Genomic DNA, 257227 nt, shown 5'->3' on the forward strand with positions numbered 1-257227 from the left:
AAAAAAACGTGTGTGTATGTGTGTGTGTGTGAGCAAATGTAGACATTTACCAAAATTCATTCCACTCTTAAGATCTGTACATTTTACTGACGTATATACGGTAATTATTCCTCTAAAAAACCCTCAGTCATCTTACAGCCTTCCTCCCACCCCACCCCTAACTGTCTCCTCTCTCTGCACTTGCACAGCAAATTCATCCCTAAGGCCTGCTGATCAATTCTTCCTACACACCCACGTGTAAGGCCAGCCCTTCTCAGGTATGAATTGCTGCAGTAGCTTCTAGCTTGTCTCTTTGTCTTCCAGTATATTCCATGCACACAGCAGCTGGCCCCTGCAGTGGATTGGTATTGTTTCCATGTGAAAAACAAAAGTTAAAGACCCAAGGTTGTGGCTTAAAGGACTGGATTGATCTCTGCATTTCTCAGACTCATGGTTACCTACCAGCTCCGAGGAGCTTTTTGTTGGCCCTTTATATACCTCTTCGCTCATTGCACTTCCCTAACCTTGCAGTGGCCATTGTCTAGCCAGGGGGCTGCCCTTACATCTCTCCCCCACCAAGCTCCTTGCTTTTCCCAACTGTTAGTACTCAGGTTCCAAAGTCTGGGCCCCAGCCTTAGGGGGATAGGTCTCCAAAGGATCATGGTGGCCCTACTTGGCTTCTGCTCAAAATGGTTGTCCAGTGACCCTCTCTTTCAGCAAATCGGCATTTTCTGTACTGAGCTCTGAAATCCTCTAACCTGCCTTTCCCATTCCTATTCTGAGGCCCCTCTCCCAGGCTCTTTCCCTCCCTGGGTTTTCTCCATTAGTGTTCTCTGAAAATTAGTTCCTAAAGAAGCTTCAAACGTTACACAATACCTCATGTTCTACCCTCAAGACAGTGAAGCCCCACTCCTGACAGAGGCCAGAGTGCAACCATTCATCTCATTCTGGAACCTGTAAAATGATAACCACTATTTTGTTCAGGGATATTCCTAAATCTTACATTAAAACACATATGCCAGTTGCTCTCAATCGACTATTTACTTTTGTTTTCCCATGTTTACATTTCAACATTACCTTATGACCCAACAATTCCACTCCTAGATCCCTACCCCAGAGAAATGAAAACGTTATGTCCACAAAAACACTTGTACATAAATATCCATAGCAGCAGCATTCATTTGCAGCAATGCAAATGTTCCTCAACAGTTGAATGAATAAACAAAATGTGGTATACACATACAATGGAATATTATTTGCTCATCAAAGGGGTGAAGTAGTGATATGTGCTATAGCAATGATGAACTTTGAAAATATTATGCTAAGTGAAAGAAGCCATATTCAAAATACCACATATGGTGTGTTCCCATTTATATGAAATGTCCAGAACAGGCAAATCAATATATACAGTAGATTAGCAGTTGCCAGTGCCCGTGGGTGGGAATGGGCATAAGGGATCTTTTGGGGGTGTTGCAACGGTCTAAAATTGGATTGTGCTAATGGCTGCAAAACTATAAATTTACTAAAATTATTTGTATGATTAAAACAAGAGAATTTTATGGTATATAAATTATACCTCAATGAAGCTGTTTAAAATTTTGACTTAAAGACGAAAAAAAAAAAGTGAGGTATCAGATCCTATGTCTCAAATAGGAACTAATGTGTATTTATAGCTGCTTGAGTAGATTATTTAATTCTCCCTGGGCTATAGGGTTTTGTATGATATTCTCCTTATACTTTGTTTTCTGTTTTTGTTTTTTTCAGAGCAGGCCCATATTCTGGCACCCTGCCTTCTGTCTCTTCCCCCACTGGGCTGACTAGGCCAAATCCAGATGTTAGTAACATCTGGATTTGGCCTAGTCAGCCCACTCTCAGCCTTGTGGTCAACCCTAGCTCACCAGCATTCTTAGCATTAGAATTTGGAACTTAAACTCATTTCACGATAAATTATTGCCTGTTTTGCTTTCCAGTTATCATAGTTCTGTGGTGCTTATACTTTGTTTATTAACTGATTTAAAAAAAAAACACAACCCTTAGCAGACATGACTTTCACCATCAGAAAAAAACAATACAGTATTTCATTGGTGAGGCTGTATAGACGGCATTATAATTAAATGCCTAACCTTGAATCCCAGCTATGTGACCTTAGGCAAGTTTCTCAACCTCTCTGTGACTTGGTTAGCTCATCTGTAAAACGAGGGTAATAATAAATACCCACCTCAAAGCATTGTTAGGAAGACTAATTTAGTTACTACTCATGAAGTGCTTGAAAAGTATCTGGCATAGTAATATGTCTGTTTTGTTATTATAATTATTATTTTTATATTAGATAGAAAAAAACAATGGTGAAAAAAGTAGCAAGGTTACATATACATGTAAACTTACACATGTTGGAATAACTTAGAGGGAGCTATACTAGAAAGCATCAATGATAAATTTCATCTACTTTTCATTTTTGTCCATGGAAAGCAGTTTTTGTTCCAGGTCTTGGTGCAACAGGTCATAGGGAGAAATCTCTGTGGTGCTTCTGACCATACATATGAAGCAAGATACTACATGAGTCAAACTATTTAGCTCAGGTGTCAAGTGTGGAGCCATGAGTCACCTGGCCTGAACTAATGAGCTGGTGTACAACTGCGTGTGCTCAATGCCCAATGACGGGTGTAGGCGGGAGTCCAGGAAGAAGGGAGGCTAGTAGGGCCTGGAGCATTTCATGCAGGAGGACCTTGTATGAGAGGGAAGACTGGGCTATGTACTGTGTCACACAGGATTTGAGTAGGCACAAAGGAGAAAACAAGATATTCTAGGTCGTGGGAACAACGGACGGAAGGCTGCACATCGGGAGTGAGCCTGTGGGTTGGGGGAGAGGGCACAGACGTGCCAGTCTGGAACAGAGGAGTCAAGCTGGAGCCCAGCAGGAGATAAGGTTGGAAAGATAGCATGGCACCTTGCCTGCCAGTGAAGAATTTGGCTCCTATCCTATAGGCAAATGGAGAATGATGGAAGATTTTGTCCTTGAGGTGTTTGAGGAATGAAAGTGGCAGGTCTGCCAGTCACCGTGTGATTTGAAGAAGTCACTTACCATCTCAGATGACAATATCATGGGATTTGGTGATATCTGTAAGATGCCCAGAACCATGCCTGCCACTTAGGAAACGCTCCTTCATTGTTGGTAACTCATGCTAACTGCAGTTTGGACCGGAGGAGCAGGAGAACTTTGAAAGCAGATAATGCTGGTAAGGACCCTGTTGTTCGGTAACCGGGCTATGCCTGAGGTTGCAGCAGTGAAATTTAATTACCAGCCACCTTCCTCTGTGCGTTCCAGTTTCTACCAACAGACAGAATCCTGGAAAGCGTGGTATGTAGGAATCCAGGGCTTGCAGTCTGACTGACTGTCTTAGAGTTCCAGCTTTGCCACTTACCAGCAATGCACCTGTGGGCACGTCACTTATCCTCGTTGTGCCTCCCTTTCTTCATCTTGAAATTGGAAATAACCTGAGAATTGTTGTAAAGATGCAATGATCGATGTATATAAAGGGCTTAGATCTGTGCCTGCGAGAGAATAAGCACCATCTCAATGTGAGCTATTGTTGTTCCACAATTCTGTAGGAGGAATTTTGAAGCACAGATTGATGATAAGGGAAACCAGGATGCAGGTTTTAGGATCTGGGCAGTTTGTTAGTTCTTCCCAAGTAAACTGTTCCCAACAAGGTGAGTCATTAGGAGCCCAACCTGGAACCTGGAAATAAGTGACAAGACCTTACCTGAGTAGAAAACATCTATCACAAAGCACATCGTTCTCACACTAACTGAGCGTCTGGAGCCAGTCTCAGGCTCTTGGGAAGACAAAAGGACACCGTAAGGTGTCCCGTTATAGGCAGCACAATAGCTGGACAGCACAGGTGAGAGCAGAAGGAGGCAGCAGGCTGCACCACCAGCAGCAGGAAAGCCGGTCTGCATTTGCCAGGGCAGAGGCCTAATGCCTGTGGCAGGCGAGGGAGCATCATTGTTTTATAAGGCTGCACAGTGACTGATTTTTCACAAGTAATGCCCTGGCAGTTACCAACAAAAGATTAAATCACATGCAGTTCCTTGTTCTGTGCTCAGTAAAATAGTCTAGACTATTTCCCAATAAAAATTGTTAAAATGTAAACGTTTTGACATTTTATAGGGGAAAGCTTAAGATTTAGAAAAATCACTGAATATGATACAAGTTAAATGAAGTGACATAAGAAAAATGCACTCATAATCTAGAGAAATTAAAAATGTGATTTGAAGATCATTGTAGACAACTTTTCAGAGTTAACTGCTGTTTTGAAATTATTAACAGCATATGGACCCTTTTCCATTAATCTAAAGAAAAAGAAATGGCTTCCTATCGTACGTTTTGTTTATAGGATCAATTGCTTAAAATTTCAAGAAGAAATCTGGTTAAAAATTCTTATTTTCACCAAGTTAAATTTGATGGAGAAAAAATAACTCTATACCTTTACTGTTTGATATTTATGAAGAGCAAACAAATGTCAAATTGCTATTTTGGATTTTAATTTACAAATGCCTTCTTTTAACTGAGCATTTATAAATAAAAAATGATTACTTTTAAAATCTGATAATCTACCTCAAATTACCATGTATCTACTTAAGTATTTTCTTATACAATTGATTCTCTGGTAAAATGCAGCTTTCTCAAGAGTTGTCCTGTGTTTTCTGCTGTAATAGATTTTAAAAAAAAAAGGGAAACTGAAAACAAATCCTGAAATAAAATTTCATTTAAGAGTTTCAAATGAATTGGAAGTTAAAAAATGTACATCAACCAAGGTGCTCAGATATATCTCCCATTGGGTTCAGTAGCCATACTCTTTCTGATTTCTCAGTTTGCTAACAAAATAAAAACAAGACAAACAGATTAACAGTGCTAATACTGCTGGGGTAAATAACAATGTAAGTATGCCTGGATTTTTACCACAGGCCGTTTATGTGAGGTAGAGAGTTGAGAATAATAAGATGAATATTTTGTGGATGTTCAAAGTTTAAAAATGAAAACCTTTTGGAGACGCATAAATATTGGCTATTAAATATTTACCAAGCTTCTTTTCCCCCCAAAGAAGGCCTTGTCAGTGTTCCACTTTAGCAGAGAATGAAAAACTACACTTAGTTTTAGAGATGCATTATAAAAACAGAAATTCACCTAATTCCGAAAGAAAGAATGAATGGAGAAGCAAAACAGTGAGGATGACCATGGTATTTGATGCCCAGCATTATTAGTCTAACTATAATCCTTGTAATTATTAACACAACTTATTTAAACACCACCTGTAACTATGAAAATGACAATAATTAATTATATTAACCTACACATTTCTGTACTATTATTGATAAATGTTGCTTGAGTTGATGAAATGGTTGTTGTCAGAGTTGGCTACTGAGACTGGAAGGGTGAAAAGCACCGTTAGTGAAACATGACAGCAGGAATACTATAAAGCACGTTCTTGGACCTTGGAAAAGAAGACAAACGAATGAAATATTTCACCATAGAAAACATCAGTAACAGATCTCCAGTGAGTACAGGATTCATTACCAATTGAAAGGCGATATTATGTGCTAGGAGTTTAGAAAAGAAAACTACTGCGGACTGGAGAGGGGAGGGAGGCTTCCTGGGAGAAGTAAGCTTTCAGAAAAGTAGTATTTGTATTAATGAACCAAATCATGAAGAGGTGGTAAACTGAATCAAAGTACAATGAAACCTTGCAAGAGGGGACTGGCCTGTCTCATGTTGGGGACATGCATGCATCCTGATTCTGTCCATGATATTTTCATCCCTGGGGTGCCCATTTCCTCCATCCTTCGAGTTCCTTGCAGCCCTACACTGTCCTTTGTGGAAGCATTTCTCCTGCTTTAATAGGCTCAGAAGGAATACAAAGCCCTTCCTTTGCTTCCAGGAACTTGACTGAGACAAGGCTGGGGTATTTTTATTTAATGTTATTTACAAATACTAATAAAAGCTGGGGGAAACAACAAGGAAATAATCACAGAGTTACGTGAATCTACAGCCTCTGCCTGGCAAAGTATAATTTCCTATTCCTCTTCCTAGGCACCCCATCGAGAAGGGGTCCCAACCTTCAGCCAGGTCTGCCCCCATAAATGAGGCATCATCTTTACTCAGTGTCCCCTGCCAGCCAGACTCACCCCACATGACTGGCGCCACTTACACACATGCACTGGTGGGGGTCCTGGGAGGGGCAAGGAGGCTTCTCCCCACTTCTCCCTTTTCACGCCTCATTTCCTACCCAGAAGACCCACCTCCTCTGCAGTGACTGACAGGTAGTGTCTGTGTCTTCCAGCCCCTGTGATGAGCTCAAAGGTATCTCTATCAGGGAAGATGCACAATTAACTCATGAGGGAGCAGACCCCCCCGCATAATAGTTTTGGAGGTGATGGGGGTAGAAAGTGGGATTGGTATCCCAACACCTAGAGAATACTATACTCATAGAAGTAGGGGTGCCAGATAAAATACATAAATATTTCATGGGACAAACTTATACTAATAAAGATTATTCCTTATTAATAAAATTCAAATTTCACTGGGTGTTCTGTATTTTTATTTGCTAAAAGTGACGACTCTACTTTTAAGGGTCCTTGGAAACACCGTTTCCCTAAGGTCTCTTAGAAATAGAAAAAAGACCCTTTAGATCATAGGTTGGTCCTCCAGATACAGCCCTGAAGGCCAAAGCTAGTTGACCATATGTTTTTGTATGGCCTACAAGCTAAGAATGGATTTTACATTTTTAAATAGTTGAAGGAAAATCAAAAGGATTTTCATGACAAATGAACATTATGTGAAATTCAAATTTTGGTGTTCACAAGTAAAGTAAAAAAAATAATTTTATTGCAACACAACTACACCCATTCCTTTATGTACTGTTTGTAGCTGCTTTGGAGATACAAGGGTGGAGTTTCAGGAGTTGCAACAGAGGCCATATGGCCCACAAAGTCTAAAATATTTACTGCCTGGTCCTTTACCTAAAAATTGTGAGGACTCCTTCTGTACACTTCCATTTTGTAAGGCTCCCAGTATGATTTAAAAATAAAACGGAGATATCTCAAAATGAGCTAATGCATTCGGAGGTATGCCCAACGGCTTGGTCTAAAAATGGTGGTCCTTTACCCTGCAGACTTCCTTCCCCCCTCCAGGGCCCTGCTGGCTGGTGGGTTCAAGGATGAACATGATATACGCCCTCTCTTGGCAGAACTCATGATTGCCAGGGGAGATGGCCATGTAAATATCATGTTTTGGGGAAGTGTAATAAAGGAAGTGAGAGTATCAGAGTTATGAGGAGCACCGAGTCTTACCAGGCAGGAGGGGAAGACAAAGAGCATCTGTGTCAGCCAAGCAGGAGCATAAAGGTACAGGTGCATTCACATATATGATATATTCCGGAAAAGAAGAAAAGATGTTTTGGCTGAACCTGAGGGACAGGGGATGGCAGGTGGGGAAGGAAAGACTACAGATAATAGCAATACTTAACAAAATTCACATAGCTTTCCATGTACCTAACACTGTTATAAGTGTTTCCTATATTAATTCATTGAATTCTCCCGATGGTCCTGTCAATGTCCCCACTTCACAGAGGAGGGATCTGCAGGACACGGAGGTCAAGTGACTTGTCCAGCCTAAAAAAAAGGGGGAACAGCAGGAGGTGGACCCAGGCTCACATTTTTAACCTTGTTCTAGAAACGTCGGGTTGCTCATCTCTTGTGGCTCAGACAGTGACAGTGGGAACAAGTGAGTCATTTGAATGGAGAGGCAGGATATTTCTTGGGTCCCAGAATTCTCTCAGACAATTGTGTGCACGGTGATAATGACTTAATTCGGGCGATCTCCACTGAGCACGCTCAGAGCAACAGCAAACAAAACAAAGGGGGCAGGTAATTGTGATGCAGAATATAAATACTGTAGGAAATCAGAAAGGAAAGGAGATGAAGCTTCCCAGTCATGAAGGAATTGTGACAGGTGTCAGAGGAGCTGTCCTCTCAGTTGATCTTTTGGACACTCAGAAACAAGGGGGTGAGAGTCTGCAAGAGTCTTCTCCATCCTTCTGTTTGGTCCTCTTGACAGCTGTATCCTAGTACCTAGACCAACAACTGTTAGGTTCTAGCAGCTCATTAATATTTATGGCATGAATGAGTAGATTTTAAAATATACATGTATTTTTGAATAGGTAATACAGTCACGTGGTTCAAAAGTTAAAGGACTCAAAGGCTGAGGGATGAAGTTTCTTCCCACCACTGTCCCCAGTCACCCAGTTCCCCTTCACAGAGGCAACTAGGTTTTAAATCTTTTGAGATTTCTCGCAGCTATTACATGCAAACCCAAGCAAACACGTGTGTATGTGTTCTCCACTCCCTACAAATACTTCTTTATACGAACGGTAGCAAAGTATACACACGATTCTACACAGGACTTTTGTTCACTGGACATATCTTGAGATTACTCCCTGATAGTCTGTCTTACAGCTGTATCATCGATGGGCCACACTTGATCCGGGCCCCTACATTGGACATAGGCGTCTTTTCTTCCTTTGCTCTTAGAAGCAGCACTGCAGTGAGGAAGTTGCATTGCAGTGGGTGTTAAATGAGGAAACTCTGGGCTAGGGAAGTGAAATGACTTAAAAGCACAACGATCGCCACTTTTAGACTGGCCAGAAGTCACCTATTACCATGAATGTGAAAAAAACCACCCTCAGAATCTGGCCTGGTCAAGTGAAAGACAATAATAGGCTTTTGGGCCAAACTTGAATTTCTATCCTTGTTCCGCTCCTTAAGACCTGCATTACCTTGGAAAACCTACTGAATTCCTCTTCAGTTTTCACCTCTGAAGTGTAGATAGTGATGTTCCCAGGCTATGAAGAGTAATGAAATGAGGTAATGAATCGAAATAGCCTGCCTCGGTGTGGTACATAGGAGGGAATCAGTTCTAACCTCCATCTCATTGCGCTCCGTGTGTTGTGACCCTCAGAATTCTCTTTATCATTCTCTCTTCTGCCCCTTTATTCCACCTACTGTGACAAGAACCACTTAATTATCTGGAGGGCTACAACATGGAAGAACCTTGAAAACATTATGCTAAATGAAAGAAGCCAGTCACAGAGGACCACATGTTGTATGATTTCATGTATATAAAATGAGCAGAAAAGACAAATTTCTAGATTGATGGTTTCCTAGGGCTGGGGTATTAGGGAGGAAACGAGGGGTGACTGTCAATGGATGCAGGGTTTCTTTTGGGGGTGATGAAAATGTTTTAAAATTGATGGGGTCACACAACCATCTATATAACAAAAACCATTGAACTGCATACTTTAAATGGGCAAATGTTGCGACATGTGAATTATACTTCAATAAAGTTGTTATTTAAAAATGCGCTGGCAGGAAGGTGAGGTAGGGGAGGAAGAAGGCAAAGAAGGACCTATGAGTAGCAGAGAAAAAGGGCTGCAGATCTAGTGTGGCAATGGGCACCAGAGGGCCTAAACTTTAGTCCTGGCTCAGCCTCCCACTGGCTGTGTGACCTTGGAAAAGCCCCTTTACCTCTCTGTGCTACCTCATTAAAAAAATCAAAAGAAATGAAATAAAAATAAGGCCATGGAACTTGATGACCTAGGGTCTCTTTCTTATCTAAAAGTCTACAGTTTGCCTCCTGCTTGGGCTGGGGGAGGAGAAGTGAGGGGAATCCAAAGAGAGGAGGAGAGCAGAGATACTGGCTGGGCCTCTCCCCTCCTCTCTTTGCCCTGCTCTGCACCCTGCCCTCCCCTTGAACCCTAGGCTTTTGTTCAGCTTCCTCCAACCCTGGAAGTTCAGGCTTACAGCGGACAGTGTGAGGGTTGGGTCAGGTCAGGGTCATGAGGAAGCCCAGACAGGAGCCACACTTGCAGAAATGATTCTATTTTCTAGTAAGATTATAGACCTTGGGGAGGAAGCAACTTGGGAAAGTGAATGTAGATTGAAGGCGAACTCTCCAGGCAGAGAGGTGGTTTTCCATCTACTTATGAGGACATCTTTGCCATCATTAAGATTCATTAGCATCCTTTCAGATATGCTAGTGAGCTGTGCTCAATTAAGTATGTACATTGTAATTTTTTGTTGTGGTAAAATATACATAAAATGTACCATTTTAACCATTTTAAGTGTACAGTGCAGTGGCATTAAGTATATTCACAATATCGTGCAACCATCACCACCATCCATATATATTTTTAAATGTTTAAATTGAACTATAACTGGCATAAAGTAAAAGAATCCTAAGTGTTCCTGTCCATGAATTCTTATATTTGCATATGCCCACATGACTGCCATCGAGGGCAAAATCTAGACCATTCAGAGCACTCCTGGAGGCTCCTTCTTGCCTCCTCCCATCAATTATATTTTATTTTTACTAAATTTAACTCTCCTTTAAAAAAAAAAACCCAAAAAACGAAAAGAACAAATGGTTCTTTTGCAAACAACGAGATGGTTTTGCAAACTGCATAGGCAGTATCTCAATGTTTCATTTCATTTCCAGGTCCTGTGTACCCGAGCAGGAAGGCACTGTGCGAGAACGGTGAACACATTGCCCTACAGAAGGTCTGCTCTCCCCCAGCCAGCTGGAATCCCCTGGCTCCACATCCCAGGGCCAGGTCACAGATTGAAAAGTTCTCATTGGAATGTGCTCTTAATTCTCATTGCAGATGGGACAAAGGTGACAGCCTTTCTGCTAAACAAAATGCAGGGATATTTTCTACTTGCTGCCAGGTATTCCTTCGATTAGGCATCCAAACCTATTGCCCATCAACAATATCAAAATTCAGCTGATTTTGTAATTGGACTAAAAATGACATTGCCTAATTTACTTATTTTGTAGCAGAGGCTAAAAGCTAAACAAGGTAAGCATTAGCCTATGATTTTTTTTAAATTTATTGGGGTGACAATTGTTAGCGAAATTACATAGATTCCAGGTGCACAATTCTGTATTACATCATCTATAAATCCCATTGTGTGTTCACCACCCAGAGTCAGTTATCCTTCCATCACCATATATTTGATCCCCCTTACCCTCATCTCCCACCCCCCACCCCCCTTACCCTCTGGTAACCACTAAACTATTGTCTGTGTCTATGAGTTTTTGTTTCTCATTTGTTTGTCTTGTTCTTTTGTTGTTTTTGGTTTATATACTACATATCAGTGACATCATATGGTTCTCTGCTTTTTCTGTCTGACTTATTTCGCTTAGCATGATACTCTCAAGATCCATCCATGTTGTCACAAATGTTCCTATATCATCTTTTCTTATTGCCAAATAGTATTCCATTGTGTATATATACCACAACTTCTTTATCCATTCATCTATCGTAGGACATTTTGGTTGTTTCCATGTCTTGGCCACCGTAAACAAAGCTGCAATGAACATTGGAGCACATATGTCTTTATGGATAAATGTTTTCAGATTTTTTGGGTAGATACCCAGGAGAGGGATTGCTGGGTCATATGGGAATTCTATTCGTAATTTTTTGAGGAACCTCCACACTGCCTTCCATAACGGCTGCACCAGTCTGCATTCCCACCAACAGTGTATGAGGGTTCCTTTTTCTCCACAGCCTCTCCAACACTTGTTACTATTTGTCTTGTTGATGATAGCCATTCTGACTGGGGTGAGGTGATATCTCATTGTGGTTTTTATTTGCATTTCTCTGATGATTAGTGATGTTGAGCATTTTTTCATATGTCTATTTGCCATTTGTATGTCTTCTTTGGAGAAATGTCTCTTCAGGTCTTCTGCCCATTTTTCAATTGGGTTGTTTGATTTTTTGTTGTTGAGTTTCATGAGTTCCTTGTATATTTTGGATATTAGCCCCTTATCGGAGGCACTGTTTGCAAAAATCTTCTCCCATTCAGTTGGTTGCCTCTTTATTTTGTCAATGGTTTCTTTTGCTGTGCAGAAGCTTTTAAATTTCATATAGTCCCATTCGTTTATTTTAGCTTTTACTTCCATTGCCTTTGGAGTCAAATTCATAAAATGCTCTTTGAACCCAAGGTCCATAAGTTTAGTACCTATGTTTTCTTCTATGCAGTTTATTGTGTCAGGTCTTATGCTTAAGTCTTTGATCCATTTTGAATTGATTTTGGTATATGGTGACAGATAGCACTCCAGTTTCATTCTTTTGCACGTGGCTATCCAATTCTCCCAGCACCATTTATTGAAGAGGCTGTCTTTCCTCTATTGTATGTTTTTAGCTTCTTTGTCAAAAATTATCTGTCCATATTTATGTGGCTTTATTTCTGGATTCTCAATTCTATTCCATTGGTCTGTGTGTCTGTTTTTCTGCCAATACCATGCTGTTTTGATTATTGTAGCCCTGTAGTACAAGCTAAAGTCAGGGAGTGTGATACCTCCAGTATTGTTCTTTTTTCTTAAGATTGCTTTGGCTATTCGGGGTCTTTTGTGGTTCCACACAAATCTGATGATTTTTTTTGTTCTATTTCTTTAAAAAATGCCATTGGGATTTTGATGGGGATTGCATTAAATCTGTATATTGCTTTGGGTAATATGGCCATTTTAACTATGTTGATTCTTCCCATCCATGAGCACGGAATGTCTTTCCATTTCTTTGTGTCTTCTTCAATTTCTTTCAAAAATGTCTTATAGTTTTCAACATGTAGGTCCTTCACATCCTTGGTTAAGTTTATTCCTAGGTATTTTATTCTTTTTGCTGCAATTGCAAAAGGAATTGTTTTTTGTATTTCTTTTTCTGAGATTTCATTGTTAGTATATAGGAATGCGATGGACTTTTGTACATTGATTTTGTAGCCAGCAACTTTACTATATTCGTTGATTGTTTCTAATAGCTTTTTGGTGGAGTCTTTAGGGTTTTCTGTATATAGCATCATGTCATCTGCAAAGAGTGATAATTTAACTTCTTCATTCCCAATTTGGATGCCTTTTATTTCTTTCTCTTGCCTGATTGCTCTGGCAAGGACTTCCAACACTGTGTTGAAAAGCAGAGATGATAGGGGACAGCCCTGTCGTGTTCCTGAACGTAGAGCAAAGGGCTTCAGTTTTTCACCATTAATTATGAGATTAGCTGAGGGTTTGTCATATATGGCCTTTATTATGTTAAAGCCTATGATTTTTTAAAATTTAAATTAATTTTTTATTGAGAGATAATTGACATATAACACATTAGTTTCAGGTATACAACATAATGATTCAATATATGTATATATTCTGTAATGATCACCACAATAGGTCTAGTTAACATCCATCACCACATATAATTACACTTTTTTTTTCTGGTGATGAGAACTTTTAAGATCTATTCTCTAAGCAACTTGCAAATATACAATACAGTGTTATTAACTATAGTCTTCATGCTGTATATTAATTGTATCCCTAGGACTTATTTATTTTATAACTGGAAGTTTATACCTTTTGACCACCTTCATGCATTTTCTCTTTCTTCATGCATTTAAATCTGGGCTGGTTGTATGTATAGGAAGAAGCAGAGGAGTCAGAGTATAAGTCATTAGTCTAAGAAAGAAGCCAATAGGAAACTAGGGAAAATAGGTAATGAAGGAAACATGAAAAGAAAAAACTAGAGAAGAATTATATCAATCTCAGTGACAGGGAGAGATTTATACGGTTTTATTCATGAAGTCCAGAAGAAGACAAAAACAAACAAACAAACAAAAATCCCCTGCTAGTCTTCAATATTTTTATCTGCAAATTTGGCTCCCTGCATTTTTTCCCTTCACCTGAAGCCCTGTGAAAGCACACGTGTTCTATTCACCACTGTCTCTCCTGGTACATGGCAAACAGTTCAGAACCGGGAAGTAAAGGATGGACAAATTAGCTAGAAAGGCCCTTTTCTAACTTGATAAAACGTCCAAGGCAGGGAGAGTGGGAAGCAAGGAGGAAGGGTCACCCAGGAACCGGTCACCTACTTAGGGTTATATGTGCTAGTGCTGATGCTTCTCAGGTTAGGTACCTGGGAAAAGAAGGAAATACACCTTAAGAGATTTTTTTTTTTTAATCAAGGGAACACAACAAAAAAAAGTATAACTGTATGGTGGTAATGGATGTTAACTAGACAACTAGACCTATCGTGGTAATCATTTGCAATATACAAATATTGAATCATTCTGTTGTATACCTGAAACTGTAATATAATATCATATAATATGCCAATCATATGTTAATTTTTTAAAAATCAAGGGAAGTAAACACTTAGAAGGAATGGAGCAAATTGCCCAGGGAATATTAGGAAAAAGCCTTTTCTTTAAATCAATACTAGTTGGGTGTGAGATGTATCGCATTGTGATTTTTATTTTTGATTTAAAAAAAATTTTTTTTTATTCATTTCAGGTATACAAAGCAACGCAATAGTTAGACTTTTAAACCCTTCACAAAGTGGCAACCCACCCCCCCCCCCCCGCTACTACCCCTCTGACATCCCTCATAGCTGTCACAATACCACTGACTACCTTCCCCAGGCTGTGCTCCACATCCCGTGATTACATATACCTATATATTTGGTTATAGTTGACATTCAATATTATTCTACTTCAGCTTCAGGTGTATAGTGCATAGGTCAGGTATCTACACAGTCTATGACGTGATCCCCCTGATAAGTCCAGTGCCCATCTGGCACCTTACATAATCTTTACAACATTGCTGATTATATTCCCCATACTGTATTAAATATCAATTTGTATTTCTTAATCCCTTCACCTTTTTCATCCTGCCCCCAACCCCATTCCCATCTATCACCCTGATAGATCTGGTACCTATCTGGCACCATACCTACTTATTACAATATTATTGACTATATTCCTTATGCTATAACCTACATCCCCATGACTGCTATGTACCGTGTTTCCCCGAGAATAAGACCTAGCCAGATAATCAGCTCTAATGCATCTTTTGAAGTAAAAATTAACATAAGACCCAGTTTTATTTTACCATAATATAAGACTGGGTCTTATATAATATAACATAATATCCCATATCATATCATATCATATCATATCATATATCATATATAATACTCTGTCTTATTTTACTATAATATAAGACCCGGTCTTATATTAATTTTTGCTCCAAAAGATGCATTAGAGCTGATTGTCCAGATAGGTCTTATTTTCGGGGAAACATGGTAACAAACAGTTTGTACTTCTTAATCCCTTCCCCATCCTTAATGCCCCTCCCATTTTAAAATTCCTTGTAATACTGGCTTGATGGAATGAACTCCTTCAGCTTTTTCTTGTCTAGGAAGCTCGTTATCAGTCTATCAATTCTAAACGATAGCTCTGCTGAGTAATCTTGGTTGTACGTTGTTGCTTTTCATCACTTGGAGTATTTCCTGCCACTCTCTTCTTGCCTGAAAAATTTCTGTTGAGAAGTCAGCTGCCAATCTTATGGAGGCTCCCTTACAGGTAACTAACCACTTTTCTCTTGCTGCTTTTAGGATTCTCGCTGTGTCTTTAACCTTTGGCACTTTAATTATGATGTGTCTTGGTGTTGGCCTCTTTGCGTTTATCCTGTTTGGGCCTCTCTGTACTTCCTGGGCTTGTATGTCTATTTCCTTCATCAGGTTAGGGAAGTTTTCTGTCATTATTTCTTCAAATGGGTTTTTAATTACTTGCTCTCTCTCTTCTCCTTCTGGTACCCCTATAATGTGAATGTTGGTAAGCTTGATATTGTTCCGGAGGCCCCTTAAACTCTCCTAAATTTTTTGGATTCTTTTTTCTTTTTGCTGTTCTGGTTGGGTATTTTCTGCTACCTTATCTTCTACAACACTGATTGGATCCTCTGCTTCACCTAATCTACTGTTGGATCCCTATAATATATTCTTCATTTCTGTTATTGTACCCTTTATTACTGACTGATTCTTTTTCATGGTTTCCATCTCCATTTTTATGCTTCCTATCTCTCTGTTGAAGTTCTCCCTGAGATCAGTGAGCATTCTTTTTTTGTGTGTGTATACACATTTAGTTTTATTGTAACAAAGCAACTTGTACATTTTTAACGTTTAAAACTGAGCATCATCTTTCCTTTCCAGTGAAACAAAAAGAAAATTTAAAAATGAAGAGGAACAAAATTATAATAGAGGATGTCAATTCTGAGTAAGATCCTACAGCTTCTGCTGATTCTCCCATTGAGTGGCAGGGCTCAAGTCATCATTAGGAGAAACTTTTATTTTAAAAGTGTCATCTTAAACTGCAAGGATATCTGTTAAACATCACAAGTAAACGTGCCAAAGGAGAAGCCATGCGTCAAAATGCCCACTGAACCCACCCAAACATCTCAAACTCACCCTTTGCTGACCTTCTATAACCCCATTTTGTTTGTTTTCTGTTTTCTTTTTTTAAACAAGAGAAAGTAGACAGTTACCTATTGGGAAATGCTAACTGTCCACATTCACATAGAGACACAGTGTAATCTCTGAGCCCAATATACAGAGAAAGGAGGAAAAAAGCTAGAATTCTATGCACTACTACACAGGGGCCTAGCACCCTCCAGCTTCCAGCAGAGCTAAGGGAGCCGAAGGTTTTTCTTTTTCCCACAGAGCACAGTGATGTTGATTCCATAAAGTTTTTGTTGAGACAGGAAGGGATAAAAATGAATTTGGAACAGAAAGGGGCAGAGATTCTTTTCTGAATGTATTCTGCTCAAGTTATTTCCCCCCAAATAAGGTGAGAACCTTGGTGTAAAGGAGAGAAAAGAGACCTCAAAAACAGGGCGACTGAGCACAAGAGGAAAAAAAAAAAAAAGACTGCAACTTGCTCCCAGGGATTGGAGAAAATTAAAAAAGGTTGGAATCTATCCATGTTCTATTAGTCATCTTCTCCTTCATCTTCCTCTCCTTCCCCCCCATCATCATCTTCATCTTCTTCACCTTCATCCTCATCCCCTTCTTCATCAATATCTTCCAACCCTTCTTCCTCTTCTTCGTCATCATCATCTTCTTCTCCTTCCCTTTCTTGATCATCCACGTCAGGAACCAAGTAGTACTGTAGCGGATTTGGCCAAATATCATCTTGAATGACTTCTCCTAACTCATCTGCACCTGCATCAGAATGGTCAGTAAACCAGATAAAGAAGCTCTCTGGTTCCTCATGCTGTCTCTTCCTGCTGACTTTATTCTGTTTTTGACTTGAACGTTTCGTCAAATCCTTTCTAGATTTCCATTTGATTTCAGTGGACTTTGAAAAGATGGATCACCACTCTCATTCAGATGAAATTCTTTGGAGAGAACTTTATTTTCGAAGTAAGGATTTTCATCAAAATAAAAATCTATTCTGTAACCTGATTTTATATCTTCAAATTCTGTCACTTCAACTCTTGTCAAATAATGCAGTGCTTCTTCATCTTCTTCCCTAAGCAGTGCAGACACTTGTGGATGGTTGACAAATGTTGTTACCCCAAAATTTGGGATTTTGGCGATCAATTCGGACCTCTTCTGAAAAAATGGTTGGCAGAGTTTGTTATATTTCTGTTCTACTTTCAAAATCTCCTCACTGGCTTGTTCATTAAGTCAGTCTATTTCATTTTGTACTTCATCAATACGTTCAATTGCTTCTTGCTGTTCTTTTTCTCCCTTCGGCAAGTCCAGAGAGGTGGATGCCTTCTCCGGCGTGGGGGCAGGAGGCAGACTTGGTTTCTTCGTTTGAGGTGGGAATGAAGATTGGCGTTTGGGGGCTGTACTGAGGAAAGTCAGAGACCGAGACCCAAAGGAGAATGAACGTCAGGAAGAAGCTGAGAACTCGGTGAACATTCCTATTACCAGGGTTTGGAACTCTACAGCTGATAGATTGCTTATCTCCATTTTGCTTAGATCGTTTTCTGGAGCTTTGTCCGGAGCTTTGTTCTGTTCTTCCATTTGGGACATGTTTCTTTGTCTCCCCATTTTGGCAGCCTCCCTGTATTTGTTTCTATGTATTAGGTAGGATAGCTATGTCTTCTGGTCTTAGTAGAGTGGCCTTGTGTAGTAGGGGTGCTGTGGGGTTCAGTGGCGCAGTCTTTCTGGTCACCTGAGACATGCATTCTAGGTGTGTCCCTTTGTGTGGGTTGTGTGTGCCCTCCTCTTGTAGGTGAGCCTTGGTTGATACCTGCACAACAATGGGAGGGACTGACCCTTGGGCTCACTGGTTGTGAGGACTGGCCTTGACTACAGTGGAAGGGTTGTTGTGCAGGGGCTGATCCTACGGAGCAGGATCTGTCTCAGCAGGACTCTGGTAAATGCCCAATCTGTCCTTTGGGTGTGTCATACTCGGAGGCTGCTGGGTAATGCTCCAGCTCATTTTGAAGCTGGCCATTGGGGGCACCTGCCCCAGGACCACCTTGGAGGGGATCCGCTGTAGGTCAAGTTCAGCCACAGCCCGTGCCCAACCCAGGGTCACCCAGCAGGAGCCACGAAGAAATCTGCAGATGGCTGCCATCCGTGCTGTGCTTGGAAGTGCCTTGAGACGCCAAGCTGTGAACCAAAGCCGGCTGCTGCTAGTGCCGACTTAGGGCTGCTCGGCTAGAGCCGCTCAAGCCAGATGCTACTTGTCTGGGTTCCTCAAACCTTTGAGAGACCCTAGGAAAGTCTGCAGCTTGAACCAAGACAGGCAGTCGGCACAAAAAAGCCACTGAAAGTGGCTTGGGAATGCCTGAAAGTTGGGCAGGGTTGGGTCTCGAATCCCCAGGGCGTGATGAACGAAGGGCGGAGACTCAGATATGGTGGCCGCCTGTGTCCCCATGCAGGGAAGGGGGAGGACTCAGCAAAGAAATAATGGCCTCCCCTGTCCAGGAGAAAGCTGCCTCTCCAGCCCCTGTCCCAAGCCAGACAGTTCAATTCTCCACCATACATCCCTGCCACCTTTCCAGCTGCTGCCCTAGCACTGGAGCTCAGAGCCAGTGATTCCGTTGGTGGGTAGGTCCGCGCACAGTCCCTGTAAGAGGAGCGCCTGTGAGTGCAGCTGCGTTCAGTCTCACTGAGTCACAATCTCCACTGGTTTTCACAACCAGACATCATGGGGACTTCTCTCTCCAGCACTGGAACCCTGGTCTGCGGTGGGACTGGGCTCTCTTGCTCCTCTGAGGAATGGGGGGGTGGACCCCCACAGCTGAACTACCCCTCCCGATTGTTAATGGTCACACGCGGGTGTAGGACCAGCGCGTTTCGCATCGCTGCCCTTCCCACCAGTCTGGAGGTGGCTTCTTCTGTGTGTCCTGAGTTGAAAGGCTTCAGTCCAGCTTGATTTTAGGCAATTCTCAATAATGGTTGTTTTGTAGGTTAGTTGTAATTTTGATGTGGTTGTGAGAGAAGGTAAACACAGCGTTCACCTACTGCGCCACCTTGGTTGTCCCCCCCCCCTTGTGATTTTAATTTGCATTTCCCCCGTGACTAATCATGTTGACCATGTTTTTATGTGCTAATTAACTATGCCTTCTCCATCTTTGGTGAAATATCTATTCAACTAATTTGCTCATTTTTTAATGGGGTTGTTTATCTTTTTATTATTGAGTTTTAAGAGTTCTTATTCTGAAGACAAGTCCTTTATCAAACACATGATATGCAAATATTTTCACCCAGTCTGTGACTTGTCTTTTTATTTTCTTAATGGTGTCTACGGAAGCATAAAATTTTTGAATTTTGATCAAGTACAATTTATCGAATTTTTTCTGTTATGGATAGTGCTTTTAGGGTGTTACAGCTTAGAACTCTTTGCCTAGCCAAGGGAAGACCTGTTTCATACAGTTGGAGAAGGGAGGATAAGTTGCTTGCTGTAGGAGGCGACATTTCTATGTATTGATGTGATTTTAGAAATAGCTTTCTGAATGCTTTTTGAGGGATTTGACAACATATCTGATGAGAAATCATTTAGATTTGGTAATCAGTTTATAATGAGAATAAGGCTCTCCTAATGCAAGTACAAGCCTCCTAATTCTCACCTACTTCCAGGGAGCCAGCTAACTGTAGGATCAAGAAGTCTTAAGTGATTTTTAGGGGCACAGAAAAGGTCCTGCCTGTACAAAAGTTTTCTTCACTAGCTCTTTCTGGTACCTGAAATTTTTGCCTTTGAGAATCATATGTTTTGGGTTGAAGCAATTGCTCTGCAAAGTGCTTGTGAAATTGATCTTAGCATAACATTTCATTGAATATGTGCCTTGTCTTTCTAAATGATTGTAAACTCCAAGATGGCTGAAATCATATTTTATTTTTGCATGAGTTTTGAAATTTGGGCCTCTGTGTTCATGGTCTGTAGGGCTCTATCTGTGGGAAAGGCAACCTGGATTGATGGTATGTTCTTGCTTCTGCTAGACACCACCAAGGGTGTTGACAGCCCAGAAACACTTCTTGGTATTAATATGTCTGAATGGCGGTTCCCAGCCCTCACAGCTGGTATAAATTACACCACCAAAACTCTGTGAGGACAGGATTGTGGTTACAAATGTTCATGGAAGATATCTTCCTTACACCTTACCCCTGCCTCCAAAACCAAGGCCCAGGTACACAAGCTTCCTTGTCATCTTGGCCAAGGGGTGTGATTTTTCTAGTCCATACTTTATTCAGGTGTATCCTTTTAAAAGCCCCAGCTTTCTGTTGGGGTATCAATTCCAACTCAGTTTTCAGGGAGAACCAAAAGGCTTATGTCCTAGTCCTGTGATAGTCTTAAAAGACAAGCCCCCGGGTCACTAAAATAGGTACAACCAACACCAGAATACCCAAAGAACCCCTTCTCTAACTCTCAGTTTTTTAGCTTCTTCTTTGGTTTTGACCTCTGGGGAAATGTTCATACTACCCAAAGCAATCTAAAGATTCAATATACTTCATATCAAAAGACCAATGGTAGTTTTCACAGAACTAGAACAATTAATCCTACAATTTATATAGAACCACAAAAGACTCTGAATAGCCACAGCAATCTTGAGAGAGAAGGACAAAGTTGGAGGTCTCACACTACCTGATATTAAACTATCCTACAAGGCCATAATAATCAAAAGAGCGTGGTACTGGCATAAAAATTGACACATAGATCAATGGAACAGAATAGAGAGCCCAGAAATAAACCCACACCTATAGGGTCAATTAATCTATGACAAAGGAGGCAAAATATACAATGGGGTAAAGACAATCTATTCAATAAATGGTGTTGGGGAAACTGGACAGATACATGCAAAAAAAATGAAACTAGACCATTTTCTTACTTCCTTATTATCTTGTCAGCTATGAATTTATAGGATATTTATAACATGTTATCCAGAATTTATAAGTCTTTTGTTGTGGGAAGTTGTTCAAAGCATCTATCCTGCCATTCTTTGGGGAAATGGAAATCAGTCAAGAACCATGAGTTTATCAGTCTTTGGATTTTCCTCAATATCCAACACAATATTTTTATACAGAGGCTAGTGGCTTAATCATAAATAATGGTTGAATGAATGTCTGTACTATTCTCAAGGGAAAACATATGATCACATGAAAATGGATTTGTGTATCACAGCTCAATTTCAAACTAAAGCCAAATTCAATCTCCTAAGGGAGGCAACGCATGACAGGGCAGTTTTAATGGAGATTAGGGAAGAAATGGAGGAGCGGCAAGATTGAAAATCAAGGGGAGATGTTCAGGAAAGCTATGCCCATGCCCGGCAGGTTCCTCAGTGGGCCCAGGGGAGGAGGGGGTGGGGCTGTCAGAAGACCGTCACTGGAATTCAAGGTCACTGTAGTTCAAGAGAGGAGTTTCTGTCAACCCTGTCCCAACTTTTGTAATTTGGAAAGTTTCTTGAGTATCACTTTTTCATTCATAAAGTCTCTAAAAGTTTGGATAAAAAGAGTTAGCCATGTGTACACAGAAGTTAAGCTCTCTTTTCTATTTTTTTTTTTGTTTGTTTTTTTTAAAGAGAAAAGAGTCCTTTGGGGAAAATAGGAAGAAAAAATAAATCCCAGATCTTCTCTCCATATTTTGGGGAAGAGAGTCTTAGAAAAGACAGCCATGTTTATTCACTTTTAATAAATATTTGTTGAATGCCTACTAGGTGCTGGGCTCTGTGCTGGACACTAAGGCTATAGCTGCGAAACATGGCAGACAGAGAACTTGCTCTCATGACACATAATCATAGAAATAAATGTGTATGTACAGATTGTGAGGAGTGTTAAGAACGAAAGTCCATTAAAAGATGTGGTGACAGATTATGACCAGGGCTCAAGGAGGTTTTCTCTAGGGAGGTAACTCTATGTAGAGACCTGAATTACGAGGCCAAGTAGTCAGGCCCAGAGTGTGCAAAGAATAAACGGTTACAGGGAACAGCATGTGTGGTGTCTCATTAGTAATACTCTTAGTAATATTTGCAGAAAATACTGGAGCTTTTGCTTCATTATAATCAGACTTGACATTGAGCAGCATTTTGTGGTTTACTGAATGTTTTCCTGAAGTGGGGCAGTCTTTCGTCATTATTCCCACTTTTAAGATGAAGGCACCAAGGCTTTGAGTTGTCCAGTTACCTGCCCAGGTCACATATTTTAAAGAGGGATGGAGCTGGAGGCAATGCTCTGGTTGTTTAAGAAGCTCATGTTTAAAAGGAAACTTTGAAAGTTCCCCATAAACAAGCGGGTTTATTTCAGGCAGTAGTCTGGCAGCTCATTTGACGCGCAACAGAAATAACTAGCGGTTTCTTGAAATAAATGGTGTTTTGAATAGGACAGAGGCTCAGAAGGAAGAGGTCCTGGCTGTAGATCTAACTGTAAGTCATCATCATAAATATAACTTGTTTCATCAAGGCTGTGATAAGGTTCTTCTGGGCAGGATGAACCCAGGGGCGGCTGTGGAGGGAGTGCGCAGGTTTGGCTGTCAGAAATTGAGTAATGCAATGTTAGTGCTACAGCTATTGACCACAGAACACATCTCTATGGAAATTACTTTTAATGCTGAGTTACTACAACTTAATGGACACAGTTTTTTTTTTTTTTTAAAGATTGGCGAAATCCAAGAACACAAACTCCTCTCATCATTCATAAAATTAAAGATGGAACAGCAAAAAGGCTGGAAACCAACCTAATCGATATAAAACACTGTGTTGTGTCTTTCCTCTTGTTGCTAGAGATGCTTAAATATGTTCTGCAAAAGGGCCTAAAGAGTGCTCTTCACCTTTTTTGTGCATTATCACCCCCTAGGAGAATATTTTAATAAATTTAAATCAATTAATTAAAAAACAAATTATATAATATAAAATGTATAACATATCATTTCATTTCTTCCTAATGAGAGAAATTAAATAAAAGGAATAAGATTTTATCAGATAGGCTTTGAGTTTAGAGGACCACTAGCCATTGTAATACCTAGGATATTTTTGTCACCCAAGAACCAATTTTCTTCTATTCTCCTATTGAAAATTCATGACCTAAAAGAGACGCAAAGAAAACGCCCGCGCGCGCGCGCACACACACACACACACATACCATAAAGCTAAGTTATCCCATGGTCTTTAAAGGATTATACTAAATGGAACTCAAATGGTCATTGTGCTGGTTAATTTTATATGTCATCTTGGCTGGGTTATGAGGCCCAGTTGTTTGGTCAAAGACTAGTCTAGATGTTGCTGTGAAAGTATTTTGTAGATGTAATGAATATTTACAATCAGTTGGCTTTAAGTAGATCACCTTCCTCAATGTGGGTGGTTCTCATCCAATCAGTTGAGGGGCATAAAAGCAAACACAGTTTTCCCTAAGAAGGAATTCTGTTTAAAGGGTATAACACAGCGATACTGTGGGAGCGTCCAGCCTGTCGGCCTGCTGTACAGATTTCAGGCTCTCCAACTCCCACAGTTGCATTGGTCTCTGTCTCTGTCTGTCTCTCTCGATCTAGCTCTAGCTCTATCATCTCTATCTCTCTCTCCCTCTCATTCTCTCCCTCAGCAATATATATGTTCAAAATCATCTTGATTTAAAAGCAGAAAAATAAAATTGAGTATCTTTTATGTGATGGTTATTAGCTATCATTTGACCCTTCTAATAACGCTGTGAGGTAGGTAAAATCGCCTCCATTTCATGGATGAGGAAACTGAGACATGAAAAGTTTAAGTAAAACTTGCCCAAGTTCAGGTAATTATGAATTGACAGGACCAAGATTTGAACCCAAGACTTGCTGACTTCAGAGCTCCCTGCTTTCCATACAGCACTTGCCCTCAGTGGACTTCACATAGCTCACTGATTGCAAAGTACATGGTTTCAGCGGGGCTCACAAACCAAAATGCTTCCTTAATATAATCTATAAGTGCTAATGATCACAGAACACTTGGCCAATACTGCAAGAAGTGTTTTGCTTGCATTATCCAACTAATCTTCATTAACAACCTTATGAAACATATACTATTACTGTTCACCCTTTATAAATTAAGAGGCTCTGAGAGGTTAAGTGCACTCAGCTTTTACGTAACAGAGCTGTGATTCTCACCTGTCTCTGTGCCCTCCAGTGCCCGACCGTCACCATCACAGGAGAGAGCTTTCTCTGAAGTTGTCCTTAGGGTCTAGGCAGAGTTTGTCCTTGGGCCCATATTATCTCCTTTCTCCTCCTGTTCCCCTCCTGGCTTATTCTTCCCAACCCCTTTGTTCCCATTCCTCACTGCAAAACCTATTTTGTCCTGGCTCAGGGCTAGGAAGCAATCTAATAAACAGCTGTTATTGGTTTGGGATTCCTATCATTTGCCTTTCAACAAAGAATATCTGGAAACCCAAAACCATGACCCACAGGATAATTCCACGGGGGGGGGGGGGGGGGGAGGAATAGGGGTGGCGGGGGAGTTTCAGCCGGTGAGGGAGGTGTTTGGAGGCTGAATTAGGGCACTGATAGGCAGCGGATGACAGCCTCAGGTGGTGAATGGAGGGGAAGGAACAAAGGGACAATTTACAGAGGTGTGAGGAGGGCTAAGAGAAAACAGTTTGGGATGATGCAGCACTTCAGGGCTGCCAGCAGGAGTCATTACCACCTTGAAGAAACAAGGGGAGGAACCCAAGAGAGTTGCTGCAGCTGTGGAGAGGGCTGGCCAGGACTGTGCCTTCAGCAGAGACCCACTCACAGCCAGCCTCTGGTCACCCAACAGGGAGAAAACCAGGGGAAGAAATACCCCTTCTTGCCTTTCTGCTGCCCTCCGCGGTTGTATGATTGCTTCCCATGGACCACACCCGAACCAAAGCCAGAGGGTAAGGGGGCCTGCTCATGCTGTCCTTCGAGGCCAGTATCCCAGGACACAGAGAAGAGCGGGGCCGAGAGGACAGGGGTCCTGGAGGGCAGTGCTAAGACCTAGCACAGTGACCCTCCGTGACAGGTGAACGCAGGGCCAGTTTCATACATGAAGTGCACAAGACACCACAGTGTTCTCCGAGAGGCTGATAGAATAGCAGCGAAGGGCCCAGGCCATGGAGCTAGACTGCCTACCACTTCCTACCTTGGTGGCCTTGGACAAGTTACTTGAGCTCTCTGTGCCTTAGTTTCTGTATCTATAAAATGGGCATACTATTACCTACTCACAGGGTTGTTGTGAGGATTAAATGAGTTCTAGCTCTTGAACAAAGTCAGCCTCAGTTAGCACCACCCCTTCTCACATTCCAGGGTAAGGTCAGGTGGGAGGAAGCAATGTGCCCCCAGGATCCTCAAACGCAAGGGGGGAGACAGGCACACCAGCCCTTACCAACACAAAGGTGAAGTTAGCTGTCAACCAGGAAGGACTCGGCAGAAGAGGCTAAGTCTGCCCCTGGGGTTGGTCAGAGGCGGAGCCTTGAGCAAGTTCTTGCAGAAGAGATAATTTTCAGAAGGTGCTTTTTACTAATAGAACCACAGCTCATGGCCAGTGAGTATCAGTTGATAGTCCCAGGCCTGGAAGGAAGGAAAGGAGGAAGGGAGGAAGAAAGGAAGGAAGGAGGGAGGGAGGGAGGGAGGGAGGGAGGAAAGGAAGGAAAGAAAGGAGGGAAGGTAGTCCAATTGGGGATTAGAGAGATTAGATTTGTAGACTGCCAGAGGCCAGGAATCAACCCACCTTGAAATCGGGGCATGACTAAGCAGTGCAAAAAACAATCCAGTAGGTGGCATAAAAGGCCATTCATTTGGAGGAACTTCCATTCCTCATTGTCTTTTTTGATACTTGGGGAATGTTTTTTTTTTTTCCTTTTCACCCCCCTCATTTAACTACAGAACCAGGTAAATCCTTATCAAAAGACACACTGAACAATTAAAACACATCATTTTTCTTGTCCCTCTTCCCTCAGGGTTTTCTGGTCAAAATTCATGGCTTCCAGACATTTCTATGTGTACCTACCATCCATGTTATCAAATATATGATAGCCATTTCACTAATAGAGTCATGAGAAGTTTTATACGATGTTAGATTTTTTTATATGAGGTTAGTTTTTTTTTAAAAAAGAAAAAATCAAAGCAAGCTACTTAGAATGGATACAATAACTAAGCCCTTTCTTCAAAGCCAAATGCAAGTATGAGCCCAGGGTATTTACAGAAAGTTTGATTTACGTTGAGATGAACCTTCTAAACACAATTTTCATTACATAGTTTTCCAGAAGAAAGATAAAAAATAGGATACTTTTGCATGATTTAACGTGATCAGTTTCTCTTTGAATCAGGTCTAAAATTTCCCAAAGCAGATGCAAATGTTCTTACTTTCTTTAAGATCTACAGAGTTGGTTTACTAAGGAAACAAATGATGAATTTATCACAGTTTGGAGTATATAATAGGACTGTTCTTTTTATGTTCATGTGGGCATGTTGAAAGGAAAGGCAATAATTTAACTTTTTTTCATTATGAAATAGAATAATACTATAAAAAACATAAAAAAATATTAAAAGGAAGAGAAAAAAAAATCACCCTTAACCCCAGTACCATTGCCTTCCTTTTTGATGTATTGCCTTCCTTTTTCTTATGCATATTTTCATTCGTTCGTAGAACAGATATTCCCTGACCAAGTTCTATTCTGGGATCTGGGGATATCATTTTAAACAATAAGCAAAGCTTCTGATATCATAAACAAGAAAAGCAATAAAGGAGTAAGTGACATAAGGATAACTTCCGCCCTTCACTAGCACTAGGGAGAAAATAAAACCAAGTGATAAGGAGACAAGAGGTCTCTTCTCTAGATCAGGTGCTCAGGGAAAGGCTCCCAAAGAGGTGATGTGGAGCGATGACTGTCCAGGAAGGAGCTAGCAGGTGAAGAGAGGGGAAAGCACATTCCAGGCAGAGAGAGGAGCTTGAGCAAAAGCCCTGAAAACCAGCTGGCTGTGTGAGGGACCAGAGGGGGCGCTGGGTGCCTGGAGCACAGTGCCAGACGGGAGAGAGAGACAGATGTGGTCAGAGAGGTAGGCAGGGGGCCACATCAGTAGGCGTGGGCAAGAGTGTGGGACTTGCTGCTGTTAATCCCTATACACACATCTGTAAGAACACATTTATCAGCCTGATTTTTCCCTGTGACATTACTAATATACTTTTCCTCACGTCATTACATAGACTTCAAAACCTTCACTTAAAATCAATACATAAAATTCCATCAGGTAGATCTTTAATAATTTACTATTTTCCCTGTGAAAAGCATATCCTTTTAAGAAATACCCCCGGGTGGCAATATGTCCTTGTTGCAAAATTATCTCCTTTGAAACAAGTTGCTTGATTGTTATTGGTTGCAGTTGTTATTGATTTAAGGTAGACCTTGTTTCTCTTAAAGAAGTGCATTTGCAGACAGTATGTAACTCAGGACTGGGCTTATTTACATTTTAATGAAATAAAGCAGAAGCAAAGGTAGACACTTCTGTCATTTTAAGACTAAGCATAGTGATGAGGAGCAAAGCAAGAAATTCAGAGTGATCTAGTCTTTCAGTTTCTCCCCATCTGAGATGACATTTATTCACAAAAGGCTAAGATCAGGAACACTGTTGTCCCAGAGGCAGGCAAAATAACATTCGGAAGCTAGTGAGATTTCATCTATACTTGTACTCAGCATTGAAACCAAGGACATCTAGCAGTGCTTTGCTTAGAAGTAGAAGAATAGAGTAAAAAGTAGTTTCTCTGGTGTGCTCATGTTCTGTTAGGTGATTAAAAATAATGCTGCTACTATAGATGCTGGTATTTTCACAGTCCTGTGAACATAATTGTTTTAGAGAAGTTCTATCAGGAGCTTAATTAGTGACCTGTAAGAAAGAGCATGGTTTTTGGCTTTCGGACATGTAAGTATTTTGCACCCTATGTGAGAGCTAACCCCTGTCTAGAAGTGACCTGTGCTTTTGTTATTAGCTTTGATTTAGTTGTTATTTCTGACCATGGTCACCCCAGGGCTACTTAGCTGACATGGTAGCTGTACAGAGAGCCCAAGAAAGCAAATGTGTCCATCATGGAGCCAAAAATTCTTTGAAACTTAGGACCACTCACTGAATAATTGTGTGCACATGACACCTACAGAAGCGAGTCTGCTTGTCTTAGCAGCTGCACAGTACCTATTTTATATTTTTGGGATATGTCTTTACTATCTGACAATAAGCTCCTAAGCTCATTGTAAAACTATATTTAGCATTTTATTGTTAATATAAATTATAAATTCTCCTCTATGCCATTTGGGCTTCAATTTCTAGTACTAGAAAAGACGTGAGAGCTTCTCCGAAACTGTTCATTTTTATAGATGAGGGAACAGAATCCAGAGAGATTAAAGGACTCACCCAAAGTTGCTCAGTTAGTTAGTAGTTAGAGTTTTTTTTTGTTTGTTTGTTTTTTTAACAAATCTGATATTATTTGTCTTTATTTATAAATCAGCTTTGTGTGGAACCAAGGCCAGGTTCATACTAGCAAATTTCAATGAGCCACCCAACCATTTTACCCTAAAAAAAGCAAAGATATCTCTTATGAGTTGAACTGTGACCCTTAAGAATTCATGTGTTGGATGTCTAACCCCTCCGTGCCTCTAAAGGTGGCCTGCTTTGGAAATGGGGTCATTACAGGTACAATTAGTTAAGATGACATCACACTAGATTAGGGTGGGCCCCTAATCCAATAGGACTGATGTCCTTATCAAAGGGGGAAATGTGGACGCAGACACGCACACAGAGAGAACGCCACGTGCAGACGAAGGCGGAGACGGCAGGGGTGGGGGTGGGGATGCTTCTACCTGCCAGGGAACAGCAAAGATCGCCAGCCAACCCACAGGAGGTGCGGCGAGCGGCGTGGGACAGAGCCTTCCCTCACAGTCCTTAGGGGGACTGACCCCACCTCTGTGTCCCCTCTCTTGATCTTGGACTTTCAGCCTCGAGAACTGTTAGGCAACATATTTCTGCTGTTTAAGCCTCCTACTTTGTGGTACTTTGTATGCAACTCTGCAAACTAACACCATACCTATGCCTGATAGTTGTCTAATGAATTAGAGGGGCTAAATGTGATTGTCCCTTTGGAAAATGTACAAGAACCTTCAGTAAGCCCACAAACACATGATATTTATATCAAACCAGTTTGTGGCTACGGACCTGAGTGTCACAAATCGCCAAATGACAGATTATGAAGGTTTTCTAAAATCCTATTATTAAAGTCTGTGGGGTTTCTGGAGACTTTGAATTGTCTGGCCTAATCCCACCATGGTGTCCAGACAAATTGTGCTACCCCATATGATGCTGTCGAAAGAAGGTAGGGGCTGAATTTAAGCATCCTGGTTAATTTTTTGTATTTTTATCGGTTTTTCAAGTTCTCACTTGACTTCTATGTGGTCAAGTACATGATAACAATTTTAAATTTTGTTCCTTTTCTTTCTTGAGAGCTATTCCTTTGTATTATGGAGAAAGTTGTATTTCTGTTCAATTTTACATCCTTCTTGCCTAAGTTATCATTTCCTTTGGTTGTCCTCAGCTCGGGCAGCAACGGGGACACTCACCCTGCAGGGAGGAAAGCACTGCTTGCAGGAGCAGATAAACCACCCTTCCCTTTCCCAAGGCACTACAAGGAGGTGACCCTTAGGGGAGACTGACGCTTGGTTTATATGACAAAATCTCTCTTCTGAGGACTCAACCTGAAAGCACAAAGTCTCAGCACAAAGTCAAGTACAGTATAACCTCTCAAAGCCTTTGTCCTATTAAAGGCTATTTACCTGAGTTGGCAGGTAAAAGTATGGCCTGGAGGTAAAAACACTGAGGGCAGCAAATGAAAGAATTAGTGCATCGTTAAAATTAGATTTGTTGTTCAAGCAGGGGGACCACTGCCTGTTGGGGCTGTTGAGGGCAACTTCAGAGGTCTCTGGCCAAGAATGTGGAAAGGGCCAGGGAGGGGGTGCGGGGGCCCTCCCTGTGTTCCAGCAAGAGCCCTTCTGGCACCCAACTCCACGTTCTGCTCTGGCAATAGCTCAGGAAGGGGTGGATTCATTGTGAGCCTGGCAGCGCCAGTCCCTATGCCCATTGCCTCACCTTTTTTTTTTTTTTTTCCCCTTGTTTGGCTGTGAAAATGATTCTGGTTATCAGACCGCCTCAGGTTTTGGTCCCTGGAATGCCTTTGCTTCTCAGAAAGCAAGGAAATTACCAAGAATTACAAAAAGGCAAGTCAGAACTATGGCATTTAGAAAACAACCATATTACTCTGCCCAGTGTGGCCTTTGGAGGGGGGGAAATAATTGAATCAGTGACTTTGAATACTGCACCGCTTTGCATGACTCATTAAACTGCTATTTCCAGCACTTTTGCCTCATGTGGTAAGAATGATAGAATCCTACAACAATCTATACATTTAAATTCTTTATATATCTGAAAAGCCTTGTGATACAACTGCCTTCAGACGTAGGCACAAACATCAATTGAAATACAAGACAGTCATAATAGAGCTAAATTTGATAAGCCACTCAAGCATGACCCAGGCGGCCCAGCCTCTTAAATCAGAAAGCACAATTAATTGCTACTCTTTTATTTATTATCTTTAATCCCTGATTGGATACAGTTGACTTGTTACTTCCTGGGATGAGGCCACAGCATAGGGGGGAATGAATAATTTTTGTGAAGCAATTTCTTTGTTACAAACCTGGGCTCAGACAATGTAAATTCTAATCATTTCTTTCACAGCACAGTGCCCTCTGAAAGTGGAAAAGGCATTTATTTCTCCTTCCTCCTACCCATAGTGGGCGGAAAGTCAGGCGTTATCTAGATTTTGGAAGTCACTGGTCTTTTTCTTGCCCTCACTAAGGAATTGACATAATCCCTAGGGACTCTTTCTTGACACCCTAATGGCTCATTAAAGACCTATATTATATTCAAAATAGTACAACTCTTTCCTGCGCGAATGAACTCTATAGCCCTCTTCCATGCCACCGCCAACAAGGTTTATTCATTCCTATTTGTTGATCAAGGTCCATACCTCTTTCGAGATAAGGATTTTTCACTTTGAACTATCTGTGGTTTTGAGCTAGGCCAGCCTAATGAATCAATGGGATTTGATTGGAGGGGCACTAGGAACAATTTTCCTTCCTGTTTATTCAACAGCTTCCTCCTTTGTTTTGATGTTGCCTAAAATTCCGCTGTTAGGGATTTTATCCTCTGTCTTGGTTCCCTGGTAACACATATATTCTCATGGGAAGCATAACACTTTAAGCATTAACAGTCTTTTACAGTGGAGCCTGAATCAGTTCATAGAAATCTATTCTGAGAGGAGGCCAAGTAAAGGGATGAGGAGAGGAGTATGAACACTGAGGGCAGCAGTGGTGGGGGAAGGGCCACACGTACTGGAGAGGCCCAGAGAGCCCACAAACAACCCTTAACCCTCTGATTGAGACAGAATTGGCTCTTATGTTGGGAGAACAGGATGAGCACAGTTTGGGGGGAATATATATATGTGTGTGTGTGTATATATATATATATATATATGTGTGTGTATATATATATACACACACATATATATACATATACATATATAAATATTTATATATAATATAATATATATATAAATATATATATATAAATATTTCCCAAGATGCTTTTTTATTAAAAAGACTATTCTTGATTATAAAAGTCATTGGCGCTTATTATAGAAAACCTCATAAAATATGTAAAAACATAAAAATGCTCATAATCTTCGTCAGCTCTAATATTTTGCTGCAATTGTATGCAATTGATATCATGTTTTATGTAAAGTTGTTTTTTATTCTTTCTCAATTAACATTATGTTGTGAGCATTTTTCCATGGTGTTATTCGTGGTTATATAATATTCTGTTATTTATTTAAGCAGTTTCCCATCAGTCTTTGCTGTTACAAGTGTTCATAGCCAACATTTACAAATCTTTCTAGGTCCTTTTCTAAATGGCTTATGTCAGTTAATCCATTCCATCTTCACAAGACCCCAGTGAGGAGGCACAGGTATTATTCCCATTTCAGAGATGAGGGAACAGGCACTGACAGGTAACGTGTCCAAAGTCACACCCTAGTAAAGAGTGGATCCAGGATTCAAACTCTGGTGCTTGGCTCTTAATATTTGGCTGTGGAGCCGGGGCTGTTAATGTTTCTGCACAAATCGGATTCTTTTCTTAAAGGCTAGGTTGCCTGGGTGTAGCATCTCTGGGTCAAAGGTTCAGGAACATTTTTAAAGCTCTTGAAACATTGCTAAGTTGCTTTCTGCAAAATTCACTCTTTGGCAATGAGTTTCTATTTCCTTTCCTTCCTTGATGTTTAAAACAAACAAACAAAAAACAAACAAAACAAACAAAAAAAAGCAAAAAACAAAAAAAAACCAAACAAACCCCAAAACAAAAAACACCTGTGGGCTGTAGCTGAATGGCTCTATTTACATTTTGTCTCCCATCCCTGAGCAGACAGCAGGAGGGACCCGGGAAACAAAGGTTAGTCTGCACAGCAGAGCTGAAGTCCTTGAATTATGGCAGCTTTGGGGATTTCTGAAAGCACATTTAGATCAGTCTCTTCCTGGGCCTGGCCTCCCCGTTCCCCCCGTTCTTTGAGTTGCCTTGGATATGAGGTGAATTATCAGAGTCACTCCTTGTGGGATGGTATTTTTTTTTTTTTACCACGGGTCAGGGAGTCAATGACAGGAGTATCCCAGCCCCTCTATCTTCAGAGCACAGTGTGTGCGCTGGGACACTGGCATTGGGAGGCGCGCTTCAGAGTGTCCTTCCGGGCTGGACTGGAGCCCGAGCTAGGAAGCCTGGACATTCACTTGGTTAGTTATGTGTATGTTTATTTGTTTTTGATAGAAAAGGCTTTTAAATGATTCAGTAGGAGATTGGTTAACTGAATTTTGGAATATACATTCAATGGAACAGTATAAATGAGGTAGATTGGTATGTACTGGCATGGAAAGATGCCCAAAGCATTCTTTTAAGTAGAAAAAAGAAAAAAAGAAATTACAGAACTGTACCCATCATATAATCCCATTTTAGAAGATGAATAGAAAAAAGATTTCTCTAGAAACTGAGATGGAGAGGGTTTAGTGCCTTCCATTTTCTATACCGTGCATGTTTATATTCCTTGAAATTTTCAGTGCACATATATTAATTTTAAAATTACAATTGACCCTTGAACAACATGGGTTTGAATTGCGTAGGTCCACTTACACATTGGTTGTTTTTCTATTCAATAAATACCTGGTCTGTTTCGACCCGAGGATGGGCGTCCAAGGATGTGTAGGACTGACTGTATGCATTGTTCTATGCCATTTTATATAGGGGATTTGAGCATCCATGGATTTTGGTATCCTAGGGGATCCTGGAAACAATCCCCCACAGATAATAAGGATCAACTAAGTTTTGGGGGAGTCAAAAGTTATATGTGGACTTTCAACTATGCAGGGGGTAGGAGCCCCTAACCCCCACATTGTTCAAGGGTCAGCTATAATATAAAACCAACAGAGATTTTATAGTAAGGTAGAATACTTGAAATATAAAATTTTAAAATATACAAACATATAAACTCATATTTACAAATAGGGAAAATATAAAGAGAAGCAAACGGAATCTAAGGGAATCTAGTACAATTAGTACAACAGTACTAATTGAACCCGTATTTGGGGAATGGACATCTATTTCTCCCCTTGTGTTTTCTAAATGTCTGGTAATTTATAACTACTGTACACTATTTATAAAATTTAAGTGAAGATGGAATGAAAGAAAGTATGAAGTCTTATTAAAAGTAAACCCCAAAGGCAAGTCTGAAAGGAAAGCAGAGAATGTGGAGTGGCAGTTAAGAGTGAATCCTGGGATCCAGATACCTGGGTTCTCCTCTAGGCTTACTGTATGGTCTCGGGTGAGTCACTTGGCCTCCCTGGGCTTCAGATTATTCAGCACGGAGGTTCTCCACCCTGACTGCACATCAGAATCACCTGGGGAGCTTTGAGAACACTCTGTGTCCTAGCTTTACCGGAGTGGGGCCTAGACAGGCTCCCAGGTGATTGTGGTGAGCAGGGAAGGCTAAGGACACTGACCAGCATGAGCTCAGGGAGGGTCAGTTCACCCTCCCTGGGAAGTCTCTCAACCAAGGCCCTGAAGCGACTAGTCATTTCAACAAGTTAAGTCGATGTGTATGTTGCTCTTGGAGAAGAAAAGTTTGAAAGACACCATGTGGCTAGACCACCTCTTGGTTTTGAAAAGTGGTTGCTCTTTGCTCATAATAACCACTTTCCATGGGGATTTTCACTCGGCATTTGGGTGTAAAGAGTATGCATTTTTAAAGCTGTCCAAATGCCTATTTATGCAGCAGAGCATAACTCCTCTCTGGATAGGCTGCTATGCTTTATCAAATAAATGATACACATTTAAAAAACTGTCTGAAGGGGCATTTACCTGAGGGACTGTTATTGTGTTTGGTTTATTTATTTATTATTATTTTTTGAGCCCTTATGGTTCATTGGGTAAATAATATCTTAAACAATTTTTAAATAAACATGCCTAGCAAGATGCTATTTTATCAATCTTATCCACTCTCATATCCTTCAAAGAGGGCTCTTTTAGGTTGTTTTTATTTAAAATTTCACATTAAGATACTTTACCCCCCTCCCCCCCCCAAAAAAAAATCAACTCTTTGAAAAACTGAGTATGAAGCAGGCATCTGCCATCTAACTTTTTTCCCCCTTGGTAAATACTTTCTTATAATTTTACTTTTTCTTCTATGGGGCTGCTTCCGTTTCAGTGCTAAATTCAAGACATTTTTGCCTTTACAGCAATAGACCCTAACCCTGTTCTGCAGTGAACATTCCTGGTTTGATTTTTTTTGGAGAAGGTGGGGAGATTGGGACTGTTGCAAAACAAAGGGGAGTTACTTACATAGGATTGTGAAATGGAAGTACATCTGGTAGGACCGGTGTGTGTCAGCATGAGTCATGTGACTCCTCTAAGAAATAAAGCCAGGAAAACAAAACATGATGAAAAAAAAAAAAAAAAGGAAGGAAAGAAAGAAAGCCAGGGACCGTTGACATGGAGATCTCAACTGAGAGAGGGGAAAGATTTACAAGAACGTTTAGTGCATAGGTACGTGAGACCAAAAACCTAAATGGATCAGGGTTCTTTGTTGCAGACAACAGAATCTACTCAAGCTACTTTAAGCAAAAAGGGGTTTACCAAAGGGTGTTAATTGATTCACAAAGTCTCCATGAAAGCCATACAGGCTTGGAAATTATACACAGGAACAATGCAGCCATAGATAGTGCAGCCGGGAGAAATGAGGAATCAGGCCTTAAAAGAGTGGTTCTCAAAGTGTGTTCCCAGCCCAGCAGCATTCGCATCACCTGGGCATTTAGTAGAAATGGAAATTCTCTGGCTTCACCACAGACCCGGTGAATGAGAAACTCTAGGGATGAGGCCTAGCAATCTGTGCTTTAACAAATTTTCTAGGTGATGCTGATAGACAATGAAGTTTGAAAAGCACTGGCTTTTGTATGATTCCAGCAGACGAACCATGGCTGCTGCTTTCCACTCTTTAGCACCTGGGAAACTAGGGACTGGATGCCACAGCAGCCCCAGCAGAACCAGATGCGTCTGCTAATGTGTCTGCCAGACAGTCTCATCCCCTTGAACCCTGCCTCACATTGCTCACTTCCAGCTCAGGGACTCCTGTAAGTCATCCTCCAGGTAGAACCAGAACCACATTACATGCTAGCACCCTACCTGCAAAGGACATGGGAAAATGTAATTTAGCTTTCCAGACTACAGTGCAGGAATAACCTAGAGGTGACTGAAACAGATGTTGGGAGAACCAACCTTTGTTATTTGCATTAACCTGATGTTCCTGTGGATACCCAGTGACCCCACATTAGCTAGCCTTTTCCAGCAGAGAGGGGAACCCCAGCTCTGGCAACTCCACTCTAGCCACTGCCTGCAATCCAGACTTTCCCCAAGGTTCCGAGAGCCTTAACTCAAATATAGTCTGGGCTCACTGTAACTGTTATAGAAGAATGACAGAAGTGGCCTTTGGTTTAAAGAAAATAATTTCTGAGTGGGATCCACGAAAGCAGAGTAGATAAATGCTGTGCTTGTCTCATCCCATGAATACATCAAAATTACAACTAAATTACAGAACAAACAACCTGGAGAACCATTTGAAGTCTGGCTGAACAGAAGTCTTATAACTAAGGATATAAAGAAGCCACAATGAAACTGGTAGGAGGGGCAGAGACGCAAAATGGGGTGGCCCCAAATCTCCGTGTGGTAGATGCAAATTAGGAGGGATATCTCGGCCACAGAGATTACCCACGGAGGAGCAAGGAACCCCAGCCTCACACCAGGCTCCTCAGCCAGGAGTACTGGTGCTAGGAACAGGAGCCCCAGATCTGTCTGTGAAAAACAGTGGGGATTCTGACTGTCTGGGTGGGACCGAAGGTGGCGAGAAACCCAGGTGTCCTCTTAAAGGGCCCACACAGACTCGCTTACGGGTACTCACCCTGGGCTCCAGCGGAGGGATGGTTACTCAGGGGACATTGGAGACACACAGGGAAAGACTGAGTTGTGTTGCTTCAGGGCAAAGACTGGAGGGACAGTTGCCATTTTCCCTGTGTGAGGTCTTCTTCCTGTGCAGCCGGCAGGCAAGCGCCATCTTTCCTGTGTTGGGCCCACCCCCACAAGAGCCAACTATGAATCTGATTGGTCTGGTGAGCTCCGCTGGGATCCTGCCCTACCCAACTCCCCTAATGCCTGAGGCACTTTCTTGGGAGCAGTCGGGCCCACCCATATTGCACTCTTTCTTAGAATACTATCAGAGTCCGAGGTCGCCTGGCAGGCAGTGACTGGCCTCCGTGTGCTCTGAGACTTTTGCTGAGTAGCTCCAGGCTCAACACTGGCACCAAACCAGAGTCTACATTCACCTGGTGACCACAACTCTTCCTACTCTAGTGACTCCCTGAGATCTGCTCCCCCAATTCGCATACCACATAAGACTTTATCAGCGGCTGAAACTTAAAAGAGCTGGCAGGTAGCAGCCGGCCTGGGTGTCCTGGCTTTTTGCAGAGCTACACCAGGCCTGGTACTGGTGGCAGCCATCCTCTGTTCGCAGTGTGGCCTCTCCCATTGCCTCCAACTTTAGCACAGGCAGCGAATATCCAAGGATCACTTTGTAGCACTTACCAGGTAGTCCCTGGCCAATCACAGGCAGTGGCTGACCTGGGTCTGTACTGGAGCTCCTTCCAAGATACCCCAGAATCAATATACCTGGAGGTTGGCTTCAGACCACAGCAGAGCACTGACCAATTAGCTTCACAAGTGGACACACAAAGGGTGGTCTCAACAGGCCAATCACAGGCAGTGGCTGACTTGGGTCTGCACTGTTGTGGCAAATCCCACTCAATGTGATAAGCCTCCTGCACAGCAGCCCATAAGCTATGGATGTGCCCAAACCCCACAGCCAGTCAGCTTGAGGGCCAATCCTACCACTACATGCCAATGGCAATCAAGGCTCAACTACAACAGGAGGCACACACAACCCACACAAGGAAAACTCCTGGAACACCTGGAGCAGGTGACCAGGGAGACTGTGCCAGGGCACCTACTACATAAGGCCACCTGGCCAAGACTGGGAGACAGAGCAAATCTACCTAATATATACACATAGAACAAACACAGAGAGGCAGCCAAAAATGAGGAAAAAAGGAAAAACATCCCAAATGAAAGAACAGGAGAAAACTCCAGAAAAAGAATTAAACAAAATGGAGGCAAATAACCAACCAGAGACAGAGTTCAAAACACTGGTTATAAGGATGCTCAAGGAACTTAGTGAGAACTTCAACAGAAAGATAGCAAGCATAAAAAAAGGACATAGAAACGATAAAAAAGAGCCAGTCAGAAATGAAAAATATAATAACTGAAATGAAGAATGCACTAGAAGGAATCACCAGCAGACTAGATAAAGTAGAGGATCAAATCAGTGATTTGGAAGACAAGGTAGCAGAAAACACCCAATCAGAACAGCAAAAAAGAAAAAAAGAATCCAAAAAAATGAGGATAATTTAAGAGACCTCTGCGACAACATCAAGCATAACAGCATTCACATGATAGGAGCACCAGAAAGAGAAGAGAGAAAGCAAGGGAGTGAGAACCTAGTTGAAGAAATACTGACCTAAAACTTTCCTAACCTGGAGAAGGAAACAGACATACAAGTCCAGGAAGCACAGAGTCCCAAACAGGATGAACCCAAACAGGTCCACACCAAGACACATTATAATTAAAATGGCAAAGGTTAAAGACAAAGAGAGAATCCTAAAAGCAGCAAGAGAAAGGCAACTAGTAATTTATAAGGGAGGCCCCATAAGACTGTCAGCTGATTTCTTACCAGAAACTTTGCAGGCCAGAAGGGATTGGCACAAACTAGTCAACGTGATGAAAAGCAAGGACCTACAACCAATACTATTCTACCTAGCAAGGCTATCATTTAAAATTGAAGGACAGATAAAGAGCTTCCCAGACAAGAAAAAGCTAAACGAATTAATCATCACCAAATTAGTATTATAAGTAATGTTAGAGGGATTTGTTTAAGATGGGAGTGGGGGAAGATCAAAATTATAAATAAAATAGCAATAGCTACATATCGATCAACAATTACTTTCAATGTAAATGGATTAAATGTTCCAATCAAAAGACATAGGAGGGCTGAATGGAAAACAAAACAAAACCCTTACAGATACTGCCTACAAGAGACTCATTTCAGATCGAAAGACACACACAGATGGAGAGTAAAGGGATGGAAAAAGTTATTTCATGAAAATGGAAATGAAAAAACAAAAACAATAAAGTCTGGGGTAACAATAGTTATACCAGACAAAATAGACTTTAAAACAAAGGCTATAACAATAGACAATGAAGGACCCAGTAATCCCACTTCTGGGTATTTGTCCAAAAAAACCCAAAATGCTACTTTGAGGGGACTGTGCATCCATATGTTCATTGCAGCGTTGTTTACAATGGCCAAGACATGGAGGCAGCCTGGGTATCTGTCAGTGGAAGAATGGATTAAGAGGAAGTGGTACATATATACAGTGAAGTATTGCTCTGCCAGGGAAGGGAATAGTTTCTTGCCATCTGCAGCGGCATGGATGAACCTGGAGATTATTGTGCTGAGTGGAGTATGTCAGACAGAGAAAGGCAGATGCAATATGATTTCACTTGTATGTGGAATCTAAAGGACAAAATAAACGAAAAAACAGAAACTCACAGATACAGGAAACATGTTGATGGTTGCCAGATAGGAGGGGGGTTGGGAGAGTGGGTGAAAAAAGGGGAAGGGATTATGAAGTACAAATTGGTTGTTACAATGTAGTTATGGGGATGTAGGGTACAGCTGGGAATATAGTCAATAATATTGTAATAACTATGTATGGTGTCAGATGGGTACTAGACCAGTCAGGGGATCACTTCTCAAATTATATAAATGTCTACCCACTATGCTGTACACCTGAAATTAATATAAAGTAATATTGAATGTCAACTATAATTGAAAAATTTAAAAGGGGTGGAAAAGAAGAAGGGAAATAAGAGGTTTAAATTTCCAGGTATAAAAAAAATTAAGTCTTGGGGATGTAATATACAACATAGGGAATATAGTCAATAATATTGTGATAGCATAGTATGGTGTCAGATGGTTGCTGGACTTATCGTGGTGATCTTTAGGTATATAAATGTTGAATAGCTATGGCGTACCCCTGAAACTAATATAATATTGTATGTTAGCTATATTTTTAATAAAAATCTTTTAAAAATTATAGAAATGAGAAGGATTAAGGTAACCTACAAAGCAAAAGTCATCCTAAAATGTAAATAAATGTTTCAATTTAAAAAATGAGTCTGGCTGTTTAGATGAAACATTGCAAAAATTTCTTACTAAATGATATTTTAATTTCCACCTTTTTGGGGGTAAAGAAATGAGACCTCTTTAAATTCTCTGTTTTTAAAAATTTACTGGAGGGTAAAATATCTGTCTTCTAATTATGGAACAGGAAGGAAATGCAAACTCATTTTATAGGAAAGAAGTCTACTTAGATGGTGTTTTATTTCAGCCTCACAGTATTTTAGAATGCTAGTATGAACACTCGAAATCATGTTGTGTTTCTAAACTGTAGGCTAAAAATAAGCTCATCTTGATACTGCCAACAGAGTGAATAAAGTTAAGGCAAGAGTACAATCTCGTGTAGCTGGTCCAGGGACTCCTCTTTGGTCCCTCACGTTACTTAATACACAACATTAAGTACACACAGCATGGTGTGTCCAGTGGCCTACAAGAGGAAATAATTTTGCCATTTTCCAAAGGGTAGAATGTGCTTTCAAAGATGAAGAATCTCCCACTTTAACCGTAATGAAGTCGGAAGCATTCTACTTTGTGTGCCATCATGACTGGTCATTTACACTTTCTTAGTGGAAAGAAACACTCAGCAGAGCAGGAGTCAAGCTTTTGGTCTAGTGAGAAATGAGGAAGAGACTGAAGTTGTCAGCAACATTATGGAAAGGGGGCCTTGTGACAGTGAAATACTTTCCTGCCCTGAAACTCAGACCAGCAAGGGAGGTCAGTGTTTTGCCTGTTTAGCCCCTTATTAAGCTGATTAAATCTCCATATCGATTGGCTTCCCTCCAGATGAGTGGAAATATTAAGAATGTGTTGTCCTGAGGAATCCCGACTGTCTACTGATATATCCACTGATCTGGACGAGGCCATCCATTGTAACCCTTGTGGGGGATGGGACATGCTTCCCTGCATCATACACACATTTCCTTGGCGAAGAGACCCGTGTTTGATGATCAGAAATGAGAGAACCCAAGGAGCTTGAGCTCTCTGTGGAACACATGGGGAGAAGTTATGAGTAATAAAGAGGTGACATGGGTGCTTAAGGTTAAGAACCCTTGTGGCAGTTTGGTTTGGCTTAGTTGGAGAGTATGAAGGAATGGGATGGACTGAAACCAAAGGACAGAGGAACCTGCATCATGTCAGATCATGGAGGATGTCAGGGGGCCATCAGGTAGCTTTAAACAGGCAATAATATGCCCACACTGAACCGCGGTGGAGACACCAATTAGGACACTCTCTCAGGAATCCAGGAGTGGTGCCCTGAACTAGGCGATTAGCAGTGGGAGAAGGGGATGGACATGAGAGCTGTTAGGGAGGTGGAACTGGTGGACTTAGTGACCACCTACCAGTAGCTAATGGAATTGCATGATGTCATGCATGTGGCGTGCATGTGACATGCATGAGGTCATGCATGTGACATGCTTAGGTCAGTATCAGGCCCACAAGAAGGAACTGATAACTATCAGGGGCTATTGTATGGGAGGACAAGAGAGGAAGCTGTTAGAGAGGAGGAGAGTCTGAAATACATGGGAAGGAGAGGAGCCTTGAACATTCTACAATGCAACCCCGGGGCAGTGGTGGCATCAGTTAGTCCAACACTGAGAGGAACACAGAAGGGAATGAAGCGCCGCCTCCCAGCAGATCCTAATTCCTGAGAAGACCTCCCTCCTCCTCACGCCCCAAAAAGAGAAGCTGGAGATTCCTCAGAAAAACCTTCCCACTACCCAATGGGCTTCTTCCCCACCCCCCACCAGAGCAGCTTGCCGGGGTTCAGCACTGTAGCGGACAATCCAATCTGAATCTGGACATTTACAGCTTGTCATCCACTGGCCCAACTGTTGTCCATACTCATGGGGCAGCTTGGAAGACACAGTTTTTGTGTGAGTGCCTGTGTGCTCTGGGGAGAGACGCCAGTGAGTGAAACTTAGAATGAAAAACAACTCTGACCTCAAGAAAAAATGACCCGACCCTTAGCAAAATAGCTAACACTTCTACAGAGTACCTGTACAAGTTTACGAAAAGGTTTCACAAGCATGAGCTCAGTGATTTCATCATCATTTACTTTTCCAACTATAACAGGCTTGGAGAAAGTAGCTGTGGAGTCTCTTTGGTTTCCATTCCAGAAGTTTCTCTCTCCCGGGTCAACACATCACATGACCTGAATGTAACTAGGACAGGGTTGTTTGGTGCTTATTTGACCCTTCTGGGGTCTGCACATAACTGGCAGAGTGCTGTAACCTGCAGGTTTTGCAAGGTTCCCCCTTTCACGGATTCTTTCTTGCCCTAGTTCTGGACAGGGTCTTGGGCTTCACTAGAACTCAAGGATGCCCATCTGTGAAGACTTCTGGGCAAGGGAGTATCACGGGAGTTACTTACAGAAGTGGGTTGAAAGGTGTTTTATTGAGTGCAGAGAATGGTTCTGGAACTGTAGTCTTCGATCTGTGGCAGAAAAGCAGTCCCTCTGTTGACTGTATCCCCCTGATTTCTGTGGTACCTTACTTCTGATGTAGGAGACATTGGTTAATACTGGTAAGGATGAAAGGAAAACATTGAAAATGTCTAGACACACAAAAAAGCAGTACGTGTGTGCCCTTTCTTGATATTTTAGTAGCCTGCGGCTTCCCCAATGAAGAGGCAGAAGCCAGCAAATCTGTCGCTTTAGAAGCACACCTTGAGAGAGTCTTAATAAAGCTACAGCCCAATGTGCTGTGGCAGGTAAATAACTTCTGTTCTTCTTGACGGATCAACTTAAGTCCTTAGACTTACTGGCTGAAACCACAACCTGGAGAACTCAGACAGCCACACTACAAGGACACAGAGTGCCTGGGGCTCAGACTTTCTAATAATACATTGTCTCAGTGGTGCCTGGAAATTAAATGTCCTTGTTTGTTTTACTGGAGACAGCAGACCTCCCTCCTATTTCTCCCTTCTTTAGGGTAGGAGTGATTTCCTCATCACTTGCTTTTCCAAGTAGAACTGGCTTGGAGAAAGCAGTTGTGGATTCTTTTTCGCTCTTATTCTAGAAGGTTCTATATTCCTAGTCAATGAGTCAAATGACCTAAATATAAGTTAGGCAGTCTTGTTGGGTGCTTGTGTGTTCTGGGGCCTGCAGATTACTAGCTTAACCCTAACTGTAGTGGCTGTGGTGGCCTGGAGTGCGTGACTCTGAAGCATATGGAAAACTGAGCAATTGTACTTTCAGTAGCAAGGGCATCCCGTGTCAGACTTCTGTGTCTCTAATTGATAAGAGTCTATAATGTTTCAGGGAACCGATTCTGGTCCTGAAGGATTTTTCATTTACCCTGTAGTTATTAGATGATCCTGATCAGGGGAGTTGTCCCACGGGACCCATGCAGTTTGGGGGCCATGCATGTTTGCATACAAGACAGGGGAAACTCAACTTGCAGGTTTTTTTCCCCCTGGAATAAACTTGTCTTCCTGAGTTAATCTCAGAGACTGATTTCCTGTCTGGAATTCATATCTCTAACATTAAAAACATAATCCCACTGTGCAGTGTTGCTTTGGTGAAGACTGTCCTTCTCCCTACAAGAGGAACAATATGGCGGACTGATAAGTGCAGGGGCTCTGGAGCTGGGTTCTTGGCCCGGTTTTATCACTTAACAGCTGTGTGACCTTCAGCAAGTTACTTACCCTCTCTATGCTTCTGTTTTTCTCATCTGTAAAAAGCAGAACGTAATGGTGCAGAACTACCTTATAAATGTGTTGTGAGGAGACAGTGAGTTAACATGTCTAAAGCACTCAAAAGAGTACCTGGTACGTAGTGCTATACAAGGATTTATTATTTTTCACTATTTGAAACCAGAGCAGAATGTGAGGTAAAAGGGTGTCATGGCAAAACAGGATCTCAGTCGCTTGGAGTAGTGACGAGAAGGCTTGGCCTAAGAGGCAGGAGACCTGGTCTCTCTAATCAGGCTTCCTACTAAGTAACAAGGCAACTCTGAGACACTCAGAGCTTAGTTCCTTCATTTTAAAATGAGGTGGTGATAAACCAAGTGTCCATCAAGAGATGAATGGATAAACAAAATATGGCATATACATCCAATATTCTTCAGCCATAAAAAGGAATGAAGTTCCAACACAGGCTACAGCATGGATGAAACGTGAAGACTTTATGCTAAATGAAATAAACCAGACACCACAGGACAAATATGCATGATTTCACTTTTGTGAGATATCTAGGAAGACAAATTTATAGAGACAGAAAGTAGAGCTGAGGCTGTCAGGGGCGAGGGGGAATGGAAATGAGTAGTGACTGTTTGACGGTTGCTGTATATTTCAGTTTATGAAAAGCGTTGGTAATGGACCGTGGTGATGGTTACTTAACAATGTGCCTGTACTTAATGCCACTGAATTGCACACTTAAAAAGTTAAAATGGCAAACTCCATGTTATATCGATTTTATCACAATGAAACATAATAAGGAGAAGCCAGAAAAAGAGAGGGAGAAATAAGCTGACTTTGAAAGAGAAAGGTACTTGCAATGAACTTGGACACTTTTACAGTCCATGGGGTCATAAATATGGGTTACCAGAAGAAAACAATGAGGTGGTAACATCAACTTGAGTCCTTGCCAGCTCTAGTCTGCTGAGGTAAACATCCCTTTTCCTTTAGAACTTTCATGCCCTTTGTTTCCTTCTTGGCACAGCTCAGGATAAATCTCCCCAGCCCCTGCTGTGCCCACAGCACCTACCGACCCTTAGCTCTACCTGCCCCGCTTTCCCAGGTGACTGCACGTCTACTAGCTTTTCTTGTGTGTGGCCGTTTGTTAACTCTGTCATTAGCCCCTCAAGAACAGAGACTTTATCTTCTGCTTTTGTGCTGTCCCCTCCCCCCAAGTCCCTGACTCAGAATGAGTCCAAATAGGTGTTTGAAGACGATTCCTTGCCCTGAGGACCTACAACTACATAGGACCTGGTTGCGTCATGTTCTGGACCTGGGTTTTGCAAACTTTTGAAACTTCTACTGTACCCACTGAACAAATACACCTTATCTTGTGACCCAGAACACACACATGCACACACACGTAAAGTTTCATGAAATGACACCATCACTATATGTGGTATAATCTAAGATTTCCGATTTATTTGATTTTTAAAATTTTAAAAGTGCTTGTAGTTACATTGATTTTGTAACCCATGACTTCCTGTTTGAAAAAACACTGGTATTTGATGACTGGCTCGCCCTTGGGTGTGTTCACTGATGGCCGCAAGGGGGAGCTGATAGGTCAGGCTGGGCGGAGGAGCCAAGTGAACTGTCAAAGTGCTTAGACGAATTGGAAGAAGCAGTCAGTGCTAGAGGGGACTTCAAGATGCCCTTAGAAGGCCCCTCACAGAGGGACCAGCGGTGCCCATTCAGAGACTATACGTTTCCTGGTTCACTCTCTCCTGAGGGAACCATTTAAATGCGGTGTTGTGTGCTGATTGTTGAATTTTGGGCTCAGTACTTGGACCCTCTTCCTTGTAAGCAGCACAGAACTCATCCATTTTTGCACAACTGCCCTTCAGATGTGACCGACCGCCTCGGGACTTGCCGTGAAGACCTTGTAGAATCTGCCTCACTGTGCAGAAAACCCTACTCTGTGCCAGGCACCCTCCTCTCCATCTCAGTAAATGAGGCTGGTTCTACTTGCTAGTTTGGTGTGGGGCAAAGTGGAGTTCCTAGAAGGGAACTGAAGCAGCAGCAGAGCCTGGTGATCTTGGAACCCACGGACAGAGGACATCTCCATGGCGTCGAAAGCCAGAGCCCTGGGCTCTCTCCCTGAAGTAAATGCCAGAAGTTGTCTATTTTAACCCAGCATGGCTTTGGTGTCTGTCAGGGACAGACGTGGCAGAGACACCACAGGCGGTCAGGAGTCAGCCTTCCTCTGTGAGGACAGGAGGATCAGGCCACGGGCTCATTCACAGCGCCATCTTCGGCGCTTCACAAACTGTTTGGTAGTTAACACAGTCCTCATCCATGTTCTTCCCATTCACTCCTCCTATTCTGTAAGCACGTTTCTCAGGCTTGACTGAAGTGATGACTGCAGTCTGCTCCACCTTTCCAGTAGGATCCAGGAATATATGCCTCAGGATTTTGAGATTTCAGTAGACAGCAAGCCAGAAGGGTTATGATGTCCTCAAGCAATGAGGAATCCTTTCATTTCATCCGCAAGTGGTAAGTAAAGCACTCCATTCTGCCGACTCCCACACCCCCAAGCTCAGCATTCATACCCCTCAGCACAGCACAAGCAATGTCCAGGCTGCATGAGCCTCACGGACCACCTAGACATGGGAGCAGTAAGTGCTTACTGTTGTGTCACGGAGGCTTTGAGGGCTGTGTGTTCCGCAGAATTATTGTAGCCGTAGATAGCTGACTGCCCACTTAGGTATCAGAATGATACACCTCGGAAAGAAATGATTAGAAGCAACTTTCACCTTCAAATAAAATGGGTTCCTGCAGATTGCTTCTTCATTGGCATTGCCTCGAGCTGAGAGCTAAACATCTTACACTCGTCTTCAACTCTAGATGTATTTAATATCATGGTAGAAACCAGAAATTGAGCCCCAGAATTGAAAAGTCATTGTTCATTAGGTTGGTACAAAAGTAATTGCGGCTTAAAAGGTTAAAAATAATTGCAAACACCACAATTACTTTTGCACCAACCTAATATTAGGCATTAAATGAACAGGTGGGAGAAGCAAAGCCAAGAAGTGATGCCTATCTATATTGACTTCAAATACAGGACGTCCCTACCCAGATGGAATGGGTTGTTTGTACCAGTTAATATTTCTCATACTGGCATCTGGATAAAACTCCTATACATGTACAGGTCAATGTATGTACAGATCATTGAAAGGTCATCTTTATAAGACTTACTGGTGGGTGATCACACTGTTTGGCTTCCCTAATTTCAATGTGGATTAGAAGCACAGATAAGACTCTGCAAAACAAATTCACAAATCCAAGTCTGTTGTGTTCTAGCAATTGTAGGATTACTGGCCTCCTAAACTGGAGTCCTTAAACTCTGACACATAATGGTAAATAAAAGTACTCTGTTTTACCTACTCAAATATGACACAACATACAGCAAGTTTTTAAGATAGGCACCAAACTTCTGGCTACTTGGTTGTATATTTGGTCATATATCCTGATGATGATTGAATGAAGCATGTTGAGGGACTTCATTCAAGTTCTTTGGTCATTCAAGGCCTGCCATCGATCAGTGTCGGCAAGTGTGCTCTCTGAAAGTGAGTCTTGTCTCTCAGAGATTAATTTATAGGTGGGGGAGGATATAATCAAGTTGCTTCCAATTTCCCAGTGAAACACTGATGGCCCCTTCCTCTTCTCACTCATCTCTGTTCACTCTCTGACTCCAGAGTCATGGACATGCCCTGTATGCCTTTAGGCAGGAGATCCCCCAAGGTGGTTTCTGGTCCTATGGGCCCGGGGCCTTCCCTCACAGATGCCTCTGTCTCTTGGACGTTGGAGTGAGCATCCAGAATGACCACTGTCCTGGCTCTGTAAAGGGAAGCCACTGTGTGCCTCTGCCCAATGGCAGAATAAGAACATAGAGACGGAATTCAGAGACAGCACAGCTGAGAGGATGGCAAGGCAGCACACCCTCTCCTCTGTGCCTCACTAGGGTTTCAGAGCTCGATTTTTAAATAAGTATTCAGGAGAGAGTGAGCAGACACAAAGAGAGACTCTGCGGGATTGGCATAAATAAAGATTTCTTTCTTTCTAAGTATAATATGTGGGTCATTTTTCTTACAAGACTGCTGTGATTCAAGTCAAGTCCTCTGACCAAATTCTAAAACCCAATTATGGGTAAATACAGGATTTATAAACACTTGATAACTTGATATATTATACAAGCTGTAGAAAGAAAGATTTGCCATTAAACAATTGCATCTTTGTAAAACTCAGTTTTTAAACTGGGGAGCAGAAGGTCCACAGTGAACAGGCTAACTGTAAGTCTTAATCACTGGATACTGCAAACAAACAAACAAAACCCCACAAAGATGAAAGAATACAGACACGAAGAATATCCATCCATCAGGTACTTGTAGTTGAGATGAGATAAAGTCTATTTATAATACTCCTTACGATCAAGCAGTACTAATTCTCAAAGTGTGGTCCATGGACCAGCAGCATCAGCATCACACCTGGAAACTTGTTGGAAATGCCAATTCTTGGGCCTCTCCCCAGACCTAGGGAATCAGAAACTCGGGGGAGGGGCCCAGCAACCTGTGTCACCACAAGCCCTCCAGGGGATTCTGATGTACACTCAAGTTTGAGAACTACAAGTTTATAAGATACAATCTGCCTCACAAAGTACATAGGAAATGGATTTCCTTTCCAATGAGATTCAGTCCTTAGTGCCTTAAGGCATCTAGGTAAAGGATTACCTTCTCTCCTGTGCATCTAATCTAGGACGGAACTGATATGTACCATCCCTGTGAAAATTAAGAAAAGTGTCATTCAAATACTTTTCTGTGTTCTGTGATGGAGTCCCCAATGCCACTGTCCTTGCTGTCCACAAATCACCTACTAAGCCATTTGGTTATAGCAGCACCCACTACCTAGAACCAATTTCTATATCAATAAAGAAAGCCTACATTATGCCATGGTAACAAATCACCTGCAAAATTCTCCAATTTAACATAATAAATGTTTATTTCTTGCTCATAATACACCTGTAAAATTGGTCTGCAAGGGAACTCTACTCCATGCAGTCACTCAGGAACCCAGGCTGATGAAAAGTCCATCTCATCACTTGCTTTCATGATTGCCATGATGGGGGAAGAGGATGGTGAACTGCACACAGGTTTTTAAATCTCCCACATGGAACCGATACATGTCACTTCCACTAATGTTTCATTGGCAAAGCAAGTCATATGGCTAAGCCTAACTTCAGAAGTAGGGGGGTAGTACCCAGAAATAGAACTGGAGTATCTGAGAACAGCTGAATGACTATTATCCAGCCATGGCCACAATACCCATCATGTGCAAAGCTATTAACATTGGAAAAAGAAAAAGAAAAAAAAGGCAAGGCCAAGAGTTCCAGTTTTACATTTTTTTCATTCCTATTGACCTTCAAATCAACAAAATCTAAACCTTCCATGCAAGAAAGTCCTTTTTGATCAAACGTTTTCATTTTTTAAATGAAAAAAACTGAAGTTAAAATACACAGGAAAGTGCACAAATCCTGAGTATACAACGTAATGAATTATCACAGAGTGAACACAACAGTGTAGCTACCTCAATGCTAAGAAACAGATCGCTATCAGGCACTCACCAGCCCCCCAGGCTCCCTCCCAGTCATCTCCTCCTGCTTTCCTAATGGTAACATTCTCCTGACTTCCAATACCATACTTCAGTTATTTTTTTTTACACTCATTCATTCTACTGTGTTTTCCTGAAAATAAGACCTAACCAGAAAATAAGCCCTAACATGATTTTTCAGTATGACATCCCCTGAACATAAGCCCTAATGTGTCTTTTGGAGCAAAAATTAACATAAGACCTAGTCTTATTTCTGGGGAAGCATGGTACTAGTATGTTTCAGCCAGGCACCAGAACTTCTCAGTCTTGGCAGGTGATATTACAAATCCAAGCATGAAAGCTGACCTTAGTGAGCTTCCTATCAGAATATTGGCTTTTCTCAGGTGTGTAGGTGTGTGTGTGTGTGTGTGTGTGTGTGTGTGTGTGATATTTTGGACAAAGTCGGGTCATGAGCTCTCCAAACTCCCAGGGTCTCAACCAAATTAATGAATATTCTCTTTATTACCTGTTTATTTAAGCACATTCAGTATTTCATAACAGAGCAGATGGGATGATAGCCAGGATATCTTTGCTGCCTGACATATAAGAAAGAAGTAGCGTGCCCAGCTGGCACTTGGTCTCCTACAGCTAACTTTTATATAGCATTCACACCATGGGCAGCAAAGCACCTCCTGCCCACCTGTAGCTCAGGTGTTTTTCTCTATCTCCCTATCATATAGCCTCACCCTTTCAGGTGGGTCTAGGACTAGGTTAACTGGATCTTCCTGGGCTAGGGAATGAAGAACAAGTATAAAATGTATTTTGGCCCACATAAAAGATTGGCATTTGGTCTTCGGAATATTCCTGTGTAGCTTCCATTATCTGAAAATTAGGGATATAGTTCTTATTTCTTTGCCTATTAAATCATCAAAGGTTTTCATGGAGAGGCAGTGGTCAGCTGGTTTCCTTAAATGCTACCTCCTCCCTAAATGTCCTGAAAATCAGACATATCTGTACAGTCATGCACCCATAAAACACGGTATTTTGCTTTCCAGTATCTCTACAAAATCCCTGCCAGAATTCAGGCTAGGTGTCTTGGGACACCATTAGAAGTGCTGACTAACTCTATCTGTCCTATGTAAAGTGCTGATTGTGACTTCCCACTTCCTGCCCTCAGGAAATGGGCAGAAACTTCGGCTTGGAGGGAGTGAGAGTGTGTGCAGCTCTAGGACACTGGCCAGCGACTCAGCCACAGCCTTTTGTGGTAATCATCTTCAGCAAAATGTACTTTACATATATTTTTATAATCAGCTGGCTTCTAAATTACAGCCATGCTGAGTAAGAACAGGGTAAACATATGATCAGTTATTTCCTTACGGCAGGAAGTAGAATTAAACAGTCGTTGGCCAAGGCCCAGGGCTTTAAAAAATTGTACTTTCAGTAAAAAATAAAATAGAAAACTATCTTTATTCCAAAGCCAAAGCAATGGGTCATGACCTTCTTCCTTCACGAGGAAGTGGGGAAAGAAAAGATTAAAGTAGCAAAACACTCCCAAGAGTTGTCTGCCTGCTCCACCTCTGTCACTCATGTACTGGCCCACCTCCCCCCCGCCCCCCGTCCCCATAAACATAGAAAAATGGATCTGTGGCAGCCATGGTTCTTGGCCTTCTAGAAATGACTACTCCAGGAGATGAAGCAATGCCACTGAATATGGATAATCACTGCACAAAGATTATGTTGGCTCCTTACACATCCAAGATAAAAGACTAACTGTAATGTTTCTCGTTTTGTTATAGTTCTCCCCACCACACCTAATTCATTTAGAAAAGAACGTAAGGGTAGTGTATCATAATTCGGGAGTAATAAAATTCTCAGTGTGGACTGAAGGCTGGGGGTGCTCCTTAATGACACAGGTTCCCAGACCTTAGGAACCAGAATCTGCAGGGTGGGGCCCAGAATTCTCACCAGCTCCCTCAGGAAATTCCTATGCATGCTGTGAAGGGAAAAGCTCACACAAAAGTATCACAAACATAAACGTCTCTGCTTGCAGCAGGCTTCCCTCAAAAAGACCCAAGAGGATTTCCAGAAAGATTATCGTTAGTGTGCTCATTATTTCCTTTGAGGGAAAAAAGTTCAGTTTTCTTAGCAGTCAGGGAGAAAATTGTTCCATTGGAGTATCGGTAATTTACAGGTAAGCACCCAACTTTTCATCTATTTGGAGGATTAGTGCTAGATGGTGTGTTCTGGGTAATTTTTTCCAGAAGCAAGCCCCCACCCCCTGTGATAAGTACAGAGTTTAGTCCATTCAGTCATAACAGGAAAGGACAAGTTGTCAGTTTTATTTTCTTAATATTAAAGCCTCAAAGTTCCCACTACTTTATTCCTTTTGACTAGGGGTGGATTTTGGCCTTCAGCTTCTTAATTTCCAGAGAAAGGGTGTCTGGAAAAGTGGCTCTCTGTTACTTAAAGGTTTAGCCTTCTCTTCACTTAAGCTGAAAATAAAACAAGGAGGCTCCAGCCCTCTGCTGGCCTCTCTGGGGACCTTGCCCAAGCATCCTGCCACAAATCCCTTTATGGATGTGTGCTTCAATAAATTGTAGCTGTACATGGGGAGAATCAGGCTGGTTTATATAGTGTGCCAAGATCCCAAGATAAAAAGCATTCAAAGTGGCCAGTGTTAGCAGAGCAAACAAGGCACAAGGCAGCACAGGTTACCCAGAAGTTAGACGCGTATTGAAGAAGACCTCACTCCGCGATAAAACAAGCACTTGTCTTCTTTTGCAAAATTCAGCACAAGAAATCTGAAATGCAGCATGCAGATGTAGGAACTCACTTTTGTCACGCCCAACAATATTAATGCCTTCCTTTCTCCAATGGAACGAAGACAATTCCCAGGATCACAAACCACCTGAGGTACAGGCCTCCTTACTCAAAAGGCACACCATGCCATTCAGAGGCAGAAAACTCACAGCCCTGATTTTTTGCAAACACAAACACTCTTCTACTTTAATTTATTGCGCTATTTCAGATCTGAAGGAACTTGGGCTCGAATAACTATCTGAACTGAAATTTGGCCCAAATCCCAGAGCTAGATCGGTCCTAGGGTGAGGGCTGAGGGGTGGGGGACCGGGGGAGTGGGATGCCCATGACGCCAGGTAGCTGTGACCTCGCTTTCATGGTTCCTAGAAGAGGATGGCCCTTCTGCCCCAGAGGCCCCCGGCTTGTACTGGGAGAGCATCTGTTACTGTTCCAAATTGAGCTGAATTGCAAGTGCTGCTTTTCACAGCTCCTCCAAAATTCTCTAAAAGATGCGAACCTGTGAGCCTGTGAAACAGGCTTTCCAGTGCAAGCATTGTGATGACATGCACTCCTGCTCGAAAAATCTAGTCTCTGGCCTTTTCCTCGAGTTCAATCATTAATGAATTAATGAAAGAAAAGGAGAGGAATAAGGGAAAGAAAGAAAGGTTTAAAAAAGCCTCAGTGATTTTTCCAAAGCACCTGGCTCGCACAAATGACCTGGGTTAAAATCCACCACCAGCAACTCTGCTGAAACACCTACTATGTGCTTTGGCCACTGTGCTTTTTCATTTTAACGATATTGACTCAATCCCCTTTACTTTTTAAAAAGGACTTGAAAACAGATGCTATTGGGTCAACTGTCTGGCTTCACCTCTCCTTTCTCATCATTACAGGTTTCGACCAGTTACCCAACCGTTGCACCCAAAATTAGAATCAAGGAATGATGCTTCTGCACATGAGAAAAGTTCACTCATTGTCTCCTCTTGGAGATTACCTGTCTGACGAATGGTTTGCCTAATTAACTTCAGACTCATGGTGTGCAACCTGAGTAATGAGCAAAGCTGTGGAAACAAACCAGTGCTCTCAGAAGATGTCTCCTCTTGTCAGAATGCAAGACCAGCGGACCGGGCATTCACCCTCCCTGTGCAATCCATCCATCACCTCATGCTGCCACTGCTGTTAAGTCCTAATAGGATGGGGGCAGACAGCTGTCAGAGATGAAGCAGGGACAAGTAAAGAGCTTAATGAAAGTTTATTTTGAAAATATGGCAAGAGTCTAAGGCACTTCAAACATTTAAATACATGTGAGACCAAAGTAAGTGTGACATGGTATAAAGGAATCCATAAATATGTGGAGAACTACACTATGTTTCTCTAGAGGCAAACATATAGCCGATTCCTCTAACACAATTCAACCTTTATCGTTAGAGTTGTGCAATTATTAATAAAAATATGGTACTATTACATGTAGTTCTTCATGTCTTTATTACCATGGAATATAAAAGTTGAAAATACTGTGTCAATTTTATATAGATACCTTTTATATAAAAAAAAAATCACATAATACATCCACCTAAATAAAACCAACCGAAGAGATTTCCTTTTGTAAGTTTTATACTTCTTTAGCGTCCCATCTTTTATTTTTAAACCAGAAACCTACCAGCCCAGGTCTAAGTTGCTGATGATCAAAGTCACCTCAACTTACTTACTTTAAAATAATAAAGACAAAAGAAAAATCGACAAAACCATCCTGAATGGTATGGAATTTTCGAACAGCTTTCCAACGGTTCCACATTAGCAAATGTAAATACTTGTGGAAAATTTGAAAACACCATGCCAGTGAGAACCTGACACTTCTCAGCAGTGGTGGCGGGGTAGAGAGGAGGAACAGAAGTTGCCCGTTCAGGTTAGATTACAGTTTCCTACAACTGTACATAACGGAGCAGAGACTCAACAGCAACAGCGACTGGGGTCAAGTGCTCCCCACACAGAGGGAAGATGGCCAGAGTGAGGCGGTGTGTGCCCACCGGCCGTCTCCTGCTGGCTCAGCTTCCACTGTGACAGCACCAGCCTTCAGCCTTGGCATTATGCGTTCTGTTCGCTGGTGAGCTCAGGCACAACACATATACATTCAGTATCTGTCACCCCAACAGGAACAATTAGCAGCTTAATGGTGGCATGGAAATGGACGGCTATTTGCACATAATCAATCAAATGAACCTCGGTGGGTGGGACCAGGAGCTGTCTTCCTTCCAAGCCTAGGGGTGCCCTAGAGACCAGGAAAGGAAAAAAATTGGGGGTTAATAAACGACCTCAGGCAGATGTGTCCTCTGTGACATAGGAACTCTGTCCACCATAGCTGACAACCACCCACGAGTGAGAGCGAGGAGAGCTGGAACACAGGACACAGGTCCACCAAGCAGGAGCAGCTCAGGTCAGCTGGGCTCAGCTGTGCCACGTCCAGCTGTCCTGCGAAACCAACTTCCCACTAAGAGTGGACTCTGGGGCCACAGGGTCCTGCTAACACTATCTGCGTTAGGAAAAATGCCAGGAATGTGGCGGTATTCATGGGCTCAGGATGTGCCATTTGGATAATTCTGCCTAGAATAAACCCTTCATGTGAGTGCCTGAGTGTCTGTCTCCTGAGGACAAGCCAGGCATCCAGTCTCTGCTGCTCTAACCATTAGCACTCCTGGCCTTCTGGGTGGGGTAAAAATCATGAACTCTGAAGTTCCAGACTAAAACTTCCGTTTTCAGAATCATCACAAAACCCGCGTCTCCTATCAATTCTCAGAGGAAGGGGGCCCCCAAGTCTGGTGGACTGCAGCCTGTTCACCAATGCCAAACGCACGACACTGACCGGAGATGGGGCCTTTGCAAAGTTGACGTGGGCATACAGAAGGACAGCGATGTCCTTGTGTCCTGCTTCCAGAGCGATCGAGAGCGCAGTGCTGCCATCCTTAAGACAAGAAGAATACGCCAGGTTGGTTAGATTTGTCAAACTTCCAGACAGCCAAAAGGTGAAAATGCAAAACACCCTCCAGTAATTGACAAAGTTCCCTGAATCTGGCCATTTGTTCAGTCCTTTAGGGGAACTTTTCTGGACCTCTATGTACTAAGCCTTAAATACAAGGATGGATGAGGCACAGCCTCCACTGTAAGGAAATCACAGTCAAGAAAAGAATCACCCATTCGTTTTGACTTTGCCTCGCAGGGGTTAGTGCGCAGGTCTGCATATTGCACATTTTCCACAGAGGAAGGCTGGCTGCCGGTGAAGAACTTTTATTCAACCACTGTGCCAACCAGCAGGGGGCAGTAGATGACGGGGGGGGGGGGAGAAACAATTTTTTATTCTTATCATTACAAATGAGCAGGCAAGTACCATGGTCTATGCAAGTACCATGGTCTATGCTTTGAAGTCCTGCCATTTGCCAAAGATCTCTTAACTTTTCTCTTGGGGAGGGAACTGATCCTACAGCCATAACCACCCCTGCAAAATGCCATGAGGAACACTGATGTAGAAGCATAGGGAAGCACTAAACCTGGGAAAGAAGAATTTTCAGTTAAATGTTTGGTTTCCATTAAACTGCAGGGATTTAGATAGATATAAAGGCGCATCAAGGCAAAAACTTATTTTCTGTCTTGGTATAAGGACTCCCTTTCTGTCACTAGCAGCAGGAAACAATTTGCATGTGGTTTGAATTTTATGGTCCCTCTCTCCCACTCTGTGAATTCTGGGAGGCCAGTTTTCTTCCGGAGGCCACTTGGATGCCCTCCTACTTCTTTAAGAATAAGGAAGTAGGCAATTAGCGGAGGTGACCAGCATTTCTGGAAGTCACTGTGGTTCTCTGGCCTCACTATATCTGCAAGCTGTTCATTGCTGAGAGAGGAGAAGTAAAAGCAAACAAACAAGAAAACAAGACATACAAAACATAAACTATTCTTAAGGAAAGATAGGAAAGATAGGTGGAAAACTCCCTCTGCTCCAGCGGAAGGAAGGACACCTGGTACAACCGCAGCTCACATGCTCCTGGGGAAGTCGTGGCACCTGCAGAAGCCATCAGTCCCTTCGTGCCAGTAAATCCCTGCACTGGTTTGCTCTTCCTGTTGGCATGGGCTCACAGGGCTCTGAAGTGTGGTGCAAAGAACGACTTTTTCCCTCTACCTTTTTAGTATTTTGAGCTGAAGGAAGCTCTGGTTCAAACCCATGTTCCACTTTCAAAAACAGAACCAACCCAGCCCGACCTTTACGACCTTTGGACTTTGGAACCATATCACCATCACTGCACAGTTAGTTCCTGTGCCTTCACCTATCAGTGCTGCTCCACTTTGGCCTGGAGACATCAGAAGGAGCAGCTTTCCTTAGAATGTTTCCCAGTCAAGGGGGTTATTTGGGAATGGGGACAGACTGGGAACTGGGAGAGGAAATTAAGAGTCTCAGCAGGAGTGGGAAGAAGCCATGACAATCTGGACGCCCTCCCTGATGAAACATCACAAATTAGTCACTCCAATGACCTCTAGTGAAGGGGTGGGAAAATGCTTCACTGTAATAACAACGCTTCTAGACACCCAATAATAACCCCAGCTTATAACGGCTAGTAATCCAGATTTCCTGCGGACTGGACCTGGCCCTCTCTCCTTAGTGGATTTAGAAACTGCCTACACTGAATTTGAGTCTGTACTGTAAATCTGTTTATTCCCCTTTAGTCTGCTGGTTCTTGTACATGTCCATCATCTTCTTCCTTTAGTAAATTTTGGGCTGAGGCCTATGTATCTTTCTGTCTTTGGCTTTAGTTAATGGGAGTATTAGCTGGCACACAGTAGATACTGCCAAGCTGGGCCACGATGGGAGGTGGCCTGGATGGCAACACAAATCCTCAAGGAGAATCAAGGAGGATTTGATCCCTCTCACCCCTTGCCAAGCAGCACTCGCAGAGCTCCCTCCCTGTGTCCCTGCAGACCCTGGCGTGGCGGCCCTATGGAGACAGCTTACGTTGTCCTCCACGTGGCCGTTGCAGCCCGGCTGGGCCAGCAGCAGCTTGACGATCTCCACATGCCCGTGCTCGCTGGCACACATCAGGGCGGTGGAGCCCTCATCGTCCTGGATGTTGACATCAGCCCCACAGGCCAGCAGGCCCTTAACCATGTCTATCCGCCCATGACTGACCGCCAGCATGAGAGCCGTCTGTCCCGCCTGTGGGAAGAAACGAGAGCCGACTTCAGAAGCACGTAACAGGCTGGCAAGGTGTGGCCCGTAGTGGGTCTGTGCTGGGGGGAGGAGAGGAGGAAGCGTGATGACAGAGGGGAAAAGGTGGACAGGGAAGTACTTGGGGCCGGGTGCTGGCAGGCACAGAGCAACCAGTTCCTCGTGAGCCATGAGCTAAGTCAGATCATCAAGTAATGAGTCAATGTCTCCCCTTAGCTTGGAGGATCTGTCTCATTATATCAAGGGGCTGGAAAGTTCAGAAGATGGTTAAAAGTCAAACTGAACACATGAGGGGCACTCGGTGTATGAGGACACTATGTACAGAGAGAGTCAGGCAGCACCTGTCACCTTGGAGATGCTGGGGACTCCCAGTCATGCAGGCTGACCTGCAGTTTCTGTGCACACGGCTCCAAACGGAGGTGACACAGGGCAAAGGACGGAGAAGTTCCCAATGTGAAGTTAAAGCCAGGATTGCGTCAGTGTTTTTGGTCTCCTAGGATGGCCAGGTAGCCACATGGACTTGGCTGGGCCAGTGAGTACGTGTTCAGTGGTGGGAAGTGTGGTGTGGGAACCTGTGCAGGGCAGAGCTGAGTTAGCGGGCATGAACATGAGCCTGGGAAGCAGGTGCACTCACCTGGCTGGCCTTGGCATTCACGTCCCCACAGGCGAAGAGTTCTTCCACCACTCGCATGTCCTTCTCTGCTTCCACCGCGGCGAGCGCTGCCAGCATGATGGGGGTATACCCTGCCTTGTTCTGGTGATCCACGTTACACACGTCTGCAAAGACATGAGCCTCTTTAGGGAGAAGCCATCTCCTAACGCGAACGGACGGTATGGTGTTTGGAGGAACCCAATGTAATAGCCTTAGGTGGTCAAAGTATGGGAGTGACTTGGAAGGAAGTGTGCGAGATGTTACTATACCAAACAAACAAAAAGCAAGAGGTTTTTCATTTCGTTTTGTTTGTTTTCTATTTCATGAGGCCAGAAGCAACTGTGCGTTTTCATAGCATGTCTTATTTGCAACTGGTGGTTAAATTGCAATAGTTTGTTGGCGTAGGAGGTTGTTCTCAGTAATGGTTGCTGTGAAGAATAAACAGTAACGTGGGATTTAGACATTAATCTGTGTTTAGGAAATCACTGTTTTGGAGTAAAGAAGGCAGTGAGAACTAACTACAAGTGAAACAGATTTGTAAAGGCTTGTGTGTGGAACTCTGAATATGGCGTTATCCACTTATAAACCACTACTTAATCTGAGACCCTGCGGTTACTAATCTGACTTGTTTCAGGCCCTTATAAGCAGAATTTCAATCACATGACACCTACTCTAGGAATTGCGGTTTGAGAACAAATGCAGCAAAGTCCCCTAAGAAACTGCCAGGGACTAACAGACCCTTACAAACCCAACCTTTTCTATTCCTGTAATTTTTAAGAGGTTTTCCGGGGCTAAATTATCCTCCAGGCATTTTTACATTCCTTCAGCACTTTCTAATAAAATGAAAGGAATGGAGAGTGTAGGAAAGAGTCTTTTTATGTGTGATCAAGTACAGTCAAGATGTGCAGGATGTTTCCATCATCAAGAATGAGAAGAGAAGGTAACGTGAAAATGTTCCTTTAGTTCTAAAACAACTGTACACAGGGACATACGGCATTAGCAACAGTGCATATTTTTTAATGTTAAAAAGGAAGAAAAAGAAAAAGTGATGTGATGCAGAAGCAGACATCTGTGACGTTCCGTTCTTCACAGATACTGCAGTATTGCAGATTCACAAACACACTATATGGAGTCACCGTCTCAGCCTAGAATGGTGAGCAGTAAAAAGTTGAGTAAATCCAGAAAAGTGATTAACCAAAGCTATCCAACAATGGAATGAAAATCATTTAATTTGCCCAAATGTCTTGCCCACACAATTTTTCCTGCTACTTTCAGGAGTAATCCTGAAATCTCATTTTTAGCTTTCCTGGATATTACCCACTTCTCTCTTTAAACAATAACTTGAACTGACAGTATCACCAACTTTGTTTATAGTCTGGAAAATGTGAAGGGAAGGAGGTTTGGAATTCCTTCCTGAAAGATGGAAGCAGTTTTGCTCTGACACAGGCCCTACACAGGGAACAAGCAAACTTAGAAGAGAAAAAAGAATAAATCTGCTTAGTTTCTTCTCTGCGTTAATCCAACATCCCCAAAACAGAGTAGAAAAAATTGGACCGTTGGGTCAAGAAGCAGTATGGGAAAACTGGTCAATTTTATATTCATATTCTAAATGAGGTGTTCTCATTAGTTAGACAGTGGTGAATTCTGTATCAGTCATATACTAGAAGTGAAAATAGGCTATTTTAAAAATAAAAGTGATTTGAGGACTCTATGGACCGCTCCATTTTAATAAAAAGTTGAAAGCTCACTATTTTGCAAAGGGACCCTTGTATGTACCACCCCCTCACTTCATGTTAAATACATCCATTTACTATATTCTGGGATGGCAAGTTCCAATTATCCAGAACAATTTTCACTATTGCCAATGCTACGGTTCAGCTATAAGAATAATACTTTCTTCGCTCTCTGCCGATTTCCCAATAACTGGGTGTATTCTGGCGGGAATGGGGAAGAGCCCACCATCACCTGCTACAGTGGCTTTGCTTGGTCCCTGTCCTGACTAACTGCACAGCTCCGTGAGACTGTTGGATGGAGGTCGCGGAACAAGCACACATGGAGCAGCCCACAAACACCAAAGCTATGACTCTGGCCCCACACACAGTCCTCTGCCTCCTGCGAGCGAACCCACCAAGCCTGCTTGATTCAGCTGAGGAGGGAGCATGAGTCATGCTTATTACCAGGGATACACCTCACTTGAGTGCAGCTGAACTGGAGCAAGAATATCCTCTAAGTCTCCTTTCAAAACAGATCTGGAATCTGTGTCACCCAGTTCTGTTTAAATGTCAAGCCTCCCACGATGAGTCAGGAACGATATCCTTGCCACATCATGTGGAAAAGCAATGAGAAGGATTTTAGGACGGTCACAGAAGGGAAGAGTGGATCGACCCAGCGTCTTCGAGGTGAGTCACCGCTTGAGCGCTGTTAGAGAAGAGACCGGGACAGCCAACGTACCAGCGTCCAAGAGCAGCTTCACAATCTCGAAGTTGGAGTGCGACACGCTGTAATGGAGGGCCGTGTTGCCGTTGCCATCGGCCATGTTGATGATATGACGGAGGACGTCTGGGGAGATGGCCTCAAAGGCGGCTATGTAGTCCCCCACCATGGCCGGAATGGCCGACTTCTGACTGGACACGCGGAACCACTCGTGCTGGAGGGTGTTCAGACAGAACCTCTGCCAAAACACCGAGCAAGTGGCCATTAGTTTTTCTATTTATAGACTTTCTGAGACCTAGCCGAAAGCCCAAGAAACCAAGCCTTTTATAGTCAAAGTGTATGCAGTCAGAATTGGCTCTCAAAAACAACTAACAAAATCCAGAGCTCTCAGAGAAGCCTCACACTCCACACTGGACCATCTCTACTGACTTTAAGCCACAAACGTATTCTAACTTCTCAAAAAGAAGCCATGTAGCACTGTGCAAGAGCTCTGCCATGGAGGTTCAAAGTCTGGCTCTGCTACTTATGAGCTGTATGACTCTGGGGAAGATATTTATTCTGGGCCTCAGTGTCATCATCTGCAAAATGGGGACAATAAAAATACCTTTCCTTCACAGCGTTTGTGATGAGAACAATGAGGCAATACATGTAAAACCCTTAAGCATGGCTCTATTTATTACTGAACTATTACTATTATGTAGTTATGCTGGTCTTGCAAATGATTGTCATAGTAATGGGGACAGAAGAAAATACTCAACCCACACTTAATTATATTGCTTCCTCCCTATCCCGACCAACCTCAACTGCTTCAACATTTCCACAGCACTAGGCTAGGGAGACCATAGGCATGTAACCAACTCAATCCCCACTCCAATCCCAAATACAAATGTCCAGTCATGGAAAGGGAACAAATAGCACAAATTACATTTCCCATGAGGATTATCTGCCTTTCGTTGCCAGCCCTACTTGCTTCCCCTAAGGGTGTGGACACATGAACACGGCATGTGTTTTATGGATGATCAGATCAAACTTGGACCATGTGGAGGGAAAGGCAGGTTGGGCACAGCCAGTGCTGGTGATGGGGATAAGTACCATGTTTTTTTAAGGGCTGTCTTTCATATGAGTTTACCATTTACTTGTGCTTTGCTTGCTCTTTAAAAGTTTAAGACTGTATCAGAGAAAGATGCAAAGCCTATGTCAAAAGCATCAGAACCCAAGAAGTCCTCTTTCTATAGAGAGGTGGGCTTGGGATTGTAGAGCTTCTATCTCTATCTTCCTTCTACTGATTATTCAGTTTTAGCCCACTCAATTTTAGTTTTGGTCACTCATGAAAAGGGTTCTGATCAAGAAAATAATTCGTCTATTTTATTTTCTTCTGCTCACTCTGGTACATATCCAGATTTCGATTTCTATGGAGTTCTCAGATGGAAGGAAGGGAAATTATGTCATCTGGGTGTCCTACCTCTGTGACTGCTAAACATTCAATGGCCTGTAGTGTTATATGGCCCCGACGTTCTGACCATTCACACGTCCACTACTCTTCACAGCACAAAACTTTAAATGCTTTTTCACTGAATGAATACTCAATTAACAAAAATGTTTGGTTTCGTAACTCTATAACCTTGTGAGCCTGGTAAATCAACTTTCTCACTAGCTGCTGACTTAAGTTACTCAGCATAAAACTTCATACTAAATCTACTGCTAATATGCAAAACTTCAAATGCACAATACTATCTAAAACAGCATGAAAAGCATTTTCTCAATGCACTGAACAGAATTGCCAAGCACAGCGTTGGTCTGACCTGTTAAAGAAACCGCACATCGAAACTTCACCAGTGCAGGAGAAAGTGACATACTTGGCAAGGGTGTCAGATTCACCACTGTCAGAGAAATACTTGTCTGTCCTATGTTGTGCCATTCATGCTTACTATGACAACCACGTAATGTCTTTGCTGTTTGCTTCTGAATCTCTCAGACTGTGAGAAGATGACAAGTGCAGTTATTTCCATGTTTAAAAATAGTGGTTGCCTGCATTCCACATCAGAACATAATATGCAGTGTCATAATTAAAACAAATGCTGACCTTGGCCCAGATAAGTTTCTTTTAAAAACACATGCTAACTTAAAAAACAAAAGGGATTCTGCTCCCTGGATCACAAGGTTTTGTAAGCCGAAGCTGAGCACGTAGAAAGGTTACAAATGACTGCAATTAGCCCTCTCTTCTATGTGCAAGTAAAAGCCTCACAGAGGCACCACCCCCGAGAAAAGTACAGGGTGGGGAAAGGCTATCTGAAGTTGGGCCTGAGGGAAAGGGTCACAGTGTGACCCAGTGAGTGGGGCAGCTCGCTGCCCACTCTGCCCACACTGGCTAGAAATAGTTTGGGGGAGGAGGCAAGCATGCTGGCAACAACAGCTCAGAGGCAGGCTAGAGCTGCCTTGACAATGGTGTTACTCAGGCACTTTGCACAGATCGGGGCAGTGTCCGTAGGTCAGACTCACCATATCCTTGCTGGTCAAAGCTTTTGGGTCATGTATATTATTTTTCAGTAAGTTGCATGCAGACAACATCTTTTCACTTAATTCATACCTAAAGGGGGGAAAAGGATAAAAAGAAAGAGAGCTCATGATCAGCCACAAAAGGAAAGGCATTTTTATTCCAAACTCTATAGCCCCTTAAAAGACAAAAGGCCCCAAGTCGACCTCGGCAGGTGGTACAAGGTGATCGCCTGGAGGTAGTCCAGGAGCCCCTGGGCATCCAAGGACTGGTGCTACCATGCAGAGCCCACGCCTCCAGCCTCAGAGCTCAGGTATTTTCATAAGTGTAGCTTTTGGCTTCACCACTTTGACCTTTATGACATTATGGACTAACATCTGGAGATTTTTTCACTCCTTTTGTTCTAAGTTCTTAAAAATATTTTTTACTTTTAAGGGGTTGAAGAGGTCTGCATTACCACATAGCTGTTATGCTGACCCGTAAACCACACATCTGAACTCCCATTTGGTGACTCAGGAAGTGTTTGTTTAACCCACATGAAAATAGAAACTTAAAACCCAGATGACATATGATATATAAATTATATTTCAATGAAGCTGTTAGAAAACCCAGATGACAAGATATTGAGCCATTTAAAAATACTTGGAAACGTAAACTAAAAACACTTACCTGTGTTAATGCAGTTAAACTTTCATTTGCCAATTTAAATAGAGGTAAGTTTTCTCAAATGTTCTATTTATACTTCACACAGTGAAAAAACATACAGAAATTTCCATCTATTCTATTCTCTCTTGTTTTATAAGCATCGATTCCATATTCACTAAAAGTCTTTAAAATTTATTTCATTTTTAGGTACATGTTTCAGCCAACCAGAGCGCTTACTGGATATTTCAGCTGTTGTTTACGATATTCCCAAATCCATTCTTACAGTGTTCCCACTTACTCAGTGAGCAACAAAATATAGACATGTGACTGATTACATCGTTTTTTACAGTAAATGTGATCTTTGGTTGAGACCAAAAAACGGTTCCTCTCACACACAATGATCCTGTAATAACAGTACTCACACCTGTATCAAGATAAATCTCTAATAGTAAAATCTGAAACCTTAAGAGGAATGTGCTGGTCACAAAACATTCTAACATGACTTTAAACATAAGGTGGGTTGTTCGAACAAGGGAAACTTTAGTGGCACTTAACAGTTCTGTGGATGGTGGCTCCACATATACAATTAGGTAGCAAACAGTTAAAGAAAATAAAGATGATCAGATATCAAGCCTTTCTTTTTGCTACTGTAAGAGACGTAGGAGTTACCACCATCTGCACCTGTACTTATCTGCATGACAACAAGGTGTACGTATCTCTGAGGAATAAAGTTTAGCTTTCCTTTGGAGGTGGGAAAGACCACACAAATGGATAAAACTGTAAAATCTCCTAACTGGCCCAATCCATTCCCAAAGTACATTAAATGTGGGAGGGGTCAGGGGAGGGGAGGGGAATGTACCACACCTCTCTCTGATTTCCACCTTCTCAGGTTCACATTCTTGAACCTGCATTTCATCTTCCACCCTGGCAGACTTGCAACCTTCCACATTAACTGCATGGTGCCCTTCCGCCATTCCCCGAGTGTCTTCGTCCTCCTCTTCCTCCTCCTCTTCCTCAGGAGGATACTCAATGACATCACACTCATCATCTGACTCGGAAGAAGAGCTTTCCTCTGAGCTGGAATCATCACTTGAAGTTGTTTCATACCTAGGTGGCAATTGGGAGTTCAGGAGAAGCAAGGTGTGCCCATAAAGACCCAGCAACAGAAATTTTTATGAAGGGAAAGCGGCTGACTGACTCCAGAAATTTTACCAGTGGTTTCAGACCCTGCACTTAGAAGTTCAAAGTAAGGTCTTATTTAAAAGCCTGGTGGTTTTGAATGGGTTCTGAGTTAAGAGCCATAACCTGGATTGTCAATTGGTATCATATACCACTTACAAAAAGGTATATACTGGGGGTGCCAAAAAAATGTATACACATGACTTGTATTCATTTTTTGATATATTGAGTATTACAATTTTAATACAGTTTTTTCCTTTCTTAAAAATGTGTATACATTTTTTTGGCACCCTCTGTATATATACTATAGAGAGAGAGCACCTCCTCTGGATTAGTATAAATCAGAGGAAATATCTTATAAACCAGGTCTGCAGTTGTTTGTTTTTTTCTGTTCCTTTCCCCGCCCTTTCATTCTTCCTATTTTGTTCTATTAATTCTCCCAGGGTCAAAGTGAACAGATTCTGTAAGTAACCAATAGTTCCTCTTGTACATGTCCTGCAAAACCTTCTGGGCCACATCACCCAATAAAACTTAAAATATTTGGAAAATAGTCAGCGTTAAGTTACATCTCTGTGGTACCCTTTACTGTAAACATGATCTCAACTAACTGTGTACTCTTGCTTTCTTGTTGAGGCCACGTATCGGGTTAATAAATTGCTTTGATTTAATTGTGGAAGGACAAACAGGCTTAGCTATTTACCTGAGCCAAGCAGAAGAGAAGGAACAAACAACTAATATACATTCTATTTAGAAAGCAGAGAACTGGTGGCATGGCTACATTACTCTTCGGGTGAAAGGCCCTAAAATTTTGTAAACATGAAGAGCCAAGCAAAACAACCCCTTCTGAAGGAGTGGATGACTATCACTGGCCCATGACGTTGGGCTCTCAGTCTTTCTGTTTGTTCTGCTACAGGTAAGTATAAGTTGTCCAAAGTGCAGGAAACCTGCTGCTTTTGTTGAAGACTACTTTTTTCAGATCAGAGGTGAGAAGATGTACATGGTTCAGCTTCATCAGGTATCCTTTCAAGAGTGACACATCCTTAAAGACAGCAAGAAGAGGACAGAAGAGAAGCCCAAATGCACCTTTCTGAGGAGGCAATCTTCCATCACCAAGATGTGGCAGCATCCCACACTAGGCACCTTTAAATGTAACTTGAGTAGGCAGGAGGCAAAGGAGATATAGACAGATCCTGTATAAACACTAGTAACACCATCTTTCCTTACCCTCCATTAATGCCAACAAACTGAAGATTCTTTTTTGCTCCATTTGAATCTTTGTTGCCATCTTTCTTCTTCATGATGGACTTCAGTGTACTTTCATTATGTGTACATACTGTGAAAGAGTAAATCAAGGTGATCAAAATTAACATAACTCATACTCATACAAGTTAAGTGAATAGGTGAGCTTTCTTCATGTACATTTTTTTCATTCATGTAAGTATAGATATCTTGGTATGCGTATATGAGAAACTTGCACAAAATCCATTGGAAAATTGTGTGCATGCAAAGAAAAATAATTCAAAGTTCCGTTATTAATGTTCTTTAAATGGAAAAGAAAAATGCTTAGTACTCCCAGACATAACAGCAGTGACAACTAGAAATTTGCATCAGACTTTATTGTTTATAAAGTGATGCCGTGTCTCATTTGATCTTCAAAAACCATTTAGGCACTGAAATAGGAAGTATTTTTTGTTTTTCTTCAGTTGAGATAATCTGGAAAGAAATTATGCCTACGAGACAGTGGAAGAGTGAAACGCTGTTTAAAATATTCCATAATTCACAAAACCAGGTGAGCTTTATCAAGGGGATTGCACAGCACTTTCTTTAGTATAATCTTAATAAGGCTCCTCTAGGTCTCCCTCTAACACCTGTATGTTGTTCTTCCAGGTCAATGTATAAGGCACACTGACATTAGACCGAAAATACCGGCAAATGCTGCTCCCAGAATCCCGATGCTGAGGACTGTGAGTGAGGAAAGTTACCGTAGAGGCCAGAGGCTATCTGGTCATCTGTCAGGTTCACTGGAGACAGCGTGCTTTCCTGCGACGGGCAGGTATCTTGGCTGCTGATGGGCTCCCCTTCAGTGGACCCCACCTCTTGCTCATGATGGGATGTATGGGTGTTTAACGGTCCTCCTAACTGAAGGCCTCCACACTTACAGGTGAACGCCAGATGATTTCCTGTCAGGAAGGAGAAGGGTGTAGAAGTGTGTGATGCTAGGACAAACAAAATGTGCTAAACGGTTTGGGGAAAAAAAAAAAGATTCTTGCAACTCATCCTTTTCTCAAGTACTCTCCCTACCCACCCCGTGTTTTCTTTTTGCATAAACAGCACTATTATCAAAGACACCCAAACTCAAACCCTCGAGGCCTTCTTGACTTTATTACCACATCAGTTCTGCCAAGGCTTGTCATTCTCACCCCACAGTGCCTCTCTCTGCTCTGGCTGCTGTAGCTCGTCCGGACCACCAGCGTAGCACCCTGACTGCCCTGCTTCCTTCCCTCTTCCAGGGCGCGAACACTGCTGCTCAGCAACACTCCTGCTCAGCTTACACCAACTAACACAACACCTGAACCATCTAAAAAGCTCTCCCCACTCAGGAAACAGAGTCCACACTGCTTAGCCAGATATTCTAGATCATCTGCAATCCAGCACCGATTCACCTCTCCACGTTTATTTCCCACCATGCCTGTGGTCCTTTGCCATCCCAGTCGATGGAACGACTCCGGCTCCTGATAGCTCGCCTTAGCTTACGCCCTTTCCTATCCGGCAGGCTCCTCCTTCCCAGCTTCACATGGTCCAACCCTCCATCATTCCCTCTTCCGAGCCTTCCCTCACCTCCCTAACTAAAAATCACTTGCCTTTCTCTGAGCTCTCACAGCCCTTCCTTCATACCCTCTCACAGGATCTATAATACAAGGTACTAGATGATGTGTGTGACCACATTAGACTCCCTTTTACTCGGGAAATATTTTAAGGACACCAAACAGTTTTAATCAACTTTGTTTCTCTCGCCACATCCACATTGCTTTGTTTCTCTCACCACACAAGATTGCTTTTTCATATATTAGGTACTTAATATTTGTTCACTGACAGAAACAGAAAAATTGGATTAAGTATTATGCAATTAATGTATGTAGGTATATACAAATTTTCAATGAGGCTGACATGGAAAGATCTTTACAATATATGGTTAAATGAGAAAAACAGGTAATAAAATTCTATGTATGGTATGGCTCTATCAAAACACTCTGATATATACACACACATATATGAAAAAGTTATACGGAAGTTGGGTGATTTTAAATTTTCCTTGTATCTGTCTTTTTTTTTCTATAGTGAATATTGATGAACTGTGTTCAAAATCACTTTTTAAAAATGAATAAAAACTCTTTGACTTAATTTGATTTCTGGAAATTTAATCCTGAGGATATACAAAAAGATATAGAAGGATTCTCAATGTTTCCATGGGTAAAACAATAAAAGTGGGCAGATACCACAGAGTGACAGTAAGAAAATGGTGGAATAAGCTCTGGTACATTTATTCAAAGGAATTCCACGCAGCCATTAAAAATGTTGATATAGGTGGACATTTATTAACATAGAAAGATGAACATACTGTATTAGTGAATTTTAAAAATAGGTTATAAAATAGTATGGACAAAACAAATTTATTTTGGTAAATAATTATATGCATACATATTAGAAAAAGTCTGGAAGGATATAAAACAAACCTGTTTAATACTGTTTTTCTAGGGCTAAAATTTAAAAAATAGGTTGTTACATTTTTCTTCTTTATGTCTCTATTATTTTTTAAATTATGCATTATAAGCATAAGTTACCAATACAAAAAAAAAATTTAAACCTACCCACAATAATGTGATAAGAATTTGACCACAATTTTCTTTTAAAGAAAACCTTTGAAATCCCTCGTATCCTTAGAAGAAATGTAAGTACTGATTATATTTTGAGGCAATCAGAAGAAAAAGAACTGTGACAGCCTCTAAAACTGTTCTCTTCAAACTGTTCACAAGAATCATCTGGGATATTTGTAAAATGCAGAATCCTGGCACTTGCCAGAAAATCATTCTATAGATCTGAGCGAGGCATTTCTGACATCTCCCACTGACCCATTCACAAGAGAATTTGATGCAGATAGTCCACTTTGGAAACTACTGGTCTTAAACAATGACACCGTAATTAATAAAAAGGGTGAAGGGAGGAAAAAATGGTCCAAGGGAGGCATTAGAGATCATCTGAGTTTTAATTCTCATATATCCAAGCTAAACATTCTGAAGGCCAGGGAGGTCCAGTGACTTGCCTGAGGCCACAGGGCTGGACTAGAACCCACATTTCCTAATTCTGTGAACGACACTTTATCCATAATGTTCCCTCCTCTAGTTCTGTAGGCATGGGGAGCTCCCCAGGTAATTCTTTCACAGATCTACCTGCCTCCTCACGTGTGACACGATGCTGAATGCAGCTGTCCAAATAATACTTAATGGCCCCATGACCTGATGTGTCCCCTTAACAGCAAATATGAGATGTCTACAGTGCCTCTGACTTACTTTAAGCAAAATAAACAAAGCTGGGCATTTATCTTCACTTATCTTCATGCCTCCTTCTCCAAGTCCACTCCACATTACTTTGAAATTACTACAGTAACCTCTAAAAAGTCTCAGCAGTTAATCCCCAGTGCCAGAAAACTCTTCCTAGAGAAACTTTCACTAAGCATTTTCCCATTCAAGAACCAACAATGACTTTTAAAATGCAAATACATTAATAGTTTGTATTATTATTGAAACTTTAAACATATACAAAAGTAGGCAACAGTATAATAAATCCCTGTGTTCCCATTAATAACTTCAACTATGATCAGAGCTATCTGCTCTCATTTATACTTCCTCCACCCACTCACACTGGGTTACTTTGAAGCAAAAGCTAGAGATTCTATCACTTTCACCCATAAATATTTTAGTATATGTTCCTAAAACAAAGCACTCTTAAAAAATAATTATAACACTAAGACTAACAAACCTAAAAAAAGATAATTTCTTAAGAGTATCCCACATCTGGTAAGTATTCAAATCTCTCCAGTGGTCTCTTAAACATTTTTTATAGTCTTTGAATCAGAATCCCAGTTCTATATTTCCACTGGTTGCTATGGCTTTTGAGTCTTTTAATCCATAGCTTATCTATCTTTCTTTTTAAACACGGCTTTAAAAAATAGTTTAAATTGAGGTATAATTTATATACAATAAAACGAACAGATTTTAAGTGTAGAGTTGGTGAGTTTTGATAAATGTATATATATGCCTATGTAACCACCTCCCTAACTAAGATACAGAAAGAACATTTCTAACTACCCATCAAATCCCCACCACCCCACCCTCCTTTTCCCAGATAATCTCCCCACTTCTCTTCACTATAGCTTAGTTTTGTAAACTAGGGCTTTTTAAAGCATTTCCAATCAAGGTCCAATCCCTCAAGCAGGCATTTGAGGGTCCTTTTTGATGAATGTGGATAGTCTTCTTGCCCATGGGATTTTTTTCCTGCTCAAGTACTCCTACCCTCCACTCATTAAGAGTGGTATGGTGACTGAATTACGCCCACTTTTGTGCCCTTCTTTATACTACATGGTTCTACAGGCCTGGAATTTCAGCTGCCTTTGCCAGTTAAGCTGTACCCATACTCTAATCAAGACTTGGCCCCAATTGTCTTTCCTCTATAGTTTTTTCCTATGATACGATTCCACTGAGACCTCATTTCCCTCATTGTCCTGACCAAAACATATCCTGCCCTGTTTTCTCAGTGTAATCGGGGCTGCTCGGTGAGAATGTAAGCTCCTTGAGTCCCTTCATGCTATGTTCCTATTTGGTGCCCTCTTCAGCGCTTAGGACAGCACGAGACAGTAGGAAGCCTTTAATAAGTGCCTATGTTATGATCTCACTTATACGTGGAATCCAAAGAACTGAATAAATGAGCTAAGTAAACAGAAACAGTCTCAGAGATACGGAGAAAAAATTGATGGTTGCTAGATGAGAGGTGGGAGGGGATGAGGGAGAAGCGGAGGGGATTAGAGAGCGCAAATTGGTAACTACCATATCGCCATGGGGATGAGAGAGACACTTTGGGGAATATGTTGTTAAGGTTTTGTAGGGTGTCAGATGGGCTCATGTCTTATTAGGGAGACCACTTCATGGACGGTGTAGATGCCTGATCACTGCACTGTACACCTGAAGCTGAATTATACTGTATGCCAACTATAATTTAATATATATATATAGTCATGGGATATAGAGTTCAGCATAGGGAATAGAGTCAATGGAATTGTAATAGATACGTACGATGTCAGGGGGGCAGTAGATTGGGGTAGGGGGTTGTCACTTTGTTTTGTGTACCTGAAACAAACAAACAAAAAATACAGTGCCTATGTAATGCAACCGAAAGTCACGGGATTCTGTTTGGGCAACTAGCAGGGCAAAGAACAATATTAAATGTTAAACTAGTTCTCATTCACTAAAATCAGAGGGAATTTGTCACTTTTATTGCCAGAAGATGTTTTTCAGATGGTATTGAAACTCTGGCTGGTGTTAAATGGCCCATAAACAATTGTCTGAACTCAATAAGACCCATCGTAGTTATAGGGCACACATAAGATGACATGTGCACCAGCATAAGACTGACAAATGACTGCTGTGTTTAAGTAAAACACTAGAAAAGTATAACCAAGAAAGCCAGAAATAAAGTGGCCAGGAAAATTCAATGGTCTCAAGCCTGGCCGCCCTTCAGAATCACCTGAGTTGGAGATAGGGTCTTAAAAAAATAGATGCAACGAACTATTTGAGGTAGGCCCCCAACTTAGCATTTTTCTTTTTTAAAAAAGCTCCCCAAGTAATTCTAATGAGCACCCAAGACTGAGAATGACTGAATTAAAATAACCAATACAAAAATAAAACTTGACTGCTGAAAACGAGAGTTTAGACTTCCATCTGGTTTCAATCCATCAACTTGGATCATGTGAATTCTTAGGAATTACCGGTTTAGTTTACTGCCCTGGACCGCTAATGGTAGAAACCCATGGCAAACAGTAAATACCACCCAAACCATATGGGTAAAACAACAGGACTAACACAAACCACCTTCAGAATTCTGGCTCTCTGGCCTACACGCTCAAAACTCCCACCAGGTGGCAATGCTTTCCACAGCCACCACCGGGGAATTAGTGAACAGAGCAGTGGGCAACTGTGCAGTCTTTGGTCAATAACTCAAACTTAAAATTGCCATGAAACCAATAAAGCATGGGCCTCATTTTACAAGTTGACCAGATTAGTAATAACTAAAAGACAGCAAGTGATAGAAATCTCAGTGTTTTGGAAAATAAGAACACCTTCGAAGCATTAATTCTATTTCTCAAGTGCAGTTAAGTGTTTAATATATGGATAATTATACTAGCTAAGGCAAACTATAATGAAAAATAAGTAACTTGAAAACTTTTTTTGTGTTCTTAACTTCAGAAATGTTATAAGCAAACTATTTGATAAGAAAAATAATTCCATGAAAAATACAAGTGGAGCTGGAGGAGTTTTAAAGAGATCACCTTGTCCAGTTTCCTCCGAGGTATTTATCCATCTAGAATGAGGATTAGTTGTTGGTATGTTGCAATGTGTTTCTAAATTTGTTAGAAAGTTGATTTTTAAAAGTATATTAAAATGAATTATAAGTGTTTCTCTTCACACATTCCAACTCTTCTGGCATGTTAACCCATATTTTTGTTTATAATGTCACGTGCTTTCTGAAAACACAATTAGGAATAGTGTGGCCAGCTAATGAACCATGTTATTGTGCCAAATTTTCAGCTAGACATTCTGAGTTGATTTTTAAAGAACATCTAGCTTACTTGTCAAGAAGAGGTAGGACTGAAATTCCTGAATCATTATGGACGCCATTTCAATCACTTAGGTATTTTCCCAAAGTATAACTAAGAATTCTAAAGGATTGAAATAATACATCTAGTTTTCCATAAAGAAAAGGGCCTTGAGCATGAATTCGCCCTTTTCAGCCCACATGTTGGTTTGTGTTCCTAGGATCACCTCTCAGAGAACACTCCCTGAATGCCAATGCGTGTAGTCACCAACATAAACAGTCAATTTAAACTGGATATTAAACACTTCAATTTCTAGGGCCATTTTAATATTTTCCTGGGAAAATGCCGGACAGCTATGATGAATGTATCTAACAGTGGGTACTTAGAAATTAAAATGCAAGAATCAGATTCTCCTTCACTACAACCCCACCCACATTTAATTACACACCATCCCAAGCAACCCAGAAAACCGACACTGACAGGCTGCATTAACTAAAGTCGGGATAAGCAGATGTACTCTGTGTTCCTCTAAATGTAACTACAGTCCTCCTCTCCTCCCTTAGCTCCTCTCCTCCCTTGATCTCAGAGGGCTTGACTGCTGCTGAACTCTTCACGCATTTTTCTTTCTGCACATTCTTTGATGGCTAACATGTACCACCATAGGATGTTATTCGTATTTCCGCTACACATCTTGGTTTCCCACGTTCTTCAAGGTATAGACCACTTTCTATCTTTGTTGCAATACCACACTTTGCATACAGTTGACATTGAATGCATAGCTATCAACTGACCTGTATGGAGAAGGGTCATATCTTGACTGCGATATGAATGACCTGCTGTTTGGAAGAATAAACAGCTGTAGCCATCATCCACTATCAACAATTCCCTTTGTCATTTATGACTGGACATCCAGGAACTCAAAGCCATTTCAGTTCTCAAAAACCACCAATCTCCATGCGTTAGCCAGAAATGAACTACATACATGCTTTAGGATTCATTCATAGTACAGGTGTCAAAGTAAATTTGCATATTTTTTTCCAGAGTGCACATCCACTGAAAATGATAATGTATCAGTTTAAAAAGAGGAAAATTTTCAAACAAGTGTCAACTCAAGGGCTCACAAAGGCGGTGAACAGATTTTAAACTTTGTAAAAGATTTTTCCTCAGGGCTGAAGTACTTTTTCCCAAGGTCTGAAACAGATGTCTTAGATCTGTAATATCAATCCATCCGAGGGTCAGCTATCCCTTTTGAGACTCTGGTGAAAATTATATACTTTCTTCACATAAATTCCAGACACAAAACTGTTCATGAAACTATGGACCCCAGGTTAAGAATCCTCATTCTAAGGCTGTTTATTCCAACAGTATTTCCCTGAAACAGGGCCTGGATGTGCCTATTGGGTGGTTGGTGGTGACGGTAGGTGGCAGGAAACCAAACGATTTTGGGTAAGTTCCCCAGCTGATCCTGATGGGCAGCCTGGTGATAAAATACTTTTATAGAAAAATTCTGCTGAAAGGGCTCCAAGCAAGAAAAAATCTAATCCACCCTTCTCATGACACAGGAAGACACGGCAGCCCAAACCCTCCGTCTCTGAAGTGAAACTCCAAGTTCCTTTGCAGCCAATACCAGGAGTCAGCTCTTCTGACTTCCAGGTCAGCAGGCCTGCCACTAACTCCATCATGCACACTGCATTATATACTGGAATATACATTCCAGAAATGTCTCGTTTGGATTATTTGGATACTCTTGCAGTATTTATCAAAAGATAAAAATTGTGATAAAAATTGTGAAAAATTGTGATTAAAATTGTGATTACCATTAAAAGTAAATGGTAATTATTTGAACTAGGAGAAAACTAACTAGAAATGGTATTTTGTAATGATTTTTTTATTTCCCTGCTTTTGCTTTGGCTCACATCTCTGTCTACAAAATTGCTTTCACAGTTATGGGAATGACTTCAAGTTCATAAACTTTTTAACAAGCCCGAGATAACTAAGAGTACAAATATGGAAGCTGATTTAAAAAGCAGTTCTTTTGTCTGAGAGATGAATTTTCTCTAAATCATGTGGTAGGCAGTTAAGTTCCACTGTTAGAGTTTTGTTTGTATTTTCTCAGAGACAGTTATATACTTTTAGAATATTTGTACCTCCAAGTCATTGGTGTAGAATTTTCTCTTCTCTTTCCTCTTTCAGAAGGAAAAAAAGAAAAAAATTATCCCAATCCTCAAACCAAAGCAATCCGATTGATTTACAGGAAGAATAAACATTTTTTTTCCCTCAGGTTTCTGTGAAAACAGAAACTTATTTCATCTTACCTTTTTAATTCCATGAAAGAAAATATTAAATACATGAAACTCCAACTACCAGGAAAAAAAGTACTTTATAGACCATCTATGGTCACCACCAAATTCCAGCTGCATCAAAACTGTGACATTGTCTCTAAATCCTGGAAAAATGTTTGTGATGTTTTATGTGAAAGATACATAGAATATGTATGATTCAACTATTATTTTTAAAAAGTACGTCTCTAAAATACAGACCCACACACATGGGGTTACCCCATAAGAGCATGAGGGAGGCTGCCACTCTTTCGTTTGTGCTCGTTTGAATTGTTAATTTGTTATGAGCGCATACTCTAGTTATAATTTTAAGAAAATGAATAGGAGTTTAGGCATTGTGATGCTGCTAAAAATGCCTTTTTGCATACTAAAAATTGATACCCTCAAATCTTCAACCCAAGGCAAATTGAAGGGAATTCTCTAGTTGGACACTAATACACTTAATTTAATTGCAGCTTCAGTTTGAGCTTTCCCACAGAATCTGAACGACTCTGAACTGAAAATTTATTGTACTTCTTGTTTTCCCTTTTTTATCTATGTATTGCTTTCTCTGGATACAATGGTTAGTTGGGGAAGCAAAATAATTGGGGGGAAAAAAGTGATGGCCAACCAGAATTAGGAAGATAAAATTTGGATTGAAAACAAAAAGATCATTTGTACAATTTCTGTTTGGCAATTTGCTCCATATCTACATTTTCATTTCTGGAAGTACTAAAAACGGAAATGACTGCCAGCATTTATTGAGCATTTATTTATACTCTGCTGCAGACTGTTCCAAATGCTTTACTCTTATTAACTCACTAAATCTTCATTTCAACCCTGTGAGGGAACAAAGACAACTTGTCCTAGTGGCAGAGAAGGAATTTGAACCCAGAATGCCTGGCTTCAGAGCCCAAACTAAGCTTCTTTAAAATATCTACTAGGTTCACATAAGCAATCATTTATATGTTCTTTTTGGTAGATGTCAAACCCAAATTCCCTAGTGTTTTACTTGGGGAAGAAAGTTTGACATGAATCTTTCTATATTCCAGTATGTCTGTTGCTACAGAAATGCATGGAACATTGTGCGTGAGCAATATTCTCTATTGTATGGTGTGCATAGTAAGCCACAGTGCATTCTGACACACCTTTACTCTTCACAGCTGGCAGGCACTGAGAATCTCTACCTTACTAGATCAAGCTGCTTTCCTTTTCAGTCCATATTACCAACACCAGAGCACAAAAATTCAGTATCCTGGGTTGAGTTCCTAACCAAATTCCTTCTTCATTAGAACTTTAAAGCACATGTTTAAAACGCAAATGTCATGTGAATTTCAGAAATACTTGAAAGTGGGTCTCGCGTGCTCTGAGAGGGAGCTGCCACTATGACCAAATAATTGCTATTAAAAATATTTATACTTCTGTTCACGAATACTGTAGGTCTCATGCACTTTAGCTGATTAATTAGGTGTTCACTTACAGGGTCAGATCTAAACAGCGATGTGTGGAATGTCAGCGTGACTGGAAACAGACCAAAAAACACTGTACCATGGCCAGACAAAACTTTCTCCCTGCGCTTGATGCTCAGGGTGTCAGGCAGATTACTCCAATGTTTCAGCTGAATATTTCTGGCAAGAATGTGAAATAGAAACCCCCGTTTGGGGAGGAGAGAGGAAGGCTGGCAGGAGAATGCTTTTATAATGGATGACCATCTGTGGCTGGAGGTATTTAAGAGTTTTATTTTGACTTCACTATCTGACATCATGATTTTAAAAAAGAAATGGAAACAGACATATTCTTAGTTACTTAAGACTTTGCTTCAATCCACATATCATTTTGACCCTATTTATTCTAAAACGACTCTCCTGTGCATTTCTTAGACTCCTTTGATTCTAAAAGGCAAAACCCACATATCAACTTTCATGGTGATGTTCATTTTTTTCTTCTATAATAAACTATCTGTTCCACAGTACAGTGACTAAAAACTAATATTAATTCAGGATTGACAGTGGAAACCTAGGATGATATAAAAGAAGTATTTTGGTCCATTTTAACTGCTGCCCTTTTAGGCGATAAAGGGAAACAGAAAGACTTTGAAATGTTTGTCAATGGCTTACTTACATTGAAGTCTATCCTGCTCATTTTCACCTTACAATGAAATTTAATGCACACTATACAAATCATCTGAAGCATTTATATTTATTTTATAGCCAGCATTTGGTCAGAGGGGACAGTATGTTGGTAGTGGCTTCCCAAACTTCACAGTACAGTTGAGCATGTCAACAAAGGAAACAACACTAACACGCCACCAGCACCACCACCAATGACAACAAAGGCCCCCTGTGCTCTCTGCGTGCCAGTGATCGACACACTGGCAACCTCACAGGAGGGATGTCCTTCTAATTCCCATTTTATAGTGAAGTGGAAAGTGACTTTCCTTCCCCAGGGCATGCTGGAACCCAGTCCTAAGATGATATTATGTACTCTTAGATATACATGCAACTGATAGTGAGGCTGGCAGGGAAATATGTCATACAATCTTCCAGGGGTATTTCTCCATTAGCTCCCATTAAAAAAAAAAAAAAAAAGGGGGTGAGCAAGAATTCCAATGAGTAAGGGCCAGAATGGAAGACAAAAATGCAAGCACCTATCCAAATGACCCGTGGGAAAGGGCTCCCTTCTGTCAGAGTTCTGGCTCGGACAAGCCTCCCTGGACCACCCTATCTCAAACTGCCCCCATCCCGACCACCACCACTCACTGTTGCTGTAACTGGAGTTCTTTCCTTCATAGCACATATCACCACCTGACATATTTTAGGTCCACTGTCTATTGCCTGTGCCTCCAACTAAAATGTAAGCCCCAGGAGGACAGGAGCCAATACCTACCGTATGCTTCCAACAGCAGGAATTCAATCATTATTTGCTGCCTTAATAAATGAATTCATAGAGTCTTTCTCCCCCCTTCATAAAAGTTTTAACTGCAAACATTTCACACCAGTATTTTTTATTGACAATATACTGGTAATTGTAGTTACAAACAGTGAAGGACTTTCTGCAAGCTGTGCTATATGAAATGAGCAAGTCAATAACTAGAAGACATCCTATCAAACCAGCAGCCCCAGGAGACAGCCGCTAGGCCAGCCAGCACTAGTTTGCTTTTCTTCTTCTAGCCTTAGTCCTCACACCAGACAATAAGAATCAGCAGAGTTGACTGCACTTTTCATTCCACTCATTACCATTCTAAAGCTTTCTCCATGGTGCCAACAAATGGTCCCAACATTTAAAAAAGGCTTTACCTCCTAGAAATACGTTGTCCCCACACTCCCTGATTTCCAGGTCCCTCAGAATACCACTTACCTGGAACTTTATCCAGACTCATTTTCGGGAAGTCAGGGTTCCTCAGCTCCTCAGTGCTTGCAGACTTCATGACAGAATTGATTGATGACAGGGTACTGATGAGCTGCGAGTTGAGAGAGCCAATTTGTGAGTGAGGTTCCCCAAAAGCTTCTGCTAGTTCACTGTAGTTCTCAGCCAGCAGCGTCTGCTGCTCCGCCAGCAGCTTCCGGACAAGCTCAATGAGGTGATCCAAGCCGGTCATCATTCCAGGGGCAGCCTGGGGCTGGGAGCTCTCCACAAACTCTCCCACAGACTCATCCCCAACACCTACACTCCTCCTGCTGGCCGTCAGACCCACGGTCAACTGGGGAGGCCCACAAGCTATGGTCCTCATTTTGAGACCAACCAGATAGTTGTCATTAATATTTATCTGCCCCACACCTGACTCTTTGGTCTTCACAGCCGATGGCCTGTCAAACCCAGAACTGCCCGAGAGCACCGTTCCAACTCCGATGGACCGCAGCTTGGTGGAGGAATTGATGTCCTTGACACGGCCTTCTCCTACAGCCACCGTCCGCATCTCCACAGTCTGGGTGCTGGTCTGCTTGTCCAAAGTGTGGAGGGATGTGTTGGTGCAGGATTCTATAAGGGTGGCCGTCTCGGTGTTGGTGAACTGGTTCACCTGTTCCAAAACTGTGCTGGTGTGCTGGCTTGCGGTATGAGGCACTGCCATGACAGCCGCTTCCACCTGGCTAACAGCCTCTGTGTTTACGCTCCGGGAGGTGCACTCCTTTGGAGAGCAGACAATCACATCGACAGAACAATCTCCACAACCGATAGACCGCACTTCTTTGAGATTCAGGTTGGTCTTAAGGAGTGTCAGATCGTTCACAGACTCCTCCGTGTTGCTGCCTGTTTCACAGACGCTGATTTCCACACCCATGCTCTTGTCACATGTCTCCACAGACCTCCCAGTACATTGGTCGCACATTTCCACCCTTTCCTTAACAATCCACCAATTCATGGGCAGCTCGGGCCCCACAACTTTGTTCGCACAATTAGGCTGGCAAGAGATGCCTACGCTACTCGTTTGCACAGAGGTCCCAACACATGTGTCAGCTATGTCCACATGATTGCCGACCATTTGGTCTCTCATCTGCACCACTGCCTCCACCATCTTGCTGAGAACAAGCGGCTGGGCCATTATAGCTTTGTCAATTTTTTTCCTCGATCCAGCAGCCTGAAGCTCTTGCTTGAGTTTAGTCATCTCTCGGTCATGGGTGGTTTCTTTAAGCTGTACTTCCAGGCGGTAGATCTTTTCCTTTAAGGCTTCTATGGTCTGCTGTTGCAGCTCAATTTCTTTGTCAGCTTCGGTAGTCACTCCAAGCATGGCCTCTGTCACTCTGACCCCAGAATTCCTCGTCTCAATGACTGTCCCTACAGTGGCATCCTTATAGGACCTGGAGCCCCTGTGGTACACAACAATGTCACTCATGTTCTCATTGGCACCCACAGCCACCGACCGGCACTCTGGAGGCCGACACTGCCCATTCTCCCTGAGCTCTGAGGAGGCCTCAGAGCTGCTCTCCTGGATCTTCTGCTCCAGGGCCTGCATGTCTGCTGTGAGCTGCCGGAACTCCTTGATCCTCTGTGTGCTCTGCTCTACGCTCTCCATCTCTTCCTCTTCATAGTCAATATATAACTCCCCGCCACTTATCCGGGCCCTGGCGCGCTGTTCCAGCTGGGACGCGTTCCCGGCACTGTAGGACCGCTTCCTCACGCCACAGACGTCGTTCTGGGATGCAGCTCTTTGGTTTTTCAGCTGTGAGGCCAGCTGCCTTTTCTCCTCTTGCAAGACAGAGATCTTTACCTGGAGCACAGGGATGGTTCGCACCTGTTCCTCAAGCTCCTTCAGACGTTTCAGGGCAATGGCCATCTGCTCGCGAATGTGCTGCAGGTGCATGGGGCTCACGTTAGTCACTGGGGTGGAGATCCCTGAGCTCAGGGGGCTGTGGTGGATGGAGCTCCCCATGGAAGAAGTGGTGGCAGCAGCTGGGGCGTAACTACCATAATCCCCGTTGCCTTGGTATCCATTCTGAAGCTGGTGCATGGCAGAATTGTGGTTTCCAGAACCCATAAAGGAGGAGAGAGAGCTTGTGGAGCCCATGCCTCCAAAACTGGCCAGCCTGGGTCTTCGGAACTCGCCCGGTGTCACCTGCATGGTGACTCTCTCCTGTTCCAGTCTTCGCCGGGTCTCCATCAGTGTCTTGGTGACATGAAGGTTGTGCTTTGGGAGTTGTGGTGAGGGTGGTGGCAGCTGTCGAGTTTCTGGGATGGTAAGAAAAGTGGGGGAGATCTCCAGAGGGGCAGGCGGCCTTGAGATTGGAGTTGATGTAACTTGGCTTCTGGCTAGGAGGAAGCTGGGATACTGCTTGTTGTCATCACTGTTGGAGGATGAAAGAGATTCAGTGGAAGTCCACACACCTTGCTGGCCAGGTGTGGCCCTGCTTTCTGGGCATGGCACAGAGGGCTTCCGCCTCTTCTGGATGTTCAGTTTCTTGATGGTGTTTCCTTTCTGTATGTCATCCACATATTTGAGGAAATCTAAGTCTAGTTGATAACCATAGGGAGTCTCCACAAAATAAGGATCTTTCTGTTCTCTGTCATGGTCTCTATTCAGATCATCACCTGCTTTTCCTAAAGGAAGAGAGAGAAGATAATAGTTTAATGCCATGTAACACACATAATGGTAAAAACTAATATTTGTGTATGTTGCAGTATGGCAAGCTGGTGTGATTTAAGAGTTGACAGACCTATGTTCTAATCTTGGATCTATAACTTAACATCTGGGCAATTTAATAAACCTCTGGGAACTTCAGTTTCCTCCTGAGTAAAAAAGTGAAAATACAAGCATTTAACTCATAAAGTTGTTAAAAGAATATAATGACATAATGATTTTAAAGAGCCAAGCACATAGTAAGTCCTTACTAAATACTTTTTTTAAAGAATGCATTAAAAATGACTTAACACCTGTAACTAATATAATATTTTATGTTAGCTATTGTTTAATAGAAAGCTATTGGTTAATAGAAAATCTTAAAAATATAAAAATGACTTAAAAGTATTTTCAAATAGGCAATTTCTTTGGTTGTCTATAATCCCTTGAAGTATGGATAGCAGTCATTAAGACTCCTATTTTATAAAACGTATGGTAAAGCACAAAAAGTGAAAAGTTTTAGAATAACTGACCAAGTCAGTGCAGATTCAGGATGCCTGGGACATGAGTTCTCCACCATGTCCCAAACTATGCAGCCTCCCAATGGTGGCCAAGCGGTCCCTGTGCCTGATCGCCTCTGCAAGATCACAATTTCCCTTGACACCTTCTTTGCAGAGAAGGCTGGGACAAGGGATGATGAGTGATTAACTCCAGCAGCATGGGTACAAGAACACGGAGGACAAACTTCAACTCTATTTTGTGTCTTTTCCTTAAAAACAAAACCAAGCCCTGCGCCACCTAGAGGGAAAGTTTTCTCCACTTTGATTTCTTTTGGACAAAACATTCACTATCCCAAGAATACCTTGTTTTGTATTTGTGGGGTCTGCAAACAGATGCAAAGGAGAATGAAAGTAAGGGCAAACCTCTATCCAAACACCAGATCATGTAGCATTCCCTAAACTACTTCTGTCTCAACCAAACATTTAGAAAGAAAACACAGGAACCTTTCAAGGCACAGACCTTACTGCTGACCTGAGCCATGCATTTCAAACTGAAAGCAAGGCCATTTTGCTTGTTTCAAGTGTAGGATTAAGGAATGAGAAGCTCTGCATTTTTAGAATTATGAAAAAGACCCAAAAGCAGTGAGTGAAACGCAAGCCATCAGTACTCCTGCCCCTATCCTGGGTATAAAAAGCCACCTGATTGCTGTCAAGGTCCAAGTACATCCAGCAATTTGGGTGGCCTGCCTGCTCTTCCCAACCGCACCACTGCTGAATGTTTATACCTGATGATGTGAATGCTCTGAGTAAAGCTTTTGCCTCTGTTTGCCATCTTTCCTCTGAAATGTTGGAAAGAAAAGTACAAAAAGAAAGAAAAGAAAGGATTGCTAAGCAGAGGAGTAAAAAGGCATGTATTCTTTGCATCCCGATTTAGAACAGCATTAGACTGTTCCAGCTGTTAGAATTTAGGCACTAGATTTCAATTCTAAAACGTGTGAAAAGCATTCTGTTAGAAAGACGTGCACGGCACCAATCATTTTCTAGCCTAAGGAAGGGTGAGCTGATGAAGAGTGCTTATGCCTGGAAATTTGTGCTCGTACTAATAGAAACTCTTACACCTTCTCCTTCCTTTTTAACTCCACATGGACAACACGCTCCCTCAAAATGCTCAGCCAGAGCTGTTTCCAGGGCTACCTAAAATTCCACAAGCAAAGAGAAACTGCAGGCTTGGGTGTCAGACAGATCTCACAGACACCAGCCACGATTCTAAATCTGGCGGCTCTCGACCCAGCGGGGTCGCGGCTCCCAGCCGGCCTGCCAGCCACTCGGCGCAGGCCAAGGAGAATTCCGCCGCGGAGATGAGGCCCCGACGCGCTCCCGCCCGGCTGCCCGCCGCCCGCACACCTACCGCGCGCCCGCTGAGCTCCGCGCCGGGCCCGCCCACGGGCACCGCACACGGGCACCGCACACCACCTCGCTCGCAGCGCGCTCCGCCCGTGCCGCTGGGACACCCTGCTTCTTCACCCCATAAGGAGAGGAGGTTCAGCATTCGCGTAAACTTAGCCGGGCCACGCGCAAATACCATAGGCCGAGTGTTCACCAATGAAATCTCCCTCCGGCTGTGGTGACACCACCCCCAGCACACTCAGCTGTTCGGCATTCCCTGCTTTCTTAGTGAAAACAGGAAACCAGGATCCTTTGAAAATGTGTGTTCTTCATTCCAGTGTTGCCAGAAGTAAAAATAAAGCCAGCAATTTAACCATCTCCACAGAGAGGCTCTGTCTGCGGGACCAGCCACTTCATGAAAGAGTTTGTGTTCTTGTGTGGAAACTAAGCAGTCTTAGCCCTCAGTCACCTGAGCAAGTTAGAGGCACAATCGGCCCCACTGTTCTCTGCGCGTTCTCCAAGTCCCCGGCTGGACCCAGTGGTTCCAGAGCATTGCAGGAACTTTCTCAGCACTTGGCTCATAACCAGTGATAAGCAGTTATTCTTTAACAGTCATCTCAAGGGAGCCTTTGCCATTGATGAAAGTTTCTTTAAATTTTTTTTAGACACCTTTCTCTAGTTACTAAAGTACATGTTTGTAAAAAAAAAAAAGACATGTACAGACAATTTAAGAAAAAAAGCCACTCATATCTCACCATTTAGTGGCAACTGTTAATATTTCGTTGTAATTCATTCTAGGTTTTTCTAACATATTTACTTTTCCCACTTAAGCATTTTCAATAGGAAAGCTTAATTTTTATCTATTTCCCTTCAAACAATCATCAGAGTTTAGAACACCACAAAATACATCACATTTTTCAGTGAAATTTGTTGCATATTAAGTTATTTCTGACGTTTACAAAAGGCCTGGGTCATGAGGAACTACACCCAGATGGATTCTGGACTTCTAAATCTGGGAGTCAGTAAAAGTTAGAATTTTACCATGTTAGGCTTGATGATTTCCTAGTACTGCTGGAATCAGACTATCCTAAGGATTTCTAATCCAAATTTTATGCTCCAGCCACTAAAAAAGCAAGCTATGTTCTCAAGGTGTCATTTTTACAAACCACTGTCCACAGTATGAGCTGTTCTACAATTAAGTAAAGATACACAGTGTCCTTATTTTTTTATCTCCTGCTTTCTTGTGTACCTTTACATACATTAGCTCAAATATGGCACTTATAAGGCCCTGACTGTTTCCCAACTTTCTCACGTAAGTCGTCCGATCTCCCTAGGTGAGACTGTAACTATCTTGAGAACAACACTCTTAATTTTTAAAACATCCTTCACTGCTCCCCCTGCCCAAACACACACATCTATTAACGAGGTGCTGGGAACAAAGCAGATGTTCAAAAATGTTTACTGAAGGAATAACTGAATAGACAGTATACCATAATGAAATTTAAAAAACATCACCACTGTGGAAAGCGTTGCTAGTTCTATGTTAGCATTACGGACAATTCTTGCATAATGCTGTTTCCGTGGTTATCTTTACATCGTGGAATCATGGGTGGTTTTTATGTTGTTCTTTATATTTGGTGAAGTTGTATAACACATAGGTATTTGTCTTTTAAAAAATATGATTACAAGAAGTCACTGTTTGGAAAGCAAGAGGAATGTACTGAAATCAACTCTAAAAAAGTTCATTTGGGAAGAGGATGAACAGGGCAGCCATGGCAAAAGACAGCTAGATGTTCCACAGTGTGTGTTACCCCATTCTTCCACATGAATAGAACTCCCCATGTTTAGCTGGGCAAATAGAAAGAGTATATATCTCCCTAGCCTCCTTACTGTCAGTATGGCCATAAGTGGAAATGTCATGTAGCAACCTCCAGAAACCTCCCTTAAGAGACACAGGAATAGGTCTATGACCTCCTTTCTTCTTTGTTCCTTCTTCCACCTTGCTGCCTGGAATGCAGATGTGATGCCTCGAACACAAGCTGCTATCCTGGACCATGAGTTCACTCAGAGGGATGGAGGAACAATGTGCTGAAAGGAACCTGGGTCTCTCAGAGTTTTGTGGATCAAAGCTACTATGCTACTTAGGCAAAGCCTACCTCTACACCAGGGGTGTCCAAACTTTTTTCAACGTTTTCCACCAAGGGCCATATGCGGTAAAATACACAAACAGCCGGGCCACTCACTCGAGGTGAAGTACGTATTGCCTCACCTGGTTTATTTAAGTAAACTAAATATATTTTTGGAATTTGCTGCGGGCCAATTAACAATGGATTGCAAGCCGCAGTTGGCCCGCGGGCCGCAGTTGGGACACCCCCTGCTCTACACTTTTACGTGAACGAGAAACTTTCATTTTGTTTAGCTATTGTATGTTTTAAGTCTCTGTTACTTGGAGCTAAACTGAATTCTAATGGACACGGCAGTCTCTCTCCCATGTCTCTACTCTCCCACAAAAAAATTAAGACCAGATTTTCAAAAGAAGAAAAATGCTAAATAATAAACTGGGGAGATGTTACAATAAAACTTCTTTATTACAAATATTTTGATTAATTCAAGAATAATTAAGGAAGTATAAACAAAAACAGTTTTAAAACGTCTCTAAGTAGCGTATGAGGAGACTCTTAACTGCCTGAAAGTCTTTTTCCGACTAACAGAGCTATGCCTGCTTATACACAGCCAAAAACCACTGGCTATATCTGCAACTGGAATCATGAAAGTAACAGCTTCCAACTAAACATTCTGGAATCAGAGGGCTGTCCCTGGTGTTTACAAGAATTTTCTGAATGTCTGGAAATCCAGTGGTGGAGACTGCTCCTGGCACCACCTCTACCTTCATTATATAGCATTTACTGAAAGCTTAATTGGGTGCAGAAAATGGTCCTATTCAGTGGAATGAGTAGGAGGAAGGATTTATAAGAAATAAAATGAAGTATAGTGTAGCTGGGAGATAAATGCCAAACACTCTAAACATAACCCTAACTGAGATCAGTTACAAAGGCATATTATCAACACGAACAACACGACAGTATGTGAATGAGTGACAGAAACAGAATGGAATGAACCAGGAGATGAGTTCTGACGACAAGGTAAGCGATGACAGAACAAAAGGGAAAGACAGGTAAATGGTGGAGAAGAGCCAGGGCAGAGCCGGTTGGTGCAGCTCAAAGAACTATGAGGTTAGAAGGGAGAGGGATGACCGAGTACAGAAGAGGCCACCAGACTCGGGTCCTGGCCCAGCGGGATCTTGCCCACTTAGTCACTGTGAGATTGCACACCCATCTCCGTGCCAGGGCTTAAAACGCATCAATGAAAATTGTCTTGATAACTGTTTGTGGATTAGACTGAATGAAGTAGGGAAAGAGATTAAATTCAAGGAGACCATTTAAAATGTTATAAAATCCCCAAGTGTGAAGTGAAGGCCAAATGAAAAAACGTATTAATACATCCAACTTATATGTATAATTACTATTGATAAAAAAGCTAGCTTAGTAATATCTATCTATCTATCTATCTATCTATCTATCTATCTATCTATCTATCTATCTTTCACTTATTCTTTACCAAGCACTGTTATAAGAGGTAGGGACACACTGTGAACCAGAGAGACAAAGTCCCCACTCACAAAGCTCAGAGTCCAGTGAGGGGTGTGGTGCATGGGGAAAAAAAAAAAAAAACAAACCAAACAAATAAAATGCACGGCAGAAGTAAAGCAAAGAGGTAGAATCAGCAGAATATATGCCGGTGTTAGGGTATGTGGGTGGACCGCTAACAGTGGGCCACATGGCTTCTGGGCTTGGCATCGTCATTGAGCTGACCAACTTCCTAGACACCAAGGGACTCAGAGTCCCTCTTCCCCCTTCTCTCTCCTGTCCCAGTCTGCAATTTGGGGTAACCAAACACCAAACGTGACAATATGAACTAGAGACAACTCCCCCTGTGCAGACCAAATTCCATGTGTTCAGGGAGAAGGTGAAATCAACAAACTGGTGGTAATTCTACTCTTCATTCATATATTTGCCACCTGGTAAAACTTAGTGCACTAGTGAGAGGAGCCTAGTTTATGGTCTAAAGAACAATTTGAAATTTCCTTGCAATTTTTTTTGCATTAACAAACTGAAAGGAAGATATAAATCATTTTCATTTAGGTTCATAAAGTGTTATATAATTTTAACTTTTCAAGGAAACTAAACATACCGTCTAAGTAATATTTAGTTTGATAAGACATAAAAATTAATGTACTCACTGGGGGGTGGACATTAGATGGCAGGAAATTAGTCAAGAAATTAGTCACTTGCTAGTGGTGATTCTCAACGGGGGAGCTTTTGCCCCCCAGGGAACATTTAACACTGTCTGGAGACATTTTGGGGTGTCCTAACAGGAAGGGCTGTGCCACTGGCAGCTAGTGCATAGAGGCCAGGGAGGTTGTGAATCCCACAATGCACAGGACAGTGCCCCCCTCCCCCAACAAAGAACTATCCAGTCCAAACGGTCAGTAGTGTTGAGGCTGAGAATAGCTACACTGAAGACAGTGAGCGGAGTAAAACTTTCACATGCAGCAATTGAGAATTTGGCCATATAAGTTGTGGACTTCAGGTCTTTCCATTTCTCAGGGGGACCAGCACATCATGCTCGAGCAACAGGGTGGTAAACATGCTACTTCTGAGTGAGAAAACAATAACTACTTTTCTACACACTCTACCACAACGAGCCATTCTTTAATAGGAGCAAAAAACATTGGAGGTTGCTAAACTACTGTGTCCTGGTGGACTTTTAAATGGCTGAAACTTCGATATTAGTATTTTATCTATTAATTAGGATACAATGATGCCTTTGTTCTGGTTTCACTGCTGCACACTCTTGGCCCAATTACTACCGACTAACGGTGCCATGAAAAATAATTACACCCATGTGCCACAACTTCCACGCACTCTTTATGTGTCTTTTCACCATAGTCTACCTGACCGTTGAAACTGAAGAATTTTGCTAACCCCCCTAACTAACAGGACTGTCTCCTCTCACATGAAGCATAAAGACTCGGCCACTTGAAAGTGCCGAGCCAATCCCCGAGAATCACATAATTATCACAGCTTCCACACTGAAACGCAGCAGAGTGTGCAAGCATCCTGCTGTTTGAAGCAGTGAAACATATTCCAAATCAGCTAAGGCTGAGACGCAGAAAGAAGAAAACAAAACAAAACAAAACAAAACAAAGCAGGAGGGTGAACTCAGGGAGAGAGGTAAGTTCCCATGAAGTTATTACTCACAGTGTGAAAGTAACTGAGTTAGCCAATCAGCTTTTCTAGGCAAGGACCAGTGGGTTACAGAAGACAGTGAAGTGGAACAGGTCCTTCTAAACAGGTTTAGCAGGAAAGTTCTCTGGATGACACTGTTAGCATTAAGACCTTGAGACCCAAGGAGCCTCCCTGTGCCAAATCTACGTGAGAAACACGATTTGTTAGAGAACACACAATACAAAGGAGAACGATGAAAGTGTTCCCATTCTGTTTTATAACAATGTACGCTCGTATGGCAAGTGAGAGTTTTCTCTTGCTCTTTCATTTACTAAAGCATATTTTTAAACCTTCTCTTTTCCCCTCCCAGCTAACAAACCCATTCAGTCATTCATGCAAATAATGAGCACCAACTAGGTGTCAGGGCCTGTTCCATGAAACCTCCACCCTTATGCCCCAGAGTTATTACTACCTACCTGATTTCAACTAAATCTCTCATCGGGTTGCAGCTGTTTTAATCAGCCACCCAAACGCTTTGTGCAAGTGAAATGACAACAGTAAGGAAAGCAAAAGTGTATACCAGAAGTTCACCGGAAACATCAGGCTACTTGACATGTCATGTGCAGCGTAACTGCAGTTTTTACAAGCTTGGTTTGTTTACATGACAACGTTATACTGTGGTATTGTTTCTCATATCTGTAACTCTGCGTAACTCCTTTTGACTTCCCACCCCAAAATCTTTAGATTTCCTCTCACAGCTGATCTCATCTCTGCTTCTTTAACCTGTCCCCACAGACATTAACCTGCACACTCTCCCTACATCTTCCATCGTCCCCCCTCATTACCCCTTTTCCATACTGGTTCCCACATTCCAAGTCTATTCCTACACCCCAGAGAGGGAATGCTGATGTAGGGAAGATGCAAAGTTATCAGACTGAAAGATGGTTTTCTTCTTTCATTCACTAAGTATTTACTAAGTATCTATCACGTGCCCAACACTGTTAGGAGGTAAGCAAACTGGACACAGAGCCTGTCTGGACAAACTTGTGAACTATCGGAGGAGACAGACAAGTGGATGCAGAAATAAATAACAACCGTGGTAAGTGCTATGAAAGTAAAACACAGGAAGTATGCTAGGACTGGGTAGGGGCCCCACCAGGGCTGGCATAGGGAGTGTTCTGTCAGTGCTATATTTGTAGAGTCCACTGGGAAAAGTGTGTGTGGGGTGTATTTGGTGGCAAGACTGGGATGGGAGAAATTCAAGGCAGAGGAAACTGCATATATAAAACCTGCCACTTTTAAGAACTGAAAAGGGGGTTGTGCATGATGATAAGGAAAGCCCAAAGTGAGGCAGAGAGGGGACCAAGCCCCGGCTGTCAGGTTTTTGGTCCTTAAGTGCATTGGGAAGCTATTGAAGGGTTCAAAGCAAGGTAGTGAAGTGATCAGATTTGCATTTTAAGAAGACTCTCGGGCTAGAAGCTGGGTATTATGTATTAAAATTCTCTTCATTAGGTTTTCCATGGATTGTTCAAGTCCCCATGAATTTTTCTCTTGGTATCACAACTGCCTTTGCACAGTGTGAGTTTTGTTGCCTCCACTAGATAGCAAGTGCTAGCCATCGTGTTAAAACCACCAGAACGCAGAGCCTGCCTGTGGTCTCTACGTACCCCGGGAAATACTGAGGGGGCCACTGAGAAGACCTGACAAATCTCAGCTCCTCTGGGCTAAGCCGGACACAAGGGTCAGGTCTTTGGACCTGTCGACCGGGGCTCTATCCATGACCTCATTCTGCTATACGAGAGAAAATATTTTTCTTTAAACCTATGGATGCCTCACTGCAGAGAAAAATGATGGGATTTCTTTTCCTGAAGGTCACTAAAGTATGATAAATGGAATCTGGGAAGGACAAGTGTGGCATGAGTGAGGTCAGAAAGAAAGGGCATTTTGGGGAATGCAGGCCCTTTTGGACATTGAGGACATTAATTTAGGATATTGAGATGCAAAGCACAAACTTGCTGTGTATTTGAAACCAGGATGGGAATAGCAGGCACGGAAAATGTCTGTGAAGCAAAGACAATGTTGACCCTGGCAGCCAGCAAGTGTCTCTGTGGAGGAAGGAGAGAAAGACGGGCAGCGTGCTACTGCCAACCCTTACTGCTCCCTGTCCTAGCCCAGACTTTACCCATGCCTGACCAGAGGACAAGGTCTGGGGGAACGTGGGCAATGCACCCCAAACATGCATGATGTCTACCCACTAGGTGGTCTCTGACAAGCTCAATTTTGGGTCAGTTTGCCTTCAGAGTCACCAGGGTGCTACTGTCTGTCTGCCTGACAAGGCTCTTGCTACAGGTGACCCTTACTGCCTTGGGGTACATAGAAGATGTAAAACTCAGATAGCATATGCTGCCTACTAGCCAGTATTCTGTTGTCAGCACACATCAGATTACCTACTTAAAGACAGCACCAAGGTTCTATTTGGCTCAGAAACTCTCTTTTGGGTTCTCAGTGCTCAAATCTAAGATAATTAGAGCATCAAAATAATATGATTAATGATAGTTAGATTACAATCCAGTGAATAAATGAGGTATTGGTGAGTCCACAGAGTTATAATAAATAAATACTGTAGAGTGCCAGCTAATAAAGAAGGAATTATGGAAACAGGAAATCACCATTTAGCAACTTTTATAACTGGCTGATTTAGGCAGGAATTATCAATAGATGCTAAAGGCTAGTGGATAGAGACTTCCTACTAAAGAACTGGTCTGGTCTCAGACTACTTCCCCAAAATGCTTATCAATCACAAAGGGAAAAATGGTGACTCTCCAGTGCAGAAAGCTGACATATAACCATGTGGACCAGGTGATTAAGGCTAACTCACGCGCCCCTGACGTCACGCTCTGAGAAGAGCACAGCATCATTTCTGTGGAGTTCCTGCCTAGAAGGTAGGGCCTGAGTCTGGAAACGTCAGTGTATCCTATCTGACAGACAGCCTACAAAGTAATAGGTCTCTCTTTTCAGAACTGCCAAAGTCACGAAACAAAGGTAAGACTGAGACTGAGAACTGTTCTAGATTAAAGGAGATTAAAGAGACATGGCAAATGCATGTCTTTACATACATATATATACATACATACATACGAGGTTTGACAATTAAGTTCCCAAACTTATTACAATGATGTTGCTAACCTTTTTTGATATCAGAGGGATTACTCATTATGAATTTGTACCAACTAGACAAACAGTTAACCAAGTTTACTATTTGGAAGTGCTGAAAAGGCTGCATGAAAAAGTTAGACGACCTGAACTTTTCGCCAACAATTCACGGCTCTTGCGTCACGACAATGCACCAGCTCACACGTCACTGTCTGTGAGGGAGTTTTTACCCAGTAAACAAATAACTGTATTGGAACACTCTCCCTACTCACCTGATCTGGCCCCAATGATTTCTTTCTTTACCCAAAGATAAAGGAAATGTTGAAAGGAAGACATTTTGATGACATTCAGGACATCAAGGGCAATACGACGAAAGCTCTGATGGCCATTCCAGAAAGAGTTCCAAAATTGCTTTGAAGGGTGGACTAGGCGCTGGCATTGGTGCATAGCTTCCCAAGGCAAGTACTTTGAAGGTGACCGTAGTGATATTCAGCAGTGAGGTATGGGGCACTTTTTCTACGATGAGTTAGTGAACTTAATTGTCAGAACTTGTACATACATACGCACAGAGAAACGATGGAGCAAATGTGGTAAAATGTTAACCATTAGGGAATCTGAATCTGGATGAGGGAGGGTGTGAAAGGTCGTCTATACATTTTCTCTCAGTTTGAAATTATTTCCAAATAAGTTATATTCACACACAGCCTCCCCTCACTAGTGCCTTCGGTGTCAGTGAGGTAGTGAGAGCAGCCAGCCAGTCACCAGGGAGCACAGCCAACACCCCACTGTTGCTCTTATGTAAATAAAGGAGCCTCTTTTTTTAGAAAATCAGGGGCTAATGTCTCTGTTCTCCTGTATTACATATTCTTTGAGGAATTTTACATTTGTTTGAGGTATCCCTGGAAACCTGTGGAGCTTCTCAATGATTAATCTTGCAGACTGATGTGCCAGGAGCCCCACTAGAGAGAATGAAGTCTAAAAGCTCTTTTCTGTGGCACTAACAATCTTCAACAATGTTGCCCCAATCCAGCACTTTCCAGTTCCCTCCCCTCCCGCACCTTCACCTACCAGAGCTACTTTCGAGCCTTTCTGCCTTTGCGCATTGTTTCCTCCGTCAGAATTAGTTCTTAGGGCCCAACCCAAATATCCACTGCTGATAAAGTCCTCCCTTATCTCCCACTGCTCGGTCCTAGGAAGAACTGGTCCCCTTCTTCCCTCCATTCTCCTGGAACACTTTGCCTGTACATCCTGGAAGCAGACAGACATGCCCATCTTCCTCCAGCAGGCTGTGGCCATCATCGGGGGCAGGGACCAAGTAGTGTTGCTTTTTCTATCCCTTAGTGCACAGCGTGGTGTTTGGTACAGAGCATAGTCACTGTCTACCTTACCTAAATGAAAAAACCCACGTCTCCGCATGTACCCATCATACGTATGGCAGAGGAAGAGAGAACATGATTCAACCCAGGCACTCTCGGGCCAGACTGCCTACGTTTGAATCCTGCCCCTGCTCCTTTCCAGCTGTTGGCAAGTTAGATTCTGTCTCAAGTGTATAATGACCTGCTTCAGTGTGCTGTGGACCACTGAGAATGCTGCCTACGGTCTCCTATCATTACCTACTATTATTGGATCACCCTGTGTTGTCCGGGGAAGCACACAGCTGGGGCACACCAGAGAAGATCCAGAACTCCTCTCCCGCCCTTGCTCCCCCCACCCCATGAGGCCAGGCTGTGAGGCGTTTATGATACTTGTTCAGAATCAATTGAGTTTGCTAAAATCTCAGGTCTACGTTGGGTTCTGCTTCCTTGAGAGGGTGAGGGAGCTGCTGGCTGGGCCCTTCAGGGGACTGTGTGTGCATACTGGGGCTCGGGGAGTGGAGTGTGGGCGCCAGGTAGGTGTAGAGGAAGCCCTACTCCAGCATCAATTATGCATAAAACAAAGCAAAAGTAGACAAACATCCCCCAACCTTTAAAATTCTATTAGGGCCAAATTAAAATATATCCTTCTCACAATAAGAGGACAAAGGTATGCTCTGGTTTTTGTGAACAATCTCATTGTCCCAAGAGGAAAAGCCTTCTTTAAAACACTGTGCAGAGAGAGACATGTGCTTTAGAACCACCAAACACCTTTCCATGCAGTCATCCAGAATGGCTGGCCTAAGCTGGGGGGAAGGTATAATTTTCTGTCCATAAAACAAGAACAGGAGCTATAAATATTTCATGGACAAGCAATGGGCAGCAGGGGTCTGGAAACGCACAACGCAGCCGCAGCAAGGTTTGTACACAGAAAAAGAGAGGGTTGGTGGGATTCGATGGTTTCCAAAGGTTGCTCCCAGACTATGAGTCTTTGACTATACTTGACACAAAATTTCCTAACATCTCATGCTATGTGATCAAGTGAAGAAAGAAATTAATTGCAGCAGCGGTCAGACCAGATGTTCAGGCTGACAGAGCCCGAGGCCTTGCTCTCTCCCTATGCCATTCAGCAGTGCTTTTTCCAGTTGTACCGTAACGACCGGCACAACCGCACGATCCCCAAATGCAAGTCCCCTTTGCTGTATCATCACTTCTACTCTGGCCGTGTGTTAAGAGTCCAGAAGCCAGGCTGCAGGTGAGCAGTTGAGAGAGAAGAAAGTGGAAAGGGTTATTGTTCCTGCGAATGGAAAGGGCTATGTCCTGATAAAGGGCCCATTGTGTTAAGGAGGCACGTGACATTACAGAGGCCTTGAGGTTTACACAATGGCCCTCTTCTCCAGTGCTCAATGCCAACTACAAGATGCAGTGACTCTTTACCCCAAATCTGTCTGAAATAGCCATTGATGTCACAGGCTTTCCAGTACTTGCTCTTCACCAGCTGAGGCAGTGCTGCTCTCCAATGCCCACTGTCTAATTTAAAGAATTTTGCTGAAATATAGCCTAAATTTGCCATGCATGCACAGAGCAGAACTAGCTTGGGGACTAAATAATGTTTTTAAACTTTTTTCAAAAATAACATGCTTGTTATAAGCATAAATAGGAAAATGTACCAGTTCAAAGGGGAATTTTGTGAAAAGCAGAGAAGGAGTATAAACGGGGACTTTGGGACAGAACGGACTTTTCTAACACAATAGAAAAATTTGGGGGTGGGTGGGGAGGACTGAAGTAATTGTATGAATCTCAGCCCTTATTTTGATTTATAGTGTTTATATAAGAAAAAGAAACCAGCTTTAAAGCACACTGAGCAGTTCCCTATTAGAAAAACTGAGCTGAAAACAAATAACCAAAAATGGATTTAGCAACAAAAGGGAAGTTCTGGAATTTAAGTAAAGTGTAAATTCAAAAACCCAAACCTTAGCACACATGTACCACCTTTTACTCCTATGACAATGACATCTTTATGTTAAAGCCACAGCTAAGGCTGAAATTTTTACTGAACCAAAAATCAAGTACTGAGCTATCCTTTCCAGCTTGTAATAAAAGCAAATATTTTTCATAACATACAGAGCTTGAGTTTATATTTCACCAACCCCCACCCAGAACGTCACACCATCCTCTATTTTTCTTTTATTCAGGCCTTCTTACTTACCCACCCAGAAACAAAATAACTGATTTTCAGCAAGCAGGAAGCCAAGTCTCAGGCATACTTCCCTCGGCATTAAAGAGACTACACACATTACCAGGCAAAGAGCCCAGGAGCTGCTGCAGAGAATTTATTTATACCCATTTGGAATTTCCTGACCAACTAGCAGCCTGCTGGCTATGGGGTTTAATTCCAGGACTCTCTCGGTGTCAGTGAGACAGCAAAACTACCAACGAACTAAACTGCTAGCAAGGATCTTAACAACAACAAAAGAGGTGAGGACAGGCCTTTCCCAGGCCCCTTCCAATTTTTCAAACAAACGGTCCTCATAGTCTTTAGACACATGAAATGCTAACTTAGAAATACAGCTGTAAACCTGCTAATTCTAGGAAGAATTTAGATAGAAAGAAAGCAAATGTTTCCTTATTCTTCCCGCTGACTTATTCCCTCCCCCCAAACCCTCCCAGGCTGGGAAAGGTTCCCTGTTATAATTTGAGCTCTAGCTCAGCAGCAGTCTTATGAAGGAAATGATTCAGTCTTATGCTGAACCCAGTCTGGGCTGGAGGCAAGTGAGTCCTTTTCTTGGTGTAGTCTTATTTAATGCAACATGCAATTTAAAAGCTAAAAGCACTCCCATTTGTAAGCCACAGACCCAACCCTTTTTTTTTTTCATATTCCCTTAAACATTTTATCCAAATTAGATCAGGTGACTTTCAAAGACACGGAATTAGTTCCCAAACTAAATACATTGTGTTTTAGGGTGATAACATCTTTGTGCATGCACCCTTTTGTTTCTGGTTTAAGAAATTAGTAAGAATGATCATGTCCCACTAAGGGTTTAAATTAATCAACTTAGAAAGAAAAAAGCTTCCATTTAAACTCATTCTTCATCTATGTCTAAATACATTGGGTAATTGTGATTCTAGAGGAACAAGATTTACTGAATTCTGTCTACAGGGCAAACAAGCAAAGCCAGTTCTAAACAATAAAGCAGAGATTAGCAAAGATTACGGATGACTCTAAATGGCCTGCTTTGTCAAGTTCAAAACGGGATAGCTCTGTGGAGAGAGGCAAAGTTTGCAAGAATCCATTGGATTTGCCTAGTTTGACTGGTTCGTTTTAATGCCTGCACACATGGCATTTACGTCTTATTCCACCCTCCCGGTCCACACCTGGTGGCTGCATGGTTTAAAAGTGGTTATCCTTGGGACGGGCATTTTTCTGTGTGAAGCTATCAAGATTAAACTTTTGAAGACGATGTGGGATTCATTTTGAGTTTGTTTTATATCAAATAAATAAGCTGACTCAAAGGGAAATAACAAACTACGATCAAAGCTTCAAGTGCCAGATACTATGAAATACAGGGTCCACATAATTCCAAATTATTTTACCCAGCAACACCAACATTAAATAAGAGATCTGGGCTAGGCCTATTTTTTCTTTTATTGGAGGACTTATGAAAAACTTTATTGAGATATTTACCTATCAAAATTTACCAATTTTAAGTGTACAGTTTGTTGAGTTTTAATAAATGTATACAGTTGTGCATCTAACACCACAATCCAGTTTTAGAAAATATCTATCACCCTAACAATTCCCATGGGCTTCTTTTATCATTTGCTTTTAACAGAAAATTTCTTCTCTGCACTTCTGAGAAAATTCAAGTATTATTCAGTCACATTACTATATTCCAAGGTAATAATATCAAAAGCCTTGTTCTTAAACTGAGGAAAGCATCAGAATGTAGTGTTTCTTAATCCTGCAAAGAAAAATCCCGCTAAAAATTTATGTTATGAATATTGTGTTCTGGTAAGAATAGAGCTTATTCTATAAAGCAGTTGAAGATAATTATTTTGTATGTGTGCTTCTATGAAGGTGAGGTCTAGCAGAAAAAGTCATTGCATGCAAATAAATGTCTAGTCCTCTTATTGAGGATGACAAAGGTTAGGATGGGAGAAGAATTAAAACTAGGAGCTTCTCCTGCCTGGAAACTGTCAGTCACAAAGGTTCCCCCGGCAGGAGAAAGACACAGATGTCTGCCTTGACTCTCCCAATGTATGTACAAAAGCAGCAGCCAAATGAGGTCTGGAAGGATGAAGATGTACTCAAGGCCTTTCCTCCGATGGGTGGAGAAGAGGCAGAAAAGGTGACTCCTGGTGAAAAGGGAAATGGACTGTAGGCAGGAGACTTCGGTATTACCAGGCTGGCTGAGAGGGCACTGCCATCAGTCTTTCTCCCCTGGATGGTGGCTGCAGAGCTCTGAGACTACAATCAAGCATATTTGAGCCCCCAGTTCTTCGAGGCTTAGTTATCTGATTTACTGCATCAGGACATTTTCTCCAGAAGACCTGACCCTTAGTCTAGAGATAAAACCAAAGTTAAATGAAGTAGTGAGTGGTAACAATAAATTACATTTTGAACGTCTTAAGATGCGTATTTCCTGATGTACCCTGAATTTACCTTCCTCCCCCATATGTTCCTCTTCTTGTTACTGATTTCTTAACACCCTTCCAGTCTCACAGACATAGCACCAATGCAGCTGGGTTATCAGTCGCTCAATGGTCTCCTTGCCCCTATCTTTCCTCACTGGGCACTGTGTACAATTCTTCTGCATCTCACTGTTGTAAGTGCTTCATACATATATAAACTTATTTCATCTTTTCAACAACCCTACTAGGTAAGTGTGGTTATTGGCATTGGACAGCTGAAGCTCATTCCCTATTGCTGCTCGGCTGCTGCTGCCTGCTGGACAGCTATATATTACTATGTACATAGCACTGAAAAGCCACATGCTAGGCACATTCTTTCCTTCAGCCCTTGGAGGGCACAGAAAGCTGGGTGGGGAGAGGGAGCTGGCGTTTCTGAAGGGTGGGGAGGACGAAGAGCATGCTGTTTCAGTGCTTTTGCTTGTATCATTCCTTCATCTTCTGATGTACACCCCCACCCATAACCTTCTCAGGCAAAATTCTAGTTTGCAAGGAGCAGCTAAAATATCAGTTGTATCTGAAGTTGTGTCTTATCTTTCCAGCCACATCTCATAGCTAGGCTCCCAGAGCAGTTTATTATTCCCTGTTTCAATCTGTGCACCCATCTTACCCCCTTACAAACTTACAGGAGCTCTGTCGTCTTTATGTCAACTGCAGCTGTGCCCCCAGCAACGTAGGTGCCCAGGACCCATTCGGTCAATTTAATTCCTTCCAGAGGAGCCAAACTTGGAGTGTGTGTTTCCTTTTAAAGAGCTATATGAAAATGTCACAGACTCTGAGCCTATGCCCTCCCTTTACAGCTGAGGCAGGACTCTGGGCCAGAGGGGTGACGATATGAACATCACCTTTGTCATTTAAGGTGAAGGTGCCAAGGCTGGAAGTCCTAGAGTAGGCACCCCATGCCACAAGTTCTCAAGGCTACTGCTCAACTGAAGGGCCTAGGGCCATTTTTAAAAATGCTGAATAACCTCTTAGCCCACCCTAATGAATCAGAATCTCCTGGAGTGGGGGCCAGGGGCATCAGCAACTTTAGAAGCTCCCCAGCTGAGTCTATGCCACAGCCTGGGATGAGAACCTCGACCTGAAACCAGGCAAAATATGCAACTCAAAGTGTGTTTTTCCTTTGGCTTAAAAGAAGCTGAGAGCCAAATTGGGGGTGGCTCTTTAAGCAATTCGGGTGCCCTCTCAGGTTCCGGATCACAAGTTCAAATGCCTTTAGAGTCTAGGCCAGTCACTGAACAGAAGGGGTCTGGAAAGAGCTGGGGGAGACCAGGGAGCACCTGTCCTCTCCAGCTGCCTGTGGCCCTGGGAACACCCAGTGATGCCAGATCTCTTCACTTTTCAAGATTCCTGAAGAAATCTGTATTTTTGTATGAAATTACCTAATTAAAAAAATTGGCAATTAATGCAAAATTTTAAAAAGCTGTGGGTTGGTCCAACAGAACACACTCTCAGGCCTCAGCGTGGCACCCAGCAAGGACTTCATGGAATATACCCGGGATCCAATTTCACGTCTGTTCCCATCCCTTTCCTTTCCCCATTTTCTAGGTGGCCAACTTTTTCTATCTCGTTTTAACCTGCAAGAGACTTTGTTGAAACAAATTATAAAACAAATCAGGAAAACAATTTTAATTCTGGTGCCTATTAACTTAAGGCCATATTTTTAAATTTAACCCTTTTACAACTAAGATGTTCCATGAAAAAAATGAAGACACAGACAACTACCGAAACAACAGCCCAGGGTCCCTACCACCATGTCTCTCACAGGGGCAAAACCTTCATGTGCAACACCTCTTGCCAGAAGGATTCATCTTAACAAGAAACAGATTGAAAGCAGGATGCCCTGCTATCACTTTTAAGGAGGGCCTGCGTTATAGTTGCTGGATTTGAGACTTCCCCCCAGCCCCTAAAGAATTCAACTACTGTATCATGCTTCTTTATTCATCTTCTCTTAGACTGGTGATGGGGTGTGACACCAAAAGCTGGGTGTCTAAGGTGACTGCAATGAGGGAGAAAAGTTGGCCTGGTTCCTTTCCATGTTACCATAGCTCCTTCTCCACCCACCTCCATCATCGCCTAAGGGGCAGATGGGACTTGAAGGTGATTACAGGGATAGGTCCAGCAAGGGCTTCCAGCGCTTTCTTGTCCTGTTAGGTGTGTACAGCTTTGGGTGTTGGAAGAGGACTCCTCTGCATGCCTGGATTAAAAGGATCTACTCCTAAACTTACTGTAAGAGGACATTTTCCAAGGAGAGGCCACAATCAACATGAGGAGGGTGTGCCCCGGCGGAGGTGTGAGATTTTAGTCAGGAATTAGGAAGAGGATGCTATGGATGATGGGTCTATCTTAAAAAGTCAGAAAAATCCTGTCTTCATTACACTTAACGAAGTGCACTTCCCCAGACACACTTAAGGCTTCATACTGGGGTCGCAACGACTGTCTACATGTTAGGCTTACTTTAGAGTATGGGTTGCCCCAGGATTATTGCTTTCATCAAATTTAAGCAAGAGACTGTCTCACAATATGTTTTCATCTGAGCTTGGAAATCAACATTTAAAAAAAACAAATGACAAAATGAATTGGAGCATGAAACTAAATAGGGAATTAAAACTTTAGATTACCACCAAGACGATAAAGGTTGTAAATAATAACAAGGACAGTTTTTATTTCTTTCCATCTAAAAGGGGTGATAGATCTGTAGATCTTGGATCTGTAGAGATAGATCCAAGATAACCGTGGGAGAGAAGGAAGGCAGACCAACCAGCCACACCCCCACTGTAGAGGTTCTCATTCATAGTTTCAACCACCCACAAAACCAGACTAGATAACGACCTGGGACAAAGGGAACTGACTGGAGCTCCACCTTCTCTCTCTCTGGTTGGGTTGCTAACAAACAGAGAAAGGAGCAAAGAAAAAGGCCATGGAACTAGAAAGAACTTTCCAAATTGCCTCTTACAATAACCCTGGACAAGCACACTATAGCTGGTTACCTCTCCCTGGAACCCAAGGCATTTAACAGACAATACCATTTTAAGCCTAAAGAAAACAAACACTACAACTTCCACTTAGTAGGAGGTAAGAGAAGGAAAACAGAAAGCAGTGTGACAAAGTGAAAGCCGTATGTTCATTCACAAAAAATATCCAGGTGAACAGGTTGGAAGACAACTGCAAAGTTTATAACAATATAAGATTGGCCATTGGCAGAGCTCAATTTAATCCCACAGATTCTTAAGCGGGCACTGGGCCTGAGTTTTGCTCTGCATTAAGTGCCCAGAGTTATGCCAGCACAAAGTAGGTGCTGCAAATATTTGTTGGTTGAACGTTGAGCATGTTGACTCTATGTTGAGTACTAAGCAAACCATGATGGGCAAACCAAGATGAAGATGCCGTGGAATCCTGCCTCTTAAAACTTACACATTATTGAGGCACACAACCATAACTCTTAATTAAAAGCAAGTCATGTTAACTATTTAATAGAATACAAAGCTCTCTAGGAATAAGGAAGAGGAAGGGGTGAATTCCCATTGGGAGTACCTGAGAACACTTGTTGGGAGGGGGCAGAGAGGAAGTGGGACTGGAAGGAGAAGAGGGCTTATTATATTAATAGACATGGTAAAGACGTCCAGGTCAAGAGAGCAGTGCTGTGAGCAAAGCCACCAAGAGGGGAGCAGAGCACAGGGGGACTGGGGGCCAGCTGCTGAGATGGTACAGAAGCCCCCATTTCTTTCACAACAATTTGGACAGACCTGGTGCCTTGCTACCTGGAGCCATGGAGAGCTGGGGAGGCCCATCATGATTTTTGCAGACATCAGGACTGAAGAAACAGAAATAGACCCTGATTTCTGTCAAAATAAGGCCAAAATCAACAGCTCAGTCTTAAGAGAAGGGAACAGTTAGAGATTAAAGTTAGTGAAAGCTGAAATGTTTGGAGTGACAGAAAAAAACTACAGGCATATAGAAAGCTCAATGATTCTTAATCTTGCCAGCCATCCTTAACAAAACAAAAATCACAAAGTAGTGAGAAGAAGGCAAAGAAAGACCAACTTTCACAGGACCTCAGGCTTGGTCCATTACACAAAGGAGGAAAACAGCTGCCTTTCTGCCAAGTAAATTTCTGTGCAGTCATTTAAAAGTGAGCTACTGAATGAATGAACTCACTGAATTGGAGTAGTTCTACTGGGTTTTGTGTCACTCCTTCCGATAGTCCCCAAACTGTCCCCGATTTATATTCATCACTATTTGTAAAGTTTCCTTTTTCATCATCAGTGTCCAGAGGACAGAACACCAAAGAATTAATGCCCCAGAGGAAAAGCCCCAAGCTTTAAGCCCCCTTTACCTTTCTGAACGTTTTCTGGTCTCGGATTTCTTCATTTAAAACTAGTATCCTGAGGTGGCGCAAGTTCCAGCTGCTGTGTTCTAGTGCCCAAAGAACGCGTGCACACCCCTCCAGAGAATCCACAGCTCCTGCGTGCGTGTGATGCAGGAGAGTGGAGAAGGCAGGGCTCAGGGCCTGCTGGGATTCCTCACTGGACAGGCTGACAGGTAACCAACCACAGAGCGTGTGATGTGATGTGACCGATTCCCCTCACATTGCCAAACAGCTGTCCCTAGGGCAGATTTGGACGCTGTGGAAAGCGTAGTGCTAATGGAAAAATCTGGTGGCACAGGGCTTCGGTGTTTTGCAATTTTTTCCTGTAAGCTGCATTGCTGGAATGGTTTGACATGCAAACTATTCCCTCCTCCCCTCCCGGCCTACACACTTCCAGGTCTCCACCCTGGTGTGCTATAAAAATCAGTGTATCATCAGGCTGATTCACCCCTTGAAGAGGCGGAGTCCCAGTGAGGGTACATGCTGCATAAAGCCGACAGGTATTCTGCCGCCTCTGCCAGACCACGGGAAGACAAATCAGCCTTTGTCCTCACAGTTGGAAGGGAACATGTCAAACAGGCTGCCTTGGAAAAACATTTCCCTGGTGTGTCCCTGATGTGAATGAAGCCTGCCAGTCTATTGATCTGACATGCTGAGGAAAAGGAAATAAATGAGCAGTCCCTTGGTGGGTACATGGACTGAGATGAGGGGGATACTGAGAGAGGGGGGGCAGTGAACTGCTTTGAGTTTTAGTTAGAAGAAAGCAAGAGCTGATGCACGTAAGTTTTTAAAGATATTAAGCAGTTGGGCTCACGAATTATTAGAAATATCCTATCTCTCTCCCTCTTTTGTGTTTCTAGTCTGGGAATAGTCTCCTGTCTTTCTTCCAGGAGACTCTTAAATGTGTCTGCTGTATAGAAACACTAAAAATGCCTTGGCCTCGTGGACAGTTAATGCAAGAGAAAAGGGCACTCAAAAATGGGCAGGGATGGGAAAATTTGGCAGGACAAGCTGAACCAATGTTTTCACAAAATTATTTGCAAGGCTGATGGGACTTATCAACTAAACCAAATATTGTGAGACTAAACTCAGAAAATCACATGACTAGCTCTTGATTCTAACTAACAGAGATCATAGCCAAAATATGAACAAATCCTTGGAGAGAAACCATTTCCAATTAAATAAAATCATGAAAAGGACCTAAAATAAACTTAGTACTTGTGACTATTAATAGCAAATGGCTTTCATAAACTATTACTCTAGTACCAGCTCCTTTAAATATAAGGTTCACATGGCGAAACTGTAACCATGTCCACCACCTTTGATCCAGCTGGGAGAAATGTCACAGGTCACTCGAATCTGGCTTGTCACAAACGAGACGGAGTAAGTAGTACACAGATTTAACTTTTAGGATAAGAACAAAATCCCATGAATCCAACAATTTGTCCCTTGGTCCAGTTTTTCCTCATGTCTATAGTTCTGCTTTTCCTATCTGTTGGTTAAAAAAGCTTTCTGCATATTATAGAATATTATTTCATCTGAATTTTCAGCCATGGCTTGCTTGCTCCAAGAACTGCTAGGATTAGAAATCTGGTCACTATTAAAAAAAAAAAATCCTCAAAATAGCGGCATACTTATTTTTAAGTTGTGAGATCACTAAGGTTCCATATACAAATGGGCTGCATTATTTAAAAACTTCTTGTTTTCAGGCTTCATAATGAACTGCAATCCAAAAGCAAAACCACGCTTAGCCTCTAAAACATGAGCATACTTTCTCTAAAGCATATGGAAATGTAAATCAGTTATAGCTCACTCCAAAAATATCCAACAGAGAAGCCAAGAGAGGAAAAAGAGAATCATCATTTTTCTTTTATTTTTTGACTTAGAATTTCTACAACCGTTTGAATGAATCTTATCAAAGCTGAGTCCCTGATTGGGTCCTCCTTGAGGTTTTTATTAGAGAAGTCTACTCAAGGCAATTTTTAAATCTGTTGCCAGAAAAGAACAAGAATTTACTACTTCTGTGAATTTGAGAATGATGCTAATATTTTTCATGCCAGATCAAGTCAAACAGCCTTTTATAGAAAAGGACCCCAAAGCAGAAACTAAGAGGGTGAGTCACTCACTTTCCAAGCCCATACAAACCTTTCTCAGAAACAACACAAAGGAGATGAACTGGAATTATCCAGGACACAGGAAGAAGGCAAACCCTGAAAAAGGAAGCTAATGAGCTATACTTTTGATGGGCTCAGCTAGCCGACCCACGTCCTTCAAGAGAGACAGGAAGTGCATAATCAGACAATACTCACGATGGGAAGTCTGAGGGTGAGCAGGGCACAGGGCATTCAAGTCCTCGTAGGATGCGCTGTTTTAATCCTGTGCCTCCCTAAGCAGTCTCAGAAGGACAGCAACAGCTTGAGTTCTTAACACAGTGAAATCTCCCTGTTAGGCTCTTATTTTCTGTTTGTTTGTTTTTTCTTGTTGGCATCCACAAAGCTTCTGGGCAGAAATCTCCAACCAAAAGGTATCTTTGCCCATGAGCAAGAGTCCAGATTCTATCCTTCCTACACTCCAGTAGGCTGGTACTCACTAGAAGATAAATCATTCTTCCTTAGCTCAGCTGGTGAGCGAATAGCCTCTCAAATCTGACACTTAACCCATTACGACTCGCTCAAAGCTTGTAAGGTGAAGCTGGCTACAGGTTAAAACCTAAGCCTTAACAGTTTGTAAAATAGGCAAGCCCCAATGAGGGAGGCACTCTTCACATCCTCTCTAGGGGCTGAATTCTGGGGTTCTGATTATATGATTAACCAGACAGGCAAGACTCCAAAACCCAGGGCTTCCTATTTGCATTTTAACAGTTAACAAAATTCAAATGTAACTACTTCTTACTTAAAAAAACAACAACAAACAAACCCATCTCCTCAAACCATCACTCCAAGAAAATAAATTATTTCATTTATAAACTTCAGTGTGAAATCAGCCTTCAATAAACTAAGTTTCTTTTAAATTTAATCTAATTAAATTCAATTATTAAACACATCACATAATAGGATGAAACGGCAGGATATACTAAATGCATATAAGGCATTAGGTACATTTGTTAATTTGGCAAATATGAGTCACACTAAGAAAAAAAGAACTTACTAGTATAACCTCTATCATGGAGGACATTTTATTTTTAACCATTCTACTTTTGGGTTTTATGAAATTTTCTGAAATACACACTTTCCCCCTGATCTGTTTACTCAGAACTTCACAGACATCACACTTCTGATTTTTAATGTCAACAGAAGGCCTTGAACAAAGGAAAAAGACTCTCCATATTGAACCTCTGGCTTCGTCATTAACCAACTGTGAGCTGGGCAAGTTCTGTTTTGTCATCTGCAAGTAGGGGAGGGAGGGTGGATGGGTAAAATAAAAAAGACCCTCTCCTCTAGCTCTTATCTACGTTTTCAGGTTGGACAACTTTGTTCTACCCTCTCAGCTCTTCTGATACACCACTGAACACACCACTTATGGGAGAATGCAAAGCACCACTAGGAACACACATTTAATCCTTTTGCAAATTCAATCAGGAGACCCTGGAAGGTCATGGAGGGCACCCACACACTAAAGCAGCCCCAGTTTCTAATCAGCTCACCCTCTACCTTTGGAGCAATGCTAATGTAGATGACAGGTCCAGTACTCGCCACCAAAAACACACCACCTCTGCTGTATTCCGGGACTTTCTTTACAGACGGTCTCAGAAAACACCAGGTTGGTTCTAGCCAGACCTGTCAGGGCACACTGATGTTGTACTTGACAAGCAGCATGCAATTCTTGCTGTCCAGGTCACCGCAGTGGGCTCAGAGTTCTGTTTGAGAAATGCTCCTGCCCAGAAAAAATATTTACACAACCGAGAGTGGGTTGCACTGCGCTGCACTGCAGCGTTCTACCTGTCCTGTGAGGAGTCTCTGGCTCTGTCTGATTGACCAGGGCTTATCAGTGGCCTTTGAACCTCATTTCAGGTCATCATGGAGACAAAACCTGGAGCCACATAACTGACAAGGGCAGCAAGATTTTATGAAATGTATTATATTAATTTAAAGTAATAACCAAATTTTAATACCATTCAATAAGGACTTTAAATAAGCAAATGATGTATCTGTCTGGAAAATATGTATGTCTATTTAGCCTGTGAAAGAGAAATAGCAAGAGGGGGAATAACTACAACGAACCAGAAAAGGCAAGTGTTAGTAAAAATAAAGATGATGATGCAAAGCATAAAAAGTCACTCCATCAGGCTCATCTATTTATTTCATTTAACTGTAGACTCAGGACAGCGATACAATTCCTGCCACAATGTCACAGCATCTGACAGGGCCTGGCACGACGGCACCTGTGCAGGGGTTTATGGATCAGGAGCTCGTGACAGAGACAGCAGAACAAGAAGGACAGTGATCTCCTCTGACATCTGACCAGCACTTTCCATCTTAAAAAGCATTTTGATGGCTATTGTTTTATTTTCTTTCTCACACCAATCCTATGAAGACGGTAGGACAGGTATTATTATCTTCATCTGACAAACAAGCTACTTGTTATTTGGCTTCTAAGGAGATTCTAAGCTCTAATTAAAGTTTCACAACATTAATTAGTGTTTAGGGAGGTATCAATCCATGCATCCAGTTAACAACATGATTCCGAAACTTGGGAAAAAGTAGACTGTCCCCATCTCTAAACTCCACAGAAAACCAGCTGTAACCAACAGCCCTCATTTACTTTCTAGTTAGCTATAAGGAAAAAAAAAAAGTCATGATCAATGTACGGTGCTCATAGGAACAAATAACAAATGACATCAGGGTACTCTTAGTAATAGCAGAATAAAATGATTTAAATTAATAAAAACAAAAGTGGACCAGTCAGTGGAAATTGGATGAAGGATCTGGTGAAAAAGAGACAACACTGACAAATGACTGATATTGACTGGGTGGATGGTAAAAATCGAGATGCCCTCGAGGAGAGAGGCATAGGTAGGGTGCCAGGTTTAGCAAATAACAGCAGAGGACACTCAGTTGAATTTGAATTTCAGATAAACAACAAATACTTTTAAAGTATAAGTATGTCCTCTTTTTCATCTGGATACTCTGTCCACAGGAGAACTCAATGTCCACTAGAATGAGAGATCCTTGAGGATAGAGATTTTTGTCCATTTTCGTCACTGCTGTATCCTCAGTGCCCAGAACAATACCTGGCACAGTAGAGATGCTCAATATGTTCCATATACTAGTAAAGATTATTTCTTAAGTTAGGTGGTATGGACGTGGATTCTTTATATAACCTCTATGCATTTTGTGTGTCTGAAATGTATGGTCACACATTTTACAAATTATTCTATTCACTAACTGCTCTTACTTTCAAATGAGCATCTTTTACCCAATCTAACTGTAGGACTCAACGGAGAAGTCAGAGTATAAAAGGACTTGTGACTCGTCCCTTACTCAGTTGACGCTCTAAATCAGCGGTGTCCAAACTGCGGGCCAACTGCGGCCCGCGATCCATGGCCCGCAGCAAATTCCAAAATTATATTTAGTTTACTTAAATAAACCAGGTGAGGCAATGCGTACTTCACCTCGCGTGAGTGGCCCGGCTGTGTGTGTATTTTACCGTATATGGCCCTTGGTGAAAAACGTTGAAAAAGTTTGGACACCCCTGGTCTAAATAAACAGGGACGTGACTGTGGGGTGATCAATCCTCAGATGGGTTTTGCAGCCAAGGGCACAGCATGGCTGGCCGTGCATTTCTCGGATGCTGTTCTTTTACCTCTGCTTTATTCCTAAGACCATGAACAGTGTTTCTTTTGCCAATATCCTGACCCCACCTTCATATGGGATTTCTCCCCATGCTCTATAGTGTCCAAAGCAGTGATTTTCCAGGGGAAGCGGTTGGGGGACTCCTTTTGGGCATATCTAGGGAGAGTAGAGTTTTAAAAAGCATATTTAATATTATATTTTATCTTTGGAAAATGAGGAAAAACATACAATTTACCTTTAAAACTTCTACGAAACTACCCAAATAATTTATCTTTTTCTCACGGGAGAGATCAGTAATTAGCCTTTGTTAGCTGCCATGAAGTCTGCTTTATCCCATCTGCATCTGGGGTCTGTAAATGTTCTTATGTTAATTACATTTCAAAATAGTATATTTATAACTGGCATGCATTTTTGCATTGTTTGAGTTTGGCTTAAACACACACACACACACACAAAAACAATAGGCAGGTATTCCTTTTGTAATACAAAGTGGGAAAAGAAAAGGTAAAATAATGACTTTTATAAGTACAGTCTCAAGTATGTGAAATATATAAAATCTAAATACTATATGGAAAATGAACAAAACATTTACGTCTTGGTGGTGATATTACCAGCAATTCTTGCTTTATTTTTTTTTAGACACTATTACATGTCCATATTTTAAATTTTTTCTATAATGAGCATCATATAAATGCACATATAATGTATGTATGTTTAGAAATCGCTCTCTCTCTCTCTCTCTCTCTCTGTATATATAATTAAAGTAATTATATGTGACTGAGCCTCTAATCAGATTTGCTTACAGGTCTACAGACGTCATGGTAACAAGAATAAACAAAAACCTTCACCTGCCTGGTCCAGATACCTGTCTGCATTAACACTCCATACCCTGAAACCCAGAGGTCACAAATTAGAGCTTTCCTTTGCATTCAAACTCAGAGCCCAGACCTTTTAGGCAGGACACCAATTGAGGAGGAAAGGTTATAGATGGATCATCAGACTTCAGGAACAAAGAGAAAAGGGACACTCTAGGACAAGTTAAGTTGGAAAAGGAATTAGGGACAAATGGGGTAGGTATCCAAACGCTTGAAGACAGGATTCTGCCAGAGTCTCTAGAGCAGGGGTGTCCAAACTTTTTTCAACGTTTTTCACCAAGGGCCACATGCGGTAAAATACACAAACAGCCGGGCCACTCACTCGAGGTGAAGTACGTATTGCCTCACCTGGTTTATTTAAGTAAACTAAATATGTTTTTGGAATTTGCTGCGGGCCAATTAACAATGGATTGCGGACCGCAGTTGGCCTGCGGGGCCACAGTTTTGACACCCCTGCTTTAGAGGGTGGGGTCTGAGGCCTGAAAAACTCCAAGCCTCACTTCCTCTGAGTGTGTGAATGGAAACGAGGGCAGGACAGGGAAGGAGATCACAGTGAAACAGGAGACTGAAACCCACCCACTCTGTCAAGAAATTTCACAATGTTTCCGTCTCCTCCCTTATCAAACAAGTCATAATCCTGACTTCTCTTATGTCACTTAGATAACTTACTGAGCTTCTCTGTGCCACCACATAGGGATGACAGTGGTGGTGGTGATGATAATAGTATAATCTTACAGGGTTGCCATGAGGATAAAACAGCACAGCATCATGGGCACCCTGGTACATACTAAGTGCTCATTAAATATTAGATATTGTCACTCATTTCATTGTTGACAGTAGCATCTATAATAGTCTCAAGAAGTTGGGCACTAAGAAGGACAAGCAAAATAATAGACAAAATAAACAACTGGGTTTATCTGGGTTTGGTTTTGGGCAAGCAATGGCATTCTTGCCAGAGAGGGTACTTGCAGCTGAGATTACCGAAACAAAAAGTCACATCCATGGGCTGGATATGCCCACTTCAGCGTTCTCTTCCTCCTGTTGTGGCCTTTAAAAGTGCTGTTTTACAGCTTACATACTGCATTTGTTCGATTAATTTCTCCCAAATTTTACGTACGCAATATTGGAGTAGATATGTAAACTATATAGGTCTCTAATACAAGCAAAGCAGGAATCGAAATGGAAGTCTTCAGGATTCATAATATGGCTTGTTGCACATTCTTCTCTGGGAAAGTCACTGTAGAGAATATATGTTTCCTTTCCCTTTGTTTAGCTACATCAAGCTGCTTGGAGGTGGGTACTAGGAATTGGTTTTAAGCACCCAAACTCATTTCCTCTCTCATCGCTCTTTGGTGTTTGGTTTTTTTTTTAACAGTCCCCACGAGTTACCCTCACCCCACAACGAGGACCTGGAACCAGAGCTCCCACTTCCTTCCCTGCTACCAGCTCACCCCGCTTTCTTTCTTTCTTTCTTTTTTCTTTTTTTTAGGACAGGAGTCCATTTTCTGGACTGAGAATTAGGTGCCAGACTAGGGACTTTAGGGAAAAGATAGAGATTTAGAATAGCTGTCCAGGGCAGATGGGAAGAGCCTCTGGTTGGGAAGGAACGTGCAAGAGGAGCATACATTATACTTGCATCAGCATTCAGGATTTTCAATTTATCTTTCAAACTTTAATAGAATTGACTTAGAATTACCTGATTTCTCTACATAAAGACTAAAGATAAAAGCAAATTCTGAGATTAACAAAATAAAACACAACTTCAATAGACAGAAAATTGGTTTTTAAATCCTAGTTATCTAAGCAACTTGCTATCATCTATCATTTATTAAAAGAAAAATTAGAAATTAGTTGGAGTAAAGACATACATTTATACACTTACAGACACACACTCACACACACACAATCTCTCTCTGTCTCTCTGTCTCTCTGTCTCTCTGTCTCTCTGTCTCTCTCTCTCTCTCTCTCAGATCTCTCTCTCCAGAACATGGAGTTACCTGAGGCACAGCCGTTAACCTTTGTGGTATGAGCCATGCTGGCTTGAATCCAATGACAGATCCAGAAAGGAGTGAGGAGTCATGCAAATTTTATGCATCAAGTTCCCAAACGCATTCAACCTGAAACCATAAAGAGAGCCCCATCAGAATGGATCATTTAAAAATACATACAACACTAAACCTTAGACTTCTGTTTACAAAGATGACTGCTAATGGAGAGTGCAAATCCAAGTGGGGAGTGTCAGCCTGCGGATCAAGGTGGTGGCTGTCCTGGACCCGGCTATTCCGTGTTATGGGAATAACAGGCCCACAGACGCACCTGTAGACAGGCACAGAAAGCAGGTCTCTACACATAACACTCTTATGGGAGACAAACTGGTTCTCCAGAAACGTGACTTTTTAGGAAGGTGGTCTTCAAATACAAATGACCTCCTAAACGAGTACCATTATGCAGCACTTCACAAACTATTTTCAGTTTTTAAGCTTATCCTCCCTTCCAAATATTGGTTTAATAGTTTCATTTACTCAGTTGCAATTTGAAAGCAGTCGTTGTACCAAATGTTCACCTTTTTAAAAAAGATGAACTTCATGTGGATTCTTTTGGGCTATCTCAAGTCTTCTAAAACACAAATCTAATTCAGTAAGTACCCCTCTTAAAACAAAATGTTGAGCATCTACCATTGTCCTGTTGGGTAAATTTCAAATGACGCAGTTTTTTTGTTTGTTTGTTTTGTTTTTAATTTTAATTTTTTTATTTTTTATTTTCTCATAAATTAAAGTTTATTGGGGTGACAACTGTTAGTAAAGTTACATAGATTTCAGGTGTACAATTCTGTAATACATTATCTATATCTCACATTGTGTGTTCACCACCCAGAGTCAGTTCTCTTTCCATCACCATACTATATTAGACCCTGTTTACCCTTTTCTAGAGCCCTCCCCCCTTACCCTTTGGTAAGCAGCCAGTGGCTGCTTAGATGTCAGTACATCATTTCCAAATTTTTAATAATACAGAAAAATACTCAAAGTATGTCGATAAAAAACTGTATTCTATCATAAACCTAATTTTGTTAAAAATCTTTATTTACATATTTAGACATTTATTTAAAACAATTAGAAGTAAATACACCAAAATGTTCATTACGATTGCCCCTGGGTAATACAATTATGGATGATTTTAGCTCCTTTATTACTTTTGTAATAATAATTGTTAAAAAGAAACATTAGATACTTCCTGTCAATTTTGGTTTTATTTGCTTTAAAATGCACTGGAGAAAGAAAAAAGTATTTAAAAAGTGCTAGGCAAAAGGAAACTACCAGACCACAGTCATGGAGATTATAAGAGGTCAGAAATATAAGTAAATAAAAAGGAAGGAAGAGGAAATGGCTGATGGCTTTGATCACACAGAATGAAAATTTGTTGCTGCTTAGCTAGTGAAATTTTCCTCACTGTTTGAATAGGTTGCACCACAGTTCCAAGCTAAATACCGTGAAAGCAACTCAGTGCAAACTCTAAAGGATTGGTGTTATCCAGGCTGCTTCTGAGAAGTGTGCTTTTCCAGTGACGACTGCTCAGACACCAGCAGCGTCTCCATTCTCACCCTTCCACCGGTGGCCTTCAGGCTCCTTGCTGCTCCCCAGTTTCTGTCTGGCAGCTTACCAGGAACGCAGGATGGCTCTATTCTATCTATGTGGCAATCACCTGACATTCTGTTGGAAACAGGCATTGAACGTCCCCAGAGAGCAATAACCTCTGTGCAGCCAGAGCTAGCTGAGTCAAAGGCAGGCTTTAGGGATAGAGTGAGCATTATCTGTAAGAATAGGAATGACTGTACATGTTTGATAAATGTATCTTTGTAAAAAAAAAAAAAAGAAAAAGAAAAAGTGGGGATTGGGTGGACTGAAGGAGGAGGAATGCAGACGTGAGGGGGCAAAGGAAAGAAGCCCAGCTTCTGGAATTATTCAACTAATTATACTGTCAAAAGCCAACAACAACAAAAACCTAAGTGAAATCCCTCTTTACTGGTGCCTTTCTAGCCTGGTGTGTTTGTATTCTTGCTTCATAATGGCTTGTAAATATCACCATTGAAACTCTTGAAGGCAAGCAGAAGGCAAGCAGAAACAAGCTGCATATGTTATGGATGCATGAAGTATGTGTCAAGGTATTTGGATGGAGATGTGCCCAGAATCTTTCTAGTCAAGCTTCATAAACTTTGGTCCAAGGTCCTCCCCACTTATTGGACCTCTTTCACCCAGCAGCAGATCTTTAACTCAGATTCAAATTGGTCTCTTTCACCCTCCTGCAAACTGAACAATAAAATCAAAATGAGGGGGAAGCCTAAAATCAGGAACTACAAGCGTATCTGTGGGAAAATAACAAGTCATCCCTGTTACTGGGCATGGGTCTTGGCAGTGTTTGTGCAAAAAACAAGTTTTATGTTGTGTATCGATTTTTCTTAGTTATTGTTTATGCCTGACAAGTGGTCTCAAATTATGAGATTCAGTCTTCTTAATGACATGCAGATTCTTGGGGCAGTGCATTGTATAAACCAGACAAGGTTTGGCCATGATCCATTCTCTGTTACAGATCAATAAACTGCTTCTTTTCTCCCACAGAGAAGACTGCAAACCAGTAAATCTTAAATGGTACAATGGTGGCTTAGTTCTGCTTACTAAGAAAAAGACGTCTTCGAAAGGATTTAGGAAAAGACATCAATAGAGAAAATAAAGTATTTATCTTCTTCTCTATTTATTTCAAGACACCAATTTGCATTGAAGAACGTGTTAGTAGATCCCCAATGCAGAGAATAACGCAGACATTGCAAGAATTAACCCCATAAATACTTTCCATGAGCTTAATACAAAACCAATATGAAAAACAGCTCACTCGATCTTTTCTAAGAACACATCAATGTAAACAAACACATGAAACTGAGATCTGATATGATGTATACTCTAGGCTAGCACCGCCAACCAATCAAGTGCCACCGTCTTGGTTAGAACCAAGATAAGAATGACAGTGACAGCACTGACGACACTGCTGATGACAGCTAGTATTTCTTGAGCTCGTACTATTTGAAATCTAACTATTTCAATAGATTTCTAGCTATTGAAATCTAACATGTAATATACCCTAAGGTGCATCACTATTGAAATCATCGATTAGAAAAAGATACTGCTGATTAAATGGTGATGAGATGCTTTTCAAAGAATTACGTGAATTGTAAGATGCATCTTCATTTCAGAAGGGTTAAAATGTGAAACTATGTGCATCTTAGAATGGGTGAGATTGTTACATTCAAGGCACTTTTAAAAACATTTAACAGTTATAACCTTACTTAAAACTCCAAACAACCCTATGGAGGACTAAAATCCTCTCTCCTCATTTTATAGCGGGGAAACTGAGGTCTGGGTAGGTTTAGAACTTGCAGAAGACTCTCTGCTAGTAGGTGATACAGCCACATTCAGAGCTAAGCAAGTCGGGCCCTAGAACTCGTGGGCCAGCCCCTGTGATTGTGTGACTGAGAGTGAGGGCACTTATCACTTTAACAAATAAGAGCGTACGTGCATAAACGAGCGAGGTCCTTTTCAAGGCAGTCACCTGAGCGATGTACAGAGGGTGCCAAAAAAATATATACACATTTTAAGAAAGGAAAAAAACCGTATTAAAATTACGCTGATGGTAACCACTTTGAGCACCTCTTGTAATTGCAGAAGTCAAATGTGACTGGTATTCATCTTTGGTTATCAGTATATACTGAGTATTACAATTTTAATGCAGTTTTTCTTTCCTTTCTTAAAATATGTATACTTTTTTTTGGCACCCTCTGTATATGCTTATTGCAAGGATGCTTTGCTCAAATCCTTTTTAGATAGAAAGTTATGTTTTCAAAATTTTATGTAATATATTTTAAGGGCCATTGTATTTTCCACTTTATTCCTTGAGCTTACGTGTTTAAGAGCTCGAAGAGGTGCTTCTATGACATACAAGACACGTCTCACTCTCTCCTAGATTCCACATGATACGGGTCAGCTTATCAACCTTGTTCCTTACATTCGGCTATGAATGTCATGTGACTCTGGCCAAAAAGTAAGTACTTTTTCCACTGAAAACAAAATTTCCACCACGGAGGACATGTGGGAGGCTCTCAGTGGAATCACAGGGGTTTCAAAAGTGGATGGAATCAGGGCAGTGTAATTAGAATACGAACCTTGCTGCTCAAAGGGACAATTATGACAGGGGATACAACCATTTTGAAAGCCCTGGAGTCTCTTTTATACCACAGAATGCTTTTCTTCACTTAATAAAATTAAGGAAGCAATATAAATAACTAGTTAAAATCTGGAAAAGACAACATGCAAAAAAGGATCATTTATTATCTCACAGTCCTAATATAGCTATTGTTATCCCGAAGCTATTTTTTTCCCATATATCATTTAACTATATGTATATTTTAATTACCCTAACATGTTTTAAAGACCAACGACATTCTAAAATTTGTACCAGCCACTATTTTGGGGGGGGTACATACGAGTAAAATAAACTAAAGCACTGAGCCATTCTAGTGCTGGAAGCAGACAGAGACACAACACAAGGAAAAAGCCTAGAACTGTATACACAGGTCAACTCCAATCCATAGAAAGGTGGTCTTACTTTGCCCCAAAAGGGTGGGTGTGGTCAAAAACTGTGTTCATAAGCGACCACTAGGCTTAAGTCATAAAAGATGGAAGGCATTCTAGGCAGAAGGAATAGCACCTGAAAAGGCAGAAGATGAGAAAGTGCACGGCTAATGCTAGCGTTGTGGTTAGAGCACTGTCTGCTTCTATGCGGGCTTAGTGGTAAATAAAATAAATTGACCGAGAGAAGGATGACATCAGGAGACTAGGTGCTAAAGAGAAATCTAAAGGAAAAGGATTCTACCAAACAAACAAAACAGTGAAAAACCCACACACCAACACAAACACACAAATATTTTTATCCTAATCAAAAACGCAAAGCTCATTTATTTCTTTAAATAAGTCAGTCTTTCAAACAGGCATTCAAAAGCCTGTCTACCTTACTGTACACCATGCATGACTGCCCACATATTTCTGTCAATAATTTAATTAAAAGTTAACTTAATTAAAAGTATGTTTGAGTGTAAACTCTGGCCGCAGTTCATCATCAGTTTATCTTCCGGTGATTTTGAATATTGGCTCCTACCACAGGAATTGTGGGGGGTAATATTAACCAAGTCTTGGTTATTTTGCAACCAAATTATGTAATTATGAGCCACACCATTTGGCCTCCTCAAATACAGCAGATACTTTTCTTGATATGAGTGGGATATAGGTGAAGGAAAAATCTCAATGATCAAACAAGATCTAAATTAAAATTTTACCTGGACTCTTCATTTATAATGTAGCAAAAAAAAGATTGGGTTTTGCCCTGAGAGACACTTTCTGTGTTTGTTTAAACGGTTATGTTTTCAAACTTATTCCTTGGAGTAACATATTGAAGAGGCTGGAGGAAGTACTTACACCACAGGAACAAGTTGAATTGCAGACAATGAAGAGAAAATATGAAAGAAGCCACAGTCAATAAATTCATTCATTCATTCAACCATTGAGTTCCTATGATGTGCCAGGCACTGGTTTTGGCACTGAAGATGCAGCAGGGAACAAAGCAGACACCCATTTTCCTCCTTCCCCCAAATCATCTAGAGATCTGTGCTATGGGCCCAAAGATAATGTAGGTCAGAGTGTGCTTAACAGATTAGCTGTACTTTGAAAGGCAATTCCTTACTTACGTTTTCTGCCTTATTGGAAAAGAGTTCCCACGTTACGATCTGCCTCCTTGTGCACAAAAGTGGGCAGGGGTGTGCCCGGCTTTCCCGCAGACACTCTCTGCCCATCCACATCTACTCTCCACCATGAAAGTACATTAGTATCTTTCTACTAAGAGTGTGCAAAGGGCAGTGCTGCCAACAAACGGGTTAAAGCCATCTCAGAGCCTGCAAATACTTTCAAAGCCCTTCACTGGCTCTGCTCCAGATGGGTTGCTGGGACCCACACAGCTTCCTGAACATTTAAAGAAAACTGACGCTGGAAGATTTTCTTTCCAGGAAATTTTCTGTGATGAAAGTTCGTCAGATCTAACAACCTAGGCCGAACACTATCTGCTCTTCCGCAAAAAAGCGGAAACAGACTGTTGGGAGAAAAGCAGACAAATGAAAATTAGTATTGAAACGTGTTTTTGTTTGTTTGTTTTTTGCCACCTTTACATTTTCTGTTGACTTCAGAGGAAAGTAATTTTATGACTCAGTATAAGCACATGAAATAGTATTTATTGAACTGCTTTGGTTCATCTCTAAAGGGCTTGGGGAAAACAGACCAGAGCAGAACCCGAATCCTTGATTTTATAAATTTGTCCACACTAATCAAGTCTTGCTCTCACTTAGCAAGCATCCTATAGGGGATAGTTCATGAGTTAAAATATCAATGCTTTTGCCTATTCAAATATTAAAGAACCAAAATGTAACAGACACAAATGTAAGAGAAGTAGTTGAGTGTCGTTTGAAAGGCTTTTGATCATTTCCTATTTAAATTTAAAATGTGCAGTTCTATTTACTGCGGTAGCAGATATTTTCCCTTTCATTCTTCTGGGATTGGCTGCGATTCCTCTTAAATTGATCAGTACCGTTGATGACGGACAGCTTCAAGGCTGCCTGGGACTGTCACTAAGTAAACGGGACCAGAACCCATCCTAAGGTTCTTAACCTAAGGACAGTGGTTCTCAAAGTGGGATCCCCAGACCAGCAGTGTCTGCATGATGTTCTGGGAACTTGTTAGAAATGTAAATTCTCAGGCCACTCCAACCTCTGGAATGGTGAACTCTGCAGGAGGGGCCCAGCAGTTTGCATTTTAACAAGCCCTCTTGGTGCCTCTGCTGAAGGTCAAAGGTTCTTAAAACCACTGCCTTCAAAGATGAGTTAATGGGGAAAAAAGTAAGTCCTGAGGTCGCAAGAACCAGGAATATCCTCTCACATTAAGATAACGGTACCAAGTGATTTAGAAAACATTCCCCAGGAAGCCTTCCTTTTTCCCATTCATTCAAAAAATATTGATTGGGCACTCAGCATGTGACAGGGTCCCTGCTGGGCACTGCAGGGATACACAAAATAGTCAGTCCCTGCCTCCTTAGGGCTTAGAGGCAGGAATTACACACATACTGACACAATCACACCAGCAAATTAGGAGCAAGTTATGCTAAATACCATGATAGAGAAAACAAAAACAAAAACACGTGTTGCGTAAGAATAATGGAGGCCAAACTCCTTAGGACTGGAGATGAGGGTATGGAGAAGAACGGGAGTGGGTGATCCTTACAGACTTCTTTAGGGAAATGACACGGAAGGTGAGACTTGAGGAGATAACCTGGGCGTAAGAGAGAGAAGAATGATTTAGGGAACAGCATGGAGCCCAGAAACAGACCAACCCAATGCTGCTACTCGATTTTCCACAATGGCCGAGAAAACAACTCCTTCAAGGAAGGAAAGTCTTCAAAAAATGGTGCCACAGCACTTGGCTATGTGTAGGTAAAAAAACAAAAAAGCGCCTTGATCTTAATCATTCATCACACAAAAATTAATTCAAAATGAACCATAGTCTTGAATGTAAAACAACAACAAAAAAAAACTATAAAACTTTTAGAAGAAAACAGAAGATCTGCAAGACCTAGGGCTTAGAGAAGAGTTCTAGACATAACACCAAAAAAAGAAGGTCGATAAAAGTAAAAATTAATAAAGTGGTCTTCGTCAATTAAAAAAATTAAAAACAATTTTTTATTTTTTTTCTGTAAAAGGATGGTCTGAAGGCTCTGGAGCAGGATAAAGCTCTATTTATGTGAGCAACTGAGTTTTTTAAGAGAGGGAAAGTGCAGATTGGGCTGAGAGGAGAGCAGAGGCTGGATTCTGAGATTTTCTGGGTCTTGTTGGCCACAGGAAGATAGGTGAGTTTTATTCTAAGTGGAAAGTACAGTCCTTTAAAGCCAATGAGTAACATAAAATAAATGAGCCTATTTCTCAGTAATTTGTTTACCATCCTTAAGGAGAGGTAGGTCAGGGCTTCCTTAGTTATATATCTTGGCTAAAGGACTCTGGACTTTTCAGGAATGGTTTAAGACTTCACGTAGAGAATTTCGCCTTGAAGATATAACCAGCCCTTTGATATTACATTGATTTTCTAGAATTTTATTTTCCACTGTTTATAGCCGAAAGCTCAGTTACACATGAACAGAAACTTCCCAGATGTTCTTATGTTTCCCCAGAACATACAAGTTCTGACTCATTTAAGAGAAACTTAAAAGATGGCAAGTGCCCAGCACAGGAGGTACTTTGTAATTTGCTGCCTGACAAAATTCCCCAAATATTAAACTGTGTTATCGATATAGCACATGCACTTTGATTGAACATGGTTTTGGGAAAAGCTGGAAACAGAAACTGAATCCAGAGATTTTAAAAGGTAGAACTAGTTTCTACTGTGCCCCAGCCACACTCAAGTTCAAGTTGCCCTTCACGTCATACAAGCTGTTCCAGCAAATCTTGAATGCTGCTTTCCTTTTGTTGAAACAAATCTCACTTAAGCTTTTCCCTTTTTAATATAGGAGACTCAAAACATTCTGTCGTGCTGGGACAAGTACACTGCTTTCATGACTCTGCAAAAGTCCTGCTGATCTGATATTCCTCTATCCTTGCAAGGCAGGGCAATTCCAGGGCTTAAGGCTGGGGACACTGGCATCTGCCACAAAGATTTAATTTAAACATAGGAAATGTCTGAAAACCTTTGTTTCCTGCCAGTGTCTCATTCCACTGAAGAAGGATGCTTTGGATAACAGCAGCGTGGTGACAGCATGACGAATGACAAGCCACACCCAGGAGGGGAGAGCCTTGTCTTCTGGTCAGCTTCAGACAGGAGAACCCCTGGGGTCATTCCCACCAATTTCAAATGGTCAACACCATCAATCACATATATTTCTGCCATGTTCAGCTGGGAAATGCAATGGGCCTGGGAAGCGGACTCGGCGCGTGGGACTGCAATTCCTTCCTCCTCACGTAGAGGTCCTGCTTCTCCCTTGCCCTACTTCTCATTCCCCCCTCCAAAAGGCTCTGACAGCAATGTCTCAACTCCACCACACTAGGAGAGTGCCAGAGGATGGAACTTGCCAGAGAAAAGGCTTCACCCATAACCCAGCACAGAAAGGTTGGGTTCAAGCCAGAAACACAGGCTGAAGCCATGTCCCAAGAAGGCTGCAATCTGACAGCACGAGAGCCAAATGCCATCAGGTCCTGAAATGAGGGCCTTGGGGCACTGCTGAACATTTGGCCTCCTGTGCGACAACACCTGAAGGGCTGAGTCTGAGGCAATGAGGAAGCTGGAAGACAAGATCCCCAAACTCAGAACAAGGAGATCCAGGCAGATGGAGGGGAGGGAGTAGGGAGGGAGCAGAGGGCAGCTTGTTAGTATCTGTGTGTCACACTAAAGCAAAATTTATCCACAGACATTTGTTTGAAACTACAGGTAGGGGATAGGGAGAAGCAAAACCAAAACTTTCTATCCATCAAGGGAAGGTCAATGTTCACTAAGGGCAAAACATGTATTCTGTCTCACGTAAGGTGTCTGCATCTCATTGACATTGCTTCTGTTTGTTCTGCACTTTAAAAAATAAATACTAAAACTATGTGTTGATAGTTACTTACATGTGTTGGTTAACACCTCCTAAAGCCCTTTGCTACTCAAAGGAGTAGCCACAGCATCTGCTTGACTTGTTAAACAAGCAGAATCTTGGGTCCCACTTCCAACCTATTGATCCGCATTTTCACCCTAACAGGGATGCCCAGGTGATCCGCATACACAGTGAAGTGTGAGAGGCAATGTGTAGCCCTGTTTTCCCCATCGGGCCTTCCTCTTCCTAACCCGTTCCCTTCTGTGCTAGGGACCCACAGTGGTTCACAACCTTGGCTAATTATTGAAATCACTGTCCCGGCCCTACCACAGACATTAACTTACTGTCTGGCGTGGGACCCAGGCAGAAGTATTTTTCAAAGATCTTCCAGGAAATTCTAATGTGCTACGAGATTAGACAATTAAGTTCGCGAACTTGTTGCAATGATGTCTCTTTTTTGATATCAGAGGGATTATTCACTATGAATTTGTACCAACCAGACAAACAGCTAACCAAGTTTACTTTTTGGAGGTGTTGAAACGGCTGCGTGAAAAAGTTAGATGACCTGAGCTTTTTGCCAACAATTCATGGCTCTTGCATCACAACAATGCACCAGCTCACATGGCACTGTCTGTGAGGGAGTATTCAGCCAGTAAACAAGTAACTGTATTGGAACACCCTCCCTACTCATCTGATCTGGCCCCCAATGACTTCTTTCTGTACCCAAAGATAAAGGAAATATTGAAAGGAAGACATTTTGATGACATTCAGGACATCAAGTGTAATACAACAACAGCTCTGATGGCCATTCCAGAATAAAGAGTTCCAAAATTGCTTTGAAGGGTGGACTAGGTAGGCACTGTCATCTGTGCATAGCTTCCCAAGGGGAGTACTTGGAAGGTGACCATAGTGATATTCAGCAATGAGGTATGTAGCACTTTTTCTAGGATGAGTTCGCGAACTTAATTGTCCAAGCTCGTGTGTTTGAGAACCACGGGTCTGTTCCCCTGGTTCTCAAAGTGTGCTCTGTGGACCAGCAGCATCACCATCACCGGGAACTTCTAGAAATGCTCCTTCCTTCCTCCCTTCCTTTCCATTTCTCCCATTCCTTCCTCTCACACATAGTCACTCAAACTGTGACTATGCTTATAAAAAGGGAATTCAGTAAAACGTCGGATGTTCTCAGAAAGCAGGCATTCTGGTATCTCTTTTGCACAACATATTTGGCCCCTGAAACAAAAATATTTGTTTTTCAAGAATGGCTTAGAATTTACTTAAAAATGAGGATGAATCCAAGAAGATACACTTCTAGGGAGGGTGGGGTCATCAGGTGAAAGCATGCACAAAGGATGAGGACACTCTGGTTTAGAGCGATAAATAAATTTCACTTGTCCCACGGGTGGTTTGCAGGGCTTACCCAATAGCACTAGTGTTTCCCCAGCTCTGATTACACAGCATCCCAAGACTTTCCCCAGAGATTCCGATCCAGTGAATCTGGCATGGAGTTGAAATTTATATTTTTCACACATCACCCCAGATGATTCTTGTTATCAGAGAAGTTTAGAAAATACATTGCCTTATGGGACTCTTACTCCCCAGGTCACCGTTTCTCAAAGTGTGTCCCAGGACCAGCAGTCAGCATTACCTGGGAACTTACTAGAAATGCATATTGTTGGGCCCCACCCCAGACCATTGAATCCAAACTCTGCAGGTGGGCCCATTGGTTGGTTTGTTCACAAGTCCTCAAGCTGATTTGAAACCCGTGGCACTAGGCCATTTTCCAAACTCCTCTTACATTGTTTCAGTGGAAACCACCTACTCTTATTCAAACACTTAGTTTTTGGTGAGAATCACAAAGAACTGCTGGTCTTATCTTGGGCCTCAGCCAGTGTCTTTCATTTCAATTTGGCCTCGAACTACCTCCAGGACTCGGGGAGAGTTCCTTAAATACTCCAGACCTCTGATTCCTTGTAGCTAAATTCGGACAGCCCTAATGACACTTCCAGGAATGACAGACATTCTGTGACTCTGCTTGTCTAAATCCTGGGCCCATGGGACACACAAGGCTCCCCAGGGCCCTTACTGGCAAATACAGTAACACTGCATGGAACACTGGGTATGAGTCAGCTGACACTGGTCTTGCCTCGCAGGCCCCAGGCCTGTGGGCACTCCGGCTGCCATAGCGATGACCAGCCAGAGAATTCCGAAGAGATGCTGAAACAGTGGCACCCAAGGTTTCTCCTCCAACTCAGCTCCCAGGGGAGTGGCTTTTTCCCAACCCCTTTCAAATTCAATTACCTCTTCCCACCCCATGTAATAATACTACATTTTTCAATAATAAAGTGTTAAGAGAGAAAGTTAAAAATCAGCTATGATTCCACTACTATCAATATTTTGGTGTGCAGCTTCCAATTCTTCCCTGTGCTTATACACACGTATACAAAGATATTATTTCCAATTGTGTTACTTCATAACTTTTTTCGGCAGTGTATGTGCTGCCGAAGCAAGCACAGACTTCATAACTTTTAACATTATATTAATATTATAGCCATCTTTCCAAGATAATATGTATATTTCTCCTTTTTAATGCCTGCAGAGTATTCCGTTTCATATTTATGCCGCATTTTATTTGACCTTCCTTTATTATTGAATGTTTAGGTTATTTCCAATTTTTTCATACCATGTTTCCCCGAAAATAAGACCTAGCCGGATAATCAGCTCTAATGCGTCTTTTGGAGCAAAAATTAATATAAGACCTCGTCTTATTTTGCTACAATATAAGACCGGGTCTTATAATATAATATAATATAATATAATATAATATAATATAATATAATATAATAAATATAATATAATATAATATAATACTGGGTCTCATATAAGACTGGGTCTTATATTAATTTTTGCTCCAAAAGATGCATTAGAGCTGATTGTCCAGCTAGGTCTTATTTTCGGGGAAACGGTATTATTACAAACACTTTGAGGAACACACTTTTACATATAGCTTTGTGTACCTGCCTGATAATTTGCTATGGATCGACTTCAAGAAGTGGATCTTTGAGATGAAAAGAGAGAGTCTGTACAGTCTGATGGATAATGTCAGGTCACCCTGTAGAAAGGTGCTAATTTAAACTCCCCGAAACAGCATGGGAGGGCCAATGAAACTGGAATCCAGACCTAAGCTCCCTGCTTTTAATACAGTAAACACACCCTCAAAACAACGGATCGAAATCTCCCTGTATACAATCCGCGTGCTTTCATTCAGTTTGAATCCAGTTAGCAATTTCAGGTGTTCAGCATTATGTCTATTCTTCATCCTTGGCTCACAGTCATTTATAGTTTATAAAACCCAACTCTGAACATTGTCTCTGTGGGAAACGTACAGAAAAACTTTAATTCTCTCATTCAGAAGTCTGAGATGAGGACTCCGTGACTGACGTACATTGCTCTGTACTCACTACACTTCATAGGGCTCAGTGTGTCACCGATTAGCCAGAACGCAGATAGGAGTGCATTCCAGACTTCTGTCCTAAGGCTGAAGAGGTCAGTGTGTTGACAGAACACTCTTAGTCGAATACACACAGTGGGACCCAAGCAGTCCTTTACCCCTCTCAACAGATCTGTACTGCACGTCCACACCCCCAAAACAAGCAGATGCTTAGAGGAAATGGTGGTTAACCATGGAAGACAGTTCCAGCTAGCACTCACACTGTGAGGCCGGATTCCTTAAATTAGTATTACAGAAGCAGAACTTAATACGGTCAACTACAGATTATATAAAAACTAGGTAGTTTTTGAAGCTGTGAAACTGTGGGAGTCGTAAAACATAATTTTCCTCCCATCACCTAAGTTCTTCTAGCTGGGCTAATAACCAAATTAACATGAGACAGATTCATAGGAGAAAATGTCCACAATCGATCACAGAGGGACATGCGGGGGTGCCATAAGAATATGAGACCCAGGAGGCATGGCACTTGAGGCTTACTTACCATTTTGGACAAAGGAGAAGGAGGGCAGGGGTCTGGGATTTCAAAGGGAAAGCAGGTAATTCACAGGTAGATAAGAAAGCAAACATGAGGTACACAAATTCTTGCTGGGCCACCCAGAAACAATGGGACACAGAGGGAAGTGGAACAAACAGGTTTTGCTAGATTTCTCTCCAGCTGCCCATGTAGTTTATATTATGATGCTGAGGTGGTGATGGCTCCCTTCTTTAAGCAGGTTTTTCTATCGGAATTCCTTTAGGCAGGTAAAGGTCAAAAGTTCTTTCTGAGTCTTCTGTTTCTTAATAACCCACTTAAAATCAATATCCCAAAAGGCATATATTGGGGTAGCAAAACTTTGGTCCACCTGACAACAAAGTAGAGTTGTGTTTTTTTTTTAAAGAAAGAGAACCAGGAAAAAATACAAAAATACAAAATATACAAAAAACATATATGTCTACTAACACACACAATTATTTGGGAGGTGCCCTTACAGAAAGAAAACCACATTCTTAAAGTAAAAATAGGAACATATATATAGTGTTGTATAACACTCTTAATTTGCTATGCTTTAACAATCTAAAGGGCTCTGAAAACCCTCTAAATTCAAATCCTTCTTTTGCAGATGAGGACATTTTCTGAAATAACAAAGGTTAAAACTGCCGGAAGAGACGAAGGCACATCACAGTTTTTCCCCTATGATGGAAGCAGGAGGGAATAAAACTTGCTTTTCTGCATTTGCTCTAGTTCCCTCTTTATTTCCTTAGTCTCCTCCACTTCCTCATAGCCGGTAATAGATAGAAAAGGAGCCATTTACTGGAATTCCAAGTCCATGAAATGTGTATTTCTTTATTCTTTGCATTAGCAGGAACACTGGGCCTCTGAGGGGGATACCTTGAGATTTCTAAAGAGACTGGAAACAATACTGAAGACCGTGCTTGCGCTCATCTCTCACTAAAACACAGCTCCTCTTGACAGGCCAGGGTCCTGTTGGTCTCTCTCTAACATGCCTATGGTGCAACAGTGACATCCAGAGTCAGAGCCCGTTGGAGCACACATTTTTCCTGACCACTCACCGTTCCAGGTGTGGCCTTGCAGAAGCACCAGCATTCCCTGGAGCGGGTCAGAAATGCAGAACCTTAAGCCCTCGACCCAGACCTACTGTCTCAGAATCTGCATTTCAACAAGAGCCCCACATTAAGGTGAGAAGCACTGTTTGTTAACAGAGATCTTTACACCCCTTTTGCCCCTCTGGAAAAGTAAAGGGGACAGCAGTATGATGACCCATTGCATTGACTTCTCTTTATTTTCTGACCTTTCACTTGCACTTCGCAAGACGTCTTTCGAGCTCATGAGCGCAGAGGCCTCCCCAAATTCCAATACAGCTGTCAACAGGGAAAGGCAGAGATATGCATTTGCTCTTGACCAAGCATAACCGGCACTGCATTTGTTTTCAAACTGCCCTGTTATGAAAACACTAAGATTGCACATAGCAGAACAGTAAGGCGTCTCCTTAACTTTTATACAGTTTTCATATTAGTGCTGGCAGGAAGGGACAACTTCATTCCATCATATTGGGGATTGCAAGCACACACAGAGTGGCACCTTCCTCCGTGCAGACTTTTCTCTCTTTTGTGGACCTTTCAGTCTTGCCTTCTCATTCTAAAGGGGAAGAGGGTGTGGCAGACAAGCTGCAATGCAGGCCTGAAACTCTAAGCTGCATCTTACTCATTCCCTTGAGTCTCACCACCAGAGCTGCACAGACGGGGAAGGGACCACAGACAGGCTTTACACCCCCCCCTGGTTGGCTGCCTTGGGTAAACGACGGTCAAAAACAGGATCGTTGCCACATTAATGTGTAGGCCCACACAGAAATGAAATCCTTGATGGGCCTTGAAGAAGGAATGTCAGGCTTCAAGCTCCAACAAGCCATGATAGAATGAAAACCGTTGAAGTGTCAAAGTTACTGTTCTGAGCCAGTGTGGACAAACATTTGATTTAGTCTCAACAGCTCATTAGGAAATCTGCTGAGCTGTGTACTGATAAGCAGACACGATGGCCTTAAATCTGTAAGCTGCATTCCAGGAAATCATCGGATCACGTCCATAGTCTGTAAGTCAGCTCAGTGGCTGAGGTCAGTTATTACAGGTCTTTACAATCCCACTAATTTGCTGGCTCTTCAGTTCATTTTTTTGTTTTTGTTTTTAAATGCCTTGAGCCAGGGTGACCATATAACTTACGGTTCAAATTGGGACACTTTTGAGAGTGCAAAAATGCTAAATATGACGGGACGCTGGAACAACAGGCATAACCTAGGATTGTCCCAGGCAAACTGGACATATAATCTCCCTACATTTAAAAGACTAGCAGGAAAAAGAAAGATGAAGGAGGAGAATAACAATAAATAGAAACACTGGGAGATTGTTATAAAAACACTCTAAAAACCAACTATAAAACAGGCATCTTATATACATCCCAATGCCATGAGGTTCAATACATTTATATTAATGAGATGCAGTAAAAATGCACTGTGGATGTACAGAAAGGTTGACAGTAATGTGTGATGTCAAACATGCCTGTGCTATTCCCCGTGTCATCACCACTTAGCATAAATGCCAATGAAATGACTTCTAGAATTAGAGGCTCCCAGTAATACAATCTCATTCTCCTGGGAGCAGCTTTTGACACTGAAGTTCATCATTTCCCTTTACCCTGAGTCTCATAACTGGATTATCTAAATGGTTTCGGGATAAAAATTCTTCTAGCTTCTATTTTAAACCAAACAAGACAACTGACACGTCCACAGCTTTACAATTTCACATATATTATCTCAGCTAAGCCTCAAAACAGCTTCGTGAGATACTTTCCCCCGGAACAGAAAAGGAGACCGAAGTTCAGAGAAGTGAGCTCCACTCGTCATGTGCCTCTGAAATAGTATTTGTGGGACTGGACTTTCCCTCCCAGCACACTGCTCTTCCCCACTGGGCTTTAAGCTTTGCAAGTGCAATGATTGTGTGATCCTAGTTTTCTGAGTATCCAGCACTCAGAGCCTAGGATAGCCAATGTTCAAAATTATTTTTAATTAATAACAAATTTTTTTGAATGAAAGTATGAATTCCATATGAAAAGGAACTGATAGATTTCTATTCCTGCATACGTTCTCACTTGAGAGAGAGAGAAAGAGAGAGAGAGAGATAATCCTATTAGAGACAAATGAAAACAGCAAGGAATTTACTACAGGTATGTAGTTAATACAGATCAAGGAGAAGAAAGATGCAGAAATGGTGGTCTCTAATAGGCAGATGAGCTGTGTGAGGTGCCTGTGAATGCAGAAGGTTGAAATGTACTAGATTGACTGAGATTCTTTAGTTTTAGACCCGATTTCCTTAAACTTCAACAACAACTCTGTGAAAACACTTTCCCCCAACTACTCACTGAAGGTCTTGGATTGGGGCTGGAGTTCACGTCTCTGCTATACGTAAGTGTGGGCAAGAAGAAAAATTGAGGTTGTTTCGTATTCGTTTTTCAGAGTCAACAAGGAAAAAATAGCTTGGAATACTTCATAAGATCATGGCAAGAACTTTTGCTTCTAACAATTCCTTTTCAGTGCTTCTCCTCATTCGACACCACAGGTGCATACAAACAACTATATCAATGGTTTTCTCTTTAAGACCACTCCCTTAAAGCAAACTGAAATGATTTTTAAAAGAGAGAGAGAGTAGGAATTAAATACACTTTAACAGGGAAACAGTTGTGTACACTAAAAGACTACACTTGTTTCCTATAGTTTTCATTAGAGACCTGACCAGTGCCAAAAATAAATAGTTATAATGGATTAATTAAGTTGTATGGAAAGGCAGAGAGAAAACCAGAAGTATAAAGTGATAGTCTTATTAAATTGAAGCGCCTGTAATTGTTTATTTCTCATACCTCATCAGTTCAATATAATTGCAACACAGCATACTTATTTAGTCGTATAATGCCAAGAAGTATGATAAAACATCATTATATGATCATGGACATGTCTACTCAGTAGCACTTACTTGTCTAGCCACTCTGTTTGGAACACCAATGAGAATAGAAAATAATTAATAAATAAACTATCAAAACTATAATATCCATGAACTTAGCTTATACAGAAACCCTAAATCCATGCACAATTCACTCTCCTTTCCCATGTGTTTCTATTAAATTTGCTTGTTTGGGGTTTTTTTCCTTCCAATGGCTCTGATGAGATTATAAGATCACAGGATTGCTTTAGAAAGTCGTAGTAATGCAAAGGAAAATTCCTATCACAAGGGAAGAGATTTAAAAATGATGTTTTTAAAAGCAGGAATGTTGGGGCAAATAGCCCTATAAACTGTACAATTCCTAGGGACACTGTTAATATTACAGCATAATACAATGATCATAATTGATAAAGTAATACAGACCTAACTTACTAAGAGAAGCTTCAATTATGTTCAATGTATTGTTTAAGAAAGTCTGTACGTGTGTAATCAATTTCACAAAGTTTTCAAACCAAAATGGTTCAAGTAAGAGAGGGACAGAGAAGACAAAATTAGAGGGATAAATCCTATGCCATCTGGAAAGTGCAGCTATCCGAAATAGCTTATTCTCTGATGGGGAAACAGAACATATATTTATACTACAACTTATTTTTAAATATTTAAAAAGTGTTTTCTTGTGGTGCCCAGTAATATTCCTATTTTCCAAAGATCGATGTAACTACCAAAATAGATATCCTAAACAAACCTAGAAAAACATACAGTAAAACAAAGGGGCAAGCACTGATATTATTAGGTGTCTGTCCTGCCCTGAACTGTTCGCTCCGGGGGTCTACCTACCATCGTGCTTTAGTCCTCTCATTATTCCTACACCAAGTTTGGTCTAGTGCTCAGCACAGAGTAAGTATTCAATAAATGCTTATTAAAATAAACAAATAATTTTGTGGCCAAGTCATATCATTAAGGTAAAAAATATAATCTGTGGTTAAATCATGAAATACAGGCCAATGCGGATATGTGGATTTTTAAACATCAGGGATTTCATTTCTTAAAAATGTGACCTTTCTTACTTATTTCACTGATTATTAATTTAAGGCCTACTTCTTAAACTCCTAAAAATACCAGAGTAGAACTCAACTCCTTTTTACCCAGGTTAATAGCAACTGATGCTTCTTTTCAAGAGTAGCAGATACAATAAAATCACAAGTACTTCTCATCATACTAATAACCACGTTGATTCTTAAATCTGTGCTTTGTTTAATTGCTTTCACAGAAGACAACAGAGTTCAGTCTCCAGACCTAGCAGGTCAGGATCTTCTTTACTTCTGTGCCCTGTATTTCAGGGGTTAAAACAACTAGTTTTATTACAGACACCACATGGAGAAGAACCAATGCAATCACAGTAAAGAAGGATGCATGTGCTATGTGCACATGACACATCAGACACTGGACTAGAACATACATTTTCCACACGCAAAACAAATCAAAGCTAAGTCTAGTTCATGTATGTTAAAATGCTTTGCTTCTAAGCCAAATTCTCATGGGAGAAGTCCCCTAGAATTTGGACCAAAATTTTGAGTGGACAATAAATTAAACAAACAAAAAATATATATTGTAGAAAGGATCTTATGCTGCAAAAGAAGCACTTAAAAGAGTTAACTAATATTGAAAGTTTTTCTGAGATAGTAAAAGGCAGATCTTAAAACGATTGTTGTAATAGTCAACAAAAAGATATTTAAAGGCAGTGGCTTTGAAAAGTTTATGAAAGTAACGGATGTTTTCATCAGAAAATGCCAATATGCACGCACACACACACACACTCACACACACACACATATCTACATGAGATTTCAAAGAAAGATGGAGACAGAAAACTGTCACCCCTCCCCACCCTCAACAAATCTATGGTTCAAAACTTTTGTTTTAAAGCGAATATCTTTCCAAATTGTGATCTACCCAGATGCTTAAAAATGGCCGTGCGATCACTATTTTTATATTTCCAAACAGGCTTTCCTCTTGTTTTGTTTATAAAAAAGTTCATAACATAGTAAATATGGAGTTATAAAGTAGGCCCCAAAAAGATAAATTTACTCAGTTGTAAACAGACATTCAACAAAAAGATCGTCTGTAACACCATGCCGTCACGTCGACAATGGCTCACTGAGAAGAAAGGCTGCCAAGGAGAGGCACAAAAATAAAACTCTCAAAATACCAATAGGAAGCACTAACTTTCTTCCATCTATAGCAAGAGCTCACTAGATGGAAGAGAAAAAAGGCAACAAGTACCTATTTACTGTGAAGGACATATAAACATTAATTTGCCTTTAGAAATTCAAATAAATTTCAAGTCAGAATTACCTGCCACAATACAAAGTTCTTGCTTAGCTTGAATTTTTCTCCCTCTCCAAGATGGCAAACTCTGTCAGTTGGCCATTCATGGAAATGCAAACCATCTCTCAGTTCTGGTGTCTGTGTACACGAACTCAGAATAGGAGGCAGGAAATTCACAAACGGAAGCTTGTGCACTGTTAAGATTAGCAAAAATCAAACACCTGTTCAAAACCAGACCTGCCCGTGAACTCCCCATTCCTCTTTTCAGATTCCAGTTTGCTCAAATGTAAACTAATTCAGAGAAGTTGCTGTAAAAATAATGTCTATTTTTTTAGGTTAGAGGAGGTAAGAAAATGGGTCTTTGCATGTTACACTTAAAGAGAAAGGTTATGCTCGCACACTACCTTCGTAAAGCACAACTGAGGTGGCTTGAGGATACCTCTGTTCCAACTTCCTTAAAGTGCTGCCCTATGCTTTCAACTTCTCTGTAATCTCATGCTCAGGACACCTGATTGCTGCTCCATTTGTGTGTTACTGGTGGTGGTGGTGACGCTCTTATTAGCCACGTCACAAAACAAACCCATCTCTTGGAAACGATATGAAGAGTGCTAACGAAAAGGGAGGATTGCCAAGATGGATGCTCCACATTACTTCCAATGACCAAACCAACACGTGATAAGGTGGATTCTAACACAGGAAATAAAAATTAGCTAAAAGACTTTCATTTGTGTATCCGATAAAGACAAGAGTATACACACACATGTCCAGACTACCTCTAAACATACTGCACACATCTAATTACATTAATTATCACTTCCATGGGAAACCTGGTTTCTTACAGCTGAATTTCTCACCATGTCAGGGCATTTGCCCACACAGGACTACATTTTTCAGGCCTGAAGTATCATTGCTGGTAAATGGGAAATCGGTTTGGGCTATCACCACGGCTCTGGGCAACATCTATTAAAAACATGACATCAAAATTGAGCACTCCCTTTTAAAAATTTCATTCCAGCACAGGCAGACAGTTTACAAACGCTAATGTGTGTCCCAGAAAGGAATTTTCATTCAAATGGACTTCCCCTGCCTGAACAGTTAAGATTAAGTTGAGTGCCAAGAGTTTTAGACTTCACAAAACATAGGATAGGCGATGAGAACTTGTGGGTCCCTAACTCAGGCAAGGAGCTATTCTAAAATGAAGTTGTGTACAATGAGATCTGGAGACCTAACACCTAGAGCCTGAGACAGACACACACACTCACACACACACAAAGGCTCACACACAAGTAACAGGCAGAAGGGTGCGGCACTGTTTGGTAAAATCATCCAAGAACAAATCTGCATATGGAAAGAGGTGGGCTCTTGAGAAAAGGATTCCTGCCAATGATAAGAGTGAGATAAAACTTAAAGGGAGGTGTATGTTTAAGTAACATAGAGTGGAATGTAATCCCAGCTCAAGTAAATGACAACTTGCAGACACCTGTTGAAGCAAAACAAAGTGTTTACTGTCATACCTGCAACAAGGAAAAGCGTGTCTTAAGAGTGTTTTTATGGCGCTCCTTAAGGAATGTAGGACTTACACCGAGACACGCTTTGTTATGTACGACGCATTTTATGAAGCTTCTAAATCATTAACCTTGTTTAGGTGAAGGTACTAAAATACGCAAAAATAAATGTAGTCAAATCCATTTGCTGTGCCTTACGTGAAAAGGAGTCAACTGTCCCTAAATTGTGGACATTTTTATGTCCCTTTTTCTACCTGTTCCTGGCAGTGGCACAAACGGAATGGCAGAGAGAAGAATCTATCCATGGAGGTGTCGTAAGAGGAGATTTTAATATTCATGTTGATTAGAGGGTCTGAGGAATCTATAGAAGAGAATGATAAGGAAGCAAGTGCTTCTTCAGTGGCAGAAGTCAAATTCAACAAGTGTATGGAAGACAACAAAGTCAATCTATCTCCAAAGAATGGACAACTTAAAGTTGGCCCAGAGCCTGGGAGTAAAGAATCAATACGTCCATTGCCAAATACTCTGCCTCTAGCGAACAAGACACATTGGGACACTTTATAGAGCTGGTGCCAAAAATGTAATTTGAGTACCAATGGTCAGAAAATACGTATCTGAGACTCTGTTTGCATGCTTCTCCTGAACAAAACCAGAATATCCTTGACATGGCAAAGGAGGCAAGTCATAGTTACCTTCTTGAAATGCAAGATGGTAATAAAGAGAGCAGAAACTCAGAAAAGGTGTAGGAGAAAACAGAGTGGCTCCTATGGTACAAGTGAGACGTCAGCTCAGGCGGCTTAACTGACACCATAGGTAAGAAAGGCAGTGGGGGTGTGGTGGGGGCTGGAGCGTGAGCTCACTGCCCATCCCCATTCGGTTGAGCCCTGTTTGCAACTAGCCTCTGACACAGTGGGTGGGTTCATCTGCAGTTTCATTTTGGAGAGGCCAGGGTTCCAGACAGTGATACAACACTGATATCTTTCTTCCTGATACTGGTCTGGCAAAAGAATCACTGGAAAAGGAAGATTCTATACTACACCCTGAAAGTATTAAGAGGTGTAGGAAGCTGATGAAAAGCCTCAAATGATTACAGTGTAGGTGGAGAAGGAACCACAACAGCACACTTCTTGGATGCGCAGTGTCTTAATCCACCCATAAGGATGGAGCACACAGCTAAGTTAACCTGCTCCCCAATGACTGCTGTGCATGCGCCTTAATCACCACCTTTGATAAGAACCCCTGGATCTCCAATTTCAGCTTCCCCAACAGGTACCCTGCTACATCAGCTAGGATCCAGAACAGCGTGCATCGGTATGTGACCTGGATGCTACGTCTCTCACTGCTGCAGCCACCTGGGCACCCTGCAGAGCAAATCTGACGCCACACCTCAGGGTGGAGGGCCCAGTGGAATGACAGTAAGAACACATCTCTTTGATGATATGGTTGAGCCACTGATTCATCAACACCTACAGCTACACTCTGGATGACGTTATGAAAAATATTAATGTTCTTTATGTAATGTCCCATCTGTTCCTATTTAAACATTCCTTTTTAAATCTGTAACATATTGGGGGTCCTATATGAAATACTCTGAAGACCCACCACTAGGAACAGTATCTAAAAAGCATTATTCAAAGTATCATCATTAGTCACAATCAAACAAATGTTTAACCAGACAAAATGGGTTAAATGGGTACCATTCTACTCCACACTTTCTAAACAAAGAAAGTGTTATCATAGACAAAGGAAGGCAAGCGAGACAATAGATCATGCAACAAAATCTCAAACAACATCTTGCACATCATTATTGTGTAGCGATAATAAGAATATCTGTTAGTGTCTGAAGAAAACAGAAGACCTGGGATTAGCAGACTTGAGATCGAATGGGGCTGAGAGGACCACTACCGTGTTTCCCTGAAAATAAGACCTAACCGGAAAATAAGCCCTAGCATGAGTTTTCAGGATGACATCCCCTGAACATAAGCCATAATGCGTCTTTTGGAGCAAAACTTAATATCAGACCCGGTCTCATTTTCGGGGAAACATGGTATTCCAATTAGCCAGCAAAAAGTGTTTTTGTTTTGTTTTGTTTTGTTTTCCTGATGAAAGTGAAATTAAGGAGTTGTTGGAATGGAAAAAAGTAGAAATTGTCAAAAAGGGGCACATAACGGGGTAAAATAAAACACTAAATAAAATATTCTTGAAAGGTACAAAAGTTTGAACAGGGCGCCAGAGAAGGGCCAGGCAGTCTGAAGTGGCTTGGTAAAAGACAATCTGATGGGGGGAAGGGGGAGAGAGAGAGAGAGAGAGAGAGAGAGAGAGAGGCTTTCTGGGCTTCAGGAAGGTGGAAGTTCCATTACGGGCTTACAGTGCACAGCAGGTACGCTCAGGATCCCGGCAGAACTACTCTGCTGACGGGAAATGAGTGAGCCTCCATGACACCCTTAGTGCTGCCTGAACGCTGGCGGACAGAGGGGAAATGAAAGGATGCTTAGAATCCAAGTGGGGAAAAGGAAAAAAGAAAGGTGGATACTAAACACACAAGAAATAAGCACCTAACTTGCATGGCTAGACATGTAAACGATGGAAAACGGTAACATATGGCAACAACCTGGACAAGAATCCTATAAACTTGAAATAATCCTGGTAATTCTCACCAAGAAGGGTTTTGCATATGGATATCTAAGACCAGAGTTCTCAACTCACTGCCCATTAAAATCTCCTGAGGAACTCCTAAATCCCATTTTATGAAAACAGACTGGGCCCCACTCCAGACTGCTTGACACTAAATCTTTGAATATGACGCTTGAACATGCCTATTTTTAAAAAGCTCCTCCAATAATTCTGATGTACGGTGAGGACTGAGAATCACTGTCTGAGAGTATTAGAAAAAAACAGTGAAACTAAGAATATCTAAAGCCTATACCGTGTTTCCCTGAAAATAAGACCTAGCCAGAATCAGCTCTAATGCATCTTTTGGAGCAAAACTTAATATATGACCCAGTCTTATTTTACTATAAGACCAGGTATAATATAATAAATATAATACCAGGTCTTAATTTTTGCTCAAAAAGACTCATTAGAGCTGATTGTCTGGCTAGGTCTTATTTTCAGGGAAACATGGTATGTACCACGCAGAAATTGAGTTTGTGACGCCTTATAAAAGGAATAAAAACAGGATGTGAGTGGATGAAGAGAGAATATTAATAAATTGTGAATTCCACTTTTACCTTTTCTTGTGCTGCTAATATGGAATTCTTATTTTTTTAATAATAGAAGGGATGGATATTTTAAGGACTGGTTCTAGTCTCAAAGGGGCTTATTCTAAATAAGATGTAAGAACATTTCCTTCTGTGGGTTATATTAGTCTTAATAGCATTTTCGGGGAAAGGTTTGCACAAATAAAGTCAGGGTCTGTGGTTTTCCAAAAAGTACACTAGGGAATAGAGAAAAGCACAGCCATGGCCCAAGGGCCAGGAATCTAGCTGGAGATGTGACCTTCACACAGACGGTGTGTGAGCAGAACAGACGGTGGGCTAGGGCAGTTCCATGAAACAGAGGGAACCTGGGTAAGGAGTGGGGGTGTGGGGAAGAGGAGGGCTAGGATTTGGAGGGTTTCCTGGTAGGCAGGCACGAGGCGTTATAGACTCGCCAGAGTGGGAAGTAGGGAGGCCCTGGAGTCCTGATGGGTGACTCTACATCTGTTCCTCCCAGGTTAGTTACCATAGTAACCTCATTTCCCTTGCCAGTGACTGGTTTAGAAAAGGACATGTGACTCGATTTTGGTCAGAGATGTAAGGCGACATTCTCTAGGACACTTCTGGGAAAGGTTTCCTCACTCCTAAGGAGACACACAATGCCCTGTCTGGATGTGATACGTGGCACTTCTACAGCCATTCTGCCACCATGTAGAGGACACACTAGCAGATGGTAGATAGCAGAGTGGAGTGACAGCAACAACCTGTGCTTCTGATGACAGCACTTAGCCAATGACTCAACCGCAACAGCTGCCCTCTGGACTTACGTTGTTAAAAAGATGATCTTTCCTTATTGCATACGGCAATGCGATTCGGGATTACCATGGGTTTTTACCTGCACCTAAAACTATTCCAACATTAACACTGGAAAGGAGTTGGATTGAATTCTTGAGGCCACATAGGCTGGGTTTTTGCACAATCTGGATTTTGCACTACGGACAAAGAGAGTTCCTTAATTAAGAGTCTTGTAAGAGTGGCACTGCTGGCAGTAACCTGAATGGCAGGAAAAAGTGTACTAAATAAATATGGACTTAAGAGTCCATAAAATATTTCATTCCCTAATTGTCTTAGGGAACACTAAAAATGAGTATGTAAAAAAGCCAAGATTGGGCAGAGAGTGGTATAAAAGCTCATAATACGTGGAGGGAAAGAGCCGTGTTGCCTCGGCCTGTTTAATGTGATAGAATAAACACTCACTTTCATTATCTTCTTTGATGAGCCACCCAGGCCTCCTCCTTGTGCTAAACAATTTGAAGTTAAACCCTCAAGATAGCTCATCAGAATGGAAACATCCCTCCCCCTGCTCACACACACACAGAGTCTGTGTGCAGCTACAGAACTCATTTTAAAGGCCCCATCCAAAAGGAAGGCCGTGCCCTGATGGCTGCTGAACTTGCCTAGGAAACTAGGAGTTGTAAAAAAAAAATTACCAGCTGCTTTATTTTGCATGAAACTTCCATCCACACCAGTTACAGTACATGTAATAAGTAATTATCTTTTCCATGCTCCCAATAATTATATTTTCTAACCAGTTTTTAAAATATTTCCCATTTAACTCTTTTAAGATTAACAATACAATTATTAAACCATTGATTCCTTTCATCTCTTCTCTTAGAACCCCCAAGGTAGAACGCAATTATCCAGACAAATAATTACATGCTGTGGATGTATAGTCCCAGAGATCAAAATCTGGAAGCATGGAATTTCAGTAATACTTTTGGCCAAGAAATTCTAGAAAAACTGGCTGCCGATATTTGATGTTACAGGAAAACGTGAAATCTGACTTCAACAGATAGCAATTGTATTGCTATCAATACTTTCTAAGGCTTGACCAATAACTAGTCATCCTTAACTTGAGGGCTAAATACCTCCTCTGTTGCATTCAAATCTTTATTAAGTGACTACTGAGGGACAGATACAGTGCTTGTCCCAGGGAAACAGGGATCAACGATACAGCCTCTGCACTCACGGGACAGAGTGATGGAAGGGGAAGTTATGACGACATACTGTACTTTAACTGTATGTTAAATACTTATCCTATTGATGTGAGCTGAGAACTACAGAAACATAGAAGGTCAGTAGGTAACCCAAACTGGGATGTGGGAAAGGGTTACCAGAGGACATCACTCTTGAAGGGGGTTTTAAAGATGAGTAAGTTGGCTCTGAAGGGGAGGAAGTGGAGTGTTCAAAGACGACATGCAGCAGATGTACAGGCAAGAAGAGACCGCAGGATGGGGTGTGCATGAGGGGGCTGTGGGAAAGTAAATATGCCAAAGCTGGATGACTAAGGGCTTTGTATGCCAAGCCACAGAGTTTGGATTTTATTTTACTTATTTATTTTTATCTTTATGAAATTTATTGGGGTGACACTGATTAGTAAAATTATATAGGTTTCAAGTGTACATTTCTATACTACATCATCTATATATTGTATTGTGTGTTCTCCACCCAGAGTCAGTTCTCTTTACATCATCATATACTTGATCCCTTTACTTCTACCACTCCCCCCACACAAACTGTTGTCTGTGTCCATGAATTTTGTTTGTTTGTTTGTTGCTTTCAGTTTTATATCCCACATATGAGTGAAGTCATATGGTTCTCGATTTTTTTGCCTGACTTATTTCAATTAGCATAATCTCAAGATCCACACATGTTGTCACAAATGGCAGTATTTCATCTTTTCTTACGAGGGAGTAATATTCCGTTGTATATATGTACTACTTCTTCTTTATCCAATCACCTACCGAAGGACACTTTGGTTGTTTCCATGTCTTGGCCACCAGAATAATGCTGCAATGAACATAGGCGTACATATATCGTTACGGATAAATGTTTGCAGGTTTTTGGGGTAGATACCCAGAAGATGGATTGCTGGGTCATATGACAGCTCTATCCTTAACTTTTTGAGGACCCTCCATACTGTTTTTCACTGTGGCTGTACCAATTTACATTCCCACTAGCAGTGTATGAGGATTCCTTTTACTCCACAACCTCTCCAACACTTATTACTTGTCTTGTTGATGATGGCCACTCTAACAGGTGTGAGGTGGTATCCATCTCATTGTGGTTTTGATTTGCATCAGGGAGTGTGATACATCTAGCCTTGTTCTTTTTTCTTAGGATTGCTTTGGCTATTCAGGGTCTTTTGCAATTCCATACTAATCTGATGATTTTTTGTTGTATTTCTTGAGTAAATGCCATTGGTATTTTGATGGGAATTGTGTTAAATCTGTATATTGCTTTGGGTAGTACAGCCATTTTACCTATGTTGATTCTTCCAATCATGAACACGGAATATCTTTCCATTTCTTTGTGTCTTCTTCAATTTCTTTTAATTATGTCTTATAGTTTTCAGTGTATAGGTCCTTCACATCCTTTGCTAAGTTTATTCCTAGGTATTTTATTCTTTTAGTTGCAATTGCAAAAAGAATTTTTTTTCATTTCTTTTTCTGAAATTTCATTGTTAGTATATGGGAGGAACACAATGGAGTTTTGTACATTGATTTTGTATCCTGCAACTTTACTGTATTTGTTTATTGTTTCTAATAGGCTTTTGGTGGAGTCTTTAGGGTTTTCTATATAAAGAATCATGTCATCTGCAAAAAGTGACAAATTAACTTCTTTATTTTCAATTCAAATGCCTTTTATTTCTTTCTCTTGCCTGATTGCTCTGGCTAGGACTTCCAATACTACGTTGAATAGCTGTCTTGTTTCTGATATTAGAGGGAAAGCTTTCAGTTTTTCACCGTTAAGTGTGGTTTTAACTGAGGGCCTGTCATATATGGCCTTTATTATGTTGAGGTACTTTCCTTCTATACCCATTTTATTAAGTGTTTTCATCATAAATGGCTGTTGTATATTGTCAAGTGCTTTTTCTGCATCTATTGGTATGATCATATAATTTTTATCCTTTATTTTGTTTATGTAGTCAATTTGCAAATGTTGAACAATCCTTCTGCCCCTGGAATGAACCCTATTTGACCTCGATGTATAATCTTTTCAATGTATTGTTATATTTGATTTGCTAGTATTTTGTTTAGGATTTTTGCGTCCATATTCATCAGAGATATTGGTCGGTAGTTTTCTGTTATCCTTACCAGGTTTTGGTATTAGGGTAATGTTGGCCTCAAAAATGAGTTAGAAAATACTGCCTCTTCAGTTTTTTGGAAGAGTTTGAGGAGGATAGGTATTAAATCATCTTTGAATGTTTGGTAGAATTCACGAGTGGAACCATCTGGTCCTGGACTTTTGCTTTTGGGGAGGTTTTGGATGATTGTTTCAATTTCCTTACTGTTGATCAATCTATTTATGTTTTCCAGTTCTTCGTGGTTCAGTCTAGGAAGGCCAAATATTTCTAACAACTTGTCCATTTCTTCTAGGTTATTGAATTTGGTGGCATATAGTCCTTCATAATATTCTTGTATGATCCTCTGTGGTATCCATCATTAACTTCTTTCATTTCTGATTTTGTTTTTGTCTTTTCTCTTTTTCTCTCAGTGAGTCTAGCCAGGGGTTTGCCAGTTTTATTAATCTTTTCAAAGAATCAGCTCTTTGTTGCATTAGTTTTTCCTATCGTCTTTTTGTTCACTATTTCATTTAATTCTGCTCTAATTTTTATGATTTCCTTCCTTCTGTTGACTTTGAGTTTCATTTGTTCTTTTTCTAGTTCTTTAAGATGTAATGTTAGGTTGTTTATTTGGAATTTGTCTTGTTTCTTGAGATAGGCCTGTAATGACATAAATTTCCCTCTTACTACTGCTTTCATAGTATCCCAATAATTTTTATACAATGTATTTTCATTCTCATTTGTTTCTATGTATGTTTTGATCTTTGCTTTTATTTCCTCTCTGACCCCGTCATTCTTTAGTAGCATGTTTTTTAATCTCCATGTATTTGTGGTTTTTCCCGCTTTCATTTTTCAGTTGATCTCCAATTTCAAAGTATTGTGGTCAGAGAATATGGATTTTATTTTGAAAGCAATGGGAGTCATTTAAAGTCACCTGAGCTCTGAAGCCACAGGAATGGGTTAATTTTGAGGAATTACTGTTCCAGCTGAAGCGAGGTAAATGACTTGCCCAGTGGAGGGGGAATGTGGAAGCAAGGAGACGCCCTAGGAATTGTTCCATTATAGAAGTGCACAGCAGTGATTGGGATCCCAGAGAGCTCTGGGCTGGAGGCGCAGACCAGGAGCAGAGCAGTGTGGAATTGTTGAGCCCTAGGGTGTGGTTGACAATCCTCTTCGAGAGAGGAAAGGAGAAGTCTTGAATCTTGGGGTGGAATACTGTGGAGACCATGGGACTCTTCTGGTTAAGGCTGCCCAGAAGGAAGCCCCATGAATCCTGTGGTGTAAGTCCATAAAGAATTTCATTTTTGTGTAGGCCACATAACTTTCATAGGTAATTCTGTTTGCTGGGCATAAACCATACTGCATATTTAACCTGTTTCCATCTCGACTTGTGAAGTCACGCATGCTCTTTGTCTCAAAGCAAAGGAAGAAGGAAATACTGGTGGATGGGTTATAAACATCTGAACACCAAACAGAAACAACAACAAATACCTATCACTCCTAGATCTGCATATACATTTGTTCCCACCAACCAGCCACAGCCTGACTTTGCCTTTTTGTTAGACAAACTTCAAGAACCAGATCTTGTCTAAGTTGCAGCCTCTTTCACTTCCCTTTTCTCACCTTTCACCTGAACGGCATTTATGCTTTCAATTACCTTTTATTCCTATCACTATTCCCTTTGTTGTTAAAATAAGCTCTCATATTCCACTAACAGATGAGCTAATATAGACAAAATACCTAGTACAGTGCCTGACATATAGCAGGCACTCAATAAATAAGATATTATTATTATTGTCTGCTGTTTATAACACTTTCCTCGCCCAGATCATAGGCCTTTGGAGTCCATTAGCCCAGTTCTCCTCTCCACTTTGTTATACCCATTCTCTCTATAGACACATAGGAGGTGTTGTATCTCCAACACGTTTTTACTGAAACACTGTAACTGAGTAAGAATTGAATAGCTGTTCAGGACCTTCATTGGGAGAAGAGAGAATCAGGTATCCTTTGTTATTCGTATTTGCTTCCGAAAACAATGCATTTTCTCTCAGGACGTGTGTTTGGATATTTATAATTTGTCTATCATGTGCCTTATAGGAGGCACAAGAATAGTTAAGTTACTAAACCAGAAAATGTCATTGCTTTTCCTAGCAACTCATCTGAACAGATGGCAAGTGTTTATTTTTAAGGCTTATTTCTGTATTACATATAGAAATATTTATTAACATTGCATTTCTGTCACGTGTATGCAACTAGTAAGAAACCAAGTTAGGCAGCTGCCAGGAAGGCCGGGGGAAGGAGTGTGAATGGTGATACACTCTGGTTATTGTCTTAGGCGGTGAGCAAGCCTCAGCCTGGGGGGTGGGGAGCAAGGAACACCCACTTATTTCCCTGCAGCCAAAAAAGGCTAAGAAAGGCAACACCAACAGCTGTCCAGAGTGACTCTTACCACATAAAATCATATTTCATCAAATCTGAGATACCATCATCACAAGATGGGCAGTATTTTGTGTACCACTGAGAAAGCAAAAGCATCCAAGATGTGGAGTGGAACAGGGGAGCCCTACATGAAGCTGGGTGGGGCACCAAAAGGCCACAAAGAAATAAGCCTGCCATGCAGAAAGGGATGGAAAGAGACCTTGGAAGGGGCAGCAGGAAAGGGGAATCTCCTCCTGAGGATTTGAACCATAAGCCAGTACTTGGGTTTGCATTCTGAATTCCTACCACTAAAGTGGTCCAAATGCCTTCAGGCTGGGACTCCAACAAACCTTGACCTTAGGTTGGTAGTGCCCCAGGTGACCAGTGAGGCAAACTCTCAGGAAAAAGTGGACTTCAGTGGTGACAATAAAGTGCATCCCAATTTCAGACACATTACTACATAAAAATATGTGCATCTGGGAACAGAAATACAGGAGACTTCGCCCACTATGAAGACCAGCCTAAGAGTTATGCAGGGTCTGGAGCTGAGAATACCCAAACCAAACAAGACAGAAACCAAAATCCACAAAGCAAGATAGGGTCCAACAGGTGACCAACGACAGGGACTGAAAGCACCCAGAAGACAGGCAGGGTGCCAGAACTCCACAGCCAGGAGCAGGTCCGGACAAGCAGGCCGGACCTCGGGTGAAGCCTCTGTCCGTTTGTTTTTCTGGTTTCAAGAGTGTGGACAGAACCTCTCCCAGCTTCAGTTCCTCTTCAGTAAAATGCAGAAAATACCTTCTCTAGGATTACTGAGGAAATGAAACAAGCAACTGTATTTTAAAAGTGTTTTATATATTACAAAAGCACTGTGCCAATAAAAATTATACTGATTATCCTTGAGATAAATATTCTGAAGGGCTTCTTTAGTCAGATCCTGTTTTCTAAATTTTTTGTGTATAATTTTCATTTAGCAGAGGGCTGTGCATCAAGTCCTTATTAAGTGAATAAATAAATATTGCTAACTTCTGGCCTCAGCCCTAAATTCCTGAGAGCTTGTTACCACTACTGCTGAAAGGGGAAAGGGGAAAAAAAAACACACCAAAAAACACCACTCCAGAACATGATGTAGTTATGCTTAAACAAGTACACGGATACCACATATCCACCCCTGGTCTTCCCAAAACTCACATCTACAACAAAATCAAAATACTAGCTGGGATGACTTGATGTTTTCACAGCAACAGATTGAAGGCAGGCTCCAGGAGGCAACTTTACAACGGAGTCAAACAGGACCGAAGATAAGCAGCTTCAAAATGGGAGTGTTGTCCTTTACTGGCAAAAAGACCCTCAGCATCATCAAAGGGCATCTTGGGAAGGAGACACAATGTCTAGATCTGGAATAGCCTGGTGTCTGCTGATCAAGTTTATTAATAGGGATCAATAGGGAAAGGAGGTCCTTGCCAAGGCACTCACTTGAATTAGGGGAGAGGTGCTAGGCTGCGAGTGAGAAACTGCGGGCTGACGATGAGGGCATCCATTTCCAACCTGAGAGGTCCGGGGCCTATGGTTTAGGGAGAGGAATGGGGGGCGATTGGAGACTTGGGGTTACCCAGGCTCTGTCCTCATCTGTCACATGACTCTGCGTGGACTTGTCTATAAACTGAAGAGTAGGGCAGGGTAATCTAAAGTACAGTCTGTATCTCACACTTCATAATTTTAGATATCTAAGGATATCCAAACGAATTTTAGGTATCTCCTCTGGGCTGTGCATTCTCAGTTGCCCACCCCTCTTTCTGGCAGGGAATAAGGTGTGGATGCCAAGGAAAGAACAAATCAAATAAATAAGAATGAATACAGACAAAAATAGCTCCCCAGAACAGTAAAAGGAATAAGTTGGAAAGAGAAGAGTTTGGAAAACACTGGTGTTCACAGAGAATGCAAGGAATTAAAGGAGAGCTCCCAAAACTTGCATGGGATGCAGGAACGTTTCTGAAGTAAGTTAAGGGCGGGCTTCAGAGGCTCAGGATGAAAATGATAATTTTGGGCAATGGACAGCAGTTAAACGGGGAAATGAACTGCGTGGTAGGAGATATGAGCAGTCTAGGAAGAGGGCCAAATTCTCAGAGTCTTCGAATACAAAGCATCCCCCCCAAGCCAACGTACTCAGGAGACTGGTCATTTTAAAGCAACATGTCTGGCCAAACAGGCCTGAAACTTCTTTCCATTCATTTTGTTCTGAACACATGTTTGTACAACCCTTTTTCAGTATATTTCTTCTAGGGTGCTATTCTAGTTAATAAACCAGGGAAAGGCAAAGTCTTGTCCAACACACTAATTTTTTAAAAGTGATTAAACAATCTCAAGTTCTGATCCCTTTTTGACATTCCTTACAGAAGCAGGTATTGTAGAAATATAGAATTTTTAACAATGGATAATTATCAGAAGGCCCAATTTACAAGTTTCCTGTGGATTAAAAGAGAGAAGAAAAACAAAAACATGGAGGCCTGAGCTTTGCCCAGTAATAAACAAATTTTTCTGGGAAACTTGGAAACAATGTTTATTTCACCTCTGTGGGGATGTCAGCCTGAATTTCTGTTGGACTCAAGTTCTTAAAGATTTAAATGTTTCCTATTCTCAACTGTTGGCTTATAGCTAAATCTTTAATGGTTCTTATCTGGAGGCCCTACTTAATAAAGATTTAGGAAAATGTACTAAAAAAGTGTTTAAACAAATCTTCCTCGGGATAGCACTCTTTTGCTCCATGAGAAAAAGCAGACTTTTATTGCGAAACTGCAGGAGTTTGCTGCCACAGAAGAGACACTTGTGTGGGCTCTGTGGGGTCTACCCTGGACGTTAATAATCTTAACTGCAGATAACCGTAGTAGCACCTTTCAGAGCCCAGAGCACCTTACAAACGACGATAGTCTCAGGCATTCATGTTAGTTTCCATTGCCATTGTATAATTTAGAAATTAAGGAATATGAAAGTTAAATAGTTTTCTTAAGGGCATACAGTAAGTCCACGTCAAGATTTAAGCCTCAAACTAAGGACCAGCTGGATGCATACCCCTCAACTCCTACTTAAGAGACGCAAGGATCTCATTGGCTTGGTAAGAAGCTTCTTTTGTTTGTCTTTCGTTGCATTTTTAAAGGAGATATTGATTTGTTATTTTTAATGCAACTTTTAGGATGTTTCTGGCAGCTCTCCAGGTACACACTAGATTCATTTGGAATTTAAGTAATTGCTTGTACATTGATTATTTGCTCCCACTGGATTTTAAGCTTCTTCCAGGGAAGGACCCGATGCCTTATTCATCCTTGTAGCTGTGTTTCCTCACACCTAGAGCAGCGCTCCATCACACAGAGCCCGAGAGAAGCATGAAATGACGAGATATACAGGCAACTAGTCTCATTTTGCTCCCAGGGAAGTCTTTTCCAGAGACTGAAAACACAAATCATCAATTCCAAATAATTTTAAACAGGTTTCCCGTATTCCTCAACTGGCTTAAACTAGACTATTCCCCTGTCCCCTTGTTTACATACCTTATAAAGTCCCATGACACAGCAGGGCAACAAAAGCTCTAAAAACAAACTGTATCTAGAAGCTTAAAGAAGGTTTGGAAATAATTTTAACGAAAAATAAACTTCATATATAAATATGAGTAAATTTCACTTTTTAAAAATTATGATTCAGTATTTCTCTGAACATCATGCAAGATTCGCACTCTCTCTCTCTCTCTCATAGCAAGCCACTTATGTACAGGCCACCAAGGATGCAGACCAGTGGTCCATGAGTCAAAGACCCCAAGGATATGGTCTCAGGTCTGTCGTTGAGAATCTATGAATAAGCATCTGAACTTGGGCCAACCACGTACGTACCTCTTTATGTATTCTTTCATTTTTTTTAACCTCAGAGGACTACTGAGAAAACTAATACGTTGATCTATGCAATGTTTCCAAATATGAAATTTTATACAGATTCTTACACTTGTATAAGGAGCATGAATGGTAAAATAGGCATTTACAACGGAGATGTTACTGACCAGAAATAACCATTCAACGATTTGTTGGAATCCCAGAATTATTTTAATCTTCCCCTCTACTTTTCTATACACACTTGTTCAATTTGTTAAAATGTACATGCATTATTTTTACCAAACCAATAGTTTTATTATTAAAATGCAGATTTTTGAGTAAAAGAAAAAATGTCAAAAATAGGTTTTAGACAAATTAAGACCCTCACAATACTGATAAAAGTGCTGACAGGATCCATAGGTCCATGGATTTGAACCAAGTTTGCTCAAATGTGTGAGTGACAGAGCCTCAGTACTTCGAATAGTCCCCGGGGAATTGGACACAGGCTTTGATGCGGGCCAGTCCTGTGTTGAATTCTCAGCTCTGTGACTAGTTGGTTTGAGACTAGGGATGGGCAGTTTAACCTCTCTGAGCTTTCCTTACCTGCAAGAGTGCCGAAAAGCATACTTTGCAAGGTGATGATAAAACGTGAAATCATATGCACAGCACCCAGCACACGGGATGTTCAGTGAATGCCAGTGGCCTGCATACAAGCAGACGCTGGGCCTCCGAGATCATGTCGAATGCCACGTAGTAATCAGATGGCTACCCCTCTGTCTCCTCCACCAGGCTGTATGAGCTCCTGCAGGGCAACCATCCCCGTTCCTAGGCCAGCTCCTAGGCCAGCTCCCAAGTCAGAAGACTGATTCAATAGGTCTGGGGTGAGGCCCCAGCAAGTATGTTAAAATTAAAAAACAAAAAACAACCAAGAACTCATTGGAAATTCTGATGATGTGCAGCCAAGGTTTAGACCCATAAACCTAACCTAATATGGCAATCCCTGTGCTCCTTAGAACTAGGCAGGCAAGAAGTTACTCAACCCAATAGGGTCACATTTCCATACCAGAGACAGGAAACCATAAATAATTTGGCTAATTTTACTGGAGAGAGAATTGTGCAAAAGCCCTGTGACACATTGAGAGGATTCCACAGAAGCTTGTGCGCGACTGGAAAAAGACAAATACACCTAGGAAAGCTCTTCCAAAAGTCTTTCTAATTTTCTCTTGTAGGGTCTCCCTCCAAACAGTTAAGGAGCTTCAATACTAGGTTCAGGAGTTTCAAAATGGTTAAAAAGCAAATGAACCTAAGAGCGATGCTTTTAGCTATAATCTGCTTGTCTTATCAGGAAGAGCCTGTCATTTATTCTTACAAGTTTCCTAAGGCGGTTTTTTGGTTTGTTCTCTTTCTCTCCTTCGTTCCAAGAGGCTTAAGCAACACCAAAGGTCCCTGGGACAAACCAAACATCTGGCAGAGCATGTTTCTTGTCCCCCATGTCTGAACTCCTCCCCTCCACCAGCAAGGGCTTAGCCCACATGTAATGTGAAGGTCAACAGCAATATGCCCCATGGGTAGTGAAGGAGAAAGTGAGTTGGAAAGCAGGATTTGTGCTGCACTTGTAGCAAGCTCTGCTTAGGCGAGAAGAGGACAACTACTGCTCTTGAAGAGATAAAGAACAAATCAACTCTGGCTGGAGAATTTCAATTAGTCATGGCAAAAAAAGGAATGGATTTTCATCTTTAACGCCTAGTACTGTTGTTTCTTGAAGACTGAAGAACAGAACAGATTCATCAGGATGAAACGATGGAGGCCTAAGGCCTTTAAGTCTTTTGTTTTTGTTTATCTCAGTATAATGGGCCACATGGTCGGAAATCCCTGTGTGGACTCAGATTCTTTTTTGTCAGGATGACAGGAGAATTTTCAACCTGCTAACATGTCCTCTGATAGCTGTCAATTGTTCAGTTACCCTTATCAGATAAGTGCCAAAAGTCAAATTCTTAAGTGGACTTGAGGTAAGGCGCCTGAAAACAGAGGAGAGAGTGAATCAAACACCGTAGATTTCTGGAAGGGGGCATTCTGAAAGCACTTTGGCAGTTTAGCCCTTAAATGAGGATTCAGATAGGCCAGATGGGAGAAAATAAATGAGAGAATTTGACCCAAGAAGCTTAACTCTGGTAAATCAAATGATGACTCATTTCCTATCTGGAATTTGGTCAATTCAATTAGCAAACTGGTGCCCTATATTCAGGTCAAGAGTAAAACCGTTCACAGGACTGTAGTCACTCAAAAAAGAAATGCCATTTCTTATTCCTTCAAACCACGTATCCCTAATTCCACTCTATTCCATTATTTAATTAAAAAAATTTTTCTTTTTTTTTTTGCAAAGCACTACTTGTTGGTTGCTCACCTTGGCCCGTGAGGAGGTTTTAGGTGGTGAGTTGTTAGAGGGTCAACGTCCCATTCCGAGAAAGGGTGGGAAAGGAAAGGGACGTGGTTCATGACACTGAGTAATGGAGAGTAAGAGTGTTTCAGGAGACACTGGCGCCTGGACAAAGTCTTCTGGCTTGCCTAGACCTGAACTAGACAACTGAGAAGACAACAAAATTTAAACCAGCTCAATATATCCGGGAAAACAATCCCACCTGAGGAAGATTCTGTTTGAAGTATTTTAAAATTATAGCAAATTACTAATATTTTAATACATTTTAACATTTTCATATGGGAATACATTGTATATGAAACCTTTGAAAATTACAGTAAGGTTGACTTAAGGAAATCTGTGTTCCGTAGCCTGTATGCACTCCACAAATCAAAGGCAAAATTACTTGTGAATCATCAAATATTGTTACCTACTCTGTCCCTAGCTGAACACTGTAAAGCTATGGTGATATAGCAGTAATTCATTTGATTCTAAAAGAATGGCAAATTCAGCTATTCTGAACTTACGGCGTCAGCTCTTCTTTGTGTTAATACACATTTTCAAAAATTAAGTCGTTGGGCCAACCCAACCCAAATCTGATCACGTGTTAAGGGAAAATTATATATAGCATCTTGTCCCAAGGAAGAACTTGCAATGATACCAGCTCACGTCTGCTGCGGAAGCTTTGATTTCATCCTACCTTGTTCTCTCCTGCTCCACCTCCCACCCAACTAGATAAATGAGATTACGCATCTTGATACCTCCAAATGCTGTATGGCTTGAAAAATAATATTTATAAATACTATTCTAGAGGCATGGATAAGACACCACTCCCAAGCCCCCAAATTCAAAAGCACTTGTACATCTCCCCTACTCGTTCAGACAAATACTGACTCTGAAGAAAAGAACTGAAGATTCAGCCCTACAAGGGGGCTTCTAATGGACCAGGGTGAGCGTTATCTGTAAAAAAGAGAGGCTTGCATTTAGTTATGGCCATTTTTTTCTCCTAAGGGTGCTATGGATTTTCACGAACAGATAGTGTCACTTAGTCCACATTTAAAAATACTTCCTTAAGTCACAATGTAACCGAGTAGACAAAGTTTGGTCACTAATTCCCTACTTCTCTCCTTCAACAAGTTTATTCTCTATTTTAAGGTGGCAGGTAAGTTTGTTCAAACTATTAGGAGCCACAGATTGTACTTGGGATAACAGGGTGGAGCCAATTTTGCCTCAAGACAGATAGATACGAGATGTTAGGAGCCAGAAGATAAAAGGCTGCCTCCCCACCCAGTTGGGCACAAGCTTTCCTATTGAATCAAAGCATCCCTTCCCAGATAACAAATTGGGGTATTGTGGTTGGGAAGATTTTTTAAAAAGCTGAGCAACATCTATCATTCTTTATCATTTAAAAAAAAAATCATGGATGCCTACTACATGTGTGAAGCAGTAAATCAGGTGCCAGGAGTCAGCATGATTTTAAAAATTGCCCTCTCTGTGTAAAACGAATTACGATGTCCTGGTAAATATTTTGACAATGAAACAGTACCTGTTTCTTGCATTAAATATGTGATCTGGAACTGAGAACACTCTACTTTTCTCAATGAATGCCACAGTTTTACACCACAGGGGGTCTAGATCTGCCTATTTTATTCCTGGAAATATTGTTCTTGATCCAAAGGAAGCTGAATTCCATGGGTAGAACCAGTAGAAATAACCCTCAGGATGAAGTCTTGTGTGCAGGGTGGGTAATAGGAGGCAGGTGGGCCAAACTTATTTCTTTGACAACTGCCTACAATACGCTCGGCATCCGGAGGGTGGTTCCATAAATACTGTTGACGGACAAAAGCCAGGACTCAGTTCTTCCTCCACTCTGCCCACACCCTCTTTCCGTTAAGATATTCCATTCTATAAATATGTGTTTTCTTTTTGACAAAAGTGATAAGTTTTAAGTGAAGCCTACTCCTGAGAGAAATCTGAGCAGGAAAGAGGAAAATAGAACAAGTAACTCAAAGTGCATATAGGTGTGTGTCAGGAACTGGCCCGCTGATCTGAGTTTCTGCCAAAGAAGATAGGTGTGGAGCGTCAGCCTATCTGCCTGGGCTGATGGTGAGAAAAACAGCCCAGGAAGCAGTTTTTCCTTGTCCCCCATCCTCCCCAGCCAGACGAAAGAAGAGTCGCTGGCTTCTTATCATCATTGAGTAGCTGTAACGGTGACACTGGGGGCTGTTCCTGCCAAGCTGACTTCTAGCCAAGAGCAAAAGTTAACTTTTAAAACTAAACAGACATACCCACATGAGCAAGCACTGACATAATTCTTTTTTCTTTTTTTGGAAAAAATTAATAAGGAAATAAAACTCAGGATCTTAGACGTTTGCCATCCCCCATTCCTTCTTCCTGATCCTTCCCGCCAACTGATTCCATTTACTTTTTGAAAACAAAAGAAATGTGTGGCTTTGAAAAAGAAATGTCTAACAGCAAAGCCAACAAGTTACAGTTGTGGGATACAAATTATTAAATGAAGATACTGATAGTTGATAAATTAAGCCACTGTAAAACAACTTTAAAGATAGCTCAAATATATCACGATTATTATGTTTTATTAAACATAATAGTAGATTTCTTGTAAGAAAGGAAAAAAAAATAAAATCAACCTAACTGACCCACCACCCACTTGTGGTACTACATGTTGAAAAACTGAACGAAAACTACTCTCTCTTTCAGAATATTAAGATCGTGCAGCATAGGAAATCTACATGTGGTAGATTATACAGAGGGTGCCCCAAAAATGTATACACATTTTAAGAAAGGAAAAAACTGTATTAAAATCGTAATACTCAATATATGCCAATAACAAAAGATGAATACAAGTCATATGTATACACTTTTTTGGCACCCCTGGTATTAACATTGATCAAAAGGTCCTGCCCCTTCCCAAGGGGTAATTACATATCTCGACCCTGTTGAACTCAAGTGTGGCCATGTGACTTGCTTTGGGCCATGGCCACGTGACCACGTACCACTTCTAGGAGCACGCTTAAGGAGCTAGTCTGGAACTTCACGTTGTTCTCTTTTCCTGCTCTGCTCTGAAGAGTAGCAATGATGCAGATAGAGGCCACTCCATCAACAGACTGAGGTGCACCCAGAGCAGAGCTGCAGCTGACCCACAAATACAGGGACATACAGGACAACTGGGAAATCAATCTTTTTTTGAGAATCACTGAGATTTTGGGTCATGTAGAATAATTACTATCTTGACTGATATTGAGTGTCTTACATAGGGCACTTAATAAAGCTGGGACGGATGATAGGACATATTCAGAAATTCCATGGTGAAATTTGGTAGGTATCCATGGACTATAAATCAAGTATTTTCTTAGAGGGTGTGGAGACAAGCAGTTTTTCGCTTAAATGACAGCTTGAATAAGTGGCAAATAAAGGTTTTGTAAATTAAAATAAAGGTCTGTGTTATGTAGTTTGACAGCAATTTAATCAGCATTTAAAGTAACTAGTCTAACAATCAGCATGAGATCTGCCATCTTTAATCCAGTTGCTCCTGATATGGGCAGACAGAAAATCAACTAGCGCCTGAGGAGTCACTAAAGTGATGCCAAAATAGCTTCACCTTTGTCTCCATGGATATATCTTGTAATAAGGTAGTTCTAGGGACTGGATAAAAGTTAAAAGCCTGGTAACCCAAACAAGTCCCCAAGAATACCTAACCCTTAAAATTCCATCTTGCTGATTGAACCTTTTAGCATTCCACAACATTTCTCTATTGAGCTTCAGTCAAGGGTGGGCGGGTGGTGCTAGCCTGGTGCAAGGTAACATTGGAATGATGGGTGCAGAAGACTCCCTGCTGCTCCTGAACATGACAGACTTTCCTTAGGCTTTTGTGCCTGAAGAGGCTTGTTTAGGCGGGAAAATGGCATCAACTCAGCTGCATAACGTTCGTTGTCAGTTGGCATTGCCTTTGGACCTTGGCATACCACAGATCAGAGCAGGCCAGCATTCTTCCAGCTCAATTCAGCGGTTGTTTTCCCTCTTCTCCCTTTCATTACTCATGGATCTTTCGATAGGTCAGGTGCCACTTGGGATCTCTCCTACCCCTATTTTTAGATAACAAAGGCAAGACATCAAATTTGCTCCTAATGGCTTAGACATACTTTATGGTGACTTAACCCATATCCAGAAGCTGCTGGTAACTGCACCAGTGCAAAGACCAATCAGGGAAAGTAAACTGAGAACATGTCAATCAACCGAGGCTTTACCTAGAGGCTATACAATGGACTGGCCCTGTGCTAGGTGCCATGAGAACAGACAGAAATCCTAAGGTCCAGGCCTTAAGCTCAAGGGACTTTTGAAGGCTAGTTGATGAGAAAAGAAAAAGAGAAAGGAAACAAGATTACTCCTCTTCTGAACTAGCACAATTTAGACATGACTAGCTTCCAGACAGGTGAGATTAGGAAGGGTCAGAGAACACATGCAAGGTTTCCTCCCACCGAATGAAATCTTTAGGGGAGGAAAAAAAGGAGAAGTCCAGCAAAAAGAGAGCACATATTTTGAAAAATGGGGTATGTACAAGTTCAGTAACCAAAAGTACCCTCACAGGGAGATCTGATCATAAATTCCTAACTGGGCAGGTCATGGAGGGGAGCCACGTCCCAAGCCTACAACTTCTTTATAAAACGTTTTTAGTCCAGTCCTGCCCACTGTTCTTGTGCATCTAGGTTAGCACATCTTTAAAATGTCAGAGGCTATCCTCTTTTCCAGACCCCTCACAGGTGTAACCACCCTTAAGGGAGCACATAATCTTGTTAAGTGTCCTGTAATCCAACCTTCTCCTTGCTTTCTTCCACCTTCCTATAACCTTCCTTACCCTCCTTCCTTAGTCCCAGATGTATAAATGAAACTGCCAAACTGTCATTCTCCAGAGCATCTGAGATCTTGCTTCCTAGCAATGTCATCAGTTGGGCTCAAATAAACTCTTATAAAAATTCTCTACAGGTTTGGACATTTCTTATATGGACAGTCTGATACCAGATTGAGTAAAACAGTAAAGAATACAATCCAACCCTAAGTGGTTTATATATTAATAATTTCAATTAAAATGCAAAAAAAAGATACTTGAACGATGTCAAGGAAATGATACTAGAATTCACGTGAGGAAAAAAATGGTTGTACTTTTCAAAGCAAGTTATATAAAAAAGGGCGGGAGAAGCAAGGTGGAGGAGAATGAACCATCTAGACATGGCACGTATATTAACAGAAAAACAATAAGGAATACAAGAAAAAGTAACTGATACGGTAATATCAAAAGTATACCCTAAAATGATGTATGTGAAAGTATATATACGTAAAAACTGTGTTTATGCAGAATTCATTGGAATCCGAACCCACAAGTCAATGTAAATAAGAAGTTTAAGGCGCCGGTGTTGTGGTTGTGATTTTTTAAAATATGAAGTTACTAATGTACAGTCTTTTCAAGAGATTCTGCCCACCAAATTGTACACGTTCCATTATGTACACCAAAAGCTCTTGTCCAGCAGAGCGCCACCCTGGGCAGTGCTCCCTCCTGCTCCATACCCCTCCAAGGAGGCCCACAGAAATTGTGTGTTACGGCGTAGTCACAAGGATTGCACACTTCTGACACGCAGAAGTCCCCCAGGACAAGAACCAGGGATGCAGAATCCCCTGCAGCCCAGGGGACAGTCCCACACAATGAAGAACTGTCCTACACAGAACACCAGCAGCACTGCTGTGAAGAAACTAACTGCCTTGTGGAATAGGACAGAGATCAATTATTCTATGACTTCTCACGTACTACCCAAGATACACTACAAGAATCCTAAAATTCAACCAAATACCGTGAATTTTATACCATTATGATTTAAAAATGAATCTACCTTTTTCACACACACACACACACACACAGACACAAAACTATGAAAAAGTATGTAATCTCTCCTCATTGATGGAAATGGGCAAAAGAATTTTACATACATAGAAGTAAATCACTTCATTTCCTGAGAGGTCACATTGCCTTGATGCTAGACATGATAAATGAGCAAACACTGAGGGTCTAAGAACTATCTCCACTTATTAAACACATTTTTGCACCTTATCAATACATTATTATCCCACAGGTAGTCCCCAAACATTTGTCAGTAACTCCTAACCTGTGACAGCTGAAGGATCAAACAGAAAGCGGCCGGAAACCCTGCTGCCTCTGGCCTGCCCGAGAGCTGGGAGGTTTGCTCCTTGGGAAAAGCAGCCCTCCGGTGCTACCCAGACATGCTTGCAGCTACTCTGTATAGCCCCTCCTCCCTGGCCCTGAAAGAAAATGGGAGGAGGAAATGGAAAATTCTCATTCGTGTAGGTTGTAGATACGAGCTCCTGTATGTTCCATTAGGATTTCCTACTTTTCCACATTTGCAGTACTTAAGACATTCGTGAGCCTATTTAATTTCCTAACAGGCTGTTGATACTGCCATCTAGTGAATACAGTCCTTTTTACACCAGAGAGTCACAAAAATTTAAGAGCTCATGGGCCCTCTATTTCAAAGGGAGAGTTCGGGAAGTATCGCTTTTGAAGTATCACTTATTTTACATTGAGAAGAGGAAAAAGTTACCAAGAGAAAGTTATGCATGATTCTCCTATGTAATCAGTCAATAGAAATGAGCACAATCGGATCAAACAAGGAAATTCTATTTCCCTGTAAAGTACCGAAGCTCTGTTTTACCTCCAGCAATCGCTGGACTGACTCGCAGTGTGGGGTTGATGGCATGGCCCACTCGTCCCACTTGTGCAGTACTTGTGTTTTTCCTGAGTAACTAGTTTATCGAATCTTAAAGACTCTGTGAACTATGTATCTGGCCACGATTCCTTCTTTGCCTTGACTGCTGGAGAACACAGAGCCAAATCACTGGCTTTTTTCCAGTGTTATTTACAAGACCTTATGCAATACATGCTATCGCTATTTTTACTTATGATTTCTTCTTCTTGCTGTTTCTCTCTGGTTATCCTCACCCACTGGTTTTTAATTTTACTTTGTATAATCTTTTAAGCCACCATAATGTTTTTTTCCTGAAACAAGACTGGGTACATATAAACCAAATCCATTATTGTTACTTGCATGACTCTCCTGCTGGGACCCTGACCATGTAACCCTAAGTAGACAGATGACAAATATCATAGGCCATGGTGATTCCTGCCTGAGGTGACTCTTAGGGGTTCCCTTTCCACTTGTTAACTCCCCATTAGCAGAACTGCTGATGGTCTAAACTGGGGTTGAAATTACGGCCATCATCAAAGATATTAATTGTCACTTATAATTGCTGCCTTCTTCACACTCCAGTACGGCCTCCTAAGATGTCTGGTCAAATGCACCTTGTTCAGCTGAAGAGACCGATTCTTTATTTCCCATCCTACAAAACCACTGTGTCGCATCATGTTTGCACTTTGTCTCATTTCTGGCTATGTGAATCACATATTTAAATTGCAACTTTTTAAAAAAAATTAACTTGTTCAAAGGCAGAATTTAAACTGTGATGGCAACAGGCATGAGGACAACAATACTGAAATCCCAGCGGCTTTCCTTTCTCCCTCAAGAAACACGTAGGACAGTGTAGGCTGCCTTATCACCACTTCAGCCTACATTGGGCTTATCTAGTAAGTCCTGCCTACATACTGCTGAACTCCATTCAATCACTGTTGTTTAGATAATGACATCTCAGAGGTCACATCAAAAATTCCCTTTCTTATCTCTAATAATTGGCTGTTTAAAAACTACAGATCGTAACAATTATGTTCTCAATCCTACACCCAACAGTCACAACACCTGCCTCTGTGTATTTTCTCCAGAACTGCCAAAAGCACAAAACAACTAATAATTTCCTATTAGTAGAGTGTAGGAGATGTGGGTGGGTTGGTGTGAGAGGTATCATAGGTAATATGTGTGTTTATTATGCAAATAAAAGCAAATATAGTTTTAAAACATATTTTTATATGTACAGGCATGTGTCCACAAAAGTTAAATGGTCAAGGCGATAGACAGCTGAAATCTGACTGGGAGGATAAACTATCAAAACCGCTTGGGAGGTGGTGAGTGGGGCCTGCTGGGCCAGGCGTGGGCGGGATGGGCTATGGCCTGGGCACCTCAAGGCTCACCTGTGCCTCATGTTCAGGAGCTCGAGCCGGGGACAATGGCGTGTATCTAATTCTGCTCCGGCCCTACAAAAAATTCCTGGAGCTAGAGTCTCCGGGTGGGAATTCCTGCCCATTCTCACGAATTTTTTCCACTTTCCCTTTCCCGAATCCTGAGATATAGACTGTTTTCTGTTCTCCATGATGAATCATTTCCACAAAGTGACGGCTGATACTACCAACCACCTGAGTTCGAGGAGCTGATTTTCCTCATTTCCCGACCAACTTTTCTCAGAATTTGGGAACAGGAAAGTGAACAAAATTCACGAGAACGGGCGGGAATTCCCGCCCAGAAACCCTACCTAGGGCCATACACATGCTCTCCGATCCCCTCTTGGTTAGTCTTATTGGCTTAGAAAAAGCCATAGGAGAATCCAGTGATAAAAACAGAGGCAGAGTAGACAGTAAGTATACAGCATAAATGGACTACCAACAAAAGCACCCACAGAAATGTCGGCCAAAAAAAAAAAAAAAGAAAAGAAAACCAAGGCTAAAGTGATTGTCTCAAAGGATCTCACTGTTTTTAAAATGAGCCTGATACTATAAAGGATCTTTGTAACTATCTCTGACCTTTTTCTCTGAGATCAGAATTCAGGATAGATAGTTCAGATATGTACCTGATACTAAACAGGAAATAATATGGTACTTATATTTAAATTTAAGATGCATTTAGTTATATTTAATGATCTTATTCCTAAGTTCCTTTTTCAGGAAAGTAGCTTTCGTTTCTATTACTGCAGTTTTAGTAATATGAACAAGTAGAAGGTTTGTGCCAATAGACATTGTTACTAAATCAGTACCTAAAAAATCCTTGGGTCTCCAGCTTTTATTCAGGTTCTTCTAATTTAAAGAAAGTACAGCTTGACTGTGAAACAGTGCAGTGAGACGATGCAGTCAATTGAAAGGTAGTTTTGGGAGATGAGAATGACTTGAAACGTGAAGATACAACTATTGCTCAACACAATGGAGCAGCTTATCTATGAGACTAGTCATTACTGTTTATCGCTTGGAGGAAAATAGCCAAGACAGTGAAAGAGGGGAAACTTCTTTGATAAATGGAACTCTTTTATATGTCTAATGTATATTATAAAATTCTAGTCTGTGTTGCATTCCTTCTATTCCCACAAATGTATTAAACATTCAGGGTTTGGGGTTTTTTTGTTTGTTTTTTTTAGTGCCTAGGAAATTAAATGATGGTATCATCTGCAAGTCAGAGAATTAGTCTCTGAGGTTCTGAATTTTAGACATACTCCTATCTAATGAGTAGACACTCTATTTTATTAAAAAGTGAAGTGAAGCATAACTTCCCTCAGTGGCTTCTTTGTTTGGAATCCAGCTTCTGTGCAGGGAGCAAGTGCTAAGACATGTCTGAAAAGCATGACAGTCAGGAGACATGGGTCTCGTGGTTTTCATTCCAATTTCAGTCATCACTTGAGGCCTCCACCTCTTCCCATCTATGTCCCAGACACAATCTTGAGGATAAGTCTAGACACCCAGTTTTATAAATCGGAAAACAATGCACAGAGTCAGTGAGGAACTTGGCCCAGGGAGCAGGACTCTCGGTTCAGTGGCAACAGTCTGGGCCTTACTAAAGGACTCCCAAGAGTTTGCCTGTTGTTTTTATAGGTAGAAAGCTGTGAACTGGGCTCAATACTAGCAAATGGAACTCTGGGGACTGACAGCAGCTAATGTCTCTAAAGGCCAGAAAACCACCGTGCGTGCCATGCCAACCTTCCCTGCCAATGCGGGGGCAATGGAGACAGGGCAGGGGGAATGGAGACAGGACGGGCGGGCAGAGAGAGGTGATCTAATTATACTCAGGCCAGAGTAGCAAAGTGAGTGAGCACATACAGACAGGACACAGAAGACACTCCTTTCAGAGACAAATAATTCAACACAATTGAATGAAACAACCAAATGGGAGAATACCATTATTCTTCTGTGGGCTCATGGAGGAAATTAACACATTGGTAAAGAGTGGTCTTATATAATGGCTCCTTTCCCTCAGCTCAGCCACAGTTCACAGAAAAATGGAAAGCCCACAAACGTGACTTCTGCGATGGGTCTCAAAGATGAAATCAAATGTCAAAGACACTCAGGTCACAGACATGCAGCAAAAAGCATGTTTGCTTCTTAGCACACTTGAACTGCCTCCACTAACCCTCCCAGCTTTCCAAGTCTAGTCATCACTCCGGGGCCTGGAATATACAACTCCTCTCTTATCTGCAAGGATTCCTCAATGACCCTTAAATGTAGGAAAGCTGGGGCCTGCTGGTTCCCGCCATCGTTTGATCAGAGTCAAGGGTGCATGGACGTCACTTAACATTATCTGACTTGGGAGACTGCACTTTGTCAAACCAGCTGTTTGTAAACCAACACTGGATACCTCTACCTCTTGTCCAAGGAGGGAACTGCTTGGATTCCGTTTTCAAAATCATACAAATAACCCAGTATTTCATTTGACTTTTTAACTGTATAGTACACTGGCACCACTTCCACGTCATTCCCCTCATCAGAACGCTCTTTCCTCATTCTATCCAACTTTTCCTTAGGGGCTCATCATGGTTCACTTGGGAGAGTGGGACTAGGGTCCCACAGAGAACTTTTATTATTATTATTTTTTAAAGATTGTATTGGGGAAGGGGAACAGGACTTCCTTTATTGGGGAACAGTGTGTACTTCCAGGACTTTTTTCCAAGTCAAGTTGTTTTCCTTTCAATCTTAGTTGTGGAGGGCGCAGCTCAGCTCCAGGTCCAGTTACCATTGCAGGGGGCGCAGCCCACCATCCCTTGTGGGAGTTGAACCGGCAACCCTGTGGTTGAGAGGACGCACTCCAACCAAGCCATCTGGGAGCTCAGCGGCAGCGCAGCTCAAGGTGCCATGAGAACTTTTATTTTTACTTTATATATTTCCATACCATTCTAATTTATTAGGATGATTATGTATTATCTTTATAATCTAGAGTCTTTGATAAAGACTCTTTCAGCAAATCAAAAAATGATCATACCTCTGACCTAGTTATTCTTGTAAATTTATCCCAAGGAAATTATTACAGCCTAAAGATTTCAGTACAATGATATGTAAAGTAGCAAAGAGTTAGATACAGCTCTATTTTTAACATAAGAAAGATGTTTCATAGATTATAATACATTAATGCAATTGAATGTTATTTATCATTATAATTGTAAAGGCTTTTTGTAAATGAGTGGAAAACAACTAAAGTAAAAGTAGTATTCCAAATAAAAAGTTCACCACATAAATAACATGTAAACTAAAATATATAAGATGAAAACGTGTTATATTAGAGTGGTAGAATGTATATGCAATTTAAATATTTTATTGATTTTCATTAACAAATTAATATAAAATACTTGCTAACCAGTGATCTGAGGACAATTAATTTTGCCATAGTTCCAAACTAAGATATTGATCTACCTCTCCTTTATTTAGAGTTACCTTTTTTGGAATGTATAAGCTTTCCTAAATTTTAATGAAGCCCACTAAAGGAAATGAAAGTACCACCAATGGGTTAAAAGGCTAACTTTGGCCAAAGAATCAATGTCTGTTATACCTATTTAAAATGGACTTGAGGTAGCGATCAGAAGTTGAAGGAATTCCCCAAGAAGTCACAAACTAATCCATTTAATTTATAAGCTATAAGCTTATCAAAGTACTTTCTAAATTAAAATACTGTCATAGTAACACGAGCAGTTTCATAACAAGGTAAATTTATACTAGTCAAAGCCAACTGCTATGTATGCGAATGGTCTTCTTTTAAAATATTTTTTATTGTTTCAACCAACTTTCTGAAGGGTTAGAGATCAATTTTTTTTCCCTTCGGGTTCTCAGAACCTAAGGATTTTCAATGATCTTGCAAAGGCTCAAGTCCCAGTGGGTAGCTGGGAAAGAAAGGACAGCGGCAGGTCAGCAGTGACCAAGAAAGCTAACAAGAAGCGTGAGTGTGTGCTCCCGTGCCATTTCCCATGCTTCCATCCAAGAAAACACTGTACTGAAGTGATGTGTATGAATGCCTCCATTATGCCTTATCACCACCGCCTTATCCCACTCAAAGTCTTAACACTGGCTTAGTTCACCTCCCTTGGAGACAATCTGGACCATCAACTGGGGTGGAGGCTCTTAAGTAACTTTATGAGTTGGCTTCATTTAGGCAGTTTCTCAGGTGTGGTTCAACAGCCACACCCTAAAAACTGACAACCTTTTATAAACAGTTTGTCAAGTCTGTTTATCCTCTTGGCTTGGGGAAAGACAGACTGACCAAAGTGGCCCGGGTGATCAGTGCACTATTCCTGAAGTAGAGCCTGCACATACAGCCCACCTGTGTCAACTTCAACCCTCTTGATGGTTCCCACATGCAAATACCCTCAGCTTCACCAGCTTCATCTCATATGACCTAAAACAATGACGTTTTTCTATTTCTAACACTGGTCAGTAAAGATTGTTAAAAAGCCAAAATATTTCTTTTAGGTCTTTAAGAGAATACATAAATATTAATAAAGGAGAATTGGTCTATTGTCACGTAGAATGTGATACACATCAAATGAAGTAATTATTACAACTTCGAAAGTTTGATACTCTTCCCCTCAAAGATTCCATGATATTGAATAAATCTCTCTTTCTCTCACTCCCTCTTACACACACACACGCGCACACACACACACACACACACACACCCAGACACACACATTTTAAACAGGAAAACAAATGCTATATTGCAGACAACGAGGTAAGGGGGCCAGGAACATGCAAAAGGATGGTTATGGTGCTTCCTAGAGATCACCCTAATTTCAACACCACATCCATTTCAGTATTTTTTCTTTGCCTAAAAATCCTTGCACCCTACCACGATATTCCCTCCTAGCACAGTAAATTAGAAGATCTAGGAAAGAGAGCAGTTACAGAGGTTCTTACAGCCCTGGAAGCAAATTTTTCCAGAACTCTACTTCTGGGGTGGGTGAAGAGAACGGGCTGGCCCTCCTGGACTGGGGTGAGGCAGGTATGTGCAGCTGATCCTGGAACAGGGTGGAAGCAGGAATTTGCACAAGAACCAACAAGCCCACAAGAGAGGTACCCAATCAAACCCATGTTTAGCAGACTTAACCATCTGTTTTCAAGTGGCTTATGATGCGCCCGATTTAACCTTAGTGCCATTCTGAATGACCCAACAGCATGCACAAAAAATTAAGGAAGACGAAAGAGGGTGCCATTTACTAATTACCAGTCTAAAACCCAGTTTTAAAGAATGACCCATGCAAACTCATAAAATTTAAATTCAAATCCCAGCCCCAACATTTTCCTTGGGCATAAAGCATTTAAAAAGAAAAACCTGAGTGGACAACTACACTTCACCAGTTTCTTCTTAGTTTTTAAAACAACTCAGTAGCAGCCTGTCTCATCTCATCTAAATGCAGTAGAATGTAAATCCATGAGAGTAGGGACTTTGCTTAAAAGCTCACTGATTCTCATCCTCCTTTTCAGCTGCAGGGGTCATATGAAAGCAATGACTTCCACTGCATCTTTTATATGTATAATATACAGTATATTTAAATTATATATGCCATGGTATATATAAAATTCAATGTTACGTACTGGAGAAAAGCGCCAAGGTTTTTCTCCCTCTATGGTCTTTTAAAAAGGAAAGCATGCTCACGCTAATTTGGTAAAATTAGCTGAACGGTTAAAACCCAGAACCAGAATTTAGTGTGTGGCAGAGCTTGTTGAACTACCACCCACTCTGACGGGAGGTCAGACACAGGGCTTGGTGCTCCCCCCCACCCCCGCCCCCAATGCCATCTGGGGTAGAGAGAAAAGTTAATCCCGTTACCATTCCTCTTTTCCATCCAGGTCACTGCCTAAGCCCTACTCCACTAATTCTCACTAGGTAGCCGTCCACTTACAAAACCGCGTTACCATACCATTCTGAGCGGCTCTCCAGTACGCTGCTCGTTCCCCCAATTATCACAGCACTAAGGGACAGTGGCCCATTGGGGAACTCTCCTACATTATCCCCCCTTTTCCCTGGCACTGTGCTCAACATTGCTAGCCTGGACCATCCCACTCACTTCCCAGGTAAATTTGATCATGCTTTTTTTTTTTTGAACTCAGAATTCTTCTATGGCATGACATTCACAGCCATTCGCTGTTTGGTCTCTCCCCAACTCTTCAGCGGCAGAGAAAAGTTTAGACACTAGTTTCTTAGTGGTTCATGTTCTCTTACCCTTTTGTGCCTTTGTCCAGGCTGATCATTCTGCCTATCTTGGGAGGGCTTCCTTTGCTCTTCCTCCCACTCTTTAAGACCCAGTATAGGCATTTCCTCCTCCAGGAAGCCTTCTTTGATGCCCCTTACTAGTTTTAGATATGCTTTCCCTGTGGCTCTGTAGCACCCTCTGCATAACTTCAAAGAGTTTAACGCACTATTGAGGATTTATTTTATTGTTGTCGTTGTTTATTTTGGTTCTTTCTTCACAATGAATCCATTAGTTTCTTTGGAGGATGAAGTCTTCTTTATTCCAGCATTGGCCTATCTAGCACATAACTATTCTCCGAATGCTTGATCTATGCACAAATAATTGAATGAGCTGGCGTTTGCTTGTACAGATGCTGGTGATACTTCCCACATTTTATGTAAAATGGCATACTTTAATTCTTCCCTTTCGTCACTTGGGAATCAGATATTAAGTCTCCCTCCTAAGACTGGTCTATAGAATCACTGTTAGGGAAGATAAAAAAAAAGTGACTGGCAAAGAGGAGTTAAACTTCCAGGAGCATACTTTCTGTAAATAGCATGTCTTTGCCAACATTTTTATCATTCATTCGTAGTATACTCTGTCCTAAAACTTATTTAGGACATATTCTTATAGCAAGATATTTCCTGGTAAAATCCATTTTAGACTTATCAGATGGACCTTACAAACTCTAGCCACAATACTCTGAATTGCGTCCTCCACTGCTTGGAGTTTAATTTCCCCGTATTTGCCATTCTTACTATACTCATCCTTCAAGACCCAGAATCAAATTCCATTTTTCCAAGAGCTTTCCTTGATCACACTAGACAGAAAGCCTCCCTCATTACTCAAATCTCTAATAGCACTTTGTGTCTCATTCGTCTTTGTTTCCTGCCACAGCATCTGAGGTCACGCGTGGCACATATACAGCAGATGCTCAAATATTACCATAGCAAGAAAGACATGTTCTATATACCCCTTAATATTTATAATAGGAAAAAACTGAAAACATACTAAATGTCCAAAACTGGGGGTACAGCTTAGCAAGAACCCTGGCCCTTCAACACAATAGGATATTGTGTTCCTAATATAAATGATCATTATATGACTTCTGCCCATTTATGGAAATATCCACATAAAATAACGCAGTGTGGAAAAATACACAAACGGCATTAAGAACTGTGGCCCCATTTTGAAAAAATTTCTGGATGCACATTGACAAAGCAACTTAGAGTTAAATAAATCAATTTTATGTTAATTCACATTTTTTAGCTTACATTCCTAGTATCACATGACACCCATCTTAAATTCTCCTGCATTTAATATGTAGCCAATTCCGTAGCTTTACTACCTCAGAAATCATTAAAAAGTCTCTCCAATGACCAATGGCTGGGATTCCTCTTAAATGCTTTAATGTAACATCGTTGTTTTAAGCCCAAATCTCAAAAATGGACTCAGAAGCTTTGCTCACTATTCCATCCCTACTTGAAACACACCCTAACTGAAACCACGAAACCAAGTCACACAAAAAGCCTCTCCTCCAAGCTGACCTCTGTAGCCCTGGGTTTTGTTAAGAGTAATGGGTTCAGTGAGTAGGAGTGTTAGGCCAAGCAAGAAGTGCAAACCAATCAAAGAGGAAAGAATACGAACCAAAAGGGGGCAGATGGAGACGGTCTCTGTCATTCTCTGACTGACCATTATCGGGGGCCTTCCCCGCACAGCAAGGAGGGCAGACTTCACCCCCCTTCCATGAATCCTGCACTCGGGTCACTGAATCCAAATGTTCTAAAACAAGGAATTCTAATGACAAGAGATAAATCCTATGTCATAATGTATCTGACTTCAGGCAGGCAGGTTCCAGTGTGTTCTACTTATGTCAATTCCCCCACATTTCTAAGAGTCTACAAATGGCACATATTTTTTTCCTGCCATTTCATTTTACTGGTCACTTCTTTAGGTGTGATTTAAGATACAAAGTAGTAATAAGATACTTCCCAGCACCAATAAAAAAATAGATCAGGAGTAAACTGTCTCTTACCAACATGGCTGTTTCTTCAATTGTTTGATAATACAATAAGAACTTTCTCTGAAAGATTAGTTGTAAGTGAATGGTTCTGTTATCCGCCTCAGAAGTATGTACAGTAAATACAAAATACTCTGACAATTAGTTTTCCGTCTCATATTCCAAGCAGCACTTACATGAAAGTCACGATTTTTTAAAAATATTTAAACCCAATAGCCAAATCATCTTTCAGTGTTTATTTGTTTTGCTGTGTTTATGATCTCCATTTCTTTTCTTAGCCCAAGAAGGGAGCTTTCAGATGACATAAGCTGGCTAGCTCCTTTTAAGTCCCAAATCAGAGCAAAACCCTCTTATATCTTACACCCAACACCTCTGACCCCACTTGTCCAGAACCTGTAGGGCAGGTTTTTAATTATACCTCCAATGAAAATCCATCTTCCTCCTTTTCTCAAAACTCCCTTCTTCCCAAGGAAGAGCTCATCATGAGCCTGGTATAATCAGAAGCTTATATCTTAGAGATTTAGGAAAGATAAATGGAAGGGAGGTTGGAGTTAGAGCTTTGTATTTACACCAGAGAAGGTGTCAACTGCATCATTTTGTTGGGCTTCCTGAATCCAAACTCCATACAATGTCACTGCATGCAGGGTGAAGCCCGGGGCATTCACGCTATAAGTCAAAGCAGTTACAACTGACTCCTGTTCATAGTCTATATACTGTCATGTTTTACTTTCTCAGTCACTAAATATTATACGCCATCAGCCCAGAGCCTGAAGTTTCCACTCAAAGAAAGAAAGTCCAAGAGAAAAGTCATATTCAGCTTTAAGGAAACACATGATTTTATCATCTGGGAGCAATTACCTTGCCTCATATCTAGTATTTTATGTCTAGAAACCAAAAGACTGGCAATAGCTGAACCCCAAAAAACTAACATTTAAAAATACTCTCAAGTATTTAAAATGTTTTTTACATACTTTGAAGGAAAGGCAATCATAAAGACATTCTCATCTTTAGGACGAGGACAGCCATATATTATACGGAATGAGCACTGACCTTAAAATCCGAACAGTTCTCTGACCTACTAACTGTGCAATCTTGGGTAAGTCATTTAACCTTCTGAGCATTGCATTAGGTTTCCAAAAAATTAGGAGGGTTCCATTAGGATTAAATTAGATGGTATTTGCAAACTGTCCAACACAATGTCTGGCATATAGTGCCCATTCAATAAATGGTTATTATTGGTATCATTGTCGTTATTTACCACGTCTCCAGGAAAGAGATGGAATAAAGTACCAGAATAATCAGAAAAATACTTGTTTGGTGCTTTGACTATTAGCTCTAACATTTACCTTAGACACTAATGCATTTATGAACTGGTACTCCAAAGTCAAGATGCTATAGGATGAGATGGCTTTTTGCTGAAATCAAGGGCCAATGACACTATCCTCAGCCATGCCTCCTCAGCCATGACTTAATTAAAAAAAAAAAAAAAATCAAGCATGGTAAGTTCAAAATAATATGGGAATTTTTAAAAGAGAAAAATTTAAACAAGTGTATTTATTCTTTTAATTAATAATAGGACACATTAATACTTACTAATAAGGAAAGTACTCTGTTCTAGAATTATGAAAATATAAAGAAGACAATAATTGATGCAGGAAGTATTAAGAGTAAAGAAATACTGAATGTTAATGTGGTGTCTCTTTACAAAACTAGAGTCTACAGACACCAGGAACAAGTCTTACACTATTAATCTTTAAATTCAATGTAAGACACACAAGCTGTTCTTAGTAAATCCTTCTGGCTGAGTGATCACACAATGATTACTTCTCAAAGCTACTTCAAGCTCTTCAGGACCTCTTATTGCTGGCAAATACAATTTAAAGGTCAGCGTCAGCAAGCCATATTTGCAAAACATTACAACACTAAGTTTTACTTGCCAGCTGGGGTTTGTAGCATATGGTACCTAACTCCACCCCCAAATTAAAGTGTACTGGGGTGGGAAGAATATGAAAATTTCTTACGAAACACCAAGTCAAGAGCAAAATGCCCTTGAAAAAGAATCATGTTTTAAATTCTGATAGAAATCTGCTCTTGCATTTATATTTTGAAAGAGGAACAAGAGACTCTTTCTTTTGTTATATATAAGAAACAGGGCGTCAGACCTAATAATGAGTTTTGAAATAGAGCAAAATGCTTAGGAAGATCATTATCACTGTAGTTGAATACACTTTGTAACTTGGTAGGATTAGGATCCTACCAATCACACACAGAAATGCCTTGACTTCAATGCATAATTATCACAGAAACTGCTAGCCACAGAGTTGAGATACAATAATAGAAATATGAAAAATTACAAAGGAAAAAAGAGTTGCACTGGAATTTCATCTAGGCAAGATCTATTTTGCAAGAATTAAAAGCAGCAAAAGAAATTACATTAGATCTCCAAGGAAAAGAGGTCCTCAATGTTTATAAGTAATAAAAATATCCTCTGACTGTCAATATCCTCTGACTATAAGACTTCATTAACAAAATTATAAGACATAAATAATTTATCAAAAGTTTTGTGCTACATAATAACCTATGCAAAAATAAAATTATATTATAGGATGATGTTTGTACTCAGACATTAACTAAAACACTCTAATAGGTATACATCCAACAGTGTGTATATTCTATAACAGATGATCAAAAGTTATTCTCATTATCTTAAAATATGAAATGGACTAAAAATGAGGGCGAAAAATCCACGGAAGGTTATTAAAAGAATGTTAAGGATATCTGAATGCTAACAGAAGCCTTTCAACATAGAAGCACTTTTCCACAAAAAAGTTAACCCATTTCATTTACCGTCAAAGTACCTATTTGTCTACAGGCCTCTCTATGAGCATTGATTTTTAACAACCCACCAATAAGTGGCCTAATCAAAATGATTTTACACCTAAATGATTTATTCCCTAGCAGTATCAAGAGCAACTTTCAGTCCTGCTACATTCATGTTCACAGGGAAGAGCTCACTTTAAAATCGGTGGGAGACAGAAGCAACGCCACCCATATGTGCACAGCTAACACACAGATACCAGTTTCTAAACACCATTCTCCAATCAAAGTATCCAGGCTTCTTGAGGGAGTCATTGATTCCAGGCCTAGGGCAAGGAAAATGCAACAAAAGACTGGAACATCTGGGGGTGCCACAAAATGAGTAAGGATGGGAACATGTCAAAAGACATTGGGGCCAATCGGAAGGAACTCCCGATGGCCAACGCTGGAACAGTCTGAGCAAGAAAATAAAATCATGGTAGAATTGGATAAGAACCCATAGAACAAAATAACTATGCAGGGGGGGGGGGGATGTGTGGGTGGTGTGTGTGTGTGTGTGTGTGTGCGCGCGCGTGTGCGTGTGTGTGTGTAGCTCTTCCTTACAGAAGAATCCAAATAAATAAATAAATAAAGGTACAAGGACTGTTAGGTAAACAGTATAGTGATAATTATTGTAGGCAAGATCTACCAATGAATGCTAAAATCAGTGGGTGAAAGCTTGAAGAAAAACGGGATATCTGCATAGTCTCAAAGTATCTCCATGCAGATATTTACTAATTACAAAGGGAACAGTCACGTTATAGCAGAGAAACCCGGGAGAAACTATGAATCAAGTGGTCAAGGTGAGCAACACCATTAAATAAGAGAAAACAACAGCAAGTAACTACTCAGCCAAAAAAAAAAAAAAACACAACCAAACACATCATCAATTTTGTGGTATTCTTCCCCAAAATGCTTAACCTCAAAGTAAACATTAGAAAACATCAGTAAAACCCAAATTCAGAGTCATTCAACAAAATAGCTGACCAGTACTACTCAAAAGTACCAAGATCATGAAAGACGAGGAAAGACTGAGGACGTGTAGAAGTCTAAGGAGTCTAAGGAGACAGAACTAAATGCTATGTGGATCCTGGAACAGAAAAAGGGCATTAGTGGAAAACCAGACGGAATGCTAATAAGGTCTGTAGTTTAGCTAAAAGTATCGTACCATTCAATCTCCTGATTCTGATCATTATACTATGATCATGTAAGATGCTAACACTGGAGGAAGCAGGCTAAAGAATGTATGTGAATTCTGCACTATCTATGCAACTGTCTTCTAAGTTGAAAATTATTTCAAAATAAAAAGTTAAAAAAAAAACAAACTGATGGCAAAGGAAAGCAACTATGGTTACCCTTACCCCTCACTTCCATTTGGCTTTCTTTTCTTTAGGCATTTTACAAAAATTTTCCTCTGCTTTATTTAGTTAACCATGGAAAAACATAGAAAGGCGTGAGACATTGAGACTCAGACACATAGAACGTCACAGTGACTATCTCAAAAAACTGAATACGGTCTACCTTCTGGAGCTTCGCTAAACTTTTCAGTTGGTCCTGAACAAAACAGAGTCAATAACTTTAGAACACATTAGTCAATTCCCATACTGGTTTTGGATGGTGCCAAAAAACACTGGGTATTCACAGAATCTGTCAACAAGCAAAAGATCTTTTGGCATAATATCCAAAGTTATTTAAGAATGACTGCCAGCAACGGGTGGGGGTTAATGAAAGACAGGTTAGCAGTGGAGTGGGTAGGTAGTAGAGAAGGAAAGAGAGAAAAGCCCACGAGGCACATATGTGCTACCAGTTGCTTCCTCACTTGACAATATTAAGTTGAAGTAACACTACATTTAAAAACACCTTGTTTACACAGCTCATAAACATACTCAAAGGATTTTATTATTTACAGTCTACTTAGATTATTACATGTGTTACCTCAGTGTAGGAGAATAAAAAGCGTCAGACACACACCGTTCTTTTCTCCATTTTTTCCCAAGCATTTAATCACTCACTGTGATATTCTTACGTAAGAGTGGGTAGCATCCATGACCGTTAATAAACGGGTAAACAACAAAAACAAACCAATACAATCTCTTGCTGTCCATCAAAAGGTAATATGGGCATATTTTCTGCCTCAGCAATTTTACTTAAAGGAAAGTACCTTTAAGAAATACACAAGTATACATTGATATAGGGACAAGAATTGTTGCATTGTTTATAATGAAAAAAGCTGAAAACACACTAAATGCTCATTAAAAGAAAACCCTTAAAGTATAATACATCTGTATAATAAGGTACTATCTGCAGCATTTAAGCGTAATAAGGTAATTCTAGTAATAAAGTAATAAGGTAAGTAATTAATAAAAAACAGAAGGATATTCATAATCTATAATGAAGTAAAAAATAAATACGTTAAAATGTAGACAAAGTATATTATGATTCGACCCAAAGGAAGAAAGTATATTTGTACATATAGGCATAGAAAATATATGGAAGAATATATATCAAACTTAACAAGGGCCACTCTAGGGAAACTCAGTATTTGGAGGAATACTGGGGTTCTTATTTGCTTTTTAAAATAACCAGTAGAGACTAGTTTTTTTACTTAAAAAAAAAACTAACAATAATGAATAGGCAAGGGGCGGCCGGTTGGCTCAGTTAATTAGAGCACGGTGCTCTTGGCAGCGGGGTTGCTGGTTCGATTCTCTGAGCTGCGCCCTCCACAGCTAGATTGAGACAACTACCTCAACTACTTGATTTGGAGCTGATGGGTCCTGGAAAAACACACTTAAATAAATAAAAGTTTTAAAAAATGAACAGGCAGTTTTGTTTCTATACACCAGAAATGAACAATTTAAAAAGAAAATCAAGAAAACAATTCCATTTACAATTGCATCCAAAGAATAAAATACCTAAGAATAAATTTAATGAAATAAGTAAAAGACTTGTACGCTGAAAATTAAAAAACACTGCTGAAAGAAACTAAATAAGACCTAAATAAATGGAAAGACATCCATGTTCATGGATTGGAAGTCTTAATATTGTTAAGATGGCAACAGTACCCCAAATCATTCATAGATTCAATGAAATGTCTATCAAAATCCCAACAGTCTTTTTTACAGAAATAGAAAACTGATCCTTGAATTGATGTGAAACTGCAATGAGTTCTGAACAGCCAAAACAATCTTTAAAAAGAACAAAGTTGAAGGACTCATATTTCCTAATTTCAAAACTTACCATAATCCTACAGTTATTGAAAGAGTGTAGTACTGGCATAAGGGCAGACACATAGACCAATGGAACAGAGCTAACAGTCCAGAAATAAACCTTCATATATATGACCAACTGATGTTTAAAAAGAGTACAAAGACCATTCAATGGGGAAAGACAGTCTCTTCAATAAATGGTGCTGGGATATCCACATACAAAGAATGAAGTTAGACATACAATATGTAAAATTAACTCAAAATAGATGAAAAAACTGAAGAGATGAGGGAAAAGCATAAAATTCTTAGAAGAAACATAAGGGTAAATCTTCTTTATTTTGAAGAAGTCTAACAAATCAATAACAAAAAGAAAAAGAACCCAATTTAAAAATGGGCAAAGGACTTGAATAGATATTTCTCCAAAAAACATATACAAATGCCAATAATAACATGAAAAAGTGATCAACATTATTAGTCATTAGGGAAATGTAAATCAAAACCATAATGAAACAACCACTTCATACTCATAGGATGGCTATAATCTAAAAAAAAAAAAAAAAAGAAAGAAAAAGAAAAAAGGGAAAAGTAATGAGTGTTGGCAGGAATGTGGAGAAATTAGAACACTTATGCATTGCTGATGGGAATGTAAATGGTTCTGTTGCTGTGGAATATAGTTTGGCAGTTTCTCAAAAAAGTTAAACAGAATTACCATATGATTCAGCAATTTTACTTCTATGTATACACCCAAAAAGATTGAAAAAGGTGAATCAAGTATGCATACATCCATATTCATAGTAGTGTTATTCACAATAATCACAATAATCAAAAGGTGGGAAAGACCCAAATGCCCATTAATGAATGAGTGGATAGACAAATTATGGCATGTCCATACAACAGAACATCATTCAGTCATAAAATGGCTGGTACATGCAACAACATGGACAGACCTCGAAAACACGCTATGTGAAAGAAGCCAGAAACAAAAGGTCTCATACTGGATGATTTATATGAGATATGAGATGCACATGAATATCTCACATATTTACAGGAGATATCCAGAACTGGTAAATTCACAGAGACAAAAAGCAGATTAGTGGTTGCCAGGGCTGCAGAAGGAGGGAACAGAAGTTACGGTTCAGGGTTTTCTTTTGGGGTGACGAAAATGTTTCAGAACTAGATAGAGGCAGCAGCTACGTATCACTGTGAATGTACTAAACGCCACTGAATTATTCATTTTCATGTGAATTTCATCTCATTAGAGATAAATAAAATTAAAAAGAAATAACATACTATAGGTAAGACCAAAACCCCAGTGCCCCACTAAGTGACTTCACCATGGAATAGTGAGACGGTGGTACCAGTGCAGAAGGAAGCCTTCTGCATCCAGATGGCCTCTCTGTGGAATACTCTGGATAAAGGACTCTTGCCAGGGGAAAAGGAAACATACCCCACACCAGGGACTATAAATGAGCACTGGCCCCACTGAGGGCTCAGAGGACAGTCAGTCCTGGCTGCCTTTACTCTCCTTTCTATCCAAACAATCTACAACAACGGACATTCAAAGAAGTCCCACGCCCTCCTTTCCAGGTGAGGAAACTGAACCCTGGTTCTCTCACAGGACCCTGGGTAGAGACTTGGAAAAGACTTACTGATTGGGTATAAAAGTTGTTTGCTACCATGTTACCAAAGCTCTAGAAATGAACATTTCTCCTATTCCTTCAGCACAGATCTGCTCCCATGTCACTTATCTGGAAAAACACTTGAAACAGCTCTAGAATTGCTTTGTAGTTTATCCTTTGGCTCTTGTTCTTTCTGTGGTGGTAAAGTCAGGAGCACTGGTGGGGGTACTCCATCCAGCAAAGGCATTAAAAGTGTCCCCTTCAGACTGCTTTCCAGGCAACAGAAATTCACACCATGAAACAGATCTAGAATTGCTTTGTAGTTTATCCTTTGGCTCTTGTTCTTTCTGTGGTGGTAAAGTCAGGAGCACTGGTGGGGGTACTCCAGCAAAGGCATTAAAAGTGTCCCCTTCAGACTGCTTTCCAGGCAATAGAAATTTACACCAGAAAAAGCACTGTCCACTTAGCCACTTATTTTCTGGGTCACATAAATTAACTCTTAGTTAATCCTTGTCCCAAGTGGCACCAAACATCACATTTTAATTTAAGCTATTTGTTTTGGCCATTTCAATGTGATTTTTAGGAAACAAACACAAGAACTTCAAGTCAAAAGGCAGCTTTTCAACGCTTCTCAAAATTAAACTGTTTCTGTAATAAGAATGGGTAACATGTACAATTTATATATCCTTATTTTTAATTCTCTTGATTGGAATAAAAAGGTCAGCATCAATACAAAGCGGCTGAATCAAAAGAATTTTATATATTAAAGGAGGCTAGAGGAGAGGTATGCAAATCTTAACTCTCCAGATTTTTATGTTCAATTTTTTCCAACTTTTCCTCATTTTAAATGTCATTATTAAAAATGATTACTTTTTAAAAAAAATTCTAAAACGTAATGGTTGAAACCCCATTCAATATTTTTGACTATTCAAAAATATCTACACTTGTGAAACTGAGTTTAAAGGGGGAAAAAAAACCCAATCATGAATTCTCTACTTCATTTCATTGACTCCTAAGACATTTTAAAAAATATAAATAATCTCAAGCTTATTAACAATTTAAGATTTTAAAGTATTTCTGCTTCCCTTTAATCCTCGCAGGGCTGATCCCCATCATTTCATCAAGTTCTTGAAATGGGACTCCTATGTTAAGGGGGAGGATTTAGAGACTTACAAAGTCAAAAAGAAATCATAACTCCTGCATTTTTAATCATCCATCCTCCTGGTGTATGATTGACCCCATAATTCCCACAAGAAAATGAAGAAAATTTTGAGGAACGAGTTATTCTCAATGTAAATCTCCAGCCAGCCTCTGTCAATCATGTTAGCCTTTTCCCCCGTTAGCCTTTCCCAACCTCTTGCTTGAAAACTACACTACTATTTAATTGCTTTGTGACTTCACATTTTATTAAGAGGCAGAAAAACATAAAGAACTAAAACAAGAAGAGAAGCCCACTGCCGTAAATTGTCCCCTTAAGCAATGAAACTTGCCTCTCTAGTATAATAAGGTGGGCACTGTGAAAAACCCTGACAAGGGCAATTCTGCATAAGTCCAGAGCCCCCATTACTTACAGAAACCTTTACAGTTAGTTCTCGGGACTGCAGTCCCATAGATCAGAAGCCAGGCCAGCCATACTTCTCATGCCAGTGTGAAGGGCACGGCCAGGTGAGTCAGGTGAGTCACTTTGCCCTCCACCCTACTCCATCCCCAATTTATTTCCTTTCTGTCTTTTTATTATTAGTTTCACTAATTTATTTTCTATTCTCATGGATCAACAACCAGAACAACAATAACAAGAAGGCAGAAGAGAATGACAGGAGACAAAGTCATGAAAAATTCTGTAACCTGACAGCACCCCAGTGCCATCCTGTTTCCCTGAAAAGCAAACTACTTGTTATGTAACCCAGTAAAAAAAATGTGCAAAATGTTCACCCTCATGAACTTAGAAGGATTTTCTCCTTTGCCACTCCTCCTCATTTCTTCCTCTGTAGCGAGACGGAAATCATTATCAGTGTACCACATTCCTGAATGTGCCCGAGCCGCTGCTCTCTGGAAGATTCCATCCAGCGATTCGCATAAACTAAGCAGGGCTCGATAAAGCCCTGGGAAAGCATCAATTAGTGACCTCTAAGTTGCTGCCAGCCATAAAACAAAGGCTTCAAGTGTTTTTAAAACCCACTGATGTGTATAAGAAAGTGGGTTTATGACATTGCTCCAAAAAAGCATGCAAGCATGTGTGTGTATGTGAAGATCTAATATATTTACTAAGCATTGAAAAGTCTAGAAGAATATACAATACACTCAGCAGTGGTTATATTAAGGAGTGGGCCAGAGGGTAAGATGCAATCGTCAATTTTTTTCTGTATACATCTTTTATGGCTTGACTATGTAACAATGGGTATATGTTATTTTTGTCATTAATTTTAATTTTAAAAGTTAAAATATTGAAAAGAATCGTGACCGATTCTTCCAAACCAAAGATTAGAATACATGATCTGCCGAAGCATTTTTGTCCCTCATCTAAATGCAAGAGGCAGTTAAGGAAAAGTAATTTAGTCATTGGAATATTGAAGTTTTCAGGTTTCAATAGTTTTTTTAAAAAATGGCAGACAGAATATCTAAAAGAAGATTGCCCAAAATGTCTCGCAGGTTTAGCAGCATGAGAGATTGCGCAAATGGAACAAGTCCCTAAGTCGGTAACACTGTGTCTTCCTTCCTCTCGGAAGCTAGGCCGTGGTAGGGGACCCAGGAGCAGCTCTCCCTCTCATGAGCAATTTGACTCATGTTGATGAACCGTTTCTGCATTTACTGTTTGCAAAAGGACTACCCAAGTACGGAAAAACAAATGAAAGAAACAAAAAAATGTCAGAGTTCCTAAGGATAATAATTTAGGTTGGAACTCTCTTTAAAAGAATCACAAAAAGTGCAATTGGCTACTCATTTGGGGAAAAAATGAATTTTCATTCATATCTAAAATCACACTTCAAACTAAGTCTCATACAGATGAAATATACTGTGAAATGATACCATCAAACTCCAGTCAGAAAATGTAGGTGGAATTTCTATGCAACCTTGTGGTTGGAGATGTTGATATTCATTCATTCTGCAAACTTCTATGCTAAGCAGCAGAGACCTAGCTGTGGAGTCACAGGCTACAGGGGGAAATAGAAAAAAGAAAATATAAAATAATTGCATACGGATACATACTCAAAGGGGGAAAAACCAGGATTACGAGATCGAGAATATTGGCGGGAATGGCCAACGTGGGACAGGACGGCACTGACTGAGGTGAAATTTAAGCCGAAGCCTGCGAGTGAAAGGCAAACCACTGATGGCCACTTCTGGGATAAGGGTGGTTTTCTAAGAGCTTTGCATGAATTAACGCACTTAGTCCTCCCAACAACTCTGAGATAGGTACTATTACAATGACGATTCTGATGCCGCAATGTCACCGGTGAGGAAGACGTGAGGAACTTGCCCAAGGACACAGAGCTAGAGAACAGGAAAGCCAAGGGACCCCAAGTAGCCTGCTCAAGAGCTCTCTTTGGGAACGGCCTCCCTGAATGCATCAGCCACAAGAAAGAGGCGTGAGCACAAGTATGTGTGTGTGAGGGTGTGTATGCACATACATGTACAAGCATGTGTTCCAAGCTAAGGAACAGCACTTAGAGAACCTGGGGGCAGTAAAGAGATTGGCGTGTTCCTGGAAAGGAGACCAGTGGGGTTGGAACAGAGTGTTCTAGAGTGAGTGACAGCAGTGAGGCTGGAGAGCAGGCACAGCCAGATCATGCCTGGCCTTGCAGACCCAGGTGAAGGAGAATGCCAGGGCAGGCTTAGGCAGGGGTGTGGCACGATGTGATTATGCTAGAAAAAGATCACTCTGCTGTGTGAAGAATAGATGCAGGAGTGTAATACCCAGGCATTCCTGCTTCCCAGTTTGTCTATGCAGAAGCCAGAGGGAAAAGATTTGACTTCTAGACCTGGGTATCTAGACCTGCACCTCTTCAGTTCATCCCTGTCAGGAAGCATCAAGTACAGATGTACAGTCGGAGAGCCTAGAGTACACGCCCTACTCTGCCACTGACCGTTTCCATGACTAAGTAAGCAGGTCGCTGTAGTCCGCCAAGTCAATTTCCTCCTCTGTAAAACCAGGTTAGTAATAGCTGCTGTGAGGATGAATAGCTGAGAGGATGAAGTGAGGCAATGTGTGTGAAAGTGCTCTGTGAGCTTACAAAGCACTTTGACATTCTAGTTATTCCTGTTACTACTGCTTCCTCCTTATCCTTGACCGCTGGGCATCAACGGAGGCCGGGATGGTTATTTGTGACCTTCGGGCTGGTCACTGTGTTCACACCAACAATATTGCAATGTCAGCATTTTAGCCTCTACTGTGAATTGCAAACTTGGTGATAATCATATTTCATTCAAAACAAGTATAACCTTTGGTTTTTTAATTATACAAGCATGGACTTCTGGAAAGTAACAGTAGCAACCAACAATCAATGTGCATGTAGCACGGATCATGCACTGTTTACAGTATTTTACATCACCTATCACCTCACATCACTACTGGAAAGGTTTTATTACCATTACCATTTTATTGATGGAGAAATTGAGGCAGAGGAATACAGTCATGATTTGAATCCAGGTATCTAGTTCTAGAACCCATGATTTTACCCACGGTCCTGCAATTAATTCCTTTAGTGACAAAGTGAGGTGTAGAGCAGACAGAGAGAAACCAGTCAGGAGGCCATGGCTCTAGAGTATTAGAGGCAGGGATATGGACCTGAACAAGGGTCCCTGGAATCTTTAAAAAAGGCAAACAAAAGTATTCCAATTGCTAATTACCAAGGCTGCTGAGGGGTTAGGGTGATCAGGCACTTCCACATACTGCTAGTAAGAGTATAAACTGGTACACCCTTTTGAGAAGACAATTAGCAGAGTGTATCAAAACCTGAATGATAAATTCCCACATTCCCACTAACTCAGCAATGCCACTTGTAGTAATTTGTCTCAGGGAAGTCATGGGATGTGCACAAAAGACATTCACTACAATGCTATTTCTAAAAGTAAATGCAAAAAAAAAAAGAAAAACAACAACAACAAATAAATCTCCAAGAAAAGGAGATGGGGTAGAGAAACCATTGCATACCAAAAGTAAGTGAATACTGTGCAGTCATTTCAAATGATGCTATAGCAAAAGTAACAAGCATTTTGATAAGGAAAAGAAGCGTGTGAAAAGATCCTGTTGGTATAGGCTTTGGTATCTGACTACTTCAAATTCTGAGTGGATTTACCAAACGTGTGAACATGGGAAAGTCGTTTAATTTCTCTGAACCGCAATTTTATTATGTTTAAATGGGGATAAGAAAAGTAGCAACCTCACAGGGTTGAGACAGTTAATACATTAACGTATGTAAGGTGCTTGGTACAGAGCCTGGCATGGAGCAAGCATGTGATGTCCCTCATTTGCAAAAATCTAGCAAATGAAGACATACGGCAGACACATAATTACAAGTATTTGTAATACAAATACTACAAATAATGCAGTAAAATTTTAACAGTGATTATCTCTGGAAGTAGAATAACATTTTTTCTTTTAAATTCGCTGTATTTTCTAGATGTTACTTACTTGAATAAAGCCAGCAATATTTTAATATTTAAGTATCTCCATTTTTTTCAAGCAGCCTTAATAATACTCCTTTCAACCTACTGATTTTTCTCTAGTATAATCCACTCTATGCATATTGTATTTATAGAAATGAGGCACCTTCGTGATTTAATCTGGAGTAATACATTTCCCCCTTTATTCTGCCGAGTTAAACAGCTTGCTCTTATTTCATCCTGTAAATGTCTTTTCTGCACCCTTATATATATTCAGATTAGGAGCACTCTGAGGGATTATTAGAACATAAAAAAAGGGGAAAAGGATGGATCAATGTCTCTAAAAATGCAAAGGTAAAGGACACAAACATGACAACTTCATCATAGGTGTATGGGAATAAAGCATACCTTACCTCAATTATGTAAGGCCAGAAATTACTGCAATAAATATTTCAACTCCACGGACAATTTCCTAGTGTGGTCAAAAGATAGAAGCAATTCAATAGTTCGGCAGTCCATCCAGTACAGTGACAATCGTTCTGAAAGAAAAAAGGCTCGTTGAGAGAAATATGATAGAGCAATACTCCTTTTCTAGGCTCGAGACCTACAGGAGAGGGAAATCAATTATGAGAGACAGCTATGCAGTTCAGGAATCCAAGTACAGTTAAGTCATATTTCTGGTCGGGTGGGAGGGGCAGACCAGAATAAAAGAGAACCTAGGATAACAAGCAGACGTGAGTCTCCTTTGCTGTTGGGGTAACTTGCCATCACATCAAAGGGCTGGTTCCTCACAGCCTTTCATCTTCACTTCCATTACTGTTCACCATGGGTTTGTCAATATGTACATCAGTCAGCTCATAAATACCATCGGTTTTTGTATTTTGGTATCTGTCATTTCATTCAGACCACTTCATAAGAAACGAATGCCCTTTCTCTTAAAATTAGCTCCACTTAGGATTTTCTCTGTAAATGGCAGTTCCCTGGGATTACAACGGTGGACTACTTTCAAGTCATCCCTCTCCATCCTTTATTCCGAGATCAATTCACTACCACTTTCTCTTGAATGGCCTACCATTCTCTGCCTCTTCTTTTTCACTCCAATTCACCTCTGCCAAATTCTTTGGCACCCCCACCTGTTTACAACAGCAGGCTCTAACCTGGTCTCTCTCTGCAAATCACCACCTATCCACTCTCTCCTGCACAGCAACTGCTTTCATCCTATTATTACCTGTATAACTTTGAATGGGTCCCCTGTCCCCTGGGGTCTCAATTTTCTTGACTGTAAAATGAAGAAGTGGTTTCAATGTTCTCTAACTTTATTGTCCTTTGAAGTCAGATGTCTGTGGACTTCAACCTTGATCCAGGAATTCTGCAGAATTTAGGCAAATTATATGTCTAAAACTCAGCGTGTTTGTTATATATAAAATAGGAATAATATCATCTACCCTTAAGGTTGCTGTAAGAATAAAAACTATGAGTCTTGTGCATGACATATAGCAGGTACTCAACAAATAATCATTCTTATCCTACCTTACAGGATACCGCCAATTCTGAAGTTCTCTGTTCTTCTAATTTCCAAATCTAGCATTCTCTCACATCCCTATTCATGGTGGTGAAAAATTTCTCTTCCATCAAACATAAACTCCTCTGCTGGCTTTCAGGTTCTTCTATAATCTAAATCCATTTATCTTATCTTCATCCAATTTCCAACAAACACCTTCTGTCCTAGTCCAAAGAACACATACACCCTGCTTTTGTACCTATCATTCCCCATACAAGATACAGCTTTTCTTTTCCTCTCTGTCAAGGCCCAGCTCAAGTTCATGGCCCTGACAAAGCCCACTTTGCAGAAAATTTAGCCCTCACACTGTGTCTTAATGATATTGCCCATTGTTTTGTGTTTATTGAGCTTAGTTGTCTAGCTGGAGAGACTATTTGATTATTTTAAGTTAGTTTTTCCTTTCAACATGGAACACATTAGAGTTTCTACAAACCCGGTATTTTTGGCTCTGCAATTTTTTTTTTTTTGAAATTTACAAGACTTTGTACCTTAAGATAAGATTATTTTATCAATTCCACAATTTTCATTTGTGTGGAAAAGCTCATACAAGGAGGCTATTCCATCATCAAGGAGACCATTCATAGACAATCTGGGGTCTCTTCATGGAGCCAGGAGATACAAGGTGAATAATACAGTGAATGTTTAAATTAAAAAAAAATTATTACAGTAAAAGACACATTGCTAGTAATTCCCTTCAAAGCACTCCCCCTCACTTCGAACACACTTATGCCATCATTCTTGCCACTTTCTGAAGCAGTTCTGGAAGTCCTCTTTTGTGAGTGTCTTTAGTTGTGCTGTTGTGGCTGCCTTGATGTCCTGAATCATTTTGACTTTGGAGAAGAGCCAGAAGTCGCATGGTGCCAGATCCAGTGAATAAGGTGGATAAGAGTACACCATAATGTTTTTATTTGACAGAAATTGCCATACCAGAAGGAATATGTGACATGGAGCATTGTCATGGAGGAGGATGATTTATGGCACACTTATTTAAAACACACCTTCTCTCAACCGTAGCTCACACCCAATGACTACACGGAACAAGTTGAAACTTGTCACACATTGTTACCACGGTTCAATGCACTGCTTCCTATATTGAAGATCCCTGCCTTTCCGTTGGATGGCACTTGGCAGCAGCTTTTACCATATTTTGTGATTACAACAGAAAGGCTCTGTGTCACACATCGCTTCTGGTATGGCAATTTCTGTCAAATAAAAATATTATGGTGTGTCCTCATTCACTTTATTCACTAGATCTGGCACTGTGTGACTTCTGGCTCTTCCTTAAAATCGAAAAGACCATGAAAGGGAAACATTTTAAATCGATTCAGGACATCACGGTAGCCACGACAGCCCAACTAAAGATACTCACGAAAAAGAACTTCCAGAGCTGCTGCAGAAAGTGGCAAAAATGATGCGGTAAGTGTTCAAAGTGAGGGGGAGTATTCTGGGGAGGATTAATGGCAATATGTCTTTCACTAAAATAAATTTTTTCAATTCAACTATTCACTGTATTTTTTTATCACACCTCATAAGCTCCATGTCCAATGTCTGTAGATTGTGTGTCAAAGTCAAAGTGTTCTAATTTCAAAAAAAGCATTTTATGAACAAACTCCTAGCAACAACAGGGACTCACAGTGGGAAAGACTGTGGGCTATACTTTTACCTCCAACAAAGATGATTGAAGCCTCAAGACTAAATAAAAATTCTAAGGGGAATGATTAGAAGACAGTGAAGGATGAAGGGAGACAGGTAAGAAAAACAAATGAAGGAGACACAAAGGTGGTCACAGAGCTAGGACAATGACCAGGAGAGTGGAGAGGCTTAGCCCAAAGAAAGATGAGTGAAGTCAAATGCTGTGGGTGGGGACAAAAAAGATGTCACCAGATTTAACAATTAGTAAGGAGGTTACTGGTGACCTCTGAGGGCAATTTTCATTTTTTAAGATTTTTATAAAAAATATAGCTAAAATACAATTATTATATTTGTTTCAGGTGTACACCATAGTTATTCAACATTTATATAACTAGAGAAGTGATCACCATGATAAGTCCAGCAACCATCTGACACTGTACTATGCTATCACAATATTATTATTGACTATATTCCCCATGCTGACTATTACATCCCCATATTTGTTTTATACCTGGAAATTATTCTCCTTCACTTTTTGCCCCCTTTCTAATTTTTTCAATTACACTTGACTCTGAGGGCAATTTTTAATAGGGATGGTATAGGATGCAGACTGCAGGGGATTAAGGAGAAACTGGGAGGGCAAGTAGAGACAAGCAGAGGCTCCAATCAAGAACTGCGGTTAGCGAGCCAAAAGGTTTGTGCTGGTCATTTTCTACCCTGAAGTTTACCTGACACACATAACAGCCCAATAAAAGCACCTCACCTCACTCTTCCTCCTTTGCTCCTCACCTCTCCATATACACTGCAGCTCAACTAAAAATAATTGCACATCTTACCAACCTCTCTCTCCCAAACAGCACCCTGTGTGCCTGGTTTTGGTTCCCCAAGAAAGCTTACAGAACTACTCAACATCTATATCAAGTCTGAATATCTAAATTATATTTTCCTGCTTTAGGTAAATTATGTTCATTTAAAAGAGAAAAGGAAAGCAGACACTAAAGTGTGTCAGATCAACATAGCAAAAGTCTAGATTCAAGTCAGATACTACCTCTGGGGTAATGTATATAATTTATGCTGAATTGTCAAAAAGATAACTTTAAACAGGTTTTTCCTCCTTCAAAGTAGTGCTAGTCTTTTACTGTAAGTTTAGAAAAATCAAATGTGAATAAAGAAAAAAATGAAAGCACTATTAACATTTTTAAAATCTCCTTCCACTTTGGTATGTATGCATGGCACATTTATAATCATAACACACAAATGTGTAAGCATAATTTTTATTAAAAGTGAATCATGTGTTATTATTTGTAACCTGTCCTTCCTGTTTATTCTGACAGAAATTTTGTGTCACTTCATAGTCTTCTATAGCTTTATTTTTAATGACTATACAAAAATCCATTTTAATAAATCCCCTTGAAGCATTTAAGTCACCTACAAGCTTTGATTACGTAGATAATAGTGAGATGGACAGCCTAGACCAGATCATTAAGTATTTGCTGGGGATAAAGTCATGGTTCAAATTTATGCAAAATATATGGATATAATATTGTCGATAACTTGCCCTACAGAATGTCTGACCCAGTCTATGTTCCAGTGTTACATGAGTGGTATATGAGTAGTACAATTCTCCCTACTCCCTCTAAAGCTGTGTAGTAGTATTTTTTAAATTCACCTATTTTATACATTAAAAAGGTTCACTTTCATTAGCATATCTCTGAGATTGAACATTTTTTTATTTTTTGCACTTCTTGTGTGTGTCCTTTATTTTTCTGCTATAATGTTCATGTTATTCATTTGTAGTCCTTCTTTGTCTATCGGGGATATTATTAACTTGGTACCCTAATAATGAAGAGGAGATGGTATATTAATTGGGAGCCTTTGCTACCAGGAACAAAACCCTTTCAAGTGTATCAGAGAGTCAGACAGGATCCTTATCATAAGGATACAGAGGTATCAGATCAGGATAGTATATATGAACTTGGTCTTTCGTGTTGCATGCAAGAGTTGCAAAATAGTTTCTTCAATTTTTAATTTTATCTCTAAGACAGAAACACCACTACTTTGCTGGTCTATTTTGGGGATCACAGAAAATACAGCTAAATTCACAACTGGAAGCAATCACTGTTAAAACAAACAAAAAAACTGCTGTTACTAAGTACTTATTAAGGTGCCGTATTCTTTCAGTCCTTACAATCAGCCCATTAGGCAGGTGTTATCATTCCTCTTTTACAGATAAAATGTAATAGGCATCCGTAGTTGCTAAGATGAAAATTAGCTTTTTTTTTTTTTTCCACAAGCTTTGTATTGATCCTAAAAGACTTGGTAACAGAATTATTCCCAGCTGTGTTTTTAGCAACATTTCTTTCTTAACAGGAATGCCAGGGGCTACTCCAATCTCCCTGCTAACAGTAAACCGATCCATTTTTCGAAGTTTCACGTTATTAAACACTCTTCTTCTCTTTCTATGATGTGTCTTTACTATGAAATGCCATTCTGGTAACAAGATAAATATTTCTGTTTAGGAACTAAGGCCACTTTACCAGTCACTACAAACTCAACCCCACGACAGATACTTGACTTTCTAACATTCCAAATATCCCTAAAGGTTCTTCAGCTGCTTATACGTTAGTGATGTCTGTAGGAACACTATACACATGAACCTATGTTTTTGTCAGGGGCGAAGCAGCACTGTGCTGTATAAATATTTTAGGTACAGCTTATACTGAAATTCTAGATGAAGAGGCATTTACAGATCCTCCGTAATACGCTGCTTGCCCAAGATCGCATTTTTAAAATTAATGCTGTGTGCAAGCTTTACCATCTTTTATGGGGTTCCCCTTGCTTTAATACTAAGTATATCCCCCCAAAATGTTTTTATTTTTCACGCATTAGTTCTGCTGTGGGCAAGGCAGCATCGGAAATAATGGCCAAGGACGGCAAGTGATCAGTGAAACTGGTTGCACTCGCAGGTAATCTAACCACTGAGAACCTGAGGGCAAACGTGCAGAGTGTGTGACAGCCAGGTAGATGCGCTGCTTTGCAGGAATCTTGACAGAACTAAACTATCCATCACTGGAAAAGAAAAAACGAAATCTCTATCCATACTTTATGATTTCACTGAAGATTTATAGAAAATGCTTAGGAATGTGAAGGCTACTCTTCTGGAATACACAGGTCTCCAAACGGCTTTAGAAACAACCAAACAAAAATAAATATGTCTACTCCCCCTGCCAGTATGGGGTAGGTGCAGCCACCCACAAATCAGGAGCCATGAGGAAGAGCAGGTGATGCCTCGAAGTGGGGATGTGACACGGGCCACAGATGCTTCCATGATGCTAGAGGAAGCAGAGCTCACCACAGCCCTGGATGCGGCAGGCACGGGGGACTTACTGACTCTGGGGCAGGCGGCTTTCTCAGTGAAGTTTCTCTCTCTGCACTTTCCTCATTCACGTGATAGAGGGCTCTGGCTTCCCTGCTTCATGGGGGCTGTGGCCAGGCTTCCTTCAGGGGAACAGGGTTTGAGAAGAGAGCAACATCCCCCTGACTAACAGGAGGTTCTTAGAGGAGAGTGAGCGTGAGACTTTGGGCGGCAGAGAGTTGCACCTCTGGAAGCACCAGAGTCCCACTGCCCTGGAAGCACCCTCAGATGTGCAGGAGACCCAAGAAAATGGCCAGATGCTGGGAGTCTTTAATTGTGCTTCCGTGGCTGCCTCGATGTCCTGAATCATTTTGACTTTGGGGAAGAGCCAGAAGTCACACGGTACCAGATCCAATGAATAAGGTGGATGAGGACACACCGTAATGTTTTTATTTGACAGAAATTGCCATATACCAGAAGCGATGTGTGACACAGAGTGGTGTCATGATGGAGGATGAAGTAAAGACATTCACGAAAGAGGACTTCCAGAACTGCTTCAGAAAGTGGAAAGAACGATGGGATAAGTGTGTTCAAAGCGAGGGGAGGTACTTTGAAGGGGATTAATGGCAATGTGTCTTTTACTGTAATAAAGTTTTTTTATTTGGAGATTTACAGTATTGTTTGATCACACCTTGCGTATGTGCGTGTGTGTATGTATGTTCAAAACTGTGTGTAGTCAATTTCTCCTCCTGTTTTCAGCCACAGACATTTTGTTAAATTAAGGTATAATACGTAGTAAAACTCCAAGAGTTATGAAAACGCATTGCTCTCAGTCCCTCCCCTTGGATAGGGGTATCACCTTAAAGATTGAATTTTTAGCATAGCTGGGGCCTACCCTTCAAGCAAAAGTTAAATATTACACAGAGGTGGGAGACAGTTGTATGTAGAGTCCTATCAATTTTCTGACAGATAATTGGTAGGGCTTGGAATAATTTCTCCAGTAAACATCCAACTACAGCTTCTTGAAATGGAAAAGAACAGTCATGCGCTTCAGTGTTCTCGTATCCCCAAAGTTTAAATGAGAAATATCTTTATTTCCCCAGAAAACTATAATAAAAGGTACCATTAAAAACAACAACAAACCACCTACGCCTCATGCCTAAATGCAGTGGCTCTCACATGTCATCATAAAGCACACGCATGTTGGGGGGCCTGCTGAAGCGAATTGCTGGCCCCCAGCCTCTGAGTTTCTGAGCCAGCGGGCCTGGGATGGAGCCCGAGACTGTATATCTCTCACAAGTTCCCAGTTGCTACTGCTGCCGATCTGGGACCACACTTTTAGAGAGCCAGTGTCTTTACATAACCAGAAAAGTGAGTTTGAAGATAGGGCATGAGCTCTTTAGGAGAAAACACAATCGTTGTGCTACTAAGATGAATATTCATTCAACAGCTGTTTACCAAGCACTGTACCTTAGGTACAGGGAATGTAATGCTGTACAAGACACAGTCCCGCCCTTCCCACATGCCTGAAATAAAATTACGGTTCCAGGAAGAAGCACGGAGTTTAGCAGGAAGCTTCCGATCTCTCACACCCAAACGGCATGCCCTGTGAGCCAGTGCATAACTCCCACAATGAAATGAAGTATTAATTCTCAGTGACCAACAGTCAAAGAACAGAGGCAAAGGGCTGGGACTGCTGTTGGGGCTGAGATTACAACTGGAAAATGAGGCGGTACCCCTGCAGCACAAGGAGCATACTAATGGCACACACGAGATGGAGAGGGGACTGCATGCAGGAGACCTCATGGAAAGCCGGACACAGTGCCAGGCATAGCAGAGGCAACTGAAATACGAGTTCCTCTCCTGCTTCCTTACCTATCTTCTGCCTTCATGGAAAGTCAGGTTCTGGGGGTCTCCAATGAGACTGCCCCCCTGCTTCTGCCCTGAGGTCAACCCTCAGCATTTAAACTACACAAACAACGGTGGAAAGACTATCAAGATAGTGGTCCTCAGACTTTAGACTGCATCACAAAGAGGTGGAGGGCTCTTTAAAAACACAATTGCTGGGCTCCCAAGTTTCATTCAGTAGGTATGGCCTTAAGGCCTAAAAATGTAAATGTCTACTTGGAGAACCATTTGCGAAGCTTAACCTTTGCCATTAACTGGAACACTATCTTCTCTAATTCATTTCTTACAAAAAATGTATGTCTCTGTTACGTAAAGGATTAAGAATGTGGTTTTTGTCAACAACCACGGAGATTACCTCAAGCAAGTACTGTGCTAACCTCTGTGCTTTAACTTTCCATACATAATTTGAGATTACCCACCTCCATTGTATTGCAAATCTGATGAAATGTTATTACTATGCAGTTTCAAAGTTGTTACCAAGTAACAGCCACTGCCCTGTGTTTCAGAGTATTGTTGAGTTCTTTAATTGAAATAATTTGTAACATTTAAGACCAGAGACCACCAGGCAAGATGGAAGAAATCTTAAAAAAAAAAAAAAAAAAAAAAAGACAAAGCCTAGCAAATGTTAGCCTTCTCAAAATTCAGAATAATCTCGAAAAAGACGCTTTTGATTCTTCCTTGTGGAAAAAAAATTACTTCAACTTCCACCACATGTAGAGAGACAAAGCAAATACACACACATTTCCATTTAAAATATATATAGACACTTAAAAAAATAAGAGTAGCAGTACTTTCAAAAAAGAATTATAAAATATAAAGACTTCTTCCTTGTTGAGAATAGGATGGCACGGTGCTCATTCCAATATTAGCCATCATATAAATGCCACACTTCATTCTAGGAAAGAAAGAGTGGGAACAGAGGCCAATTTCCCCAGGGTGCCCCCGTCCCCTGGGTCAAGCTGTAAAATATGCCAAGGAAATGTTCTCTCAAGCCTCATTAATTATCAGAGCCCAGGCTCTGGTGTTTCAGCACAGGCAGCTGGCGTCCTGCCCAATCATCATCCTACTGCTCCTTAGAAGTGATGGAATGTTACAGGCAAAGAACTTCTGTCACCTTCCCCAGAGAGGAGTGGGTTTGACGTGGGCCTTTCCAATGATTGCAGCCCAAGGCCAAGGTAAGGTGATGCCAGTGATGCATCCGTGATTCCTACTTCTGTAGGACAGGACGAGCCCGTCTGCTATCAAGACAAACCCGGATTACTGCGGCGAGCATCCTGGAAGCACAAAGCAGAGGTGGATGGGCAGAGCCCACTCATCCTCCAGCGGGAGCCCCTCCAAGCAACTCCTAGCTTCCTCCTCAGAACCTCTAACTTAGCTCGCTTCACTTTCAAAGACAAGAAGGGCATTGTTCACCTATAGTTAACCCAGTCTGATAGTAAACATTCTCAAAATGTGTAGCATCTCCACTATCCAGTAATGTAGGGAGATTGGCCATTCTCCATCATTCTTACCACAGGGAGGGAATTCCTGTCTTTGCATTCAGGAGTTTTAAAGCAAAGATCAATTAATCTCAGAGGAGGGGAGGAGTGAGTTAGAGAACACTGTCAACCATTTTAACATATTCTTTAAAATAAGAACAAAACAATGCCTGCGACTTCTGTAATCCCTACTACCCTCACTTTTCTCACGAGTAATGACTTATGTTACTTCTGGCTTTTTTTTTTTTAAACGGTCCTGATTTAAATTTAAAGACTGGCAAGGCAGCAATTTTAATTGATTGATTCAGGCTCTCCACATTCACAAATTATCTTTTATTCTTTGATTGTCAAGATTGCCCTTGGTAGCAGCGTTAACTCATGAGGACGTAAAGAAAGCACTTGACCAATGACTGCAGCAGCATATCAGCATCGTGAATTCTGCGAGTCAGCCTCTCCTCCACCCTGCCAGTAATTAAAATTTATACCAGTTCAAATATTTTTCTCAAAACATGCTGGAAAGAAAAGATAACTGCCTGTGAAACCTAACATTTCCTATATTAGGACTTATACTGTGGTCATATTTGACAAGATGGCAAAGAATGGAAAAGCAAGTCCTAAAAGGATCTGCCACTTGATTCAACCTTAACATGTTCTAGACCAGCAAGAAATCGTATTTCAGAAATTTTCAACCGTGTTTCCCTGAAAATAAGACCTAGCCGGACCATCAGCTCTAATGCATCTTTTGGAGCAAAAACTAATATAAGACCGGGTATTATGTTATGTTATATTATATTATATTATATTATATTATATTATATTATATTATATAAGATCCGGTATTATATTATATCATATTATATTATACCCGGTCTTATATTAAAACAAGACTGGGTTTTATATTAATTTTTGCTCCAAAAGACACCTTAGTGCTGATGGTCCGGCTAGGTCTTATTTTCAGGGAAACATGGTAATAGAAAGACAGAAAAAAAATACAAAATAAAAAGCATTAGTCAGGAATGCACTGCTTGTTAAGATTTAGCAAAGGAGATCGCCTCGTGGCCAGAGAGCCTATCTTGGTCACTGTCTTCTTATTAAACATGTGTTCACTCTGAAGTGAAGCATGGCTTTTTCCTTACCCATTAAAAAGAAATGGGCAACCTACCTCATTCAACAATATGTGATCTCCTTTGCTAAATCTTAACAAGCAATGCATTCCTGACTAATGCTTTTTATTTTGTTAGTATATTTTCTTAGGGTCGGTGTTCAGAATTTTCATTTAAGAAGGGCTCCAACATCAGAAAAAATCCACTAACATGTGTTGCCAAAGGAACACTATGTAACTTCTGCATTGCCACAACCTCTAGCAATGGTCAACAATCCCCCTGGTGAAGGTTTTCTCTGGCTCTGGCGTGTATGTAGCTGTATCAAGTGGCACTGTTTGCCTTGGTAACAATGCCTTTTCTTGTGGAGAAGACACATGATACCACCTTGTCACACAAAACACCCCACAGAGAAGCTGGTACAGGATGGAGCACGGCAGCTGGGGGAAAGAGCACCAGAACCATCCATACCCCCAAGAGCCGGTCTACAGGGAGACGGGCACCCACACACTGCCATGAGGGTGGACACTGGTCCCCCCCTTTTTTTTTTTAAAGAAATCAAATTGGCAAAATGCATCAAGGACCTTTAAAGTGGTTACAGTTTTAAAAAGAAATGTAATTTCTGACCCTATAATTTTACTTCTAATAATACACACTAAGAAAATAACATTGAAAAATAAAACAACCCACAGATTTAGACACAAATACATTTACTGCCCAACTGAATAAAATAAGTCTGAAACAAATTATTATTAAATTATTACACAGACATTAAACATATTTATGAAGTTTATTAAAATTAGGAAATAGTTTATAAAATTAAATGGAAACTGGGTATGTAGGTAAAGAGTTTATATAAAACTATATAAATGATTGAAATACATCAACATTTTAAAAGTGTTTGTCCTTGGTCTAAAAACAGTTGCGGAGGACTGATTTTTAAAATTTCTGAAGCTTAAATGTGGTGAGAATGACTAAGATAATGTGTTAAAATGCTTACCGCCGTCCCTGGCAGAGAGTTCGTTAAGTAAGAGAAATGTAAGATTTCATCACACAGGATCACCTTGTACTTCACACCAGACTAATCTGTGACTTTAGTCAAATTACAACTTCTGAACTTTGTTTTCCTCTCTGTAAAGTGGGAATAATCAAGGTTACCTCAGAGGGGTATGAAGATTAAATTTAAACAAATGCAAACTGCTGGACTTAGGCGTTCCATAACTGTCAGTTCTCTTTTTTTTCTCACTTTAGAAGACTATAAATTTTGCTCATGCTGGACAGTTTTGAACCAATTTGAAAAATTAACACTAAATTCAATGCCATGCGGCCACTCAATGTTAGAGAGCCACAGGCGCATACTCTCACGAGAAGGTCTGATGCTGACAAACTCACGCATGGCTCTAGGTGGCCAACAGGCTTTAAAATGGGCCAACACTGCACCGAAGTTCTACTAAGAAGGGACTTAGCATGTGTTTTTCAAAAGAAAACATTCCCAAACATATGCTTTACTTATATGGCACTTCTAAACTAGGAAATGCTGCAGAAGTTTTCCTTGTTGGCTCCAACCTATGCACAAGGGATTTAGAAGAAAGGAGTTGTGTTTGGCACAAGAAATCTTTAAACCCATGTATGCACAAGGCTGAACGAGAGCGCACAGGAAACCATTCATTCCTATTGCAAGAACTGTGGGCTAAATCTTAAAGATGGAGCTGCTACCATTTTCTCCCCGATAGTAACTAGACAGTAGCGACTAGATAAGAAAGGTGGATGGGTGGGTGGGTAAGATCTTCACAGGAATAAATGGCCTCCAGCTTTCTGGTTTATTTAAATTACAAAAACTTTGCTTCATATGCCTAATGATCTTGAAAAGCCCATAGGCATGATTTTGCAAAGGAAAAACAGAGAAAGTCAGACTTTGGTATCTCTTCTGCATGCATAGACATTTGTGTAAGGTGAGGCCAGTCCCCATTTCAGCTCTCCAGTCCCCTTCTGCATGAAGCTGTCCCTGAGCAGCTGTTTGTGCCACGTGACTTTGTCTGCCACTTGTCCTGGCCACCAATGGGGACCAGAGTGGCTTTCCAAGAGAAGCCAAAACCAGCACTGTTTTATCAAAGAGATTTGTATGAGTTGACCTGGCATAAGGTGAACAGGATCAAAAGATCCTGAGTCTCAAGAATATGAATTAAGCATGGAGAATGCTGAACCGTGAGGGCGTCTGCTAAAAGGGTGTTAGGAAGTGGGAGGGGAGCCATGAAAAACCAGAACTAGGTGTCAGCCCAGATAACGAGGAGGAAAAAAGTAGGAATGCGTAGAAATAAGTATAGATTGTGCCGTTTTACAGAATAGCTAATGTCAACATGGAGCTGTCATGGTCATCGATACATTTTAAAACATTGCTTTTCATCTTTCTCATTTTAACATTGCTATTATGTGTGCTTTATATGACCAGCATAAAACAATCTGAGAGTGTACTCTCAATAGGACATGTATGTGTATATACATGTGTCACTTTTGAGAACACGTGCTCAAACTGTTTTCTATGAATGGGGACATCTAATCAAAAAAGTTTAAAGACTTCTACTTTGACACAGAAAGTGCACGTTGTATTACACTGGGAGGCAGAGGTGAGAAGTCAGGATGCCAAGGAATGAGTAAAAGAAAAAAAAAACCTGTCTTCTAGGAGCTCACAAATCATAACGTGTTATAGATAAGAAGAGAACCTGCGATTTTATCAGGGCTCCAACAAATATTTATTTAGCACCTATGAGTACCCTGCACTAGTCTAGGTATTTTACATCACTTTCTAGTGACACAGCTACTATAGATCAAATAAGCTACCAGGGCTGAATGGAATTTGCTGGGTCAGTGGTCCCTAAACATTTTTGGACCATAGACTAATGTGAGATTCTGATTAAAAAAAAAAAAAACTGAAACCTCTGCCTAGTAAAACACATAAACACATACTTCTGGATTTAATTTCACCCATACTTCTTACCTAAAACCCTAAGAATACAACCCTGATGGTTCTACCTCCTATTTGAAAATACAGGAACATACATATAACCATGTAACCCTAAAATGAAAGGTTGTTTGTTTCAACACTGAAAGCACTTAGGAGGTTTATTCATCAGCTTTTCTTTTCAATATCATATTATTAGTGGCAATGAGAGAAGTCTCATCAGAAATAAAATAACACGTTTATTCTCAAAGACAATGCATGGAGCTGACAGAATATCACTCCAGTTACACAATGGCTATTTAGAGCTCTCAGTTCATAGAATCTTCACAGTTGAAGACCAAACACAATGCACAAAGAACAGAAATACAAAGTTGCTATATTAGGGACGTGGATAACAGAATTAGCTTTCTGATAACAGAGACTTCCGCGAGGGCAGAAATAAAATGAACAAAATTACTTTCTATTAGTGGTCAGTAAATAATAATAAAGTCTGACAGAATATTTCATCAGTTTTTTGTTGTTTTTTTAATGGTTTTACACAACAGAACTACAGTACACAGGTTTAGTTTATCTCAAACAAAGAAAGTACTTGATGTAATCCCTTTTCTATGTGATTACAAATCACTGGAAAATGCAGGATCTGGCTATGAGAATGCTTCGACGATTAATGGATCTCAGTTTCCCATTTGTAAGGTATAAATAACAGTACTTATTCTACAAAGATGAGAAGCACACATTTTCAACAGGAAAAAAATGTTGTTCTGTGTCAGTTTAGCCTACATTCCAAACATTTTCTTGCATTCATTCAACAAATATTTAGTGAGTTGGAACTATGAGCCAAACATTAAGACAAAATCAAGATAAATCAGATCCAGTTTCTTCATCCATTAGAAAGATTGAAGACTGAACATCCATTAGCCGAATGTGACAGCTAATATTTCTACAGTGTTTTGCATATTATAAAACTCTATCCTACATATCATCTCAGGTAATCCTCACGATAACTCTGTGAGAAGTCCTGATAATCGATCATTATTCGCCACATTTTACAGGTGAAAAAACTGAGGTTAGAGAAGGCCATGTGGCTGACTCCAGCAGCAAAGCTGGAATCCACTCCCCTGATGACATCAATAGCCCATCTCCTCTCACTGGAGTTAAGCTCTGGGTCATGAGGATAAAACATGTGCTAACCCATTTGGAGGTCTCTAGGAGGAACATGATCTAGAGCAGCTTTCTGCCTGTTCCTATCCTCCCCAGAAGCAAAGGTTACCCAGCTCTAGAAGTGTGCAGAAAATGCAATGTACTTAGTTTGGAAAAGCCAGACATGTCAGTTATAAAACAGTTAATGTGCCAGTTGTTACCTGCCATGGGTCCCGGGGCTGAATGACCCCTTGGCTATTTCTGTCTCACGTGCAACCTAACAGTACTGAGCTACAGCCTGACATATACATGCCTCCCTTCACTGGTTGATTCTTACAGTGCTTTTTGACTACAGAAATCTTCTGTATTATTTTCCTTACAGACTCGTAGCGATTAGTTTGCTACCATATGACTGACATGCTAAGACTGAAACATGACATCTCCAGATAAAATAATCATCTGGTTCTACGTAGAAATGTTCATGACATTCTTGAAGGAATTTTTAGATAACTCTCCAATATACAACCCACTGCCAAAATCCTTTCCACAACTTGGGGTGATGCAACTTCTTTAATACATCCAGTTCTAATAGTAAGGCAGTTTGGCAATAAAAATCCAAAGGCTTAAAAAAGTAAAAAAAATTTAGAAAAGACTAACTTTGACCTAGCCATTCCACAGCTGACAATTGGTCCTAAGGATGTAACCTGACAAGTACACAGTGATGAAGGTATTTCAAAGACATTTATCGTAGTCTTTTTGTTTATGATATTAAGAAATTGGGAACAACCAAAATGACTACCATTAGGGATGATTTTAATAAAATAAGGGTGCACTCATAAAATGGAATGCTATGCAGCCATGAGAAATAATACTGTAAATATAAAGCCATAAATATTAACATGAAATTAACACCCATTACATTCGGTGGAAAAACACAATTATACTAAATAGTATACATGATCCCCATTTTTTGTGTGTAAACACAGAAAAAAATTTTAAGTCGACACAGAAAAGAATGTTCTTCTATCTGAAAGTTCCAATTCTCCTCCTGAAGCTGAGAAATGTTTGCTCTCCTTCCCACCCTCAGGCCTCCCAACTATTCTAACAGGGCGGCTTGTCGCCCATGTACCTCCCCACTTTGCCCTCTGAAATGGAGAGCTCAGAACTGAAAGCAGGCTCTCCGAGGCAGCCTGGCCAAGGCAGAAAACAACGGGATGACTATCTCCTTTGTTCTGAATGCTGTGACATTAACGCTGCCGGAGAGGCCAGCCATGTCCAACACTTGGCTAAAGCCGAAAGTCGTTTTAACACGAGCTGAGGCTACTGACAGGTCTCCCTATTCCACAAACACACAATTTGTTCCTATCCTAGGAATAAGGAAGTTGCATTAAGTAGAGTTGAATTCCGTGTTTCCCCGAAAATAAGACCTAGCCGGACCATCAGCTCTAATGCATCTTTTGGAGCAAAAATTAATATAAGACCCAGTCTTAGTTTACTATAATACAAAATCGGGTCTTTATTATAATATAATATAATATAATACAATATAATATAATATAATATAATAATATAATACAATATAATAAATATAACATAATACTGGGTCTTATATTAATTTTTACTCCAAAAGACACTTTACAGCTGATTGTCCGACTAGGTCTTATTTTCGGGGAAACAGAGTTGTATGGTTGCTCATGTTGATCGCCATCAGCTTTTTGAAGCCTTTTTCTACCCTGATTTCTGACATCCAGTTGGTTAGCTTCCCTCCCATCACAGGGACAGACGCAAATTTGATCCACCATTCTTTATCAAAGACCATTATCTCAAACTAGTCATTTTGGAAGTACTATGCAAGCCATTTTATTTTATGATAATTTTAAATATTTTTATAATAAAACACATATGGCTATGTTAAAAACAGAATACGAAGTGGATTCATCTTTGTGCAAAAACATGAGATTTTTCAAAGACATCTAGCTCCTGGTTATGTTTCCCAAGTACCCCGAGACCCCTGCCCACAGTCAACCTCTGCACTTTCCACCTCTCCAACAAAAACAAAACAAAAAGCATAAACTTTCCTCTTTCGTCTTCTTTAATGGAAAAAATGAGACTAGCATTGGCAAGGTGAAAAATCAAATAGTTGTCAACCCGCGACACCTATGGAGCTTATAATCAAGCCCATGTTCTTCCTATTTATCTATAAAAGGATCCCAAAAGACATAGTCCAACACCTGGGTTTATTCTGATATCCCCAACAATGACATTACACAAACTCTCTCTTCAATAAATAACTGACTTAAAAAAGAAACGAAGTGAGTTTAAGAAAGGCTTGTCCTTGGGGAACCCATGCTGACTTCTAACAACTACCGTATCCATTGCTCTGTCCTAGGTAATCACAAATGATCCCTACTTCCCTCTGTTTATTCCATTCCGAGATTACTTCTTACTTTTTTTTTCTCTTTAGAAGACACTGTAGTGGGTCTATGGGAGACAAAACAACGAGTAAGACAGAAGCTTATCTTCTAAGAGGGAGAGAGACGACACACATCCAAGTAACACAAGGTAAAAATGCTTTAAGAAAGTTTCAGGAACAGGGAAGCACTGGTTTGCAGGAAGGCACAGCTCGACCCTACCTGCTTGGACCACAGTGAGTGCTATGGGCAGCCATGAAGGTAAAAATAGGGCACGTGGCAGAGAGCCACAAACATATTTGACCTAAGAAGACTCCAATTTTGCCAGGGAATCACCTTAAAGCTTTCTGGGCCAGACCTGGAAAAGGCTATCATTTATTTCAGAAAATTAAAGTGTTTTCAAATTCTAAAGAACATCTGCCTGTATTTTCAATCTTTTTGGCCTTTCTCCTGTCCTCCAAGATTGTCAACAGAAGCCTACAAATCAGAAAATATTATGCCCTTATACTTTCGACAGCATTTTTAAGTTTACAAAGCATTGTCAAATGGAATACTGCTGTCCAGACTTTCTAAGTGTGCTCAAGTGTGATCAAATTGGGCCTGGACACGCCAAATTCAATTCAAGTACCTACGTATTCAGTCATCTCCCTCAGCCGAGGCATCCACCCACTTTTACGTACATTTGTTTTGCCCTTTCCAATTAAAAAAATCATCATCCTTGAGTCTTCTAAGCTTAGAAAAAAGCAAGAGAAATCACACAAGTGAGTGATGACTGTGCAATGAAAAACTTCAGTGCACAAAGAAATTAAATGGATGACCACTGCAAAAATATTTGCAAGAAATTCTAAAGGGCTACTACCTTGGATTTTTAGAGAGTGTAGCATAAATCTGTAAGACCATAAAAGTAGACTAGATAATTCGCAAGAAGCTGACAAATCTTTGGGAAAAACATTCAATGCCAATGGGCAAGCTACCCCAAAATGGCTTGTTAACAATACAGCAGGAGAGCCTCATCCTTCACGGATTCTGTATTTGCGAACTGGCCTACTCACTAAAATTCACGTGTCACTCCAAAATCGGTACTATGGTCCTTCACGGACATGCGCAGTGTGGTGAACTATTTGATTCCCTTTACACACATGGTCCCAGCTGAGGTCAAACAAGGCCACACTGTGTCTTCTTGTTTCAGCGCTCATACTGTAAACAAGTGTCCTTTTCAGTTTGCATTTGTGCCTTTTGTGGGTAATTTTGTTGTTTAAAATGGCTCCCCGAGCGTAGTGTTGAAGTGCTGTTTAGTGTTCCTAAGAGCAAGAAGGTTGGGATTTTCCTTACAGTGAAAACATATGTGTCACATAAGCTTCATTCAGGCATGAGGTATAGGCTATAGGCACTCAGTGCAGTGTTAATGAATCAACAATATATATTACACAAGAAACACATACACATACTCATAAAACAAGGCTATGTATTCGATCAGTTCGCTAAAATGTTATGACCAGAAGCTCACAGGAAGCTAAGCTTGTTGTTCCATCCCTAGGAGCAATGGTTCAGTATTCCCGAATTCAGTGTTCATGTCAATTTACAGAACACAAACTACCACAAATAACGAGAATCGACTGTGTAACAGTGTGGGGGCAGGGGGTTTCCTCTCAATTTTTCTACATTCCTCCTATTTCCTACAGTGAGCAGTTTTGCTACCTCTGGGTCTCCTATTATACAACAACTCCAAGTCCTAGATCTCTTCTTTCTCACTCTTCTCCACCTTGAGGCCCTTTAAAGTATTTCTTCTAGCCTTTTCAAAGGTGTTGGCCTGTTCTAGACTTGGCCTTCTCCGCCTCCTCTCACAGCACCTGGCTTATCTTCTGTACCCCGGTTCTCTGACATTCCTAGCATCTTTTGCACAGGTACCTTTACAAAACAGAGTTCCTCAGACAGTTACTAGGTGGCCTCGGTGACTTCCTGGGCAGACTTCTGTTTTTCCTCACCCAAGGATCACGTTACGGTCATGAACAGTCTTATATACTAGAGTCTGAGGCCATCGGATCGCACCTGTATTTTTGCCTAATTGTTTGAAACTCATGTTCCAGGACCCACCTGCCCAAAATCTCCTAAACTCTAGGATGACATGAACATTTTTCCCCACTGACATTCAAAGAAACACCTGGTAGAATCCTGAAACTCCACATTCATTTTTCCATTCATTTACTTAAACTTCTATTGTGGAAGACTTCAAATACATACCAAAATGGAGAGAATACGATAATGAATCCAGTGTACCCATCACTAAGCTTCAACAATTATCAACATTTTGCGAATCTTTTTCATGTATTCCCCTTCCTGTTCTTGTTTTACTTTTGCTTGAATATATTAAAGCAAAACCAAGATGATGTCTCTTTTCCACCCATGGAAACTTCGGTGTCCATTTATAACTGATGAGGATACTGTTTTTTAACATAAATATATACCAGTATCGAACCCCAACAAAATTAACAATAATTTCTTTCCATCACTGAGAACTTAGACCATATTGAAATTTCTGTGATTGTCTCAGAAAGTCTTTACACAGATGGTTTGTTCAAGTAAGAATTCAAACAAGGTCGCTCATACTGCATATCATTAGCTGAGACCACATCTGAGGCTACAGCAGAGTTTAGAACAGGAGAGGAGTTTGGAACAAGGGAGGAAGAGCTCATTCAACTAAAAAAATTAAATTGGAAGCCTAGCACACAAAAGTGGGAATAGAAACAAAACTAAAACTATGCAGACAAGTCATGAAACAGAACACTAGCTAGAGAGAAAGCACAAAGGAGCTAAGAATTTAATTTAAGTAAGGAGAGTAATTGGATAAATGATTGAATTATCTTAATGGAACAGGGCAATAGATTTAAAAATCCTACTTTGGATCAATCAAATAATGAAAAAACAGCCTTTAAAAAGGAAAACCTTGTAGTCACTCTATTTAATTTCCCAAACCTTAGTTTCACAAACGCCTTTTTACATTATGGCACCTTCATAATTATTCTATATGTTTAAAATGATCTAGGATATAATAAATTTCTATTTGATTTCATAAGAGACCAAAATAAAACAAACCTAAAATACCATATAGGGTACATGACATTGGCGCAACCAACAATCTCTATCTCCTGGATTCTTATCCAGATCACTCAACATATTCAGAACCCTTACTTTATTTTTCTTGCAGAAAGAACATGAATATGGCCATGCAATTTATCAGGATGATAGCTAGCATTACAGGTTATTTATACGCCAGGCATTCTACACCCACATAAGATAGGTAATACATATTTTTCATACATATTTTACAGATGTAGAAACAGACTTCATAGGTAAATGACACCGTCAGGGTCACATCTAGTAACTGGCAGTTCTGGGACTCTAAAACTGGCCTGGCTAACTCTAAGCCTAAGACAACCCACACTCAATCAGAGGAGAGCACAATTAAGAAAGCAGGGTTTCTTAATTAAGCATTTCCCAAATGCTTCATTGGGAATCACTAACCTCACATGGTATAGATACATACGGTACATACATACAAACAAGGGAATTTTTTTTTTTGGAATTTTTTTACATAAGCAGTACATGGTCATTAATTAAAAAATAAGCAAAGAAAACGAAACGAGATAAGCTCGATAATAAACTGTCACAAGAGTTTCTTAAGGTTCATTATTAGAAGAGGCTCCCAAATTTCCCTTTCTCCTTAAAATAACTTACTAAAATGCTCAGTTACAACTTTTTCTTTCTTCCCCTCAAACTAAGTCAAAACAGACTCTAGAGAAGGAAGGAATAACTGCAACTTAGCAGCCCATCAATTCCGCAGTAATATTTTAATTAGAGTAGTATTGAAAAAGTAGTTGTCTTAAGTATACCTCTGAAAGTCTAATGATTATTTTAAATATGACCAGTGATGTTTGTCTACAAACAAGTTAATGATGTTATTGTAATATCATGAAGGTTAAAAACTGTGTTTTTGTTGTTTTTAAATAGAAGGGTTTGTCAGCATCTTTATCACCACTAAAAGGTAATTTTAGCATTTCAAAGGAATTTTTTCCTAATTGTATTTTGAAAAACATATTTTCAAAGACATTTATGCACTGGGAACCTACAGATCTTGTTAAGTCAAATATTTCATATGCCAGGACAAGTCTGGACACAGCAAATCTGAACGTATTTCTTAAAGGCTTACTAAACTACCCTATGTGATTTAATTTCCAACCAAATAGGAATCTTAAACTTTTAGGTTAATGCAGCTAATTCTTAGTCACTGGAAACAGAGAAGGAGAAACACGTAAAAGCTTTTGGCACTAAAACATCCCAGGGTAAGGACCATCTCTGTAATACACACGTGAGAATTAATATTCCACCTCATTGGTTTCCGAATCCTGATTTGCTTACTCATTTGACTCAGAGTTCAGCAGTGTGGGCAACTGCCGCATGCCTAGCCGAGTGGAGGAATTTAATCACTGTAGAGTTCACAATGAGTACACCTGGCCTAAGTCACATGCCATCCTGCACATGCCGAGGGGGAGGTGAGGCAGGTGAGGTGACCCCACTGTTTTCCCAGTAGTGGGGATGGCTCCATGAAGTTCCTGTACCACCCTTCACCCTGGTGGGCATCAGGGCACCGTTCTGCTTTGTGATGTGGATGTGCTCTGAGACCTGCAAATGCCTTTCTCAGGGACTAGCTTACTAGCCCATCTAATTTCATTAGCTCTTCTTACTTTTCCCATATTAGTGATTCTCAAAGTGTGGCGCCCAGACCACCAGCAGCAGCATAATCTGGGAATTTGTCAGAAAGGTAACTTCTCAGACCAATCCCAGATCTCTTGAATCAAAAAGTCTGGTGGTGTATGTGTGTGTGTTTGTGGGGGGGGGGAGGCCTCAGCAATCTGCGTTTTAATATAGCCCTCAGGGGATTAGGGTGAACATTACAGTTTGAGAACCACAGCTATAACTGATATTTTGAAAGTGGTCATTCATTGCCATTGCCATTCTATTTGGGTTTAATTTACATTAAACCCATTAAGAGTAGTTCATTGACCTTCCAATATTCCTATGAAAGTAAATTCAAATAGAGGGAAGCTTTGAATTTACCAAAAGTTCAGGGTAAAAGCAGTGACTCATGTAAAAGTTAGTGATTAGCTTCTATTTGTCGCATACATGGTCTCTAGCACAAAATCCTCACAATACCTTATATGACAATATTTCACTACATTGCTCAAATTTACTCAAGCTCCTATGTTACACCTGTTCTCAGCACTTGAGGTGACGACTAACAAGTGCCTAAAACAAACTTGATTTTGAAAGCAGAACTGCATGGGGCTGAAGAGCAGGGACCCTGAGAAGGGCTGGGTACAAGTCTCAGTGCTGTCACTTTCCACCTTGGAAAACTCACTTATCTGCTGTAAGGCCCAGTTTTCCTAAAAGTAAAATGAAAATGACAGTACAACTTGCTCCTAGAAGAAAACATGGGCAGGAAGCTCCTTGACATTGGCCTTGGCAATGATGCCTTAGATCTGACACCAAAAACAAAGGCAATGAAAACAAAAACAAACAAGGGGACTACAGCATGACGTTCTCACAGGGAAGTCATGGAAATCAGGGTCAAGAGCATACTGGATGGCCCCGCAATTCCACTTCTGAGTATTTATCCAAAGAAACCCAACACACTCATTCAAAAAGATATATGCACCCCATGGGCATTGCAGCATTACTGAACAACAGCCAAGATATGGAAGCAACCTAAATGTCCATCAATAGACGACTGGATAAAGAAGAGGTGATACATATATATGATGGAATACTATTTGGCCATAAAAAATGAAATCTTGCCATTTGTGACAACATGGATGGACCAAGAGGGTATTATGCTTAGTGAAATAAGTCTGGGAGAGAAAGACAAATACCGTATGATCTCACTTATATGTGGAATCTAAAGAACAAAAATAAACAAACAAATAAAACAGACTCATAGATACAGAGAAGAAATTGATGGTTACTAGCTGGGAGGAGGGTTGGGGGGCTGGGTGAGAAAGGTGAGGGGATTAAGAAGTACAAATTGGTAGTTACAGAATAGTCACACGGATGTAAAGTACAGTACGGGGAATACAGTCAATAACAGGGTAATGACTGTGTGTGGTGTCAGATGGGTACTAGACTCATCGGGGATGACTTTATAAATTATGTAAATGTCTAACCGCTATGCTGTACACCTGAAACTATTAAAATAATATTGAATGTCAACTATAATTAAAAAAATAGTTATGGGGATATAAAGTACAGCATAGGGAATATAGTCAATAACATTGTAATAATCATGTAGGATGTCAGGCAGGTGTTAGACTTACCTGGATGATCACTTCATAAGGTATATAGATGTCTAATCACTATGTTATACACCTGAAACTAACATAATATTGTATGTCAATTGCAATCAGAAAATAAATTTTTAAGAGTACGCTGCCTGGCACAAAGCAGTCCTCAACACACGATAGTAATTTTATCATTATTAGCTGACAAAACCATTCCATTTTAAATACTTCTGAACATATTTAAATCTCTGGAAAGTAAAGGTTGTAAACATCTAAATTACTTTCTACAGAAAAGCACCTGATAAATGATTTTTTAAGTAAAGGTGACAAGATTACCACCGCATTCATTCCTAACAAAGGATCCAGTGATTGAAAAAACAGCTCATTCTACAATAAAAGCAGTGTACACAATATCTAACCGCAAACACCCTGATCAAGAGAAAACATTTCAAAATATTTACTTTAAAGATCCGAGAACTATTAAGGGGGAAAAGCCAAGGCATAGTACAGACTTGCGCAGATTAGTCAAGAATGTGATTAGAGGAATTAAAGAAATTACGTTTTGGCAAGACTGAAGAAAAGGCAGGCATAATTCCAAGTTTCTACTGGTTCATTCAAATGCATACTTCCCTTCCTTTTGCAGCTGATAATTTCACACACATTTTATATTATAATTAAAAGATCAATAAACCACGTCGAAAGAAACCTGTCAGTTAAGAATCGCTTAAATGTGTTCTGGGTTAACATGAATATCATTACCAAATACTGCTTAACAAATGCTCAGGAGATGATGCCTTATCTTCCTGCAGACCTGGGTATGAGACCTGGCTTGGCCATTCACCAGGTAGCAAGCCTTGGGCAAGTACCTGATCTTCCTAATTGATCTCCCTACTTCTACTTTTCGCTTCCTGCACCATCTACCTTCCTACAGCAATCACTGGATCCTAATCTGATCCTTCCTACCTCAGGGCCTTTGCACATGCTGTTCCACCACTGCTCCCCTGCTCAGAGCATCTATTCCCAACCTTTGCTCAGCCAATTCTATTAGTCCTTCAGGTGAACACATTTTTAGATCAGTTAAGTTTTCAGACATGCCATGTTATCAGATGAGAAAGTAAATTCTTTCAACATTTTTCTGGTTTCCAAAAGATAACTTCAGATTCAAAATTCTGGGACTTGTGCTTATAAAACCAAATAACCTAGTACACCGAATCTGGTATTAAATAGTATTGTGGATAATGACTGCTTCTCCCATCTAGTCAATCTGGATGAAAGAGGGAAACAGACAAATGTGACTGTTTTCCAGCCCACCCTCCCACCCCTCCCCACAACTTGCCTTCATTCTCAACTTATCTTTCCACCTTTATTGTAACCTGGGGAAAGCCCGAGGGACGGGGAGAGGCTTCAAGGTCTTATCACAATCTTGGTTATACGAGCCACACATGTGGTATTAACCACAAACTGCCATCTTCATCCATTTCCTTCAATTTCCAGTTTTGCTTTATTCCCTGGCCCTTTGTCTCTTTCCCAGCCTTCCCCACTCTCTCCCACTCAGCTTCTCTGAAGATGTGGCATACCTGAACATGTGATATGCAAAAAGAGGGCTGGATTTAAACTCAAGGCTCCTGGAGCTACATTCTCTTAGAGAAACCTCTAAACATATAGCATAAATTTATCCTGGAGTCTGGGAAAAGGGGAAGGAGGATTAAAGAAAGTCAAAAGATAGTTCAGGGAAAGAATAGAAAAAGAAACTGGTGTCACGCGGGGTGTCATGCAGGGTCTCGGGTCCCACTCCCCACATAAGAACGCAGGATATGGTGAGGCCAAAAAGGAACACCCACGGAGCCATAGGTAGGGGAGTCATACCACTATAGGCTCACTGGAGGCTGGATTCACACAACGTGCGACCTGCTGTCCACTTTTCTGCCAACCGACCGACTTGCCAGCTGCAATCCACCGTGCTAACTGCAATCTGTTCTTGCTAGCTCAGCCACCATCTTCTTGCTAGCTCCCATTTTCCTGCTAGCTTAGCCACAGCAGTTATATTAGTGGCCAATGGCTCCCTGGTTACAGCTGACGGCCAACTAGCCACAGCTACCTGTGGTGCTACCCGAGTGAGCACCTTTCCACGTGAGGCCGAGAGCCTGGAAACTGCACTCCTGGCTCTGTCCCCACACTGGATAAAATGGAATGGCAGACTCTGGGCCTTTTTCTTATAATTAAGCCCCGACCTCTCACAACCCCCAGAGAGCTGGAGTTGAGAGCCTGTGTATCTTCTCAGGCGTACAGCTACTGCCTCCCACATCCGAAAGAATTTAATCTGATAAAGGAGTCCAGGTTACTTTCTGACGATGGTATTCTGAGAAGATGACCTATCTCTTTTTGCTATTCTGCCTGAAAAAATAGAAAGATCTGCAGTCAGCTTTATGCATGGATATGGGAGGAAGAGGTAGCGAGCACCATGTTTTAAATAAGTGTGGTGTTTTTTGTAATAAACACCCTAGTGGTGATCATAAAACCCAGTTAAAGATTGGAACTTCTCTTTAAAATTACCAGTACCTAAAGAGATACTAAAAATTATAACTTTGTGGGGAACCACAGATTAAGTCTGCTTATTTATCCCACATGCAATGTGTGTTGTTTTTCAAATAGGAACTTGTTATTCTGAATATCTGCATCCAACCCAGTGTTATTAAAACCACTGACATTCCAGACGTTCACCCATGAGAAAGCAAGTCCTCGCTCCGAGAGTTATGTGGAGGGAAAAGACCAACACCCACGGAGGTGGTCTTCCCGAGGGAACTTTCTGACTCAGGACTCTGTGTGTGCCATCCCCAACCCCAATTAAGGATCATGTTGCCCTCTAGAAACTATCAGAAGATGAAAGCAGTCCCAGGACGAATCCTGCTCGCTTCCTCCAAACAGACAATAGGCAGCCACCTGCTCGGGGATTTAGTCACCAGCTTCTGAGTTCCTATGTCATGGAGTCACTGCCGCTTGTAGCCCAGCGGACAAGGAGAAGAAAGAAACAAAGGAGCCAGGTGGCTGGGGCAGAGGAAGGAGTGGGGTGGCTTCTCTCTCCCACCCCCACAATGCAGCAGGGGGCTTGTGGAAGCCAGGTCACTCCGCATCTCAAGCTGTGTGCTGAATAGTGAGCCGGAATAGGAAAAGGAAGGAAAAACAGTTCTTTTTAAGGACTACCCAGTCTTTTATCTAAAGGAACAAAAACTGCTAAACATGAAACAGAGCCTGCCTTGAAATACCGTGCGTGGAGCTTTCCTCTATCGGTTTAGTTCGATTTTGCCATGAATAACAACTTGCCAATTCTCTTCATTGATAAAATGGAGAACCTTAAAATAAACGAAGTCAGCCAAAGAAGGAGGCAGAATCAGCTGTAACACACTCTTTCCCCGCAGGGCTGTGTGGGGTTAGGGAGGCAAGTGGCCTGCAGACACCTACGATACGAAGTTAGGAAACAGATCTTGCAGAAGGGTTTTGATGAGGCATTCTCCACTCCCTCTAGGAGGCTTTGGAACTAGAGGCTTGAGAGAAGAACAGTCAAATTAGAGAGGAAGAAATAAAATCAGAGAACAGAAAAGATGAAAATTCACATATGCTTCCTTCCCCTCTGGTTTCCTGTGGAAGAAGTGGAAAAATAAACTTCTTTGGAATTATTGGTGGAATTAAAATGGAAATATTACTTTTACAGGATCTGACCTATAATTTCATGCAATGTATAGTTCTTTAAGCAGACTATAAAATTCCTGCCATTTATATAATTACACTTAGCTTCCCCTTCTATTTTATTTTGCATAAATATAACATGGTCATTATAAACTGTTTTAAAATTCTGATCAGAAAAAAATTTTTAATTAAATTGCTACAACTCCAAACACAAACTTTACCAATGTTAACATTTTGGTATAAGATTTTATATTTTTTTCAATGCAAATGCAGACATGTAAATACATGTAAGGTTAGTTAGGAGAGATGTTTGTTTATAAAAATTTCCTCATACTATACATACTGAATTTTTTTCACCTACATTGTGAATACCTGTTCGTTCAAATAAATGCAAATTTGTTTGCATTCTCTTTTTAAACATTATCGGCAAATACCTCTGCTATCTACCGTTCAAATATTCCTGGCAAGCCAACAGGGCATCTCTGTGTACTGCTGAGGGTTTAACAGCATAGGAAGTACCAAGTTTACCAGCAGCGACCACAAAATCAGGTCTGACAAACGTTTAGAAAGCCCTCCTGAGTTAATAACTAAAAGAACACTAAGAAAGGAGTTTGGATCTTTTCCTAAATAATGTTCTGGTTGCCTGAAGTGAGAAAAACCTTTAGTAATCATTTTCATTGAGGGCTTGCAATATGGTTTAGAATGACTGTTGATATTTATGAAGGTACAATGATTACCTTAATTATTTTCCCTTAATTATGTATCCAAAAAAAATTTATTCTTTCTTCAAGGAACTATCATAAAGCATTTTTAAATACACATAATAAAACGATTTGGCCAAGCCAAAAGAGAAATGAGAAATAGTTAACAATAGATAACCATATGCTTTTGTGGTTATGAAGAAAGATTATGAATTTCATAGTACGCAACACTTTCAGAACAGGATAAAAGTTTTATCATTATTTCCCACAGTCCTGATTAGGGAACAATTTTACACATGTAAGATGATCTTGAGAATTTTCTTAACTATATATGATCCAAGACTTTTGCCGAAATTGGAAATAAGAGTTTTACAACAACATTCTTTCATCTAAAACTTCTTGTTTCCTGCCCAACACCATTTTCCCCTTTCATAACATGGACTAGTCCACTACAAAAATGTAAAAGCTACAGTGTGCTGTACTATTTTGTGGGGTTGGAGATTGAGTTAGGCTGTACGTACACAGATACAAAAAAAGCACGCTGGTACCATTTGTTTAATGGTACTCACCATGCAAAAAGAATTTTTGTCATCTGCCGCCCTATCTTTTTAAACTATATGAGAGAAAATCTAATAGAAAGGAGTCTAAAATAAAGAGTAATTTATTCAGAAAGAGCTACCAAGGCATAGCTCACTTTCCCCATGGCTAACAGCTCATTTTAATCCATCTCCACTTCCAGCGTTCCGTTCTTAACCCACGTCCTGTTCATAACCCACATATTCTCACTGTCTTGAACGCAGTCTTTGCCGACATTTAATATTAAGCTTGGTTTCCTTCTTCCAAGAGGGTAAGATTTACCCATTGTTGCGGCGTAAAATATTCCTGAAAACAGAAAAGGCAACTTTGCCCTTCAAACTCACCCAGGACTCCCTGAGGCTCTTCTGTGAATGCACGTGCTCCCCCATTGACAATAGGTTAAAGTAAATTTTCTTGTTCATTGGACCAGGACACTGTCAGTCTCACGTCAGAAGGCTCACAAAACTCAGCCAGCACCCTTCTGCACCACGCAACACACAGATGACCAAATGAGCAGCCAGCATGTCTGAGACTCTCATGCTGCAACTCGAGAAGGCTGAAAAGGGACACCAAGAGAGGGAGCTGCTAATTAATTCTTCCCCTCATCAGCCCCCAAATGTTTCAAACAACAACTGATCTGGGAACACAGTTTTGACATTGTTGAGATAATGACTTGATTTGTTCCCAAAATGCTGGGAGAGCTGCTGCAACCCTATCTGGTGAGAACCATTTGTACTCTTTTCTTCTCGAAGCCAGAAGCAAGGCTTGCTTCCAAAGACAAGGAATCTTTCCTGTCTTTTTTCCAAGCCTGCCAGTCAAGGGGCTGAATGACCCTGCATGAAAGCCCTATCAACCTGACGCTGAATTACATATGCTACTTTAGATTAGCCAAAGCAATGTCCGTCTCTTGGCTGCCAAAACACAATTTCCTGACCAATGGTATTAAAATACAGACGTCATACAAAGAGCTCAGACACAGAAATGAGGACACCAGGTTACCTTGCCTTACAGTATTATGGAGCGGGCTGGGGAGAGTGAAATGGCTAGAGGACAATAAACCGTTGAAGAGCTACAACGTGACGAATAAGAATCATATGGTAGAGAGGGGAGGAGGCAAGACGGCAATCGGCACAAAGGAGACTACAGTAAAGTATATAAGGACACTGTCCTCAGGCCCACCTTCAGCGACCACCCTCCCATACTCGCCTCTTCACAGACCACGATCTTGAAAGGTTCACCTGCATACAGCAAGGTTTCTCAGCTTTTGCACACTTGACACGTGGGGCTGGATAACCCTTTGCTGTGGGCTGCCCTGTGCATTATGGGCTGTTCAGCAGCATCCTGGCCTCTGCCCACTAGACCCTGGTTCAGTTGTACCAACCAAAAAGTCTCCAGACATAGTTAAATGTCCACTGCGGGGTAAAACTGCCATGGACGGAGCACTGCTCACTAAGCCACCGTGCGTGGGGAGGCACCAGCCAAGGCAGCATGTGGGAGCTGGAGACTCATCCATGGTCCATGCACCAAGTCAAACACCCAGGGGCTGTGCCCACCCACAGGGGGCACACCTTTTTCTAATGCCCTCACACGGCCACACAGGCCCACAGAAGCGCTTATCCAGTTCCACAAACCACCACTCAGTTCTCACAGTATCACAGGATTGCGCCTTGGTACCTGTTCCCTCCTTGAAATGCAGGTTTCCTCCGAACTCTCTGGCCATCCCTCCTCGGTCTCCTTTGCAGGCTGCTCTGTAGGGTCGGGCCCTAAGCCCCCTCTCCCTCTTTCCACCCCCACCCCTAACTTGCTGGTCTTATTACCTCACAGCTGCGATGACCATCTATAAGGGGGAGAGTCGCAGAACCCAACTCGCTCTGCTCTTTCTCTCTTTTCTAAACGTTAAATGCACACTTCCAACCGACATTCCCCTTTTGATATCCCGCCGACCCTAGAACTCAATCTGTCTAAAACTGAGCTCATCCTCCCCCACAAACCTCCTAGGCTTCCTCTTACTGAGTAGTAAGCAGTTGGGCCTCCCAGAAACCTGGCACTGTACCAGATGCTTCCCTCTCCCCCTTCAGTCAGCTCGCAGAGATCCTCTCCTCTCCTAAATCTCCACTCTGTCCACCTGTCTACAGCCCTGAGGTCCGGCCCTCGCCCAGGCCATGATGTCTCTCACCTGGGTATCACTGCAGGTACCTCAGTCCTCAGGCCACCCCCAAGCTGGAGGACACTGTCCAACCCGCACTTCTAATAACATCACAACCCAGCTTTAAACTCTTCCATGATTTCCCACGACTTTTAAGCTAAAGTTTAAAATCTCTTAACACGGTTCACCCGGCCCCTACCCCCCCACACACCCAGACCCAACTCCACCCTCCAGTTTGAAATCACACACTAAACTGTCGTTGGTTCTGAGCACAGGATGCTCTTCCCCACATCTGCCGCTTTCCCTGGCTCACTCCACCCACCCAGCAAGTTTCAGCTTCAACTTCTCTGACCCCCACTCATGTTCCCAGTATTACGTGCCCAGAATAATCTACAATGCTGCTTCAGAGCACTTATTCTGCTGATTTGTCCAATTGCCCAACTAAACATTCTGTATCTCCTCTTCACCACCCGTCAGCTTCAACCTCACTTAACCCTTCAGACAGCGCTGGCTGGTCCCTCGAATTAATTGCTAATCTCAAATTTGTTACAGATAAACATCAATGCCGAATATAAGTACCAAGACTGCAGACTGTCCCTCTCTGCACCAGGAGCTATGGTGATAACAAAATCTATAATGACATGGAACTAGCTTTCAAGAAAAATGTCAAGGTAGGGAAATAACATAACATGAAATGTTACACTTACTAAGCAGTATGGTATGTCTACAGATGCAAATTAGTAAACACAACTTCAGAAAACAGGTAGTTAGGAGATGTAAAACTGAGAAATTACCAGGATGGAGGAGAGAGAACCTGAAGCCTCCTTCTAGAGAAGCATCTGGACTCAGATTTTCAGGTGAGGCACAAATTGACAGGCACAGAAATTAATGAGAGAAAGGTCAAATTTTGCAATGATCCACTACTTCTTTAATTACATGGACTACATGTTTTGTCTTCTTTAAGTGAAAACCTTATAAACTGTCGCTTGCTAGTTTTCCAGTGGCCCTGACAGCGTGGTGTGGAACGGTGATTCTTTGGTGGCAAGTCAGAGCAATTTGGGCTCATCTCCCTCCCTAAGAAGACAAGCAGCAAAGAGTCCACAGGTGAGGGTGAGGGGTGGGGGGGGGGGGGGGAGAGAAAGAGAGAGAGAGAATGAATGAGAATGATGGGGGGTGTCAAACAGTAATTTTCTCAAAATAGAAACAATTGGATAGAAATACTAATAAATAGGTTGAGTGGAAAGTTAACTTCTTTGTTACCTATTATTGCACTTTTGTACGCGACATTTAAAAACTGTAAAAATTTCAACTAACAACCTTTATAAGTATCATTTATGAAGTACTTACTCTGCCAGATGTCTTACAAATATGCCTTTATTTGATTCTTACAGCTATCCTCTGAGGGGAGTATTTTCATGTCCATTTTACAAATAGGCAATTGAAGCTCCGATTTGAACACAGGCACAATTCTCTGTCCAATCTGACTCATAACCCTATGGTCTAAACTGACTCAGACAAGCTAACAGGCCAAGAAATAGCTTTTGCCAAATTGTACCCAACTGTAGAAACCCACCTGTTTGAAGGAACTTTTGTAGGCATCTATAATTAAGTCTGGAATGTTCCAACTTGAACTAGTTGCTGTCAATTTGGTTTTTAAAATAGCTCTGGCCTGAGGCAAGAGATGCCTCTTAAGTACTTCAGATGTTTTGTCAGGTCCTGGAGTAACCTTTACTGAAAAGCTGGGAGTTCTTTCTTTCTTCTTCCTGGAGAGCTGAGAATAATCCCAGAATGTTTAAGATTGATTTCTACATCTCCTTTATATGCAAATTTTTACAAAAAAGGGAGGGCCAGGCCCCTTGGAATGCACACCTTCTCCTAAGCAGTTGTCTGGGCCAAGTTGACATTTACTGAGCACGTATTACGTGCCAAACACTGCAATGCCGTCTGCCTTAAATACAATGAATGACTCTAAATGGGTACTTCATTAGTTCCACTTTACACATAAGTAGAGGCTGAGGGAAGTGCAAACTCCATGTTCTTTCCACTCTCCATACCCTGCTGATTCTGCCCCAGTCTGCTGTCCCCAAGATCTGTCCTCCAATACCAAAAAAGATGAATACCTTAAAAAACGTTTGTGCTGTGGGGTGGGGGGAAATCAACCCGATTGACAAACATTTGAGCCAAATAACGGAAAGATGCTGTGATGTGTGAGCAAATAAAAGGAACGGACCCTCTGAGAAATCCAATCTCGGTGCAGCGTTAAAGACACATCTAAATAAGTGAAAAAACAGGAAATGGTCCCTGTGAAGCAGAGGTGTCCAAACTTTTTTCAACGGTTTTCTCCAAGGGCCATATCCAGTAAAATACACAAACAGCCGGGCCACTCACTCGAGGTGAAGTACGTATTGCCTCACCTGGTTTATTTAAGTAAACTACATATAGTTTTGGAATTTGCTGCGGGCCAATTAACAATGGACAATGGGCCGCAGTTGGCCCGCGGGCCGCAGTTTGGACACCCCTGCTGTAAAGGCTTCTCAGCCTCGGCACTTTGACGCTTCGGGCCGGATGACTGTTTGCCATGGGGGCTGTCCTGTACATTGCAGGTGGTCAGCAGCCTCCCTGGCCCAAAACCACTAGATGCCAGCAGCACCCCTCCCCTGAATCATGACAATCCAAAATGCCTCCAGACATTGCCAAATGTCCCCAGGGGGCAAAATCACCCCCCTCCGCAAAGCCCCCTCAGCCCAACTGGTCTACAAGAGATAGGTGCTGCCGTACATAGGGATAACTGGTTATTTCAGGGCCTCATCTTAGCTACACATTTTCAGAGTTCTTTTTCAACAAATTAAGACATGAATCAATCCAATGCAGAATTATAATCTTAAAAAAAAAACGAGCCCCCCCCCAATTACCTGTTCATCAAGGACATCAGCAGCACTTAATAGACAGTGTTTACATTCTCCCAGACGTATGGTTTGCTGCAAAATTAATTTACCCCATCCATGCTTTCATCTTCTAGCAAATTATTTCCTGAGACAAGATGTAACATGTAAGGACCCTACAGGCTAGCCAGCTGTCAGAGCGGAACTGGCATCAAATTCCAGGTGGTGAGTGGAGAGGGGGCTGCCTGTCCTTCCCAAAGGGACCCTACTCAGTAACACACCAAATGCCACCGAGGGGTCCAATTTTCCTATGAAAAAAATAGAGGTTCGAACTACAATGCAGCCTAGCCTTGTGTTCAAAGGAGGAAGAGCCTTTTAGGAGGTGGGTCAATTTGACATCCCAGCACTAGTATTTCCATTATGAAAGGTATTTTGTTGTTGTTTAGTTTTATTTCTTAACTTCACAGTCAGGAGGAGAGTCACAACCCAAGTGGTCTCCTTGCTTCTATAGCTTGTTTTCACTAAAAGAGGGAAGCTTCCAGTCTTCCCACAGCGCTTGCTCGTCTCGCACCTGTCCTGCCAGGTGTGTGCTGCCAGCCAGATGGAACAGATGAGCCCTGAATAAAATGCTTGTTGTATTAGACACTGCACGCTTGGCCTATAGGAATGCTGGTTGGAAACGAAGACCAGAGACTAATGTTGCTATGTCCTTATACCCCACCTTGTGTGGTAGGCAGACTAACACACACACACACACACACCGTTATGTCCACGTTCCAATTCCTAAAACTATGAGGATATTAATGCCACATGGCAAAAAGGACTTTGAAGATGTGATTGAGGTCAGGGACCTTAGCGATGAGAAGATTCGCCTGGGTTATCCGGGTAGGTCCAATGTAATCGTATGAGTCCTTGAAAGCAGAGAGGCTTTTTCTGGCTGTGGTCAGAGAGAGAGGGATGGATAACAGAAGAAGTAGCAGGAGAAATCTGAAGCATGAAAGGGACTTACGTCGTCATTGATGGCTGTAAGTTGGAGGAAGGGGGTCAGGAGCCATGGCCTGCAGGCGGCCTCTAGAAGCTGGGAGCAGCAAGGACATGGATTCGCTCCCAGAACAGCCCTGCCCGCCCCTTGATTTGATTCTAATAAGTCTTGTGTTGACCTTCTGACATACAGAACTATAAGAATACATTTATATTATTTTAAGCATTAAATTTGTCGGCTTTGTTATAGCAGGAATAGAACACATACAGATTTTGGTACCTGGAAGTGGGGTACTGCTGTAAAAATACCAAGAAATGCAGAAGTGGCTGTGGATTGGGCAGTGGGTGGAGCCTGGGAGACTTTTGAGGAGGATGGTAGAAAAGTCTAGATTGCCTTGAACAGAACAGACCTGTTCATAGTCATATGGATAATGAGGACTCCTAGCGAGGACTCAGAAGGAAGTGAAGAGCATGGTAAAGAAAACATACAGCACCGTAGAGAACACCTAAATTGTCAAGAGCAGAGGAAATCACAAACGTTTCCATTCTACCCCATTACGGCGCCCCAAGAACATGAAGCCTCACAGTGGGGAAAGGGCCCTGACAACTCAGGGTGACAACTCTGCTGCCAGCAGCTCTGCTGCACGGTCCGTCTCACTGTATAGCGAGTTAGGCTGGTGTCTGTGGGATGCCACTTCATCCGAGCCACGTGACCCGGGGCAGACAGTCTCTCTGGACCGTCCCTGGGGATGGTCATAGCACCATCGCACAGGCTGACTGTTACGGGGCTTCAAGGAGGCCATGTGTGGACAGCCCTAGTACACAGCAGGCGCTCAAAAAGGTGACCGATGTTTTCCGACCTAGTCTAGAGGGAAAAATGACTGGAGAGGAATAGATCCTCCTTTTTCCCGCAGGAAAACATGTGCTGAGTCTTCCCTAGGGAAGACTTGGGGCCTTCGCATAAAAGAAGGAAGCAGTCACTGCAACACAAATCAAGGCAAGATTTGGGGACTCAATGGGGCGACCTAAAATATAAGGGACAGATGAACTGAGGCCTGGGGAGGCTGCCCTCGGCAGCAGAAAAAGAAAAAAAAAGGAGGGGGAGTTGTTTCTCTGGGTGACTCTATTACTGGCAACTTGCCAGCTGCAGTTTGAGAACATTGGGCAGTTGCCACTGTCAGTGCCAAGTTGGACAGGAAGTGATGCGACCGGGTCCCACGGTCCAGAAGCCAACAGGAGGGGGTGACGGGGGCACCCTCAAAAAAAGACATCAATTCTCCAGCCTGCCTTCCTACCTCAGCCTTCCCTCTCCCCCGCCGCCACCCATCTCCACCCATGGAATTATAATACACATCAAAAATTAAAAGACCACAATTGTTCCCACACTAGCAAGGCAAAGCAAAATATTACTGAAACTCATAGAATTTTCTACTTAAGAACGAGAGGTGTTTTTTATTTGTTTGTTTTTTTCTGATTGTAAAATCTGTTAGGTTTGGTGCTTTCATAAGGTTTCTGGGAGAAGACATCATGGGGACAAAAAAAGGCATTAAAAGCATTTGAAGATCTTTTCTCTTTACATCTGTAGCCTTGACTATAAATTATAGTAGTTCATTCCACAGGATTAACAGTCAACAGTTAAATGTCAGCCAGCTGGCTACTGCATAACTAATAACTAAGAGGGGGTGGGGAGGACTCACCTTAGAAATGATTAAGACAAAACCAGATGGTGAAGAATTAAATCATTCTCCTCTACTATGTTTATAAGAATATATGTCTGCCTATACAGTCAGCATTTTCTGCTTAAAAGCTGTACTTTCCCCCCTTTCTTTCTTTCGAAAATACCACATCTTACATTATTTTCTGTTGGTAGTAAAACCCACAGCCTCTGCAGCAATGTGATTAAGGCACACATTTTTATGGGCAAAGCACATGTACCCACTGAACACAATAATGCTTTCAAACAAGAACAAATCTCAAAAGTTCTTCCACTAATCCCATTGTTTTGGATTCACAAGCTGGAAAAACATACATTTCTGCATTACATTTTCTGAATTTCCACAAGTTGGGTAGGTCTAAAGGCTCATTCTTCATCCTCCCACTATTTATTGTTCAATGCTCTTTCCAAGTAAACCCAGATATATTGGCAGCAATCAGAGCAGATGCATTATTTGGGTACATAAGACCACGGAACTGGATCTTATCTGTGCCCAACTCTTCCCCCTGCTCCCCACGCTACAATCCTCTGCTAACTCCTCTGAATAAAAAAAGCAGAGTGGTAAAAGGGACTGGGTCACTTATATTCTTCTCCTTGTCTCAACCCAAATCTGTAGAGTCTGGGAGTGTCAGCCAGTGAATCTCCAGATCCTTCTAAAAGGATGATGTGAGCGCCTAGTCACTTTGTTTTGCTTTTCATAAACATGGGAAAGGGAGGTATGGCTTAGAGACAGTTAGGTAATAAACTTAGCTACTGAAAACAAATTCCAGCCTACTTTTTGAAGAGGAAAACAACATACTGGGTAGGAACCATTCAAAGCTCACATGACCTTGGCATCTGCCTCAGTCCCTCTGTCAGAAACTAGGAATACCACCCGGATTTGATTGACTAGGCTGGGAGAACCAGTCTCTGTTGCCCCTGACTTCTTACCAGGCAGTGTTTGCCTTCGAGCGGGATGGTCGAGACACCCGAATGCAATCCGATAAAAAGTACTCGGGACTCAAAGAAGTCAAATAATTGAGGACTGGAAGATCTTACGAGTGAGTGTTTTGAAAAGCAGGTCTGTACGGTATGTATAGTACTTCCCATTTTACATGCCTCTCCCAAGGGCGTGAGAGGGCTCCTGCACTACGTACTCAGACCCTACCAGACACTTCAAATGCATCATGCATCGTTCATTCTGTTCCTTACCAAGAACCCAGTAACCTAGTGCCTCGTGTCCATCCTTCAGACGAGGACCCCGAGGCTTACAAAGGTTAAACACCATGCCCGAAGTCACAAATCGGCACACCTAACCTCCGAAACCAAATCCATGCTCTTACCCCGGGATTCACATCCAGGATGTACCACGATTAGCAGTTGATTTTTAAAAACAGCTACGACTCCTCCACATTGCCCTGAGGGGTTCAACAGATTTCACTGACAAAATTTCCTTTTTTCAACCACTTTTGTTCAAAACATAGGAAAACCTCACACATCCAGCGTTAGCCTCTGACTGGCAGGAAGTGACAATTATCTCCCCGGTGCTGGTTGAAGAGCAATGTAAAAATTCAAAAGTGCACCTTCTTCTTCCAGAGAGTCCCCATCGAGTCACATCACTGCAGGACACAATCCAATTCCAAAACTGTCGTGACCAGCAACTGCGGGTGCCAGATGCCCCCTTATCTTCGGCAATTTCCCAACCTCAGAACACAGCCCCCTCCTGGGCCCTCCTGCAGCTGTGTACACAAGGTTTATTTATACCACAACCGCCAGTTTTGTTTTCTGGCCAAGAGATAAGAAAACCACGGTTGACTGAGATGCCACTGTTGGTAAGGAAATCTCTACTCTACTCCAGAAATCTGGAAGTGCATTTTTTCACTATAAACTCAACAAGCCTTTCCCACTCCCCAGATGTTCCAAGATCAGTGATTAAGACTGCATTTCAGTCCCAGGCTTAACCAGCAAACTCTATGCTCAAGCCAAGTAGCTCTGTGAAGACTTTCAAATAAGCAAGGTTTTGCTTCTGAGTAGCAACTATATATCTAAACATAAAGCAATTAGACAAAGTAAAATGGTGGTTGCCAGGGCCTGCGGGAGGGGGAAATGAGCAGGTAGTGTGTAATGGATGAGAGTTTCTGTTTAGGAAGATGAAAACGTTCTGGAGATGGACGGTGGTGATGGCTGTACCACAGTGTAAATGTACTTAATGCCACTGAATTGTACACTTAAAAATGGTTCAAATGGAACCACCAACAAAAAACTTTCACTAACATTCAAGTAAATGCTTCTTTTTTGAAACCTCTCACAAAGGGACATGAGGCCACAGCACCTTTTAGAACGAATCACTGAAAGATCTCAGGCCCATTCTAGGCACGACAGGGGAGACTTTAAACCCAAGTTTTAGGCCCAGAGCTGCTAAAAAGATGAATGCTCGAGTTAATTTTTAATCTGTATACACTGTATGTCTAAGTGGAGCCAAAGTCCCCTTACAGGCTTCTGAGGAGGGGACTGACCACAGGGGCTCACAGCAGCCCACCCATAATTTTAGTGTCCTGTTATGGACTGAGTATTTGTGCCCCCTGCCCCCCAAATTCATATGTTAAAGCCTTAACTCCCAGGGGGATGGTATCTGGAGGTGGGGCTTTCGGGAGGAAATGAGATTTAGGTGAAGTCAAGAGACGGAGTTCCCACGATGGGATTAGTGTCCTTATAAGTAGAGAAAAACAGCAGAACGCTGTGAGAACACTGCGAGAAGGCAGACTTTGCAAGCCCGAAGCAGGCTCTCACAGAATCCAACCATGTGGCGCCTTCATCTTGGCTTTCCCAGCCTCCAGACTGGGAGAAATAAATGTCTGTTGTTTAAGGCACCCAGCCTGTGGTATTGTATAGCAGTCCGACCTAAGACAAATCTGCTCCAAATTATTAACCTGTGCTTGCACTTATATTGAATTAACGGTTTAAATTCATCACCATTGGGAGAAAAACAGTTTTCAAAATGACTCATTCACGAGCATGCATTTTAGGCACCACAGCTCAGGTGGGCATCTAGACACATTCTTTCTTGGCGTCACAATATAATATGGCAACAGTCTGGCTCACACAGAGACACACACAGAAGTGGCAACTGTTTTTTCCACTTTATGGGCTATTTCAGAGGAACGCTGAGGAGATGCCAAAGGGCTGTCATGGTTCAGAATAAAATGGTCTGTGGTTCACTGCAGCTTCTTTTTTCATTGCAGACAAATAAAGTCTTTTCACTGAAAGAAAAAATCCATGCTACTGCACTCCAGTTGACTACTGATGCTACATTTTTACCACCTCAGAATGAACTAAGAGTTGTATGTCAAGAGACGCAGTCGTCACAATCAAGTATCATCATCCAACTCTCAAACTTGAGTTTTGCTTTGCAATTATTGACCTATTCAATCATTTTTTTCCTCCTGCAAGGCTAAATATTCTGATGTGCAAGCCAATCTTGATCCCAAAGTAAATAATTAAGTACTTCTTATCCCAGTTTTGGTGTCTTGTTCCTCCTCCCTCACGGGGGGGGGAAAAATAGTAAACCTTGAGTTAGAAAACTCTGACCTGTACCAACCTAGGCCAGTGTATTTCTTTTGAATTACATAAAATTCTGATTAGTTTCCTTTAAATTTTCAATAATTCATTTTAAAAATTGTATCTTTACATTTTTTAAATTAAAGTTTATTGAGGTGACAATTATTAGTAAAGTTGCATAGATTTCTGGTGTACAATTCTGTAACACATCATCTATAGGTCATATTGTGTGTTCACCACCTGGAGTCTGTTCTCCTTCCATCACCATATATTTGATCCCCTTTACCCTCATCTACCACCCCCCTCTACCCTAAATAATTCATTTTAAAATGACACTGCAAAATTGGTGGTTAACATCAATAACAACAGTAAAATACAATAAAAATTAAAACGTAATCCTCCCTAATACAAAAACTACACTAGAAAAACCTTACCAATTAGAATACTGTTACAATTAAAACATGAATAATTAGGCAGATCAATAGAACAGAAAAGTCAAGAAATGGACACACAAGCATGTGTGATTTGATATATAATAAAAGTGGAGTTTCCAAAGGAGATACATGGATTATTAAATAAATGATTGGGAAAACCAGCAGCCATCTGAAAAAAAGTAAATTGAGATCCCTACTTACCAAAATAAATTCAAGATGGATTAATAATTTAAATATAAAAACTGAAACCAAAGAAATACCAGAAGAAATTCTGGACAATTAAAAAATAAATAAGCAGCTGATAAATTCATCTGCAAGGAGAAATACAACATAATCCAAGTCAAAAGATGAACAATAAACGGGGAACAACTCCAATTCTTATAAATAGAGCTTAGATCCCTTCTACATACAGTGACACAACTTGGTAGTAATAGTCTAATAACAAAGGATAGAACAGTTCGCAGAAAAGCTCTTACATATTCATGAAAAGATGTTCAACTCCTATGAGAAATGCAAATTAAAACCACATGAGATACCATTTTCACTTATCAGATTGGCAAAGATTAAGAAGTTTCGTAATATCCCATGCTGGCAAGGACGTAGACTAACAGGTACTTTTGTACCTTGATGGTGAGAGTATATATATTACCACAGCTTCATGGAAGATAATCTGGGGCACTATCCATTACAAGCACAAATGCATCTAGCTTTTCACCTGGTAAGTCTATATTTAGAATTTTATCACGTGTGAGCAAAATAATGTATATACAAAGCACATGCTTTATAGCATTGCTGCAAATAGAAAAATCAATAGGAAACTGATTCAACAAAATATGGAGTATCTGTGGAAAAAAATACTATGTTGCTTTGTTTAAAACTATAAATATACACAAAAAAATATACCTGTACAGAGGAATCGTAAGACTCATAGTTACTTGAATAAAGCAAGATGCATAACAATATGTAAAGTCTGTTATTATTTGTGGTATTTTGAAGAGGGAGACAAATATATAAAAAATAAAATAAAAAGGGGGAGAATGACAATACACACACACTTTTTAAAATGTATGAAACAGAGTATCTCTGGAAAGAGGACCACCAATTACCTCTGACTATGGTAGCTAGCGGCAGGAATTGAGAGGCTTTTCATTTTACCTGTTTCTGTCTTTTAAATTCGAGCCATGTGTTACCCATGTGAAGATTATTTTTAATTCAGCAAAACATCTGTAAGTAAAGCTGAAGATATTTACCAGAGCAAAGAATAAAAATACAACACCTAGAAAACAGAAGATAAAAAGGAAGAAAATCAGAGGATTGCTCCAGAAGGACCAATATGTGAAAACAGGAATTCATGCAACAGAAAAAAGAAAAAGTTATCAAAGACAATTCAAGAAAATTTTCATTAACTGAAAAACGTAAGTTTCTAGATTGGGAAGGCAAATCTGTGTTCAGAAAAATAAATGAAAACAGATCAATCAGAACACTTGGGATAAAAAAAAAAAAGATCCTAAAAGCTTTTAAAGAGAAGAAGGGAAAATTTTAGATAGCAATCTTTTCAAAGTTCTGAGGAAAAGGATTTCCAACCTAGAATTGTATACTTAGCAAAACTATCTGGGAAGAAGGGGGGAGGGACATTTTAGACGTGCCAAATCTCAAAAAATATACCTCATACATAATGTTTCTCAGAAGCTGTCGGCCAATGCTCTCTACCAAGGTAAGTGAGCAAGAGAGGCCACTAGGAAAGAGAACGCCATGGGATCCAGGAAAGAGAAATGAAGGACATCTCTGGGATGATGGGGACACTTCAAAAGGCATACATACCTTCAGGAGGAATGGATCAAACGGATAACTACCTGAGGTTTTCAACATAAAGAGAAGAGGGTTAGGCTTCAATTTTGGGGTGAATCACTGAGAGGTACATCAAGCTAACAATTATTAACTCTGAGTGAGAACAAATTATATGAGGAAGGGAATATTCAAATTACATGACCCAGTTGTGAATTATTTTCATAGTCACAATAATGTAAACATATACTAATCAAATAAAACTATAATATTAAGAAATTTGAGGGGAAAAAAGTATTGGCATAAGTTACAAGATATAGTCTCATCTTCCATAGTATGAAGACAATAAACATCCAAATTTGGATTTTTAAAAATAAAAAATTAGAGTTATAAGCATGCTTTCTCAAAATAACTCCATTTTTACAGGTCTAAGCCAGTCAAATGTCAGCATTTTCTGATAGTTCAACAACATTAGACAAAAGATAAACAGCTTGTAAGTAGTTACCTCGCAGGGGAAGGAATCAGAGTGGGAGAGGTGGGGCCAAGAGCTACTGTTTTCATTTACAAATGTGGTACAAATTGACTTTTTAAAGTACACAAACACAAACACATAAAACATTGTTAAAAGTTTTCATAGAGTTGATATTCACGGTTTTTCACACCTGACACCGTGAATGATGGGCTAATTGCACTGCATAAGAATAAAAGCCATATTTCAAATAACATCTAAGAACAGTCTATGGTTTTTAGGCCAATTGCTGCTAACCCGTGTGTTAGGAGAAATGCCTCAGACACAATGCCCGGATGATCCCATTCCTCGAAGAGTGAAGGATTTTTCAGATTTTTCTCATGAACTTGGTCATTTTCATAATTTTCAAAGGACTAAAATCACAAAATAAAACCAGAATTCCCAGTACTTTCGTGTTTTCTAACACTTAATTCTTGTGAGAGGTGGAGTTAGGGATTTGTGTGGGTTTGTATGTAGAACTTAATTAAAAGCAACAGCAATAGGAAACTGAACTAATCTGTAAAACCCAATGGCTTTCAGATCAATGGTAATCAGATTTCAAAACAAACTAAAACGACTGATCCTTCAGATGGCAAATCCAATTTGTTAAAAACTAGTTGTGCAGTTTCTAAGGAGTCATTCTGAAACCCCCAAGTCCAGTTCTAATGGATGAGCAGCCGCCACAGAAGTAGGGAAATTATCAGAACCCTTTGTTGTTTGCTCTCCTAGATCCCAGGGTCACATGCCTGAAGTAGAGTACCTCATTTACTAGGGACGTTAATTTGTATTTGGCCAACTCAGAAATATGAAATTCTAGAGATTTTTCTAAGCATCTATGTGACAGAATTTGCTAAAAATACCTGATTTCAAAAGAGAGTTCTCCACAAATGTCAAGCAAAATTGAAGTTCCAGGAAGATGTTTAAGACCATGGCTTTGGCTACCCCCTATGTACCCCCAAATGAAAAGCACACACTAAGACACCAGTCCTTATGTGTCCAGACTGAACACCCTATCATTAATTTAATCCTTTTGGGTTTTCGCCAATAATCCCTTTTATTGAACAGCTGCAAGAAATTCTTCCAAGGATATTCTGTCAGAAATTAGGGTCCTTGGGTTTCAGAAGCAAGAGTTTGGGATTGACAATAGTAGTTTACAAGTACATTAATATTTGTACAAGTATAGTTCAATCAAAGAAAAGCCTACAGAGAGAGAGCATATTGCTGTTTCAAAACACTGATCAAACCAGTAAATTGCACACTACCTGAAACAACCGTGCTGACCTGGCTGAAGCTCAAAAGAAAACCAACTGTAAGCTAAGTCAAACAAATCTCTTTAATAATCTACTTCTCCTTTGTAGAGTGGATTTGAATTCTTATACACTATTCATTCTCAAAGGTTACTTGAAGGGTCTGAAGAAAATGCACAGTTATTGTCAAAAAAATAAACAAAAGTAACTACAGAACAACTTTTCATCAAGTGAAGGATAGGGAGAGAGAACGGAGGGTAAGAGCTATATTAGTTTACTTACAAATGGAAGCAAAGAGTCACTCTCAGAATTGAGCATAAAACAGTTTCTGGCATCCGGGTCGCCAAAGCAGAAAAGGAAATATGAGTTATACAACTTCCACAACTGGGGGGAAAATAAAAAGTCCCTATTCATCAGCAATACAAATGTTTTCCTAACAGTGACTTGAAACATACACTTCCTCACATGGGGGATTCTGAAAGGCATAGTAAGTAAATCCTCATCAGCAGTTCATTCAACAACAAGTATCTATTACGTTAAGTGCCTTCTACCTTTCCAGGCTCTGTCCTAGGAGTTTAGCATATACTGGGAGTGCCAAACAAGTGTATACAGATGACTTGTACTCATCTTTTGTTATCGGTATATATTGAGTATTACAGTTTTAATATAGTTTTTTCCTTTCTTAAAATGTGTGTACATTTCTTTGGCACCCTCTGCATATCAGCTGACAAACAAGATAAAGATCCCAGGCCTGGGGATCCCAGCCCATATTCTACTAGAGTAGGTGGACAATTAACGATAAACACAATAGATGAATTACACACTATAGGTTGGTGCAAAAGTAATTGCAGTTGAAAAGGTTAAACATAAATGCAAAAACTACAGTTACTTTTGCACCAACCTAATATTATGCTATGGTATAAAAGAAAGAACAGGACTGGGTAAGGGAGACCAGGAGCGGTAGAAGGCAGATTGTAAGTCTGAGTAGATACCGTGTTTCCCCAAAAATAAGACCTAGCCGGACCATCAACTCTAATGCGCCTTTTGGAGCAAACATTAATATGAGACCCGGTCTTATTTTACTATAAGACCAGGCATAACATAACATAACATAACATAACATAACATAACATAACATAACATAACACCAGGTATAACATAATATAATATAAGACCGGGTCTTATATTAATTTTTGCTCCAAAAGATGCATTAGAGCTGATTGTCCGGCTAGGTCTTATTTTTGGGGAAACACGGTAGTCTAGGTACTGAGTAAGGACTCAGCATGAGCAGGCATGGAGACAAGAAGAGCGAAGAAGAGCACTGCAGGCAGAGGAAGCAGACAATGCAAAGGCCCTCAGGGGAAGCACACAGGCACCTTGGAGGAAGGGCAGGGAGGCCAAAGGAGAGAGGGAGAGGGGTGAGTACAGGACTAGAAGTTGGAGAGTAAACAAGGGACCAGGTCAAGGAGCCACGAAATTCACTGTAAAAACCTTTCCTCTTATGGAAACAGAGAGCCAACAGAGGGTTTGAGCAGAGAAGTGCCACCATCTGACTTCCGTTTTTAAAAGATCACTGTTGAGTGTGGACTGCAAGGGCAGAAGCAGGAAACCAGTTATGACAGCGTTTGCCTTCTGCCAGTTCAAGCCCACCCTCAGTCCTGGGCCTGGAGAGCAGACCCCATGGCACCCTGGGAGCCCTTCCCCATCAGCCATGGGCCCAGAAAGAGACTCCAGTCCTGAGTCTGAATACAAGGGACAGGGACCCGAGTCTCCCCCTTAGCATGCACATCTGCTTGTGAGCAATAAGGGAGACAATGAGAGCACAGAAAGGAGTGGTACCCAGTGCTCTCTCCCTCTCCCCCCACTCCCCTTCTCTCTCTCTCTCTCCAAGGTAGTTCATATAAGCAGGATCCTGTTAATAATTTGAAAGGCCGCAAGTAAGCATAATACTAGGGGTGCCAAAAAAATGTACACATATGATTTGTATTCATCTTTTTATTGAGTATTACAATTTTGAGTATTACAATTTTAATACAGTTTTTTTTCTTTCTTAACATGTGTATACGTTTTTTTTGGTACCCTCTGTATATGTATTTATATCCAAACTCATTCCAAAAAGGGCTTCAGACAACTTTCAAAGCTAGATGGAACTATATTTACATTAATTTTAAAAACAGAAAAACGTACTAAATTTAGAACAAGGGAAATATAATGGAATAGTAAATGAGGCCTAAATTAGTTAGCAAAAATGACTATCACGAAGTTCAACATGGTTGTTTAACAGTGGGATCTAAATTTGGCCAAAGCAACATGGAAATCACAATCTCTTATAAGATTCATACTGTTCAATCAATCAAATATTTTCTCAACAAATGTCCCAGCGTTGCTTGATATGGAGGCTTAGGGCAACTTTTCTTCAAAAAAGGGCAGCTGAGAGACACAGCAGGGGTGGAAAACTGTGAGTTTCTTGTGTCTGTTTCTTAAAAACTATTTCCCATCCCTCAATAATGTAAGCTGAGGACATAATACATATTATTTCAGTAGAAGAAATTAGAGGAAAAAGTAAGTATGGCATTTTAAGTATTCGATATTTTGATGGAACTATTGTGCAAAATCCTTTAGAATTTCATGAATGAACACTATTTCTCCAAAACAGGTTTTCATTCTTAGTTGGGGAAGTTGAAGCGCTTAGAAAGAACCCAGAGTGCATCATTCATCACCAATCGAGGGTTGGTCTACCTACTGAGAAAGTCAGTAAAGCAGAAACTTGAACATTCTCATAAAAATTACAGGACCTATCCAAGACTTCTGCCTAAACAGATAGTCCCCTTCATACAAAAGAGTGTGAAGGTGAACCTACGGAAATGGGCACGATTCCCCCCACCAGTACACCAAAAAAAGTTCTGAATCTCCTCAACATATAGATGGTGAATAACCAATCAAGGCAACGAAGGTCTATATCTCACAGTAAGAATACTTGCAATTTGCTATCTTTCTTTAAAGGATTCTGATTTTGTACTTTTTAAAGAAGAGAAAAATTTCCCAGTAAGGATATTAGCAACAGCTCAGCAATTTCACTTTTGAAAGAAAAATACCAGGGCATATTTACTAAGCCCTAATCAATTTTAGTTTTGCCAAAACCCCCCATCTCTACCCTTCCCTTGACAGCACCACCTGCCTTTTTGGCTACCAAGACCGTATTCATTCAGGCAATTAACTAAAAAAAAAAACAAAAACAAAAACCCAACAATGCCTAAATGAGATAGCAGCAATATATAGAAAATCAAGAAATAGGGTCGGCCCAGTGGCTCAGGTGGTTAGAGCTCCATGCTCCTAACTCCGAAGGCTGCCGGTTTGATTCCCACATGGGCCAGTGGGCTCTCAACCACAAGGTTGCCAGTTCAACTCCTGCAAGGGATGGTGGGCTGTGCCCCCTGCAACTGGACCTGGAGCTGAGCTGCACCCTCCACAACTAAGACTGAAAGGACAACAACTTGACTTGGAAAAAAGTCCTGGAAGTACACACTGTTCCCCAACAAAGTCCTGTTCCCCTTCCCCAATAAAATCTTTAAAAAAAAAAAAAAAAGAAAGAAAAGTCAAGAAAATAATAAGAGTAATTTCTTGATTAAAATACAGATCTAGACCTTTGAGAAACAATGAGTGGAAAGTCACCAAATTGTGGGTACGACTCTCCAGCATAACAGATTAACCAGTCCTATACGAAAATTAGACCCTGTTTTCCACATCTAGGCAGATTTCTGAAGCATAACCCTTTCAAAATAAAGATTTAATCAATTCTAAAAACTTTTTCTGCATCAGCATACAGTCCATTAATCCTCTTTGAATTAAATGTAGTTTTCCATTGTGGCAGATTTTGTTATTTCAATTATTTGCTGCCCTCCCCAAAACAGGATTTACCTCCCATTGTCATGTGACTTAGTATCTCCCGATGGAAGAATTAATTATACTTCCCTGCGCCATTGCTGGTAGGCTTAGCCACGTGACTTGCTTCAGCCAATTGAATGTGAGTGGACCTGACTGACATTCAAGCAGAAGCATTAAGAGCCATGAATGGATTGGTCATTTCCATTCTTCCCCTTTCTTACTCCCATGAGATTCTATCCCAGACTGGGTGCCTCACTCCGCTTGGATCTGGAGTAAAGAAGACCTTTGGAGCAGAGCCATAACTGTCATGTACAGTGAACAAGAAATTAAAATATATTGTTTTAAGCCCTTGAGCATCATTTAGTGTAAGCTGAGAAATGAAACCAACACCCCTTTTAAAAATGTTTTACTACTCAATGGGAAACTACATCCTTGTAGTACCCTGACGAAGGTAGATGGACATGTAGGTCTTACTCTCAGTGAATGCTTATACAAACCATCTCCATAATGAACATAATAAACTGAAAATAATATCTATATTTTTCTAATTCAACGTTTTGCCTTATACATATGTGCTTTAGGGGGGAGGGATGAAAATGTAAGGTACCGACCTTTAGAAGACCTTCCTGAGAACAGTGGCAGGTTCAAAGAAGGTAAGGGTCAACAGCTCACCCTTCCACAGGCACGTAATTAAGCTCTAACTGATGGGGAGATAAAACAAGAATCAAGGTTATAAACTTAATTGGTGCACCAGTCTCCCCGCAAAACAAGGAAATGTGACTGCCTGGGATTTTATGGGATGCAGAAATCATTGCCAAAAAAGTCTAGATTAATTTTAGCTTTTTGGTATTAGTCCCTGCCTGGAAATCTACTAATATAAGATCTGATGATACAAATAGTGTTTCAAATGATCGATTGAAACAGAACTTGATGAAAATTACTAGAACTCTCGATTTTTTTTTTCTAGAAGCCAAAGGAAAACAATGTCTAGTAAAAGACTCCTCTCACAGCTACTCTGATGGAAATATACATGAATTTATTGAAAAACTTAATTTCTAAAGGAAAAACATTCAAGACCATGTCTGGCAAATTTGTGATGAGCTTTTGGCGAGCTGGCAGTCCAGAGAAACTCAGAGCAACTTATCAGGACTAACCTGACAGGTTGTCATTTCCAGAGGCTGTGGTGTGTGTCTGTTTTAATTGGAAGGGAACAAATGGAAGAAAAAAAAAAAAAGGTACAGGGAGAAGGTGCCTAGTGAAAAGGTCACGGGCAAAGCTAACAAATCAGATAAAGGCATAATCCAAGTCAAGGTTTACAGATCATGTAAATTTTAAATCTACAGTTTACCCAAGAGACTGGGAGATAGAGAATGCGATACTCTGCCTTGAAATGTCCTGAATCTGGGGGCCCATGGTTCTCTCTACCAGGATTAGCAAGCCCATAATAGATATCAGAAAGGCTTTTTGCACTGGGAAATTCAAATCAAGTTAGGAACAGTATTTCCTATAATTTGATACAAAGTTATACCCAGAAGGTGTCAATTGTCATGAATTTGGGAAATTACGCCATAATCTCAAAATGGTACAAGATAGCAATAGTCTTGCCTCTGCAAGACTAGTTTGTAGTGGATGTTGGTAAAACCAGAGCTCAGGGAAACTTCGCAAGTTGCTTGTGGTATCTGTTTGGAAGCAGACACGAAAGCCTGATTTTGTTGGGAGGGAACAAAGAATTTCCTGGGGACTTTTCCCCCTGCTCGAAATAATGGCTGGAAAAAAAAGAAAAATGGGAAGAAGCAGACGTTCAGCAGGAGAACATGTGGTAGGATGGCAACCACTTCCTTCCCACACGTTTCCCTTTCTAGAAAAATCCACCCATCCTTAGCCTTGGCTGCTCTGTTTCCTACATGATCCCAGCCTCTCTGGCCATTGCTCACTTGACCACAGAGGGAAAAAGGAAGCATACACTAAGCCAATCAGGAGGGAGAGCGAGAGGGCTAGAGAGCGGGAACGATGAGGTATAAAAAAGAGTTAGGCTTGAAATGGGAGGTCATGAAAAGCAAGGGCTGAGCTGCCATTTTCTACCACCTGCGAGCTGAAGCAGAGAAAGGTGGTCCATAGAGAAAAGCTAAGGAACGGTGCAAATGCCGGAGAGAAGATACCACGAGTGCCCACAAAGAAATCATACTCATAACTTCAGGTCCTAACTCCCCAATTCCCAGGAGGACTGGCTAAGCTCCGAGCTCTTGGGTATCACTGTGTTTCAATGAGTTTCTCTTTTTTTACAGCCAATAAGTCTTATTGGTTTATTTTAAATTTGGGGGGTTTTGTTTGTTTGTTTGTTTTTCAGGAGGGCGCAGCTCACAGTGGCCTATGCGGGGATCGAACCAGCAACCTTGGTGTTATTAGCACCATGCTCTAACCAACTGAGCTAACCAGCCACCCCAAATTTGGGTTTATTTTTAAATGCTTGATCTTAAAAATCTTTTTAAATTAAAGAATAACATACAAACAGTAAAATACAAATATCTTAAATATGTATCATGATGAATTCTTACAAGGAACACATCCACGTCATCAGCCACTAGATCAAAGACAGAGGACATCACCTGGATCCCAGAGGCCCAGGAGGCCCCATCCCAGTCAATACAGCCCTTGTACCGCCCCCTGCCCTAGTCTGTCACCATCAATTATTTTTTGTCTCTTTTGGAGCTTCATAAATGAAATCATATAATAGGGACTCTTGTTTCTGACTGCTTTTACTCAATATAATAGCCGAGACAAGTCACGTTCTGTGTAGCAGTCATTTGTTCTGTTTTTTATTGCTGTGTAGTATTTCATTGCATAACCGTATCCACAATTTACCCATTCACAGATATTCGGATTGTTTCTATTGTGTTTCTAGTATTCCATTATCAACATTCTCATAAATGCTTCTGGTGCACATATCCCCTCATTCCTGTTGGGCACGTCTAGTGTCTAGAAGTGTAACTACTGAACCACACGATATGCATTTGTTCAGCTTTATAAATAAGTCCAAATAGCTTTCCAAAGTGGTTATATCAATTTACACTTCCACTAACAATGTATGAGAGTTTGAGCTTTCTGTATCTTCAGCAATATTTGGGTATCAGGGTGTTTTTAAATTTTATTTTAGCCATTTGAGTGAGTGCATTTTGGTATTTTATAGCAGTTTTAATTTGCTTTTTCGTGATGTCTGATATTGAATACCCTTTTTCTCTCTTTTAAAATTAGGCTATTTTTCTTATTTGTTTGTAGCTGTTCTTTACATATTCTGGACAAGTTGCTTGGTGGATATATGGACGACAAATATCTTCTACTTTGTGATTTGCCTTTTCACCCTTAATTTGTAGTGCTGAATGAAAGTTGTTCATTTTAATGAACGTGAAAACAGGCAAAATAACCCATGTTGCTGTGAGACATAGGCGGAATCCTCTAGGCCCATCCAGCCACTGATTTAAAGGAACGTTAAATTGTTAACGTGTTAACTGTACGGACCTGTTAAATTGTTAACTTGTTAACTGTACGAATCTGGCCTTTGCACAGGCCCTGGGCTATAAATACAATGTTACCATCCTCACTTCCCCAAAGCTTCAGACACAAGAATCACCAACTTAACCAGTAGTGCCCCTATAGTTTATCAAGTCTATGTATGCATTGTGCCCTGGAAACATTGTTATAAATGGTGAATGGTTTGTACCGCCAGCCCATAAAAGTCCCACAGCGTGCTTCCAGCACAGCTCAGCATAACCAGCAGCCCGGTGGAGTATTTCCCAGAAGAGATACTCAAAGTACCAACTGGGCTCCCAGAGACAAATACACAACCTCAACAACTTCCCAGCAACTGCCATTATCTTAAACAACCAGTGAAAGTTTTCTTGGCCTGAGGCAGCAGGAGGAGCAACAAGCTTCTCAAGTGACCAGATTTGCACAACGCTCCTGCAAGGCTCACACTTCCCATCGACCATCTCAGCTCTCCTCTGTGCACGCTTCCCTTGTCGCCGTGTTACAGGCAGAGACAGATCACTGTGCTCTTACACAGCTTACAGAGAAGGGCGAACGATGGTGCCATTTCATGGAGTTGGGGTTTCCCCCTGGACCCACGTCCCTAAGTCTGCCTTTGCCCTTGTACTTGCTCCAGGGTTCTCCTTCCATCCCCTGTGCGCTGCCTGAGATCACAGCCCTTTCTCCGCTCCTCTGGCCATAAGCAAACAAGACATCTCTTTTAAGATTTTTTCCCCAGGGAGTTTTATAGTCAGGAAATACTATATCCTGGGTGATCCTTCCTTTATCTTCCCTCGGGACTCCTCCCCTCCTGTCCCTCCAAACCGAGACACACTTAAACACAACAGCATCACGATATTGTTTCTTTTCAGACAAACAGAGGCAAAGGAAACACATGCCTGGCAGGAAGCAGCAGAGTTGAGATTCTAGACAGAGCACAGAACGTGACCGGCGCCTTATATTGAACCTCAGCCCTTCAATACGACCTGATCAAAAATAAAGGTAAAAAACGGGGAAGAAATGGAAAGAAAGAAATGCTCTGGGTCCCTGAGGGGCAGGGAGAGAAAAGGAGACGTTCAGGATGAAGCGTGGATTCAGCACCCCCCACCCAGCCTGGGACCCAAGCTTAAACACAGACATCACCTGTGAGTGACAGCTGTCAGTCAGGACTCTAACGAGGGAAACAGGTGCGCACAGTTGTTTGGTCAAATTGGGTATGAGGCCAGAGGTTCACAGCACTTTTTTCTTTGAAAGAAAATGATCCATAAACCATAAACTACATAAGCTTTAAGCCCCTTAAGCAATATTTCCTCCTTTTGCTAGCAAACGGGGGACAGGGCAGGAAAGAGTGACAGTTTGTTCCATTGTACTAAAGCAAATACTTGGTCGATTCATTCTGGGCTGGCTAAGAGTCCTCAAGGTCTTCTTACTCATTCTTGACTTCAAGAGGTGAACCGTTGGCACACCCTTCCCAAGTACGAGTAGGAAAGATCCCAGACACAGTGGCACTCTGTTTGGAGTGAGAGACCCTTTGGTTTTCTGGAAGGTGTGAAAAAGCTATATAAATACATGGGATTCCACAGAAGGCAAACAAAAGCCTTCCAATTAGCTTTTCCTGGTTTCCCATTGAGTATCCAAATAGTAGCCTTTTGTTTCCCTAAGGTTGGCTAAAATAAACCTGAAAAACAAAAAGAAGCAGTTCTCTTCCTCTATCAGCCTAAAAATTAAAACTCTCTTGAAAAAAAAGGAGTCCACTGAATTTGGGGAGGCTAACGTACAGCAGCCCCTTGACTCTAAGTTCACACACACACACACACACACACACACACACACAAACCAGAAGGGGTGTGTGTGGAGAGGACTGATAGAGAACAAACACCAGACTCAGTCGGATACATCGCTTGCAGGTGGGCTCCAATCTTGGTAGGACAAATCCTCCTATAACCAATGTATTGACATTGTAGCTGATGGCAGCCCGGCATTCCTGAGCATGAGGGGCTAGGTTACCATGTGGCCAGCTCCTAACCCCCTAAGATAATGGATGAATCAGTACCTTCATGCAGATCTGGCAGCCTCAGTATGCTACTGATGCGACTATGTATATCCATTCAACAAGTCCCTTTGAACGGGAAGCTGCACCTAGTCCCTGCCTCCCACCTGGCCACTCCATACAAAGCCTCTGCTATTCCTCAGCCAGTGCCCCTGGGGCCTCCGCCCCACGTGCTGCCATTCCCAGCACTGCCAACAATTCTCAGATCCCACTCTAGACCACAACTGCTCCCCTTCCTCCTCCTACTCCCAACACAAATATAGCGGAGCACAAGTTCATACGACTTCACTAATGCAATAACCATGAAGTCCCTCACCCTGAAAAAAGAAAAAAAAACAGTTTTAAATGTACAAAACTTTCACAGCAGTAAACTATTTGAATTGCCTCTCCCAGTGGGTACTGAAACCCTGCCAGGGCTAAGAACCATTGAGTTGTAGTAAATAAACTTCAATCATTTCTCTCCCAACCTCCTCTCCTTGATAGGGATTCAGCAAACTCTCCTCCCACTCCTGAATTATAACTCTGAAAGGAGATCAAAGTGTGGTGTCTCTGGAGGCAGAGAAATCTTATTCTGCCCTCAAGGTCAGAAGCCTGGAGTCTCCAAAGATTCTTTAGGTTATGCCACCCAGGATTTAATCTCGTCACCAAGAGGCCACACAGTATCCACAAATGCTTGAAGGTATTTAAGACCACAGTGTCTACCCCTTGATCAGCAATACCCCTAACATTTAAGGGAAGATGGAACATACACACTGGACCAGTACAAAGCTAGGTTGCATTCTTAAAGAGGCATGCAACCTTTAAAAAGAAAAAATTGGGAAGATAAAAGAAGTGCCCTAAATAGAAGCTAAAGGATGAAATTTCAAAAGGCCAACAGGAAATAAAACAAACTTAACACCCAAATCATATGATAAGTTGCATAAAAACTACTCATTTCATTCTCTAAGAAATGGCAAAAACTTTTAGCACTGCCTCTGAAGCTACAATGTCCCACTTACCCCTGTGTTGACAACCACCTTTCCTTTTTTCCTTTAAAAATTTTACACCAAGAGCTCAATTTTTTTTTTCTTTTTTTACATTTTCACATGGAAATTTAATTCCTGGCCAACTACAGAGTATGACTAAGCCAAATTCCCCTATACAAATGTCACACTGAATGGCAAAAATCAATTGATTGATTTAACAAATTAGAAAAGTTGAAAGAGTAAGACAGCATGAGCAAACTTCCGTCTTCAAATATACTGAATACCTTAATTCTCAGAACCAGTAGAACTTATTCATAAACTCCTGTTCTTTAAACTTTTATTAACTCTTGAGATGTATCTCCCACCAAATTAAAAGAAAAAAATCCCATAAGAAATGAATTTTACAGCACGGAGAAAGAGAAAAGCTGTATCACTTTGAAAACTGCTATCAAGTCTCTAGATGAATACTTTCACTGGCCTACCTTTTCTATTTCACTGTGCTACAAAATAAAAAAGAGTATCAGCACTTTCTGAGGTGCTCATCTTCATTAGTCTGGATAATTCAATAAATCACATTTACCCGAGTGGCTAAAATATGACAACAGATAATAACAAGTATTGGCTAGAATGTGTAGCGATTCGAACTCACACAACACTGTTGAGAATAAAAATTGATAAAACCTCTGTGGCAGTTTCTACTGCAGCTGAACCGTGTGGCCCAATGATTCCATTTTCAGATACATACCAAATGTACATAATACACCAGAAAACATGCACAAACGTGTTCCTGACAGCACTGTTCACATTGGTCCAAAACTGGAAAGAACTCAATGTACATCTCCAGTAGGATGGATAAACAGTGGTACATTCACACAATAAAGCAATGAAAACGAACCACAGCCACATAAAACAACATGGGCCAATCCTACAAACATAACCTGAAGAGAAGCCAGACACAAACGAGTACACAAACCAGTACAAGTAACCTCTGACATTAGAAGGCTATCCTTTGGGTGAGAGTTGTTGAGTGGAACAGGACATGATGCAAAGAGAATCAGCGTGGGTCTATGGCTCTGTTTTGGGGAAGGGTCATGAGGAAGTTATTTGGCTGAAAAGCGAGTCACAGCACCACATAATAGGCACAATCCCAGCCCCTCAAAAGGGCTACTCTTAAGCAGTTTTTTTTTCTCTTTTTAATGGGAAAGAGCAGCTCTATTGAGAAGAATATGGGGGGGGGGGGAGAGAGAGAGATAGAGAGAGAGAGAGAGAGAGAGGGAGAGAGAAGGGAGGTAAAATATGGACTAATTCAAGCTTGATTTCTATTTTTGCTCTAATTGTTTTTTCATGTTTTCCCCAAGGTTACAGAATGAACCAGTCAGAAGTACCAACAGAAATCTGAACAAATTTAACCAAAAATGTAATGTAAACATGAAAATTTTACATTCTTTGCCTCTAATCAAGCCAAAAGTTATATGAAATAAATATCAAAAGGGGTTTTATCTGCAATACACAATAAACGTAAACCGACAAGAATAGAGGTTCTTGTGTGCTTCTCAGGGGATGAGATAATTATAAAAAGGGATTAGTATGTCTTCTGAGAGTTAAACTAAGCCCCATCGCTCAATTCCATTAACTAAATGAATTAAAAAAAAAAAAAAAACAACCTTCCAACAGAGCTATAGGCTTCCTGACACTGTTTGAAATCTATAACCGTTTCCAATCAACTGATTGCTTCTGTAATGAACAAACCACGAGAATATTTATTTCTGACAGATTATCTGTTTTAAGCTTCTTCATCAGTGAGAATATCATTTGCTTCCAGCATCCATACTTTAAAATGCAAAGCTCAAGGAAGGATAAGACAAACAAGTATCTGAGTTTAAAAGCCAAAGAGAAAATAAAAACTGTTGGATTAAGTCACTAGCGATGCTCAGGCCGAGGACACGCTCCCATCGTGGCTGGAATGTTTTACTAAGAGCCTCGTCAGGCTTCCGCTATTCACGACAGTTCTGCTGCTCTCCTTCAGTGCCCCTCCCAAACACACATGTACACAGCACAACAAACCTGGGTTTTCCAACTCTTCCTGGCTGCCTCAAGTAAGAAATGCTATTTAAAATTATAAACGTAACTGGAAAAAGAGAACTAAAAATCATAGGATTAGGTAAGAAATATTACGAGGCAGAGGGTAGAGAAAGAGAAGAGGGGTGGGAGGTAATGTTAAGTCCCCCTTCTTCCTTAGCAGGGTGTTAATAGCTACTGTCCAACTTGTGAAATCAAGTATAGTCTGTGGCTGTTTAAAAAGAAGGCTGCAAATTCTTGGACACTCTTCCCATCATGTGGTAGGTCTATGCCCCCGCCTCTTGGTCTGAGCAGGCTTTGTGACTGCTCCAACCAATAGAACTTGGTAGAAGGGAAGTTATGTAACTTCTGAGGCTAGGTCATAAAAGGCCATGAAGCTTCCAACTGCTTCGGGCAAGGTGGTCACATCTTGAGTTCATGGCATGTGTCAACATGAAAGGTATTTTGGGATGAGATTAACATTTTAATCAGTGCACTTTAGGTAAAGCAGATTGCCCCCTCCGCAATGTGGGTGGGTCTCATCCAATCAGGTGAAGCCTGACTAGGACAAAAAGACAGGCCTCCCCAAGCAAGAATTCTCCAGCAGACTGCCTTTGGTCTGCACCTGCGCCCCTGGCTCTCCTGAGGCTGCAGGCCCACACGGCCGGTTTTGGACTTGCCAGGCTTTATACTCACGTGAGCCAACTCCTTATAACATAAAACTCTTTCTATAGACACATACACACCCCACTGGTTCTGTTTCTCTAAAGGACCCTGATGTATATGAGTGCAGTCCTGCACCACATAAGGATGTGTCAATCAACATCAGACAACGTATACAATGGTGGTCCCAAAAGATTATAATGGATCTGAGAAATTCCTATCACCTAGTGACATCGCAACCCTCAGAAAGGTGTAGCACAACACACTACTCACGTTTGTGGTGAGGCGGGTGCAAACAAACCTACTGTGCTGCTGATCGAATCAAAGTAGAGCACATACGATTATGTACAGTACATCATATTTGATGATGATAATAAATGACTACGTTCCTGATTCATACAGTATTTACTATGCTATACTTTTTACCGTTATTTTAGAGTGTACTCTTCCTACGCACTAAAAAAGTGAGCTGTAAAACAGTACGCCGGGTCACGTGAGCAGCAGCCTCACACACCTCGTGATTACTTTGTCTCTTGATTGTATCGTTTTCTCTTGTGCTTGATTTAATCTTGTGTCTTGGATAGTAACATGCTGTCCAGGTTAGCCTAGGAGCAACAGGCTGTATACCAGGCTATACTACGTAGGTTTGTGTAAGTGCACTCTTTGATGTTCGCACGATGATGAAATTGCCTAATGACGCATTTTTTAGAATGTATCCCCGTCGTTAAGTGAACATGACCGTACATGGAGGAAATCTGGGGGCCGTCTAGGTAGTCTATCTATCTTGGGCCACCACGGGGAAGTTACCATATGTGGGTGCTCTGATCGACAGTCACCACTGAGCCCAGACTTCCGGCCTTCCCCTGCCAAGACATATGACACGGGAGCAAAGCTTTCTTGGCCCCTGCTGATCAGCCCATTCCCCAGCTGGGTACCACTGAGACATCATAAGGAGCAGAAGCACCAGCCAAGCCCTGCCTGAATCCCAGACCCACAGAATCCATAATACCATGAAATAATTGTGTAAGCCACTGTATTTTGAGGTAATTTGTTCAATGATAACCACCAAAAGAACTAAAATCATAAATAGGTTGTCAACAGTTAACACACCTAAGAAGAGACTGTACTCTAAGCTGGAATCAGAGCGGAGTGATGGGTTTTAGTTTTCATTTTAAGCCCTCCCCTCCTTTTTCTGCATTATTCTATGTGCAAATATAACTTCAGAAATTTAATAACACTGTATTTGCTGAGAGTAGAACTTACGTGTTCTCACACACACAAAATATATATATAGTGATGGATGTGCTAATTAACTAGATGAGAGGAATTTGATATATAAATGAAATCATCATAATGTATACTTTAAATATCTTACAATTTGGTCAATTATACCTCAATAAAGCTGGGGGAAAAATAAACTTTAAAAATAAAGAAACAACAAACATGTTTAGCACATACTGTGTATCAGGCAGTCTTCTAAGTATTCTATGTGTTTTAACTCATTTAATCCTCACAATAATTCCACGAGGGGGGGGTGCTTTTATTATGCTCATTGTACAGATGGGAAGTTGAGGCACAGAGAGGTTCAGTAACTGTACCAAAGGTCGCACAGCAAGCAGCAGAACCTAGATTCAAACTAGTCAATCTGAGTCCAGAGCTACATTTCCACAAAGATCACCAGGCTGGTTCAGCAGTCACGAGCCACTGGACAAAGGCACAATCTCAAATTGCCATTCACCTGCGTCTCCAAGCATGTGACTCACCACACCTATCGTGTGTCAAGCACTGCGGGGCTGCCTTGCTTCTTCAAAAGCTAGTGTCTAAACTGCAATGCCCTTTATTCTACTCTCCACCTGGACATATTTTTCAAGGCCTAACCTCCCTAAATATCACCCAAATCTCTCTACTCAGCATTAATTTCTTCATCCCCTACATTTCCAGCATGAGCCATTTGTATCACATATTTCCATCCTTCTGCCTCCTACTACAATTCTGTATCTTTATATCTCCACACTAGCTATGAACTCTGTGCTCTCAGTATTTTTTCTGCCTTTATATTAGTTTGCTTATTTTCAGTATCTTCCAGAAAAAGAGATGGTAAGGAAACACCATCATCCCCATTGTCCAGAGTGGCTTGTGCACCATTCATCGCTCCCCTTGAGATGGCTCAGTGGTCTCTTTTCTTCAAAGACACTTGCCCCCTAGCCAATTTCTAAAGAAAGACTCCCTAAAGCTCAGCTCAAGTCTTACTGTTTAGGGAAGCCAATCCTATCTAACCAGACAAGAAAGACCTCTTTTGACTCAGAACTCATACAAACACTCAATATCTGTTAAATGAACGAAACACTCCTTTGTCACTTAATGGTATGATCCTTCTTATATTCGCTAAAGCTCCTGTCTCGGTACCTTTGCAAAAGGAATCCTATGAAGAAAAATAGTTATGTGATTGGTAAGTGAGATTACAACAAAAGTTCCATTTACGCTATTTATCAAGAAGATATCAGGGTCAACTTCACCATTATTTTGAGAATTGTAATTTAAACCAGTGAGACACTTTTTCACAAATAACATATTAGCAATTTAAAGATTTTTTAAATCAATTCTGCACTAGATTCGTGGACAACTCAATACTGCGGTAGCAGTTTAACAATAAGCATCCAGCATCACCAAAAGGAAAGTCTCTAGTTTATGACATACTCCAAAAGAAGTGGAAAAAAACTATATGTACCAAGATGATCGCTGCAGCAATACATACTAGTAAAACTATAAAAATTAACACTGCTTGCCAGTGATGTGGGATTATTAAATAAAATATACCCATGGGATTGTGGACAGGTACAGGGATTAAAAAGTCATGGAGATTGGAGCAATATTAAGACTTAGTGTCAAGACATAAATAAAATACTAAATTGAACACTAGGATTATGACTCCATAAAAATAGGAACAGACATGGTAAAACACTGCAATTGAACACAACAGAAACGTCAGTCTGCTGAGACGGGACAATTATGGACCACCTTCTGTCCATTTGCCCAAATCTCTGTAGGTCTACTGCTTTTGCAATTTAAAGAAGGATAGGACAGAACTCTCACACACTGCTGGTAGAAATATAAACTATACAACTACTTTGGATTCTGTCTGGTAGCATTTTCTAAACTGAACACTAGTTTAGAACTCAGAAATTCTATTCCTGATTATTCATATGTACCCAACACAAATGTGTACTCCCACATGTGTATCAAGGCATGCACTAGAATATTCAAAGTCACACTGTTCACCATTGACAAAATTTGGAAACTACTCAAATTCCAATCAACCCTAGAATAGATAAACTGGGGTGTAATCACTCAATGGAATCCTAGCCAGCCACGACAATGACTGAACTACACCCACATGCACCAACACGGCTAAATCTCACAAGCAATAATGTTGAGAGAAAGAAGCCAGATATATTAAAAAAAAAAAAAATACATACTCTATGATGCCATGTAGACAGAGCATAAAAACAGGCAAAACTAATCTATGGTTGGATTGGAACAAGAGCATGAGGGGCCTTCTGTAATATGGCAGTATTCTGTTTCTTGATCTTGGTGCTAATTATAAATTTACGCTCACTTTGTGAAAATCTGACATACTGTATACTTAAGATTTGCATGTATGCTATAGTTCAATTTTTAAATTATTTTTTAAAATGACATAAGCCAAGCCACCCACACAAGAGGCATAAAATTTCCTGTAACATTTGAAACCAAGTTGGCTTCTTTATTTGATTGGAGAGCGGAAGAGAAGTGTGGCGGTTGTTGCGTAATTTACTTAGCTTCAACTCTGCTCACTAAAATGAGATTTTTAAAACATGCACAAATAATCCAGCAAATGCCTGAGTGAAGTATCTGTTAATTTTTCACTGAAACCCTTTTTGCTGCTTTTGCATCTGCTCATCCTACAGCTACTCCATTTTAACAGACCTCCCACAAACACTCCCCTTTCAGCTATTCTCCTTATCCCTCCCCAAATCCTTGAATTTCCTTCAACTATATCCCCTTTCCTAGCCTCCTCCTCTCTGGACTAGGGGGTTAATGCCTGAGCACCTCAGCTCACATGCCTATTTGTGGGCAGATGCTGATACTCACAAAAATGAACTAAGTCTCGAATGTATTGATTCTAGTAGCCTTTTGCCTGTGGTTTCGTTCTTTTGGGCCATTTTGGATGATTTAAAACTATTTTTAAATCTGCAATCCTTTTTTCCCCCTAACATCTCCCTCCCCCCAACACACACACACACACACACACACACACACACACACACACACAGGAACTACTTTTGCTGAAGCAGAACCTCAAGTAGACTGATTTGTGGGCCTGGCAAATCTAGAGCGCAGAAAGTGTCCCAAAGCACCCCTTTGCCCTTTGGGGATAAAATGCATTCCTAACTTGTGTATCTTTAAAGGGGGCAATTATTCTTCCACTGGGGGCTTCTCCTCCATCCTTAGACATTTTAATCTTGAGATAGGGCAGCCCACACTTCATTTTCCTTCCACTGCCACAGCGGCAGCACCTTTCCCCAAATCTATGAACTTTCCCCAAATCTATGAACGAAACCACAGGCAAAAGGCTACTAGAATCAATACATTCGAGACTTAGTTCAGTTTTGTGAGTATCAGCATCTGCCCACAAATAGGCATGTGAGCTGAGGTGCTCAGGCATTAACCCCCTAGTCCAGAAAGGACTGAAGTTAATAATCTGTTTTCTTCTTGAACCTCTCCCTTGGGAAAACTTCACCTTAAGATGAGGAAGTATTAGGTTGGGGAGGGGGAAACGGGGAGGGAGCGACTGCTAATGAGTATGGGCTTTGTTTTTGGAAAAAAATATCTGGAATGAGATAGTAGTGTGTAACTTTGGGAATATACTAAAACCACTGAACTGTACACTTTAAAGGGGTAAATTTATGGCATATTTATTATATCTCACCTTTTAAAATAAAAGGTGGGAGTGCCCAACTTTTTTAGAGAAAGTTGGGTGAAAGGAACAACTAGCAAGCAAAACGCTAAGTGCCACCGAAAACATCAAGTTGCATAAACTCATGAATCCAACATGAGAAAACAAGTCCTGATTTCAATCCAGCTCAGGGTAAGGGGAGGGCAAGACACCCCACAATTATCGATCTGCATGATTAACCTTCCTTATTCGTCTCAGTGCTCTCGTTCTGATATGTTTCATTAATTAATACAAGAGGAACCTCCGTGGAGACTATGTGCAGAGAGCGAGCGCTGGGGGACGCCACAGATTGTTTTTCATGCTAACTCGGCCCAAGCCCTCACCCCGGTGCCGCCGAGCTCTTGCTGACCTGCAGGACGCACCACGAGGAGTTGCCTCTGAAAGTCCCACCGGAACTCAGGTGGGGGGGGGATGAACGGTCAAGGGGAGGCATCTGCCCGGAAGGCAGAATTCCCTGCGTGTTTGCTAAGGGGCATGTAGAAGGGGCCGTTGAGGGACCAAATCCGCTTAAGGACGCTCGCACCCTCCTTCGACCTGACGCCGCGGATCCTCCAGAAGCCCACGCTGTGCCGATCCGGTTCGGCGGGGTCCGGAGGCCCAGAGCTCCCACACCCCTCCCCCACTTCCCGGACCCTCCAACCCTGGCCGGGGCCATCTCCGAGTCAGCTGAGGGCGACCCGAGGCCACCTGCCGCTTTGGGACAGAAGGATAAAGGGATCGACCGCCAGCCAGTCTGTCCTGTGGAACAGAGCAGAGAACTTCACCGGGACACGTCTCGAAGAGGGTCTCTCACCCCATCCCGTACTGAAAAAGGGCTCAGGGTCACCCGTCCCCTCCCGCCGCCCGGCCCGGCCCAGACTTTCCCGCTGCCCCGAGCCCAGCGCGCCGCGCTCCGGTCCACACGGGCCGAGCCCCGCCGCCACAGCCCGCGCCAAACCCAGGCAGCCGCAGAGTCCAAGCAACCTTTCGGACCCGGTCGATAGGCCCGCCCTGAGGCCGTCGGGGCAGCCCGGGCGAGCCGGCGTCCGCGGGGTGCCCTCCACCCTTGCCACTGCCGCCGTGCGCCCCCGGCGCGCGCCAAGTTTGCCTGGTCGGGCGCGGAGGCCCGCCCGCGAACTCCGCTGGGTGTGTGCAGGGAACGGTGGAGCCCCACACCCCCGCGCCCACCCCACGGGGAAAGGGGTGCAGCGTAGCCCCCGGCTCCACTCACCTCCAGGCGCACCGCCCAACCTGCCGCGCCCGGCCGATGGCTCAATGGCTCCGCCGGGCTCGGGACCTCGGCAGAGGGGCGGGGCAGAGGGGGCGGGGCCAGCCCGGCCTGCCAGCGCCAGAATTAAACCCCGAAACGCGCAGCATCCACCTGGGCCCTGCGGCCACCGCACAGGGGAAGAAATCGGGGGAGAACGGCAAGCCGCAGACGCAGGGAGGGAAACGACTGTGGCTGCGTCCCGGAGTGGGGCAGGAGGGAGCCCCAGGACGTTCCTGAGACCTCCGGGGACTCGGCTCTCCGCGGACCTTCTTTGTACCGCGGGCCGGCCGGCGGACAACCCCAGTGCGCCTGCGCGTGGCTCCAACCCCACCGTGCCCAAGAGGCACCTTCGCGCACCTCCGCCGCAGCACCCCTCCCGCGGGCCTCTGCACAGCCGGAACCTCCCACGTTTCTTCTGCCCACGTGTCTTTACTTTTTGCCCCCGAGGGAGGGAAAAAGCCCACCCCCCAGTGAAACTTGCGTCAGTTCAGATCTATTATCTCTGACCCGGAGGCGTCCCTGGACGGCGGAGGGTGGCACGTTGACACTCCGCCCAAGTGCCTTTTGACTGCCGCCTCCCTCCACTCCGCTAAGAATTTGCTCTGCGGCTGTGGGGTCGTTTTCTGATACCGGGTGAGAGGGGGACTCTGGAGAGTGCAGGGCTTTCGTTTCCTGCAGGTGCCTGGGTGGGACAGTTTCTGGGGTGGTCAGAAACCTCCCGCCGTTCCCTGGACCGGCATTGTATCCTCCGTGCGTTCTCTCCTGCTCGGCCTCAGGGCAGAGGAAATCCTCCGTGGAAAGGAGAGGATCCAGAGGGTGCAGAGGTTCGTGGGACTCCAAAGAAGACGCAGGGCCTGCCTCCGGAGCTGGGGACCTAGCTAGGACGTCAAACACTCAATTCAGAGCAATCTCACCAGATGCAACAGGGATTGAGTCTTCTTTCTAGTTGAGGATGGTTTGAATAAACTAGACAGGAGGACCAACTTTATGAAAACCAAGTAATTACCAAGATAAACAACATGCCAGCTCTCACTGATTTTCTTTGGGGAGGGGCTCCCCCTAGCTCTCCAGCATTGCACACACCCAGCAGGGCTTTACCCAAGTCACAATATTTTTGCAAGTAGGTTGAAGTGATGAGTCATCAAATCTCACGAGGTGAAATGCTGGCCTCTGAGGAAAAGAGCCTTGAAATCAGTGCTTCCCTACATTTTGGTGGCAAAGCACATCTGCAAATTTCTGAAACTGATGGCCCCTGCCTATTAAAAGGACAGGCAAAGGGCAGCTCAAAGGTTCTGAGGGCAGGAAATCTTAATTTTAGTCTAAGCTCCTTTGCCAGCTCACCGGGTGAGAGTTAGCAAACTCCTCCTGGGCCTCAGTTTCTTCGTCTGTAGAACAGGGTACATGGATTCAGTAAGTTGTCTCTAAAATCTCCTCAACCCCCAATTATCTATGAATTTATTGAAAAAAAAATACTTCTTCCCAAGGTGATGAGGGGTAAGGGAGAATCAGAGGCTCCCACATACACAAAGTATCCTGCACCCTTTATTTCTCCTTCCTTACATTTGGTAAGCACTTATTTAATAGGGCCTCAAAAGTAGGCAAACCTAATGAATTAAAAGTTTATGGCAGATTCTGAATTTTCAGTGGATTTATATTTTACAATTTCATTTTTAGTAATTTTTCTAGTGAGACACAATTCACCGATACAATACCATATAAGTTAATCTTTATACAAGTCAGTGACTTTGAATATATTCACAGTTATGTAACCATCACCACTATCATCATTCCGATTAAAAAAAACCCGTTATCACTATCATCCAATTAAAAAACCTGTTGCAGTCATTCCCCAGCACACCCACTCCCACTCTTACCTCCAGGCAACTACTAAGCTACTTTCTCTCTCTATGGATTTGCCTGTTCTGGACATTTCATAGAAATAGAAACACACAATATGTAGCCTTTGGGTCTGGCTTCTTAAATTTAACAAATTTAACATCCATGCTGTAGCAATATCAATCCTTCATTCCTTTTTATAGCCAAATAATTGTCCATTGTATGGATAATACCACATTTTGTTTATCCATTCATGCACTGATGGACATTTTGGATTTTTTCCACTTTTTGGCTCTTAAGAATAATGCTACTATGAATATTTATGTACAAGTTTTTGTGTAAACATGTTTTCAATTCTCTTGAATATATCTTCTTGGCTAAATACTAACTATAATTAACTTTTTGAGGAACAAACTTTTTCAAAGTGACTGTACTGTTTTACATTCCCGTTATGAGGGTTTTAATTTCTCCAAATCCTTGACAATTGTTGTTACTGTCATCTTTTGGAATATATATATATATATATATCCTAGTGGGTATGAAGTGGTATCTGGTGGTTTTAATTTGCATTTTCCTAATGACTAATGACATTGAGCATCGTTTCATATACTTATTGGCCATTTGTACATCTTCTTTGGAGAAATGTCTATTCAATCCTTTGCCCATTTTTAAAGTGGTTTATGTGTCTTTTTATTGTTGAATTGTAAGAGGTCTTAACTTATATCTGATAGGTGATAGTAGTTTTTTTCTGACATGATTTGTAATTTTTTCCTCCCAATCTGTGGGTTGTCTTTTCACTTTCTTGATAGTGTCCTTTGAAACATATATGCTTTTAATTTGATAGTCATATATTTTTACAATATAACATAACACTTATGTTATAAGCTAATACTTAATACTTTTTCAGACTATAAAAGTAATGCATGCCCATTACTGAAAAAATATAAAAAGGACAAAGAAAAAATAATCATTTATGGGTCTATCATTTAGATATAGCCACTGTTAAGATTATAGCAAATTTCCTTCAGGCCCTTTTTTAACACACATTATTTATTTATTTGATATCACCCCAAATGGCATCATGTGGCCCAGCACTCTACCCTTGGGTTCCTAATGAGGACTGTCTTACTGGCAGCATCCTCATACTCAGAACCTTTTCCTCTCCTTCCCCATCAAAACTAATTTGTCCTGTGTCTATTCCCTGTGGATTCAGTTAAGCCAGGGGGTCAAACTGTTTTCAACGTTTTTCACCAAGGGCCACATGCGGTAAAATACACAAACAGCCGGGCCACTCACTCGAGGTGAAGTACGTATTGCCTCACTTGATTTATTTAAGTAAACTAAATATATTTTTGGAATTTGCTGCGGGCCAATTAGCAATGGATTGCGGATCGCAGTTGGCCCGCGGGCCGCAGTTTTGACACCCCAGAGTTAAGCTAATCTAGTACATTAATAATGAACATGTCCATAAGTTATACAAGTTTTGCGGTAAAGGGCATCTTCTCTGGTTCTGAGATACACCCTATTAGACCATTTGCATGGCGGACCTTCATATAATATAATTAGTCATCTGCTGTATACTAGGTAGGAATTGTGTGCAAATACCAGCAGCCAACTCTTTAACCTCCCTGAGCGCTAAGCTCCTTGTCTATCAAATGGAAATAATACCACCATGCCTGCTTAGCCTCCTCACTGTGAGGATCCAACCTCGCAGAGTGAGTTGGACCAGAATAGGCCTTGGGGATGGTGTAGGTAGGACTCTAGAACCCTGAATGCTCCATACACTAGGCCCACTCAGGTACATGGCAGCAAGGAGATAAATCAGGAGAGGGTGAGGAAGACACTCAGGTAAGAGGTCACCAAAGACATACCAGACCTTTGGGACAGGTAGAATTAGGGCAGGCCCTGGAAGTAATTTTCTTCCTCATACTCTTCATTTCACTTTTTTTTTTTTTTTTAAACAATGGATACCACAGTTATCGTTGAAATTTTTAAAAATGTTTTTGTCATTCTCAAATATTTTAGAGATGTGAGGGTAGGGGTTTTGTCTGGCTTCATGCCAGAGTATTAAAGAGAATTTGTGGTGGCAAGAATGTGTGTGTGGGGGTGGGGGAGCAGGGGATGAAAGAAAGTGCATGTACAAACCTGAGTCACAAGCTAGTCTCAAAGAAAAAGTAAATTGGGGAGCAAAGAAGGATTGTGTAGTCAAGACAGCTGGAGTCACCACTGGCAAATCCTTTTCCACTATCAACCTCACAGGTTCTAGGATTTACTAAGGAAAATTGTGTGTTCCCTCACCCTTGCCTAAAGTCTTACTGCTACTAAGGAATCTTCTTTTAAAGGAACATTTATTAATATTACAAAATGCTACTGTGTGACTCACAATCTGTGGTTTCCTCTTCCAAAACAATGCTTCAACCTGCTTTGTTGGAGAAAGCTAAAAGAGAGACACAGAACGGAATGGCCAACGTGGTTGTGGTCGGCTCTGCTCCTTTCTATATCCCAAAGCTCACACTTTAGATTTCACTGGTTGGTTTGCCACTTAGTTATAAGCATTATGAAATTTAGGAAGTGGATGTCAAATCTAGTTGCTGCCTGTGTCAGAAAACATGTAAGATAATTATCTAAATCTAGAAAGAAAAGAGGACCTAATAAATTTCAACCTATAACATGATAGCACAACACTTGTGGTTCATGGAAATAACTATTTGAAAGATAAAGGACACATTGATTCAATTGCTGTAGTTATTTCACAAGTAAATTAGAGTTCAGTTTGCATTCAACTGAAGTCCTGTTTGAATACATTTTATATGTTACTAAAGGACATAACCCTAGTTCAGGAAATTCGAGCTAAAGCGTAATCTTTATTCAAAATTATAGTCTTCATTGTATCATTGTTACAATTATAAAATATTTATAGAGCATTCAAAAGGTGAATGGCATTCTCCTAGGATGCTAAGTGGAGGAGGGATTATGTGTACAAGCCTGTCCCTGCAGACCCACTATATTTAGAACACTTATTTATTTAACAAATATTTATTGAGGGCCTACTGAGTTAAGCTCTATAAAGGACACAAAGATGAAGAATCTCAAGAAACTACCTGTCTTTTAGGGGAATTAATACCTGTACAAAATTAACTAATATATTAGACTTTGGCTTGAGAGAAATATAAAGTATTATAATTAAAACAATATAATTTTAATAATTGATAACATGTATCGAGAACTTACTTCTCCTGTGAGGTAGGCATGATTATTATCCACAATTTGTAAAACTAAGATGGAGGTTTAGAGAGGTTCAAATATCTTCCGGAAGCCAGTGTGCTAAGCAGTGGAGGTAGAATTCGAACCCAGTTTGGCAGAGTCCAGAGCCAGATCTCAGCACTGATCACTTCCAGCTAAGATAGCACGTGCATAGCATGTTTTCAAAACATTGTGTTAGTGATAACTTTGCACAGACTCATTGTCACCGAAGCCTTTTCTCCCTTGGCAAGAAACACAGACCTGGTGACCTTTTGACCTTGACCTCATAGCACCATTCTCTAACCCAGTAGTTTTCAAACAATTGAGAAGACTTTTCATCAAACTTTTAATGGAAGGTGAAAATGAAGGTTCTCTGAGGGAAGCTGAATGGGGAGGGGAGTGTTCCACGAGCGGTGGGGGCACTGAGGGAGGGGAGGGAAGCCGGCCGCCCCACATTCAATTGATAATTATCACAGCTGAAACCTAATAAGGAACACGGATGTCAATACAACCTCAGTCAAGTCACTAAAGGAGTGTTGACTTTTCTCCCCACGGGCAGGGCTGTGTCTAGCGCAAAATAGATGAACTGGCGCGAGTCTGATGAGGTTTTAGAATTAGTCACGTTTAATGTACCTTGATATAGGAAGTGTAGCCCCCTTCAATATGAATTCTTTTTTAAATGTTAAAAGATGGCTTGTTTACCTGGCAGGCCTCAACACCTTGTCAGGAAGGTAAGTAAAGTCAAAGGGTGAGCACCAGGACCGGCCATGTTGAAGAAATGATGGCTCATTGCTCGCAGGATCTGGTTACGTCAGAGCCTTTAATGAACACTGAATTCAAAGGAGACCCGGGATGTATAACCTAGTGCTGATTTCAACAAAGAAGAGCTTAGTCAACTTTTCTCTCTTCCCAGCACAATTGTATAGCCTGACAAAGCATAGCCAAGGGAGGGAGAAGAATGCTGAAAGGGGAGGAGGAGACACAGAGTCTGGGGACAATGGCATTAGGTCAGCGGTACCCTCTCCAAAATTTGGCTTTGCAACTTGGAGCCAAAGCAATTACTTACAGGATTTATTATCCTAAGGTTTTATTGTCTGCTGTCATTCCTGTGTTTCTCCAGGAAACACACAGAATTCTAGAACGTATTAGTATCTCAACAAATAAATTCACCCAGCTCCTTTGCACTCACTGTCTTAGGTTGGCCTAAAGGGCAGTTCACTTATCTAACCATGGCACGTGTGTAGTTATCTGTCCTAATCTGTGTACCTTGTGAGGGTTATACCCTCTGTGTTGTCTGTCTTTTATGTGTTTAAGAACAGGGACCTAGTCTACTTAACTCTCAGTATTGCCCAGCTAATTAGCACTATTTTTATTGTGCCAGTTATTAGTTTGAAAACTGAAAGTAACTCAAATGTCTTTCAAGAGGGGATGTTTGAGATGACGTGACATACCTATACAGAAGAATGCTAAATAGCTAGTAAAAATGCTAAGAATGTTGCAATCTGTTCGTACTTATGAAATGATTCTAAGGCAAAAATCAAATACAAAGTAGAGTGTATACACTGATATATACTGATAACAACTATGTAAAAAAATAAATGATGATAAACTATCAAGGATGAGTGGTGATCCTTAAAGATCAAAATTGTTAAAAATAGGTTAAGGTCCCATAAATTCTTTATATTCAAAGTTAATTCAAACTTATATATATATATATAGACTATTGTATTAATTATTTATTGCTGCATGAACAAATCGCCCCAAAACTTAGAAGCTTGAGACAATAAACATTTATCATCTCACAGTTTCTGAGGGTCAGGACAGGGGAGCTGCTTAGCTGGAAGGTTCTGGCTCAGGGTCTCTCATGAAGTTGCAGTCAAAATGTCAGTAAGGGCTGTTGTCATCTGCAGGCTTGACCAGGGCTGGTAGGTCCACTTCCAAGAAAGCTCTGACTCACATGGTTGTTGGCAGGAGGCCTCAATCAGTTCTTTGTCATGTGAACCTTGCCATAGGGGGCCTTTCCATAGGTCTGCTCATGACATGGCAGCTGGCTTCCCCCAGAGCAAGTCATAATTGGCGGGGGAGTGGGGTAAGAGGGAAGAGAAGAGAGAACCACCAAGATGACAGCTACAATGTTTTTTATAACTGAATGTCAAAAGTGACATTCCATCATTCCTGCCATATTCTAAGGTCACGTAGACCACCCCTGAGACAATGTGGGAGGGAACCTTACAAGGGTGTGAATAGTCAGAGACAGGGATTATTGGTGATCATCTTGGAGGCTGGCTACCACAACTATTAAGACAGTAATAAGACATTTTTGCTCAAAAGCAAAGGATCTGGTTATGTCAGGGCCTTTTAATGAATGAAGACGTGGTACATATAACAGTGCTGAATTTCAACAAAGAAGGGCTTAGTCAACTTTTCCTTTTTGGTTATTAAATGTACATTTCAGATATACATTGAAAGAGATATTTCAAAATACCTAATTCTCCTAATTATAATTTTCAAGACATAATCACGAAATTTATTTCATCTTTTCTATGTGCCAAGCACTGTGCTAAGCTTTTTGCATGGACCTTCTCCTACAACTTTCACAACTCAAAAAGGGGGCACTTTTAGTTGCCTCCTTTCACAGAGATGGAACTTGAAGCACAGAGAGTTTCGGTATGCTCAAGGGCACAGCAAGGAAATCGGAATGTGAACTCAGATCTATCAATTAAAGCACATACGTCATCCCTGAGCTACACTGATTCCCTCCAGTCACAGTTTTGGGAAGAAAGTCTGTAACCTATCCAAGCTTCACACATGAAGAACCATCATTCCCGGTAAGTAGTTCAGGATTTCCCTGCAGTCAGAGTAAATAAACCCAGACTGAAAATTGGAGGTTCAGTCCGTGGGTCCTGTATGATGACTAAGACAATAATAGTTACCTGTCTTGAGGAGAGGTCGTCTATTGTCCTTCCCGTCTTGCCTCTCTCCACCCCAGTCACACTGGCCTCCTTGTGGTTCTTGGAACACTCCAGACCTGCTCCTGCCTTAGGTCATTTGTGCTTAACGTTCCTCTTCTCCTCCCCCAGGACCAGCATGGCTCCTTACATTACCTCCTTTCCTGAAATGTCACCTTTCCAGACAGGCACACCGTTACTGTGCTATTTAAAATTGCCACTCCACCACTATCACTTAGTCCCATCTTCCTTCCCCTGTTGTCCTTTCCCGTGTCACTCATCACCGCCAATATCCTACATCATTCACTTACTTACCGTGCATGTATTTCTCTCCCTATCCCAGAAGCAAGGATTTGGGTCTGTTGGTTCACTGACCCCTCTTTCATTCAGAGGATCCCTAACACAATAAACATTGTATGAGGTCTGACAATTACGTTCGTGAACTCATCATAGAAAAGGTGCTATATACCTCATTGCTGAATATCACTACGGTCACCTTCGAAGTACTCGCCTTGGGAAGCTATGCACCAACGCCAGTGCCTAATCCACCCTTCAAAGCAGTTTTGGAACTCTTTTTCTGGAATGACCATCAGAGCTGTCGTCGTATTACCCTTGATGTCCTGAATGTCATCAAAATGTCTTCCTTTCAAAATTCCCTTCATCTTCGGGTAAAGAAAGAAGTCATTGGGGGCCAGATAGGATGAGTAGGGAGGGTGTTCCAATACAGTTATTTGTTTACTGGCTAAAAACTCCCTCACAGACAGTGCCGTGTGAGCTGGTGCATTGTCGTGATGCAAGAGCCGTGAATCGTTGGCGAAAAGTTCAGGTCGCCTAACTTTTTCAGGCAGCCTTTTCAGCACTTCCAAAACAAATTCATAATGAATAATCCCTCTGACATCAAAAAGTTTAGCAACATCATTACAGCAAGTTCTCAAACTTAATTGTCAGACCTCGTATACCCTCAACAATAAATGTGTATTGGGATAAACAATGAAATAACAATAGGAGGCTTAAAGTATGTAGTTGATATCAGAGTAGCTCAGCTGAAAATTTAATGGTCAATTTCTTTTCCTGCCATACTTCTTTAAATTTGAGGATGAAATTATCTACGCATTTTTGTTCAAATAGATGTTTCTAGAGATAATTATTTCCTTTTAATCAACATTTACATTTGTTGTCACGTGTGTTCATTTTCTAACCAGAGGAGACATGTTAGAAATTTCTAGAAACAACAAAAACTCTAGACATTTAAGACACTTTTAACCTAGAAGAGAAACTAGGTCAGGACTAAAGTAGTTCCATTGCCCATGTAATAACCTATCCCTCTGTACAGTGACCCTATAAAACCTGAACAAATATTTACCTTTGATATTAGAAAAAAGTCAGTTAAGCAAATGGCATTTAATAATGAATGAAATGAAAGAACTTCCTTTATTTATTTTGGATAATCCATTAATTTTTAGTATGTTTTGCTCCACCGACATAGAAGTATTGTTTGATAGAAGGTCAGCATTCAGTCTAACTTGGCCCTGGTCTCCCTAGAACTATTAATTACAATCTTGGTCATTTCAGAATGCTGATTCACTAATTGACAGTGTTTTCAATAAAGGTCTCCTTGATACTGAGTTTTTTTCTTTAAACCAACCAAACATATCAACAATAAAAATAACTGCTAAACTTGATTAGATACCTGCTAAGTGTTAGCCATCATATCTATATTACCTCTAATACTTGCAGCAACTCTACAGGATAGATATTGTCGTTACAAAGCCCCATGAAGTGAAGCAATTTGTTTAGATCACACGGTCAGGACAGAGACTCAAACCAGGATTATCTGTTTGATTCCCAAATCTGGGCCAGTCTCAAGGTGCCACTCTCTGGCCCTAACCATCAGCCTAAGCAGTGCCCTTACCTAATTCTCTTCATATAAGTTGCAGCAACTAAATATTGCATGGTACATGTGACATTTACACAATGTAAAAAAAGTTTTACATTGTTTACCTGAAATTCAAATTTAACTGAATGTCTTGCATTTTTATTTGCTTAATCTGGCTACTTTATGTGGAAGGAACCTTGAGAATTATTGAATTGAGTGGTTCTTAACCAGGGGTCCTTGCCAAAATGATCTGGAGGGCTGTTTCAAAACATATGTACAGGTTCTACCCCATATTGCATGATGACCCTGGAGTGGATCCAGGCCTGTGAATTTTCAAAATGTTTTATTTGTTCATCAAAAAATATATTTACTGAACACTTACCCTGTGCCAAGTGCTTTTCTATGTTTTGGAAACAAGCAAGAACCAAAACAAAATTCTACCTTTGTTGGGTCTTCCCAGGTGACTCCAAAACTCATCCCTGTTAAGAAACAATGGGTTAAGCACCCTCATTTTACAGATTGGGGGAACAGAGGCCCAGAATGACCACTCACAGAGAATGGAAAGGAGATAAAGTCTCCTACTCCTAGTCCAATAGTTTTTTTAAAAGAATAGCTCTCTGCTGACCATATGTCCTCAATTTTCTAGAATACTTCCCTTTTAGTATTCTATTATCTTTAAAATGACAATCTTTGGATTGCAAAATATGGTGTGAGAAGCTACGTCATTCTTAAAATAATACACTTAATACTGCTTGAGGCTCTCAACTTGTACCCATACCACCAAGATTATACATGTCAACGGACAGCAGTAACAGAGAATCCTGACCCCAAGTGAAAGCAGCAATCGTTATTGGCGCTCCACACTCTACACAGCATAGGAGCAGCATTTTTCATATACATTGACTTATACGCTCTCTCCATAACCTTGTGACACAGATGGAAAAGATGTTCTAACTGCCCTTTACAGGTAAGGGAGCTGAGATCAGCTCCCATATCCAAATACAAACAACTCATACGTGGCAGAAACAGGGCTCAAGTCCAGGTTTTTGCTCTCCAAGTTGGAATAAAATAATCTGAAGATGAATGAAATGTTAGCTTGTTTCTTTGCTTCCTCTTCCAGCATGAAAGGACAGCAGAGGTGGAAGAAACATGCTGTTACTGGTGCAACACTAACCTGCCTGGGGCAAAGCCTCTCCCTCCCAGCACCTCTGCCCTCTCCTCTCAGGCTTCATGTTCCCACCATACCATGGATGGTGGGGAAAAAACCTCCACCAAAATGCACGCACCATGTGCCCTGTGTGCCCCCCTGTTTGTAGGGATTCACACAACCAATTAACTAATTAGTAGTACTGAGTTTGTAGGGAGTTCCTGGCCCCATAGGACTGTTTCCTTCAAGATGACTATGAAATAATACTGGGCCTGGGAAGAAGAAACCTGGAAATGAGAGCTAGGGAAAACGAGGCCTAGGTTTGATGGAGAAGATGCTGCCTTCTTGTCCAATTTGCATGAATCCCCAAGGCTGGCACACCCTTTATTAAGTAGTTAAATGCAAATTCCACATGAATTTAAAAAAATAAAACTGGGAGGGGTTGCTGACATCTCTGCCCCCAGCCTCTAGGAGGTACCAGGCCACTTTCTACAGTGAGGGATCCTTGGGGGAGGGTTTGGAAGCCAGACTCCAGCCAATCTCCATCATCTGAAGGTTGAGCAGACTTGCCCAGAATAATCTGCGCAGGTCCCACCATCAGTTCCAACAATGCACACTTCCACCTTCCAGCACACTCATCCCATTGCTTTCCAGTTTCTACCACTCCTTTCTGGTCCAGGCTCTCCCGTGCCCTGTGGATGAGACTTGATCTTAACAACAGTTAGAACTTGGGACAAGATTCTGGTGACCCCTGGATTTAAGTCAGTCTCAAGTACTGGTGCAGACCCCATATATTTACACAACACATATTTAAGGTATTTGCAAGAGCGGCCTCCTAAACAGCTCTTCTTTCCGTCAACCCCTGCCCCCAACCATCCTATATACATCCACCAGCTGAGTTTTCTAAAAGACCAGTCACTCTCCTACATAAAAATAAATTCATTCCCTTACATAAAAACAAAAGACTTCCATGGTGCTGCCCTTAACCCTTTCCTCCCCCCAAAAAATGTTTATTCACTTGATAATCCCTGTCCTACCACATGGGTTAGGCAAGGAGCAACTGAGGCAATATATGTGAAGAAAAGGTTGAAGAATCCAGTATGTTACGTTCACATAGCATTTCACAGAATCTGATGCATTTTACATGTCTCAAGTGATTTCAAGATAGCAGAAGACAGATTTATGTTACTTTTAATATGAGCATAGTTTGATTCTATAAATGGATTGTTAAATTCCAAGTCTTTCACTTTTTTGTCAGTTGACAGATATGAAATGTAAAATTTCATGTAAGATTATATTATTAAATCTCAATTGCTATATCATTAAACATCAATTAAGATGAACAAAGCAGAGCACTTCCCTAGGTTTTCACCATAAGAAGGCACAAAAATAAGACTTTTGCCATGATTAGTCCTTATTTGCACAATGTATTGAGAAGGGCAGAATAAAGTCGTGAAAAGCATGAGCTTTTATGGCTGGAAATTAGTCGGATCAAAATTACTTTGTGTAACTAAAGAGCCTATAGAATACGGAAAATATTTGGGGGGTTTGTTTGCTTTTTATTTTTATAATGAATAAAAGTTCAGGAAAAGGCAGTGCCTCTGAATGAAAGACCAACAGTATTCTGATTAAAAGCTGATGTCAAAAAAAAAAAAAAAAAAAGCTGATGTTAGGTTAATTTGAATTTATGAGAGGCTGTATCGTGCACTGGTTAAGAGCACGGCCTCTGTAGCTGTCGGGCCCGCATCCAAATCCTGACTCTGCTGCTCACAAGCCCTATGACCTTGGACAAATTACTTAACCTCTTCAGACCTCAGTTTCCTCATCTGTAAAACAGGAATAATAATAATACCCACTCATAGAGTGGTTGTGAAGATTCAATGAGTTAATGTGTGCAAAATACTTAGAATAAGGCCTGTCACTTAATAATTCTCTAATTACAATGGATCTGAAGATAGGCCTTCCAATTTGAATATTCAGCCTATAAAAGTTTCAACTAGTCATTAGAGTCATTAGAGTGTGGTCCATAGTTTTTGGAGCCAAATGAAATTATTCGTGTTGTAAGAGACGGAAAACCCCAAGTCAAACTGGTTTAAGACAAAAAGGGAACGTGTTGCCTCATGCAACTGAAACGTCCACGGGAAGCACTGGCTTCAGGTTCAGCGTGATCAGAACCTTAAGCAGTGACCTCAGGGCTCAGTTTTTCTCCATTTCTTACATCTCCCTTCTGCCATTATTGCTTCATTGGCAGGTTCTCCGTGAGGGTGCCTTATCGCTCAGGCTCCTGTCATCTTACTGTAAACAGGCCAAATCAAAAGGAATGTGGGAATCTCTCCCAACCCTCAGCTACAGTCTCCTTGCCACTGTAAATGGACATGAGAGCTCTTTTGGAGATTATAGAAATGTGCTCAAACCAGATTATTGGGATTACTCTGTAAATATACTAAAAATCATTGAATTGTACATTTCCAAAAAGGATGATTTATGGTATATAAATTATACCTCAATAAAGCCATTAAAAATGGATTTTCCTTGTGTCTTTTTGGATCTGCTAGGGTCACAAGGCCATTTCTGAACCTATCACTGGGTCAGAGGACCGTGATGCTTTGATTAGCCAGGCCTGAGTACCACACGCATGCCCTGGAGACGGGGAATAAAGTCAGTTTCATCCAAAGCACAGGAACTAGTTGAGAATGGGAAAAGGGGGTTGGCCAGTTGAAAACTGGGTTAATGGATTTTGCTTCCTAAGATCCAAAGACCAAAGTTCATCTAGAACCAGTCCAGGCTTCCAGGGCCTCTCTGACCTCAAACATGGGCCTGTCATGGGCCAAAGCACTGTCACATACAGCCTTGTGGGGCCTACCTTGCTTTTCTTGACTTCTCCGTGACACATGCTAAGGTAGAATGAACCACATGCAGCTTTGTTACTCTCAGAAATATTGACATTAGTCATCTGCGGATAAATGCAGGAAGTCCTTTTCTCCTGGCTCGAACACATCATTATGTATTTTCTACAGTACTGACTGAGCCTGGGTGCTGCCCAGGGCTCACTGGGGCCCGTTGCAGGCCGGAGATGTGGGAGGAGATGTGTCACCTCTCTGTGCCCCACTCAGCAAGCCATCAGTCCCATGCTCCCTGAGAAAGAACCAGAAACAAATCCTCCACCTTTATTTTTTGGTCATTTTACACCCTTTATCTCACCTCTCGCTATCTCTTTCAAACTTGATTCTCAATGCTTGTGACTGTGGGTCCAGAGGAGGGATGAGGTAATGGATTAGAATGAACTGTATGGCTCTAGTTTAACTGATTTTCCAGGGCACAGGGAGAGACAGTGCTGGAGGCTCTTCTTACTTTGTTGAAGAATGGCAACATCAAACAAAAGCGGACATATTCAGACTGCTAAAAGTGGAAGCACTGTGCCGAGCGCTCTATATCCGTTGTTCTTTTAATCCTGACAACAACTTCAAAAGATGGATCATCTTATCCACATTTTGTATGTGAGGAAACTGGCTCCTCGATGTGAATTAGGGCAACACAGCTATTCTGAGGTAGGCCTGGGCTTGGAGTGGGGCTGTCTGTCTGTGAGGTGGGAACTTTTAACCATGAGCCGCCTGTCTGCCTCTGACAAGTCTGGATGTGGCCTGCAAACCCCTTCACCGTTAAGGTCAGTGTCCTTGACAGCCGAGGCTTCCAATGGAAGGGAAGTGAGTGTCTCTCAGCTCCTCTGTGGCAGAAACAGTGAGGACCTGCTGACCTGGTTTTGCAAGGCTGAAGGTGCAGCTCCTGGGGGTGCAAACTGATACCCCACTTGCTGCAGATGGGCACAGATGGATCTGTTTGGCTAGCACCCTATTGTTAGGGGGAGCTGTTGTCATTGGGGCATATTCTCTCCAGTTCATTCCTAATTTCAGCACTCCTTAGAGCATTTTCCCAGTTACTTCACACCTGTATGTTAGCTGTCTGACACTTAAAAGTATTTGCCTTTACATCCTTGGAAAAAAAGCTGGCAAGCTGCCAGAAGTAGTTGCCCCGCCCCCTCCTCTACCCTGCTGTGTCAGAAGGATTGAGTGGAAGATAGGAAGAATACACGTTCTGATGTAGCCAATGGTGTATTTGCATGAGGAACTATACAATTCAGTCTCATTATGGGTCAATGAGGCTTTTAGGGGCAGGACCAGGGACATATCCATCATTGCATACCATTCCCTGCCCCTTCTCCCCCGAATCTAACCTAATTCTCCTATCAGCCCTATAAAGTGCACACTTCTATAATTCCCATTTGACAGGAGAGAAAACAAAGGCTTACCCAGGCACCATAACCGACCCCCGTGGTTGCAGAAATCAGATCCCAAGCCTTGGCTCTCAACCACTATTCACCGCCTGTGTTCTCAACCCTCCCTGTGCCTGAGGATCACCTGGGGAGATTTTAAAAGGTACCAGTGTCTGATTCAAACCCAAATGAAGTGAATCTGAATCTCTAGGGGCTGAGGCTGAGGCATCCGTGGTGCTTGCATTTTTTAAAGTACCTCAGGTGATTGTAAGGTGGTGAGAATGCCACACTATTTGAAGAGCTGCTGATACAAATTCACAAGTCAAATGGGTGGCTTGTCTGGGAGGTGGGGGATGCTTCCGTCAAATGACAGGCAGGCAGAGGACTCTGGGCTGTGGAGTGTGTGTGCACATCCACAGGGAGGGTGCAGGAACAGGAGGTAGTGCTGTGTGACGGTTAACAGTTGACAAAGATTTCGGTTTGAATCTGTGCCCCTCATGGATCCCTCTGAGCCTCTTGATTCATCACTAAAGAGAGGATCGGAAGGGACCCCATGTTGAAGTGTGTTGTGAAGAGGCAAGAGA

The 257227-nt window shown here is 41.2% G+C and overlaps 1 protein-coding gene, 1 non-coding gene and 1 pseudogene across 5 annotated transcripts; all 3 read right to left on the reverse strand.

Annotated features, from left to right (window-relative positions):
* Positions 1-16685: 16685 nt before the first annotated feature.
* On the reverse strand, positions 16686-19175 carry LOC117031520 (protein SET-like; annotated as a pseudogene).
* Positions 19176-53537: 34362 nt separating this feature from the next.
* KANK1 (KN motif and ankyrin repeat domains 1) lies at positions 53538-241325 on the reverse strand. 4 transcript variants are annotated; one of them, XM_033122895.1, is made up of 14 exons: positions 241285-241325; positions 226432-226521; positions 178278-178403; positions 110569-110688; positions 78473-81148; positions 66913-67110; positions 66155-66263; positions 64616-64858; positions 63112-63199; positions 60631-60850; positions 58162-58304; positions 57315-57515; positions 55182-55280; positions 53538-54590 (listed from the first exon to the last, which is right to left on the reverse strand). In XM_033122895.1, the coding sequence occupies exons 4-14, from the start codon at positions 110603-110605 to the stop codon at positions 54528-54530; spliced, it is 4077 nt and encodes a 1358-aa protein (XP_032978786.1). In that variant the 5' UTR covers positions 110606-110688; positions 178278-178403; positions 226432-226521; positions 241285-241325; the 3' UTR covers positions 53538-54527. The 4 variants fall into 4 exon arrangements, with proteins under 4 accessions (XP_032978786.1, XP_032978787.1, XP_032978788.1 ...); XM_033122896.1 differs by lacking the exon at positions 64616-64858; XM_033122897.1 differs by lacking the exons at positions 110569-110688; positions 178278-178403; positions 226432-226521; positions 241285-241325 and adding an exon at positions 104214-104606.
* TRNAI-AAU (transfer RNA isoleucine (anticodon AAU)) lies at positions 228185-228258 on the reverse strand. Its single transcript has one exon. It is a non-coding gene; the product is annotated as a tRNA-Ile (tRNA).
* Positions 241326-257227: the final 15902 nt, after the last annotated feature.

The sequence above is a fragment of the Rhinolophus ferrumequinum genome, chromosome 12 (assembly GCF_004115265.2).
Source record: "Rhinolophus ferrumequinum isolate MPI-CBG mRhiFer1 chromosome 12, mRhiFer1_v1.p, whole genome shotgun sequence".
NCBI classification, from domain to species: domain Eukaryota; kingdom Metazoa; phylum Chordata; class Mammalia; order Chiroptera; family Rhinolophidae; genus Rhinolophus; species Rhinolophus ferrumequinum.

Excerpts from the sequence above, each read along its gene's own strand:
- KANK1 (XM_033122895.1), bottom strand. The coding sequence starts at position 110,605 with ATGGCTCATACCACAAAGGTTAACGGCTGTGCCTCAG. Across the intron at positions 58,305-60,630 it reads GAAGCTGCTCTTGGACGCTG|ACGTGTGTAACGTGGATCAC; the intron begins GTACGTTGGCTG and ends ATGTCTTTGCAG. Across the intron at positions 57,516-58,161 it reads TGAATGCCAAGGCCAGCCAG|GCGGGACAGACGGCTCTCAT; the intron begins GTGAGTGCACCT and ends TTCTTCCCACAG.